Here is a 288,358-nt window from a genome sequence, read left to right as displayed (position 1 = left end):
GAAATTAATCCCCAGTCCCCCGCTACGGCGTGCCTCAGAATCATAGTGGTTTTGGCACGTAAAACCCCATAACTCAATTTCAATTAATTTTCAGTGAGAATTGCTCAGACTATGAAGAAGTCGAAAGCGATAGTGATATTACGGACAAATAAATAAATAAATAAATAAATAAATTAAAAGGTATACAAATAAGAAAACGCATGCATGCTGTGAAGACTGGAATGACACTTCTTGTAATATGGGGTTTCATGTGCGCTTCTACGTGACCGTAGGCTTCATCACAAGTCTCACGGGCCGCAGAAGCTGCTTACTTTTTGTTTACTTTATTGGCGCTGATAAAGCGAACTTTAAGCAGTGTAGTGAAGCCAACTTTCCCTCGAAATAAACATTTTTATGGATGTTCTGCAAATAAACATATTATTCTGAATGTACTTAGGGCCTTTATTTAATGTGCCCATTCAGTCAAGCACTTAGAAAATATTGGAGTTCTGGAAGCGCATTTTCAAAAATAATTCTTGAGGTGAAGGTTTAAAGATATGTGAACTGAAAACAAATAAGTGTAGCCGCAACTCAGAACAATATTACCTTGCTTCATTTTATTGTTTATTTTATTGTTTCACATCTACTTACCTACAAAAGGGTACAAAACGCGTGCATATTTGGTAGAACACATCACTCATAATGAGCTAAACGAATGAAAACTAACTAATAACATCACTAATTCACAAGCAAGTAGCTTCAGGCTCAGGTGGCTCACGAAACAGTATGCTATGACAAGAATCTGTCGAACAAAGGTGGTGAGTGTCATCTGTGGTGCCTCGGGAAATGCATGCAGCAGTACGACAATACCTGCGTTCCTGTTTTTGCTCGTGCCACATCAACTGATATGAAGAAATTGCGGTCGCTGACCAAATCAAGGTGAAAATAACAGTCAGTGACCGTAATTTCTTCATCATCATGTTACCTAATCAGACGAACTTTCGTCGAACTCTTGACTACATCAACTGATTAATAGCGATTTAATCATCTAAAAATTGGAGAGTTAAATTGCCCCGCACAAGTCACTACTCGTATCAAAATGACCTCCAGCACATGTAGAATGGTTGCCACAATGTTACAGTTGACCTGCCGCGGGGGGGGCCGAGCCCCTCCTTAAAAAATGAAGGGTGGTCGGGTCCCCCCCCACCGCTTTGACATTAAGTATTGATGAAATGTTATAGTCGCGTTCCGCAGGCAGCATCATGGAGATGTTAGAGCTATTCACTAAATAAGTTTAGGCAGGTAAAGTGCTTTCTTTGCCCTTTCATGACTACATTAATTCATTTGGGAGGATAAGGTCATTACTTTCGGAAAATAAGGCCCGAGTTCTTAATTTCGCGCCCAAAACTTCAGCGCCGGTGCATCTTTGTGGCGTCTGGGATTTTGAAGTCTGGATTTTGCGTCTGGGATTTTGAAGTGGCGTCTGGGATTTTGAGAACTTTAACGTGCACCTGACCCTCACCAGGGTGCCTCAACGAGGGTGCCACATCGAGGGTGCACTAGGGTGCCACATCGATTCACCACAAATTTTCTAATGACTATGACCCCCACTGCACAAGCGTGCCCGTCTTGTGACTGATCGTTCCGCTATCCCGGGAATATCATGGCCAAGTTCGACTCGGCGTCGACAGTCTGAGGCCACCTGCCTTGTTCGAACAAGCAGAGGTCGAACAAGGAATGTCACTGAAGCCAACGCTTCGACAAGGAGGTTGCGTGTTTTCGTCAGAGTTGCAACGGTCGCAACTGTTGCTGCCCTGACGACGACAAGTCATTACTCGCTGACGTCATGATTAGCAGAATGACGTGTGTGACGTTAGGTCGCGCTTAACCGTTCGTTCTGCGAGTTGTGTACTCAGAAACCGGGCGTGGGCGTCGCCTTTCGGTTCGCGTACTTGCCGGTCTTTCCCCGTCAGTTCCGACTTGGCGACTCCACTGTCGCCACGGTCGCCTCTTCGGCTCACCGTGTCGGCCAACGCACTGCGCCCTGGGCAGCCTTGGCCCACCGGTGGCGGCGGCTGCGAGCACGGGCCACTGGACATGCCGGTCAGGAGGAATGCGGGCCCTCCGTGCCCAGCGTGGTTTCCCGCCCTCTCCTCGGCTGACGTCAGCTCGCGGACCGCGCCTGTCGCTGCTGGTCGCTGAACCCAGATGGCTCTGCGATCGATCGTCGCTGCTACTGAACTTGCGTGTGACGCATCTCGCCCGTGCCGTGGGGGCGGGATGCACTACACATCGCCTGCTGGAAAGTGCAGCGGCGAGTGCTGCCGCCAAGGCCGTGCTCATCTGCTCAGGGTTACTGAAGCTGAACGCTTCATTCGATGCCAGCACTGCGGATAGCCGTTCGTGGAGTCAAAGCCCGTAGACGTCTTCCGAAAGCCTCTGTGGCGAGAAGCGGTGTGCTCCCCATAGGGATCACTGTAGGCCTCTCCGGCCATCGCCTGAGAGGTCTGACGAGCGAACGCCAAGACGGAGACTTTCACCGAACGCCACACGCTTTTGACGCTGATGTATTACATTCTTTTGTCTCCTTCACGAAAAGATATCTAGGAGCTCGTAGGACGAAGTCACTAGGGATCAGAAATCACTTTGTTGAGTGTGAGAGTGGTAGCTTTTATTTGTGCATGTCCTCAATGCTGTCAATCAAAACGGGAGAACATGAGTATTTTTGGTTAGTTACCATTGTTAGTTGATGATTCCTAATCATTAGTGATACGTTCCGTTCGATGTCCTCAAATATTTAAAGAGCATATATAGTGTCATGTTTATCAAATGAAAAGTCGCAAAAATTCGTGGGGCCACAACATTCATATGCGAACGGATTGCCAGCGAAGCTCTTTAGGTATCATGCATGGGCTACATACATTATGAAATCATTGTTTTTTTCACGCGGCACCACACAAGCGCCGCCGCGGTCACCGCGCCTCCTATGCATACACGCCGCAACCGCTGCTGCAGCCGCGCCGTCACCTCTGACGCGCGTGACATTATGGCCACAGAAGCGCAGGCCACGTGCACAGGTCATCAAACAGAATTTAAAACAAATAAAGCGCACAAAGGCCAAATTGCTACCCTAGACGTACTTTATATATATATATATATATATATATATATATATATATATATATATATATATATATATATATATATATATATATATATATATATAATGTTACAACGCTGAGTTTGTTGTTATGGGGTTCTATTTGGACCCCATAAGTGGCTGAGGAGTTTTATAGAGATTTGTACAGTACCAGTGCCACCCACGACGATAATGGAAGAGAAAGTAGTCTAGAGGAATTCGAAATCCCACAGGTAACGCCGGAAGAAGTAAAGAAAGCCTTGGGAGATATGCAAAGGGGGAAGGCAGCTGGGGAGGATCAGGTAACAGCAGATTTGTTGAAGGATGGTGGGCAGATTGTTCTAGAGAAACTGGCCACCCTGTATACGCAATGCCTCATAACGTCGAGCGTACCGGAATCTTGGAAAAACGCTAACATAATCCTAATCCATAAGAAAGGGGACGCTAAAGACTTGAAAAATTATAGACCAATCAGCTTACTGTCCGTTGCCTACAAACTATTTACTAACGTAATCGCAAATAGAATCAGGAACACCTTAGACTTCTGTCAAGCAAAGGACCAGGCAGGATTCCGTAAAGGCTACTCAACAATAGATCATATTCACACTATCAATCAGGTGATAGAGAAATGTGCGGAATATAACCAACCCTTATATATAGCTTTCATTGATTACGAGAAAGCATTTGATTCTGTCGAAACCTCAGCAGTCATGGAGGCATTACGGAATCGGGGTGTAGACGAGCCATATGTAAAAATACTGAAAAATATCTACAGCGGCTCCACAGCCACCATAGTCCTCCATAAAGAAAGCAACAAAATCCCAATAAAGAAAGGCGTCAGGCAGGGAGATACGATCTCTCCAATGCTATTCACAGCGTGTTTACAGGAGGTATTCAGAGACCTGGATTGGGAAGAAATGGGGATAAAAGTTAATGGAGAATACCTTAGTAACTTGCGATTCGCTGATGATATTGCCTTGCTTAGTAACTCAGGGGACCAACTGCAATGCATGCTCACTGACCTGGAGAGGCAAATTGCCTTGCTTAGTAACTCAGGGGACCAACTGCAATGCATGCTCACTGACCTGGAGAGGCAAAGTAGAAGAGTGGGTCTAAAAATTAATCTGCAGAAAACTAAAGTAATGTTTAACAGTCTCGGAAGAGAACAGCAGTTTACAATAGGCAGCGAGGCACTGGAAGTCGTAAGGGAATACATCTACTTAGGGCAGGTAGTGACTGCGGATCCGGATCATGAGACAGAAATAATCAGAAGAATAAGAATGGGCTGGGGTGCGTTTGGCAGGCATTCTCAGATCATGAACAGCAGGTTGCCATTATCCCTCAAGAAAAAAGTGTATAATAGCTGTGTCTTACCAGTACTCACCTACGGGGCAGAAACCTGGAGGCTTACGAAAAGGGTTCTACTCAAATTGAGGTCGACGCAACGAGCTATGGAAAGAAGAATGATAGGTGTAACGTTAAGGGATAAGAAAAGAGCAGATTGGGTGAGGGAACAAACGCGAGTTAATGACATCTTAGTTGAAATCAAGAAAAAGAAATGGGCATGGGCAGGACATGTAATGAGGAGGGAAGATAACCGATGGTCATTAAGGGTTACGGACTGGATTCCAAGGGAAGGGAAGCGTAGCAGGGGACGGCAGAAAGTTAGGGGGGCGGATGTGATTAAGAAGTTTGCAGGGACGGCATGGCCACAATTAGTACATGACCGGGGTTGTTGGAGAAATATGGGAGAGGCCTTTGCCCTGCAGTGGGCGTAACCAGGCTGATGATGATGATGATGATGATGATGATGATGATGATTTGGACCCAAGATATTAAACTTTGGAAGTTGGCGGAGTGCTTGAAACCTGCTTCATCTCCGCAACGGGTTGGCGCGGTATTGCACTATCTCCGGGATCGGCTCGCGCATTCCTGTCCACTCGCCGTGATATACGGACATAAGTCGACCAGGGGATGCATACGGGGGATAGAGGTAAACATCTTCTCTGTGAACGCAGGATATACATATAAGCCGACCGAAGTCTTGCGAAGAAACGTGAAAACGTGAATCCCTCAATTTGCTCATGAACGCCAACGTGCATCTTATTTAATGCAAAGCGAGATTTAGTACTTATTTTCCTTTTCCGTCATCGCCCGGCTATATTCGCCGAGCTGTGCGCCTCAATTTAGGCCGCAGGCTGTAGATTCAAAAAGCGGCTTGCGTATACCTCCAAAAGTTATTAGGCCTTTCACTGCCGCCTCCAGAATAATGGAAATCGTAGAAATTCTATCCAAAACCAAGTCCTGTAGTCTTGTCCCGTTGCGTCCAACGAAATACAGCGCGCCTTCTGTCCTTCCCTGAACCACTTCGTATTCAGTATCAGACACGCTGTGAATCAGCCGGAGCGCCGATACAAACTGTCACGCGTGGAGACTGCGGAGCGGTAACGCCTCGTTCCGAGTGCGCATACTGTGAAGACGGTGATGCTAGATGCTAGAGCCCGAGGAAAAAACGAAGGTTAAGTTTCTGTAGGCAAGATGTATCGCCTTCTTAGCGCCCGTTTTCTCGGCTCGTCTGACCTTCGTCTCGCTTTACGACGTCTTAGTTTTAAGCAAGATAAAAACCTGTATTGCGTACCCAGCTCTCTGGTTATGGCATGTTTAGCTCTGTCGGTCTCTTTTCACTGTCTTTGTGACTGCGTGGGGCTTAAGAGTTGGGCAACGTCTTCAAGCCTGCTCATCAGCATGACGCGCGTGATCCCAGCGAGGGTGATATTACGCCGAAAAGACCAATATAGGTCAGTCCATAAAGCAGTGCTGTGTATATGTGCACGTATTTCTTATATGGAGGAAGAGCATATACGGCCTTCGGTGTCGCGACCGTCGGCTGGTCAAGGCCTTTGGTGCCCCCCCCCCCCCCCCCTCGAGGCGCCATGTTTCTGAAGTATCGTATATAAGATGAATGCAGAAGACATATGTGATTTCTGTTTGTTTTTACTCACTACGCTATGTTTCAACGCTCTGAAGATCGAGCGCGCATGCTTGGATCTCGCGTCGTGTCTCCCAATGTTTCCCGAACAGGCGCTGCAGTCACTGTCGGACGTTGCTGTGCTGTGACACTTGGGTAAACCGATTTCATATCGTGCCGTGTACTTAAGCTTTCGCAATAGCGGACGTTCAGAAAGAGGCTCGCCGACCGTTAGTCCAAGAAGCCATGCATTCTAGCCATGACACATTACAGTGCCTGACTTGTGCTGCCCGTGTCACGACTGCGAATGTGCGAGTGGCAAAGAGCTCAGTTTATTAGTGTCGGGCTCGCACTCGGCAATGAATTTGTCGAATTTATTGAATTGCTTCGCAATTCTCCAACCGCAGAAACACTTAATTTCAGACAGGCCAAGCCACAAGGCAGGAGAACACGTCGACGTGCAAGAAGAGAAATTTGGGAAAGGTACATCTCCAGTATAAATTCGTACACCGATGAAACAAGAGTATGGAATAGGGTGAATAAGTTAATAGGTCGGGAGTCACATTCCCTACCTTTAGTAAGTAGCCAAAATGATAGCCTGGAAGATCAGGCAGATTGTCTAGGCGAACACTTTCAATGTGTCTCGGGTGCATTGCACTATACAGAAACATTTATAAGACAAAGAACGCGTAGAGCAGCATCCCCTAAACCGCAAAGGTTCATCGAGTGATGCTTACAATTGCCCATTTACTCTGGCTGAACTTAAGGTGTCTCTTGCTTAACTGTTGCAACGACTCGGCGCCAGGTTGCCATGTAGGAAATCATTGGGTACCTACACCCTGAAACACTGGAAACACACTTTATCTCTTTTCAATGCCATGTGGGCGGCGGGGTGTATTCCGTCGTCGCGGAAAGAAGATAGTCATCCCACTATTTAAACAAGGGAAAGATCCGGCCTTAGCCAGCAGCTATACAGGCCAATAGCGCTAACAAGCTGTTTGTGCAAAGTTTCTGGAAAAAAAGGTAAACCGGCGCTTAATCAGCTTCCTAGAAAGTAACAACAAACTATAGACACCCTTTAATGTGGTTTCAGAGGGAAGGTCACCTTGTCCGCATTGAGGCAAACATCGGAGGTGCGTCCATTCATAAGCAGTTTTTACTTTCAGTATTTCCAGACCTAGAGAAAGCGTACGACACGACAGGGGGATTCGGGATCCTCCGCGATATTTCCGCGATGGGCGTCCATGTGCACATGTTAAACACAATTGAAAGCTATCTGTCTAACCGCACTTTTCGCGTAAAAGTAGGCAATGCTTTATCTAAAACATTCACCCAAGAAACTGGTGTTCTGCAAGCGGGCGTGCTTAGTTGCACTCTTTATTGCAAAAATGGACAGCCTGCACACAGTCGTTCCATGCGCAATATTTCATTCCGTTTATGTCGGGGATGTGCTAGTAAGTTTCAAATCATGCAATATTGCTATCTGCGAACGACAAGTGCAGCTTGGGACAAACAAATTGTCTAAATGGGCGGATGAGAACGGCTTTAAAATAAACACCCAAAGTACCTGCGTACTCTAGTCAAACAAAAGAGGGCTAGCGCCACTGCCTAGTATTACGATCAAGGGAGACCAACTCTCTGTGAGGAGCCAACACAAAATCCTGGCAATCACTTTAGACTCTAAGCTCACGTTTATTCCCTATATTCAAAATCTGAAAATAAAATGTCTAAAAACCTTCTAAAGCTTCTGTCACGCACTGCATGGGGTAGTGATCAAAAGTGCCTTCCGAAATTATGTAACAGTCTTGTCCGCTTCCGCCTTGATTACGGAGCTATAATTTATAATTCCGCAACACCAAGTGCATTAAAAACCCTAGATCCCGTCCACCATCTGGGTATCCGTCTTGCGATCTGTGCATTTAGGGCAAATCCAATCCAGAGCCTCTACGTATAGAATCAAATCAGCGGTCACTTCACCTGCAGCGGTCGTACAGCAGTTTTACATATTTTCTGAGAGTACAAGCGAACATTGAACATCTTTCTTATTTAACCTTAAACGATAACGCCGCTGCTACGCGCTTACATAATCGACGTGCAGTGAGGAAGCCGTTCACTTTGCGTGTGAGGAACCTCATTGAGGAAATGGGTGTTCCACTTCTTGAACATTGTCCTGTGACTCTAGCGAAACTGTTACCACCATGGCAGTGGCAGCTCATAGACTGTGATACATCGTTTGTAGATGTCACGAAACATGCGCCAGAGGCACATACCAAAATGCATTTCCTTGAACTCCAGTACAAGTACTCTTGCTGTGAGTTTCCCACAGGCGCTTACAAGTCACATGCAGGGGTGTCTTACGCAGCCATCGGGCCATGTTTCTCGCAATCTGGCGCACTGCACCCGGAAACAAATATATTTACGTCCGAGGCCCATGCACTGTTGTTGGCAGTGAAGCATATAAGGAAATGAAAACTTTGAAAAACAGTCATATTTACAGACTCCCTAAGCGTCGTAAAAGCTCTGAAGTCACTGTGTAAACACAAAAACCTTGCACTTATTGAGCTCTACTCCGTTCTGTGTTGAGCGTGCATAACTTACCAGCGTGTCATTATATGCTGGGTACCTGGCCTTAGAGGCATCGAGGGTAACGTTCTAGCAGACCGAATGGCCACATCAATTACATCGCAAGCTGCTCTTACCGCAGCGGTCCCTGCTACAGATCTGAAGACTATCTTAGGAGGGAAACTGCGAGACCACTGGCAACGCTTGTGGGACGCGGAAACAAATAAGCTGCACGTGATCAAGCCGTAGTTAGGTTTCTGGCCCTCCGCAACAAAGTCATGCCGAACATATGTCCTATTCTGTCGTCTCAGAATAGGACACACATTTGGCACCCATGATTTTCTACTTTCTGGAATGAACCTCCAACCTGTGGTAGATGCGGGGAGAGGCTGACCGTCCTCCATGTCCTACTGGAGTGTCGGGAAGCCGAAGCTGAGAGAAACATTTTCCTCTGGCATACCGCTATTGTGTCCCACTTCACCCGGCTGTGTTTCTTGGCAAAGAACCGCTTTTTAACACCAAAGTAGTCTTCGGTTTCCTGAATGGTGTTGTCCTACATGTTATCAGTCCCATGCATTCGTAGCGCTTCCTCTCTTCAGAGGATGCCGCTGCGATAGCAGTGTTGTATAGCACATGCCTCCAGGCCCTTGTGTTTCAAGGGCTCTGGCTAGGCAGCTGCCTCACCAGAGCCCTTGAAATACCAAGATGCAAAGATTGGCCACAGCACTATACTAGTAGTGCTGTGGCCTACTAGTATAGTGCCTAAAAAGGGGGCCTAAAAATAGTGGCATTTTAAGGCCCCTTTACAGCCACGTTACATCAACTTCATAGAACCCATCACTCCACTGCGAAGTCACTAATACCGAAGTTAGACGGGCAGATATAGTGAAATTTCGACCGAGTGCGCTTTGCCTCAGCGAGTGTCACTTCAACAGCGTTATGGCGACGTGCACGTGCTAAACAGCAAAATGAAGTGTCATTCGGGATTGATGACAATGGCGATTTAGAATTGTGGAGTTATTGGTCAAGCTTGATATTATTCACAGCATTTTGAGTTTTAGAAGCGGTTACTTTCATATTACAAAAAGAAATGCTTATTAAGACAATGTGTTACAATAAAAAAAAATCGTAATCATGACGAGTTGCGGCCGGAGAAAACGCCAGTTGCGTGTTCCTTTTGCTGAGACAGGCCACATGACCAGCACTCACTGAAAAGTTGAGCTTTATTTCCAAAAAGACGGGGTACATAAACGAGAATAGAAAGTAAACTTACAAAAGCACCCAAAAAAAGGGAGAACGCGCGTACCGAAACTCTTTCACAAACTTCCGCGTTGCAGCTTCCGCGTACGGCTGTCGGCGTCTTTGAAGAAAACGAGACACTCTCGAAGATAGCATTGCAGAGGCACAATTGAAGCTACAATGAGCCAAAAGCCTAATGACATACACGGCACGCCGTATGCCCAGCGGCATCGCCTGCCAGGGGTGAAGACGAAACTAATGAGACGCACATGGTGACGGCACATATGGTGCCGGCACCGGTGGACTCGCTGAACATATTTGGAGCGGAAACGCAAGGAGAGAATTCTGCGCCCAGGTGAAATGCCGGGAGGAGCGGGAATGGTTTAAACGAAAGGGTGGTTAGTTTAGAGGCTTACTGACATCGTCGAGCGTTCGTACGAAGCAAAACCGGCTTCTCTCTAGCAGACAGCATGGACGCTCCTACGCCGTGACGGCGTGTAACCCACGTGATGCATGCTGTGTGCAATCGTCATGAGCCAAGGCAAGACCATCGCAGTCAAGTGAGTTCGCTGAATGCACTAGCTGGCAAGTGCACTCCGCAGCAAGTGTCACTAGACCTTTCCGCCTGACAGCCTGCGAGTGACACTAAATGCGAAGTGCACTCGCTCGAAGTGCACTCGCTCGAAGTGTCACTAAATTTGCCCGTCTGACTGGCGTATAACACTGGCATGGCGCTATTGGCCATACATGGCCCTTGCGCCACTAAAAACCACACATTCATTCATTCACTCCTTGATTTCGGACTTAGAAGTATCGGGCGAGATGTACACCGTCGAGATCACGATTCCTGCTTCCGTTTGTATAGCACAAACATCCGCACAGTCGGTGACGATTCTGTTCATCCCACGATCGAACGGTTGCACTTGAATGTTCTTTACGTATATAGCAACACCTGCAGCGCGCGACTCCGCCCGGCGATCCCGCACGACTCCGGTGTAGCCGTTGAGCTGGGCGAGCGAGTCTGACCACGCTTCCGAAAGACACAGGACGGGCATCTTGTTCAGGATTACATCGTGATTGAGATCTTCCGCATGCAGATTCAGTGAACGAAACATCTGTTCTTACCCGTGTGCCTGGGAGCTCTTTGGGTCCCACGTGTGACAGACAGAAATGGTTCAAGGGCGCGTTTCAGGTTCCCGAGCCCACAGGTGCATGTGCCATTGAGCTTGGACCCTTTCTGCACTATCACCAGGATCGGCCCAGATGATTTTTTTTTCTGTTGCCGGACGCAAAAAAAAAGAAAATTTCTACGGAAGGTTACTTATATACAGCTTTCGCTTTAAAACTCCCCATACAGGTTTTTGTTGCTCTCAATACGTGCTACATAAATGTTTTTCCGAACGTAAAAGAAGCCCGTAAATTCACGCAAAATTGCCACGCGACTGGCCGCTCGGGGCACTTAGCGTGTACTTGCGGGCTCCTTTCACGCTGGGAAAAACTTTTATGTAGCAGGTATTGAGCAAAAGAAAGTTGTATCGGGAGTTTTTCATGTTGCTGTACAACTTTCTCATTTACACTTTCTTTACAACTCTCTCATTTACTCAGTCAATTTACTCAGTACGTTTTCACGGCCCCTAGAGAATCCGAAACATTGGACGTTGACTGTACAACAGATCAAGAGGATGCTTCAAATGGTCCGCGGGGTGAACGCGTGGCGGAAGGAGGATGAGAACGCAAAGGACCGACGAATTGAGGAATGAACGGAAAAGGAAGTGTGCCGCCGCCTCTTTGAAGGAGCTTGAGCTCAAGAAACAAAGTGTTGGCTGACGCCGAGATGCAGGTGTCCTTCAGTCAAACCAAAGCAAACTCTTTAAAGCATTGAAACGCAACACTGATGCGTTATGCGCGGGCTGAGAGTATGTCAGGATAGTTGAGGTTGACTTAACAGCTGTTGAGAGAGAGAATCTCACATGTGACAATGACAAATTTGCTTTTGAGTGCATCTCTTATTATTTGTGTATGAAAATATTTGACTCGATTTGCAATGGGATTTACCATTCTCTTTCTAAGATATTCGCTGTGCATTTTACTAACCCGTCACTTCTGTTTTCTTTTTGAATAAAATAAACACTACTCCTTAGTATTCAAACTGGAGTAAGTCATTTTTAAAAATTTTTTAACATGCATGTCAGCACGTCTTGACATAAAATAAAGTTATCTGGCACTCGCAAATTTTGCAAAGGGACTCTGGGAAAACCTGAAAAATTCGAAGAACTTGGAAATGTCAGCTTGGTAGACACCCTGTTAGTGTTGTCGCTGCATCATTTCATTTCCGAGCTGGGGCGTCTGTGTCATTTCTACCTTGTTTCCGCGCTACTCTTAGAGCCGTGTCGCGTTGCTGTACCAACTCGCTCAGCTTGCAGTCAATATGAATGAAGTAAAAGCTGTTCATTATTCTTCTGCGATCCCAGGGGGTCGGCCTAGTAAGTCGCTTCTGGACCGCTCTGGTGGTATACTGCATTCTTGTGGTCGTAGTTGTTGCGTGGTAACAGCATCTTAATTGGCTAAATTAACAGCGAACCCAGTTTTTTTGTCACGTAATCTTGGCCGTCCTTTTTGACGTATTGGCACGGTTGCACCCTGAGCAGTTGACCTGTAAAAGTGCTTGTTGTAGCAGCTGGCCTGTTTCTGTCAGTGCCTGGTGAGGACAGCAGCGCGGAGCGATCGATCAAAATTTTTTATCCTCCCCAAAGTGCCCGTTTACCGAACGATCTGCTGGAGGAAACTTCTGCTGCTGCTCTTGCTACCGCTTCATCCATTTCCTATGCTCTTGATGCACAGGAAGTTCATAAGGTGCCCCGGCAACCATGATGCATGCCATTCAGGAACCATGTATGAACATCATAGCGCCTTGCTCATGCGCAGTGCAGTCCTTGTTGATGGCTATGCTGAGCAACGCCTGCTAGGTTACGGGAGTTGATCAGAACAGTTGGCGAACGAGGGGCGTTCCATCTGGGATCCAATGTTTTTCGACAAGGGGACTTGTCTTCCTCATGAAAGAGAACTGTTCTTGTCGAAACGTTGGCTCTGGCCTTCGGGCTTCCTTTGTTCGCCCACAGTTTTGATCAGTTCGTCTCCATCTTCCTAAGTGTCTTGTGCAGATAACAGGAGGCCTAGGCACTCCGACTGGGCTGTCACCTAGACAGACCGACGCACAAGCGGCGCCTTGGATGAAACGTATATGGTCTCTCGGCTGTTCGACGCGTACTCAAAGCATAACGTTTTCCTAGAAACGTTTTGCCTCTTACTAGATTGGACAAATCTAGGTTCAAGATATGCGGCAAGATGCATTGCTGCTCCAGTTAATGTGTCCGCACATATCGCACTGCGGAGGACTGTTAAGTTGAACAGAAATGCATTTCGCGGCATATTATTGAGTCTGTATTTCTCGAAACTGGTGTTTGGCAAAAACTTGCTGGCTACAGATTATGCTCCGAGTTCTTACTTCAATTTCGCAGTTGCAACATGCGCAACGCGCGAGAACAAGCACAGTCTTAACAGCCATAATCATGGCCGGAACGATTCAGTTCCAATTCTGTTCCTTTTCACGCGTCGTATGTCCGAGCGGCGCTCCGACTATCACCACGGGCCGGTCGAGAGCAGTGGATTGCAGGAAAGGAATGGAATCGAATGAACGGAATCTTTACACCGGCCCGGGCTTCGCTATCACTCTCGGGACCACGCTTATCCCCGCAGTTAATCTGTCGCCCCGAGTGACCGATAGCGGTGACGTGTTGGCTAACGATGAGAAGGTTGGTCACAATCTATCGCCCCTTTTCGCAGCTGCAACAGCAGCAGGGAGGACAGAAGCTAAATGCGATATCGCTTCACTATTTACGCGCGCACTAATTGAGCCAATCTCTTCCAACGAACGGCGTCTGCCTCGTTCGCTGCTGTGAAGCTCGCCTAGCAGCGGAATTGTTACTCTGCTGCTGCGTCGTTAGGCGCCATTGCGTAACAGAAGTCGCTGCCAGGTCAGTGCGTTCACGATTACAGCAGGCCACTAAAGCGAGCGGTGAAAGGACGCAAGCGCGGGATACGAGACAAAGAAATGGCAAACGGCGCCTGACCCGAGTGATCCTTGCGTTTGTCCTTTCAGCGCTCGCTTGTGCGGTAGCAGTCGTGGTAGTTATTCTCCTACCTGTGGAGGGCAGACATTTTGTGCCTACGTATTATGCGATCCACAGGCGGCACACAGTGCTTGCTGGAGCCGCGTACGATGCATGTACTATCGGCCAAAAAAATAAACGGACCATGGCACAGCTGGCCGGAGCGGCTGCGGGGCCGCACCGGGGCGCTGCTATCTCGCTCCGCGCACTGACGGCGAGAGTGCCTCGAATGACGCCAGACTTCGCCCTCTCTCTCGCGCGGATCCTTGTCACGCTTGATAAATTTCTAGTGCGCCGTTCGGTTGCTCTGCTGCTGACGGTCGCGACGAAGGGGACTGTGCATCGCCAGTAGTTTAGCACATGGCGCTGTCGAACAGTAGTGGACGGCCGCGGGGCGTCAAACCGCGCCAATGAGAAGGAACGAAGACTCGTCATTAATGTTGTTTTGCTTATATTCACCATACCTCTCATATTAGTGCATTTCGCTGGCGTCCACCGCTGCTCGATTTCAGGCAACACAACGAAAGCAGCCGCAACGGCGGCTACGGTGACGCGCGCTTGCAGGTTTCAAGCTTTACTGCCGGCGCGGGTTCTCTGTCGATATTACTTTTCTGGCATTGTCTCCAGCAGTGGGTTTATTAAATATAGCAGTGCGCCTCTCCACACTGCTTTAATTCGCTACTACAATACACAGTCCGTTATTTTCTGATACACAGTCCGTAATTTCTGATGCTCAGCGCAGTGGGCGGCCAAGGCTTACAACGTTGGAAGAGGACCAACGTTGTAAGCCTTGGCCGCCCACTGCGCTGAGCATCAGCAATTCTACCGTATTCATCTCTATAGGCTCGAATAATGCGGTTCACCGATGTTCTGCTCCTCCTGGTGCGGCGGCAGATTTCACGCTGAGTTACACCTTCTATGCTAAGCCGCACGATGCGCCTTCTCTCCTCGATCGGCACCCGAGATGGCATTTTTGCTAAGAAACGAATGCGACCGTTCTCGTTCTTAAACACTTCCTAGTCTTCCAGTGTCCGATGGCTGGACACAACCATATCTGGATAGCAGCGCGCACTACAAAGCGCGTCGCCGACACCGTTCCAGAGAATAAAAAGGAAATATTGAACGCCGGTGTCCTATTGGCACCTTTGCTGTAGCACCGCGGGTCACCTTTGGCATGCCGTGAAGGAAGAGTGGGAAGCGCTGCGCGGACGACCGCAGCGAGTAGCAGCGCTCTATGACTCGATGCCAAGGCGAGTAGGCCAAGTAATCGCGGTCGACGGCGAATTTTCATCCCATTGAGGACCTCTTCCACGCATGGAACCCCATTTTTTATTTTCTTCCGTGAATAAACTTTCACAAGCGACTGGTTATTCCGATTAATTCTTTCCAATCATCTCTTTCTGACGGTACTTTTGTAAAGAAAGTTTCATAACGGACTGTGTATTGTAGTAGCGAATTAAAGCAGTGTGGAGAGGCGCACTGCTATATTTAATAAACCCACTGCTGGAGACAATGCCGGAAAAGTAATATCGACAGAGAACCCGCGCCGGCAGTAAAGCTTGAAACCTGCAAGCGCGCGTCACCGTAGCCGCCGTTGCGGCTGCTTGCGTTGTGTTGCCTAAAATCGAGCAGCGGTGGACGCCAGCGAAATGCACTAATATGAGAGGTATGGTGAATGTAAGCAAAACAACATTAAGAACGAGTCTTCGTTCCTTCTCATTGGCGCGGTTTGACGCCCCGCGGCCGTCCACTACTGTTCGACAGCGCCATGTGCTAAACTACTGGCGATGCACAGTCCCCTTCGTCGCGACCGTCAGCAGCAGAGCAACCGAACGGCGCACTAGAAATTTATCAAGCGTGACAAGGATCCGCGCGAGAGAGAGGGCGAAGTCTGGCGTCATTCGAGGCACTCTCGCCGTCAGCGCGCGGAGCGAGATAGCAGCGCCCCAGTGCGGCCCCGCAGCCGCTCCGGCCAGCTGTGCCATGGTCCGTTTACTTTTTTGGCCGATAGTACTTTGATATGGCATTCGCTAGAAAGAGCCATGCAAGTCATTGGGGCGAAATGCTGGGTCATGCAAAATGGTGAGTTCTCTGTGCAGCATGTATACGCACTACCAAAAAGTCTTCACAACTTCTCTGATTTGTACTTCAAGATATGTGCTGGCCTCTAACGTTTTCCGACAGCCTATCGCATCCCTTTTCCCCTCCCCCGGTAGAGGGTAGCCAACCGGAGATAATCTCTGGTCAACCTCCCTGTCTTTCATTTGCCTCTCTCTCTCTCTCTCTCTCTCTCTCTCAGGCACGCACACGCACACACACGTGATTTGGGCAGGTACGTGCCTGCCTCTCGGAGGCGGTTGCCACTCTGCTGCGCTTGTCACTGTACTACTAGTTCAGCGGCCAGCTGGTTCCTGGAGGTCTCCGTTTGATTCCTGATCAGTTTCATATCGCGATCGTTTGCCCGCGTGGGGAAAACTGTTGTGAAGGTCCTCACTCTGTAGGCTGTGTCGGCAGCATGAATAGTTTTCACTTGAGGAGCTCTTACGCATTAGCTTAACGGTGCACTTCAGCAATCCGAAACAACACGGAGCCTTGGCTACATGTGTAGAATGTAACCAAACACCTCGTTAGTAGTAATCGTAAAGGCACGTTCGACATCGCAGAAATATTTGAGATAATCAATAGTCCCCTCGCGGCTCGAAATGAGCTTGAATTGAACGCGGTAGCTCAATTTGTACGAGCATCGCACGCGTAATGCGAAGACGCGGGTTCGTATCCCACCTGCGGCCAGTTATTTTTTTCATCCACTTTGATTTCCATTAATTTATCATTTATTTAATTCAATTAGTAAGTACAAGTAAATTCCCCCATGCTATCCTTGGTGTCTTTGTTGGCTTCTTATGACTTGCTGTACGAGTAATTCAAGTGCGCGAAGCCATCACCAGCAGCCGCCCATGTTATGTTCATTGTAGGACGAAGGCCACCCCCAAAAAGTTCGTTTCCTCTGTCCTCCATTAGCTCAGCCTATCCTAGGCCTATACAAATGTCCGAATCTCATCATTCCATTTAATGCATTGCTGCCCTTTACAGCGTTTCCGTGACCTTGGCACTGTTGCTGCTATTGACCGTTCACGCAGCACATCACCTGCCCATTGCTCCACTTCGTCCATTCTCTAATCTATGGCTGCGAATCGCGCTTGTTGTTTGTCCATCGCTAAGAAAAACCAGCGCAGGACGGAAACTTAAACCAAGACAGCAGGATGTGTTGTTCCTGCTTCCAGTCGTCGTCTGATTCCTACGCTTCTTTTTCCTGGCTCTAATCCATACTGCTGTCTTTCTAACCTCATTCATGAACTATTGCTGGCTTCAGACGATATTTGCACTAAAGTGTTGCGTGCTTGCGGCATCCCATGAGGCATGCGGACTGAAATACTTGCGTCCTTGAAGGCCGTCCTGCCGTGTGCATTTTTAAAAAATTCTGACCTGTTATCGCGGGCGTTGCTCGTTGTCATAACCGTTTCGCATTTTATCGACGACCCATTTCGTGATCCACTGCCGCCGGGTCCTGTGCCCGGGGCACGACAACGATGGTGCGCCCATGCCATTGTGCCGTTGGATGGGGGATCACGTGTGGGGTCTTCGCGGCGTCGTTCGACGCTGCCAGTGAGGCTTTCCGGCGACGTTATTGGAGGCGCCGCGTGCGAGAGGTCCGCACCACGTGCGACCAGCAGTCGCCGCGGCCTGCGGGGGGCGTCTTGGTGCAACGCGATCCGGCGATGCGTCGCCATGGCGGCCGTCCTCTAGCTGCGCCGTGACGGTTGCCGGCTGCCGTCGTCGGCGGGGTTCGCATCTCGGATGACCGTCTCTGTGACCGGACGTCGGCGCGGCGCCTCGCGCTGGTGTGGCTAGCCCCCGGAACAAAGCCGCTGGAAGACGACGCCGTGGGACATCCTCCGCGTCCCTCATGCTCGATTGTTCCTGCCTGTCGGGAGGTGACTGCGTCACTCCCAAGGGCCCGTTTCAGCGGCGCGCACGAGCCCTAGTTGGGCAGGCTCACTTGGCGCCGCAACTTGCGACGGTGGTCTCCGTAGCAGGAGCTGCGCAGCCGTGCGGTGGCGCGTGACTTAGCGCGCGCACCCCTAGCGCGTGTTTTGCGTTCACAGCCGCGAATTCTTGCGCGCCTGTTCCGTGCTCGCGGCACGCGTATTGTCGCGGGGGGCCCGCAGCGTGAGCGAACCGCTCGTGTCTGAGCGCTCGTGTCGCCCGCACGCCGCTGGGCGAACGGTTGCTGGGGCCGCAAGCCAACGCTGGGCTTGCCTCCCGGTGCTGCCTGCCCGACGAGCTAGGCGAGGTGTTTCCTTGTCACGGCATGAATCAGGACGACGAGATAGTCCGCGACCCCATGCTCAGCGATGTGGCCGGCCCGTCTGGACACACGCCCGAGAGCACCAGCGGGCCTTTCGAGGTGGCCGACGACGTTTTGGGTCAGTCGCTGCTTGCCGCTCTCTCTCCGCGTGCCGTCGGTGTACCGCGCTGTGCTAGCAGCAGTATATGTGCACGCGTGTGAGTACGTTTGGTTGTGCATGGCAACATATATACATATATTTTGCCACATTCGTGCGATAGGGGTCTAGCGGTTGCTAAGAGAATGGGAGGAACTGAAAGTGACGACACATTCACTCTTTCCACCCCCCCATCTTTGTTACGTGGATTTGTACACATCTTGAGTCACAGATGGACCGCGCGTTCACGTGATTTTGTCTTCCTTTCAGACCTCTCGGCGGGACCGTTGTCGCCCCTCTACTTCCCGAACCTCCGGCCGCCTGAGGACTCCCGGCAGAAGGTGAGCGGCTGCTCCATATTCTTTACCGCCGTGAAGACGGCCTGACGATTTCGTGTGGCTGCATTGGCGCCTTGATTCCGTGTTGATTTCTACAGCTTTGCCTCGATCTCTCAATTGTCGCCGGCGAAAGCCCGCGTCGCGCGAGCGTGTACGCTGGGTTTCGTCGTCTGCATGCAATCGCGAATATTTGCAGCGCATATTGCGCCGCATTATACCCCGGTGTGCCTGAAAACTGTGACACTGCCTTTCAATGCCGGTTGCGCTGACGGTCAGCGTAATTTGTTTTTTTTAACTTGTGAAGTTGTTATGGTAGCGGACTGGAATACGTTATGCGGCTCGGGCATCGGGAGCCGGATCCGCAAGGCTTCCAGATATTTTTTTTCTTTTTTTTTATGGATGCCGCTTTGACGAACGAAAATTTTGTGGAGCCAGGGGTGATTAAGAAGTCCACATGGTCTCCCAGATTCCCACGTGACCATGAGATCGCGTAGGGGTTTGAACATCCGGCCTCATGGGCTCATTATAGCTGTTCGCTTTGACTGCAATGCTTCTTCCTTCTGGCTAAATCGGTTATGGATTAGTAGTCTGTACTTATGGAGCAATCTTTTCAAAGCACCAAGTCTGTAAATTGTATAATTTTGTTATTAGCAGCCACAATAATAACACCCGTCTAAATGCTATGTTCTTTTGCACGCGGAACGTTTGGGAACGCTGAAATCACGGTGCGCAAGCGGACATGTCACATAGTATTGTTTTGTATTTCGTGGACATCTGCAGTAAGCGGAAGAACACTAATGCCCAATAGAAAGTTACAGACTGTCTAGTCGGATGTTTTGCTAAGCGCTCTACAACTTTCTAATTTGATTTTTTTTGCCTAACTTCGTTGCTTCCAAAGTTTGTTAATTAATTTCGGTTAATTGTGCAATTAAGCAGAATAAACAAATAGTGTGGCTTATTCCATACAATAATCAGCAACATGCATTTGGTTGCGTCGTCTTAGCGTGCAGCGGCATATTTTTAAACTCTGGCTAAAGATAGCTGGGACACCCTGTATATACTCGCACGAAATGTCAAAGCGGTAGTGATGCGGATAACTGCACTTGTGAAACACTGGCAGTGAGAAATTGCTGACTCATTGCTTGGCTGCGGTGTTTTAGAGAGTGGCATTGCAGGCTTTCGTTTTCTTTTTCGAATTTCTGAGGGAGGTTCCAGGCGGCGTAGTTGGATGCATTCATGCCTCAGGCGCCGTTGCGCTTAGCGGAATGGTGCATCGTAATCAGTGTGGCGGTGTGCTCGTGAATTCAGGAGCACTCGAAACGCCAGGAGGCGCGCGTACAGCGTGTGCGCCCCGGACGACTCTTGGGCCATCGCGCTTCCCTGGCGCAAGTGACACAACCATTCCGAGAGCTGGCAGCGGTTCGTTTCCACCGCGTGCCAGAATGCCGCAAGAGCGGAGGACGCGGCGGGTCAGCCGCACAGAGCTTTCTCTGGTTTTTGATGTCTGCACCTTTCCGCAGGAGCATTGGCTGCGTGCAGTGCAAGTGCGCGGCAGGAAGTCGCTTCGTTCGTTCCATTCTTTCCGCATACACGCTGCCGTCGAAGCTTCGCCCATTCGCCGCGGTTTCCGCCTGCACAGTTCGTAGCGTTTGTGGTGAGGTGAGTTTACGTCTAAAGTATTTCAACGAGAGAGAAATCTGCTCACTATTTATTTTCTCCTCTCCCTTGCGTGGATGTGAACGCGGCCTGTAGCCGTGGTCGGTAGTGTTCTGGCATGCTACATATAGCTGGTTGTTTGTTGTGGACTTCCGTGATATCGCATGTACGATCCGCTTGAGTTTGTGTAGAGAGAGCTCGTTGCCGCTGTATGTGAGCTGGCATAGATGGAGCCGGTTTGTCGTGCTCTGTCGAGCCTCGGTGCGCTCGCGAAGAGAGATTATGGTGATATTGAGAGTGACGCCATGAGTTCAGTGTTGCCAGCCGTAGGAACTTGCCCACGATGCATCTCCGCCACTTTGTCGGCACATAAGAGATAGGATGCGGGACGCGTCCGGTTATCATACTAAGAAAATTATCCTTTTATGTATATCGGAGGAGGAGGGGGGGGGGGGGCGATTTTACGCCTCACTGAGACGCAACAAGTATTTAGATAACTCTTCTGCTTTTTTTTTGCAATTTTTTTTATTTCCCGTTTATGCATTTATATATCAGAGGGCAGATATATTGCTACGTTTCCGTACAATATGATGCTGTGTTTCTGCGCTCTCGTGCTCCAGGAAGCTCAAGTGACCCACATACGGGCATAAAAATAAACATCGAGACAGGCAGAACAAAGAAATCAAAATATGAAAAAGAGAACCTAGATATAGTTTGTGCGTGAAAGCCCGCTTTTGCATCGGAGGACAGTATGTCTATAGACATGGGTGCGTTGTGTTGACCAACGCACTGTTTGGGATCCGGCTATATAGTGTCGCTGTAATCGAAGTTGTTAGAAAAGGAGCGCACATGAACCCGCGTGCACAAAGTATACACAATGCGAGCGCATCGCCTGCTTCATCTGTGTATGGGGGTTAATTTGCGCCCCTCGCCCAACAAGAAGCGCTTAAAGGTTAATGCGACCAGTTATTGCCAATACGTTCGGATTCAAACAAGGTGTCCTATAGTTAAATAGTCGGCAGATATTTGAATGCGCATTGGTGCACAGAGGTATCCTTGCAACGACATCTCTTGTTCTCGCCGTAGTCTTCTTTCCCTCTCCCATTATTTGTTTTGCTTCCGAGCGTCAAGTTTGTCCCGCAGTTCGTGTGGCCGCCCCACAGCGGCATCATACAGACTGACCGTGTTGACACACAAGAAAAGGCGCGATAGCCTCTGCTCCTCCTTGCTTCCGCGTCGTATCAGTGAGGGCAACCTTCAGTCCAGGAGGCGAGTACAGCTGTGGACGTGTTTCTGCTGAACACGAGGTCGCCGGCTCGATTACAGACCGCTGCATTCTGATCGGGGCGGAATGACGCTCGAGAATTACTCGAATAAGGCTCGCGGAAGTCCGCAACGTGGACGAAGTTTCCCACCTGCAAAATGTCGCCATCCACCCGATCTGTATAGCGGAACGCTACATACAGAGGGACTCAGTCAAGTGCTTGGAAAAGTGGAACTCGCATCCTCATCCCCGTCCTTTGTTCGCATCCCCACCCTCATCCTGCATACAGGTAGACTGCAATATTTCCTAGTGTAGAAAGGGCTCGTTTAGTTACAGCTGTATGTACGCGTTGAAGTGGTCAAGATGGCTCAAGGTAATCACAGAACCTTACTGGACTTTTTGCACGATGCAGGCTCGAATTCATACTTGCAAGTTTTTTACCTTCCCGAAATAATAATAATAATAATAATAATAATTTATTTTCAATACTGCGCTGCTCTCAGCTGAAAGCATAGCAGGAGGGCAATACAACATGTGAAAAGTTCACAAAACAATCAAATATGTAAACAAATGTAGGAAATAAGAGGTTACAGTAATGCATTGCAACAACACATACTGGTTACATGAATACAGACAGTGAACATCACTCTAGTGTTACTAAAGTTTAACAATATTGATACCATAAAATAACAATTAAAAAAACAATAATAAAACTTCACGGGCCCAAATTAATCTGGAGCGATCAATCAATCAAACACATGAAACTTGATTAGTCCGTGATTCATTTTATATTCCCGTGTAAATCGGATTTCTGCAGGTAACTGCGCTATACATACTGCTACGAGTATAATTCCGCATGCCTTTGAAAGTGGTTTTAGACACTTGCGTTATGAAAAACGTTATAAAGTCGTAACTGCAGGGAAGTGCGGATAGACCAGGACGTAGGAAACTATTTACGTAATGTACAGGGAATCTAGGGAAATTTGTCTTCTCGGCTCTACGGGCACATCATAGCCGACATGACAGGGAGAGCGGAAGCGTTGCAGTGCGCGTCCGCCCCTGAACTTTGTCCGCACAACGCTTTTACCACCGTGATGCCTCATGGTTGGTTTACACTTGGAATATAAAAGACGGAACGCTATGAATGGGAGGCCCAATAGAAAAAAAAAAAAAGTTGGCACGAGGCCAAAGCGGCCATTCGGTTCAAGAGCGGTCGGTGCACTACTGTCGTTGTTTGCATGCATATGAAGCGTAGGCGAAGGCCACATAACTGAGGTCGCCGGATGGTCTGTATTCGACTATCGCGCGATAGCAGTGTGTCATCGTATTCACTCTAATATAGGTTGACCCCTATACATTGAACTCGTTGAGAAATATAAAATTGTGATTCGAATATAGGTCGACCCATATCGTTTCATAAAAGCGAAAAACTTTGAACATGACATCTTTTCTTACTGTATACGCTCGGCTACCAAACCTTGCTAGTCAATGCCACAAGCTGCCTCCTCGTTGGAAGCTTCGCAGGCGTCCTCGGCACCCTATCAACGACGTCGAGTGCGTTGGACATGCAGCATTTAACACCAGTCTGGATAATCTATAGAGACTGGCGGGCGCAACGGAACTCTGTTAACTCGGTACATTGCTAGCATTGTTCACTAATATAGGTCGATTGAGATTCTTTGGTCACGAAATAGGTCGTAGCTCATTTTGGGTTACATTGCCGGAATAAAAAAAGGTCGACCTACATATACGGTAATTCCGTCCGTTTCGATCGATGCCTCCTTTGACGTCGCTGCGCGGCTATTTCGTGGAGCTAACAATTCTACTTGGTATTAGTAATTGTAATTGTTTATTTTAAATAACTTGATGAATATAGGAAAAGGAAGGGAAGGAAGAATTGCCACTGACCGCAGCAACCGTGTCTGCTGACCCCTGAACCGCGGTCAGCAGCAGCAGTGGAGGAGCGAATTAAGCGAGTAAACGGACAGGAAAAGAAGATATAGAGTACAGAAAAACTATTCGCATATGCACTGTGCCGGGCTGGGAACAGCACTAACTGCCGATACCCTCAGCTTCCGTTTTGAGTGTCAATCAAACCGAAATTTATGTCGTCGGTGCTCAATTCTTAAAGGGACACTAAAGGTTAATATTAAGTCAACGTGAACTGTTGAAATACCATCCCAGAATCCTCGAAACGCTTGTGTCATGCGTAGAAGAGACTTTTTTAAGAGAAAATGCGTTCTGAAGTTTACCTCTAGCGCAGTTTAAATCGCCCGCCCTCCGATCGAGGAGTGGCGACGTCATGGTCTCATAGTGACGTTGCGCCGTCGGCGAGTAAAACGGCGCCCGCAGACGGCGCTACGGCTTTTGTGCGCAAAACGCAAATGCGTGGCCAGAAACAGAGCCAAGACAGAGCCGACATAGCGTGAAAGCGGAACTATGGTGGCTGGTGGAAGGGAAAGCGCGCGACAGTAAGCTGGTTCTTTATTTTATGACGCCAACTTTGACGCTCGTTGCAAAGGACGACCCTGACAACGACACATTGGCTCGCGACTGTGCTCGACTTCAGCAATTTAAGCACTGATGAACGTGACCTGCTGCTGAGTGCTCGCGCTGCCGGCGTCGTTTCGTACTACTACGACTGCAACTGTGTGTCATGGCTGTACATATTCGCACATTTGCAGCTTTTCCTTCGTAAAAACAAAATGCCGCACTCACCTGCCGCACTTGACCTGCAGTAGTTCTTGTGCTTCGGAGAATGCAGGCAAGACCGGCGGAACAGAGCTATGAGAAAGAAAGCATTGTTTTGAACGGCACTCCACACGAATTCAGTAAGTCGGCGTTGAACTCGTAATCCTCTGGACGAAAGTGCAGCGAGCACACTATGCGATTCTTCGGCTCTTTGCTAACGCGCTGTGGCAGAGGCACGGCACTTCACCACTTCGAACGGAGAGGTTCAGTCATTGGCACACAGTGATAAGTAACGTTGGATTCGCCGCTGCAACTGCCCTTGGCCAAGTTCCGCGGACCGTTCGCACATCCCACGACTTCACATGGACGTGGCATTCTCGCTGCTTGTTCAAATCGTGTCATGTATTTACCTCAATTTCTCGGTTACTAAAGCTCTGTTCGCGATTATATTGACGCCTTAGACGTTCTAGAGCATTGTTTTATCACTTTAACTTGACTTCATAGTAACCTTTAGTGTCCCTTTCGGAATTTTCAAAAATCTCCTGCTGCAGATAACATAAGTAGTCACTGAGCTGGATTATTCAGAGAGGCGGGCATTACTTGCACGATAAATCGGAACAAATATTCGACTAATTCGAGACGATCGCTAATTAACTTCTTAATCACTTACTTTAGGGCGCATATTACAATTTACGAATTGTGGCCGGCGAGTTTGCAAGACGTATCCACTTCGAATGAATATTCAGAATGACACCAGTTTTCGAGGTATGCGCCATCAAACTCGCCGTCAAAATGCGATTGTTTCACTTACGTTTTTTTTTAAAAACAAAATGCTCTTCTATGCATGAGGCGCAAGGTTATCTGGAACGCCCATTATTTCGTGTCACACTTTAGGAAATAATATATCTCGGAGCGGGTATATCATCCTGACGATTCATTTCAAGCGGATACGTCTTGGAAACTCACCAGCTAAAATAAGCAAATTGCAATATGTGCCGTAAAGTAAGTAATTAAGAAGTTAATTTGTTAATGTGTGTTAATTAGCTGAATACGTGTTTAGATTTCGCGGAGCACACTCAGAAATAGTCAAAAATCGTCAGATATTTTTCTTAGTAGTCTCATTACGAATGTTCAGGCTTTCAATGTGTTTGCTAACGCCGTTGAAGCTACTGAGAAGGAAAAACACTCGTATTTCGCATGCCCTCTCTCGCATGCCCTCTCTGATTTTCGGACACATAAGCTGGAACGCTGCTAAACGAGGTCGCGGGATCAAATCCCGGCCGCGGCGGCCGGGATTTCGGTGGGCGTGAAATGCAATTTAAAAAGAAACATGAGCCATTCCACTTTGAACGTTGATGACCAGCGAAGCTGTTGAAAACCACCACTACAACTGCTGAGGGTGGTGTGCAATATTTTACGGCTTTAGAGTAGTGGTAATATGTAGTGCTATTTTAGAGTAATGGTAGGAATGGGAGTAATCGTAATTTTACGCGGCCTATCGCGGTGCTGGAAGGACATTGAAATCAGTTGCTAGGCTGGTTATATTATACACGAAAGGCTAGGGACATCACATCCCACGTCGAAAGCTGGCGTCGCCACAGCAGCTTGCGCAACAGTAATATTTACCGGGAAACGTCTGCGGGAAGCGCTACGTGCTTCGCATTGATCACGCGAGGGCCTTGCTATTATGTGGTTCGAATGCTTTTTTTTGTAACTTGTTCTTTATTGAAACATATGCTGTTCTGTATGCTGTGTGCGTGATTTCCAATGTTTCTGTCCCCTCCTTTCTGAAGAGTAGGCAGGCGTGTTGTGCGCCTCCCGGTGGCAGTTGCCAACCTGCTCCTCGCTTCCCCTTTCCTGTCAAGTGTATATATGCTTTCGATACAAAACAAAGAATGTATGCACTGTTCGCTGTACTTTGCTGAGTGCTTGTAGCCTCTGCCTTACTGGGGTATTAGCCAGTGCATTTTTTGCTTACGGGGGTATGAGCCATTGACAATGAGTTTTCGACATGCTCTTCTGTATGTTGTATGCATGATTCTAAAGAATCTAAGCAGTGTTCGCTTCCTATTGCTGAGTGCTGGTAGCCTCTGCCTTACGGGGCTATGAGCGATTACAGTGTTTGCATGCTTACGGCGGTATGAGCCATTGATGATGATAGTCTTTGTTCACGGAGAACAAAAATACACGGAACCCTAGCCATACACAGCTTCGCCGTAAAACGCCCGTGTAATGTGTAATGCGCCCGTGATCGTGGTTTTGGCACGTGAAAGCCCCAGTGTTTAATTTTTCTTAAACCTCAGATGAACCGCACATACCTATAGTATACATTTATGGGATTGCCTTGACAATGCTTAACCACTGAACGACCAAACAAAGCAGTAGATCCACCGCGCACTCATTGGTGGCCCCACTGTTCAAATTGTTCAACATCAAATTGACGCCGTGCGCGCTACTTCGCACTTTATCTCTCCACTTGAAGGCCACAACTTATTCGAGAGATTCGTCGCGCACAGGAACGTATTGTTCAGGTTCTTTAGGCGTTTGATCTATGAAACTATTTTCTTAAATTGCTTAGCTATTAACAACAGATAATAGAATGTGAATATAGTTTTCTTTTTTTTTTGCTTTAGTGAAAAACATGATTTATCGAGTCTTGCAGCATTAACAGCGAAGCAGTGAACGCGCAACTCTGTACGCCTCTTTTTCGCTCCATGTCGCCAAGCCAGCCAACAAACGGCGTCGCGCCACCGCGTCTATTTCTGCCGCGCGAATTTCGCCGGGAAAGTTCACTCCACGTAGCCCGGCCCGGGCTACATGGAACGGAAAACCGGCGCCCAGGCGACGAAATACGCCCGGCGGCGAACGCTCGCCCCTCGGCGTCCAAAAATTTGACTCCCGCCGGCTACCCGGCCTGATCGGAAAAACGCCGCCCGGCGAAAATCGCCGTCGGAAGTTGCGGGAGCGCCTCGCGCGCTCACCAGGCGTCGTGACGATCGATCTCCCTCCGACTTCCGGCAGCTGGTTGGTTTTTGCGTATTTTTTGCTTTTCCATCGGAGCGTCCGCGCGGTAGCGAAGAAATGCGGGCGTTTGGGCCAGTTTGGCCGCGCACTTTCGGGCTCTCTGCGCGTGAAAGGGACACCGTTGATCATTACAGCCGGATATTGAATGTTTAAAGAGTACAAATTTGTGTGAACTTACTTTGTGCAACTTTTTGTGTAAGCTTTTCTTACCAACCAACCCGATCGAAGGTTCCATGGCGCAAAATAGTGTTGTGCATTGTACTGCTTTTCTTATTATTGTCTTTTTTGTGTGCGTGGTTTCGCCCATATGGGTTTGGGGATTGGGGGACGAAGCGGTTTCTCGTTCGCGGCGCCCGAAGCTGATTTTTTTTCTTTTTTGATGTCGACACGCATGCTCGCAAAGTTTGGTTTTGTGCTTCATCGCTCAGAGATCACCCCTGCTCTACTACAACAATAAGTCCCTTCTGCTCGAGTACCTTGAGGGAAAAGAGCGACGACAGATTATAGTTAGAAGCCGACCATGCCTGGTCTTGTGGCTGTTTGCATCTGTGTGGGCCCAGACAGCGCACGGATTGCCTGGGCCATCGAGGACGAGAGCCGCTGACGGGCCCATTTCATGCCAAATACCAATATTTCTATCCTCTCCGGCTGCAATACTAAACGCTTGTTGTCGGAGCAGGCTTTAAAACAGGAACTGAAACGGAAGTAAACGTGAATAACCAGAGTGTTTTTACACAAAGTAAACTAAAGTCACTGTTGGAGAGCCACAAAACCTTCTGCAACGCTTGCGCTCCGCGGTGCCACCGCTCAACGTATCCAGACGGCGCAAAGCCAGCCCGCTAAAACGCTTACAGCTCAATGACATGTGCGGAGATCGTTTGTAAGCGCCGCTATGAAACTTCTTTCCAAGTTGTTTTTGTTTAGTCATTAACAACAAACAATATAATAAAAAGCCTAATTGCTATGTTTTCCTTCTCCAAGAACACATTCCTAGAATCTGGCAACGCTGACAAATACGCGGCTAGCGCGCGGCGGCGTCCGCCTGTTTTTCGCTGAACGTAAGCGAACCATCGGCGTCGTCCCGCCGCGTCTATTTATGCCGGGCGAAGTTGCCATGAAAGTACGCTCCATGTATCCCGGGCTAATACGAGTCTTCGAGGCGACTGCGAGCTCCACTGAAATGCTACCTCCGAAACGAGAGAAGCTAAGGAGATTATCAAAAATAACGAAGTACCAGCCCTGCGAAGCCGCTTACCACGTAAAACCGCCGGCGGCACTTTGGTGAGGATCGCTGAAGTACTTCTCTGGCAGCTGACATTCGCTTTTGCTGAAAATTTTTTTTCACGGTAGTCGATAATGTTCGTCTCCGTTCACCTGTCCGCGGAAAATCTCGATACACATGTCGAGCAAAATTCATCTGGCCTGATCGCCCAATGCATACCACAACAGAAGCTAGCTGGAGCGTGTTCAAGGGATGGATGGATGTTATGAGCGTCCCCTTTGGAATGGGGCGGTGGCTTGCGCCACCAAGCTCTTGCTATTATACTGCCTAATGTCCTGAGCACGAGGTCGCGGGGATTGAATCCCGGCCACGGCGGCCGCATTTCTATGGGGGCGAAATGCGAAAACACCCGTGTATACTTAGATTTATGTGCACGTTAATGAACCCCCGGTGGTCGAAATTTCCGGAGTCCCCAACTACGGCGTGCCTCATAATCAGAAATAGGTTTTGTCACGTTAAACCCCACAATTTATTTATTATTATTATGCCTAATATCTTACCTAGGTTAAAAAAAACCACTATAAACTCCCACAACCAAATTTTCTGACCCCCTATTGCGAACTTTGCTTTTGTACGTCTCCGTTTTTTGTCGTTTCCCCACATTTCTTCCACCAGTCTTCCAATCGCCTCTTACTAATCTCTAATGCGGACGTGTTTACTTTTCCACTGCTCTCGCTGAACCCAAAGGCTTCAAGGAGGCCAGTGGTGCCTAAATCGACCGCTGGGAAGACGTCTTCACATTCTCATAAAACATGCTCCATCGTTTCCCTAGCTTTACCGCAGCAAGTACATGCTTCTTCCTTCTTATATTTCGCTTTATAGGTGCGAGTTCTAAGGCATCCCGATCTCGCTTCGAAAAGTAATGTGCTGCCCTTTGAGTTATCATAAATTGTTTCTTTCCTGATTTCGTTTTTTCCCCTTAAGTAGTTACTCATGGCAGCTTTCTTTTCCATTGCCGCCACCAACGAGATTATTTCAGCCTCTGACTTTCCACTTGACGTTCTTTATTGCTGTGTTGCCCACCCTACAGGCCGCATACTTGCTGGTAAGCATCCTATAGTTCTTTTCCTCCGCTGTGAAATGTTTTTTCTGTACAGATACCTCCACACTCTCCCAGCCCACTTACTTTCTTCCATATTCCTCAGTCGTTCTTAATAATCAATTTTACTGTGAGCTTCCCTCACTTCAAAACTAGTCCAGCCCATATAACCCTGCACAGCTTCATTTGTAGTCTTCCCGTGAGCGCCCAATGCGAGGCATCCCACTGACTTTTGGTTCCCATCGAGTACTGATTGTACCCCTGATTTCAAGCAAACGACCTCATTTCCAAAAGTAAGTCCTGGAATGGATGGACGTTAGGAGCGTACCCTTTGGAACGGGGCGGTTGGTTGCGCCACCAAGCTCTTGCTATTATACTGCCTAATGTCCTACCTAGGTTAAACAAGAAAAAAAAAAAACTGAACTCCCACAACCAAATTTTCTGATCCCCTGTTGCGAACTTTGCTTTTGTACGTCTCCGTTTATTGTCGTCGCGATGCTCTGCCCCCTCGCGACCATCTTCGGCGTCATAACGTCACGACACACGCAACTCCTGGGAAACGTAACCAAAACTGGTTCGTAGAAATGTATTGTAGTAAACTATTTAGGGCTACCTGAGGCTTGCCAGTATCTTTCTAAGGCGGCTGGAAATCAAACGTGTGAACTAAAGTACTGCTGCCTTATTGTCGACGCCCCACTGCGGCAGGGTTGGGAGGCATCTATTGGTATGAGGGGTACGAGGAGGCCACACGTGTCCACCTGTTCCGCCGTCCATTGAAAAATGGACCACTGTCTGGCGCTTTATTGGGTGGTTGCAGGAGTACTCAACACTTTGTTCTAACAGATCGCCTTCAACGAGCCGCTCAGGATACCTTCCCCTGAAATTTTATGCTTCTAACCTGCCACAAACTCGCGTGCGCCCATGTAGAAGTACAGTACCACGTTCTCATATACACGACTTCATTTTCCAGAGTGCCACTGATTGCTCTTGGTAGAGGTTGAAAGAACGCTCTGCGGACGCGTCCCAGCACACTTCTGCTGCTCACCGTCTTCCAACCGACTTATCTTTCGTTGCTGCCGATCCCTTGTCAAACCCAAATCCCGGACATTTTGCATATGCATACCCGGCAGTGATGGAGAGTTCTGAAGAAATTTTACAGGAGCTCTACACTGTTTTCATTGACCTGGGGATAGCGTAGGGCACATTGCAGGAACTCAGAGGAAAAACCCGCCTAGATAATCTGTCGGGCTGAATCGAGAAAATGCACAGAGAAGGCAGCTGCCTAGATGAAACCGGGAACTTGGAGGTGGCAGTGTGCTGTTTAGCACCTGACTACACCTTCTCATCGAGCGTATTACAGAATCACCTTGAAATATTCTCTACACAGAGAACGTCGAAATTGCGGTAGGGAAATTGGAGCACCAGAGGAAATTTTTACAGGAAAGAATATTAGTAGTACAGATATGTAGTAGATGACCTGTCAAACGGGAAACTACTTACGGCGAATATCTAAAATTTGATGACACAATCGAGGCCACTTCAGTTTCCAAGTAACTTGGTTCTGCCGACAGCATGGAAAGAAGTGACACGCACAAGAATCCAGGCAGGGTGAAAGAACGTTCTGTGGCGACAAGAGAACACCGTAAAAGTTGAGTGATATACAATAAAAACATACAGGACCTTCACTGTTGCGTAAAATTGAATATATCGAATATGCGAACGGCTCAAATCTGGATGGCGGAATCGACGTGTCGAGCAGACTTGTACACGTTACAGAAAAAAATTGACTCGCCATCCCGACCTTACGAAAGTAGATGTTCAGCGAAGCTGTTAAAAACCACCACGACATTCTCGTACCATCACCGTGTGAACGAGAAGAAAGGGCCGCGCAATGCGAAGGCCGTGGGATCGCTCGGCAAGTTTTTTCATCCACTTTCATTTCCATTAATTTATCGTTTCTTTATTTCATTTATTAAGCACAAGTAATTTCCGCTATGTTGCCCTTGGTGTCAGTGCTTGTTGGCTTCTTATGACATCACCGTATAATGGTAGCAATTTGGCAGCGCTCGTATTGCCGCTCCTCGTGAGTCCTAACTATGCGTTGCGACCTATAGTGGCGCTACAACAACAATGAAATCAGTTGCTAGGCTGGTTATTTTATACACGAAAATCTAGAGACCTCATTCCCCACGTCGCAAGCTGTCATCGCCACGGCAGCTACTGCAGCAGTAATCTTTACCGGGAAACGTATGCGGCAAGCGCTACGTGCTTCGCATTGTTGTCAGGAGCGCCTTATCATCAATTATGTGGTTCGGATGCTTGTTATTTCTTGAAACGAATGCTGTTCTGCATGTTGTATGCGTGATTCCAAAAAAGTATGCACTTTTCGCTTCACTTCGCTGACTGCTTGAAGCTTCTTCCATACCGGGGGTACGAGCCACGTGTTCCTGCCCTGCCGCCGGGATCGGCCCACATTTTTTGCTAACGGACGCGGGCACGAAAAATGCCGGCCACTGACAGGCTAACAGCTTCGCTGTAAAGGCAGCCGATTGCAATTACTCCTTTCAGAAATGTAGTTGATTACAGTAACCAGTTACTGCCCGCGGAAGTATTTGAACAATTAGTCAAATATTAATCGATTACTTCAGCGTTACATTCCTCCCTACTTTAACATTGCACTAATACAGTAACCAGAACTAGCCGGGCTGGCACTTTCAGTGCTCCCTCTGCAGCCCCTCATACGTTATCTTCACTAACAATTGTTTATTGAAATTTTCTTCGGTTACTTCGTTCGTTTTCTCGTGAAGGCATCTGAACATTCGCTTAATGTGCACGATGGAGAGAATGGCTATGTGTTACAAACACCTCGCGTTGCGCACAAGATTGCCCCAATGCCAGGATGCTCGAGTCTGTGAGGCGCAGCGCTTCACTGTTGCTGGGTGAAGGCGCTTCCGATAGGCCCAGCGAAAAAAAAAATGAAAATCGTATATAGGTGATTTCGTGGCAGCAACGTCTGAAGTGTCAATCACTATCGAGCCATAGGAGCACCGTTTCAATTTGTAGGTTAATTGTTACGGACACCAGCAAACGTTCATGTTCTTTGAAAGGGTGGCCAAATCTGCAATGTGATTTAAGATAAAGCTGCATGTTATTCAGCCCTAAAAATACCGTTCGTGTTTTACAATCACAAAAATGTGTATATGAGGCATGTAATATCGTAACAGATAAAAACTTGCGTGTGACGGCCAAAAACTTCTGTAGACCTGACTGCACTAAGCGAAAAATTGAGCAGCAACTCTTACCGCCTATGAAGGCCGCTTATAAACGCTTCTAGGAGAGAGGGAGAGAAATTTATAAGGAAAAAGCTCAGACGTCGGACTTCCAAGAGTGCAAATATGCAAGCCTGCCATATTCAGGTGGTCGAGGTGTAGTTGCAGGACGCTGATTGTGGGTAGGAGGTAACCCATGTACATGTTTTCAGACCTTCGTTCTATTAGTTCTCTCCAAATTTAAGTGCTCAAAGCTGCATCGCATGTCAGCTTAAATTGTTTCGTCGAAAATGTAACTGGTTACATGGAATTTGATTACTGAAAGGAGTAATCGAATTACATTGAGCGTTGCCGAGTAAACGATTTAATTGTTAAAATTACAAAATTTCCAAAAATGCGATTGATTACAAATAATCAGTTACTTGTAACTCGTTACGTACAAGTCTGGTGTGTAGTGACAACTGCGCATTCCACCTAACGATCAGTGGAAATCGCAGACATTGCAGGCAAGATTCGTTTTGAAGTTTGACGAGACCTCCGTACTTAATGCGGCAGTAAGATTCTCGAGAGCGATACGTGAAATTGCTATTTTGTGAGTGAATTAAGAATGTGAAGACAAAATTACTGTCTAGACTGGGTGGACGAAAAACGAAAAAGGAGCAGCGTGGCTCGTACAGACTTCTGTGTTTCATCTACTTGACTACTAACTGTACGACGCGTGCGGCTTCGTCCTTGTTGGCGTCGAGATGTCAACCGAACTGGCGAGCGTTTTGAATCTTCGTTCACGGTTATTACTTCCAGTTCTGCACCTTCCCACTGCAAAGCAGCATGTCGTACCATTGCCTGTAGTGTACACGCACCTACTTTTGAAGCTACTGTACACTGCACGGGCGGAACGATCAAAACTTGCACTGACAAGAACACGCGATTGCTAGCGTGCGCGCTCTCCATGCCTTTGTTTTGCTGAAATTTCACTCAGCCGGCAAACGGAATAGGTGGCGCCATCTAGATTGTGCTTGCGGAAATTCCACGTGCGCTTGTTTATGTTTCGGTATCGTTTGTTCGTCTCGTAAATAAACACGATCTTTGCTCCGCGATTTTCTATTGCGCTTGTTATTTACCTTGCAAGCCAACTTTTCAGCGCTTCATGAAGCATCGTTCGTGTTTCGTCTGTTTTACCAATAGGCGGGAATCGGTGGCGGGAACAGCCCCATTTACAAAGCAGACGTTGTTAGCTATACACTGTCCACCGTAGCTATCGATTAGCTGTTTTGGTCTCGTCTGCTGAGCTTATACATGAGATGCACTGCTAACAGTTCTTTGTGGTCTCAAGTTATCTTTTAATGTTTTCGTACTTAGGTACTGTCGCTGTCATTTACGTGTAGTGCGTAGTCTTACGTACGTGTGTGCTGGCAAACTCCACAGGGTATGTTCGAAATTTTGACTCTATTTCGAGCGATAGTGCTTGCTTTTTTTTTGTTTTTCGGATTTGGGCGCGGCGGGTACAAATTGCAAGAATACGTAGCGCCGATTTTTAGTTATATCCTGACCACTTTCCCGGTCACATTATGAGTTACCTATGCGATGAAAACTGCTTTGGCGGCCGTGAACATTTCTTCCGATATCGTGATGCTTGGTTGCATTTTTTTCTGTCAGGCTCTCCAATATCGAATTTTCTGTCGCCGAAATTGGCTCAATAACGACCACTGGGCGAGCGCTGCTGCGCCTGAAAGCAGACGAACAAAGCACGCTGGCTTCCATGTTGTGATTGTTTGCGCCGGCCGCGTTCACATGTTGCACTGCGCGCATTCTGGAGGCATCGCACGACGGCAACAGCCAAAGACTCGTGTGTGTATCTGTTGTTGCCGCAGGCGAGCGAGAGCCCGAGTCGGAAACGGCTGAAGCTGTCGCTTGGAGCAGCGGCAGCAGAGATCGCGGCCACCCCGGCGGCTGTGCCGATCGCTCCGCCCGGTGCCTGGGGCGAAGGCTCGCCCACACTGCGCAGGCGCAGCGCTTCGCATCAGCAGCGGCGCATGGATCACCCGCCGCACCACTCCGCTAGGTGCACCAGCAACACGGCGAGGTGCCGACGCAGGTAAGAGTGTCCCTCGTCCATTTTGGAGGCCCCCAGCGCTTTCGGGGCCTCGCTGTTTGCGAAGTCGGTCTATCGCACCGGCAATGTGCGCCGCGTGCGGACTCCCGCGTGGCACACAAAGCACCGTTAGACGCGGTCCGCCACCCTTGCCCCAGAGGTGTCGTCTGCTGGCCCCCCCACTGCGATCGGCGTTCTTACCGCGCGAATGCTCCCTGCGTTTTCGCTTGTCCTTTTCGCCGGGGCTGCGCGCCGTAGCGCTCAGACCCGCGTGCCTCTGGTGCCCCGCGCTTGTACCCATTTTTTGTTTTCGTTTCCTCGTTGCTCTCGTGGACTGCAGTCCGCGCGCGCAGCCAGCTGACAAGGCGCTCTCGCGGCGCGCGCGCACAGCCAGCTCCGGGATATGACCTTCACCTTGTGAGTTTATCGTCGTTGCAGCGCGATCGCGATGCGTTTCCACTGGTGCGCGCGACTGTGTTGCGAAGATGGTGTACTCCGCGGCTTTTTCGCCGCTATCTAAACCGAGCCTCGTTTAGTATCCTTACTTTTGTGGGCAGCGGACGCTTTCGTGATCGCTAGAGCGTCGGCGTCCGCGCCTCGCTGCAGAGCAGCGAAACAAAGCCGCGCCGTTGACAGGTAGCGATGGCTGCTTTCGCTTCCAAGCTTGACCCATCTCAGCTTTGTAATAAGCTGCCTTGTCTTATTGTGCCGTGTAGCCGTGCGTCCGCTCACTTCGGCGTCGAAGAAATCGATTGAGCAAAATGAGGTTAGTCGCCGTGAGGCTAGCGAGAGATCGAGAAGTTCGCCCTGTTTACTTAGTCCAAGCCCTGCGCTCCAGTAGCATGACACGTAGTAATTTGGCTCAAGCGTTCCATAAGCTAATGCATCCCGCACTGTTCACATACGGAAGCGCGCACGCATTTGCCCCCTGCTCGTAGCTTGTTTTCGCCTTCGTGTGAGTGTGCGCGCGCCGAATGGTTTTAACGTCGCGAGCCATCTTGCAGTGTGCAGTGGTGCGACAAACACCTTTTTTTTTTTTCTTGACAAATAAAATCTGCAAGCCTCTCATTTACATTAATGGGCTGTATGGACAGTTAACCAAGGCTATCTGCTTACTTTGACGCGTACCCCAGCTCAGCCAATTTGCACTTCAGCCGCAGACGAAATGGACATGTCCTGAAGGTGGACTCTTACAGAATACCCTCCCCCGCACTCGTGACGTAATTGGGGAAGGCGATTTTTATAGGCTAGTAGAAACTGAGCATGGGCTCCTCTCTCTTGTTATGGACTGTATGTTGTGGTCTTACAAATTGTGCTTGGGAGTTCAGCAAATGCCCATTTTTGCTTGCTGCTTTCATCAATTAAAATGACAGTCTGCATAACCACTCATTGGCTGTTTGAGCTTGTGAACAGATGTGTTGTAAGATTTCGACACAGGTCAAAACCTTATACTTTTATGATGAGGGGAGACTGTATTAGGGAAATAGCAATTTTGCTAAATGTTCGCTAATTTGTGTCCTCTTCAGAATCATATTCTAAAAAGTTTACACCCTTTGGGACGTATCTTTGTCCCGTGCCTTTCCTTTCATTAATGCTTGTGCACCTGGCACTTCCAGGTCATCAATGGCATGTGTGCATTATCAAAAATGTTTGACATAGCATTCTTGACAGGAAAGTAGCTTGTGCAGAGTTTTCAAGGAAGGAACCACAAGCTAAATAGATGAACGGTTACTGTTGTGGGACAAAGATACATTCCAAAGAGAGAAATGTTCTTAGAGTTTACAATTGCAGCAGTTGTCAAGAACCACTTGTTATTAAGAGGTTGACAAGAATATTTTCATGAGTGAACACCACAGGGACCTTAGTTTTAAAAATTGAATGGTAATTAATTGTAATTAAAATATAGTAATTTAACTATATATGTTAAATAAGATGGAAAATTGGGCGAGTTTGCTTTGCATTTAGCAAAATTCAACTTTTAAGACTAATTGCACGAAGGGAAGAAACTTAGTGGCATGTAATCTGTAAGATTATGCGCACTTTATGTGGCCTGGAGTGGCAAAATCTACGTTGTACGCTGGGATAACATCAGTGATAATCTTGTGGAAAAAAAGCACATGTATAGACATTTTAACATGCCCCTTCCTTTCTCTTTTGCAATAGTTTCAGCTACCCGCCGTGGTTGCTCAGTGGCTATGGTGTTGGGCTGCTGAGCACGAGGTCGCGGGATCGAATCCTGGCCACGGCGGCCGCATTTCGATGGGGGCGAAATGCGAAAACACCCGTGTGCTTAGATTTAGGTGCACGTTAAAGAACCCCAGGTGGTCAAAATTTCCGGAGTCCTCCACTACGGCGTGCCTCATAATAAGAAAGTGGTTTTGGCACGTAAAACCCCAAATATTATTATTATAGTTTCAGCTATTTGTTGGTGTTAGAGCTCTTGAATGAATATATTGGTGACCAGCAAAGGTGCATAGTTGCTCAATACTCAAGTATTGAGTAATTATTGTGCCATCATCAGCCTGGTAGAAAAAAGTGATCTTTATATGTGTATATTTTTTTGTTGCTTCTCAGATTTGCCAGATGCATAATTCATGTGAATCGATTTTTAGTGTGTAATTTGCACAAAGAAAGTATGTCGCAAAATGTGACTATAATGCATGTAAACATACCTATATTATAGGTAAAATGTACCTGTATGCTGAATGTCAACAGGACAAGAGCCTCGGCCAGGCCACGTTGCCACTAGTTCTGGCTTCTCTTTTTTATAAGAAAGATAAACTGAACTTGAATTGAATCAGCCTTATATATGTTGCACTAAAGCTGAGATCATAAAAAATTGTCTTTCACATTTGTTGTGTGAGAGTATTACATCTATAACAGCAACAAATAGGTGGATTACAACATTTCATAACATGAAACCATGGAGGAAGGAAAAAATTTTCCTTCCTCCATGCATGAAACAGATACAGTGTTCCGTTACTGAGCAGCTCGTTATGATCATCTATGCATCCCTCTTTGCATCAGGTGATCTACAAGAGTCCAGAGCTGGCATTCATAAGAAGAATCCAGTTAAAAAAAAAAAGGGTACATGTAAACACAAAACTAACAAAAAACAATCACAGAGGAAAAAGAACATGAAAACGGAGACAAATGGCTCATCCTATGTTTACATAAGCGTTGGTTCACATCACTGAACTAGTTCACCGTCACTGATGGGATTCTCTGGAGCGCCACCGTAATTCCAATTTCCTCTTAGTCTCTTCCACTGCTTCTCACTGTGGGTCCTGCCCCTCCTGGCAAAAGCCCATTGCCAGTGCTTAGCTGTCATCCGCGACCCCGCCAGGGCCAGCGGCTCCGGGTCTGACAAGGTTCATCGGTACTGGAGGCAGAATCCCAGGACACTCAATATTAATTACTTATTGTTTCCTTGGAGCAGTTGCACAGGGGGCAGGTTGGGTCAGTCCGCCGCGAATTTGGAGCGCAGTGGTTGTGTTTGGAGGACTCTGCTTCAGGCTTCACTCAATAGGCCACTGCCTCTGGAATTATCATATATGGACTCCTTCTCTATTTTATTTATTTTGAAATACTGCAGGCAGCTAGTGCTGCTCAAGCAGGAAGGAATAACAGTGCATGAGTAACAACTCTTGAAATTTTTTCAAACCTGAGCATTCAGCAATACAGGAAGGCTGAGAGTTCCATTGTTCCCTTGTGTGGGGGAAAATTATTTCTGAAAAACTGCGGTCCTTGCAAAGTAACGTCTTATTACTGAGGAATGATTCAACCTCGCGGACCTAGGCGGTGGTGGAAAAATATATTTATCACATGATAAGCCTATGTTGTTATGGAACAATAAATGAACTTTAGCCTGACGATCTGTCGCCACACATGTAAGGGTTCTAGTTTAAGCTTGTTTGTTTGTTTAAGCTTGTTTAACCTTGGCAATGTCTTTTACGAAATAAGGGTCCCACGCAATGGATCCGTACTCCAGAACTGGGCGAACAACTGAGCGGTATGCTTCCATTTTTGCAGTTCATAGGGCTCTCTTTAGTTTCCTGCGCAGGAAGCAGAGTTTAGCAAATGCTTTAGCAGAAATGTTGTTGATGTGCTTGTCCCAACTAAGGTTACTTCCGATTGTTAAGCCTAAGTACTTCACAGATGAGACTGAATGAATATGCTGATTTCCAGTGTGATAGGAGTAGGACAATGGATTTTTTTCCCCTTGTGATAGACATAGAAACTGTTTTCTGGCCATCTTTCGGGCACAGTAGATGGACAGTATCATTTTCTGTAGTGCAGTATCTTTCAAGAGACCATGCTCGACTTTGGCTACATGCTTCCTTAGTTTCTGCCGCTGGGTCAGCTGGTGCAGAGCCGAGAGCCTAACTGGAACTATTCAGTGTCCTTTGGTGAGCCTTCTTGTGCACGCCACCCACTTGGTGCTGAGGTGCCACAGATGTACATATTTGAAAGCTTCTCTAGCCCACCTGCCTTCCGGCATACCATCACGCCGACACTCGTAGGATAGCTTTGCCACTGCCTCTCGGGCCTCAAAGGAGCACCAAACAAGGTCGCCTTGTATGGCTTGGTTAGTTGTGAACCTGTGCGTTCCTAGAGCTGCACAGCCAACTTCACGCTGCCCGGTTTTGAGCACTTGTCTCGTTGACAATGAGAGACAGGTGACAGAGTTGCTGAAGGTGAGCCCAGGCACTGCTACTGCCTTCCAGAGAGGACGTATGGTTTCAAATTTAAGACCACAGAGCCCGACTTCCCTGAAATGCCCTGCAGGTGACAGCCATTTCTCGTTGCTCTTTATATCTAAAGAGGTAATTATGGGTGGCTGCTATCTTTACTCTGAAGTATTTGTAGCTGTCGAACCATTCATTGCGATCTCCCTGTAAATGGAGGAGTAGTTCTTTGTGGTTCTCATCTGTGCGAAAGTGCATTGCCCCCTGATTTCTGTGTATTAAAGCATAGCCCGAGAGATGTGCCCTCTTTCAAGCAGACATCCAATATGGCTTGGAGGTCAGAGACTCTACCTGCCAGTGCCACAATGTCATCTGCATATAGCAGAACTGGCAGAATGCATTTGGGATAAGCCCCTTCCTCCATGTATGACAGATCGAAGCCTTGGCTATATTCTGCCAGCCGTCTCTCCAATTCAGAGATGAATAACATGAAAAGTGTTGGAGACCTAGGACAGCCCTGTCTCAATCCCTTGTGGTCCTCTATTGGCCGAGTGTTGGCCCCGCCCCAGTTTATTACTGTACAATTGTCTGTATATACAGCTTTGTAGTATGTGGAGCAACCTCACAGGTATTGCTCGTTACTGCAGTTTTGTCCCAGTACTTCGTGCTCTATGGACTCGTATGCTTGAGCGATGTCCAGGAAGGCAATTACTATCTCTCTGCCCTCAAGTCTGCCAATCTTTATTATGAGACACAAAAAAAAGGTTGTCCTCCAGACAACAGCCAAACCTCAAACCATTCTGGAGTTCTCCAAGGACATTAGCCTCGTGCCCCAGGTGCGTGACCAAATAGATTGTATAAAGCTGATGTCACTGTTATTGGCCTCTACCTCTTGGGCAGGCCTTTGTCAGCGCCCTTCTGCAGCACAAGTATGATCCTGGATAACCTCCAGCTTTGCAGTATAGATCCACGTAGCAGTATTGCATTAAGTACATCACCTGCATTCCCTGCCATGCCTGTATGCCACATTTTTTTAACAACAAAGGAGGTACACATCCAGCCCGGCTGATTTTCCCGCAATGCGCTTTAAGGCCCTCTCCAATTCCCTTTGTGCTAGTGGTTCCTCCAGCTCTTCATTAAGTTGAGGTGAGGAGGCTCCAAACAAAGAAAAAGGTGGGAGGGAGTGGGATTTAAGCTTGTTAGCCATGTATTCTGCTAGCAACTGCAGGCATTCCTCACCCTTGTAGCCGGTTGCAGTGCTGTTATCTCATGGCTTGCTTGTGTGCGAGTCAGCTGTACGCTGAAGTCAGCGTTGCCTGGTCTTTAGGAGAAAAAGTAGCCGAAAAATTTCAAAAAGTAGCCATTAAAGTCGCAAATTGCGGCAAAAGCTTTCATTGGTAACCAAAAAAGTAGCCGCTGTGTGACAATCCCACATTTGCCATTTTTTGACACAAAAGTAAAGAAGAAAAGGGCGACAAAGACATGTAGTTTCCTGCTTCACTGATGTCAACCAAAAAGAACAAATGTTATCACCAATTTACCATAATGACCAGCTGACGTTCTTTGATAATTTCTGCCATGCACTTGCACGCTTTCTCATATCCGAAGTGATGCCCCAAGTTTCAGTACAGTAAACTCTCATGACTTGTTCAAATTCAAATTCAAATGTTCCTGTGCCGACTGTATTACGTCACACATGTTCTACTCTCCCTTGTACACAGTCGCATAGTCACATAGACACTGGCACCTGTAATGTCATGGCTGCCATGACGTGTTTGTTGCTGCAGTCTCTTCTGGCGCCAAGAACCATGGTCTTTGAGATTCTCAGTAGAGGTAACTGTCGACGGGGGTGATATTTATTATACCACCTATTGCTTCTGTCCTATGAAGGATGCAAAGGCATGACTTTCAAGATCTGCTGTTTGGAGCTGTTGCTTCGAGGGGGTCGACAGGGGAAGGGTGATTTGGACACTGCCTACCAATTACCACCTACCTCCAAGAGTAACCAAGTCACCAACCACGATTTTCGGTCGCAGGGAGCCTCTCAAAGTAGCCAATTTATCGAGAAATCACTGAACTTGGCAACCCTGGCTGAAGTGTGTAACTACTTTCTTTATTGTCAGAATCCTTTCGTCATAAGCTAGATGCAGCAGGCTCACAGTTGGCAAGAGGACAAAGAGCCTTGAACAATGAGTGGGTTTAAAAACATGAAATGCTTTTAGTCCCGCCCCAGAGTTTCTTGCAGAGGGTAATAGATCCATGTATGTCCATCTACAGGCATCTGAACTTCTTATGTGTGCATTTTAGAACTTAATATAAACAAATTTGCCACCACAAAGACTGCTTACTTTATGGAGTGGCCTGCATGTACAGGGTGTCGCAGCTAACGTTAGCCAAGCTCTTAAAAATAAAATATAGAATATACGGGGACGCAACCAATGGTATTCTGTCAGCAGTGAAGTACCAAACCAGAAGGACTTCTTTTCATAATTGAACTACCAATAATTAGATTGAGATTAGCAAACTTCTAATTGCAGAGTTGAGGGCGCTAATTTTGATAGAAAACAATTAATTGTGTTTTAAGACACCTAATTCAGTTGCTTTCAGTGCGCTATGTCGTGCATAATTTTTTCTGCGTTATAAACGTGTGAAATACGAAAATTGCCGCATTATTATGCGTCCATGTGCCACGCCACCAGCGGTCCCCGCTGATTCACAGAGGAATTGACTCTTCTCAGTGCCTGGCTCGGTAGCCATGTGAAAGAGGTGAGGCCTCGGTTAAGTGTTGGTCACTGCGAACTGCCTTTTTCGCATGAAGCCCGAAGCCAATGCAGCCTGCAGCAGCATTGAGGAGGAGTACTGAGGCATTGAGCAGAGTTGATTCTTCAGATTAATGTTTGGAATCGCTGGTGTTGCGGTGTGCGTACGTTGTAGGGACGACGTGGCTCTTCGTCAGGACTAGGCGTACAGGATTTATTTACATATATACATTAAAACGAGATACATTGGACAGTCTAGCGTGACTCCCAAATGGAGCATGCAAGACGAAGCATACAGTACACCAGCACACAGCTCCAAGCACACTGCTTCTCGAGCACAAGCACACTCCTAGCAGCCTACAAACTGCTACTTAAAAACCCTCTGTCCTCCCTAGATCCCTAGGGGAGGGAAAACTGCTGTCCAGCATTCGTCCAATTGGACCGTCCACAGTAGTTTGGGCTTAGTCGACCCACATGTGAGGGGGAGGGCTCACACACACACGTACACACTTTGTATTCCCAGAACCCGAGTTGAGTGGGTCCTCGTAGCCAGGTGGTCACGCCTGGCCCCAGTCAGCGCCTCTTAATTCCAGAGCTGACTTTCTCCGGTAGTCGCCACGAGTGTCAGCAGACTGCGACGAATCCTGGGGCCCGAGGAAAAACGTACCACAAAGCACCCCTTTGTTAGAGAAGCTCTTCTTGCTGAAAAAAAGACGATGAAGGCCACGGCAAATCAACCAACAATACACGGTCCACCAAACGTGGCCAGCCCTGTTGCTGTTGCTGACTCTGCGAAGAAGGCGCATGGTGGATTAATACTGCCGTGGTCTCCGATTCTCCGAAGGAAGTTCATGGTCGGTTAGTGCTGTCATCTGTGCTGGTACTCTGAAGGGCGCCACCACCGTGGGTCAATCGAAGCACCTCCAGCGCGCTGAGATAGCTTTGCAGAGCAGTACCCCGGCAGGCCGATTGTAACAACGCGTAATTATGCAGCTGTTCTCATATTTTGTGCATTTTCTTTAGCACGTGGAAAAAATAATTACATGAGACATAGCACACTGGAAGAAACTGAATCGGTTGTCTTAAAACACAATTATTACATCTATATTAAAATTTGTGCCCACAACTCGGTAATGAAAAAGTTTAATTTCATGTGATTATCGATAGTTCAATTATGAAAAAAATCCTCTCAGTGCGGTACGTCACAGCTGAGAGAATGTTATTGGTTGTGTCATCGTGCATTCTATATTTTATTTTTAAGAGCTTGGCTAACGTTAGCTGGCGTATCCTTTGTAGCTGCGCTGGACCCATTCAAAAGAAGAAAAAGTCGGGAGTAGGGTTCGGAGCTAAAAAATGTGTGTGTGCAACACACATACAGACAGATGGGAGAGGGGGAGCAACTAGTTTGAGCCTCAAAGTGACACTGATGTGCCATGCCTACAGAGGCATCACATATTACCATGTGACATGGTCCACCAGACCTTAGAAGGAATGCATGGTCTCGGCATAAGTGTTTCTGCTTGCTAGCAGCAACTTCAAAACAATCATTCTGAACTTGCCCTTATTCTCCTTTGTTGTCTGACTTATGGAAAAAATACACTGAACTGCTACATGCAAAGCATGACATGCTTAGACCTGCTGTATCTTTGCAGGAACTTATTATAGTATTTAGCCATGTAGGAGTGCGGTATGCTGCTTGCCTTCTGTCCCAAGTTCTGCACTCCATTATAGCAAAAGTTTGAGATCATGGCATTGATGCAGACTGAACACTTTAGCACATTGATGCCTTAGCAGAATCATCTTGCTGTTAAATTGATGTGCATATCTTGCATTAGCCAATTCTGCTTCTACACTGAGTGCAAAATTTGTTTTTTCTTGATAACTCAAAAAGAATCTGCATGAGCTCAGAAAAAAAAGGGACTGGACAAGAATGTTTTGCCTATTCCACCCGTGTTTCAAAGAAATTGTATGAACATTGTGCAGAATTCTGTTTAAGAATTGTTAAAGTTACCTGCTTGCCTCATTTCTTAATAGGCTGTCTCTTCCAGCTTTGTTTCTTGGCCTTGTTGTTTATAGGCTGTTTCTTGCCTCTGTTTTGTGGGCTCTGTTTCTTGTGCTCATTGAGCTGGAGCTACTCTCCTGTGACGATTTGCAAACTGCATTCTGGGCTTTTGCCACTACACTTTACTCTTCTGTCTTCCTTGCTTGACATTGGTACCCTGGCATGCCCAAATTTCAGTTAACTCTAACAGCTGACAGTGAGGAATGAGTGGGTACACTCAGAAGTAGTGCAGACCTGAGTCAATCCCACAAGAAGGGCTGATAAGGGCTTCAGGCACTAACATTTATCAACTGAATGCCAGGTGTAACTGCCTGATGCCAGTGCTCCTATACAAAGGGAGGCACTTTAAGGCCCCACTTTGCTCATATCCTAGAGGGCAATAATGACAAAAAGTTGCCAGAGTGGCAGATTTTCTGTCCATGTTATAGGCTTTTTTGAACAGGACTTCTCACCTACACTAGAATGGCTGAAAATCCTGCTGTATGTGTGACTGGATGTAGTTCTGTGACTCTATGGCACTGGACTGCACCTCTTGGTGCACATTCATTTAGAGTTCTACATGTGCTCTTGGTATGCGTGCATTCACAGCCCTAGTATGCGCCGGCCTCGGTACCGTGAGCCGCCGCCGCCACCACCACCACCACCGCCCGTGGCCCAGCACGGCTGGCGGCCAAGCCCACCATCGCCTGAGCAGCAGCGCAACTTCCAGCCACACCTTCATCACCCCATGGCTCACCACCACCATGTGGGCCACCATCATCACCATGGAGGAACTGGCGCTGCAGGCGGGGCACAAACGCCATCCCGCACTGGGGGCACCAGTGGTGTGCGTGTGGCCTGGGAGCCATCGGTGGGCACCTTGCTCAGTGCTGCCAGCCCTGTGCAAGCTTTCCCACAGGCGCCAAGCTTTGTCTTCGACTTGACACAGGTCAGTTGGGCTGGAGTCGTTGACCCCTTTTGGAGCCTGTGCACACATTTCCACTTTCAAGGACTACCCCACCCCTCCCAACAGCGTGTACCAATTGTCTGAAGCAACTTGAGGGGTTGGGCTGCTTTTGTTGTCTTATGAGCATCTGTGCATCACTGGCCAAAACCAGAGACTCATGTCGCACGGCACCTGAGATTCTGCACACATTACAGTATTGGATGCCCTGCAACGGAGTACTTACAGTTGCAAGTTATGTTCTAATAAAGAAAGAAGGGCAGGAAAGAAAGAACCACATTTGCAAAACACCAGTGCATTAAACCTTTTGTCTAGTTATAAAGTTGTGATTTACAGAAGGGACAGTGGAACAGTGTAAACACTGCAAAAAACAATCGACTAAGAGGGAAATGTGCACACACATTTGTGCATGTAGATGCTGCTTGTGCCTTCCTTTGTCCATTGTTTTCACGCTGCTTCCCCATCCGTTATGTTGCACACAGTAGTCCAAGCTTATATCCTAGATTTAAAGAATAAGAGGGTGTGACCAGTGCACCTGAATTTTTCATCACAAGTGAGCAGAGCCAGCCCAGCCAATTCTGACTATTAACATGCACTGCTGGCAGGCAGTTCTAGAGATGATCAGTCAGGATGTGGGCTGAAGCATGGGTTCTGATTACTCTGAACTCCAACTAGATCCACCAAAATAAGGTCCATGAATGCCTGGACAAGCCTGATAATCAAACTGGGAAAGGGTCTGGTTGATACCGTGATGAAAACTTTAATAGAGGCAGTATATTAAGGAATAGGAAACGGCTTCCCCTCCCCCTTTTTTTAACTTCACACTCGCTAAACATTTGAGAGTAAGCTGTGCAACCTAGTAACATGCTTACTTTATTGGCAGCAACAGTGCAACAGCATCCTCTTTCAGTAACAAAAATTCTAGTTATTCTAAAGATGCTGGTTGTTTCGTGCGTCTTATTTTACAGTTCGTAAATTTCATCTGACATACAATGATCATATTCAGGAAAGCAGCTGTGAGCTTTATATTGTTGAGTGCTTGAAGTCAACGAAAATGATCAGAACCTGCAAGCAATGTTGCGCCACCCACCTTGGTTGCTCAGTGGCTATGGCGTTGTGCTGCTTAGCACGAGGTCACGTGTTTGATCTCAGCCACGACAGCAGCATTCCAGTGGGGACGGAATGCAAAAAAACTTGTGTATAATGCATTCAGTGCATGCTAAAGAACCCCAGGTGTTCAAGATTTATCTGGAACCCTTCACTACAATGTCCCTCATAACCCATTGTACAGTTTCTGGTTGTTAAGCCCCACAATTTAATCTTTACACAATACTAGTGACTGTCCTCTATTGGTTTTTAATTAGCTACTACCATTCGTGATGGACCAAGGAAGGGTTCATTGGAGAGCTGTTCTTGAATGTAGTAAAATAAAGAGCTGCTGCGAATTGGCCAGTAGGTTTTACTGCCAATGCTACACCAAAATTTAGTTCGTAGTATACCTTAGTAGTAATCTACAAGTGGAGTCTATAGCCTTCCTACATGGTGCACCTCTAAAAAGGCTTCTAGCTGTGACTGAGCACACAAGCTGTGTTGTGGTAGGTGCTCCATGAATTGAAAGCAGTGAAATTATGTTGCTACCAATCTATTGTCAGCCCCCTGAGAAATTAGCAGTTTGTCCTGAATCATTGGGTTAATTAAAAACGCTAAAGATAAAAATAAATTGAGCTTGTACTTGTAAACTACCCTTCTACTATACCAAAAAAGCCAATCTTGCCATGAGAGGAGGCTTGGCAAGGTAGAAAAGATGCCAAAGCGAAATACAGGGGACATATTCTGGAACAATCACTTTCAGTGATGCTATCGCCTTGGCCATCAGGTGTGCATTGATTGGCTGGTTGAGCAAAACCGGATGAGCTGATTGGCTGGTTGATCACTATGTCATGCAAAGGTGGTAGTATCGCCAAAGGTGATTGTCCAAGAATATGTCCCCAGGTGGCGATGCTCCCTTGAAGTTCCTGCACCAGCTCTCTGTGGCGTCAGATTTTATCATTGTTTACTCTTGCCTAGCTGATTTCGTATAGGTAAGGATGGACTGTTTGCATTTCAAAAGGGCCGAAGGCTAGCAAGTTTCTAACGCTTTGTCAGAGGCAGAGTGGCTCAAACATGACAAAATGCTTTGAAATTAGTGATGCCGCACTGACGTAGCTGCACTGGGGTTTTAATATGGGGGAAAAAACAACCGGATTTACACCTTGATATTTTCTTCCAAAAACGTACCTATTACTGCGAAATTAATGAAAATAGGGCTTTGAATGAATACTTTACATAAACTGATTTAGTGTTTTTTTTAGTGTCCCTTTAATAGCTGTTTTGTTCAGTTCATAAATGAAACCTTACTAGATGAGCAATGCCTGTTAAATTGTTTAGTATCCATCGCTATTCTTCACAAGTGCTTGTTAGGGTGTTTGTACATGCTGTTGAATGCTTAAAATCTGCATGTGTTCGAAGCAAATGAACATGGCTATGCTGTGTGCCAACGATATGTTAGGTCAGCAGGCTTACTCTCCCAAATGCTTTCTTTACGACATTTTATCACAAAGCATTTAGTCTTTAACAAACTTGAAGAAGAAACATCTTTCAATACTAAATAATAATTTTAAGTGCCTGCAGTCTATCAATAGACTCTCTTGCAGTTGTGTGAAAAATTTTTCAGTGCTCCTGGGAGGCTCGGCACTTGAGGGCAACCATAATGGAAGGTGGCAGGAAGTGGCGATGTGTGCATTTCTCATATCATATTGTGCATCACAAAGGGACACTAAAGGCAAACACTAAATTGAAGCAGACTGGCAATTGCTCTTTGTGAACCCTGTGCTTGTTAGGACTTCCCCTTCCCAGGTTACCCTGCATTGAAACTGTGGCAATGGTGACATTACTTTTTGACATAGTATTTCAGTCCTATGGCTTGGGTCTCTTTCTGCAGCTAAATCACACATTTGTTGGGTTCCATTTTATTTCTAATGTAACTTTGTCGTTTACTTAATAATCAATGATTGGCCATCTGTGGCAGACTGTAGGTGCAATATATTGCTTCAGATAGAGCTACATGAAGAATTTAAAGGTAAAATTGGCCCTTTCTTTCATATTGTGAGAACTAAAATATACTCTATCGCATATGAAACCCTGTATAGAAGTGGCCTGTGCACTTCAGGAGTACCTGTGTAGCTCAACATAGTATTATCCCATAACTTGGCCTCAGTGGCTGCTGCATTCTCTTGCTAAGCTGGAGGTGACAGGTTGTGACCCCCCCGTCCTCCTCCTCCTCCTCCTCCTCCTCTTGGGTGGTAAAGGGATCCATAGGGGTGGGAGGGGACCCATGGAATCAGTGTGGTGTCATGAGCATCCTCTGCTATGCTACATAGGACACATGCTGCTGCTTTGTGCCCAGGTGCCTGTGACCTTGGCCTCAGCTGTGCCGGCACAGCCCTTTGCTGTGTGCAGCACAAGCAGCAGCATGGCGAGCAGCGGGGGCCCCCTGGGGGCAGCTGGTGCTGCGGGGGGAGCTGCGGCGGCACCTCACTACCACCTGCCACTGTTCACGCCTTCCTTCTTTGCCACGCCGCTGCTTGCCGCCTCGGGCCACCACCATGTGGCGCCTTGTGGGTGCTGCTTCCATCACCACCAGTTTGCTGCACCAGCCTTCCTCCACCCGACTCAGATGATGGCTGCTGCTGCGCCAATGGCCGCCCACCAGAGGGCACCACAACATGCCACACTTTTGTCGCAGGTGGGCATACTCTGGTGTATGCATTTGTTCTTTCCTGCCTCTGAAACTAAACTCCTTTTGCAACATGTCAGTTGCAGTGCACCTTAATGACTCTGTGCTTATGGCATCCTGGTGCTGCAGTCATAGTTTTGTTTTCTAGTGGGGATGGTGGCAGAATGTAAGGTTTCGTGTGTGCATTGAAGAACCCCATGTGGTTAAGGTTAATCATAAGTGCTCTACTATGGCATCATGACTTGTTGCCAACCGCTTGCCGGCTATCAGCAAATTTTTGTTACAGTTGGACTGCCTCCACTAGGCGTAACCCCTAACCAGCACCAATGTTACTTGACTAGGTTCAGTCGTCGAACTCTCTGCAGGCGCCGGATGTGGGCACCTCCATGCTTTGGCTTGCCGCTGTATGGCGGGAGTGCCGCAGGTAGCTCTATGCTGGTGCAGCTCTGTGTTGGTGAAGGCGCTCGTCCCTCTGACTTTGCAACTTATGACTGCAGCAATTTTTTTCACCGATGTCTTTTTAATGTTTGTATAGCTTCGCGTTTACTAGATTGATCAAAAAACTTTACTGAGTTGTAAGAAAGCTGCTGCACTCCCCTGGAGTATGCTGTTGGAGTCCTTAGTCCAGGGCCCCAGCAGCCCTGGCCGTTCGCTGTGCTCTACTAATCAGCTGTTGCTGATTAGTACTAATCAGAGTATACTGGTGGGCAAGTTGGTACATAGCTTTAATTAACGAAAGATTTGAGGCGCAAAGTAAGTGACAGGAAACACAAGAGGGACAGCATCCTATCCTGTCTCTCTTGTTTCCTGTCACTTACTTTGCTCCACAAATATGTCACTACCATACTAATTAATTAATTAATTAATATTAATAATTGCTACTAATCATAAGTTGTAGCTGTCTGCAGGCCAGTCGGTGCACTTCCTTTCATATAGTAGGAATAAATACAAGGCACCTTTCCTTGATATATACACCCCCTAGTACTTTATTTCAGGATGAAAAAAATGATGCTAGCACTATTTTCTTTCATCAAAGCACCACATTCACAAGTGAAATGTTCAAACCAACCTGAGCTTTGCTCACTTGCGAGCAAACTTTACTTGCACATTCAAGGCCTGTTTTGCTGCAGGAACCAGGCATAAAAATGCATTCGCATCACAAATAAAATTTGATGATACGGACAGTGAAGTGATGTGAAGTTTGATTCCAACACCGAGTCGGAGGTTCTTGGGCGAAAAGATGTCGCAGACATCTTGAGAGTGCCCAAGGACCCATTAAACAGCAGCAGACAGATTGCAAAAATAATCATCTGAAACGCTGTACAAAAATATAAGCATGAAATATAATACACGCAACGCAACACTTTTAGTGCACAACATAATTGCATATAATGCAGATGTCACAAAATCCTTACAAGCACTTGTGCAAAGGCAAAAAATAATTTTATACATCAAAATGAAATATATACAAAATAGCAAAATAAAGATGTTGTTCGAATTATTCTTACATGTTTAAAAGCATATTTCGCACATGTTTTTTGAATTTATATTCTGGAAGTTCGAATTTGGTACAAGTTAAGAATTTGTTCAGTATTGCTGGTATCTGGTATTGAAGAAGACATTCTCCGTAGCTTGTACGGGAAAAAGGAACTGGTAAGGGTTGATTACAGAGAGAGTATCGGGGGGAGCTATGAAATGGATGCTCATAAAGCTTCTTCTTTTTTGTATAAAGTAGTAGTTTATATGTATAAAGATCACTTGCTCTAGTAATATCGTGCTTTATGAATAGCTGATGAGTACGCAGTTCGTGAGGGTGCCCATAAAAATTTTCAAATATTCCGAGAACCTTCTTCTGCAACACTTCGAGTCTGTTTAGGTTCTGAACAGTCGTTTTTGCCCATACTAGCGCGCAGTAAGACAGGCGAAAGTAGAAGTGGCCGTAATATATAGCTTTCTTTAGCCATAATGGAACTAGGTTTGATAACCTGTACAGACAGCCTACAGTTTTGCCCAATTCAGAAGCAAGCCTGGACACATGGGTATTCCACGACATGTTTTCCTCGAACCAAACACCAAGAAATTTTTGCTTGCGAACGCACTCTAATGAACGCACTCTAATGCCCTTTCCTCCTCCTGCCTCCCCCCCCCCCTCTCTCTCTCTCTCTCTCATTCACTTCCTCATTCATCCACCGTCTCTGGCTTTTGTTTGAGAGGCTGTTTGTCGACTTTCCGAGTGTCGAGCAGCTGCTGCGAAGAGGTCTGCATCGATTCGGCACCGAATTATAACTTTAGTCACCAACCCCCGATGAAGCAGTGCCGATTAGGCCTAATGGCCGAGGCAGTGTGGCCGTGATGAAAATTCGCCGCTGGCCAATGTGGTAATGGGCCACAAGCTATTGCGGAATGCTTGCCGCTAATGTGCTCATAAACGTGGTTCGTTAGTGATTGGTCCTAAAATAATGCTTGCAGGTTAGAGTGACCTTTCTTCAAGTGGCATCATTGGTGTATCCAACGCGATCTGCGTGCCTGTTGGTGGATAATTGGCCCTATCTTCGTGCATGCTTTCACACTTTACAAAGTGCAAGCTACCTTTGTTGACTTTTGTTGTCCAGGTGTCGTGTTAGCTACCTTTGTTGACTTTTGTTGTCCAGGTGTCGTGTTAGCATTTCGATCATTTCGAATGAACCTTCGACGTTGGGAAGTGTTCAGTGACTGCCACCGCGTAAGCCCAGCTGGACTGGCATGGTCCGTGGCGCCCTCAGCGCTCATTTTATGCCAAAAATGAAGTGAAACACTCGCTTTTCAGGCATTGATCATGAGGGGCTCTGTGGCGCACTCAACACATGGCACTGTGCGGGTCTCTGCACCGAATATATCAAATATTCGAAAAACCGAATAGTAGATATCCAATTTGTGAATCAAGTTAATTTAACGTTCACTATTCGATTTGATTTGATGGAATTCGATATTTGCACACCCCTAATAAAAAGGTTTTGCAATGTCATGCTGTTTAGTGCTGACTGTGAAAGTGATAGTTCTGAGGCCATAAAGCTGAGGCCATTTAGCAGGGTATGATATATTGTCAAGAACAGTCTCCACCATAGTGTTTCTTCTTTCTTCTCTTTTATCGCATGGTCATTTAAGTTCTGCAATTGTGATCCCTGTATGAAGAGCAGTGATCCCTGTATAATTCAGGAACTGTTACCATTTTACTACGCCAGTGGTGGAAAGGGACATGTCATGTATAGTAATCTCTTATGTCAGTATTGCAGTTGCAATGAATGTGTTTGTGTCCGATGAAGAAGAATAAAAAACGAAAAAGGCCGAAAGGAAGAAAAAGAGGACAGGAACAGCTTTTGCAGGGCAGCACTAGTTAGAGATTATCTCCATTCTAGAAGCACTGAAAGGTGAGTTTGGCTAGTTGGTATAGATTTGATTCAAAAGACACAAAAGGAAGGAACAGGAACTGTGCCATTTTCTGTGTTTTGCTGTTCTTTGGACCCTACTGTTTCATTTTAATCATGGCTGTGATGTCCAGCTGAATCACCTGTAAGGTTTTAGAAGTAGATTGGCCAAAGATCTTGCTGAATGTGTGACCATTTGCTGGAGGTGCTGTTGTGGTTACATTAACTAGTCTATAGGTAATTGCCGGCAACTGGATAAATAATATAAAACTATACTTTTCCTATACTGTTCCCTTAAAAGAATATTCTATTCCTCTTGTTCCCTTCAAAGTGATCTATCGCAAGGCTGCCAGTTCTGCCTATGTAAACCGTCAAATGTAAGTTGCACTTTCCTATACTGTTTCCAGTCCCAGGAGCCAGACCTAGAGCTGCTTGCAGAACAGCGGCGAAATGGTGGTGCCTACGGAGGCCTATCGCCCCAGCTGAGCCATCACGCAGCACCAGGCACACATTCACCATCACCACCGATCTCCCACCTCCTGCCAGACACTGTGACCACCATGACTCCTCAGTCAGATTTCATATGCATGGTGCGTTATTCTTTAGGCTTTTTCCACAATCAACACTGCACCTGATTGCATTCTTAGTGTGTGTGAGTGGACAGCAAATGCTAAGGCATTTCGATGCTGCCATTTTGGTGAACTGGGGAGATATTGCTTAAGGGGCTGAAGTTTGGACTTGCCAACATTTTTTTAACATGCATAGTATTACGGAGAAATGTAACCCAGAATTGATGCTCACGACATCTTGATTCGAGATAAACAAAAAGTGTCCACACCCCCATTGTACTAACAGATTCATCTGTTTCTTGAAATACAGTCAAGTCTGTGTGCATTGAACTCATATATAAGTGACAATGTGGCTATAGTCAAGAGAAGCCACTGTACCAATTTAACTCTCATGCAGGCGTGATGAACTATGGGGATAATGAACATATTAATATGACAGATCTTTTTTATAATCCCAGCAACTTGAAGTGACCTACAAATGGCAAGAAGTATGCAGGGATTGTGCTAGACTCTTCACAATTCGTTTATATCCCTATTTGTTGCCATATATTACTCAATGAAATCTGTTTCTAAGGTCAAAACACGGTGCCTATTCCAGTTGTGCCATGCTACCGACGTGTTCATCTCATGTAATCGTCACATATAGTACATTGAATATGCATTGAAGCGGCAAGCTAATGTTGGGGTTCTTCTAACTTTGGGCATCATTATCAATATCTATTCTATGGTTACGGCTTAATTTTTTGTCTAGGCCACCTCCCTTATAATACCTGCCAACCTGAAGATATGGAAATTCGTAAAACTGTCGCGGCAAGGGGGACGTGGGGGGGGGGGCACGGCAGCAATTTTTTTTATAGCAGATTTACCTTTTGTGACAAGCTTACTCGTGTTTTTCACAACCGCAAGTGAAATCAGTGTCTTGGAGAGTAAAGAGCGAAAACTCCACGGGGGCACAATTTATTTTTGCAATGATTTTGCTGTTGCCGACTTTGCCTGCTTCAGAAACTTCTCCGTGTAGGTTTGCTCAAACCAAGTACCACTCTGGTGCCCATTGACCATCAGCAGACTTTCGAGTGTTTTCTCACACACAGATGAGCGAAGCTCCGTTCGAGTTTTGTTCACAGGGCTGAATATTCTCTCACATTCATCATTGCTGTGGGGAATGGAGAGAATACCCAGCATAACCATTGACATTCTAGGTGAACATGAGCGATCCGTCCACACTTCGAACGCTTCCTAATTGCGACCATTGCACGTCGCACCTTGGCTCATTCAATATGTCCGCTGGAACCTGATACGCTTGCGAGTTGGCAAACTCAACTTCAGGTGCGTCAATTGCTTCTTCCTCTAATTCGCCACTCTGCTGGGGTAGGATAGCAGGGAATGCCATAATAAAATGACGTATGCTATTGAATGAAGCAGTTTCCAGAGCTTGTACTTCGCAACTTCAGCCGTTTTGAAATTGATCTTCTAGCGGGAATTTGTGGTGAATGTAATCGCACGCTGCCATTAAGGACAGATGTACAGCAGAAAACTCTCTCTCAATGCACCTCAGTGTCTCAACCACAGAGTAGGTCGTGCTGCCAGCGACTGTCTTCATCACCATTCTGGTTCTCTGCAGCCTTATAGTCAACTTCCAGCAATGAATTACATGCCTTGACAACACCTGGGCGCACAAATCTAGTCGGGAGATCCTCGAAAAGGCAGTTCAAGAGGCCCCTCAGTACACGAGTCTCAGGAGCCTGTGCCTGAAGAAGGCAGTTTGCCTTCTCAAAAAGCGGTATAACATTTTGGGAGAAAGACAGCATGCCCTGTTTAGCTCTGGTGACAAAAAAAATAAAACAGGCACTCTTCACGTGGCTGTCTTCCCCAGAATCCTTGGTAAGACTTTGTGTTTTTTTTGCTTCAAGTCCAGAATGAGTTCCTTTCTTTCCTCTTTAGCAAGAGTTCATCGCTGTCGGTGCTTTTTTTCCCCTAGGCCTGCAGCAGTCTTGTGAAGATGTGTAGTAGACTTTGGGGTCAGTGCAGGGTTCTTGGGGGTTTGTGAGGAAGTCTTCGGAATTTGTTATGACTCCAAAAACAAGCTCTGCTTGTTGCACTGCTTTCTTTCAGATAAAAAAAATGCTTAGTGGTTTCCACTGGTTGAGCAGCCTCTTCAAACACTTTCCCAATGACAACCAATGTATTGGCGAATGCTTCAACATCTTTCTTACCTAGACATCATGCATATTTTGGAACTCCTTAAGTCGATCTTTCCGTTTCGAGCTTTTCTCTAGGTAAAAAAATGTCAACCAAAGCCTCATCAACCTTTACAGGAAGACATGAAGCTCCTTTTTGGGCGGCCAAGTTGATGAGATGACACGGACAACCAACCCCTATCAAACCTGGTTGAGCCTCTCAATACAGTAGAAACACTGTTTTTCTTGCTGATCTTGACATTGGCATTGTCTTTACACATAGCTAACAGGTTTCCAACAGGCAAATTCCGAGACTTCATCTCGTCCAGAACCAGATTTGCAATCTTGGGACCCATCGCTTCCCCTTGGATTGTCCTGAGGCAAAGAAAGTGGCTTTCGACTCCACTTGTTTCTTTAACGAAATATGTCGCAACAATAGGGTAACGCTGCATATCCCTATTGTTACTGCCATCCACAGGGATCGAAAATACTTGCCGTTTTAGGGCATCCAGCAAAGGAGTCCACGTTGGCGGCCATTTCCTGAACGATTGACCTAGTCTTCGTTCATCCACAGGCATAGCGTTTCGCTTCTTTGTACTTGGGAACATCTTCCGAAAAATCGGTCCCACATGATCGCCGACACTCAGCGGGATGTTGTGCTCAACTAAAAATGCCGTGAAGAGGCATTCTGCATGAATCTCACCGAGGTCGTTGTTGCTGCATACAAAACTTGCTAGGCTTGCCTGGCTCTCCGTGGCTCGCATGCATCCCTGATGCTTTTTCAAAGCAATGTGGACCTTGATGTCAGACTTGCTGCCATGCGAGATGTTCACATCACAGGTACACATGGTGCATAATCCGAAATTCTCCCCTTTCTTCGACGGCACGAGGCATGGAAATTCTGCCGTGTACAATTTCAAAAACACTTAAAAGTACTGTCGGCGCTTCGAGCTCGCCATTGCACTGTGAAGCCGCTACAGGCTGGAGTCGCACTGCGTCCAATGTGGCGGCTATTCACAAAAGGCGAGGCCAACGCTGTAGTGACTGAAGCTGACCGAAGTCCAAACCCATGCACCCGCGCGAACAAAGACAACAGTGTAGCAACAGGTTTGCAGAGGCGCTAGAGTTGCTGTCGGCACTATCGAGCTTTGGATATAGATTTGTGACTCCGCCTAGTAGACGACAGAAGTCACTAGAACCTTGCAGCTGCTGATGATGATACCACGCATATGTATTGCCCTCTCGTGGCGGTGCAAGGTACCAGGGTGTAGTTTTACATTTTCACGCTTTTTTTTTTTCGCAAATACAATGTTTTCCATAAAATTTCAAGCAAGATTCATAAAATCGTAAGACTGCTCGAAATTCGTACATTTTACGGAAAATTTGTATGAGTTGGCAGGTATGCCTCTATCATAAATTTGACAGGCACCATCATGTTTACAACCAATTAATAGACTTTGTAAACTGTGACATAAACACGACTATCATGAGCCTACTGAGCAAGAAAGAAATAAAAAGTGAAGGAAACTTTTTCCGGATGGTCACATTGTTCATTTAGAATCAACTTGTGCTGAAATATTGCGTGCATAAGGTTGGGCATTTTACACACGCACGCCCGCACACGCACACATGCACGTTCACACGCACATTGCCTGTGGCTTCCACTAGCACTCTCCTGTGAATCTGTTGCCAACTTCCTGGCTTTCATGCTGTAAACCTTCCCTGTGTATGTATGGTGTTGCACGTGTGCTGGCTGTAGCTCCACTGCACTTAAGTTTATTCTGTTCACTGTAACGAGGTGTTGCAAATCTGTTGTTGCAAGTGTAATGCATGTCATGAGTTTTTTGCAAAATTGTTAGAGGGAAAAATTGTTATAATAATAGATTACTTATTTTAACACCTTCCTGCCCATGGAAAAACTAGTTTTCGGCTAGTCTAGTGAATATCTCTTTTTTCTCTCGCAGCGCATGCTTGATACTGAAATGTACAGTATCAAATTGTAGAGGGAGAAATTCTTTCCAACAGTACTAGCCCCAAGCAACCTGCTTATTAAACATAATATAAAAAAATACCTACACGAACTTTTTACAAAAAGAAAAAAGAAGGTAAAAGGTATATCAAAACATCACTGTTCCTTTTCACAAAGAAAACATTTAAATAAATTCAGCGTATATATTTTTAACACAAGGGATCCGTGCAATATTCCAGCAATTATCAGTGTTCTTTGTAAAGACTGTGTTGAAATTTATAAGAAAATGCGTGTCCTAGTAGCTAGCTTAGCGCAATGCCGAGGTCAACTCCCGGCTATGCAAAATTCTACTCCGTGTGTGGCCACCGGCAAGTGATCTTGCCAGAAGGATGTTAACGACGTGCAGGTAAGAACTGCGACCTTCAGAACACACAGGATATCTTCATATCAGTGCACGGTGGTAGCGAAAGAGTTCAGTGATGGAAGTGAAACTCTGGGCTGAAATCTCTCTAATCGGAAGTTGTCTATCATGTTAGTGCTGCTGCCATCATTCAAAAACTCTTCTGCAGACGTATAAGAATTGGTAGAAATGCTATGCTTTCATGGAGGAGTGGTGCACTACGTCAATGCCATCTTGGGAATTATAAGCGCTCATCACCCCAACTATGCCCTGCCCCTGAGGCACTTCAAATCACTGCACAGTGGGGAAAAAACAGAAAAGCGATACTAAAGAAAGTTTCTATTTAAACCATTAGACAGTGCTAGTTAGTCGAGAAAGCTAATGGAATGAGAATGGATTCACTTAAACCCATAGGTAACGTGCACCTTTTAGGAGCACTTTGATTGAAAGTGGATGGAGGCATCAACTGGTCAGCAGTCGAGATAAGCAAGCAACATTTAGCGTATTGGTGGAAGAAAATGCAGGGAACAGATCGATACGACCGGATCCATTACAGGCATGAGTAGTAGGTAGCACAAGGTAGACTGAGAAAATTTGAGGAAGAGAAAAAAAGATTAAGGAGATGTATACAAAATGCTAGAATGAAAAGCATGTATCGCATACCTGATTGACTCAAGTAGGCTAAGTAACTATTTGTGATTGCCCCGTTTCAAAGGGATACTAATAAATATCAGCTCAAAAACCGGCAAAATACAAGTGTGCAACCATCGATAGTAGGCTATCGATGGGAATAGGCATAGGCACGAAGATGTCGAGTGGGGCAGTTATAAGTGGGCTTGACTGTAGTCAAGTGCCATGCATCTTTTACTCCCTGCTTCTGACTCTACTTTCAAATTTGGCCTCACCATCCAGTCATATATCCATTTGTCATTGTGCTTTTATTTTGTAACTTTATCGCATTAGTGTTTTGTGCCGGCAATTACTTTTCTGTTTGCACTTCTTGTGCTTGTATTTGTGTTAGGCCATAAACATATATTCTAACATTGTACAGTCTTTTTATCATGCTTTCTATTATTGAAATGTTCAGTAGCAGGTGGCATAGTAATGATAGGCTGAAATTAAGCCTACTGCAGCTGCCTGTGCTACTATTGTGACACATCTACGGTAACTCAGTGCAAGTGGAAGACTTAGCATGGCGGCTGCGGCATCCAGCCCAGCAGAAAACGAGAGGAGCGTATTTTGGTGCTCGTTCAGGGCTTGAGCCACATGCAGATGCTTGGAGCTGACGACGACGGCATCTGCTGTGCAAGTGCTTAAGCCAAATGGGATGCAAGCTTAGTAAACAAAGTAAAGATGCAGAAAAAAACAACTGGGAATTTTCAGCAGTGCAGAATGACCGAACATCAATCCTCTGTTGGAAGTCACTGTTTGCTATTATGTGTCCCGCCATTTAGCAAAATTGAGTAAATACTCCAGTGTTGGCCTTTCCTTCGCTGGAATACCTCCTTTGTGAAAATAAAGTTTTTCTTTCATTCATTCATTCTGGATGTTAAAGTTGGTTGCTGGATGTTTAGTATCATACCCTTCTTTTGCTTTTATAGGTGCATCCACGGCGCCTGGTTCATGGACGACGCAGCTCTGGTCGCCGTTGGCGCACTCCTCTGGTGGCTGCCACACCTCCTCCGCCACCGCCACATCCTCATCCAGGCTTCCTACTGCACCTCTTGTGAGTGCACCTGTTGCTGATTGCCATGTTGTTAAGCATGCCGTAGATAAGCGGGAGCATGATGTCTGTGTAATGTAGCTGAGCATGGCTTCTGGTCTTTAATTCTAGTGCAAAAGTTGGCATACGTACATTAAACCTTTAAGTTCTCTGGACAAGTAATACTCCCTTCCAATCTCTCCCTCTCTCTTTTTTCAATTAGTGCCAAGGACGAGCCTGTCACGTTCATGTGTTTGGGCGCTCTAAGTTCTAGTAATGGGCCCGGCAGGTCGTATCAATTTTGACGTTTTGGCAAGTTCCCTCTTTGGCCTGCTAGGAGGCCTACAGACTCCGTTTGTCTGCGTTCATCCGCTAGAAATTAGAAAAATGGGCGGCTGCCAGTCGTGTGTTGCCACACTTGTTGCGAAAATGCAGGTTTCATTTGATTGAGTTCTCAAGCTCCTAAGATCATTTGCTTGCGCATGAAAGCATTGATAGTGATCGCAGTGTTTTCAGTGCTATAGACACGTCCAGTGACTGATGTTGTCGATGACAACGATAGTTTCGATATGGCTGCATGGCAGTGAACATTAGTGAACACTGGCAGTGAACGTTCACTGCCAGTGACAGTGAACGTTAGATGGACAGAACCCTCTGCCAGTGCCTCCTCGTTTTAAAAACATTTTGTGTGTTTTCATGCACAAGTTGTGAATTTAAAGACCCCCATGTCAATATATTTTGAATCTGCAAAAAAATTCGCTATCCAGACAGAATAAAAAGAAATGTAATTTTCTGAACACATTTTTGAATTTTGTACCGTCGCTTAAAGGGTTTAAAAAGTATAATTCAGATTTCACAGAAATTTTAAAAAAGTGTGGATTGTTCGAAAGTTGAATAACTGTGAACGGATGGAGGAAATAAGTGACAATTTTATTGTGTAAGCCAGACACGTACCCAAGGGGGGGCCCGCCCCCCCCCCCCCCTTCCCCGAAATAAGCGGCATACCGCCCTCCCCCTATCCGCCCAAGGCACCACTACTCAGACATTCCTAAAGCATCGACAAATCAATCTACTCGGCAGTCAACCTTTTGCTGCCTTTTACAGCAAAAGAAATGTATTACTAACATCCATAGTTTCTTTCGGCATCCGTTAACAGAAAAAATCATCATGTGGGCCGATCGTGGTGATAGTGCAAAAAGGGTCCAAGATCAGTGGCACATAACCCTTTGGACTCGGGAACCTATAACGCGCAAAATAGAGGTGAGGCGTGCAGACAGGACACAAGAGTAGAGAAATGGACAATACGAACGCCTCTGCTCTACTCTTGTGTCCTGTCTGCACGCCTCACCTCTTTTTTGCATAATGAATCCTTAACAACTAGCTCAGCTTTCTGTCGTTCTATTACGTGCCCTTCGGAATCATCGGGATGGGCCCACATATGGGGAGTGCTTAACGCCTGCTTCACCTCCACCGCTCTGCTCGGCATTGCACTACCTTCGGGAAGGACCCACATGTGGGGAGCGCTTAGCACCTGCTTCACCCCCACTGCTGGTGGGCCCGGTATTGAAATATCTTCAGGATAGGCCTACGCATGGGGAGTTCTTAATGCCTGCTTCACCTCCACTGCGGGTTGGCCCGGCATTGCACTACCTTCGGGATGGACCCACGTGGGGGGGAGCGCTTAGCGCCTGCTTCAGTCCCACCGCAGGTGGGCCCGGTATTGTAATCTTCGGGATAGGCCTACGCATGGGGAGTTCTTAATGCCTGCTTCACCTCCACCGCGGGTCGGCCCAGCTTTGCACTACCTTCGGTATGCACCCACATATAAGGAGAGCTTAACGCCTGCTTCACACCTGCCGCGGGTGGGCCCAGTATTGTAATATCTTAGGGAGCGGCCGACGTATGATGAGTTGATATCTGCTTCACCTCCACCATGGGTCGGCCCGGCATTGCACTACTTTCGGGATGCACCCACATGTAAGGAGAGCTTAACGCCTACTTAACACCCGCCGCGGGTAGGCCCGGTATTGTAATATCTTCGGGAGCGGCCGACGTATGATGAGTTAATGTCTGCTTCACCTCCACCGCGGGTCGGCCCGGCATTGCACTACTTTCGGGATTGGCCCACATATGTGGGGTGCTTAACGCCTGCTTCACCTCCACCGCGAGTCGGCCCGATATTGCACTATGTTCAGACCGACCCGCAGCGGATGTGAAATACTTTGCTTTGCATTTGAGAGCTTTGACTGTCGTCGGCTTTCGCTGTCATTCAATTGTCACGGAATGGAATAGTTCTAACCTTCCGTGGTGGGTGCAGTACATCTAGAACCGCAGCGTCCTGTGTACGTGGTTGTATGGGTCTGGTGACCACGCATCGTTACGCAACTTCCCAAATCACAACACGAGTCGATTTTGCTTCTTGGTAGAGCAGTAAACGAGGGATGCAAAAGAACTGTGACAGTGCCGCAAATATGCATTTCTCTAAAATTCTTCCAGAGCTAATTCAAAAAACGTTACTAGAAATCTTTATTTTGCACTTGCGCTCGTTAACTTGTTCTTGGCAAGGTTCTTCCTGTGCATCTTTCATGCGCGAGTCCATTTGACGTGCTTCTTTGTTTGCTAAGTAAAGAAGAGGTGTATCTCATAGCTGTACCTGTGCCATACACGTCATTTCAATTCTCTTTTGCGGCTTTACGCATCTCTATGGCAAATGGTGGGCCTTATTCACATTTGTACTAGTAAAGTACCCTCCACCTCATTTGAATAGAAAAATTACCTTGGGTTGCCCCCCCCCCCCCCCCCGAAAAAAAATCCTGCGTACGTGCCTGGTGTAAGCATACACTTATTTAAAAAATATATTTTTTTTTCTTTTTGCACAAGAGCTGCATTGCTCTGGTGCATGAAAGCTGTTTAAAAAATCCATCTGAAACTCCTCGAGAGAAATGTGTGAGCAGCTTGTTACAAGCACCTTCATCCAAAGTACAGACTTAATTTACAACAGTTCATCTTCATTGAGCCATCCAGCCAAAGATAGTCTTTCCTGATATAGACAGTGAATGAACACTAGCGGACAAAACACATCCAAAGCGCCTTTTGTGGTCCATTCGCTGTCATCTATTGAGGTCAGTCTTCTTCAGTTTTAGACCTTGTACATAGCAAAAATTCTTTGACCCTAAAGATGCCGCATTGTTGTTACGCGCATGACTCAAGTTGTAGAGCATGAGCAAAAAACTTCTGTACCCAGAAATTAGTGTAACGTAAAGTTGCTGTAATTATATCAGCAGATTATTCATTTTTCTTGCGCTAAGTACTGCAAGACGCAGCAGGGTGAAATGAACACTGGATATGAAGAGGTGTCCGCTTCATATCCAGTGTTTGTTTCGTCCCTCCTTGCATCTTGCAATATTTAGCACAAGAAAAATGAATACGCACCAACTGGCCCAATTCATAGCTCTTGAGCAGATTATACTGGGTGATCTATTTTAATGAAACAGATTTTTCAGAATTAATAAAATTTAACAGATGTGATGGTGCTTTCTGCACTAGTCATTCTTTCAGCGCATTGGACACTAGATGATCGAGTAGTCGTTGCAGTCTGTTTGTTAATTAACTAAAATTGAGGACATAACTTTTTAATTATTGGTTTTAATGCGAACATTGCAATGGCTGTATTGGAGGAGTGTGGCGTTGCTGGAGGCTAGCAATTTACGCAAATTTAGAAGTGCCATCCATAGCCCAGGTATTCAAGGTTGCCTTTTCCTACTTCGATACCAAAACTGAACGCATTAAGAGAAGCTCTGCCCACATGATGCTTCCCGCCTCGTTTGATATTAATGCATAAGCATTTTTTGGCGAGTACCCTAGCAAAATCCGTCTGTCCCATGACGCCTTATAGCTACAAAATAAATGCATAATTGGTCAACTTGACACATGTAATCGTTATAAGAGTGTAATAGTACATGATTGGTTGTGTTAGAACAATGAAAGAAGACACTTCTGACTGGGATTCGAACCATGGACTGCAGTGTACATAAGCATTCTTTGGTGAGTGCCCCAGCAAAACCTGTCCCTGCCGTTATGCCTTATATCTGCAAAATAAATGCATAATTGGTCAAGTTAACACACGTAATTGTTATACAGTCAAACCCGCTTATAATCATATCATTTTTAACACTATATCGGTTATAATAATGAGAAGCTGCTGCACTGTCAACTTTTGTGTTTTCTATGGTGAAATAACCCACTTACTACAATGTTCCCATGCCACATTATCAGTTATAATGAAGTCTGGCTGCTAGGTATCCATGCTGAAAGGTAATGGAATGTGAAATTCTTGAAAGGAAAAAGTTCACCGAAGATTACGATGCTCCTTAATGTAAAATTTGAGTGTAGCTTTATATGTGTTTTCATTTCGTGATTTGTTGGCTTGTGCGGACAAACTTTTTTGTGCGGCACATTGCAAATGGAGTGAAATGTGGCATGAATGCCTCGCTAATTGAGAGATTGCGAGAGGCAGTGCGTGGGTGACCTGGTGAGCCGGTGCGTGCAGCTGCCGCAGAAAGACCTCCGCTCATGCAGTGCTTCGTTTCCATATATGGCGTCATCACCGATGGCGTCATCGGTGAACAAATGACACGTGCTCTTGTGGCACGATCTCATACCCATCGTCGCTGTAGAGCCGCCTTGCGTGGCACTATGCTTTTCTTCTCACACTTTCGCCATGCCCTCCTCCTCCTTGCACTCTCTTTGCTATCGTTGTCTTTCATCTCCCGCTGCACTCTCCGTTTGATCTTTCATCCTTCGCTGTGCTCGTTTGCTTGGTTAAGGGGGACGCCGCCACTCGCCGCAGGAACGGGCGTCTAAAAGCTGCGCTCTAAAAAGAAAGAGGAATGCAAGCCACTGCACCCTCCCCACCACCCCAATGGCCCCCGTGCACTCGTATAATAGACCTGTCTTCCAGCCTTCTCCGCTCTTCGGCCTCACGCGCCTCTCTCCCATCGTTCTCCCACCCCTGTGAACACAATTGGGCTGCGCCCAATCGTGTTGAGAGGCCCACTTTTGAATGACAACTCATACTTCCTAACCCACTTCAATATGATAATTTCCACTGGTTGTTCTGGAGCAGGTTTTTCTGCTTTATGGTAGAGTCTTACACTTTCACTTGGGAAAATTTAGTGTTGCTTGGCATTTTCATTCTGAGGCTGACATACAAAAAATTGTAGTGACACTCGTTACAAAATGCACTTGGTGGCAAGTGTAATTAGTGTACTTGCCTCACTTCATCCATCTTTAAACCGCGCATGGCCTCGACATTGATTGTAAAAGTAAAGGGCGAGCGCATAAAGTGAAGAGTTAAGTATTTTTGCACTAGCACTATTATTATTGAAAGCATATTTGTTTTAGTGGACAAAAGTGGCCATCTTAGCTGCAACTATTGTCTGACATGCGGTTTTCCTTTGTCCATTACAGTAAATGAGGAAATTGCCAAGGTTTGCGATGGTATTACTGTGCTAGCAGTTTCTCTGAATTCTGTATAAGGTGCGTTCTGCAAAGAAAAAAAGAAGGAAGCAACAGTGAGCACTACTTTCCAAAGTCAAATAATAATTCCAAGTGCTTTTGGTGCTATTGATTCTTAGCCATCAATTCTAAACATTATTTCACCATGTTATCACCAAGCTGCCAAAATAGTACTCACTGAAGCAATGTACACTTACTCAAAACCGACATTAATTTACCTGTGATGGTATTAGTATTCCACTGATCTGGAATGGGTTTTCTGTTTCATAGGCCACTTGGGTTCACGCTGTGGTGGAACACCCTCTTGCTTTGCTGTTGGACCACTAATTTAGCCTTTGTTTATGTCGCATCTCTTATCATTGCTGAGAGAAGTATTTGTGCTTTTGTAAACATTTATTCACGACAGATCTCAGCAGCAGCTGAGTTGATAATCATAAAAAATTTATTCAACAGAAATTATATGGCTTTTTTGAATCAGCTGCTTGTAGAAGCTTCTGCATTAGGTTTAGAGCATTTTGCTTTCTGCTGGCTCATTTGGATTTTCCAAATCCGAGAGATTGCTTGAATGCTGAGGTAACTGCTTCATGTAAATAGTGGAATTTACTATTAGAGATTGATCCACATTGCCTGTGAAATACGTAGTATACAAATTTCCTAAGTAGTAGTGCTCTTTAAATAGGGAAATTGAAATGACCTTGGCAATTGCCGACCTGTATCTATCTTGCCAATATTTTCAAAGGCTCTCAAGAAAATAATTCATTGTAGGGTCTTGAATTTTGCTATTTTTTTCTGGTGGTAACATTGATCACCTTATCTCTAATTGTAATGATACTATAGTTCAGCTACAACAGTGTTCCTCATATAACTCTATGAAGATCAATGAAAATAAAACAAAAGCAGTTATCTTTCGGGCCAAAATAAAGCCAGTCCCTCATCATGCCGATATTAATTCAACTCTCGTTCTGTTGATATTGTTGACCATTTAAAATGCCTTAGTGTGACATTTACTGCACACATGTCCTGGGAATCTCATGTGAACTTACTAGTGATAAATCTAGCTCGAATAACTGGAATAATTGGTCGTCTCAGATGCATTCTTTCTGCAAAACTTAAAGTACTGATTTATAATTTACTTTTCTATTCACATGTTAACTACTGCTAACTTGTTTGGGGTACGACTACATTCTCCAACTTACAAAAAATTTACGTTATGCAGAAATGATACCTACGCTGTGTGTACAATGCTGGTTATAATGCAACAACTGCAGATTTTTTCCATAGAACGCGTGTTATCGCGGCGCACAATCTATATCACTATCGTTTGAGTACTAGGTTTAAATATGAAGTGAGATATAATATAAACAACCTGGGTACACTGGCACATTTCGAAAAAAATGAGCATTATGCTACCACACATGGTGCATATTGGAATGCTGTTGCACCCTGTTTGAACTCTGGCATGGAACGCCTATGTTGTTATTTGCCCTCACTGTTAAACCATTATCAATTTGTTAATTTTTATTTATTGATTTTCCACTGCTAACCTTAGATATATGTTTGAAAACTTATTTTACTTATCCTGGCATTTAATTCGGACCATTGTGTTTTACTTTTGTTCTGCGTCGATGAAATGTTTGCGTTTGTTTATTGAATGTGCATTTTTTTTTCATTGCTTTTGCCCAAACGCCGTCATTACATGGGACTGTGGACTTGTCAAGCTGCCTACTGGCAGCTTTTTTTCCGCTGTTCTCCATCTGTAATGTACATGGTGGAAATAAAGATTTGATTTGATTTGCATATACCCACATATAGCTTTCTGGGTGCAAAAAAAAATTTCCTACATCAAATCAAGTTTCATTTGAAGGTTGTTTTTTTTCTACCATTAGGCATGCTATGCAAGTATGGTAAGACAGCTTGCTACAGAAAGTGTGTACTGCTTATTCCTTAACCTGTATTACAGGCTGTTCACACATTGAGAACGTGGGGTTTCAGTAACTCCATGTCACTCAGTGTGCCTACTTGTGAATGCCGAGTGTGGCACAGTGCCCGCACATTTTCATGTAGGCCATGCTAACAGTTGCGGAGTAGAGGGGTAGGGGAGCAAGTGTCCTTTTGCAGCTGTTGTGCACATGTACATTACATGTTGTGAAAATTCTTTTAGTTTCAAATGTTGGTATACTTGGCAGTGTGTTCTTTGTCTGCCCGTGACAATGTTTTTTAGCATGCCTTGTGTCACCTTATGTCTTTGTGGTCGTAGGTGTGCTGCATGCACATACCCTGGAGACATTCCCAACTGTGCTGATACTGTTGAGGTGCATGTTCACTGATGCAGCTGGTGGCCTTATGATGGTTCTAGTGCCATGCTGTCCAACAACCCAATGCCAGCGTATGCGCCTGAAATGGCAAGTGCCGAGTCGCCAGCAGCTGAGAACTATGAAGCCCTGTTGAGCTTGGCCGAGAGGCTGGGAGAAGCCAAGCCACGTGGCTTGCCAAGAGCAGGTATGTTCTGAGTCATTTTCATTGTGTTGTTTAAAGCTAAATGTCAAGGCCTGGCTTTCATGGGGCATGGTGCGGTGTGGTTTAGTTGTCAGCTATAAAAGTAAAAGTATTGTAATGGAGGCTGGACAAAATAGCCAGACAGCATTAGCTTTGCATTCCAAAGGAAACAATGCATCTGTGTTCAGCTTTGGTGGTCTTTTTACTATATAGTCATGCAGTGTATCCTTTACAATCTTTAATTGCTTTCTGGTGTGATGATGGATTGTACCGTTCTCTGCGCAGAGATTGAGCAACTGCTGTCGTACCGCTTCAATCCTGAGACGCACGAATCTGAGCAGACATCATGTGTGGTATGCATGTGCGACTTTGAGGCCCGACAGGTCCTGCGTGTGCTTCCTTGTGGGCACGAATTCCATGCTCGATGCGTTGACAAGTGGCTCAAGGTGGGTGCAGTATGTCATGACAGAGTGCATTGCGATATCTGTGCTGGGTATCAGGTCACACCATAACTTTTCATCGCCATGCTTAAACTCCTCCTTTTGAATTTCTCTGATGTGTTCGTAATGTTCTACCCCTCTTCATTGTGACCCTATAAACATACAAAACAGGAACATAGCATATGAAGCAAGAGCTTTTGCAGCACCAACTTTTACTCGAGGAAGTTATATAAAATCCAGCATAGTAGGTGTAAGCTTTTGTAGAGATTAGTCTTTGGCCGTTATATTTACTTCGTAAGGAGTGTTGCTGGTTTAGTTGTTACACGGCTAAACCCTTTCATGGCACCAACCTAAAAGAAAGTTTGGTTTGCTTTTAGTCTTTCTTTGAATTGTCTAGATACAATGAACTTTATAATTCCAACTTAAGTTAAGTGGTAACTTAAAGTGGTAATTAAATGAACTTAAGTGGTAATTAAATTGGCAACTTAAATTAAGTAAAATCTCATTATAACGAAGTTTAAGGAACAGTTGAAATCACTGTGTTTTATCCATAACTTTATTGTAACAGTTGTCTGCTCTCACAGTCAACATTGCCTAGAAGGGGGCTGGGGCTGTTTTGTTATTGCAGGGTAAGTAACAGCTGACGCTAAAGCCCACAGTATGCCACTAAAACGGCTGCAAATGATTGAGTTTTCGTCAGCAAAATGACTGCTCTCTCTAATGCAGCTGTCAACGCCACTCCATCCTCACCATTGTTGCGTGTCTTGATCCTTTTGTTAGCATGCTGCCAGAACATGGCAAGCCTGTGGCTTCATACGCTTGCCACTCTACATGATTACGCACTTGTGCTTAACAACAAAAAGAGGTTTCCTGATGCTGGCATCCAGTGACGAGTGTTGCACAAAGCTTCAAAAGCATAAGCTCCATTGGCTGCATTGGGCAGGCTTGCTGAATGGATACAACGGGGCTCGCGCATATTTAAGTGGTCGTTGAAAGGTGCGTGTGAAAATATTACGAAAGCTCTGGAAGACTGCCTTTGGACTGTAAAATAATGAGTGTCCCTTGCAAAACCTGTGGGAAATTGTGGTACTCTTAGAAGCTTCCATGCAGCCATAGTAGCTGTAGGTGGTGGTGAAATGTAGAAATTCTTGTGTTCTTGGAAGTTTTTGTATGCAAAGCTTTAAGTACCTTTGGTGGTTAAAATTAACCCATTGCTGCATGGTTTATCACAGGGTTTTTCAATCTTTTTGGCCTTGGGGAACCCAATCGGCCTTCCAAGAGTGCTGTGGAACCTCTCGCCTCTTTCCAACGATGTGCTTCTGCACAGACTCGTATAAGTGTTGCTATGAATCAAGTGAATGGCTACACACAGTATATTATTTAATGGGCACAAATAAAATTAACAAATTACTGGATCATTTAAACAAGGTATTCAATGTGTGGCTCCTCAACACTTAGTCTGCCAGATGGCCCATAATGCCTGCATTACATTGTGTTTGCAGTTCAAAAATGCATTGAGTGAAGTTCGTGTGGATTGAGGTTTGTGTGTTTTAAAAGTAAAAATAATTGTACATGCCTTCATAACCATCTTATTGGCTATCATGTTGTGCCAGGAACATGTTTAAAACTTCACCAGAAATTCAGGCATCAGATAAACATGGCTGCGTGATCACACGTGCGAATTCCGAGTAGCATCCAAGAAGGGGGATAAGGGCGAAGTAGCACTGCCGCCGTGTCTGCGTGGGGCTTCTGGTGTTTGCGATTCGGAGTGTTATTTTTGATCTCACAACTCCATTGCTTTTGATAAACTTGTGATTGTGCATAACAAGCTATTTTCTTGCACATTGATCTGCGCTCTGTGATGCAACGCACGCAGACCATGCGGCTAGCTATTGCTATAAGCACCGTGCATCATAAATGGCATCTTGACACAAACAAAATGTCAGGCACGTGAAAAATTTTTTGCATGCAGGTGTCACAAGTGACTTTCTTGTGGAATAGATTTCGAAATATTATTCGCCACACTAAGCCTAAATGCTTATGTCACCTGACCTGCAGCGGTGCTTCTTATGTGCATTGAAATGTTTGTAGCACGTTTTTATTCCAGTTAAAGTAGAAATTGAAGCAGTGTAGTAGCAAACCAGCCTGTATTGAAACTGTGCCATGCCGACGGTGACATGCTAAACTGCAAATCACACATTAACATGCCCCACGTGCCCGTTACAATACAGTAAAACCTTGTTAATTCGGATTTCACGGGTCTAAAAGAAATGTTCGAATTAACCAAATCTCGAATTATTGAGGCTATCAAGAAAACAATAAACAGCTGCTTACTATGTCAACATGCCCTTATTTACTGAATAAATCGGCAAATCCTGTTTCTATTTTGCACAAAAGCAGTACGGAAGCTGCAATTCTCGTCATCTTGTGACTGATTAGCGCTCGCTGTGGCAAAGGCCTCACGATCGATTTCCTTGGCAGCACGGCCACAGTACTCGTCTTCTTCTGAGACCTGCTTTTCTCTAAAGCGCGCCTATCTTGATTACAATTAGGGGTGTGCAAATATTCTAATATTGTTGAATATTACATTATTAATATTCGTATTCGATTCGAAAACTAACTATTCGAATATTTGAAATAAATCGAATATATTGTTGGCATGCGGTTCTTAGCGTTTATTTCTATCTGATCTAAGAAAGTCTGCGTCATTTCATGCTGAATTTTGCGATAATTACAGGCTGCTGATGAATTTTCACCTGTAAAACATGCTTAGCCACTTTACATGTGAGCGGTGCAGGAAAGCCAGCTTCTCAGTAACAAGGGGAACTGGTTTGCGAGCGAGGGTGCACTCTTTTTTGCAGGTTCCAACCCCAATCCTGAACTTACTGCTTGACAGCAAATGCTATGAGTGACAGCTGGTACAGGGTCAAATGCCTCTGGGTTTATGGGAAATTGATGTGGTATAATAAGGCACAGGTTGGTGAGGACAACTAGTGGAAAAAACTGAATCTTCCAAGTACACAATCCTTTAGTATGACTGCTTAATAGTTCAATTTTTTTACTGATGACAACGTAATTCCATTGTTCCAACATGTTAAAATAAACCAACTTACTAATAAGTGCATGTGCATATCATTATTCGATATTCGATTCAATATACGATGTTCAGTATTCGTATTTGATTCATACTTGAAAATTTTGATATTCGCACACTCCTAATTATTTTTTCACCAGTGTCGCCGCCCATCGTGATGTAAACAGTGCTCTTCATCCTCGCCAGCTTTGCACAGAGCAAAAATGAAGTTACTGTTTGCTGCAACCGCTGCAGACGAAATCGCGGCTGTTGCATTTATGGATGGCGACCTTGCGGTTCTGAAGGCACGCGGCCGACGCGAAACTACCATTTGTTGCAATTGCGCATGCCACCGCGGTTGCTATCGACGTGATCATGGATGGCCACTTTGCAGTTATGAAGGTACGCGGCCGACGCACGTACCTAGTAAAAACGAAATCACTGATTGCTGCAGCCGCTGCGGACGAAACCGCGGCCACTGTCGACGCAATCGTGGATGGCGACTACGCAGTCCTGAATGCACGCCGCCATCCCGGTGCTATGCGTAGAGGTAAACGCAAGAATAAAGGCTTAAAGGCGCAAATAGGCATACAGAATTCTGACGTTGCTGTCATTCAAGTACAATTTCCACTGATGACTATGGCGATGCAAACTCCGCTGCTTCGTTTCGGTGGATGCTAACGCCGTTTTTACTCTTTTGCGTTGTGTCTACAAATGGAATACAGGTGATTCTGGATATAGTAAACTCAAAGGGGATTGTGAAATCATTTGATATATTGATCTTTTGAAGTATAGATTATGCCTACCTGAAGTTTATCTGAGATTTCCGCACATCTCTGACAGTTTCCCCGAGATTTGCTTCTCCAATTGATGCGAGACACAGTGTTCCATCCTTCTTATTCACTAAGACCACACGAGGTGCCCACGGACTTTTCGATGGCTGAATGATATCTTCGCACAGCATTTCGTCGACTTGTTGCCTTATAGCTTCTCATTCTCACGTCGACACTTGTTAAAGGGCCCCTGAAATGGTTTGGACTAATTTTGTAGGCACGTAGGGTACAGCTTAAGTAGAACATTTGCACCACAATTTAAGTGAAGCATTACGTATTAATAGAGCTACAAGCGTTTAGAAGTTACCCTCCTCCCTTGCCATGCTTTTCCCCCTCAACTCGCCGAGCGAGCGGCGCTAAGCTCCGCCTTCACTGGTTCTGCGTCACGATGCGACGTCGCATCGTTCACTTACGGTTGTTTTGGAGCACGCCCCCTCCCGCGCGAGAACTCTCCGCTAGCCGCTTGGCCGTCGACCGAGAGCTATCGAAGCAGCGTGCGTTGCGAGCATTCTGTCGTAGCGCCGAACGTGTCCAGTATTCCGGTAACCACAGGCAAGCTGATCATTTCGGCCAATTACTGGAGGCATAAACGCAAGCTGATGAAGGAACTTTAGCGTAGACGTACGTGAGCAGCCTGATCGGTCTGCACGGTCCAGACACTTGTTGGCACAGCGCTTAACCAGTCAAACAAAGCGCTAATATTGCTCTAACCAAGTGTAAAACATTTTAAACAATTATAAAAACAATGTGTTGATGATTACACTCCTGCGAAAAATACGCACCAGCAACAAAGAAGAATACACTTCGTTGCTGCTACTGTGTATGGTTGAGCTCTGTGCCACCAGGTGGCTGCACCGTGCAGACCATTCACATTTGCCCTTCTGCTCATCTCATGGCTCATCCCGGCACAGTCAAGCGGCCAGACCCTGTACCCTTGCGCTTGCGTTTGCCCTAATACCGGACTCGCGAAACGCTATTGCGTTAGTAATCTTCCGGTGTAATGTGACGGCCACAAACGTGCAAATACTGGCGCCGATCGGATAGCGGCAGTCCGATGTGCAGCAGCGGGTTCGCTCGTATGCTGCCTTGTAGAGGGACACGATGTCGCAGCTTGACGTATTGCCAGTCGCTAGGTTTGCACTCCACAAGGCAACAAAGTCAAATCATAGTGCTCGAGAAATGACTGAGACCGACTCTGACCGCAGTGCTCTTGTCAAAATGGAGTACGTTGTAACACAAGCCGATGACGCTTGCTGTGTGCCGGAAGTGCTTAAGTGTACTGAAATATTGTTCTTGTGCCTTCCCTTTATGTTACTTTCTTTTTATAAAAACAAATTAACTGACATTCCAACTATTACGAAGATCATTTGTTTACCGTAATGTTGGAAAAATTATTGATCACGCGCTCTGGTCAGCCAATCGGATAGCTCGCCCCACTGACGTCATATGGGTGATTTCCGTCATATGGGTAGGGGCGACTTAAAATTCCGCCGAGCAGCGTACTGCGATCGGCAGCGATGCACATTTTTAAAGCCTTATAATTAATTACACGCTTTACGCGGAGCACTTAGATGTGTCAATTAATGATCAGAAGGACCTACCCTAACGACTCTGTACGTTTGTAGAAAATCGTCAAAATCGTTTCAGGGTCCCTTTAAGGGCTTTGGCGGAGTGGTCGAACAGATTCTTTGGTTATTATGCGATGCTTTGCGACTGGTGTTTTCCTAATTTTTGATGACATTGAAAAGCAGTCTTTGGATCGTCGAAGAAGACTTTCGAGCTGTTGTTGTTTACTTGTGGGGAGGCTTGGATTTATGTCGAAGACCAGTTCGGGAACTATGGCCGTTGAGGTGGATTCGTCAAAATCCGAGAGGAAAAACACATTGTTGGTTTCCACAATTTCCTCGAGGTATGCGATCGTCATGCCCTTGTTGATGTGCTTGAATTTATGTCTGAAGTTGGTCAGCATCACTTTCGCTTTTCTTCCATGCAGTCAGGCGACCCCTCTTGCGATGCAAGTTTACCGATCAAGCAGTAGACGTTGATTTCCCTCGTTGACGCCTTTTACGTCTGCAGGTGTTTCGGTACCGATGGAAATGACAGTGCTGGAGTGAGACGAGGTGCTTACTTGATCTTTGAGCACACTCAAGGCGTGGTGACTACGGGAGCTCTCCGGCGGCTTCGACTTCAAGTCGATGATTCCACTGTGTTGGTTCAGGAAGTCCATGCTGAGAATGACGTCTCGTGAACACTGTTGGAGTATAACGAAGGTGGCAGGGTAGTTATGTGACACCTACCCTGCCATTGACGTTGTGACATTGCTTTGGGCCAATTTTGGGTCATGAAAGGTAATTCTTGCCATGCAGGTTCCAGTCGGCATTATTACGTGTCCTCCAGTAGTCCAAATTTTTGGGCCTTCCTATGCAGTCATTTCTTCAACTGGGCGGCGATGGGTCCACTCATGATTGAGTAGTCGGCTCCTGTGTCCACTAAGGTGGTGACAGCTTGGCCGTCAAGAAGCACGTGGAGGTCGGTGGTTCTTTGTCTTGAGTTGCAATTAGGTCTTGGTGTTAGATCACGGCTGCATCGTGTTGACCTGTGGCTGGAATGTCACATTGTCGGGTCTTCTTTGATTCTAGGCTTCGTCAGGGTGGCGGTGTCTCATTGATATGTTGTCGAGGTAGTCCTTTCGCCATTCAAAGGCGGCAGAGGACTTTTGTCAGTTCAACAAACAGCAACCGCACCTAAATCGGTTGCTGCTTTTAGTTTTCCAGATATGGGCTTGCAGACTGGCCTCCGGGCTGGGCCTGGGTATGGTCGATGTGGGGTGGGGGTAGGGGGGGCAAGTAGTGGCCTGGTGACAACAAACGTGATGGTCGTCGAGAGCTCCATTGAGTGGCGGTGAGGTATTCGATGATGCCACGAGGTCACTCCCCAAGCTGTGGATGCAGCGTGTTGACTGCAAACCCTCGCAGTCCCAAGTCGCGGTATGGGCATTGGCAGTATACATGGCCAGCTTCTCTGCAGTGGTAGCAGAGCGAATGGTGGTCAGGGGCGCGCCAAATGTCTTTTCTTTCTCGGTGCGTTTCGCTGGCTGACAGGTGGGTGGGGTGGTGGCGGTGGCTGCGCCTGACGACGGAATCGCGGCGTCATGGGGCTCTGGTGTGGGCGCAAAGGGGGAATCTGGCAGCAGGTGACGGCGATGTATGTCAACACATCGAGCTGTGGCGATGGCGGTTGCACTTCAGTAACCCCAAGTCATTGCTGAACCTCTTCTTTGGCAATGTCGGTGATTGAGGCCACTAGAGGCTGCGACCTTGGAAAGAGCTGCAGTTCCTCACGAACGACTGCTCTGATGGTCTCTCGCAGGTTGTCGTGGTTGAGTACTTGAACATCGGTGTAGTTTGTGGTCAGCGTTCGATGGTTATATTGCCTTGTCCGCTTATTGAGTGTCTTCTCAATGGTTGTGGCCTCAGACACAAATTCAGCAACAGTCTTGCATGGGTTGCATATCCACCAAAGAGCTCTTGCTTGACACCCCTCATCAAGAAGGGAACTGTTTTCTCTTCTCGCATATCGAGGTTGGCATGTCTGAACAGGTGTGTCATCTCCTCCATGAAAATCGCGAGGTTCTCATTGGGTAATTGTACTCTGACTTCTAGCATGGCCCTTTCCTTACGCACGACCCTCATAAAGGTCGGCAAGACCGAGGTTTCTGGGCCTTCAGCCGATGATCCATGGGAGGTTGGTGGCTCCCGAGGTAGTTGCAGTAGGGACAGCCGTCGGGGTTGTTGACTTGGCCTTGATACCTGTGGTTTTCTTGGGAAGAGGCCCGTACTCTAGTAGCAGTCCTTGCAGCCTATGGCTAGCTTGCTGGTCCTTGGCGATGTTGATGTTGTCTTCAGGTGTCGGACTTGGATCGCTGCTTTCCGAGGGTGTTCCATATATAAACACACTAGCACCTCCACCAGATGTCACATAGTAGTGACGCTGAATAGTACAGCAACAAAACTGTGAAGGACAAAAGTAACCTTTTATTGGGTAAACTTGCGCCCACAAAAGCAAGTTACACTCAAAGCATAGCAATAGCGGCGACACGATCAGAAATCGGCAAAATTTGATCTGCGGGTCAAGCATATCAGCTTTTATACGTGAGTCATTGAAGGTTCCACAGCCATAACCGATGTCCGCGTGTCTTCCAGAAAGTACTACGCAGTACGCGTCGCACATACAATCAGATTACACTAGCTTCGGTGACATCAGACAACGGGTAGAACCATCAATAACATGAGAGCAACTTCCGACACATGCAGGTGCATTCTGCACCAAGAGATTGTTTAACATTTGTTACCGGTGAAAACTGTCACCTGTGAAATATAAACAAGTACGCATGTCAATATTACGTGTCCACACCTAAGCGGTCTACTTTGCCACTTCTATCTTGCTCCATGAATATGAATGGTGTACAACATGGACACAAAAACTTAATATACAACAATGGTTAGACTTTCACAGGAGGGAAAGCTAAATTATGAATTATAAGTACGAACTGCTGAAGTTGTCTTACACTTACTTTGTGCTCCAGTTAAAACTACACAGGTTTCACAATATAAATGGTCTCGGAATACATTAATGTTATTAGATTCGTCGGACGATCCTACCGCCGTCAACCAGATATAGGAGACGTCGGACGATATCGCCGCTGCCACCATTTGAAGGAGTTGAAGGTCGTAGAGAGGAACTCGGTGAACAGGATTTGTTTACATATTTTACATTTTAAGCAAGATACATTGGCAGTCTAGCGCGACTCCCATATGGAGCCCGCAAGACTAACATACAGCAAACAGCTTACGAGCACACAGCTCACGAGTACATTTCTAGCATGACAACGAGCACTCGGCTCCCGACGACGAGCACTCTCTAGCAGCCGGCAACCGCTGCTTATAAGTCCTTGGTCCCCCCCTTGAGTCCCAGTGGACGGAAACGTTCGTCCAGTCATCGTTCGATGTCAATGTTCGACGTAACCGTAGATGACCCGCCCTTTTGGAGGAGGGCGAGGGCTGTTGGAGGAGGATGATGACTCACATACACGTGCCGCACATACACACAGGTGAAAAGGGCCGGAGCCGATGTCAGAGGGCTTCGTAGAACTCTTTGTCCCGGGTGGCGCAGCCGAGTACCACATTCCTGAGCTGACCGCGCGCCATGTGGCTGCCGGTCATCCACAGTTCTCTGAAGTGCGCCTCGTCTGGTTGGATTCGAACACGTGCATCGGGCTGAAAGCTGGCACGTTGCCACCCCGTACGGCCATTCCTAACAATGTGTAATTTTTATTGAATGAATTTAATCAAGTTAATGTTCAAAACTTCGCGTTTCACAGTGTGTTCACTGAAACATATTTCTATCTTGAACCATCTGAAAACACGTCTCTGATGGTATTTGCTCAAGTTTTCCTTGAGTGTTTTCACCTCCGAGATAAGTGAGCCTCGTTCCAAAGATCTTTGTAATATTTTTCATGTGATGTTTGAGCTTTATGATTGCTGTATTTTCTTCCAGAATAACCGCACATGCCCGATCTGCCGAGGCGACGCATCTGAAGGTGGACACAGCTCTGAATGAGCATGCATTCATGCTGCCTGCCAGGATGACGACCAGAAGTGGCACCACATCGTTCTTCTCCTTTTTCACTTTTTTTTCCTTGGGCGGGGACTTTGTTGAGTGTGGCTGTCGTCTTTGCATGCTCTGGAGTCTGTCAAGAGGTATCTGCAAAGCTGACAAAATGCTTGGTTGCGGAGTTTCAAAACCCTGTGTGCGCTCTTGGGATTTCTTCTGATCCTCTCTTTAATGTGTGTGACATTGCTTTGGGCCAATTTTATGTTCACCAAAATTGAGTTCTGGGATCGAAAGTACTGATTGGGGCTTCTTCTTTTTTTTGTGCAATACAAGAGGTTCTTTATTCATTTGTGTGTATCTGTGTCTGCACTTGACCTTGTAGCATAAAAAGGCTGTTGCTGTCTGACAGCTCTGCAACCATGTTGCTTCACAGTGCAAAGATCAAGTGCGAATGTGCTCTCCGTTTCTTCTTTTTGCATGTGTGTAAGTGTGTCGGTAAAAAAAAGCATGGTTGTCAATCCATGGTGCCAGGCAGCCGGTGAATGAATGAGCTGTGACCTCCTCATTTTGGGCGTTGCCTAGGATATTCCCTATGCCAAGGCTTAGTTGTTGCCCAGAAATGTGCCCAGTGTGCTGCTTACTAGGTTTGTCTCATAATACTGGAGGCCTTTCCTGTGACTCCTTTTGCAACCTGGCTGTTGCCTCTGCTATGAGAATTATTTTTTTTTGTCCGGAGTTTGTGGCTTGCCTGGAGCCAAAGCCAGGTTGAAAACGAGTCGGAGGCTGGCCACAGTTGTCGCTCAACTGCTAGTGGTCCCTGTTGTGCTGAAGTTGGTGTGTGTTGCTCCAATGTGCTGGATGGAGTGTGACCCTCCTCCCTCTCCCTTCAAAGCTTGAGAAAGTACGCCAGCAAAGTGACTGCAACTAAAAGGAGCTGTGGTGCCGCTGCACGCTGTTCATATGATCTTCCACCATGCTGCATGTTGGCAGCCGTCAGGAGGAGGGGGGAAGCAGATGGTCCCATGTCGCCCTCTCATTCATGCCCACTGCACATATTTAAGAACCAGCATCTTCATTTGAGCACTTGCTTGCCTTAGGCTTTGCCCTTTAATGACGCTGTCCCCTGCAGCAGCTTGGCTTTTCCCCGCTTGGCAGCAGTGCTGATCATGCAGGAATTATGACTGTCCAGCTTGATTTTGTCCCTTGAAAATGTATTTATGTAATGCTATTCATTTGTCTAAGTCGTTTTTAAGGCTCATTGCTCACATTTGTCATGCTGCATTGCATTGTTGTGTTTTTCTTGTTGGTACAGTTGTCCAACGTTTTACACATGCCACTACACTTCCCACCACATATTGCCGTGTCTTAGTCAATCTTTGCGGCTTACTTTTTGCTGTTGCATTCTTTTAATCGATTATTATTTTTTTTATTGGGCTGCATGCATTCAGTCGTTATGGACAGTTGTCCCACTTATTTTTTGTATTCGTTGTTCAGTTCAATTATTGTTCTTGCATGCATTGTTTGACAAAGGTGTTGTCGATAATCCTTTGGGGTGATAACCTGAACTGTACTGCAGTATTTGACATACCATAGCGACAGGCGTTCTGTTTCTCATGGACATAATGTGGGTGTCTCAGTTGCAAGTAGGGTTTTGCAATGCTGTTAGCTTTCCATTTGGGACGTGTCTGCATCTTTGCGCTGCACAATAATTGTTTGTGGCACACATTTTACTCAGGGGCAGTCACCCTCAAGTTATTTGTTACCTTCGCTGTGCTGTGCTTCGTTTCTTTTTTTTTGTGTGTATGTGTGCATGTGTGTGTGCGTGCGCTTGTATGTATAAAAGAAACCCGTCAGTTGAGCACCATCCAATTGCCAAATTTCTTGAGGCGGCTAAAGTGAAAAGTGCAAATTTTAGTGACATCATTCACCTCTACTCGGTTTGTCTGCTTATTGAGGCAGCAGTGTTTTCTTTCCTCCCTCCAATCATTCCAAGGCAGTGGCTCACTTCCCTGGCTTGGCACCTGTGCACTGAAGCCCACAGTCCAGCGTCGGACGGAGAAAAAGATATTTTCGAGCCTATTGCAGGGCAGCCGTGATGCAGTCCCCCTTGTTTTTACACTCGCTGCCCCTACGGCTTCCTCACCAGCAGTGCAATAAGTGTGCTCCACTTTTCTTTGCCAGCCCTGCCTAGACAGTTTGCCTGATCTCAGCCGAGTCTGCCTGTATATACATATGACACACCGCTAGGGAAGCCTGTCGTCCTCCTGCTGTTCACTGCAGTGCTGTTTTGCAGAATAGCTGTGGCTGCCTCTGCTAGCCTGCATTGCAGGGTGCTTGCTTGTGCATGTAGCCATTTCCATTGCTGGGCTGCACGGTTGTTTGTTTCGTGCACCCTCTTAGCATTGGTTTCTTTGATTTTATTTGATGGGCATTATATTTGCTGTTTTGTTACAAGTGGTACAAGGATGTCGAAAGCAAGCTACTGATGCAACAGAGCTTTGGCCACGATGGTTTAGAAGGCATTGTCAGAATGTCATTGGCTTGCTTGTGGTACTGCTAATTTGTTAATAATACTCTTTGGAAAGCACCGGTAGCTTTTGCTGCAGCAGGGATTCTGTTTATAGTGGTATTTGCTAGTGAAGGGACAGTTGTTAGCATCGGCAGAGCTGTCGACACTTTTGTACCACACCATTTGCGACTCGTAAATTAAAACACGTTCGGGAAAGAAGTGTGGTTTGCTCTGGAGACTTTTCTTTCTCTTTTTATCATAGGGGAATTTGTCCCTCTGAAGCTTGATACTTGCTCCATTTCTATGAGAAGGGTGACACAGAAAACACATTTTTTAAAGTTGTATCTTCCTCAAAGTAACTTGTGTAGTTCTGAGACTCCCTTGCAGTCTCTGGTGGCATTACGTGTAGCACGCATGTGGCCGATCTTGCACCAGCCCAGTTTTTTGCCTTTCCGTAGACTGCAGGAGTCTGGCCAAGTCGGCAGTGTTTGTGTGTGCACCAAAACACGCGCAGCTTACACATTTGTGACATTCCAGTGTGGAGATGTGCCCACTTTCTATGCAAAGTTTCTCTCTGGACTCTGCAGCACCAGTTGAGTTTCCGATTGTCCAAGTGGCTCCTTCGCTTTCTTACCAACTCTGGCTGTCACTTGCGAGTAATCCTTCCTGGATGGTCATGTTCGAATTCTAGTGCAAGTCCCAAAGTGCCAATAAAAATTCAGTACCACATGTGTGTGCATTTACATGTTTCAGGAGATGCTTGTTTTCATTTGACTGTTTTATTTCTTGTGTGTTTGTACAATAAAGCATTTTTAATCACTACACAACCTTTGGCTCCCCGTCTAGGTTTTCCTGCCCAAGCAACAGCAGTGTGCGGTACTGTAAAATTGTTTTCAATGCAAATCGTCCATTTCTGCACAGGGAAATTTATGTAGCCTAAATGTTACCTCTGCAACTTCAGATGCGTTCTCGGTGGAAATCTGGTATAACCAATGTCCTTGGACATGCATATGTATCGCAAGGAAGTTAGCTATCCCTTCATGGATGTCGATTTCAGTTATGTAAGCTTCGGCTCGTATAGGAAGACAGTGCAGCAATGTCTTTGTTGCCAGTCTTTTTTTTGACAGCTTACATTTTCATTCCTGCACACTTGCGTCTAAAGGATTTTAAGAGCTGAATCGGCTCGAATTTTATTTGTTGACCAAAGTGGTTGTGGTGCATACTCGCGGTGCAGGGTTGGCCACGAACTTGGTGGTTAAATTGGGTGGAATTAACAATTTGAACATTACGACATTAAAAAAAAAAAAAAAACTGAACAGTTATGAACTTGTGGGGAGGGGGGATGATCAGTCTAGTGTGGTAATTGATTATTGAAACTACCCGATTAAATCGGAGGCTCTGAAAGATGGGATCACAGGCACAGATAAATCTAGACCGATATTGCGAAGTGGGATTTCCAGTAAATTTCTTATTACAAAATGCCTACAAGACAAATTATCTAGTGTCTCCACTTCACCACAGAATGAGCATACTGGTGAGGTACCAGACTAGACCTTTGTAGATGGGAAGTTTAATGAAGGTATATGGCAGCGGCAGAGTCCTGATGGACACTTCAGTTTTGTTTCGTAAAAATTTGCACCAAGTGTACAGAAGGCATCTGTATTTCGCAAAGCTAATTGATGCAGAGCCCGACACTGCCTTCATAATGACACTCCTGCGAAATTTAGCAGCAGTGACACAAGCAGTCGAAGGACAAAATGGGAGAATCGGGCCACCTTATTGATGCCTTGGCTAGAGAATCTGTAATTTCATTGATAATTAGTCCTTTATGGCCAGGCACCCAATAAAACTCGCAGTATCCACGTACCAATGAATGAAACATCCTCATTATGCTAGTCGCGAGAAGGGATCACTACAATAAGAAATCGCGGCTGATGTAATTGATGGGCCTAATTTGTGTAGAGCCAGCACCACTTCCATGAATTCGGCCAGAAAGATGGGTATGAAATCTGGCAGCCAAAGAGAAAACATCCATTGAAGATTCAGGAACCTGACTTTTCTTGACATTGCGAAGCATCTGTCGCAACTGCAATATTTGGAGGCTCTGCAGATTAAGACCATCTAGAATACGATGAAGTAATTTTGCATTATGAAAAATGTAATCAAAGATCAGAAGTACATTGCAGATGCGTACGTCCAAAGGGTCAAGTAATTGTTGCAGAGTATGCAATCGTGGCCAGCTGACGCCAAAAAACAATGCAGGCTGGGAAATAGTGTTTGAGAATGTTGCAGCGGTGATTCTTAAATTCTCAAGAATGGCTGCAATGTAAAAAGAGAGCCTGTACAAAAAAAGGAGGAGCTCGGGTTCTAGATAAAGAACAGAATTTGTAACAAATTTAGGGAGTCCTCCGATCCTCTTTCCAAGAGGATCAGAGGGAGGGACTTGTAGGCTGAAGCTCCCAAGAAGAGCACACAACCAAATCCCAATACAGAAAGAATGTATATGATACATATATGATGCATGTTCCCAGTGAGAGTGTATCTCTACTCAGTCTTATTCGACGATTGCTGTCTAGGGAATATGCCAATTGCATGAGTACCTCTTCCAGTCACATGATCTGTGTGTGGTTGCCAGTTGAGAGAGGAGCTATAAATTACTGCAAGGTATACTTAATAGACTTTACCTGTGGCCTGTTTTGAGGGTGGTAAGACTATGAAATGTGCACTGGGCCATGTTTTGGAAAAACGAGAATGGCACATTTCCTGGCATTGAGTAAAAACTGATGAACATCTAACCACCTCTCCAGGGCACAAAGGTAAGTTTGCTGTCGTTGATATAGTGTGAGGATGTCATTAGCAGATTCGAAGTGCAAAATCATCGTTATACTAGTGAGTTTCTTTACCTGCTTTTCATAGCATGGTACTGTCTTTCGGGTGGCACTGATGTAGATGGGGCAAAAAAAATTTATCAGGTAATTTCTCCATAGCAATAACGAATGCCAAGTCCCACTCTGTGGAATGGCCAGTCTTGTGATGTTCAGATAATGCAGGTAACGTCGTAATTACCATGTACACTTGCCAGAGCCTCGCTTGTGCCATATGCATACAAGATAGGAGTGTAATTGTTTTTCTTTCGCACTGCTTGATGGATAGGTGTTGAGGCATGACAATCTTGCTCCCTCAGCATTTGATGCGGGGAGCCGTTACTGGCGAGGTCCATCTGCACCAAGACCAACTTACTTTGCACCTTGTAGGACTGAATCCTTGTAGCATGTTCAAAATACGAGTAGATTTGAGTAGGTTCTGGCAAAAAGTGCAATTCCCTTGCAAACTTCGGAGAGGGTTTCACGAAAGCATATTTAGCGCCAGCAAACAAGGACGGAAGGAAGACGACACCTGTTTGCTGGCGCTAAATATGCTTTCAATATACGAACACACCCAATAAATGGCAAGGTTTGACGAACTTTGGCGTGGATACGTGCAAATAGATGTAGTAAATAAGTATTATAGAAACTGCTGAATTTGTTAGTATAGTTTCAGCTGACTGCAACGCAATATTGCGCGCAGCGGTACTCTTATTTCGTATAATAGTTAACCTCGATAATGAAGTCGGCGAAATCAGCACTTCGTTATACAGAAATTTTGTCAATGTGTTGCCCACAATGGGGACTCCACACAGTTCGTCGGACCTCGCAGCGCAAATCTCGTTGGACCTCACAGCGCAGGCAGACGGGAGCGATGCTTCGCATCTGCCTCTCGCTTCAACGAGTCTCCAAAACTCAAGATTATGCAACCTCCTGGATAAAGACTGCGTGCATCAGAAATTTCGTAGCGTGGGGCATGTGCCTGGTGCGCCACCACCTCGCTACGCTACTGGTATCGCTTCATGCTTAAATACATTTGCTTAAATTACAGTTCTAGTTGTCACATTGTCCCGTTTCTTGCCTCGGGCTAAGTTCATAATCCAACTCTCATCGGTGACACAAACGCACACTCATACAAGCACCAGACGCAAAGAGAAATGGCATCTACCCCGACTTCGCACGACGTATGGCTCCCAAATGCTGCATTTCCTGGTTCCGAACACCCTTAACACAAACAAATGGTACACAGAAAATATGAACCTAAACAGAAAAACAATTGTTCAGCAATTTTTTGAGCATGTGGTGGTTTTAAGCCCAAATTAGGCTAATAGTGTTTTTTTTGTCCATTGTATAAAAAGAAATGCTGCTATGTATTGCTTGAACATGATATATCGTAATGTTGAAATGCAATTACGTTTTACTCCTTCTGTTTCTGCTATAACGCTGTATTATGCTTTTTTGTTACTTCTCACTGCATTGTATATTTGAATTTTTACTTTGTATTGCATTAAGCTTAATTTAAATTCTGCATTGTGTTCCTTGATTCATGATGTATGTCAAATTGTACTTTTTTCCCTTCACTGCTGCCATTTTGTAAATGGGCCCCGGACCCCGTCAAGCTGCTTCAAGGCAGCTTTTTGTCCCCGGCCTTTTTATCTTGGAGAAATAAATGAATCTTGAAAGGCGCTGTTCCCATGCATTTGAGAGGGGCTTGCGAGGTAAAGCTTCCTCTTAGAGGAAACCTTTAGCTCAGCAGCTATCTAAATACATGAGAATGGAGAAATAGATTTTCTCTGCAACCACTGCATTGGTTTTTATATGTTTGTTGCATTTAAAAGAAGTTATAACCTAGCGACTGCTGTAAGCAGATTTTTGATTTAGGTGTTCAATCTTTTTTACAATTGTTGAAATTTGCAAAATTGAAAACAATTTATCGTTTTCAATTCTAGCTCGGTAATTAAGAATGATACCACAATTCTGTAAACCATACCTAGTAAATACATCTAATGTGGACAAAACTGGTGCATTATACACCACTCTGAAAAAGTCCTATTTGCAAATTATTGGCATATTTTAATGCCCTCGTAAACACCGTAACAATTTCATGTAACCTGCAAGTTCATATATCGAATTTGCCCACTTTAGGTGCCCTAATAGGTGCAGTTTACAGAACTGTGATATCTGTTTTTGGTGTATAGTTATGAATATGTAAACTTTATGCTATTTTTCTAAACTTGCCAATTTTTGAAAATTTTTGTAAATGTCAGGTCAGAAATCAAATTCCGCTTCCTACTGTCACTAGAATTTAACTTTGTCTAAGGGAACAAACCTCACTAAAAAGCATTTCTGCATTTCACATGTATTTGAATACGCGGAGTTCGCCCTGAGCTAAAGTTTCCTCATAACTCCTTCATTAATTGCCTTGAAGGCAGGTCGCAGTACTACAAACTTCTGTGGACAAGCTGCAGTGTGTGGCATAACGAAGATGTGCCAGCACGGTTGCCACATTCCACAAAGGCAGAATGAATTTCGACAAACTCTAATGGCAAACTTTTTTGGAAAGCAAGATAAATAGTCAAAGTTTTCAAGTTATTTGGAAATGGGTATTGAAAGTAGCGAACAGGCAAAAAGAAGTGTTAACATTGTTGCCTGCTTTCTACCTGCTTAGGAGGGCCCTTTTTCAAACAAAGTAATTATTAGACAGCGATTTAAAATCTTGAATGTTTGTATAGATCTAGCTCACATTTAAAAAACTAGACGCATGTTACAGCACTGCATCAAATGACATTACTTGCAGTACTGCTCTTCATATAATGATCAGGGCTAATGTTGTGGTTTTCCTTTTTCGGGCATCAGGTGCATGCTACTGAATGACATCAAGACTGCTGTGAAAATGCCCGTTTATGGATGACAGCAAGTAAAACTTCAAGAACAGGAGCCAAAAAATTTAGCTCCCCAAGAAAAGTGCCATTAAGATGAACCAAAATATGAACAGATTGAATTATATGTTTGTGCATATGTATTCGCCAGTGTGCAACACTGTCATGCTGAAGATAGATCTCCAGTAATGCCAATGCATTTAGTAGGCACTTAAATTATTAGTAGTGAAAAAATAGTAAGAGCTTGAAAGTTTCAACCACACCTAGAGAGAATCGGGGGAATAAAAGGGCCAACTATGCACTTGAGATGCTCAATGCACGCAGTTCTTTCATCAAAGTGCTGCTGCCAAAACCATTCAGATGAAAAGTGCTTCAGCGGCTCATTCAGCAAGAAGCTGTACAGTGGAAATTCTAGAGCCAAGCCTTTTCTTTTCTTGCAGTGTGTAGTTTACAGAGTTACCACTGCTTTTGTGGCTACGTTCAGGTTTACCCTTTGGTCCAACTAAACATATTTCAGCTTAGCTGATACGAGATGCCATTGAAGAGCCCCTAGTGGTGGTAGTTAAACATGCCAATGAGAACCAAGGAACAAAGCAATTCAAGCTGTACAAAAATATATGTCCAGGCAAGAGTAACATTCCACGTCGTTGCGTGGTCATGTTTATTTGTCCAACCAAATAAAAATTTTCATACATAAAAGCGCACCATATATTCAGACAACACACTTGTAAAATGATAAAATGCAATGATGCAGCAGGAATGACCCACCCTTACAGGACGATATGTAGTGAAATATGAAATACATAAAAAAAAAAAGTTATTCGAAGTCCAGCTTCTTAGCCGCTTCAGTTGGTTTTGTAGAAAAATCAGCTTCAGACAGGAGAGCTTCAACATCTTCATCAAGAAGAATGTCAGCATCACCGAGATCAGGACTGTTAAAAAAAGAAAAAAAGTTACTATTTACTGTGCAGATACAAAGGCAGCTAAAACAAAATCACTTGTATAACCATTGTTCTATAAACAATTTCAATAATGTGTCAGGATGAAATGGCTCACTTCCGAAGGTGACATTATGCTCTTGCAACCTTGCATAATGTCATTGATGCAATGTACTGCGCATGTTGATATGCGGAAACTCGGGCCAATTTATGCGGAGATATTTAATATTGGCTCTAAGCCTTTATAGCTGCACCAAGGATTCATAAGTCAAGAAACTATGAGTAAAAAATGCAGCAACAAATGCACATGTACAAATGTGCCAGCAAATTGCCTCATCCTAGACCATATCTCCTTCGTTATCCACATCCCTGGCCTTCATCTTGGCTCGGGCACTTTCATATGAAACTCCTCATCGAGTAGAGAAGTTTTTTGCCTTCTGTTCATCAGGATCGTATTGCAGTACATCTCCATGATGGCATGCACCTAGACATGGGGGGAGGAAGTGATGGTGAGGAAGTGATTTTGACAGGAGGTCAAGAAAATGCCTCTCAAATCTCTTCTTGAATGGCTCCTTTGCGCTGCAATTTATATTCTTCATCCCCACTGATTGTCACTGTTGTACAAGTGGTGCCCCACCAAATCATGCTGATTGTTGCTAAACATCCAGGGCGCGTCCTCATTGTGCCAGTGGCACCTGTTAAGAAATTAGTGCTCAAGTGTGGAGGGATGAAGGCCAGCTGTATTTTGGGGGAGGGGGAGGCCCTCTCTCAGGCTTCATTGCAACCTTTACAGAAGTGATCCAAGGGTTTTCAAGGATTAAAACGCCCTGATGCCCGACAGTTGGAAAACAAAACACTGCTGTATGGCCTGGTGAGGGGGTCCTTTAAGACAAATTCTGGTTATATGCTGAAAGTTGTTACATGCCCTCTAAGGAGTGTTCTACCATAATAATTTTTTCAAGTTAGCTCATTAATAGCTGAGATAGAAATATTTGATGTGCCGTGAGCCCATGATTTCAGGAGGCGAGCATCACTGCTAACATAGACATTCACTTCACTTGCCCTGTCTAGCCTCTGCTAGCGAAATTACCTCCCTGCATTTTCCCATACATGAGCTAGGGGATCACATGACGGATAGTCACCCCTCTTCTCTCTCGTGCGCTTTCGCTGTGTGGCGCACTTACGGCGACTGTCACGCGTGCAAGCTGTTGCATTTGTCTCGTTTCGTGCGGTGCACAATTTTGTGTGCTCTGCAGAAGAACGCCTGATTAGTGGTATAAGTCAGTGCCACAGCAATGAGCAGTGACTCGAACCAAGCGGATCAAAGTGCGTGATCGTGCACTAGGACCCGGCAGAAAATGGCAGATAGTTTCATTTTCTGTGCACGTGACTGCGCTATGTGGGAACAAGCAGATGAAATGGAAATACGGCACTCTTGCTACTGTACAGAGCAAAACAAAGACCTGCAAACATGGTGCTTGTAGGTTTTATTATTTCCCAATACTTTCACTTGTCTAATGAAGCAACAGATAAATAACTGATGTTGCCTTGAATAATCCTCAAAGTCGCATGAGTGACATCACAGCACTGCGATTTAGGTAGGCGCACTTGTGTAATTGACGTTGACTCTCCAGCTGAGAGCACAGCGCCCACAAGAAGGGCGTAGAGCATTTAGTTTTAAATTACAGTTCTTTTCATGGCAAGCGGCAGTGTAATACTTTGCAGACACGATCGTTAATGCGCACTGTATGCACTGTGCTTGTCAGCTAAATATGGTCAGACCTGGTGAGGGGCCCTTTAAACAATGAACAAAGTTTTTTTATTGCACTTTATTGCACATGGAAAAAAAAGTGCTTGCTAAGCCTTTCTTTTACATAAACCATTAGCATTCACCAAAAGCAAGATGGCTCCTTACCAGAAGGCATGTAGGAAAGAAAAGGGCTAGGAGGGTGCATCATGTGACAATTTTGAAGCCTATAGTCATAAAAGTAATGGCTCATGGAAAATAGGCCCTCACCATGTGATAGGCAAGCAGGAATTGAATTCATATTAATTAACTTGCTGGTTTTTGGTTTTATTTGCCAAAACCATAATCTGATTATGTGGCATGTCAGAGTTCATAGTTATAGTTCAAATTAATCATAGCTCATGGCTAATTTTGACTACATGGAGTTCTTCAATGTACGCCTAATGTATGGCACATGAGCGTTTTTGCATTCTGTCTCCATCGAAATGCAGCCTCCGTGCCTGGGATCAAACTTGCGACCACCCAAGTGGCAATTTCTGCCACTGACTGAGCGGAGTGCGGGTGAGAGCACAGCAAAGAGTGGGTGGCAAGGGCATCACTAAACCTACCACAAACCAAACAATGTGTTAAAAAAGTCCAGAAATTTTGGAGGGCCAATTTTCCAAGAGCGAACACGTAGATAAGCCCTAGCGACATAGGAGGAGATTGGCTGGTCCATGCTAGCAGCCTAATGTGATGCTCCCTTTTAGCTTTTCCCTTCCTACATGTCACAAAGATACTAATAGGATCAGATCGGCTGGACTCTTGGCTTTGATAAACCTTAAGGTCAAATACACCGAAAGCTTAGACGAAGGCAAATTTCAAGGATTTTAAGCAGTCTGTGAAACTTCAGGGCTTTCAGATTCAAGGGTCAAGGGCCACTAAGAACCATGCTCTCCTGCACTGTTGACTTGTCACTGATTATAGGATTGAATGTTGCAGGCAAAAAAAAAAAAAGTCACAAGCAATTATACACAAAAATACAGAAGCAATTATGTTAGGAAATGAAGCCATGTTGAAGAGCATTCATTAAGTGCGTGCACAACATAGACCAGTTTACTGAACATGCATGCCTCAGGAAGCAGTAAGTGATTTGAGTAAAATTAGTTTTGTAGATGAGCTAGGATGACCAGACATCCTGATTGAGGTACAGGACATGCTTCAATATTATATTTATTATACCATCGGCACCACGCTAAAATAACTTAGCTAGCACACTAACAGTAGTGGCACACAGCTGCAACAATTAGATGCAGGTACTGACATTGAATGCTATAAAGAAACCAGCCATGCTTTCCTGTGAAACTGCTAAATAATATAATATAATATATAGGCATGTAAACACCATTATTTATTTTAGTAATTAGTCATTGTCACATGAATGCACAAAGCAAAAGCGTACATAAGTACATAATCCGTCGTGCCGTAACTTCGCTGTGTCTGCTACCTCCCTTTGTTGCTCTCAAGGTTATAAGACCCAACTTTTGCATGTTTATGCGCATCATCACAGCACGAAGCCCATACTGTAAAGGTAAGTATAAAAGGTAAAGGTAAGTATCTGTGTTAAAACGAAATTTCAACAGTTTTCCATTTGGGCATTCCCTACGATAAAATGTGTAAACGCAGCTTTGGCAGTGGTCAAAACATGCTTGGAGCTCAGTTATAGTTGTACCTTTTGGTTGATAGGTTATGCTCAAATGAATTTTTTTCTTTTTCTTTCTTTTTGCTCCTTTCTTTCTTTCTTATTTTTTTTTTACAGCACATATGGCACTGGGATACATGCGCTAACTAATCATCGCATCTAATCTATTCTCACCTGTTCAATAATTACAGGTCCTGAAGTTCTATAGGCACTTGATCACTACAACTGGCTTTATTACACACAACACGCGTCCACAGTCATGCAAGCGAGATGTATTGCTAATTGAGTAGTACACACAAACACAACTAACATGGTCTGTTTCCTTATGCAAAGATAAGCCAATATCGTCACTATTTTTCGCCAGACATTTTCCCAGAACGATCGCAGCACACTTCCATGGACAAGCAAATATTTGTCATCGCACAATCCATCACAGACCCCCACATGGTTCACATTTGCAACTAAAAGACGTCAGCATTGCTAGATTTTTATCACACAGTTTACCACACGCAGATGTTCTCTAAGACAATACTGCTAATCTGGCTGGCAAGAGAACTGTAGATTCACCTAGAAATAAGAGAAAAACACATGTCCACGTTGTGCCCACCTGCACCAAAAACTGCGCAACTGCACCATGCAAAAAGCCTGCGGTGGTTGTCTTTGCCAACCGGGGTCACTGCACGTGCGCCGGTGAGTCACGCTGTGACATGGCCAGTGCAGTGTGACAAACCCCAGGAGAGGTCTATTGCTTCTGTACCTCCGCACATTTCCCATTTCGGAAATAATCTTGCTTTGCAATTTGAACGCAACTAAGTCTCTATAGATCACACACTTCTGCAATCTTCACCAGAAAGGCTTAAATGGCAGCAACGTCTGGCATTTTCTGGCCAATGTCAGCCCCCCTGTCAGGCAGATTTCATGCTTGTGGCGTAAGGGGGATGCTCCATAACACAAGAAATGGATGAGAGCTTGCAAAAGCTGACAAGAGTTCTATCATTGACTTTTGTGGTTAACAAACGATAACAAAATTCAAGGAGTATCGTTTAACAAACATGTGGGGCCCATTTCTGCACGTGATGTGTGCACTAGAGTTTTCACACTAGTTCTCAAAAAATAAATTGTTTTTGAAGCATCATTGAAATTTGGGTCGATCATCTTGATATGCACGAGACACACTATACCATGGCTGGGCAGTGTGTATTTTTATGAGGAATGTTGCCTATAGTAATTGAAGATGTCTTTTCAATGCAAGAAACTAGTTGCAAAATTTTTATGCAAAACCTAAATCAGTATTGTGTTACATTTTGTAAGGATCTTGTTTTTGACATGTGCTGCCAAATGTAGTAGCTGCAGGGAAAGAAATGGTACACACCTGCTACTTGGCATCTCATCTGTGGCATCCTCTGGCTGTTCTTTCGGGGGGTCCCAGAGGTGCAACTGTCGGCGCCAAATGCGAATCTGGGCATCCCATGACCGTCGGCTGAACTTTAGGAAGCGGTTTGGTGTGCGAGGGTGGTGCTTAGCCCGATTTTTCCTGTACCATAAAAACATGCTCTTAGCACAGCCAGAAATCATCCGTAGATATTTAAAACAAACTCAGTAGCCAAAACCGGGAACTGAACTTCAATGTAAAAGCTGTGCTTGAATGCAAGCATAAAGACCAAATTGATTTTTAATCCACGGTATTTAATGTGCTGTCAAATAACAGTTGCAGTATATTTCTATGAGCATGTTCATTTAGTGTATAACTCAGTTTTTCAGGGCCTGTACCATGGCATCTGTGCCGAGTGTTTTTTGGTCCTTCATGCTTGTGATGGCTACGCTCAAGTTTCTAGCAAAATTTTATCAAGGGAGGACAAGGCAGTTCAAAAAGCTTTCCAGGGTGTCTACCAAGTTGACATTTCCAAATTCTTTGAGTTTTCCAGGTTTTCCCTGAGTGCCTTTACACATTTCCTTGAGTGATGCAGAATTATGCTTTATGTCAAGACGGGCTGAAACTATATCGCCTGATGCTGTCACTCTATAGTAAGCATATGAAAAAAATAAAAAATCGACTTAATCCAATTTGAATACTAAGGAGTAGTGTTTATGTTATTAAAAAAGAGAATAGAAGGCAGGGGTTAGTGAAATGCACAGCAAATAAAGTGTCTTCGAAAAAAATTTCAAATGAAGTCGGACATTCACAAATACGAGTAAAAAGGAGATGCACATAGAAGCAAATATATTCGAATATGAGCTATTTCTATCAACTGATAGCAAGCTCAGTGGTACGAGGCCTGAACTCTGTCACGATTGAGATTCTCTCTCAACCGCTAATAACTCAACCTCAACTGTCCTGACATACTCTCAGCCCGCGCACGACGCCTGCTTGTTGTGTTTCACAGCTTTAAAGAGTTTATTTTCGTTTGGATGAGGGACACCTGCATCTCGGCATCAGCCAAAATTTAGTTTTTTGAGCTCAAACTTCTTCAAAACGGCGGCAGCAAGCTTCCTTTCCCGTTTATTCCTCAATGCGTACATCATTTCTGTTCCTGTCCTCCTCCTGCCACTTGTTCGCTCCAAGGACCATTTGAAGCATCTTGGTCAGTTGCACAGTCCACGACCGATATTTAGAACTCCTTAGGGGTCGGGAAAACGTTCGAAAAATCGGCCAGTTGGAAAAAAATAAATGAGTGTCATTTACTGCCCTTAGGGGCTCAAACCGCGACAGGCACGTTCGGAAACGCTCTGAAGGCCTGTCGGTACACATATTAGGCATATCGGCGCTCGTACTGTGACAGGAAATGCCGGGTGAACGTGTGTATAATTAAGGAATGCATACTGTGTTCCGTGGCAATAGCCCCTTCCGACGCTTGTTATGCTTCACTGCAATACTTTTGCGTATGCTTCACCATGTAACATTGCTGTACAAAGGCGAAGCTGACTTTCGGGAACCGGCATTATGCAAAGCACCGTGTTTTCTAAGTTCCTAAGCCAATCGCGAGGACCACAAATGCGGAGTCCGTGCCATTGCTGACAATAGCTTATTCTTTGAATAAAGAACTCTGCACCCAACGGCAACAAGCTTCATAGCGAACGTCGAAGCAGCTAGGCCTAGCGCGTTGCCGCAGTGGTGGCAACGGCTGCCAGCGGATCTGCGTGCGAGAGTGCCGGTTCGAGGTGGCGAAGTAATCAAAACGGCAGCGGTGGTGCCTCTGATTATTGCCGTTTCGGACCTGCGGTCACGGCAAAACGTCCGGAAAATCGGACGGCGAATAGTTCTTGCGTCCGAAATTTCACACATTCTGACAGGTTGACTCTATGGGTTACGTGGCGGTGCCGTGAAGCCGTCCAAATTATCGGGAATCCGGAAAGTCGGTCGTTGACTGCACACTGGCAACTCCTCCAGCCGACGACAGCGCGTCAAAGACGTTTCATTACGATTCCTGTCTGTTGCTTGAGCCAGCATTACCGCGACTTCCGACCCTGTCAATAAAATTGCCGCTAATTTTCCCTGATAGAGGCCCAAATTGCCCGAGTTTTCCCTGACTTTTTCCAGACTACTCAAAATCCCTGAGAATTCCCGGTTGGTAGACACCCTGCTTTCTTATGTCTTAAACAATTTGAATGAAATTTGCACAGTTAATGTATTTTTACCAGCCCATTGCAAAAATGAATTTTTTTCTATGCCAAATATTTTTTATGATATCCAAAACAGGAAGTTCTATGTTTAGGGTGTAATTAGTTAATTAACAAATTGTGGTGGGTTTTTGGAGGCTGATAGGTTTTTCTAAGCCAAAAAGCGAGGACCCCTGCCTTATGGACATTCAGAATATACATATATATTGACACGTGTACTTATCTTTATCAGGCAACCACGTTTTGCCGCCTAACAAATGTAATCACACAGCGTGGGATGCGCCTGTATGTATCCGAAGTTTCTGGAAAGTTATCGATGCGACTATCCGCTGTCTGTTGTCGCTGAGCCTTATGTTATCTGATTTCATCACCCGACGTGAATGGTGTAGAACTTTGTGGAAGGCACGCGGGTCCGAACGATTAGTCTGGAACATTCAACGACTGCTCTATAAAAGCCGACGCGCTTGACCCGCTGATCAGATTTTCAATGATCGCCGACCGTGTTCGCCGCTATCATTGTGCTATAAGTGTAGCCTGTTTTTGTGGGCACAGGTTTGCCCAATAAAAGTTAGTTTTGTCCTTCACAGTATTGCTACTGTGTTCTTCAACGTCACCACCATGTGACAATATATTTATAGGAAAGCTGTTTGCACATTGCACAATTACTTTCTGAGGCTGTTGTTCACAAGGAATTTGAATACTACATAGTCAGGAACCAGAACTCTGATGATGCATTTACAGTGTTTACATGTGTGAAATGAAGATAGGTTGTAATTTGTCATCGATATCTGTAGGCATCCAAGCTGATATCCAAGCAATCCAAGCTGACATCTAAGCAACCAAGTGTAAAACATTTTAAACATTCACAACAACGATGTGTTAACGATCACGCTCCTATGAAAAATTAACACCAGCAGCAAAGAAGAATACGCTTCGTTACTGCTACTGTGTTTGGTCAAGCTCTGTGCCACCAGGTGGCTGCACCATGCAGACTATTCATGTTTGTGCTTCTGCTCATCCCATGAAACGGCACGGTCAAATGGCCAGGCCCTGTCCCCTTGCTCTTGAGTTTACCCAAATACCGGACTCGTGAAACGCTGTTGTGGTACTGATCTTCCGATGTAAAGTGACGGCCGCAAATGCAAATCCTGGCGCCGATCGGATAGCGACAGTAAGATGCGCTGCAGCAACTCCACTCGTCTGCTGCCTTGCAGAGGGACACGATGTCGCAGCTTGACATATTGCCAGTCGTTACGTTTGCAGCCCACAACGCAAGAAAGTTGAATCATGGTGCTCGCGAAAAGACAAACCGACTCCGGCCGCAGAACTCTTGTCAAAATGGAGCACGTAACACAAGCAGACGCTTGCTGTGTGCCGGAAGTGCTCAAGTGTAGTGAGAAATTGCTCTTGTGCATTCTCTTTTTGTTGCTTTCTTTTTATAGAACCAAATTAACTAACATTCCAACTATTACGAAGAACATTTGCTCACCATAAAGTTGGAAAAATTATTGATGACGTGCCCTGGGCAGCCAATCGGATAGCTTGCCCTACCAACGTCAATTGGGTGATTTACGTCATATTGGTAGGGTCGGGTGAAAATTCCGCCGAGCAGTGTGCTGCGATGGGCAGCGATGTACATTTTTAAAACCTTATAATAAATTACACGCTTTACGCAGAGCACATAGATGCGTCAATTAATGATCAGAAGGACCTAGTCTAACGACTTTTGTACGAAATTGTCAAAATCGTTTCAGGGTCCCTTTAAGTGCCCTTTCCACACACCAGAAAACCATGTAAACGAAGGCACATCTTCATATTGATGTCACTACAGGTATGTGTCTAAAGACGTACTCCCCAATTAATAGAATACTGAGGAAATTATTATATGAGGTTTATTATATATGAATAACTTACCTGGGTACAGCAGCAGAGTAACGCTCATAGCCTACAGTACTCTTGCCATACTCTATTTGCTTGAGACGTCTGCCAAGCACCTGAGGGTCTGTCTCATACAGTTGTACATCAGAACTGCAAATGCAGTTAAGTACATTACCAATCAGCAAATTTCACATGCACATGTAAAAATTGTCAAAAATACAAAACATAAATAGAGAAACAGAGACAGAGAGATTACTTCATGACAGAAGTAATCTTTACAATAATTAGGGCACTTATTTTTTCACTACAAAATGTTTGGACATAATCAGTTGACCCAAGAAGGTCAAGAACTCAACACATATTCTAAATTGCATTTTCACATTTCTACACTACTGTTCTACGAAGCACCTTGAGAGTATAAGCAATCTGCAACCCTTCCATACAGATTAAAAACAAAAGATGTACATAATATCCTATGTGAAAAACTGCAAAAGCTTAGTAGTGCAGTGGACTCCACATTAGATAGGCATTATTTTACAAGTTTTAAATTAAAATGGCAAACAACTGCTGGGTAGGCATGTAGTACAAGGAATTGCAAGCAACTTGGAAACTTACGTGCGCCGTGCTAATGCGTTCTGCTTGTCTGCTGCTGCTTTGTCTCTGAAAAAGGGAAAAACAAACATAGTACTAACCAATAATATCACCAAGTTGAACAGTCATACCACATACACAGTGAGCATAGTTCAATTTGGTGTGTGACCCATGAAAACATTCAGCATCCTCCATTGATCTCCAAATACGTAATACAGTTCAGACCACTTTATAATCCAAGAGATTAACACACCTGTACAGGGCCCTTTTTAGACGATTTTTTAGTCTATACAGAATTTTAAAAAATTGCCTGTGGCAGATAGCACAAACAGAAGGACATTATAAGCACAATAAATCGAAATGCGTGATTTAAGTTAGCAGCTAATTACATACTACATATATTTTAATTTTAGCTGGCAAGTTAATTTAATTAGACCAATGAGAAGCTGAAACTAACATTATTTTGCTCCCAATTAATTCCTGAATTGTTTTGGATGAGCTGAGCTTGTCAACAGCAATATTCCTGCTTTCAAAGTAATTTGGACCAACTCAGCACGTCCACTTAGTTTTTCTTCGACTGCATCGACAACTGAAGTGCCAGTGTTTGGAATTCGCGGTTATTTGGCTGTTTTTTGTTTTACTACAAAGATGTCGGCACTTTCAGTGCCTTGTAGGTGGCTTCGATTCAGTCTTGGTGCTCTCCAACATAGATGCAAGCCATTTTGTAAGCACTGGAAGGGAGTGCTTATAAATAGCTTTGTTTTCTACTACATAAATGACATCACTTTTTCAGATCTCAAATAGCATTTTGGAATCATGCGCTTTTGCCAGCTTTGGAACGATGGCATCTGCCACTGAAAGCTTGCATGCGAGTTGAGTATGCAAAATAAAACCGCTGCTCTACTGTGATGATGAAAGTGAGAAGTAAAGCAATGACCTTTCTTCAGTGAAGAACTTTTCTTCGCAGAATAGTTGATTTCAAAACAGGTTAAAATAAAATAAAACATTTTTCGTTTATAGCTGTACCATTTGTGGCAATGAGAAGTACCTATATATTGCATAGTGAGGTGTTAAAAGGCAGTCTTAGTTTAATGTTAGCGTAATAGCGGGCTTAAGGGAAAAAGCATTACCATTCTACAGACGAACATTTAAGAAAGCGAGTTTTAGTATAGTGTGATGGCAGAGTTACGTGTTGGACGATATTCCACAACGCTTTGAGTTTCATATACATAGTACACCAAAGTGAGTCTATCTGTGTGTGCATCCCGAAAGTGTGAGAGGCAGCACAATGGAAGCCAGTAGTGCATCGTACTTGTGCTTTCCAAGTCCGCAGTTTGCGGCAAAACAGTACAAGCAGTAGAAGCTGTCTGCTATAGCCTCCAAAATCTTCCGATCTTAGAGGCCATATGCCGCTATCCCTACTTCACCGATGGGGGTGCTGGCATCTCGAAGAGGGTGTCTACCAAGTTGACATTTCCAAATTCCCCGAGTTTTCCAGGTTTTCCCCGAGTGCCTTTGCAAAATTCCCTGAATGACACAGCATTTTGTTCTATGTCAAGACAGGCTGACATTGTGTCACCTGATGCTGTCACCCTCTAGAAAGCACATTAAAAAAAAAAAACCCCACTTAATCCAGTTTGAATAGTAAGGAGTAGTGTTTATTTTATTCAGAAAGAGAACAGAAGTGAGGGGTTAGTAAAATTCACAGCGAATAAAGTATTTTAGAAAAAAAAAATGGCAAAAACAATTGCAAATCGAGTTGAACATTGTCAAATACGAACAAAAAGGAGATGCATACAGAAACAAATATTTTCGAATATAAGCTATTTCTATTAACTGATAGCAAGCTCAATGGTATGAGGCCTGAACTTTGCCACAAATGAGATTCTCTCTCAGCAGCTGGAAAGTCAACCTCAACTGTCCTGATATATTGTTAGCCTGTACACAATGCCTCAGTGCTGCGGTTCATTTTTTTTAAATAGTTTATTATGGTTTGGATGAGCGACGCCTACATCTCGGCGCGAGCCAACACTTAGTTTTTTTTAACTCAAGCTCCTCAAAGTGGCGACACACTTCCTTTCCCATTCATTCCTCAATGCCCCGGTCCTTTCTGTTCACGCTCTGCTTTGACCATGTGTTGGCTAAACCTCATGAGCGCGATTCTGTGCGCGACAGTGACGAGCGATGGATCAGGCCGTCGCGTGAACAGATCGCTCGGTTCTGCAAATCTAGAATTCGTCGCTCGTCGCCCGGAAGTGCTATGAGCGACTAGCGAATAGTGCGAAGCTGGAACTGGACGTACATAACTCAAGTACTTCCGAATGTCGCACGGAAAGAGCAAATGATTGAACTTTTATACGTGCAAGGATAATAACCTACTGCAAGACTTTTAGAAATATTTTATGCCGCTTTTAACAGCAAAACACATCAATTTAAGTTAATAAAGCACGCGTCACGCTAGTTTTGGCGCCTATATTGCTGCCCTCATACCGGCAACACTGGGGAGACGTCGATCGAGGTCATCGCTCGCATGGGGTACAACTTGTAGGCGACGGGCGAACGTGACAGCCATCTCTGTCATGTTGCTTGCCAGATTGCTTGCATGGGGTTTATACTTGTTCGTCCCAGGGACCATTTGAAGCATCCTCTTGGTCAGTTGTACAGTCAATGTCCGAAAAGATGAATGCATGTCTTTTACTGCCCTTAAGGTCTCAAATCGCCATAGGCGCATCCGAAAAGGCTCTGAATGCCTGCTAGTACACTTATTAGGCGTATCAGTGCTCGTACTGTGACAAGAGACAATGGGTGCACGCGTGTATAATTAAGGAATACATACTGCGTACTGTGACAATTGCCCCTTTCCATAGTTGTTAAGCTTCACTGCAATACTTCACGTATGCTTCACCGTGAAATACTGCTGTATTGAGGCGAAGCTTAATTTCGGAAACCGGCATAATGCAGCGTGCCGTGCTTTCTGAGCCTCAAAGCCATTGGCGAGTATTATAAAAGCTAAGTCGGCGCCATTGCTAACAGCAGCTAATCGCTAACAGTAGTGAACACCAAAGTAGCTAAGCCTAGCATTGCCGCAGTGGTGGCTACACGCTATGCTGCGGGTGCCAGCAGATCTGCGTGCAAAAGCGGCGGTTCGAGGTGGCGAGATAATCAAAATGGCGGAGGTGGTGGCTTTGATTATTGCCGTTTCAGACATGCGGTCACGGCAAAAAGTCAGGAAAATCCGACAGCGAAGGGTTCTTGCGTCCGAAATTTCATATGTACTTATTCATTGACTCTATGGTGTACATGTTGGTGCCGCGAAGCTGGCCGAATTATCAGGCATGTCCCGAAAATCGGGCGTCCGGAAAATCGGTCGTTGCTTGTACACTGGAAACTCCTCCAGCCGATGACACTGCGTCAAAGACGATCCGTTACAATTCCTCTCTGTTAATTGAGCCAAGATTAGCACGACTTTCGTTCCCTTTCAATAAAATTATGGCTAATTTTCCCTGATAGAAGCACAAATTCCCCAAGTTTTCCCTGCGTACTTCCAGACTATTCAACATCCCTGAGAATTCCCGGTTTTCCCGGTTGGTAGACACCCTGCTGAAGGTTTCTCTTGTTAGGTTTGGACGCGTAGGTGGAGGGTTTTTATTTGTCTGAGAGGGGGCTGGGGCCCGACCAGCTTTCTGAACCCCATATATATATATATTTATATATATGTTTTTCTTGCACTTGAAGAAACTTCGTGTGACCTCGAAGAACTCAGCGTTGAAGTGATGGTGTTATACGAGTATACACAAGACCTCATAGTAGGAGACAGTTCAATTTCACAGCCTGAGTCCTCTCGGTGGTGTAATCTTCCTTCATGTAATTGTCACATAATTGGCTATCAGTAATACTGCTTCGCCTTTCCGGCAAAACTGCAGCGTCTCTCTCTATCTTTATCCGTGAGTTCAAGTATAAGTGTTGCTGCACATGACTGCTGTTCATTCTGATTTCGAGTGAATCCGACTTGGCCTCATTTCGATTACTGAGTGAATTATAGTGCTCCCCAACTATCATGTACCAAGACTTAAAAAAGAAAGAGCAGTTGCATTACTAGAAGAAAACCTAGTGCAGATTGTTTCCAATACAGTGGAATAGCCGCCAGTTTTTCCTTCATTACCGAGATTTCATTCGGTAATCGCAATTAATTATCTAATTCGAGAAGTACTGTCCTAATTATGAAAGTGTCAATGAGGCATTTGCAGGCACAGCCAAGGTACATCTAACTGCGGTATTTTCAGCAACCTACTAATCGCACACTAATTTTTTCCGAGTGCTAAAGAAACCCCACGAAAATACCATGCGACTGCGCTCCCACCCACATCATAAAGCAGCGCCCTCAAATAAGCTGATTGAAAGTAACCGCATTGCCTGTCGCAAACTCGAAGAGACAGCACATGACCTTGATTATGGTACGGAAGGAGCACCAACAGCAGGTTTCACAGTTTCAGAGCTATTCCTTCCTCTCATTTCTAAGTCCCACTTATTATCAGTCTCCAAAGGCCGACTGATCACACTGATAACAAAAGCCCTTGATAACGCGACTGAAGCACCACTCTGACCACGCACGGAATGCGAAAAGTAATGTAATAAACATAGAATGTTTCAAAATCCCGGCTTTTCTCGCACCGCATCAAAACAGTGCGCACGTAGTTATATTTTGCACCAGAAACTTGATTCGGACTACAGCCAAATTAAAGTTACCGTTTTATTTTTCATGAAAGTGTGTACATGCTGCAAACAGGTTCATGTCAAAAAATAAAAGCGAAATAAACAGACCGGGAAACAACCAACGTGTACAGAAAAGGCAAAACCGATGTGTTCAAGAAAGTAAATACACCACTTCTAAATGAGCCGAATTGGCAATGAGAATGCTTGAAAAAAAAAAAAAAAATCATTGTGCCCTTATTATCTATGAATTCGTAGGCTCCGTTAAACACCAGCCTAGAGGTCGTGTTCAGATAGGTCTCTTTTTGCAGCTATGAAGTACTGTCTCCGTTTTATCACATCTTCAGTGGCTTTAATGATGACCGATGCCGAAATTCTACGGCAGGCATCTAGCTGTTATCCTTGCCTTGAACTAATCTGATGTCCGTCTCGATCATGTACAGCACGATCTTTCACATAATCCCAAAGAAAGAAATCGAGTGGAGAGTGGTCAGGTGACCAAGCCGGCCAATTTACAGGCCCGTACTTTCCAATCTATTGTGCATGAAAAGTCGCATCCAGCCAGTTTCATGCTTGGCTGATGCTGTGTGCGGGTGCCCCCTCTTGCTGATACCTCAGAAGTGGAAGACGTGACAGTGGGACATCGCTGAGAAACTCATCAACCACTCCAACGATTTCGTTCACATAACGCTGTCCAGTCAGCGTATGATCGAAGATGGGACCAATTATAGCACCAGCGTAAATTCCGAACCACACATTGACCAACCACTGGTACTGGTGCCGATTGCACTTTACCCAGTGTAGATTGGAGTCCCTCCAATAGCGTGTATTATGCAAATTTATCGAGGCGTTTCTGTGAAAATTGGCTTCATCTGTGTACACGATGCTGCTCAAAAAGTCTGGTGACTCATTGGGTTTTGGGAGAACCCAATTTGAGAAATCTAGACGATTCTTCAGGTCCCTATCTTCTAAGCATTGGTGCTGGTTAAGGTGATATGGGTGAAGGCCGCCATTTCCAGTCATCCAAACTGATGACTTGGAAATTTGTACACGGGCGGCCATGTCCCGCACGCTAGCATGAAGATTTGAGGCCATAAATGCTAGATCCGTGTGTAGGCTAGGACTCAAAGATGGAGTCCTCCTCCGCCGTTTCTTGAAGCTGCCGGCTTGTCCGAGGTTTTCCTAATTTCTGATGATAGTCGATGCGTTTGGTCTACCACCACACTTCTATACTTCTATATATATTTGCGGCCCTCCTCTTGTTGCCATTTGCAGATCCCAAGGCAAGGATCATGTTTACCTTCTGCTCAAAGACATGGCAACTGGGATGAAACAAAAACACTCCTTTAAACTTTTGCACTGGTGTTGTCAATTCGCTATTGTGGTCATAGGTTTTGTGGAAAAAAAAAAGAGAAAGAAGAGCAACATTATTGCACTTTATCTATGTTAAGACAACAGCTCGATCACGATGTTTTTCTTTATTTCCTTTATTTCATTCTGGATAACTCGGAGGGAGCCTATTCGAAAGTGCTGCTTTACGATCTGGGTGGATGTGCAGTCACATGGTATCTACATATTTCACGAGGTTTACTTATCAGTCGGAAAAAAAATTAGTATGCAATTAGTACGTCGCTGAAAATACCGCAGTTAGATGCCCTTGGCTGTGCCTTCAAATGCCTTATTGATACTTTGATAACTAGGATAGTATGTCTTGAGTTAGATAATTAATTACAATTACCTAATAAATCTCAGTAACAAAAAAATTACTGGCAGCTACTCCACTGTACTGTAAACAATATGCACTAGGTTTTTTTCGAATAATGCATTGCTCTTTTTTAAAATCTTGGTGCATGATAGTTAATTGGGATACCCTGCATTTATTTATGACCTTTTCATGCAACTGACAATGTTTCCATCCCTAATAAATGTTGTAAATTATTAGAAATGTTTTTTTTCATGAGTCGTTCGCGTTTCTTACTGGAAAGAGAAGCAATACTGAGACACACAACATTCACATGCCACTGATGAAATACTCATACAACATACAGCAACATATTCATTCTCTAGGTATAGGCCATCTTATACTTTTAGAAATAAGTTTTAACTGGTTACCGCCTTCTCTTTCAAAAATATAATAAACGTTGTCCTGCGTGTATATTGTAATTATATTTATATATGCATGGGTGTTTACAGTGGAAGTTTAAAACATTGTTGAAGTGAGAAAATATAGATGAGGCAGCCGCCGCTAGTGCGTCTAATGTGCATGTTGTGCTACTGTAAGGATTTGCCGAAATAAAGTGAATGTATGAATTAAAAGCTGTGTACGTGCACGCCAACAACAATGCAGTAAGCTATTAGCTCTAGTAAAATTTCAAGTGAAAACATGGAGGAGAGTCAAAAGAGACCTCGAATGATGTGGGTGACAAAGCTCTGGTACTGACGTTTTAGGGGTGGGGGGGGCTCGAGCCCCGGAGCCCCCCCAATAGTCAGCGCCTATGCTTGGACGCGTTAGAAATGAGAAGCGTTCTCGAAAACTTCTGCCATTTGAGCGGCCCAAGACGAGGCGAAAGCCGTTTACACAATCATTTGCTACGAATGAAGTGAATTGTACAGAAACAACACCAAATTCAGTTCGAAGCAGGTGGCCGGGACCACCGCCATGTTTTACGTAAAGTATGTAACCCACACAAAGATGCTAATGGTAAATCTGAGAAATAGCATGCGTACGCTGAACAGTATGGGTTGTTTAGCACTCTGCGCATGCGCATTTCGATCCCGCTATTACGCTGAACTGAAACTGTCTAAAAATGAGGTTTTCACACCTAAAACATATAGCTAATTGATTGAAAAAGCTTTAGAAGGGTCTTAAATGTAGTAAAGTTTGAAAATAAACCATAAAAAATAAAGAACTCACTTTTGGTCAAATAATAAAACACTTAAGGCGTTAAATGTCCAGAATGTTGACAACAGATACAACATTAGTGCCCCAATTCATAGGACAAAGTACTAGCAGTCAATCTTTTGTCCCCCAAGAACAGCTGACTGGTACCACTTGTCCACATCCACGTCTCCATTCAAGATGCTAGCATGTTCAAGTCTGCAATATATAACGACTTTTCCTTGTACTAAACAGGTGTTAGCTTATGTCAATTTCTGATTTTGTATTTCTTTGCCCATTCACTTCTGTAATGCCTGAATGGTCTGAAAGTAAATAAAATGAAATAAAAAATATATATGAACTGAATGTTGTGCAAAAATATTCATAAACTTGAGCCTTTTTTTTAAAGTACCTGAGCTTGCATTTGTTCTATATGAATGGCCTCGCTAGAATCCAAGCAAATACATGAAACTTTAGCACATCTAGACAACGCCATCAAAGCTGGTATTTCTACAACAAAGCTCAATCCAACCCACATCTATGGCTTTGTATGAACAAATTTACAAGCACTTTTTTGTTTGCTTCCGGCTAATAATACAATGCAATTTACACACATTAAATCTGCAAGACAATCATATAATGTTAGCCAATGATTTTTCACAATAATCCACATCATGCGTCATTAGCACCACCAGAGTCCAATGCTTTGAAGGACTCTGGTACCACACATGAACTATATATGGTGCCTTCTATTCCACAGTCTCTTATTCAATGTGCCAGCGGCGCCTTTGGTGGCAGCGAAGATTTGAGATTCAGTTTCACTGATCAGACAGCCTTTACAACGGTGATTTCAACTGCCGGAGATGCTGCCAACAAAAGTATGTAGTAAGACAAGATGCAACATAGGTTACAGAGAAATACTACGTAAATGTTTGTAGACCACATACCTTTTCTCCACAATGTTAGCCCATGAATGTTCTAGGCGTTCATGAAGATCCCAGAAGTTGCCAATTTCTTTCCTGGTGAGGAATGAATAGCACTTATTACCTTGAGTGCCATAACATGCCTAAACATGAACGAAGTCTACAAGCCAAAGTCAATGAACAAATACTCTCAAAAGTTTCACCCCTCTGAAGGCATGCCCATCTAACTAAAAGAAAAGAAAGTCACATTGTCAAGCTTGCGGAGGCAAAGAAAAAAAAAGGCAGAAGAGGTGGGAGAGCATGTACTTCAGCATTATGCTTAACATGCTGGAGATAACAGCTGAACTTCTGTGGAAAAAGTAATGCTGAAATATATGCTGACTTGTACCCATGCCACATGGGCACAATAAAATGAAATTCGTTCGTTAACGCCTTAAGTTTCCTAATAACATTTTTTGGGGGGCAAAGCTGCCACACGTCCGAATTTAATGACATTTGAAGCGGTGATGTCGATGACAGCACCTTCTGAAGTGAGCAATCTTAAGGTACCAAATAAAAAGTAAACATGCATCTACAAGTTTACTTTCGGCCTAATGAATAGTGAATCAAAAACAAGCATACCATAGTACTGTTAGCTTGCGTTAGTTGCTGTCTTTTACAACATTGCAACTGACTATAGCAACTTCAGGTATTCCAAGTGAAATCTGAAGCCCAAAATCAAAATGGTGCTTGGCCCATCGAAGCCGTTCCAACACTGACCCAAGGAAGTTCTACTACTAGTCGCAGGAGTGTTCTAGTTGAAAGTTATGTATAAAATATTTTTTACATGGTAGAGGCTGTTTCAAATACTTCAATTATACTGCAGTGCGCAAGCTATGGAGCTAAGGGTATGCATTTCTCAGTCAAATAAGTTCTGGTGAACGCATTAGATAACGAATGACAATAAAGCAAATGGTATTAGGTTTGTCTATGTGACATCATGCAAATATCATTAAAAGTTAAGGCATTAGCAAGTCAATGTTATTTTCTGTGCCCGTGTGGCATGGGTATAAACACAACCAACACTATTCATAAATGTAAAGCTAGCTTTCCTACGAGGCAGTTAGCCCAACTAATGGCGGCACAGCCATTTTTACAAAGAGCATGTACAAGCAGAGCTTGTATTAAGACATGGGAAATGTAGACGTGACTCTTGTGATGAAACCATGAGCAAAGACAAGCCCCAGCATGTGCAGCTAGAACTTCATCATCATTTGAACGACGACCTGTGCTGCCATTAGTCAGGCAGATGTGCAGTGCAGAGAAGCATACTTGCAAATTAGGAAAAGGGCTATTGCTTATTGGGGAGAGGCTTCCACCCATGTTTAATGTGCACTGGAATCTGTATACATTGCATGGAGGGCAGGCTACAACACATTTTACCGTGCTAAGCAGGTATGCGGTTAGAGCCTAACTACCATGGTTAATGTCATGTAACATTAAATACATTTACTGTGGCAACTCAGTTCAGTGGAATCCCGCAAGGTGAAGGAAGTATGATTCGTTATACAAGTGCTGTCCTGGGTGTGAGCTATTTGGAAAGGCAGCAGCTGTAACCACGATAAGCAAAGTATCATGAAAGGGAAAAATTGTCATCCATCCGAATGCAGCATGATTCCTACAAAGGACTTTTCCTTTGAGACTGCAAAAAAATTTCCCTACGAATATTTCAATTCCATACATTCATTGTAGGTGAATGGGAGTAAAAATTTTTGTTGAGCGTTTTGATCTGAAGTTCTGACACATAGTTGATACAAATAAAGTCAATATGCCTGTGTTGAAAGAAACGTGTGCAACTTATACTGAAAATATGTAATTGACACAACAAACTTCCATATGTGACAAGGCCACCAAAAGGTTAGGCAGGATCCAACCCTAGGGAAAGTTCCAATACAAGAATCCTATCGGTCCTATATGACATACATAGGTCTGATAGGAAAACCTACAGGTCCCATAGCAAAACTGTACAGGTCCCATCAAAATGTTTGCCAGTCCCATATCAAGGAAATACAATGTTCTCTAAGACAAATAAAATGCTTTATGATTTCCAATTGAAGCTATAGAAGTAGTGAGATAAACTAGTATTGGTCAAACAAAATCCTTTATTGGTCCCAATAGATGCAACAGAAGCAGTGATCATGATATAAACTTGTATTGATAGTATTGCTTGGCAAGAAGCTGGCAAAGCAGAAGCGCCAAACATAGAGAACAATGGCGCGGAAGGTGTAGCTTTGATAAAGGAATTTTGTGTTCCAAGCTGTATATTTGTTGCACTGAAGATATTTAGCTACCGTTAGTTGTTCACTGCCTAATTTCGTAGACATCAGAGCTGGCTGCCAGCACATCTGTAGGGGTAGTGCAATTGGCTTACAGGCCATGATTTGTTATGTAAGTGCTGTCCTGGGTGTGAGCTATTTGCAAAGGCAGAAACCACGATAAGCAAAGACCGAGAGTGCACTTAGAAAGCTTTGCTTTAAAATGAAAAATTAATGCACCCTCGTAGGGAGCAAACCACTTCGGTACACAGCGCTCCTATGAACAAAAATACACTTGTCAGCTTTATTGGTGTATCAGGTTTATTGTTTCATAATGAAACAAGGTTAAACCTATTGAAACCAATAAAAAATTTCTAGTTGAACTTTTCCTGGGGCTGCTGGGTTAAAAACCGTGCTTCACGTGATCTCTATAGTGCATTCACCAAGGCGCATCTGTGGTCTCAGGGGGGAGAAAAATGAGGGGTCAGGGTCAAAGCTGGCTTTGGAGCCGTTGACTGCCGAGTGCAAGTTTAAACTAATCCAAAGTAAGATAATCGTGAATATGTTAGCTAAAACAACAATTTCGTATGGTGTGACTCTTTTGATGTGTAAGCTACACAAGTCTAACTATGTATACGTAGTGCGACCGGTAAGTAAAGAAAATATAACATTCTTGTGAAAAGGATTGATGATCCTTGACCACTATCAATGGTGACTCGTGGTCACCATTGCACTGACTGTCATGCACTGACAGCCACGACGTGAATGAGTAGCGCTGCTGAGGTAAGAAGTTGGAACCCAAATCTACCTAATCATCACTGTCAAACATACAGAATATTTTTCAGAAAATGCATTTGATTTCATTTCACTTTCTGTACTAAATCTCCCGTCCTGACAACCATTGCTTCAAGAACCTGAAGATTGCTCAAAGCAATCAGGTGCTTGCAGCAAAAGGTGAAAACGAACGCCCCCTAGACGCATAACTGTTTTACCAAATGCGAAGCCACGACTTTCCCGCATACCATGGGCAACAGTACCGCTTATATTAATTTTCTTTTGCTATTAGTACTTTCAGTAAAATCATCAATTATTCCATTCACGCTTCAAGCGGTGTTACTTTAAAATTTCACATAAGAATAGCAAAAGTTGTCTGTGCATTTCTGTATTATATACATCTAAAACAAAAACGACGATCAACAATTTTGTATATTACTGTATGTTGCGATGTACCAACAGTGCGACTGACCGCTGGTTTTAATTACCTTCAACAATATACAAATACAAGCAAATATATGTCACATGAGTACTTTAGAGCGTGATTGACAAATTACCACTAATTTGAAACTGTATGCTTCGAGCGCTGTTGAAGATGCAAGATTCCCCAACGTGCCTTAGTGGCTGCAAGAAACCATGGTCCATAGCCAGGCCTTTCGGTACAGGCCTCCACCTTTGCCCCGCATCTCAGCTTTCCCAGGTTAAGAGATTATCACATCCGACAGAGTATGCTTGCAAAAATAAAATGCTCATGCACACATTCACGAACTATGCAATAACGCCAAGGCAAAATTTAATCGTGATATATTACTGGGCACAAAGGTCCACATACGAGACCGCCAAATCGTATCAAACACTAAAATGAAAACCACCACGAACGATTGAAGTTAGCACATAAAAGCGAAATGAAGAGGAAAACACGAAGCAAACCAGCACACATTAGAAGAAAGAAAAAACTTGCCCATTACGCGCAGTTACATGAAAAGGAAACATGCTTTTCAGGCGAAAAAAATTTCATGTCTCACATCTGGGGGCCTCCAACGTCGGCCGCATCAGTAGCCGCCTCCATGTCCTATCTCAATATATTTACACTTTCCTGATTGCACGATTGGTCGAGGTGGTGAGTCAAATAGTAAACGAGTTTCGTAGAGTTCAACTGCGTGATATCTTAACAAATAGCTTTCAGTTTTGTTAATACAAGTGATTCGTACAGGAGTACGCCTGAAGCGCTCAGTTCAGCCAGCTGTCTGATTACGCGCCAGATATTTCGCGCCAAAACCAACGCGTCCTTGTTTCTTTGTTGCCAGATGCCGTAAGTGAATTTGGAGACTGCACAGCCCTCTAATGCAGATTGTAGGAACCACCGATGCAGCGAAAACTAGCTTTTGTCAACTAAAACCAAATTTGACGTTTTTATTATCCACTTTATTTTTTCTGGCGAGCTGTCATTTTGCCGAGAATATGCATGCAATGGTATTTAAGAGCAGAATTTGTATTTCCTGAACAGTTTGCTCCCGCCAACGCGCCAACAAAACGAACCTCGACGCCGCGCGCTCCGTGCGTGTGGAATCTGGTGCTAGCCGCACTGGCAACCGTTCCGCGATCCGGGCGTCCTTTCGAACGCCGCCTTGTTCTCTGCTCACCGCGGCCAGTTTGAGTGGTCCAAAGAGCTGGGGGGCAACATGCTCGCCAACTCTAACCACCGATAATCCTTTTGACGCACGGGGGGCAGGGCTTCCATCATCTGGCCGGCTCTGGCTACTTCTACGAAAGGTAAACGGCGCAAGCAACCGGTATACCCAAGCAACCTAGCGCGCCTTTCCCATGTGCGTTGTTCGTTGACCAAAGCCCGCATCTACTTCTCCAGTAGAAAATATTGCTTACGTTTCTTCGGAGACGCATGGTCGCACGTTAAACGTTGTCCCTTGTGAGTTGTGGAGTTGAGCTTTTTAATTTCACCTTAGCCTGGATTCGGGGTACCTTGTATGGCACCCGCCCTTTAAAGCTGACCGCACACGTAGCCGCGTTAAATGATTAGTGCCTTTAATGATATTGGCTTGGATTCCTATTCATTCACCATTGTGGACATCAAATGTGAACTAATTAGATAAGAGGTGGGTTTAACTTCATTGTAATTTCTGTGTAAACTCTAGCTGCATGCGAATCTGGCTTGAAGTGCACCGGCCAGCTCTCTCAAGGTGCGAGAAGACGATCCTGTGCTTAATGTTTGAGTTTACGCGAGCGTTAAGGATAGCACATTCAGAGTACAGCCACACATTAGATAGTATCGGCTCCCCCTCTCCTCAATTATCTGCATTTGTTTCACAACCCCAATACTACTATTGTGGTTATTCTGTAAAAAATAAGAAAAAAAAGTTACCGGGATAGTTATAATGCACGCATTCAACAAAATCATTGTGGGTCATGTGTAGTTTGGGTGTACCCGCCGGCCTTTTTCATTTAAGAATTCCATTAAACTCGTTCGCACATTTGTGGTCGCAGGCTCACAACTGTGTAGAATATTCGATCTGACTTGGTTTTGCTCGGAATTGTTATAATGACACAGTTTCTCTATATGACTTGGAAAAACAATAGCTACAGAATCAGAATAAGATTTTTTTGCTAATTACTTTTCATCATTAGAATTACAGTTGCTCTATTTGTGGTGGAACATCCTTCATTCAGTGCTGCATGAATAGACAACTTATGGCGATATTGTTGTGCTGTATGTTGGAATATCTTGTTGACACGCAATTATATGTATCACACTTACAAAGAAGGTTCAAACAAAATAGAAGGGTCACAGGAAAATCCAGATCAACAGCAGGCAAACAGGGGAAGCCTCAGCCTAAAGCCAATGTTTTGATGATTGTCTACTTGAGGGCAAAAACTGCTTTCCTGCTTCAACAACTGCTTGTCAAAGGTGAGGAAGAAAGAGTATGGTGAGGAGTGGGAAAATTGGAATGTTTGGCTTTGTATTAGAATGGAGGAGATACTTGCTTATTTTGTGATGCCCCTTTTTTTGCCCTTCCTACCCACTTAGGCTCCTTGAGAGAGGACTATAACCTTACCAAGAAAAGCAATTGTTTTTCTGAAGTCCTTGTGAAAACATTAGTTCCAGGCTTCCCTTGTTCATTCACTCTTTATCAACACACAAAGGACAAGTCACGTCTATACTTGCATTATTTTTACTTTCTTGTTATGAAACTTCTCAAGTGGTTGCTTCAAGGTACAACGCAAAATTTTAGCAAGCTTTTAACTCATTCACACACACAAAAAAAATTCTCTCTCCTGCTGGAGCTAAAACAAATTTTCACCCACTTTGGACTAGGGGCGTGCGAATATTCAAACTTTCGAATAATGAATTGAACAGTGTCCTATTCAATTTGGTCTTCAAATCAAATAGTCAGTATTTGTTAATGCTAATACTTTTTGAATACTTTTAGAATACTTCAAAACGTCAACTGCTCCCAAATAAACGTAAAAGTGGAGTAAAATTATGGTGCATTTTCAGCCTCGTGGGCTTGGTATAGACATAATACATGAGAACTTGCTTAGTGGAGCTGGCTACATCACCTAGGTAGCCATACTTTACAGGCTGTACAGCAATCGTTCACAATCTCTGAAGAGCCCTGTGCATGTGAAGAAACTTGTCTGTTCCTAATGCTCAATTTGTGTTTTTAATAAACAGTGCTTCATAACATACTGTGTAATGACAGAAACTTGCTAATTTTAATACTGGGATGTGAACATTGTTTTATATTAGTCGTGATAGTGGCTGTTCATTATTCGATTTGGTCTCAACAATCGCTATTTGCACACCCCCATTTTTGAAAGTTGTATTTCAGATATAAAGCATCGTAAAAGTTATGTATTTCATTATCGTACTTCAGTATGAGGAAACAGCATGCAAAATTTATTTTAAAATGCATGCCTGTGTGTAGTTTTACTTATGGGTACTCCCACAAGAAGTTATGCGAGACCAAATTTTAGGAAAAACAAACATAAAATTTTACAATTGCCTTGTGAATATGAAAGCCAAGTCCTATTTACCTTGAATTTATCATGGTCATAACAAGTCCCTTCCTTATATACAATGAGCCCTCCTTTTTTTTTTTACTCATTTTAACCCTTTAAGGGCAGGAATAAAACTGAAAAAAAAACTTGAAAAAAATCTGCCATTTGTTAAGAACAATTCAGATTTGTTAAAAAGCACATTACATCCACGCATGTAATTTACATTAAAAGAGAGTTTATTAAAAAAAAATTATAATGTAACAGAAGGTGCACTTCACTGCACAACATGTCCATTTTTTAACTGCTGTTTTGTTAGCAGAGAAAGCTGTTTTTCACAAAAGAGCAAATGAAATATTGTTCACAAACAGAGAAGGCTTTTTTATGAATAAAATAAACTGCCAACTGCTGCCATCTCAGTCTGTGGAAGTTTCTTCTTTCTGTCTCTCTCTCTCTTTTTCATAGAGCACACTGAAACATTGTATTGCACACAAAGCCACTCTGCAGACAGGGCACCATGTTCTTGTTTTATTGCAGCAGTGTTTAGCCTTTGTGCAGACGCTGCAGTGTTTAGCTGGCTTCCTCTTTTTCTCCATTGCAGACAAGTGTTCTGGGAAGTGTCATGCACAGGGCATAGATTATGTGTGCAGCACTGTTTTCCTTTCTGTCATCAGAGCTAAGATACAGAACCCATGACTCGCTAGTCCTTTGAGCCCAGTTCATTCCTTGCAGTTCAAGACGATGAAATTTAAGAAAGCACACCTTTCATTTTTCTGTCAGCACCGTGCATTAAATTACTGATGCTTTTCTTACTAGGGCTGCTGTACTGAAGAGAGACGTAACTGGTGCGGTAAAAAAAAGAGAGAGAGTTTCACCCATACAGTTTATCTTTGGCAGATGTCTTGTGCCATCAGCCAAACGTAGTTGGATGAGCTGGACTCATCTTCCATCTGTAAAGGGTTAAAATTCTCCTTACTTGCGCATTTGTTTCAAGTCACTGGCTGACTGATGGGATACATTCTTTACACGGTAATAGTCTACACTGAGGCATTCCGTACCTTGAGGAATACAGCCAGCATACACTAATCTTGCTATTTTGGCAGGTATTAAATTCAGAACAGATAAACTAGGCAGTTTGCGCAGCGGCAGCAGAAAGCTATAGCAATAGAAGGACATTAAACCAATAAAGCATCAAACATTCAGTCTCCTCGTGGCAGTTTACATCATTAAATGTATAGCCTTGTGTCAGTTTACTAGTTATGAGAGGAGTCATTTTATCGCTTATAAGTATCCAGAGAAAGTGAAAGAGCAGCAAGGTAAAAGTGATACATGCCAGAGTGTGCAGCAGTGCTGTTTCTTTGTTCTAGTTATGAGTTGAGGTTCTTCTATGCAAGCAGCAGTTTTCCTAAACATATGTGCCTTTAAAAGATTGCTGGTAGGTTTATAAATAAGTGCAGTACCCGCCGTGGTTGCTCAGTGGCTATGGTGTTAGGCTGCTGAGCACGAGGCCGCGGGATCGAATCCCGACCACGGCGGCCGCATTTCGATGGGGGCGAAATGCAAAAACACCCGTGTGCTTAGATTTAGGTGCACGTTAAAGAACCCCAGGTGGTCGAAATTTCCGGAGTCCTCCACTACGGCGTGCCTCATAATCAGAAAGTGGTTTTGGCACGTAAAACCCCATAAAAAGAAATAAGTGCAGTGGTAACTGTAACAACGTCCTAGTTCTGATCTTAATAGTGTAAATTAAGTGTGTGGCAGGAAATGATATCAGTTTTATGCATGGGCCAGTGTAACGTAAACTATTCCAATCTGGTTTTATTCCAAATCGGCTATTAGCCTTCCGTGATAGATCAAAATGGCTCGGGGTATGCCCATATGGGCATGGTGCCTGCCCATATGGCCTCGACCCAAACCATTCTGACCTATCACGGAGTGCTAATGGCCGATTTGGTATAAAACCAGATTGGAATAGTTTCATGATATACCAGCAATGGGCTCATGTGCAGGTCATAGGACATGGCACCCCATTCACTGTCTAAGGTCTGTGCTAAAAAGTGAAATTTTGTTACTGCTTTTCATTGCTTGCAAGTGCAAAACTCTTCAGATAAGCATTTGTCACAGGAAATAATAATCTGAAATGGCTTGGCTGGTATGAATAACACATTGGCTGGTTTCTTATATTACCCAGTTGAAGACAAAACAATACTAAATGCAAATGTAACAAATAGTGGGTGCATAAATGCAAACGAGATGAGGTTATAACAAAGGATGATTTGTGAATTAGCATGTATTGTGTGTCATTGTAAACTGCATTCGTTGTGAGGAGATACAGCTCAAGCGACAAAAAATTCAAGGTATATGACGTAAGGCAGTTGTCATCTGTACATGCAGGAGTGTTTTGTCACAGCTGCTTTTTCTCATGCAGGCTTGCCATTTTTGTTAAACTTGTGTCCCTTGTCCTTTTTCACTGTTTAGGCAGCTGATTTAAGGCATGTTTAAGTATTGTGGCTTAGGATACAAAAAAGAACATGTGGAGGACAAAAGAAATTACACGGGGGAAAGTGCTGTAGTTTTGCCAGTGTAATGAGCAGTGCAGTGATATTACTGCCAAAGAAAATTTCTGGAGTTCTATGTTTATGCACTGATATAAAAAACCATGTGGAATTGCAAAATAAGGAAGGATGTCATGCTTTGATGTTTGATATATTTTGTAGATTTTGTGAATTACAGGCTAGCAGGGTGTGGGAAGCAGTGTTATATGTAATGTGGCAGCTTGCCAACATATTCAGAAGTCAAGGCACTGTATTGCTCTTGGCAGGTCAGGACTGCAAAGCTGCTGCCTTGGAGAATATCCAATTCTTTGTTCTAGTAGTTGCCAGTAAACTAAATTTTTTTCTGTAGAACCAAAGCATTTTATTACATTAACCCTTTTGTTTTATTGAAAGACTACCCAACTATGTGTTTGCAATTAATGTATTTGTAAAAGCTAGAGAATGTCTGGAAACACATAATCATTAACGCAATTCTCATTATTCTTTCAATACCCCCCTACATTTCATTAAACTCAGTACCTTGTGCCAGGTAGCTATATTGAGTAGCTTTACTTTGATTTGACTGCTGGTTTCAAAGTTTTAAAAAAAGTGTGCATTCTCCTATGAGAATTTAGGGAGATATGTGTGCTCATTTATAGCAGAGAAAGAAATTTGAAGAAGGAACCATGAATTCACCCTCCAAGAATGGCTCACCCCTCTGCGATGGAGAATTAGAGCTGTCGCCGATTGATGGTCTGACAAGAAATCTTACGGACATGGCATGGAGGCAAGTTCTCTGGGAATACAAGATGCAAGCTTTCTGCACTATAAACTTTCTTTAATAAATCTGGTTATGTTTCAAGAGCATGCTGCAGGCAGTTTTGCACATTTAGTTTGTTGCATTTCTCATGCTTGTACTCTTTCTGTCTGTTTTCTCTTTTCCCTGTTAGCTGGCCAGGGCAATCTGCCATCAGCCTACACCTCTCTGCACTTGCTTGTAAATAAGTTCTCTCTTCTGTCTGCATGCTGGGTTGCTTCTCTATTGAATGGGTCTATTAGCTTTGCACATGCTTAATGCATTGTTGCTGACCTTGATTTGAGTTTCGCTTCATGTTTCTTCGCAGCCCTGCAACATCAACACAAACACCACTGTCATCACGTCTGGCTGGCGAGGGTGCCAGCTTTGCCCTACCGTTGCCAAAATTTCCAGCTGGTATGCATTCCTTAGTTAGAACAGGCCATTGGCTAGCATCTGTGTTCTCTGATGCACAATGCCATGTCGTGACTTATGAATGTAATTCTAGTTTTTTTCTGTTACTGGTAGCACTAACTTTTATAGAAATATTGCTTTTTTATAATGTTATATCAACCATTCCTGGTGTGCAACAATTTACTAAATGTTGTAAGGAGCTATATGGTTTATGCTTTAACTACGTTTAACTTCAGATGAATATGTGCAAGCTGTGTTTTTTAAAGATTGTAAATAAAAGAAATTGCCTTTGGTAGAAAATGTAAATCTGCCTCTTTGGGAAGTGGAAGACACTAGCTGAATGGCAAATCACAGGGCTTGTAATTAAAATTTTGCTAATTAGCATTTTAATTAGTTGAATTACAGTGCATCTTGCATTTGTGGATTTGAAGTTCTCTGTGATGGAGCCACATATGCAGTAGACAGTCTGAGACCAGCACCAGTTTGAAGATATCTTTGAAATGTCTGTCAGATGCAATGGTGTTCTACATATTTTCCCAAATAGTTGCCTCGTCGCTAGGCGCTCTGGGATGGCCACAAGTATGATGTAACCTTTATGTTTGCGCACTACAAAAAGAAGGGCGCCATGCCTTTATCATCGTGATCGACTTCAGGGCAGCAGACAGCTGCATGGAAGGAACCCCATTGAATTTTACCCCACATTTCGGGAACTGATGTTCTAAAACTAGTGCTAGTCTTGGGATCTCCAACAAATGTACTGTCGAGGACAGAATTGCCTAGGATGTGCGAGTGGTGACCAAGTTGAATAAACTAAGTGTAACTCCCCTCCTGGGGCGGTATTCTCAGACGATCACTTTCGCTTGACGTAGCACACAGCACATTGGATGATTCAAGCGATTTTGCTTGATGTCCCCTGGCCTCTTACCACTCACCTTCCCAGTTTGCTCTACGTGATCGTGGTGCTGTGCAGCACCATGGTTGCCAGATATGCGATTGCGGGACTGTGACCATGATCAAGATAACTGTCACGGTGCAGGTGCAAGTCAAAACAAAAAAAAACACAAGAAGAAAAGGTGTGGCTGGTAGCGCACCGGGCACGTGTCCTTCACAAAATTTCTCTATACGAGGGTGCCGCCTGTCCTGCCCCACTTCACCATTCCTCCCCCCGAAAAAATTCCTCGCTACGCCACAGGGCACAGCTAAAGGCACGCCCCACTTTCTTCGCATACGTGTGGTTTTTCTAGTTTACCTTTGCCATGAAATGCAGCATAAAGTTGCGCCGGTTTCTTATTTGTTTTTATACTTTGATTTCTCTAATCATTTCTATGGCGTAGCCTTTACAAAGGGACGCAGCACAAAAGAAAAGGCACCATGCCATTGTTACGTCACCAGGTCATTGACTTCAGGGAAACAGACTGCTATAGTGCTTCTGGAGCACCTTAATGGCTGAAAATTTATGGCGAATTTGTCGAAGCGTGGGTGATTTGCCGAATTCACCATTGCGTAACTTTAAAGTTTACAGTTACCTTGTCTAGTGTTTTTTGCATGCAGCTCAATCCTGCATCTGTGATGGCATATGCAAATCCTGTTGCTGGAGATAAATTGATTGAAACCAATATAATCAAGTAGACATTATCGTATACTTATGTCAAGGAGCCGCAAGCATGGTTTATGATAGCAGTGATAAAGCCCTGACCAAGCTCAATAAAAATGGGTGACAGATGGGCTCAGGAATGAAGGCAGTACCCGGGACCAACTTTTATTTAAAATGCCATCTCGCACCGCATTGCTTGGCAGACTTGATGTCGCAGGCGAGCTAGAAAAACTGAACAGAGGGGACTGTGCACGCATTTTTCAGCAGTCTCGATCCCGGCTAACAGCATGGATGCTTCCGGCAGATAGCACAGCGGTGCAATTTGGTCCCCACTCGTGGGTCCTGGGCACTTTTATCCCCAATGGTACATGCTTTAAGCACTGGCAACCTTCAACTCTACTAATTCCAATATGTACTTGTGAGTGCTATGTCTGCTACTGTCTGTTAAAAACTAGCCAAAGACGTCTTGAAGCAAAGGCTGACATTGTGACCTGCTCCTGGAAGCCGCTTTGTGTGATCCTAGTCTGGTTCCCATATAGGTCAGGGCTCTTGACTTTTTTAACTGGTAAAATATTTGATAAGTTTTGTAATTATATAGCTGCCAGATCTGTTGCTGGTGTATCTGTTAATAAGTTGCTTCAATGACCGGGAAAAAAATGGAGGGGAGGGGGGAGAGGGGTAAGCAGGGCAGTGGCTGTGATTGCATACTATTATTAATGCTTGAATGAACCTATCAGAACCCAGTACTTTGTCCATATAATCCTTGAGCTTTTGCATCATTGCCTTGCCCCCTGCTATGAAATGCAGGATGTGACTGTGCTCGTGCTCTTGTACATTCTGCACTTGTAACTTAAAATCTTACTGCAGGCAAAGGCCAGAAGCTTGTTTAATTTGTTTGCTGTTTCTGTCACATACTACAGTTAAACTGTAATTTTGATAAATACGCTATGCTAGCTACACAAAATCAGCTTGTGCAGTTCATGTGCTTCGGCTGACACAATTTTTCAAACAAATTAGTCACCAAAAATTAGTCACCAACAACATAATTAACAAAAACTTAATTTTCTTGCTATTGCGATTGTGCTGTATGTTTATACTAGAAACTATAAGACAATTGTATTTGAAGACAACTTCACTTTGATTCTCCTGATATTCATAATCAAATTTGAGGCTCATTCAGCTATTTTCACATAGGGGCATGAATCTCGAGACAAGCTCCCATTGTAACGTAGCTTACTGCTTGTGGCATATCGTTCGCATGCTGGGCTAAGCTGAAAACAGCTGTGCTCTTGCTATTAGCTGGTAAAAACAAGCAAACTGATGCTTCCCTTTTTCCTTATGGCTTGACTTCAAGATCCATGCCCCTGAATGGGAAGCCGACTGTCAAATTTGATGATGAATGTCTTGGGACAGAATCACTCTTAGAGAATTGAACAGTGAAGCCTTCGAATACGGGTGTCTTGATGTTTCAAATAAGAACATATACCATAATTATGAGCAAGAACATTAAGAAATTTTTGTTAATTTTGCATTTGGTGGTTAATTGTTCCTAAACACTGTCCGCCAAAGCGCACAAGTCTGTGCAGGCAGATTTTGCATTCCTAGCATTGCCTTTTTATTAAAATTACTCTAGTTTAACTTTAAATATAATGCATAAATGTTACATATATGTCTGTTGCATAATTTTCCACGTAACATTAAACTGAGTTGATAACTATTATGTTGATGCATCGTTTCTGTTTTGCCATGGTCACAAATGGTTTCCTTTGGCGGCAGGCGTGCAACTCATGTCTGGCTTTATTAAGAGGTTTCAATATATTTGTGTACTAGATGTACTCATAACATCTGTAACTTTTCTGTTTGCAGCGCGTATTATGAAAGAAGAGGAGCCCTCACCATCCCTACAATGTTGGTATGTGGTCCTCGCACTTTTTTTAAATTCATAGTATTGAAATCTGTCTAAAATAAGGAATTTAGTGCTTCGCGTGATGTCATAGCGATGTGTGATTTCACAGGTGACGTTGTAAGCACGTAACGTATTACCTTATTAGATAAAAGTGAACAGGCTGTGGGAACTCGTTAGATTCCATGGTTGGCGTGGCATGAAAGGGATTGCGCGAATGCCAGTAACGGCGAAACGCCTCAGTGCGCCGGTATCATGGTGCAGGATAAAACGAAACTTCATGCGGCGGTGCCGTGATGGGCGAACGCTCACTTGTGCGCCGTTGCGCATTCAATTGCTCGCAGTGCGGGAAATGCGAAATTCATTGGCGCACACTTTTCTCTAAGCCAATGTGTGAACCGTAGCGGTCGGAATCCCCGCGCCTATGTGAATGAAGCGCTCTGTGCATCCCGGACGACGAGCACTGACCTCGTGGTCAATGCTGGTCAGCGGCTGGCCCGGGAGGGACGACCGGTCGACCCGGCGGCGAGTGGGCCACGGTATCTGGCGCGACCCGCGGCCCCGTGACACGCTGCGGCGCGGACGCTTGCGCGGCCGGGCGCCAGATGGCGCGAGCGAACTACTTTCTCGGCATTGCCGCCGACGGACTTTGCGCTTCCCTTTGGGGCGGGGGATAAAAGTAGGTCGTCAGTGCGCGCGGCGCCGGGCGCTGGGAGCCGTGGCCGCAGAAGTGTGACGATGTCGTCCAAGTCGGCGCTGTTGCTCGGCCTCTTCGGTGTGGCCGGCACGCTGTGGTCGTTGAGTACCGCGGCGCTCCTGCTAGCCGCGGCTTACTTGGTCACGGGTGGCTGGCGCACACTGCGCCTGTTAGCGCGAACCGCGCCGCGCGATGTACTTGCAGCCATCGGCTACATGCGCCTCAACTGGTACATGCACAGGCGCGTGGCCGAAGACACGACTGTGGCGCGCGTGTTCGCGTCGCTAGCACGCCGGCAGCCGGACAAGCCTTGCCTGGTGACGGCGCAGCGCATCTGGACGTTCGCCCAAGTGCAAGACTACTCGGAGCGCGTAGCTTGCGCGCTTGCGGCTCTGGGATTGAGACCCGCCGACGAAGTAGCTTTGCTGACCGAGTCTCGGCCCGAGGCTGTCATGCTCTGGTTGGGCCTGTCCAAGTTGGGTGTCGTGTCAGCTCTCATCAACTACAATTTGAAGCAGGCCTCGCTTGCCCATTGTATCTCATGCGTGCGAAGTCGTGCTGTTGTCTTTACACGCGCGCTACTGGAACCGTTGCGCAACGCGCGACCCCTGATTGCAGAAAAGCTTGGCACCGAGCCGCTCTACGTCTGCCTCGACGCCGACGTGAAAGACCTGGGTGCGCCGGTGACCTGGCTGGAACCTCTACTGCAAGCTGCCGAGCCCAGTGCTCCACCGTACCGCGGCTGCATGGACGACCGACTGCTTTACATCTACACGTCCGGCACCACGGGCCTTCCCAAGGCTGCGATCATCAAGCAGCGGCGGTTCTTCAGCATGGCCAGTGCTGTGCGCCACATGATGCCCATGCGAGACGACGACGTTTTATACGTGTGCCTGCCCGTGTACCACGTGGCCGCCGGCGTGCTGGCGCTGTCCCAGACGCTCCTGTTCGGCAACACGGCCGTGCTGCGGCCACGCTTTTCGGCGTCCGCCTTTTGGGAAGACTGCGCGCGCTACGGCTGTACTGTGGCTCAATACATCGGTGAGACGTGTCGTTACCTGCTGGCGCAACCGCCCGGTCCGCAAGATCGTGCGCACCGTGTTCGCCTTATGTTCGGCAACGGGCTGCGGCCGCAGCTGTGGCGCCGGTTCGCCGAGCGCTTCGGACTGGCCGACCTGCGGGAAGTGTACGGTGCCACCGAGGGCAATGCCAACCTGGTGAACACTGACAACCGGCCGGGGGCCGTGGGCTTCTTCCCTGTGCTGTTCATGCTGTGGCCCGCGTTGGGCGAGCGCCTGCTACCCATCAAGCTGGTGCGCGTCGACGAGACGACTGGGCTTCCGTTGCGCGACAAGTTCGGCATCTGCCTCGCCTGCGGGCCCGGTCAGGTAGGAGAGCTCGTGGGCAAGGTCGAGCGCTCTCACATGCATCAGTTTGACGGCTACGTGAACAAAGAAGCGACGCAGAAGAAACTGTACCGCGACGTGTTTCGCAAGGGCGACATGGCGTTCGCCTCGGGGGACTTGCTGGTCACCGACGAGCTGGGCTACGTCTACTTCCGCGATCGGACGGGTGACACATTCCGCTGGAAGGGCGAGAACGTCTCCACAGCCGAAGTGGAAGGCGTGGCGGCACAGGTACTCGCGTTGAGCGACTGCGTCGCGTACGGCGTCTCTTTGCCGGGCACCGAGGGGCGTGCCGGCATGTTGGCTGTCCAGGACCCCGAACGTCGCACCGACCTGGACGCGCTGCTTGCTGCGTTGCGGCGCCAGCTGCCCGTTTATGCAGTGCCCCTCTTTGTGCGGCTCACGCGCGCTGTCGATACCACGTCCACGTACAAGCTGAAGAAGGGCGAGCTGCAGCGGCACGAGTACCATCTCGACCAGCTGGGCGGCGACCCGTGCTTCTTCTTGGACCAAGCCGCCGGCTGCTATGTGCCGCTCGACCGAGACCTGTATGATCGCCTGTGTGCCGGCGCATGTCGCCTCTAAAGTAGTGCACGGACTCGCCCGGAGCCGCACTCGGGGCCGCTGCTTCTGGCCGGCCGGCCGGATCATTCTGCCTTAACGTCTTTGTACACAACGCGTATTAGAATGCGCAATCTTTGTGTGTGTGTGTGTGTGTGTGTGTGTGTGTGTGTGTGTGTGTGTGTGTGTTTTACGCCAAAGTATGTTTATTGCGCGGGACCATGCGCGAGCGAGAGATGTTACCAATTCTGCCTGTTGATCGCTTATAAAGGCATGGACTATGCCCAAAAAATACGGAGAACTTGTCAATGCGTTAAACCACCTTGTACGCGAATAGTCTGGTGGTTGTGGTACAAGAGTGCTGCGGGCTGTTGCTTTAGCCCTGTGGAGAATTGGACATGGCACGAGGAAGTGCAGGTTATTGGAAGGCCACCCTCTTCCAGTGACTGCTATTTTCCTTGTGCCGCTCCTTACGCTTCTTTTCATGCTCCTTGTGCGTTGTGTGGCTTAGTTGACGGGCCCTTAAAATTCCGCCCCCGAAACCCGGTAGAAGCACACGTGGACTGCGCCGTCCAGCACAGTCGCGCGTTTGCAGTTGGGCCACTTTGAGAAGGAACCGTTCACGGCTTGGTGAACGCCCGTGTTCCGTGCATTGGAGGAAAGTTAAATATCCCCAGGTGGTCAAAATTAATCCGGAGTCCACCCACTACCGTGTGCTTTATAATCATATCCTGGTTTTGGCCCGTAGGACGAGATTTTTTTTTTTTTTTTGCCGCGGTTTCATTCTAAAAAGAGCTATGACGTGCGTTTTCTGTGGCATTCATGCACTATAGCGCCCGTCAAGCGATCGCCTGACGCAGCGGACGTAGCAAGTTCAAAACGACCGCTAGTTGGCCTTGCCTAGTTAACATATCTTTGTTCATGTCGACAGGTCAATCTCGCAAAAAAACTGAAATTTGTAATTTGCCGTTATTAAGTTTCGTTTAAGAAAGCAGCTGGTCAGACACGCGCTGTGTGCCGTGGCGTAACGCGGGAAGGCTGGCAGCTCGTACGCTTAAGCGTGATAACGTTTCTTCTGTTTTTCTTCTTCTTTTTTATTCATTACTTTTTGAAGTGGGAGCGTCGGCCTTCCTAGGTGACTTCGTAATCGGTGTGCAGGCCTTCTGTTTTCTAGAAGGTGCCGAGTCGACGCATTTGGTGAGCACACTGCTCGAGATTGTGCTTAACATTGAATTTGGTGAGCACACTGCTCGAGATTGTGCTTTACATTGAAAGTCCCAATTTGCTTGCTCTGTACTGCAGTCTTGAAGGGACTCTAAAGAGAAAAATAAATTCAGCTTTATTAAGCTAGCGTTCAGAAGTCCCGCACTTGTACCGTGAGAGGAGGCTATGTGAGGAGAGGATGCGAGGAAGAACGAGTTCCGCATTACGTCACTGATTCTGACAGCGTCTGTTCACGCCTGGTTCATCGGTAGCATTGACTGCATTCTTCTCCAAAGGAGTTAAACAGTTGACATAGCAAATTTTGAGGAGCTTTAATGCGCCACATCGACTAAAATTCGAGAAAATACTTTGAACTTAGTACACACTGACGTACCGTCGCGAAATCCAAAATAGTCGAGTTTGGCCTCTAGTTTCTCTTCTCGTAATCTACCTCGAACTGCGTTTTTAAAAAATACACTCGCAGTAGGAACTGTTTCTCGCGTGTCCCTTTGTCATGCCTAGAGTGCTCTGCACGTAATACGCCGACGAACGATTAGCTACCCCGGTGCTTTTAAGTGAATACTTGGGCGAGAACGCAGTGGCTGGAGTCGAGACCTACGTAGTCTTTTCACCTTGCCGCTGTTCGTTCCTTCCTGGGTCACAAAGGCACGGTTTGCCTTCTCGGGCTTTATGGTGTTTCAGCAGTGCTGTGACGGGCTGTCGCCATCTACTTAGTCCGACGCGCTAGCTCGAGTGACTTCGGGCTATTTAGCGTACGCGTAAATATAAAACGTGTTGTACGCTTGCTTGATCTGTTGCCGCAGCGAACTGGCAGAATGGAATATATTGTATAATTCTGAGCAATTTTTTTGTGATGTTTTATTATTATCATTATTCGCAACTTAGAAGCGTAGCGTTAAGTCGAGTGGTGCAATTGATGTAGCGCGCGTTCTTTCCCATTTTATGCGAAGCATACTACGAGGGCTCAACCCAGCTCCTCAGGCGCGGCGGTGACCATGAAATCACGTGACACCGTGACGTCACGACAGAGGAGAAGTGGCTTTGGCTCAACTCTTGCAAGACGGGCTGGGTGGGAATCGAACCAGGGTCTCCGGAGTGTGGGACGGAGACGCTACCACTGAGCCACGAGTACAACGCTTCAAAGCGGTACAAAAGCGCCTCTAGTGAATGCAGTGTTGCCTTAGAAACGCGCTGTTTCTAAGGCGTGCGTCTCTTGCTCAGGCGCACATTTCGTTGCCGCGCCGAACGCTGCTTTGCTCGACGCTCACCGCGTCCAATGCGGGGCGCGTAGTCGCTGCCCTGTAGCCCATTGTCTTACACCCCTTGGCGGGTCGACGGGAACGCTGTCGCGTTCCACTCTTGAAGGCGAAGAAGTAATGCATGAGTTGTTTCTTCGTCTAGCCGAACCAAATATAGCCAAGCAACAGCAGTTCACCAGGCTAAACAGTGGTTCAACAACTAAAATAAAGGCTAGTATGCTTCGCATCCTGGGCTTAACCTTACCTAAGCCACAGCCATTTTTTGTTCCTGTAATCAGCGGCACCAATTTGGGTTCCGACAAGCGTGCTACCTAAACAGCGAGAGAAAAGAAAAAGACGTTCAACTCACGATAGGTACGCATAATTTTAAGGGATCGCTGCACGTTAGGCGGCGTTTGTATCCAGGTTGCAATCTAGCGTCTGCGTCGCGGCCCAGGAGTTTTGCAGGCGATTCAGTAGGCGAGCAGCAGTGCAGGGCGTCCGCTGGCTGGCTTGCAGAATGCAACCGGGTGTTTAGTCATGAAACGCGGCGCACAAGCCGGTCAGTGGACAGGCGTTATTTCTATTTCCGACTCTCTCCGTCCACTTACCTTTTGCGCCACAAATATCGACAGCTGTGCGCCAACCAGGCCAACATCGTGCTTAGTAAGGCTTAGAATGTGCACATCCCCTTGCCTTTTTGCAACAAGGAGGCTGACGGCGCTTTCCCGAAGGCGCGCCGAATGAAGGTCCCGCTAGCCTCCGCTGTGTCCGCTCTCTCGCAGAAGTACATGTGGAGCGCTCCTCTTCTTGAAAGCTCCGAGACATGAGCTTGACAGTCGTTCGTCGATTGTGTGAGCAGCCCTTCGTTCGCGGCAGCGGTGCGGACCTCGTTGCTTGTGCGGCATCAGCAAAAAGCGCAAGGGTAGCGGCAGAGGAAAACGCACGCGTTCATTTATCTGGCGTGACGGGGTTTCTGCACATGTAAAATGACCTGTAAATAACATGACAAATGAAATGACATGTAAATAACCTCAAATGACTTCATGGAGTGGTAGTACTCTTCATTGGTGGTGTTACACCAGACGACCGCCGAGAACATTGACGCCAATCTCGCTTCTTAGGTTAAATCAACGCGCCACGCCTGAGGCATGTTGCACGGGCGTGTAACTTCGCGACAAAATGGAAGTCGTATTTCAAACGCCGATAAAAAAATGTCCTGCGTATAGTCGACTTATGTACCCTGCGCCATCTTGTCACTTATGTAACGTGTTATTTATTGGTAAGCTGGGATAATGCACTTGTAAAAATAGTATATGGATGGGACAAACAAGCACAAGTCCATCACGTGCTTGCTTTCGCACATGCTATCGCGCAGTGATGAATCGCGACTGGTTGTCGAGCGCACTTCCTTCGACGTAAAGTATGGGCTTGTTCATTTTCTTGTTTACTGAGGAACTGCCACTTGGCTCATTGTCTTTGACAGTACTTGAAAACTGCTGACGCGAATTTCACACGCACTGATGCACGCCAGTGCGCAGAACTCGTGCGTTTTTGTACTTGAGGACAACTACAATGCAGGAAAAGCTGCGGGGGCGGATTTATGCACGTGTTACCGTGCCAAGTGGTCCGGCAGCGTTTGACAGCGCTTCCGATCTCTCGGGACACGCTGAATCGACGCAACTTCAACGTGCTACGATTTCGCGTTTGCCCAGAGGCGGAAGGGAAAAGCCGCAAAATAAGTCAACACTCAGTCGTGTGTTTTGGCTTCTTTTGCTGTTGTAGATAAGGCGCTTGTTTCCGCTTCCCCAGCTTAAACTAACACGGATGAATATGTGGTGCTTCGTAGACAGTTGTCCGCGAGCGTAGATTTGCTGTCATTCTTCAGGCACGCACACTTACTGAGGTGGTGGTATCTTATTTCGTAGCTCGCAGTACCGTCGAACTAGCCATGCTCGCTTCTGTTGATGCTTGGGTACCATCGTATTTTAGTGGGACTTGTTGAGTGGGGCGCTATGCTTCCCAGTCTATGCGTGATCACGTGTATGGCGTTTTACATGCACGAGTCACACGCGAGCGATCCATGTGCGTGCGTGTGGTTTCTACTGGTTTTTAACTGAATGAGCACTGATTGCTCGTTCCATTCCACTGAGCATGTTGTAGTCACTTCCTGATTGGGGTTCCCTTTGCGCCCGGATCAGTTATTCATTTTGGTGCGTGGTCGTCTAAGTGGTCCGTTGTGATCCGCACCCGCTAGTGATAGCCACAGGCGCGCATGTTCATTTGACATACTGGTTCACCTGTATGATGTCTGAAAGAATTCGCATTTTCTTTTTTTGCGCAATCAGGGTGTGAAAACCAACTGGTGGAAACGCTGTTAAATAGGAGTTTGAGCAAGATACCTCAAGCAGGCGGGGCCGACGTTTCGATAGGTGGACCTACCTTTGGTCAATCCGGCCTTGTCATCCTTGGAGCAAGGCACTTGCGGGTCAGTGCTACGACACTCTTCGTGTCTGACCCTCTCCGTCTCGCCCGCCGCGCTGTTGCTCGAATGTGCAGCGACCGGCTAGCAGTGATGTTCGCTAGTGCAAGTGCCTCGTCAGTAGCGTCCGCATACACTTTCTTGTAGTCAATATTCCTAAATGTTTCTCTGCACGCAACCGCCGCGTGCTGAAAATACGTTTATTTCGCAAAGGGCGAAGTGCCCAGCGGGGAGTCCCAGCTCGTTTTTGGCGTGCGATGCCTACCAAAATGTCTTCGTGCGGTATTCGATGGAAAGCATGGTACGCCACTGTGCCAGGAGCGACATTTGGGCGAGTTGGTACTGGTTGAACATCTTGAAGGGCAGCGCAAAAAGACGATGACAGAAGGCAGGAACACACAGGACAGCTCTGAACTCACAACTAACTTTATTCGAAGGCATACATACACTTATGTACACAACCCATAGCCACGTGCTCTCCCGTCCATGGCGTCATTATCAGTGCGCAGGCAAAAAAAAAAACACGCAAAACTATTTAATCTAACGGTTCTAATTTAATCTAATCACGCCACTGTGCACTTAGGCCGTGACGACGGCGTGTATATATGGGGAAGGGCACGCCGACGCCGGGTGACGCCGAGCCGAAAGCACATCGGTAATGCGTTCCTTGTTGCTGTTGAAACAAAATGTATCGATAGAGTAGAGACACTACTGCGGGGGCACCGCTCGGCGCTTTCCTTCCTAGTTGTATCGATGCGCCATTTTCTCGTTCGCTTGCCATGAATGCAAACAATGCTTGAAAAGAATATACTAACTCAGCTACCCCTACACTTTCGCTTGTTCAGCATCGTATGTCGCGCAGAGAAGTGCCAGGAATGCGACCGTTTGAATATTCAACAACGCTGACAGACCGGGTGTCGACAATGCGTCTGCGCTTCCCAGCTTTTAGTGCATGAAGGAAGGAAAAATATTGGAGGCAGCATTACGTCACGCAGCCAGCCTTTGCAAGCGAACGCTCTGTGAAGCCACAGTGGTGGCCCAACAGGTGACCTCTTGCGTCGAGATCACGGAGCAAGAATCGAGATTTGCCGAGACGTTTGGTTCCTAGTAGTTGTGCCAGCAGTTTGTATTCGGTGCGCATTTGTTCGGCTTCCCTGGCGTGGCTCTGCCTGCAGAGCGGGAACACTAAAACCAACCGCGCACTTTGACGTGCGATCACGTGTTAGGCCACCAGGTTTGGCTTCAGTGTCGTTGCGGTATGCTCCCTACTATCCTTTTCCATACTCCATCATGTTTTAGTGTGCTTCCTATACACCGAGACGGCATGTCTCGGCTTGAACTTGTCTTGCTATCCCGGCAGTGCTGTACCAGCGCGGCTGGCGCATCTTCGCGGAAGGGTGCTTATCGCGTCTGAAAGTCATATTTGTGCGCTCTTCGCGCTCAGTATTTTCTACAGTTATGTTCTTTTATTTTGAGCACAAGTAGAGCAGATGCATCGAGTCGGTTGCCCTTGCCGATGTCCAGTTTCATCTCGGCAGCCAGTCTCCTGGAGACCGTGCCCTATGGCTGTGAGCGCTGTTTTTGACAGCGTAGTGTGAAAGCCGGCCACACTGTGATGACTTCGCTCGTCGGCCTCGGTTGTCTTAGGCGTCGTTGTGTGCCCATACTGTGACAGCGTCCTCCTATTGCAGAATTGAAAACGCGCGCCCAACTGCACTACCAAAGCGAAAAGAATCTGCATATAACTTGGTATACCGTGGTGCAGCTGAATACAGTGGAAGCCCCTGCATCACGTTTAGCATGGCGTGTCGTTTCATAAACCGAAACGTTTACAGCCGCTTCAACCACGTGGAACGCGTTACAAGCTTTTCCAGCCGATATTTCGGCGTCGTGCGGCGTACGCGGTGGTGTGCCGCTCGACTCGGGAAGAGAGTTCGTTTCTTTGGCTGGCAAAATAACTTCGTACTTCATAACACTATGCTCCACCCACCACTAGTCGCGTTGCGAGATAATTTTTTTTTTTCAACTCCGAGTTGGTCGTTATAATAAATCAACGAAATCGGAGAATGTCGAGACTTTTTTGCGGACACACGTGCGGGTCCACTCGATGCCAAAAGAAGTCTGCAGTGAGCTGTGTGTTCAAGGCCCTCGCCTTCTCCACGCGCACTTTTTGTACCGCGGTTGTGCGTGCAGAGTCGTCTCGTATCTATTACTCGATTGTTTAGCTTTTCTCGGCGACCACGACGGGCGAGTCTCCGCTCTGCGCGGCGTCCGCGCTCATGCTTCGCGTTCTAGAATCTTACGCGCCGCTCTCCTTTACGACGATTTAGGTATGCACGCACTGAAAATGAGTGATGAAAATTATGCGGATTTCACGCGCTGTGGAATCGATGTAATCGAAGCTTTCTGTCCCGTTTGCTTTGACTGGCGATAAATAACGGTGATGTTAACGGCAGTTACTTAATTTCTTCAACGTTTAGTCTAACACGAAAGTGGTGAGTTGATGTTAAACGTTACCTTGCGTGCACCACTGCTGTTTGTCTGCGTAGTACTCAGAACACACAGGGAGAGGCGTTTACTTGAGGCGTTGTTGTGCGCCATACTTCATAACCTCTCCGAGGGTTGAGCCAGTTCATTATCTCATATCGCATCGTGGCAAAAGTATTAAATTTGAATTGGATTATGGGGCTGTACGTGCCAAAACCACAATCGGATTGTTAAGCCCGCCGTAGTGGCGGACTCCGGATTTACTTTGACACCGTGGTGTTGTTTACCGTAAATCGAAGTGCACGAGCATCTTTTATTTCGCCCCATCCGAAATGCGTCTGCCTCGGTCGGAATCAAACCCGCGACCTCGAGCAATGCCCATAGCCGCAAAGCTACCGCGGCAGGCAAAGAAGTGTTGGCTTGAAGTGAGACCGCTTCCGTAGTGTCGCCTAGACCCTACGGTGCGCTTTAATGCGGCCTTGCTTCAGCACGCCCTGCGTAAGTTTACCGCAGGAAAAATTTTCGTGGTGCTTACGGGGAAGGCGGGAGATGGAAATTCAAGACGATGAGCAAAGCGAGAACAAGGTGAAAGCAGGAGCCAACGTTTCGACAAGTGGACTTGGCTTCTTCAAGGCGACATATGCTTTCCCCGCCGGAGTATATATAGGTGGGGTTCTTCGAAAGGGGAGAGGGCCTAAGGTGGGTGGGTGGGTGCGGCAACGAGCGAAGGTGTGTTAGCGGCGAGGGGGTAGAATTGAGAGTAGAGGAGTGCTGTGCACAAGGCCCGTAACACGGCCGTCTCTCAATCACGTGTCAACGGCCGTGTGTCAGCCGGCGTGCATACACAGCAGCCCTCTATTACCTGTTAAGGTAATAGAGGGCTGCTGTGTTGGGAGGAGCTCGTCTCGGGACCCGAGTCACCGACTTTCAATTAACTGCTGCTCGCGCAATTTTGAAACATGCGCAATTGGCGGCTGGGGCCGCAATGTATTTCCTTGCAATGCAAAACTTGAAGGGACACTAAAGCGAAACAATAAATAAGTTCAGATTATTAAAGCATCGTTTGAGAACCCTGCAGGCAGTCATTTCAAAATAATAGTTTGATTATTAGATGAGAAAACGAAGGTCGAAGTATCAGTATTTGAATTTCGCTCCGAAACCCCGACCCCGGTACGTCAGTTGACGTCAGGGATTCCAAAGTATGTTTTCGCATTTGGGCCGCGTTGGCTGAGTAAAGGTTACCGAAACTTGCCATGTTTAGTATTTGGTTCGTTTAGAACACAGTGTAGTCAATCTGTACCGCTGTATAAGTAGGTAGGCCCTAGAAGACGCCATCAAAATCCATGACGTCACAGCGACCAGGTGTGGGATCTTCAATGAGGCGTCGCCACCCGTATATCTTGCGATTTTTCCGGCTTACCAAGCCTCTTATTGTGGTAGGAGTGGTGTTTTTGGTGTCGCAGAAAGGTAATTTACTGGTGCACAAGAAATCATTTTTCTCTTTAGTGTCCCTTTAAGTTTAATAGTCCACGCAGGATAATGGTAGTGCACAAATACGATATTACCTCGCCACGCGTGTGGCGGATGCAGTTGGCACATGTTTGTTTAACGAACATTTTGACGAAAATTGACTTAACTGCAATTCATACGTCTATGGAATGCGTACTCTTTCTGTCCAGTCCTTAAAACAGCCAAGTGGTATATTTACGTGGTCCGATTCTATATCAAGCACAACAGAGTGCTTATATTCATAACTTGCGGCCAGCTTAGGTTCGTATAGGTATGAACTTCTTACGTCGTAGCTAATTCTTACTACCTGATTTGGCACTGGCTTCTTAGCGACTGCTTTGCATTTTAGGCTAGTTTGCTGACTGCGAAGGAAACAATTAATGCAGTTTTTAGCACAATTGTTCACCATTACATCTCAATGATACTGCAAGTATCGTCACTGCACACGTGAACTGAATATTGGGCTAGTTGGTATTGATTCATAATTACTGCAGCGCAAACGATGAAGGGTAGACAGGATCATGCGCAGGACCAGCGCACGGTCTTGTCGTTTTGTGTGTCCCTTTCGTCTTCGTTCTTTGCGTTGTAGTAACTAGGGTCGCTGTATATACAGATTCGGTGCAAATATTCATTGCTGTGGGCGTGGGAACAGTCTCAACGGGAAACGCCTCGAGCTCGATGCAAGGGCCGCGCGTCAACGGGCTCGTTTCTGCGGCAGCGACCCGTGCGCCCCCGGCGGTGTAGCGTGCCGAGACGGGCCCCGGCCGGATTCGGAAAGCTGCCTTCCGTCGAACAAAAGGCGCCTCGCCGGACACTGTGCGGTTGGCGAAGGAACGGAGTGGCGGCGACGCCCCCGTCGAGCATTTGGCACGAGCCTGTGGCGGCCGCTGAGAGGAGGACCGCGCGAGAGCAATCTGCGCGGGGCCCGAGACCAGCAGACGGCGAGTAACCGAGCCGATGAGCAATGCCAGCTCATCATGTAAGGCATTAATGCCTAATGTGATTTTAACGTTCGTATGCAATGCTATTGTACTGAGACAGCGGGATGGTGCTCCCTCTCTGCTGGCTGACGGGCGCTATCAGAAGATGCTCGTATACCTGTCTGATGTAGTGGAAAGTGCCACTCGCCTGTTGCTAAGCCATCGACGTTTCATTTGAGCACTGTACTAATGGGCTAGCAGATGTCTAATGGATGGGGCAGCGGCTCCTCCTCGCGTTACTGGAAATATTTTGTTAGCTGCGAGTCTCAGTTGGTCGCCTTAGCTTTGCACTGAAGTAACGATTATCGGTGATATTTCATCGGAGAAGCTACCATGTGCATTACATGCTCGCATGTAACTTCGGCGAGAAGCGCCGCTGTGGCTACAATTTGGCGGGCGCACGGAGCGCAGTCACTTCTCCGACAAAGCGGCTGGAATCGAAACCAAATTACTGATTCGTGGCGTACGTGCTTTCTCCGCGAGTAGTGGTAAGCGCAACGGCGAAAAGCGGGCAAGAGTGGCGCGCGTGAGCTGTCGTCCGAGAGTCGTACGGTCGAGACCGGTGCTAAAGCACCGGTGCTAACGTGTTCCGTTGCCGAGGGCTCTCCGCACACTTCCTTCGCGAGTGAAACCAGAACCAGCCGTCTCGCATACGTGAGCGTCGCGTGCTCCCTTTGTCTTCACTCTCGTCCTTCCTGCCGTGAAATCGCTTTATCCGCATGGCGCGCCGCTCTCTCGGGAATGCGGCAACCGGGCGCGCGAGGTGTCGCGTCATTGCGAGCGCCCTCACTTTCGCATAGCTTGTGCACGCAGCAGGAAGCGGGGCCGGTAGCATAGCCGTGGTTACTACGATGATAGCGGTTTAAGATAAGGGGTCCACGTTCGATGTTTCTGCCTCTGTGGAAGTTAGGAGAGAAGAAAAAAAACAAACTATTGCGCGCCCACCACCGTTGTTTTGATAAGCGTTTCCAGTCTGAAGAGGCAGGCGTCCTATGAATTCGTCAGTGGCGCAGTTGTTTTTCGGGAAGAATACCTTCTGCTGTTTTTGTGTTTCTTTTCAAGAATGGCAGACAGCTTACGGGCAACGTCCACCCACCTCCCAACTGGCAGTCAAGTCTTGGCTACGCCATTGAAGTTTGTTCCAATGTCGTTTAGACCTGAGCGTGTCCTTTGCGGAAACAAAACGAACGCGTTTTATGTTTGCAAGAATCTGCAGTGTTATTCAAGAGTAAACTTAAGTTACGTGGGCATTGCTACCATTCCGTGCACCGCAGCAAGCCGCGGCTTCGGTTCATGGGCGTCAATGCGTGGGCGGCTGTAAGCGAAAGTGTAGACCCGCGCCTAAGCCGTAAACATAGCCTTGGATTGTGCGCTATCCGCGCGGGGCCGCGATAAGATGCGCCTTCAAAGCCAACCACGCCGTTTCTCAAGTGTCTGTTTGGGGGAGGTGGCCTCCGAGGCTGCGGGGGTCACGAGGCCCCCTGGAGCGAGTGCGCTTCCGCGCGCTACTACGCACGCATGCTGCGACATGGAAGACGCGGCTAATCGATTCGGCGGCCCTTCAAGGCCAAGAGCCGCCTTCCGCGCGCGTGCTTTGAAAAAGGTGTTGCCTCATTGGTGGGTGCCAGACAGCGCAAGATTTGGCTGCTGTTTTATGGGTTTCGTCTGTGCTTTTGTGGAGAATCGCTACATTTTGTGGTTGGCGTGCGCGATGGTATTAACCTGAATCGACGCGACCTCGCTGCTTGTCGGTTACGTCACCTGTGGCGGCAGCCCCGCTTGCGTCGTGGTGGCGGTTCACCGCGGCGGATCGAGCTGCACGCCGTGCGTACTTCGCAAAGCGTTCGAGTAGGGAAATAGGTATCCGGGTGTGCGGAAGTTTTCAGTCTCGAAAAGAACAGAGTGCGCGGGCCGCAATGACCTAGTTCGGTGGATAATTAATACGATGCTTTTCCCCCATTTCAAAATGTTGTTCGAGCAGTGGCGCGGCCACGTAAGAGCTGTACGCTGCGCTTTACCATAGTCACTTCCCTGCCAGAGCCACGGGCCGTAAAAAAGCTAAGCCAGCAGCGTTCTGCCGAAGCGTAGTATAGCATACACTGGCACCAGCAATCCCCGAATAAAGGCACTACGACAACAATAACAAATATGGCGGTATATGACCACGATAGTGGCGCGACCATGGCACTTCGTTCGCTGCGCTCAAAGCCACGCTACGAACACCACGCTTCACTTGGACAAAGATGTCCGAGTTCGTGTCATAAATTTAATCAATTATGACAAGGCCAGTTTGTCCCAAGACCTTCACATTTTACAAATCTCTTCTTCCGTTCATAGGCTCTCGCAATATCGGATTTTATTTTAGCTTGCTCATGAGAATGACTTAAAGTGTGCACTATGAGCATTACGTCCGAGCTCGGTGCACGTTACTTCTTTGCGCGGCTAAAAAGACGAAAAACAAAAAAATGTCACGGACTCCCATCAGCGAAAGAAGCGCGTCACTGTGAGTGCACGCGCGCTCTTGAAGAAGTTTGCTTTCCATCTTGGTTTGCCTGGTTTACCGCATGTCTTTTCAATGGTGGTGAATTGATAGTGCTAGCGTTAGCGAGGTACTCATGTAAGCATCAAAAGTCAAGCTCTCAGTATTGTTCCATCCGTTCACTGTATTTGTGCATGTGTACGCGCGCGCGCGTGTACAAGTGCATCCGTTCTTATTTCCCTTCAAACACCGGCACTCAGGAAATGAGCAACTATAGACGAGCCGCCCAGGGCGGACAAAAACTGTGGCACAAAGGTTTCCCCAGTGCTTGACGGGTCAGTGAATTTGCCCCTTGAAACTAGGCACATAGAGGAATCCTCCAGGGCGAACTGGGAGAAAGAGCGCGCTCTGGTGATTGGCGTGAAGTGTGTATCCAATGGCGCTGCGCATTACTTTATCGTGCCTGGATTGTTTCTCGCTTTCACCCGGTAAGTGTCAACGTGGCCGCTATCGAAACGCGCGGCTTCTGTAACCGCTCGCCGAACAAGAAGCCTCTGCTCAGACCGCGAAAGAGCGTCCTGCTTCGTGTTTTTTTTTTTAACTCTAAAAAGGTATTTGCAAAATAAAATAAATAAATCGGGTAGGCTGTATCAGGGACGCAGCTGCAGTAGGCGACTTGAACGATTGTGCGTGCTGCAGAGGGTGTAGGGGCACTAGTGTGTAGGGTACATAAAGGACGTAACCAAATACGGAAGTTGCTTTTATTCACATGGAAAAGCTTGCGTGCCTTATATGTTTCATCTAGTGCGGGTCTTGCGGTCTAATTTCGCAATCGTGCTCGATCCCTATTCGTAGGGCACCTGTTTCTTTGGCAGAGGGTGTTTGGACACTAGGTAAAAAAGAAAAAAAATGTGACCCCCCCCCCCTTCCACCTACTGGTGGCGCATGAGACTGCCCTGCACTAACCGTGCGCCGCTCGAGCCTACCGCACTCGTAGATGGTTGGGCGCTCATCCGCTTGCTTCAATCTCCTGCGCTTGCACTCCCTATGGAAACGGGACACATTCCGCCGAGGGGAAAGGGGTTGAATATCCTGCCGCCCGAGTCTGTTCACGCCATTTCTGGATCGTACGTGTCGAACGCAGGGGAGCCACACCCGAGCAAGCGGAACATTTCTGCTGCAAATTGCACACTCGCATGATCTTTTTTTAAAATATATACATAAATTGTACGTACTGTGGCTGAGTGAGCTCTCTCAAACCCGACCACTCTAGCTCGTATCGACAAAGGTTCTGCCGATCGAGCTGTGCCGCTGAATGCCGAGCTAAAGGTTACCTCCGTTTGCGTTGTGCTTGGCGCATCAACGGTGCCATATGCGCACGACTATGGTTTTGGGCTGCTGAGCACGAGGTCGCGGGATCGAATCCCGGCCACGGCGGCCGCATTTCGATGGGGGCGAAATGCGAAAACACCCGTGTACTTAGATTTAGGTGCACGTTAAAGAATACCAGGGGGTCGAAATTAATCCGGAGTCCCTCACTACGGCGTGCCTCATAATCAGATCGTAGTTTTAGCACGTAAAAAACCCATAATTTTTTATGCAATAAACGAATTAGTATTGTCTTTCTAGTAATGGGGGGGGGGGTCAGTGCTGGTCGACCTTGTATAATTCATTTACATGTTCCATTTCACACACCAATGCTTAAATTCTGTAAACATTTGTCAATTTAAGCTTGTCCTCCTCACTAGCAACAGGAGCGTAAATTAGGCAGTCATCAGCAAAATGTTTAAGCTGCAAGTACACTTCTGCAATTCTATTCATTAATATGTAAAAGGAATAACAATGGACCCTAGTACGGAGCCTTGAGGATATACTCCAGGATGTGCTTCCAATTAACGGGACGTATATTCATCCATTTCGCTACCTGATTTACTTCAGTGTCTTGATAGAAATTAAGTTCTGTTAAATAGTGCACTAAATAGGCAACTGTTTTCAGATTTGTTATCACTCGAGATAATGTTAGCAAAATATCATTGATACTGGTTTGCAAGGAGCCGGCATTTGGCCATCTTGAGCTTGTCATTGCCTAATGAGGAGCGAGGCAGTAGGCTGTGCGTTGGCATTTCTTAGCACTTGCTGTCGTGACACAGCCAGTATATACCTGATGTCCCAGCTAACAGGGAGCAAGTTTCTTTAAGGAAGCCTTATGTGCAGATGAAAGCTAATTGTGTTAGCAGTCTTCCGCAGAAACCGCGGCAATCATATTTTTCTTACTAATGAAGTAATTTGTAGGGATTAATTACCTAGCATTTAATGGTTAACTTGACATGTATTCACGTAATGTCAGTACAACCTTTGTGGAGCGTATTTGAAAACATCACTTTCAAGTTTCAGTTGTTTGCGACGCGATACCCATTGCTTAACGGCTTATTAAAGGTTTCGCCCGTTTTTTTTCTAAGCGCGGATAAAAGAGCTGCGCCAACCGACTGACAGTGATATTTTCAAATGTGCCGTACAAACCTTGTATTGACATTGCGTCCATAAAGTTACTCAAGTTAGGTAATTGTTCTCAAATTGAAAAAGTACAATCGATACTGAAGTCTTCTTTAGGATGTCGCTGAACTACTTTTATTCACCACGTACAAAGGATTTTGCTTTTCACTTTTTTTTTTCGTTTTTAGAGCTTCGCCTTAACAGGCACACCCAGTACAAGACGTGCCAGCCGCGGCGGATAAATAAAAATACGAGGACGTATTCTCGTACCATCGCTTTCGGAGACATCAAGTGCGCGCTTATTGGCTGGTTGAGCACTACGTCACGCGAGGGCGATAGTATGACTGAAAGGGATCGCCCAAGAATAGGTCTCCTGGCTTCACCAGCGACGTTGAGTATATACGGAGGACAGATGTTGCTGCGCAATGTTATAATGGATTGCGAATCACAGGGCAAGCTCAGCGTACTGATTAAGGGTGGGGCACGGTGCCCCACAAGTCTGCGCGCGCCCTCTCGGTGTAGCAGCGATCTACGGTTGTGCTTTAGGCCGGATTCCACCAACGACAGTTTACTGATGGCACTTGTCTCTGCGTTTCACTGCCGCCTGTAATGGCTCGCCAATGGACGCCCGCGCTGACATGACGGTGATGAGTGGTTGGGTGTTGCTTCCCAATCGTCACTTTCTTTTGAGACGGCGAGTGAGTTTTGAGGTATTTGTTTTTATAACAGCAAGTAGGAAACAGTGTCCACATCATAGAAGCCTCGTGTTTGCGCCCTCATTGCCCTTGCGTTGTTCTATATGTTCTATACTTTTTTAGGAAGCTTTAGCTCGGGAGCTCCTATCTGAATACATGGGAACGGAGAAAGCGTTTTTCTCGGCAGTGACTGCACCGGTTTTGATGTTTGCTTCATTTAAACAGATAAGTTAAAATATACTGACAGAAGCAGATTTTTACTTTTGGCCGTCATTTGTTTTGCAAAAATTCTTGAAAACTGCAAAATCAGAAAAAAAATATACCGAGTTTACAACGATATAACTCGGCAATAAAAAGCGATGTCACAATTATGTGGATTGCATATAATACATCTGAAGCAGGCAGAATCCACCTTTTTTCATTTTCCTGTGCTGCCCTCTGCCGCACACCGCTGGAAACGTTTTGGAAGGGTGCCCGGGCACTCGCCGGTTGATTTGTGTACCTGCGCCCACGTTGAATGCGCGTCGGTTGTGCGTTTCGTGGATCGCGAATCATTATTAATGGCTTCTCGGGGGCAGCATGTCGTTCCTGGAAGTGTCACTCGCCGACTACTGGGTGAGCAGGCCCGAGTGCGCTGTGGGGCTAACAGTGCGGCCCGCAAGCGAACGCCTAGTTCTGTCTGCCGATGCGGCTGCCTTGTAATTTGTTGTCGCTGATTTCCGCACGTGGAGCTGGCTTTCTTGTATTCCTCTTACACATTTTGCATATTCGTCTTCGAGCGCAGCCTTCCACGTCGGATTTGCCGAAGGGGTGCATTTGTCGACATCTATAGCCACACATCGTTGTTAGCTTCAGATATTGTAGAAAACATGCGTCGCTGATATGAAATAATGTCAAAACGTAGCAAAGCATACATATCTGCGCATATGAGCCGCACTGTTCCACCGTGCATGAGACGAGTCGATATGAGCGGCTGAGCCACTTAAAACAACGAAAACGCGGATGCCATCGCAGACACCGTTGGTATAGCTGAACGAGGTAGTTTATGCTGCTGTATACCGAATGCACCGTCTCTTGTTTCCCGTTTGACGCAGAGGTAAACAGCGAACCTGGAAGTGAGAAATATATCGGCACAGTAACACGCACAGGCCCACCCATCTACGCAGCGAATGCGACTGGCAGCCTACGGGTACGGTGACGTACAGATATTGGCACTGGGCCATGTCGTCGCTTGCCGCTTATTGTGTACGCGCCGTGCGAAGCGAAGTGTAGTTGATTTCAAATCGCTAAGGCCAGAACTGAACTGTGAGAGTAGTTTCCTTCGTCCTAACTGCTTACATATAAGTTCAGGTCCGCCGGTAGCGGGTTCACAAACTCGACGGTGCCAGGCTTAACCTTCGCCGAACAGGATCAACATTTCCTAAAACTTCATGTGCACGGATAGAGGGGGTTGAAGCTCGTGCATTGAGCGCGATTAAATATATGTGCTAGCGAAGGCGCTGCGGCTGTCGCGTTGTCGGTTTGACGGCCGATCGCGCGGTGTTCGGTCGAACGATGGTCGGCACGCTGATTTTGTCGGTGTCGTCGACAAGAAAGCTCTTCGCACTGCGACAACTCGCGCTGGTCGGTTGCGTCGTTGTCGGCGTGGTGTGATAAAATGGTCTCGGCGACACACTGCTCTAAATAGTCGGCCGATCGTTGGCGTGAGCGTCTTGTCGCTGTGGTGTCGACCCAGTGTTGCCGTACCCTAAACGAGTACGCGAAGTCAGGCACACGCTGCCACCACCAGCAAGTGAGCGACGATGCTGGAAGAAGACTGTCAGCAACGTGATATTTTTAAGTGTCGCCCAAGTGTAACGCAAGGGTTTTTCGTTCAATTTGCTAGCCATCAATGAAAGGCGGGAACTACGTGGCTCAAGGTGCAGTCCGGACCACGCCTTGGTCGCTTTTTGTTTTAAAGTTGAGTTGCAGTCTTACGCTACGCACGTTTTCGGCACTGCTATACGACGTCGAGCTACCAGTGGAGTTTCAACGCGGTACACGGCACGAGTGTTTGCAGTAGCGCGCGTCCGAGCGCTTCCTCCCGAGGTCGGGCAGCGAGCGCACCCCTTCCACAACGTTTCGAGGCTAATCCGCTAGGGCAGGGCGCATGCGCCGTCGCGCCATGAGAAAGGAGGATTGATGTATTATACGCCGCTCTGAAAAATACCACTAATTTGTGAGTGAGACTCCTGCAAAATCCTCGTCCGCACTTTGACAATTTTATGTAAGCTGTCAATTCATATGTCAGGTTTGTCGGCTTTAGATTTTCTTATATATGCAGTTTACAGAACTAGACCTGTTTTTGGTACGGAGTTACGAATTTGTAAACTTTGTGCTCAACTTTCTTGAGACTTGGCAATTTTCGAGACTTTTATAAGAAAATTTCTAGCCCTAAATAAAAATGTTGCTTCCTTGAGTCACTATAAATTAGCTTTCTCTCTCACATGCAACAAATTTGATTCAAATCGGTATAGAGCGGCTGTCCTGTGAAAGCATTACTGCGTTTTACATGTAACTGAATTGGCGGCATCGGAGTTTTTCCCTCTTCTAAAGCTCCCTCTTACAACACGCCTGAGCAGAGAATATAGTTAATGTGCCAAGAAAGGCGAAAATTTCCTTCAGTGTTCCACTGCACTTGCACTGAACGCCTGCAACAGGCAAAATCTACGCAGCCATGACATAGGGGGTGCGCGCGCGTTGAAGCTGTACGGTAACTAAACCGCACGGATGATCGCCACGTGTTCCCTTGTTGTATTCACGCTTTCTACGTACGTTCACGCAAACCAAACGAGAAAGAGAGAGCGCGCGAAGTGACAAAGGTGGGCGACGTTTCTGCGGAGCGTGATGCCGCACTGTTCGCCTTTGAAGCCGCCACCTTTGTCACTGCTGCTTCCAGGCGAGGTCGCAGCCTCGGACCGAACACGCTGGGAGACTGCGTTGCTCAGCTCCGCCCGGTGAAAACCTTCACCCTCGAGGAAGCCGCCAGAGCTCAAGGGCTCTTGGCCGACGCCTAGGGGGGGATATTCGCCCAATCCCCGAATAACTCGCTGGACCTCTCAATAAAGTTCTTTTCCTTGGAGCGCACCGCTCACCCGTAACGATGTATTAAACTTCTGTTATTTGTTTTTACGTCACCGCGCTTTCCCTGCCTAACCCTCACCTATGGCCACCCTGGTTCGAGCTCCAAGCAGACGCTGTTGAAGACCCTCCCTTAACACTAATCTCTTTGCGGGGGTTCATTGCTATGGCACCACCACTGTTTGTTGTCCGTGATTTCAATGGGGATGTGTCGAGACCGAAAAGGGAGTGGTTTACGCGTTTCGTGTTGCAGACATATCGCTTGCGATGGCGCACCGATCCGGCCCAGCCGACCACCCAAGCGGCGTACGAGCATCGATTTGATATTATCAAAGAATGTGTTTGCATTGCGAGTGTGCCGATCAGTGTATATCATAGCGACCACAACTCCACTGTGACCGTCGTTACTGAGTGACAACGAGTGATGCCAATAAAGTCTTTACCACAAGCTTTCTTGCCACGATGTTTACAGCTCCGCTGGTCATCCATCTTTGGAGGATAGAATGGCCTTGATTTTTTTCTTATTCTGAGCGCCAGTGATTGAATACGCGATAGCAGAGACGCAGTCGAACAAATGCTGGTGCACGTACCCGCTTGCATGTGTGTACGCACGACGTCATCAGTGGCTAAAACACGATATTGCGAGCGTTGTATCCTCATCATGCCCTCACGTAACAAATCCTACTGCAGTAACTGAAATCTGAACAACCCCCACCATTCCGGATACCTTAAGATCGGAAGCAGAATCTGAATATGCGCTCTCGTTTTGTCTTGTTTCGTTGACAACTTTACGCACAACGCCCTGACCACTGCGGCACGGACGTGATGTATGTCATTTACAATTTCCGGTCCGGTTGTGCACATCAAAGCCCCTCGATTTTGTTAAAATTTGAGCGGAGCTCCTCCTCGCATTTTAATTGGCGGTGGCAAAGCGGTGATCTTGTCTGCTCCGCAAAAATTGGTCTCGCACCGGTAGCGCCTGCCGCCTAGTTTCCCGCCGCTTTCGCCGCCGGAGTGAACGAAAAAGTATTTTTGTCAAAACTTTGCGCCATAGTTTCACCGTGCACGAGTGCGGCAACTCACTGCGATTACTTACAATTAAGAAAGACGTTGCTTTAGCAACCCATTTTCCGTATCAGTGTCTGAACATATGCACTTTGTACAGTTGCTGCCATGTAACGGTCACCTGGGCCCTGTCATATCGCCTTCACGGCTTTTAGCTCAGCTGGCCTTCGAGTGTATCGTTTGGTAAATAAATCTGGTTCTGATCGTTCTGAAGGTGGCAACACCTTTAAACCGAGGCTGAAATGCACCTTTTCGTCTTCGCAACAGTATACCTGCATGCGGTCCTGTGAAACAACTCTGTACATTTCGACCTTGCGGAAGAGGAAGTGACGCATACAAGGACGACAAATCGTGCTTCACGGGTGCGCTACATTTTCGGTGCATTTTGTAAAAGTACACTTAAAAAGAAGTTTAATACAAGCTTCTTATTAGTGAACTGTGAACGTGGTTGTTGACGAGGCGTCCTGTTGACGGTGTTGTGATCGGCCGTTCACCCCGCGACAACCTCCGGTCATGGCTAACGCGATTATAGGGAACGGGCCGACGGACTCGTCAAAGTGGTTCTCAAAACGGATGATGTATGGCCAACACGGGAGTACCTCGGTCAGAAGAGGTTTGGGCAATTAGCAAGGATACGGCCATCACTTGTCAGCCGCACAAATTGGCACGGCCACGCGGGAGACGCGGTCGGTCCAATGATACGGTCCATCACCTGTCAGCCGCCCAGATTGGCATGTCCACGCCGGGGACGGAGTCAGCGTACGTCGGAGTTGGCGTACGTTACCCCCTTTTACCTGTTTGTGCCCAGTGATGTGCGTGCGTTTCCGACAAAGCTCCCTTCGGAGGAACAGGGCAACCGACCATTGGTGAGACCTGATGTCATCGGTCTCCTGACGCTGGATTGGTGGAAGTGACTGAACAATGGTCACGCAGGGCATAAAAGGAGCAACGGATGGCGGGACTGATCGGCTGCTACAACTTCATGAACTTTTTCTGTATTACTTTGAATGTTCTTGTAAATATGTAAATATAAACGTGTTTGTCAGACATCGTGAATATCGGGCCCAGCCTCACGTTCCCTTACTCCTCCACGAGCAAAGTGAATTCCACATCTTCGACCCCAGTCGCAACAACGGATTCCGAGTTGTGAGCCGCCAGGCCGAAAGTCTTCCATGAGTCTTCGTAACGCCTTCTTCGTGAAAACAAGGCGCCGTAGAGCGCACGGTGTTGTGGAGCCGGCTTATCAACACTGCAACCATATGCTGCAACTGGCGTGCATGAGTTCCCTGTGTCTGCGACCTACATTGTGTTTCACAATCAAGTGACACTTGGGCGAGAGTGGGCGTACTCTTGCCCCAAGATTGCACTTCAGATTGAACAGATGCGACTCGACCATCCGCACGACCCCGCTCCTGGAGCCAGCTGCAGCTTCCGCTGCAGTCTTATAGCGACATCCCGGGGTTAGCCTCGCTTTTGAATGAGCTGACACTTGTTTTCATTTCTCTTACCGCCAGCGATCTGTTTTTTCTAAGCGCCGCAAGGAGCGGTGAGCGTGCGTGTCCGCATATGCGTAGCGGGTCTCGGCATTCGTCTCGTGCTTCCGGGGAAAGTCACCCCCCCCCCCCCCCGAGTCAGATTACGCTGGCGTGTACCGGAATGGGGCGGAATTTCGCCAGAGCGAACAAACCGGTCAAGAAGGGCAGGTGGGAAAGGGCCGTTGCGCGGACCGAAAGGCGGGCGCTGTGTTGGGCTCCTTTTTTTTTTTTTTCGAAATTGGGAGTCTGTCAGTGTGTTACTAGCATTCGGCCTTGGCCGCCGTCGTCTGGCGAGGTCACGGGGTCGATCTCCTTCCGAGGCGACCGCATTTGAGCGTCGCCATAGCAGCTAGCTCGGCGACGCCCGGCCGCTTGCTTATGTGTTGCAGTGGTACTTTCAACCTTCTCGAAGCTTTCGCACGTCCATCCTCCCGAAGCTGCCAAGTGTGTGCATATTGCGTGGGTAAAGCGTGTTTTATATTTCCTTTATTTAAGAATGAAATATCTGAAGGAAGAAAGCTAATAAAATAAGCGTAATACTAAGGCGTTTTCGATGCAATTGGATACAATGTCTGGCTGATTGCTTGGTTGGCTATTGTTTAAAAAAAGGAACTTAATGGAAGAGGAACTGAAAATGGAAGGACAAAGGTTGATGAAGAAACGAAATTGATGGAAAAGCATTATTGCTGTTGTTGAATAATATGTATTGATAGTAACAACCACGGTTCGCGGAGAGGGAGGTTGTCGCTTGCGCAAAAGGCAACACAACAGGCACTTTGAAACTATGGAATATTAAGCGCCTCTCGGATTCGCTGCGATTCTATGCAGGGTGTCCCAACTATCATGGCACGGAGATTTTTTTAAAAAAATTGAAAATGCCACGTAGCTGGGCAAAAGCAAGTTAATGGTGTTTGCCGTCGCTTGGAGATACTCAAATTATTTTTTTTGCATTCCGCTTAATTACAGAATTAGTCATGGTTAATTAACCGACTTCTCAAATATTATAATTAGACGAAAAGTGTCAATGAGAAAATTGTAGGGCAATATGAAAAACTCCCGATACAGCTTTCTGTGGCTCAATACCTGTTACATAAGTGTTTTTCCGAGCGTGAAAGAAGCCCGCGAATACACGCAAAATTTCCGTGCGACTGACCGCTCGAGACAACGGTTGAGCGTTCATTATTTTAATACAATTTAGTGCGAATCGTTAAAGGGCAACTGCAAATAAATTTCGGGCAGCGTAAAATGCCTGGTTTTAAGTAGACAGTAACGTTATATAATAATGGTAATTATAATGGCATAAATAATGAACTTACCACCTTTGTTCGATATTTGGGGCGAATTTCGCTATCTGTTAAGGAAAACTGGCTAATATTTAAGAAGAAACTAACCGAGTTTCTAACTAACGTGTACCAGGATATGCATGATGATGATGATGAAAAACTTTAAACCTCTTTAAAGGGAAGGGGGCAATGGAATAGAGGGTGGGGGGAGGAACTACTGGAAGTAGGCCTCCTTTATCCTCTCAGCCCACTCCAGGATGGCCTCCTTAAGATCGGGCCTCGAGCTGCGCAAGGCAGCCTCCCACTGATCATCACTAGATATTACTTGAGGAAAGAGGGAAGGGGGTGCTTAAAGCAGCCCCACATGATGTGGTTTAAGTCTCCTTTGGGAGAGACAGAATTTACAAGAGAAAGGTAAATGGCGGGATGAATGCGGTCGAGGAGGTAAGGGGACGGAAAGGTGCGAGTCTGCAGCTGTCGCCACAGAACTTCACACCTACGCGGGGATTTGCCCATGAGTGGCGGAAAGGTTAAGCGGTCTAATCGGTAGTGTGTGCAGATGTGGTAAGTAATAAGTCGATCCCGCGCTGTAAACGGCGCCTCCTCCGTGGCGAGGTCCGACACATCTGATGCCTGAGCCCGGACTGTAAATCCTCGGGCACTGGCATGAGCCGCCTCGTGTCCGGCAAGGCACGCATGCTAGGGAGTCCAGATTAATGCCACAGTTTGATGGAAAGGATGGGCCAAGAGGAGAGAAAGGGCTGGCTTAGAGACCCTACCCGCTCCGATGTATGGCTGCTTTGGAGTCGCTAACGATAACTGATGAATTTGGGATTGTGAGGGCCAGGGCTATGGCCGCTTCTTCCGCCTCCTCCGAGGAAGAGCCAGGAATGGAGGCGGCCGCAGCGACCTGGCCGTGAGAGTTAATGACTGATATTGCGTAATGATTTCTGTTCCCATATTCGGCGGCATCAACATAGAGCACGTCTTTTGAGGTGGAGAATTGTTTTTGGAGAGCCTTTGCTCGCTGCCTCCTGCGCTGTTTGTGGTGCACAGGGTGCATGTTTTTAGGAAGTGGGGGGATGCAGAGGTTTTCATGAGATGAATGAAATTACATGACATGAGTAGATGGCATCGTGGTCGTTTCTTTACCTGGATTTGTGTCAGGATATGTGTGACGAGGCATGCGTGCATGACGTGGTCATGTATGTCTTGTCATGACGTCATGCAATTCATGGGATGACATGTAAGTCATATAATTCATGTCAGATCATGCACGCATTGGATGTCATTCATACCGTCATGAGACACATATGACAAGCATATGATGTCATTGATGTCATGACTTGCGTATGCATCTCTTGTCATTCCTGTCAAGACGCACATGACATGTCACGTAATCTATCATTCGTCATAACACGCATGCCATGACATGTCACCCATGTCAGGTAATGCATGCATGTCATGCATATCCTGATATATATCGGGTTAAAGAAACGACCACGACGGCGTCATGTCATTCATACCATTTACGTCATGACATACATCTCATGACTAACGTGTCATGGTATTGATGTCATGACATGGCATTCACGTTATGATGCATGCATGTCATCCCCCCCCCCCCTCTTTGATGCGTATTCTGGTATACACCCAATTGAAAAAAAAAAAAAACGACCATGACGCCATCACGATGTCGGAGGCTAGAGAGAGAGAGAGATACACTCGCTTAACGCACCCTGAAGTTCGCAAAGAATTAAAATGTGCCGGGGGGCAGCCACTTGGCGCGAGTATCGCATATCGCGAGTATAGTGGTGACGGCTTGCAGTCCCCGTTCTCATTTCAGCAACGCATTTATTCGAAGTTGAGCTAGCTCCCATGCGAAGAAAAAAAAAATATTCACACTCTAACAGAAGCGGTTCCTAGCGGCGCAGCAGAACATGATAGTTGCGTGGTTTATGCACAAAAGGATATTGGGCTCGATATTTTGTCGGACATAGTGCGCTAGTGCACCGTTTGACGCAACCCGCCGCGGTAGCCCGGTGGCGTTGCGCTGCTGAGCACGACGTCGCGGGTCTGATCCCGGCCGCATTCCAGTGGGTGCGGAATGCCAAAAAAAAAACGCTCGGGTTACCGTGCATTGAGTACACGTTACAGCACTCCAGGTGGTCGAAATAAATCCGGAGTCCACCACTACGGCGTGCCTCGTAGTCCAATCATGGTTTTGGCATATCATATTGACCGCAAATAAAGACGGGGATAGCGGAAGAGAATACAAAAACGACACGGGCTGTAACATTACACTGGTTTATTCATGGCAATCCGTGGCAATATATAGACAAATAGAACATGTGCAGAACGCAGCAACAAGAACACTCATCAGCCTAGCGGGGCAACCAGATATTAAAAAAAAAAAATCCATCTGAGATTGAAACAACCTGATGGAAGTGTCACTAGCACAGTCTTGACCTTTCTTTTTTCATGTGATATGCCTCCTTCAGTTCGCGTGCAATCTGGTCCTGGCTTCTCCCTAGAATCTTTATCTCCTTGAAAAGTGGTGCACAGTGACGGGCATTGCAGTGCGCAGGCAAGTGCGCCAATTCATCTTTCGTTAACTTTTGTTCATGTTCCCTGGCTCGATCATTCAGGCACCGTCCCGTCTGCCCTATGTAAGACTTGCCACACGCCTGGAGGATTTCGTACACACTTTTTTTTTGCACGTATAAAAGCACTCCAGAGTGTAATATTATGTCGCTTATGCTCGTGCGGTGGTTCAGCTTGTGTACAGCCCAGTTTGCTGTGCCATGGCAAGGACGGCCGACATACTGAGCCGCGTATCTCATCGGAATGCGATTCCGTCGGCAGGGAAATTCTCTCGCTGTGCACTTGTGTGTGTCGCGGCTGCAGCGACAGCAAGGCTGATTGATTTACCGTTTTCCCGTCAACGCTCTCTCTCTCTCTCTCTTTCTCTCCCTCATCTTTCTTTTTTTCGCTTTTAGAGGTGAGCGAAGAGTCCAAGTTTCGAATGTGAATTGAATATTGCACACTAACTATTCGTATATATTCAAAACGGAACTATTTGGTATTTTTCGATACACGAAACTAACCAAATATTTGGCAACAAGCTACTGTTAAAATCTTGCTACTAAATGAAGTATCGCGAAATATCAGAATTGAGGCAGCGACAAAAGTTATCCAAGCAATGCAGACACAAAATGGGAAAAAGCAAGCTTCGTTTTGTTTCGCGGCGGAAGCCTACATGGCAACCGTGATTTTTTGCTTCTGTAGTGTTGTTCTCCCATTTATGGCTTTCGAAGTCCATTCATTTAGCAGTTATATTTTTTTACGTTGCAACTAGTGTTTTCTTAGCAATGGGCCCGTTTTCATGTGTGTACGCCCACAATGCTTTCAGTACCTGTATTTTCGTAAGTGATTTGCATTCTTGGGACACATCGCCCACTTTTCGGTTGGCGTGGCCGTTTTCCCGACCTTCAATTAAACAAATTCATTAAAATTTATCCAGTGCTGAGCGGAGTCGTATCCACCTCACACAAGTTTTTCAAGCATGGCAACTCGACGGTTGAGCGCGCTGCACCGCGAATGGGCGCGGGGAGGGATTGATTAATGGTATCCTTCTTTCTAACCTCTGTCGACTTGCGGCGAGCGCTCTACATGTGCATGTCAGACTGATAAAGGGGGCAATACCCACTCTTCTAGCCGACTGCGAATAAAATTACTACGCCTGCAATAGCCGCCCATTCGAAGTCGGATGTGCTGAACCTTAGTCTACTGTGCCCGGAAGACAAAACTGGCTGCGGTTAGGAGACCGCGTTTGTTTTCTTTGTGGCGTCCGAAGGTGTGCAGGCTGTGGTCTGTATTAATGTGATTAACATTCTTAGCCTACTTCCCCCACCGCAGATTGCACATCAAGGTGTCTGCAGCAATATGGTTTGTCGCTACATTGCGTTTTTGGAAACCTCGTCCTACAGCAACCTTCTTTAAAGGTTGTTTGCAACCAGACTAAATAGGTTGAGAGGTTATTCGTGCAGCTGTTTAACGAAAATTTGTGATCTGTTTATAAAACTGATTCTTTGTCCCTTATAATTAGCTCTTTCTTTACATTAGTAATATAGGCGTTGTACCTAATTTTGCCGAAATAAATATTCCTGCTGTATATGTATGCGTCTGCGTTTGGTTATGCGATATTTACTATTCGAATTCGATTCGTGTTCAAAAAATTTGATATTCGCATACACCTAGTTTGTTTCATTTTTCCCCTTTGTACAAAACAGCTGTACACCCTTTTCATAACCCTCAAGTGCGGCTCGCTGCGTTGCACATTGGGCAACTAATGGTGGTCATGGTTATGGTTGAAGTAAAGATGATGTGTTAGCTGTAGAGGGCTGGGGCTTGTCTCTTGCGCATGGTTTCATCACGAGTCAGAATGAAAAAAAAAGACCGCCCTTCCATTACTGTGAGCAGGGGTGCAAGCGAAGCTCGAGATCCGCGGCTCTTCGTTGTCGTAACGGCTCGGCTTCGCGCTCCCTCACGGCGAGGTCCGCAATTCGACGACGAGCCCTTTCTCGAGCGAGTTCCCGGGCGGCGTTCATCACACGCCGCCTGTTCTTCGGCCGAGCGCACGCCGTGCGGCCCGCTCCCGCTGCCGTTCTTTCAACGCAGCTTGCTCTTCGGCAGAACGAACCAAACGCGGCCTCCCAATCTGACTGCCGGGCCTGAACTGGCGGGAAACGGCGGGCGCCGAGGCGAGTGAACAGGCGATCACACCCTTCCCCGCCTCCGGAGGGAGGGCACGCCTGTGATTGGCCCGCGCCTTGCTCTGCGTCTACTTCTTGATGTATATAAAAAACCCGCCTTAAAGGGCGCGTATGATGAACCGACAGAGGTTGAATCGGTTAGCGTGGTGGTCTCGCAACCCGGAGTTCGGTGGTTCGAATCCGCAGTCTGACAACCAGTCTTTATTTGCGCGCGGCTTGAGTTTGTTTCGTACGGTGAACCGACTCCAGCACGAGTGAGGCAATACAAGCTTTGCTTGAAAAAGTTAATTCTGGGGCTCTACGTGCTAATACTACGGTCTGTTTTTGAAGCACGCTGTGAAGTGGTGAACTCCGGATCAAATTTGACCACCAACACCACATTCCGATTGAGCCGCAATCAGAATGTGGTCGCTGCGGCCGGCATCGAACCCGGGACCTCGTGCTCACTGAGCTATCGCGGCGGGTATCACGGAAGCCACGTATCTGTATCTTCGATGTGATAGAACACGCGAACTGACGCACGCATTGATTGCAAAAATAAAAAAGAGGAGAGGACGGCAACGTCATCAGCATAGTAAGCTACTTCGCGGGAAAGCTATTTTTACAATTAAAGAAAAGTAAAAAAAAAGTCCGATAAACAAAACGCCACAGCCACCCCACTCGGCGCTTCCTCGATAAAACGGGGTGGTGCGCAATCAGTTTTCTCTCCGCCTCCGTGTACGCATGTCAAGGTCCTCATGATGGTTCCGTCCCAGTGACCCCAGCTGTCGCCGAGGCTGTTTTCGTATGCAAGGTCGCCTTCACTTGCTTTGCAAACAGATGGGCACCGTTCGCAGCTGCTGCGCTTCCGACGCCTCGGTGCGCCAAACGTCTCCGCACAAGCGCGTCACGCCCATTGCGCGCACTTGTTTACGACACTTATTGCGTGGTAGGGGCCTTTCATTTTTCTTCTTCTTCTTCTTAGGCCTTCGGTGTCAGGCCACAATTAGGGTGTATCGTCATTGCAGTTTAATCGTTTCGACAGTGCATGAGGCACTTATAGCGAATACGATTACATAGCGAGACTTTTTTTTTCAGGGAAAGGTCGAGGCTGGTTTAACTTCCGGACGTCTGGCCTTTTTGTTTCTTTATTTGCACGAGTGCGTGTTATCTTTCAAAACGAAATGCAGAGATTTTGGCATGAAATAATCGGCGTAAAATTGGGGCCTTTTGTGGACTAATTGCTCCAGAAGGAACAATGAAGCTATACAAGGCAGTCGTTGATAACTCACCTCGGTAAACCCCTAGCATATATTTGTAACACATTGTATGTGAAGTCAACAGCAAAAGTTTATGGGCCGCGGGATCTCGGAGAACGTTCGATTTCTGAGCAGCCTGTAGCAGTGGTCAGTCTAACCGAACATCAGAATGTTGTTCGCATGTACTGGTAGGGGCTGCAAATGCGAATACTAGGCTGCGTTGTGAGGCTGCGCAGATATTCAGTCTTCTGTCAGATCTCGTGTTCTGTAAAATTTTGTGGTTGACTGAACCTGATCTTTACCGATACCTATAGACCGGCGCTGGCAAGGCCCGGCAAGGCTGGCATCAGCACGAGTGTAATCGGTTGGACAAATGTTTTCTTGTCCTGCTTTGGAAACGGGGTTCGAATGTCATGTCTGTAGTTCGCCAGTGAGCTGTTCGAATAACTAAACTTCTTTAAGCAATTATTTTATAGCGTACATTGCAAACGGGAAATCGAAGCCGTGCTCGAGGCATGTTTGCTAGGTAGTAATCCTGCTATTAGCGCCAGTTTCGAGATGTTCCGAGACATTGACGCTCCACGTAGTTTCGTCCTGCGGTGCTTATAGCAGGTTTTGTGGTAAAATGTCCATGGTGAATGACAGTACATTTCAGCGCAGGCATTTTTAGCGGCCATCTCAAAACTGGCTTTGTAGTCTTACGATTCCTAATAAGCCGTCACGGCTTGAGCTCTGTCCCTCTCGACGTTATGCTCTCGCAGATTTTTTAAATCATTGTTCACTGTTCAGTCATCAGGAAATAGCGCTCTCTGCCCAGTGCTTGCAACGCTGTGTGTTCTGTGTGGTGCAGTGTTCTCAAGGATGTGTCCAACCGAACGGACCTCGGCAGGCGACCGTGCGGCTGGAGGCGCCGATTGCTGGTCGTGGTAAGTGGACGTCTCACCCTCCCTCTTAATCGCCCCGGCGTGCGGCCCCGATCGGCCGCTGATAGCGCGCTGTACACGCAGATAGCCTGGTTTAAAGTTCCCGGCGGTAAACACGGTCGCCGCGCCAGCCGTCGCCTCCTTCTTGAGAACCGCCCCGCTGTGTCTGACGATGAACTCGGTGGCGCCGGTGTGTAGCGATGGGTGGATGCTGTGAGCGTCCCCTTTGGAACGGGGTGGTGGGTTGCGCAACCAAGCTCATGTTATTACATTGACTAGTGCCTTAGCTATGTTAGAAAAGAAAAAAAAAGGAAAGGAAAAAAAAAGCAAACGATGAATTGTCATAACCAAACTTTCTGAACCCCTATTGTAAACTTTGTTTTTGCACGCCTCCGTTGTTTGACGTTTCCCTACTTCCACCAATCTTCTAATCGCCTCTTACTAATCTCTACTGCGGACATGTTTACTTTCCTCTTGCTCACGCTGAATCCAAGGGCTTCAAGGAGGCCAATGGTGCCTAAATCGACCGCTGGGCAGATATCTTCACATTCCAGTAAAACGTGATCCGTTGTTTCCCTTGCTTTACCGCAGCAAGCACATGCTTCTTTTTCCTTCTTATATCTCGCTTTATAGGTGCGTGTTCCAAAGCATCCTGATCTCTCTTCGAAAAGTATTGAGCTTCCCTTTGAGTTATCATAAATTGTTTCTTTCCTGATTTCGCTGTTTGATCTTAAGCAGTTTTCCGCTTCAGCGTGTGAAGTGCCTGCGCCATCTTGCGAAGGGGTTCGTTCATGTAATTATGACCAGCGCGCCGTTAGGCGAAACAGAAAATATGCGCTGTATATTCCATCTTTAGACCCGCAGGGGCCAGAAGCCAGTAGAGGGACTGAACTAAAATGCCAGTACAGGCAATAGATAAATTTTAATTTCTGTTCTTAAATGAAATCAATGTGAAGAATCATGAATCAGTATAAGGTAACTGATGAATGGGAAGCTACAAATCCATGTGATTAAATGGAATAAACATAACTACATGATCTGCAACGACAATGTAATAAAGTATAAATGCGTAACAATAAAAATATTGTAACATGATAATGGGAACACTTATAGCGAATTGGAAACAAGATAAAACATTCTGGGGCTATTTCGTGCACATCGAGGGGTTGGGCCAGCATAAAGTTAATCGACTGAAAGGATCAAAGATTGCTTTTCAGATTCACAGTTTTAACCATTCTTAGCTGACGTTCACCGTTGCTGTAAGTTATGTCCAGTATGTATTATTTTATCTCAAATTCTTCTAATTCAAATTCTTTTTAATAGTTGGAGACAGCCGTCGCTGAGCGCCTCGTAAATGGACGTCTGAGGACGCTAGGTGGCTAAGATTATTCCGGAACTGATCACTCCTGCGTCCCTCATAGCCCCACTGGGCATCTTTTAGATGCAAAACTGTATTAATTATGCTTATTTTCATCTTGCAATTGTCTCAAGATTGTCGCAATCGTCTCAAAGCCTGCAGTTGTATACAATCACGATAGTTCCCCCCCCCCCTTTTTTTTTGTCGGAGCATCAGTGGTACGGTTAAAATCTTGGTAGCGCAAATTGTTTGACCTCCTGAATTAACAGTGTCTCTCTATCTGTCTATTTTTGTGCGTGCGTGCCTGTCCAGCTGTGAATACTGTTTTCAATGATCTGCGACATATTGTCGAATTACGAGTTCGCATCTAGCTATCAAATGGATAGGTAGGCACTACATTCGAGCTTAAGTGTGACGATCATCTCACTAATTAAAGGAACATAGTGAGGAGCATCTCAATATGGCAGATTTGGAGGCAGTCGTGTACCGATCGCCGTAACATTGCAATTTTTTAGGCGTCTTTCTCTTTCTTGTTCTTTCCTTCTTTTTTTTTTATGACTATCCGCATCTGTGGTAGGAGTTACAAGCCCAGTCAAGCCACTCTTGGTCGGCTTTTCGTCTCTGCTCCTGACGTGTACTGCTGCAGCTCGAGGCGGCGTTTGGGCGAGGAATCCACTAAGCCCATTGACGAGTACGTCCGGCGGCAGGAATCAAGAAAATGGGTTATTTTGCGTCGTTTACACTGGCTCCATATACGGAAGCCCACTCCATGCAGGAGCATATTAAGCGTCCGTCTTCACATCAGGAAACGTCAGCACACCTCTCTCTGCACCAGAGAGCTTCGCTTTTAATGCTGTCGTCTTCCCTAGGAGACTAGACTATAGGGAATCTGATGACTGTATCGCGGCCAATCACAATCGTCGAATGGGTCGCAATATCCCGCCCATGATATCGCACCGTTTCGCCGAGCTCCGCCTCGTATGTTGCACCTTCCCCCCGCATATGGCGCGTAGCAATCTGGGAATCCGAAGTCGTAGCGCGTCCCACGGTAGCATTCGACGTTGGCCCGTTTCATCAATTAGTTCAGGTTGTCAGGTCCAGCTAGAGGGGTCTTTAGTTGACGCGTCATCTGTCGGCGTCAACGCTGCGTCGACTTCCAGATAGGCGAATGGGCTGCGGTGTGGGGGGGAGGGAGGCATTGACTCTTGGTAAACGTCTAAGGAATGCCCATCGTCGTATTGAGACGTAACAGTACCCACAATGTCAAATAAATATTTGATTGATTGGTAGATAGATGTGGCGTTCTGAACCTGAGCAGAAGCTCACGGTTCCGATTCCAGGCATCGGCGGGACATCTCTGCGATGGTGGTATGCAAATGCGCCCGTGTGTACGTTGTCCAACCTCAACTGCCAGAAATATTTCCGGAATTCTTCACTGCTGTTTTCTGTCAAAGCCCAGGTGCCGCATTTTTTAATAATCCATTCCATTTTCTACTCGTAATCGAGTCCAGTAACACATTTCGGCGCCAGGAAAGGCGATAAGAATGGACAGTGATATATCGATCATCACGAAGTAAGGCCTCAGGTTGAAGTTTTTGGTGCAGAGCGGCATAAGTTAAAAAAAAAAGTCTTGAGAGACGAAACAGTTCTCGAAATTCACATGTTCTACCACGACGCGTTTTTTTTTTTATTGTCTGGTTCCCTTTCTTTGTTCAACATTTTGTTCTCAAAATTGTATTCGTATCGCTATTAACCCCACAAAGTCTTACGGATCCTTTTTGCTACGCTTAGCTTGACACCTGAAAATTCCGATTTAAAGGACAAATCGTGCGATTTTTCGGCAATGTCAAGGTAATAGCGTTTTTTGCCTCCCGAGAGCCCCCTGTCATGCGTCTGGTAGAATTGCTCCGCAAATTCGAAAATAATTTCATTTGAGCTAAAAAAAAGTGCAAGAACGAACCCAAAACCTGACCGAGCAGCCGAGTGGACATCTTCGTGTGACGTCACACATGACGACGCCACCAGGGAACCGGTCCCCGCCAGCGCGGAGAACGAAAGTGGTGAAGAGCCGACGCTCAGCTGATTCTTGACGCACCGCGTCGGACTCATAGGGTTACAATGTCATCTGCACCAGCTCGTCGGAGCTGTCAGTATATTGACGGCCACGATTCACGAATCGCCGTTCGCATTCGCGAGGGTTGCAATGTAGGCTTGTTGGTAATGCATCTTCCAGGGGAGTACGGTAGCGCGATTAAAAGACGGGACAAAAGAAGACACATAGGGACACACACAGCACAAACTTCCAACAATTGTTAGAAGTTAGCGCTGTGTGTGTCCCTATGTGTCTTCTTTTGTCCCGTCTTTTAATCGCGCTACCGTACTCCCCTTGAAGTTCGCATTCGACCCGCCACCGGAGAGCCAGCGTTCAGTGCAACACATGGCGCTGCAACGTGAAGACCAAGTGTCACCGCTGATTTGATACGCGATGCTTGCTATTCAGGGCAGCGTTTCGCATACTCCCTATTGGATATCGTGGAGCGCTGCTATCCGCACTTGTATTTCGATTTTCGAACCTCTGACCGGTGCATTTGTTTACATCGGCATGGTAGCGCGACCGCTCGTCGTCCGCGTGAAATATAATGCAAGCCGCACATAAGTGACATCAAATAATGTCATAACGCAGCAAAACACGCGGACTCTGTGCCTCTAAGCACTGTCGCATCAATCTGTGTCGCGCTGTTATGAGCGAGCGGGAGACATTATAGAGCGCGTTGTTATGCTGCCTACTTATCGTCCTTCGTGCCTTTTTCGTGCACACAATTCATGTGTTGCATAGAGTAGGCGTAGATTAAGATTTTTCGCAGATTACGTTTCATTTAGAGAACACGAAGTTTTCAGGTGTAGACGCTGATGCCAGTACTGACGTCGTTGGCAGCTGAACGAGGTGTTTGTTTCTGCTGTATCGAAGGGGCCTCCGCGTGTTTGCCGATGTGCGATAAGAGGCAAACGGTGCAACTCCGAAGCTGAGTAATGCGTCAGCATAACCAATAAACATACACCGATGTGCGTATAGTAGGATGCAACTTAAAGAAACAGCAGTTGGCAACCAGGGCACTCAAACCGCGCAGGGTTGTGTTATCCCCCAGCCAATGACAGAAATAAGCAAAATCGTCGTCATGCGACATTTTCAAGACGGCGTCATACTTGATACCTCCGGAGCGTCTACTGTTCTTGAGTCTTTTCATAGGCGGAAGCGATGAGGTGTGCAACAGACACGGACAAAGTGTATGGAGTCTGAGCATTTCACTCTTCAAAAGTCCGCGGTACAGTTCATTTCATTGCTGAGCCCGTTTTACTCGTGAAACTTCAGTGCCAACCGAAGCGGAACTTGACAATAGTTGCAGCGAAGCAAGCGTTTTATTCCAGTTCAGTAAAGAATTCGGCTTTCACCATTCCACTATAATTGACGAGTGAAAACGTATAAAATTACGCGCTGATAGTTTTATTTTTGTGGTTACCGCCTTATTTGGGTAACAGGGGGAAGTTAGAAGCATGAACTTTTTGCAGCCTCGCGTAGGAACAGTGGCTGGTGGTTATGAGGGCGTGGCTGGGGCTTCACTGCAGACTTCAGTTGTATCCTACTATAGTCAAACTTAAGGTATACGGAAGTGCCGGCGAGCGCGACTGGCAGCCTTAGAGAACAGCGTACTCCGTGCGCTATGTCGACGCTTCTCGCTTTTTTATGTGCGCACTGTTCGAAATGAAAAAATAGTTTATTCCGTGTTCGTATGGTCAACACTGAACTACAAAAGCAGTTTTATTCATCCTAATAGCTATGCTAGCTTCAGCTAGGTCAGTCTCCAGGTCCGCCGGTAGTATAGACGCACGAGCTCAGCGACTGTGATAGGCCTAAACTGCTCGACGCCACCGACATCGTCCCAAACTGTGTGCGGCTGGCGAGAGCTCAAGTGCGTGCAGCCCAGGGGCGGGACCCTTGCGCCAATTGCCCCATTTTGATACAAACGCAAAGTGGCGAGCGGATTCGTTCTCCGAAAAAGAGTGTACAGCCGTTCACATTCCGCACACCGCTGGCTCCCGCACGGTTCCGCGTAATTTTCGCGCTTACCACACTGGCCTTTTCGGCGCCTCCGGCAAGTGGCCGGCGCGACCACTCCCGGCTGTCGTCGCTGCTGTCCGAACGGCCCGGGGCGGCTGCATTTTGAGTGTACTCGAATACGGTTGAGTGGGCCGAGCGGCGCTCCCTAACTGAGACGCAAAACAACGGAAAGCACGCTGCGAGCCTGCGAGATATTAGGGAGGCGCGCGCTGCAGCGGATTCAGTGGGCGGGCGGGCACGTCTCCAGGGCCGGTTTAATGTAAGAATATTCCAATCTGTCTTTGTGCCCATATGGGTGAGGCCTGAGCCATTTTGGCCTATTGCAAAGGGCTGATGGCGGATTTGGAATAAAAACAGATTGGAATAGTTTTTACGTTACACCAGCACAGAGTCGATTGCGGCTCTGTATCTGCGGTTACATATGGTGACCCCCAAAATTAAGTTACCCCGTCGATAGGACCGCGTAATTTAAGAATAGTTTCCGCTATCCTGAGCGTCGGCGCGGGAATGTGTAGTTCGATCCTAATGCCACCGATGTTTTAACTTTTACAAAAAAGCACGCGCCGCTCGACCGAATCTGCCGCATTCTAGTACGCTATAGCCACAAAGCGCGCTTCTACAGCTCCGCATTCTGATTCGTTTGAGGGAAGGCGGAACTATTTCTGTTAAGTATAAATGGCTTTCGACAAACCGCGGTAGTGCATAACTCTGTAGGGATGGTAGATTGATTTCTTATTCGATTAATCATTCATAATTTTAGCCTTTAAACGATTAATAACTCTGACTTTCCCGTACGGTCTGTTGAAGCACATTTCCAGGCACTTTACCAACACAATAGACATTAAAGAAGAATGTACTTATAGAAAACAGCTTGGGCTACCTTTCGAAATTTTGGACTCACTATTGCAGAATGCATATTTTTTTTTTTGCCTTTCTTTTGTGATCGCTACTACTAATTATATGCAGGGACTATTACCAAAATTTTCATGCACTAGACGGTTTCAGTGTCAGGGTAATCTGCTTCAAAATTAAGCTTAAGACAGTTGCAGTACAGCGCTCGTGTTGGTTTATTGTGTTCCGTCGTTATTTCGAAGTGCGTTGCCATATTTCATTATTCCACCAAAATCCAGATTGGCCTACTCTAAATTGCTTCAAAATGAAAATTTGTCGGCTCCAAACTGCTCCAAAACACAGTTTTACTTGCTCCAAAATGACTTCGGACAGTCCCACCCTTAGCAGCCAACAACAGTACCTCACTTGCCTCCCATCACTTGCCCGTCCACACAGAACAGCATATACCTTCTCGCACCAAACAATAGCTCAGTATCACTGGCTCACTCCTCAGCGCTATCATCTGCCATCCATTCTCCGCATGCTCTGCTATGCCGCCTTTTACGCCATAACACATTGTGGCCAGTACGAGGCAGGTGGTACGAGGCATTTAACAAAATTCATTTGTAAAAGAAACTGCGCAGCTCTCCTGCTTTTTTGAGGACATGACGGAAGCGCGCAGAGGAACGTACCCAGCTAATTCCATTGACAACCGCTGACATCGAGAAATCGCCGGAGTTGGCATTTAAGCTCGGGAAGCCACACGCAATGCTCATAATGACATTTTCGATAGGTGCAGCGAGTTTCCAAACCAATGAGTTACTATAATAATCATATTTACTCGATATTTCATTAGTTTTTGTACGATTGTACTATCCATGGCCAGAAATGAAGGCGGACATGTTCTTCTAATTTTCCTGGACATAGAATGTTGTGATGGGGCTGAAATGTAGAAACGCTCGCTTACTTAGAGATAAGTACGTGGTACAGAACCCCAGCTGGTCAGAATTAATCTGAGGTACCCCAGTAAGCCGTGCCTGATAATCCGATTGTGGCTTTGGCACGCAAAACACCATAATTGAATTAGAGTTCAACACTTCTGCCACGATGCGACGCATCGAAAGTGCCGCCGTGTGACACCCATATTAGTTGTTGTTGCCCTGTATTGCTATCTTCCTTTTTTTTCCTTTCTTTCGTTTTTCGCTTTGCATTGCGGTAATTCAGCAATTGATATGACAATTGTGTTTGTACGCCTACTATGTGGTGCGATGATATTCGTGTGATACTTACTAGTATCTTACTGTGCGCACTTTTTTGTTTTTAGTTTTCCTTACAATTTTGCTTACTGTAGCTATGTTGCATGCCAATGCGTTGTGCGAATAAAGCTTTTGTTACGACGATGCTTTTCTTTTTTTGCCTTGTTGAATAACGCTTGTTTCACGTTGAGTTAACCATAGTTCCCCATTACCCAATGCCTTCCTGAAGGCCTGTAAGACGTTTATAAATATATTTTTAAAATAAAATAAACATGTCGTAAGCAGAGCCGCAGGTGAGATGCGCGAACTTTTGTGATCGGTGCCATTAACATTTCAATCTTACTGTTCATAATTATGATGATTTCAGTTTGGGCGGCAACTATAATATATTAATAAACGGGTGAATAATTGCATAATTTATCATTTCACACTTCGCGCACAATTTAACGCTCTATCCATCCTTGAAACTGCAGCACGCAGCAGGCAATTGCACGCAGACACACAGATTTTCTTTAATCCTCAATGCAACCATTCTAGAGCTTGCTGCGCCTTTGACCAAACGTTCTTTGTTTGTTTGGACTGGTGTACTTAATACTGCGAGTTAGGTTCGTTCGTTCACTAACAAAGCCAACACTGGGTACGTAGTTCAAAAGGGCGATGGAAGGGGCCAGTTGTTGACTGTTCCCACTTTCTACCCGTCTCATTACGGATTCTCGCAATGATATACCACTTCTACATAGCCAAGTGAAGGTAGTGGGAATATGTGTGCAGAAAAGAAATAATAAACACATTTGAGAATAAATACGCGTCTGTTTTAATAATGTTTTTCTCGCCTCATCCAAGCTGCAGCAACAGTATCGGCGCGCGCGATAACCTCCTCGACGCATGGAATTGATGATGATGATGATGATGATGATGATGATGATGATTTATTGGCATCTCTTTTGAAACGGGGCGGTGCCAAATGGTCATCTAGGGTGTACCCAGGGTGCCTCGAGGTGCGCATTGAGACACCCTGTAGTCACCTAGCCTGCTCGAGTTAATCAGCTGCATTTTATTCTAGCATTTTGTATACATCTCCTTAATTATTTTCTCTTCCTCAAAACTTCTATATCTACATTGTACCGCTACCTATGTCTGCAACGGATCCGGTCGTGTCAATCTCTTCCCTGATTTTTTTTTCACCAATACTCTAAACGACTCTTGCTTATCTCGACGGCTGACCGCTTGATGCTTCCATCGACTTTAAATCCATGCTTCTGGAAGGTGTACGTTGCCTTCAAATGCGAAGCGTGAATACCTTCGCATTCCATTAGGATGTGTTGAGTGGTCTCGGGAATTTCGCTGCAGAAGACGCATGCCTCATCTTGTTGCGAATGTTCGTTCCGGTTATGTTTTTTTTTTCCTTAGGCAACCAGCTCGATCCCATAATGGCAAGACACTGCCCATCGCGTTATCGTACGGATTTTCCCTTCTAATTTCTTTCTTTGCATTTTTGTGAATCTCCGTGGTCATTTTTGTTTCCGTTCTTTGCACCCAGCTTAACTGTCCCTCAATTTACTGAATCGCCCGAGCCCACGGGTACGAGCGTCGCGGTGCGAAGAAGGAGCCGACTGCGCCCACCACTGAATTTGCGCATTCGCCGTGCGAATGCGCCAGCGCGCGCGAATCTTAGGGGCCACGCTTCGGCTTTGATGCGGGTCATGCAGGGGAGGAACGTCGCTTGCAGGCACGGAGGTTCGCAAGCGCTGGTCGAGTTAGTGGGAGAGAGGGGGCCTCCTCTCCTACTACTCCCTGGCGCCATTTCGGTTGCTTTTATTATTGCCATTACTGAACCATGTTTGAAAATTCTTGCTATAGAACGCTCCTTGTACGGCAGTTTACAACTTACGCTTGCAACTTCACAAATTAGCCCGGGTCGTCCTTGGGAGCAGCAGGCAGTCATGAGAACTAGTTTCTCTGCGCTTCAGGAGTGAGCGCTGTAACTGAGATGCGAGTGCGTCACCTAATTTTTTACCTCGTTACAGTAAATAAAACGGTGCGGCCGCGTGCGGTCTTTAAACGTACAGCGTTTTCCCAACCTACCCTTCCCCCGCCCTTACGGATCCACTTCCTTGGGGTGGGCACTTATATTTTTCACTTTTTTAAAATTCAGTTTATTTACGTAAACTTTTTTACAATAACCGAGACGTTAGTGTCGGCGCCGCGTTTAGTGTATGGCCGCATTTGGTTTGCATTCTGGAGTATCAATTTTTCATTCGGTTCACACTGACTCGCCTAGCCGTTTGTTTAGCTTTTATGACAGGCGAATGAAACTCCACCGTTGCCGCGCCCTGTGAGCCATTTGAAGAAGCGCTCGCCAACCATTACCTTTCGGGAAGCCGTGAGAGCCTTTATCTGACACGGTCGGGCCTTTCCGTTTGTTTAGGTTTTTATGACATGCGAATAAAACTCCACCGTTGCCGCGCACTGTGAGCCATTTGAAGAAGCGCTCGCCAGCCATTAACTTTCGGGAAGCTGTGACAGCGTTTATCTGACACGGTGGGGCCTTTCCGTTTGTTTAGCTTTTATGACACGCGAATAAAACTCCACCGTTTCTGCGCACTGTGAACCATTTGAAGAAGCGCTCGCCAGCCATTAACTTTCGGGCAGCCGTGACGGCCTTTATCCGACACGGTCGTGCCTTGATAGGATCAGCTCCCATATCATTCCAGCAATGCGAAAGGATTTATGTGTGTTTGACCGCAGTGTCTCGCAGGAAGTTGAAACCTGTACTCTGCGCTGTTGCAAGCCTGCACGGGAAGACGGTTTTATGTGTTGATCACGTGACGGCGAACGCCGTGGTATTGGCGGTTTGCGAGTCGTATAGTGTGGTCGTGTTATATGATTGCAATCTGGCAGCATGTATTAACTGTATGCTTCACGACGTGGTGTCGGTTCCCGAACTTCGCGTAGCGAGTGCAGTTCAGTGCGTAGCGAGTGCGTGAGGTCGCAACTGAGTACATGTGAACAGAGTGAGAGGGCTCGCAAAGCTGGCTGCTGCACCCCGTGTATGCGGCCCAAAGGGTGTAGTGTATATAACCTCGGAGCGGTGTGAAGTGCGTTGAAACCTACAGCGTAAACGACGGGTCTCGGGTCTCGCTACCGCTTCCGAATAAACAACTGGAACCATAGGGTTGAGGATTGGGCGAGTTGGTATTGCATTCTAAAACTGGTACAGCGCAATATACAAAGAAAGAAAGAAGCCGAGCCGGCCAGGTAAAGGAACAGAGCGCTTCCTGAAACCAGCTTCCTGAAACCAAAACCGTACAAAGGAGAAAGCTTGGTAATAGATGTTTGGGTACGTGTTCTGGCAATTCTGTGCCGCCCTCCATTTCTGTATTGAAACCGCGGAAGACTGAAAGCTGGCCTCCTGTACTGCCGCACCACGTCGCGCGATTTCAGTGCACCAAGCAAAACACACTTCCGTTTGCTTCCGCGCATCTTTTCACACGATCGAGCTAGTGCTCATTTGTCACCACGTGATAGCGCGCTGCTGCAGCAGCACTGGTCAAGAAGGTTGAAGGTTAACCTCCTTGGCACTGGTCGGTACATTCGTGGGCGACGTCACGCCCGTCCGCGGACTGGTCCGTGGTCGTAGTGACAGAGAGAATGGTCACGTGCTGATACGGCGCGCGCTCTTGCACGTTTACGACGCACCCCCTGTGCCATGTTCCAATGGCGGTGACGGCGGGGAGACCGGCGATGGGCAAGTGCACCGACCGGCGGAACTCCTGTCGTGACGCGTGCGCCGTAGCCCATTCGCGATGCGTGCCTCTGTGTATGCGGCTGGTGGACTTGCTTGTCTGCGCTCCAGAGGGCGATATGCCTGGTGCGCCTTTTGTGGACCATATCATTCACTTACAGGAAAGTTCTTCTCCGGGTTCCGTTTGTCGCAGTCTCTAGTGAAGAGGCCAGGGTTGCTCGCTCTGGACGAGAGGAGAGCGCACGTGGCTACGCCAGCTGGAACCTCCTGCACGGGCAGCGACCGCGACGCGCAGCTCGAGATTCACGTTACGCGCTTCAATTAATCCGACGTTTTTTTATTATTATTACTATTCCGTTCGCATTTGGAGTCCAAAAGCGAGAAAAAGAAGTGTGCGAAAGTGTGGGAAGCCCGTCACGTGGTAGAGGTAGAGAGGGGATGGGAAAGCTTAGAAGAGCGCGCGCGCGCGCGCGCGCGTGTGTGTGTGTGTGTGTGTGTGTGTGTGTGTGTGTGTACTCACACACATACAGGGCGTCCCAACTTATGCACCAAGATACAGAGTGTTGGCTCTTCAAACTGCCGAGCTCTACACATTAGCGCAAGAAAACGGCCACCACATCACATTTCAGTGGATTCCCAGTCACTGTGGTATACAGGGCAACGAACTGGCCGACGCCGAAGCGAAGAAAACACTCGAAGAACGAGAGTCACTGCTTTCAATTCCTTTTTCAAGAGCGGACGCCAACTGTCTCCTCTCCAGTGTCATCCGAAAATTGACAGCAAAGCACTGGGACAATCCAGATAATTGCCACAGACGACTCCAGAGATTGGACCCTACCATGAATAAAGGCTACCACCGAAAATTCAACGCAGCTGTGCCAGTCTTCTGCACAGACTAAGGCTGGGGGTAGCGTTTACGCGCGGATACGTGCACCTCATGCGGCGCACCGAGTCTCCACACTGAGGTGTGCAATGTGACAGACTACAGGCCATGTGCTTTGTGACTGCCCTAAGTACGTGGAAGAGCGTGAAAGGTTGGACAACGACCTTACGCGTCTCGACAGCACACCGTTGTCGGAGGACGTTATTTTCGGCCCTTGGCCAGATGCTCAATCGAGTTTCAAGGCCATCCAGACATTACTGAACTTTTAAAAAAATTACGGGCCTGGGTTGCAGACTTTGAGCATGCCAAATTGCTTGCCATATCTTCGACATCTTCCTTCTATCGTCATCATCACCCATCATGCACTTCTTTCTTCCCGCTTTCTTTCCCTCTTTCCCTTCCCCTAATGCCGAGTAGCTGGCTAGAGGAATATACCTCAGGCCGACCTCTCAGCATTTCGTATCATTACACTTTTCTCTTTCTCTCTCTCTCGAAAATATGCGAACGCCACGTAGCTGGATGGAGCCGAGGTAATGTTTGCAGTCGCTTGGAGATACTCAGATTATTTTTCGCATTCTTCCTAATTACAGAATGTCTTAAATAATTAATTTCTTTCTCAAATATTATAATTAAATGAAAAATGTAAATGAGAAAATTGTAGAGCGACATAAAAAAACTCGCTATACAGCTATCTCTTGCTCAATACGTGCTACATAAGTGTTTTTCCTTACAATTGTACTTATTGTATTGACTTATTTATGTTGCATGCTATTACGTTGTGCGAATAAAGCTTTTGTAACGTTGATGCATTCTTTTGTTTGCCTTGTTCAACAACGCTTGTTTCACCTTGATGTAACCATAAAAACCCGTCAGTTGCACAATTCGCTCCTCAAAGAGGCAGGACGTGTGTCTAATGAGCTCCTGAACGACACTTATCATGTGCTGAACGCCGTTTAAATTATGTATCCGGGACCTCGGAGAGGTGCGACGTAATGCTAACGCATTTCTTTCGCATTTGCTGCTAAAGCGTCACTGACTTTTTTTTTTTAAAACCAGGTTGCGGCGCACTTATGGAATTTTCCAGAGTAAAGGTACTCGTGACCTGCTAATAAGCAACCTGCCAGCTAGGCTCGCGCCTGGCGTGATAGGTCATTTTGGGAGGACCCATGCACGATTCGTGAGGGGACAGCGCTTGTGTGCTTTGCTGCGGCGACAACGAGTTAGACCCGACTTAGACCTACAGCTGGAAGAGCGTGCGGATGAAGCGGTACACCGTGCACTTCTTTCTTGATTGGCCCTAACGCTACCGAGTGCATCGCTACGGCTATTGCTTCACGAATTCCCCCCTACGATTGTGCGTATAGTGAGCTAAACGCAGGCACGAAATTGGCATGGTGTGGCACGCACTGTAGTAAAGCTTTAGTGGTATCTTGATACGCACGCCTGCACAAGCTCATATATTAAATAGCGAAGGTTAAAGTTCAGAATGAAATCGATTGCTCCAAGTGCGCTGGCAGCGCAAAGAGCGTTCTCTTACGTCCTTGCGTGCGTGTGGGTCAATAAGCGGTGGGCTGGGTAAGAGAGGAAAGAAACCTACGAAGGTAACCACTGCAGTGTGAATTCACCAAAATCACGCATATCCATTAACAAGCCCAGAAAAGGCAGTTCGTGTGGGATAGTTCGTACTGACATCCGAGAGCTCGTGTACTCGCACTGCTCCGCGACTGCCGGCTCCAATCGCGGGGCTTTCGACGAAGGACGGTGGCGTGTCCGCGCGCACCTACATTCCCGTGGGACCGCTGGCGGACTCCGAACCAACGGCGGTCGTCTTTCGCCCGGGGCGTCTTCTGGCGCCGGCTTTGGTATCCGCCGGCCCGGAGACACCCGATCGCAGGAAGCGAGCCGTGCTTGGTGGTGCCGCTGGGCTTCCTTTGCCGGGTGACGCCGCGGCTCTGTTTGCGCACTTCCTGCGGCGGTGGGTGCTCGACTGCCCGTCCCGCTGATGCCCCACGAGCGCGCAAGTTACGATAATTTCCTTGTGGCTTTGCCATACAGCTTCATATTCATTTATTCAGCGGTTGTCCGGAGAAATACGTATTCGGCATTCCAACAATGGGGCGGATGCGTTGTCCTCCAGAACTTTTTTTTTTTTGCAAATACCGTGTTGAGATTTTTTTTTTTCGATTGAAACCCGTGAGGGCCCTTGAACGTGTTACGTTTCAACATTGAGAGAAGCCTAGGGGTCTACCACAAATGTTGCATAAATTGTCTGACAGGGTGAATATTTAACTGCCCGAGTTATCTCATCATTACGTCATCTGTTTCGTTACCAGCACACAAGACGTGACCGAATTCGCCCCGTTATTAACATGGAAGTGTTCTTGTGACAATCTCTGTACGGACCTCCCTTTTCGCTAGAACCTGTGCAGTCAGGACCTGGTCAGGGCCGCCAAACACAACAGTGTGTATATATATATATATATATATATATATATATATATATATATATATATATATATATATATATATAATGTGAGGGTAAACATTGTGAATGTAATTTTTAGATTACGTGTATTTCCACACAGGAAGAAAATCTACTCATCACTTTTCCAAACATTGCCCCTGCACCGCTTGCTCGACGTCGTCATTCGACCTTGCACAGCAACCATGCATCGCCTCCTTTAATGATGTGATAATCCGATGGCACCAGATCAACGCTGTACGAAAGACGGGGCAGCAGTACACCAACTCGCAATTCTAACAACAACGCCCATTCTTGACCGATTCTCCAGAATGGATGGGCCACTGTGACGCAGGGATATGCAGCCCCAAATGTATTTAGACATTCTGTACTTCTGTACACCTCTACTTGGCATTCTTCACTCGATAAGCATCATGCACCGTCTTCGTGCACGGCACGCAAACAGCAACAGGCGGCGAGACTGAGCTCGTGTCACCCGCTGCTACCTCGCCGACTCAGACGAGCTTCGCATCATTTAAATTCCTACATTGCGTTAGGTCAACGTATTTATTTATGTATTATATTTTTTTTAATCGATGTGAATAGTGTGCATGATAGTCGAAAAGATTGTCAAGGATCGAACTCAGGTCCATTTCATTTGATCTTAGGAGGAAGTTTTCCGCTGCCAAGTCTGCTTTTTAAATTCAGTGAGATGGGTGCCTTATAGTGTTCTGTTAGTTAGGTGGACTGCAATATTTATCACGGGAAATTTGCTACGCCTTACGAATTTCCGCCAAAATTATCTGAGTAAAAGCCGACGTTGTTCACACTAATCACCCCAGGCGATGAAAATGAGCTTTTGCCCCTCTCCCGATTCCATTCATCGTGCACTGCAGTCGAATATCGCATTATTTTGGACATACTCGATCGTCATGCCTATGGACGCGGAGTAGTCTCGCGCAGTGCTCATACGTACGAATGTGAAGCGCAGAAATGCTTTCACTAGGCTTCTCAAACAAGTTTGTACGTAAACGAGCGGTACCCGGATTATCGTTGTGCAGGGCAATTCGTTATAAGGGTTGTGTCCCTTAAATTGGAGCACTAAAGGCAGAAGAACCGTACTAAAACAAATAGAACTTTATTGTTACTGAGATGCTTACTTTAAACAATCGTTTTTTTTTCTTTTTTTTTAATGTGCTCCGCTTTTCAGAGTAAATGGCGCTTCATATATTCGAGGGCAACAGCGGGCTCAGTTGAAATTCCAGGCAGTGACGCAAAACCAGCAGCAGGGGATCGAATGCCGCTAAGGGATTCCGAGTAACCATCGCTTTCTTCTCTGCAACCGAATTAGTGGCTAAAAAAAAAAAAAACGGTTGGATAGATTAAGAATGTACTTTTCTTCGATTATGAGGTAGAATTGGGAGTGATGTGACACGTTATCCATTTCAAAGGCTTAGGGGTTGCCATATACGATTTTTTTAATTGTAAAAAACCATATTAGCAATTATTTTTTCTTCTTAGCAGTCAAAAAACCCATTGTGGACTTTAACACGTTAACTGAAACTTCCTGCCCGGAAAGTCGAGCTAGCTGCATACTTAACTCTTCGCTAGACCCGTACTGGAGCATGCAAGCGTGGTGTGGGACCCTCATCAAATGTACCAAATTGAAAAGCGTGGAATGATTCAGAAGCAGCTCTGATCGTCTTATCAAGGTACAGACCAACTGACTCTGTGAGCGAAATGCTGGCCAATCTTGAATTACGCCCGTTGTTGGCATGGCGCGAGATGGCAAGACTAAGATTCGTTTATTTATTTATTTATTTATTTACTTTACCTTACATGCCCATTGAAGGGCGTGAGTAAGGGGCTTTTTTTAAATTTTTTTCCACAATGCCTATACGCGTAGTGCGCGCCGCTGGTGTCGGCCTTGCGAAGTGCGCTCGGGAAAAGCGACAGCCGCGCGCCGTAGCTTTCTGCGTCGTTGAGCGTGCTTCTCTCTCTTATTCACGTTTTCAGACCAAAATAAGCAGCACCGTTCGCATGTGTGTGGTGGCCAAAGCTTCAAGGAATGTCGAAGAATTGTTGCAAGGTGGGGTGCTCAAATACCGGCAAAAACGTGCCGGCGAAACTGTTCGAATCATTCTCCGCAAAGCCTCATCAGCGGGAGCAACGGTAAATTTCTAACTTTCGGTGCGAAATGTTTTGTTCTCGTGCTTTCTTTTGTCGTGTAGGTCTTTTTTTCCGCTCGATCATATTTGGACGGGTAAGCGAAGAAGTTGATCACGGCCTTCCCACTTTTTTTTTTTCTTTCGGTTCGTCTGCAGTGCAGCATGCGGTTTAGAGGCATTTCGCTAAAGTTCTGAATGCCGCTTGCCTCTCCTTTACCGCGTTGCGCTAGCTAGGTAGCACGACTACACGAGTACATGGTGTTGTATGTTAAAGCTACTGAAGCTTGCAAGAACTGAAGTTGTTGGTTTTATCCTGCCCGGTAAACCCTCTCACCTGCTGTCACGCACTTCATGTTTTTCCATCTATATTATGCGTGGCTTCGCGCATGTTGAACTGTTGCTGGTTGCTTCATGCAGAACTGATTTTTTTTAGATGTGAGGTTTTCACCTTGCCTCGTTTGTAAAAGGTCTAAATCACGCTGTGTCTTATCGTAATGATACCATGCAAGTGCTTCTTTAACAGCTTTATTCTTTGCGCCCGAGGACGTCTTAGGTATTGTGGCTTCTTGGGAAATGTGTTAAGAAAACAGGTAGTTGAGGGCGAGAATTGCTAATAGTTGCTGCATCTAAGTTTGCATCGAAGTTGCATCTAAGTTGCATCTAAGTTTGCATCTAAGTTGCATCTAAGATAAGTTTGCATCACGTTGTGGAAGTTATTACACCTCGACGTTGTCTGCGCACACTTACCATGCCGAGTGATTTGTTTCACAACGTAGTCCCATCTTGCATGTGAATTTTGTACTCAACTGAATTCTTTCTTATTATGCTTACGCCGCAGAGGGCTAAACCCGGCCTTGCCGCCAGCGCTCGCCTACTTTGAGTGACGCTGCTCTGCCTTTAGATATATCATGTGTCCAGTGGCGTAGCCAGAAATTTTGTTCGGGGGGGGCTACGCCACTGGCCCAATATATCAGTATATATATATATATATATATATATATATATATATATATATATATATATATATATATATATATATATATAGCTGCACGTTGCAGCTCAGCCTCCTCCTTAGAGGCAGCTTTAGCTCGGGTGCTCCTATTTAAGTACATGTAGAAGGGGAATTCGTTGTTCCCTGCAACCACTTCACCAAATTTGAGGAGGTTTGTGGCATTTAAAATAAAAAGTTTAATTCTAGTGACTACGCTTCGAATTTTTCATTTAGGTGGTCAATTATTTATTAAAAATTGGCCAAAATTGAAAATTTTCAGGAAACGAAACTATCAAGTTTAAAACTCCGTGACTCAACAATGAAAAATGGTATCACAATTCTGTGAATAGTATCTAATAGTAGATCTACAGCGGACAAAATAGATATGTTACACATTAATCTCAAAAAAATTTAGTATTGTGGAAATACGGCTTTTGCAAAACCCTTGTACACAACGTAACCAATTCACGTAAGATACAAATTGACACAGCAAACTTGTCCGCTTTGACTGTTATAATAAATGCCGTTTACAGAACCACAATATCTGTTCTTCATGCATAGCTATTAGTTTGTAAACGCCGTGCTTCTATTTTTTCAAAAATTTTCCAAAATATTTTAAACAAAATTTAGGCCCTAAATCGATGTTGTGTTGCCAGCAGACACTAGGATTTAACTTTCTCTCTCAACTGCAACCAATTTCAATAAAAGCGATTAGCAGGATTATCTCAGAAAAGCGTTTCTGCGTTTTACAAGTATTTGAATAGGCCGCGTCGGATTGGGCCCGAGCTAAAGCTTCCTCTTAAACAATTTATCGAGGGATCAAATACATGAATAATAACTGCATTGTCATTGCCAAAGATGCTGCAAACGAATTCTTGAAAGCTACGCTCTGTAAATACAAGTAAAATACGTATTTTTTTCATAAAATATTATACTCGTATGTGCCAAAAATTGTGCCCAACATAACTGACGTCAATGCTTCCATGTTTTTTGTCTATTTATTAAGTAAAGAAAATATCACACGAACTTTAGAACTAATCAGTTCGAAACCAGGAAAGCAGTGCATGCCGCTGATATGAAAAATTAAAAGGCAATGAACTGAACAAGTTGAGGACAAATATCTTAATGAAACTTTGTCATTCAAGAACCGTGCTTACATGCTTGTATATATGCAATGGCCAGTGAAAAATCTAAATGACGCTGTCGTTCGTTCCTATGTATTACGCAGGAGTAGCTGTCCCTTGTCGTGTATCGTGAGTAATTGCACCGAAGTTATAGTCGCGAGAGAGAGCACGTATAAAAAGCAGGAGTTCTGCAAGATATATGAGGGCAAGTTAAATGAATGAGCCAACAACGGGGTACTTTATTTAGAAGTAGTCTTCATGAGAATTTAGACATTTGTCCTATTCACTAACGAGTTGCGTGATTCCCGTCTTATAAAACTCCTTGGGTTGCTGCTTCAAAAAGTCTGTATCTGGTTCCCTTGAGCTGTTTTTTCGGTTGCCCCAAAATGTAGAAGTCGCAAGGTGACAGGTCTGAGCTGTATGGCGGATGTTGCAGCGTTTCCCACTTGAACTTTGCCAGTTTTGTATTAACCACATAAGCGACGTGGGGACAGGCATTGTCGTGGAACAAGATGACCCCATTCGTCAATTTTCCACGTTGTTCGTTCTTGATTGCGACACGCTGCAGTTCTGGCGTTTCACAATATCGGAAACAATTGATAGCCTCTCAAGATTTAGCAAATTCTATCAGTAATGGACCCTGTCGATCGAAAAAAAAAGTCAACAACACCTTTCCAGCGGAAATGATGGCCTTTACGTTCTTTGGGCGTGGTAAATTCGAATGTTTCCGCTGTAAGCTTTGCCGTCGTGTTTCAGGCTCGTAGTTGTGGCACCAAGGTTCGTCCCCGATCACAGTTGCAAACAAGAAGTCGTCATGCTCATTGTGATACCCGATCAGATGAGTCAAGGCAGCGCGAAACTTCGTCTTCTCGCGATGGATAAAAATCTTGGGGATCCTTGCGCACCAAAGAGCCGATAACCGAGAAGCTCATGAATTATGGCGGGAACCGAACCATGACTGATGTTCAGACGGTCTGCCAGTTCATCGATGCTTATCCTCCGTTCTTGTTTCAGCAGCTCATGAACCTTTGAAATTGTGTGGGGGGTGATTGCACGATGGTTTTGGCCCGGTCTTGGAATGTCTTTGCAACGTCCTTTGAACCGTTTGCTCCAACGCTTCACAGTGGTCAATGAAATGCAGTGTTCAACGTACACGGCAGTCATATGGTGATTAATTTCTGTTTTGGAAACACCTTCAGCTGTCAAAAACTTCGCGACACCGAGTTGTTCAACTTTTGAAGTGTCCATTAGGTGACGCAACCATATTCAACCCAGTGTATGAGGGCATTAAAGAACATTTATCTTCACACCTGCGTGTCACTTTTGTAAATGAGACATGCCGTTCTCCTACGCGCACGCCTCGCAGATAATGAACCGAACCATTATTGCGCGGTTAGGGTAGGCTCACTTTCATTTGACTTGCCCTCGTACATTAGAAATGCAAAGATACAATGGGATATGCAAATGCGAAAATACGGCTTGATAAAGGAAAAAAAAGTGTCACTGGAAACAAAGTTCACTGCATGCATACACAAAACATCGCAACAAGATATTTAAGTATACGTATAAGTCTCCAATGAGTTTATGTATGTAACTGTATAAGCTAACTGTATATAATGCGTCTAATAACTGTATAACTGTAATAACTGTATAATGCGCATATAATACTGTAATAAAGAAGTAACTGTATATAATGCTTTAAACAAGGCAAATAAACACGTTGCACAATCATAGATTCACAGAATCCTAGATTCCGCCCCCATTCCATCCACTCCCCACGATGTATTGCGCGCGACGGAAGGCGGCGCGCTTGCTCCCCGCTTTTCTCCTTTGCGCACACAAGACTGAGCCACCATCGTCGGCTCACCCATTCCACCTCCCCTCCTACGCTTTCACTCGCACATACAGTATGCAGCGCGTGGTCACGATGTTATCACCCTTGGACTTTATACGAAACATGAGGGCGATGGTAGGAATGCGCCTGGAGTGTCCATATAATTGCTTTCGCAATAATATAATAAACGTATCCGGCAACTGAAGCGTCCCGTCGCCCATTACTTTCCGCAAAAGAAGTATCAAAATCGAACTTTCACCATGCGACAATTCGCTGCGCCGCAGCAATGTATTTTTTTTCTGTGAGGCGGAGACACCGAAATGAAAAAAAAAAAAAAACGCATAGGAAAGCATCTTGGCCTGAATCTAATGCCTACTTCGGGCACCTAATGGGGCTACGGAAGGAATACCGAAGAAAACATGAGACGCTTGGTCCACTGAGAACCATACGCATACTGCTCAGTATCCCAGACTTTCCGGAAAGGTTCCGTTCAAGGAATGCGGTGCAATCCTTCGAGTCCCCACAGTGATGGCGGCGAGCGACCATTGTTTTTTTTTTCTCGTCTGCTAGCCAGAAAGCGTCCAAAACTCTGTCCGGTGAAAATCCACTCGGCCAGAGCAAACCGAACGCGCACCGAAGTGTACCGCACGGTGGTCGGGGCCATACGAGAAAAACGTATGCGCTCTGGTTGGCTCTGGCAGCCCGCGGGTAGGATAGCGAGAACAAAAAAAAAATTGAAGAGGCTCAATGTGTCCTCGCGAATAAAAGTCAAAGTAGAAAAAATAAATAAGAACGTATTTACTTTGGCTGGCTTTAGTGTCTTGACATGGATGTTCTGGCTTAGGTTAAAAAAAATGTTGATATTTTTTTATGTGACCTGACGGTACAAATGAACCACCCCAACGCTTCGTCTCATTGGACCTCGCTGCCTGCTTTGTCAACTCGTCTGCTAGTGTGTTGATTTGGCTTGTCTCGTTGTATGTTCCGATGTAAGACTTTAGAAAAGTCCATAGACCTTTGGCGTCAAATGTTTATAACAACATTAAACCCACAAAGTTCCGCAATTGAAAATCTAAAGCACAACTTTGGAAATGTCAATGCACCCTTCACATCAAGAGCTTATGAGATTTATAGCCATAAGGTTTCGCAATTGATATCCATGCGCGCCATAGATTCCGTGGCCTCAGTGAGATGCCGCGGCGAGCCCGCTTACCATCAAAGCGCCCGTGAAACTTTGTGCTCGGATGGGACTGCTTGGCGTTATGTGACTCCCGGTGCATGGGCGTTGCCACGAAATCCAGCCCGAGTTTGCAATCTTCGCGGTTAAATGTCTTTTCGAGCGTCAAAAAGACATTCTAGACAAAATCCAGAGTGATTTCCGGCGACGGGGGTCGCTTTGGTCGGCGGTGCATGGACAGCACGAAAAAATTTCGGGGGGGGGGGGCTGAAGCCCCATAAGCCCCCCCCCCCCCCTGGCTACGCCCCTGCATGTGTCATATCTCTAGTAACATTTAAGAAAAAAACAAACTACTGAAAAGTTGGTCAGACTGCAGTTTTATGCGTTTCCAAGCAGCTCCCTAAAGGAATTTAGAATTGCGAAAACTGCAGCGGGAACGGCAGTTCATCAGCGCTAACGACAGCGCTAACTCGCACTCTTATTAACCCGTGTGTTTGGTGACTTCGTTGACTACTGTATGCATTTCCATCAATAAGTTGGCAATTACTCTTCTTGAGGCGGCGTTGATGGCACTTATTCGGCGATGTCACATGTATTCACCGGCAGAAAGGTCACTACGACATGTGCAGACATCGCACCGTGCGGATTTGTTTGAGATGCAAGTCTGCACTAACGACGTGTGCTTAATGTTGAGGTACAGACGCAGTATTACGGCAAGGGTAGAAAAAAGATTGAGGCATCGCAATACTCGACAAAACCTAGCCGCTAGTTAACATCAGTTTTCGTGGAAATGTGGTTCATTGTGTCTGCGGGACGCACCTGCACGTATGTGGACCGGGTTGTCCCAAATACCATTAACATCGTGTTCATGTCCGCTCCCATAGAAGCCAGCGTCTTCCCTGCAGCTGTCACCGCAGAAGCAATCTGGCATCCGAACAAAGGAGAAATCGCAGCTGTGCACCTCAGCCATCCTTGCTGCATAGGGTTGTCGTCTGCTACTGCTCCCGAGCGTACTGTTGGAAGCGCCCGCTAGGTGGCTGTGAGTGGCGCCTCTTTAGGCGGTGCACTACGCATATAGAGGAATAGAATTCCATTCCTGAAGACATAGATAAGGATACCTAAAACCGCTTTGAAACTCGGCACTTCGCTTTGGTGTTTCGAATTCCCTTACTTGCGTACTGTACGTGTGCTGCTTGAAGTTTAGTGATGAATATTGTGCTTGGGGCGGGGGGGGGGGGGGGGGGTTATAGTGTCCAGGACATGGTTGCTATGTTTTCGACTTTATTTTGATGACTTAGAAAAGTGCGTGTTCTAGTACAATGAACTCTTCAGTTGTGACAAAGAAATCCACCTTGTATCGGTCCGTATAGGCCCAACAGAGGCTGTATTCTCGGACGATTACTTTGGCAATACTGTCACTTTCATGTGATGTACGCGATGCGTCAGATGATTTGAGCGGTTTTGCTCAACCAGCCAGTCAGCGCGCACTGAAAAGTGACGTCTCCGAAAGTGATCGCCCAAGAATACGTCCCAAGTATATCCAAATGAGTGAAACCGAATCACCTGCACCTGTCCAATTGCAGCAAGTAAGCACGGCGAGGCGCTGTTTGTGGACTTTTCGCCGCCCTTTGCACAGATCTCATGCCGCGCGTTCATTCGGGCCGTAATCGTGCAGCAGTCTCCATCTGTCTCACGCCGGATGTATGCGAAATGGTGGGGAGCGGCAACCCCTTATCCGCGTACTGTTTTAAGCAGAATTCCGTGGCGTACCTTGAAACTTCGTAGCCAATCGCTCGTTGCCTTGAATGTTTCAGCACGAGCGCACATGCAACTTCTTAGCCGTTTTGCCAACGCATAGTTACAACACATTAATCGCGGACACCTTGCCGTAAATTCGTTCGAAATAACCAAAATGTGATGAGGGACACGTAGGTTGTTTCGTTAAACAAGTAAATTCGTTGTTAAATTCTTAGTTGTAGGCTAGCTTACAATAAATATATGATAGAAAGCCGACAAGGCCATGCTGTACCCTTCGTTATACGCGTAATTTCGCCGCAATAGCGTTCGCTGTAAAGGGCGCTAGGCTGTAGTAAGGAGATTTGTTGAATTTAGAAGGTGATCAAATTCTTCCGGTAGTATGTGGAGTTACGACGTTTTTTTTTTTTTTTTTTAAGCGAGAATCGAAAACGATCGGCAAATTTAAGATGTTGACGCCTCAGTTTTACAAGGTCGTAACTCCGCTGGAACAAATATCGCAATTATACCGACTGCATCTATGCGTATGAAGTGGGCACACTTGATGTTTATGATGGGCATAAGGCGTACGAATAACTTATGATCACTGCTACTTAACTCGCATAATGAATAACTTCCTCGCAAAATCTAAACGCGAATGTGTCTGCGTTAGACGCTCTAATATGTCTGGTTGACAGAATTGCAGTGTGTTTTTGTGGGGAAGTTTCGGAGTCGTAATCTTCGATCGTAAATTTACCTGTTTTCAGCAAATATTTTAAAAATCATAACACCTAAATAGAAGTTCAGTTACAACTATTGTTCTCTTGAATTCAGCAAAGTCTCATAAAATCGGCTCAGCGGTTGCTTTATTGTAGCATTTCTCCATTTCACATGTATTTGATTAGAAAAATCTAGAGCAGGCCGTCTGTTAGCTAGTAAAAGCAGACGACTCACTATTGCTACAATAGCGCACCTTGCGATTGTCCAGTTCGTTTAGTTTTCGGCGTGACGTCTCTCATGGAAAGGATTCAGTTTTATTTATAGTACTTGGAGAAAGAAAACAAAAATAATCGCGAGGCAGCCCTATACTGATGTCAACAATTATCGAGCCTGCATGCGAGAAAGAGAGCGGCCTATGAAGGATGTGCATGTCGCGCCATCTAGACCTAAAAAAAAAAGAAAAGAAAAACTCTAAGCAGACGACAAAAGTGCCACTGTTAAAACGACGCGGCTTCCCTTGGGCCTGTGTGCTGTACTGAATATTTCGCTGCTGGCTGTTCGGCTGTATTTTATCTACAATGGAATATGCGAGCCCATTGTACCGCAACTACGGTTCCCGATCCCAGGTGAGCGGAACAGATTGCATGCATCATAGTTTCTCGCTTTTAGCTTAATGTTAAACACCGACTACGGCATGTTCCCGAAAACATGTTCGTTGTAGCTTCGCTGTGAAATTGACCTTAAGCGCAATATTAACGAGAGGGAGAATGAAAAACCATCGGGCACTTCTCCGCGCACATAAGTTTAAACGATCTCCCATGAATCAGCAGTCAGAAACGCTGACTGCTGATTCATGAAAAAAATGTCCAGAACCTGGAGGTTCTGGACATTTTTCGTATTATTATTATTAATATTATTATTATTATTATTATTATTATTAGTAGTAGTAGTAGTAGTAGTAGTAGTAGTAGTAGTAGTAGTAGTAGTAGTAGTAGTAGTAGCAGTAGCAGCAGTAGCAGTAGTAGTAGTAGTGTTGAACAAACGGCTGTTGGTGAGCGGTAGCAGTCTTATCTCAAGCTGCAACATGTAGTGGAAATGCTTTCTCGAGCTCCAATTATGACGTTCTTGCACACTTAGTATCTTATAATACTACCACCTAGCGGGAAACCACACTCCACGGTCCATGCTTTTTAAACCAGATATGTACACCACTACAGGAATGCTGGAATATGGATAGCTGGACTTGTGCTGAACATGACTTGGCCTGGAAGGTGGCCGAAGCTGCGCAAATAGCCTTTTCTCGTAGTTCAGTCTTGTTTCTGTGAACTAGTGTGCGTGAGTAGGAACGTGAGTACCGACGATTGTGAGTGTGAAAATATTGGCGAGTGAGCGGCCCGGTTATTCTGTCGAGGTATTCGCGCGTAACTTGTGGAACATATTAAAGTATACTATTGCCACGTAACTGGACAGAACCGAGGCAGTGCTGTTTCTTTTTGCTTGGAGCAAGTCAGAATTTTCGTATTCCGCCAAATTACATGAATAGAGAATATTAATCAACTTCTTCAGTATTCAGTAGTTCAGAAGTGTCTGAGAAAGTCGTATGCACTCCTGAAACTGATCTGATCTAGCTGTCTGGTGCTTATAATGTGTTATAAAACAGCTTCCTTTTTTTTTTCAATGCTCGAACGAAAGCACGCGAAATTCAAACTCTTCATTCGATGCGCATACTGATCCTCTTTTTTGTCAATTAGATATAGCGCCGATAAAATCGGTCTACAATACAATTTCGCTAAAACGCTTTTTAACAGAAAGAAAAGGTAGCACTAATTTTCTCGAGCACTTGTCAAGGCTAACATTAATACATGCATTTTCAGTACACGTCACAGAGAAACATTGCATATTCCGCACTCAAGAACTAACTGCGGGAATCAAATGCTGCGCCTTGCACTCCCATCTCTACTTAACTTTCTTCATTAATCTGCATACTTATCATTTCAATTGCCCAAACTTGCCACTCATGCTGTCATTCACGTGTATTCTTAGTGCTTTTCTTTGAGCTTTGTTCCGATGAACACGCATTCTAAGCTGAAATTACACAGTGGCTTATTTAGTTTTTTATTTCTGTGAATGTTACCCGTAAATGAAAAGTGATTTATGTTGTCTGCATTCTGTTATTTTCCTGTTCCTGTTTTTCGTAACTTGTATGAAAATTACAAATTCTGCATTCATGTCAATTTTTCGCCGCTGTGCGAAAGTAACTTTGTATAAATAGTCCTATTTATCTACGCATTGTTTATATTTATATTGTTTTTCCCATACATGTCTTCATCTTGTATTTATGCACGCATTGCTACATGTTGCCAAAGAAATCAGTAAAGGACACAAACCTAGTCAAGCCGATTTTATGGCTGTGTCTGTGCCCCTGTGCCCTGTGCCCCTGCTCTGTACGTTGTATAGATAAGAAATAAAAGTTCCTGTCACGAAAGCATTAGAGAAACTCTATAGTTGTGCGTGGCACGAAAGAATGAGAGAAACTCTATAGTTGTGCGTGGCACAGAAGAATGACAGAAACTCCAAAGTTGTGCGTGGCACGAAAGAATGAGAGAAACGCTATAAACACTCCCTCTGTTAAGGCCCTCAATGATTTCTTGTAACTCGTCCCCAGTGTTGCTGAACAGAACAATGTCATCTGCAAACCGAAGGTTGCCGAGATATTCGCCGTTAATTGACCCTCACTCCTAAGCCTCCCCAGTTTAATAGCTTGAATACTTCTTCCAAGCATGCACTGCAAGTTCAAATACGCGAAATAATTCATGGGTTGTCAGCGACTGTAGTCAGATGCCAGACGTGCGCTACAGACCCGGTCGCGTATTTCCAATTGCTAGTAGGTACACTGGGGCGTGGTACTTGCGGAGACGACGGACGTTTGCGCGCATGCGCGAGTAGTGCGAGAGAGGAAATGTGGGTAGTTTTGCTCCTTGAAAATACGACTCTGTCTAGGTACTACGGAGGAGTTTCTTGGCGCGCGTTGTATGCGCTTGTCCCTTAGCGTGCCGGCAGCAGTCGCGGGGTGCGGTAGTGCTGAACATAACATCGCAAGTTGGCGGCTCGACGCAATTATATTTATTCGATCATTACTAATGAAAACAACGTGTCATTATTTCGCATTTTTGGCGATGCCTCCAGGATACCAAAGCGGCAACGGGGACATCAAAGCTAGAAGCTGGACTGGTCCATGGGTTGGGGTTCGCAGAGGCCTGCGCGTGCCAGAGGAGTATAATATCGGCTGTCCGCTGTGGCGGGCAGCCAATTTTTTATGCGAACACCCCCTGGCACGCTTCGGCCTCTGCGGCCCCAGCCCACGGCCCGCCCTGCTTCCAGCTTTGATCCCCCCGCTACCACTTGGGTGCCCCGGAGATCCTGCACCGCCTGCTTTAATATAACCTCAGGTGCACTCCTGAGGCCTCCGTTTGCCGGTTACATGTGCCTTCCTGGAGCAGTGCTTGTAAAAAATCCGATCTATCGTCGCGACGGAAAAAGCGACCCGCGACTTGTACAACACCGTTCAGAACATTGCCCCTTCAGACACAGCGATCACCAAGCGGCGTCCGTGCCCACTGCCTCACCGCGCGGGCAGCCAGCGGCGGATCCTAAGCAAACTCCACCGCACTCCGCAATGCCGGCATGTCTAGGGGACAAACGAATGCAACGCGCGCTAAGAAGCCTCCTCCATAGTGCCTAGGCCGAGTCATATATTCAAGGAGCAAAAGCCCCCAGATTTTCTTACTCGCGCCTGCGCAGAAACGTCGAGCGCCGTAAGAAGCGCCATGCCCCGCTGTACCTACTAGCAATTGTAAGGACGCGACCCAGTCGTGTTCCAACGTGTGTGACGCGCTTCACCACGACGAACCTTCAATGGTGATGATGATTTATTAGCATCACCTTTGTAAACGGGGTGGTGGCAAATAGTCACCTAGCCTGCTTTAAGCTGATCAAGTGTGCTATACATGCTTACTCAGTCTAGCATCATCAGTCAGTGGTAGGAGCCACCGCCTGTACGTGCGATAAAGTTGTAGTCGGTCCCGACTGTGTGAAGTCGGGACTATCATACTCGGGAAGTCGTGACTGTCCCGCCAAGTTCAGGACAACGCCATAGACCAGAGGCTGGGGCGTCGCGCTATAATTGAGCACGAGGTCGCCGAGTTCAAATGCTGACTGCGGCAGCCTCAATCCGATGGGGGAGAAATGCAAAAATGCGCTCTCGTCCTTTTAGGTGCCCGTTGAAGAAAATTGTCCCTTTCTAAATTAAACCCAGAGGCCCCGCCCTCCGCTACGGTCTCCCTCATAGCGCACTGTGCGTATTCGCGAAACGTTAAGCCCCACCATTTTGTTCTCTAGCAAACTCTGAATGTACATATTGCGCCGTCGCTTCGTGCGGATCCTGACGGCGGGATATGTCAGTCAGGTACTTCATGTACTTCATGAGTACCGTACTTCATGTACTTCATGAGACTTCATGTACTGTTTTTAAGCGGGGTAACATTGGGCCGATACAACACCGACAAGACGCTGACGCCGACGATTGGCCGACTATTCAGCACTGTGTCACTGAGACCATTTGATCGTAATAGGCCGACAACGACGCGAATATGCGATTGCGATTGAATATGCGATTGAATATGCGAAATGTTTAGTGAATGTGTAAAAGGAATACAAAACGCGATGTGCAATCGCAGACATCAGCGACAACGAACTCAAGGCAGCCGCGTCGGCAGACGGAACTCGGCGTGCCTATATCGGCCGCGCTGTTGCCACAACAACGCACTCGGGCCTGTTCTCCCACTATACTCGATGGGTGAACGAGATACTGCCGCGGAGAAACCATTAATAATTAATCGCGATCCACGAAACGCACAACCGACGCACACTCAACATGGGCGCAGGTACACAAATCAACCGGCGAAATCCCCGACACCCTTCCAAAACGTTTCCAGCGGCGTGCGTCAGAGGGCAGCACAGTAACATGAAAGACGCGGATTGGACCCTTAATGGCAAACCGGAAATACAGAGAGCAAAGTCGGCTCTCGCCAAAATTGAGCAAGCTGCGCCATAATGTTCTACGGGGCGATCAGTTTTAAGTTTCCCGGAATCATTAAAAATCGCCTGTGGCAGATGACATAATTATTGTCCTTGAGCTGGATTATTCGAAGAGCCAGACATAACTAGTTCGAGAAATCGAATCTGTATTCCTCTAATTAACTAAAATTCGGAAATTAGCTTCATTAATATTTTACGGCACATATTCGAATTTATTAATTGTAGCCGGTCAGCTTGTACTGAGCGTAATTTGAAAAGTGAATTAGTGTTTTTCTCTTTAGCTGAACATGGATTTCGATTTCTCGTGCAAGTAATGTCCGCCTCACGGACTAGGATTATGTTGCCTGCAAGAGACGATTTTTGAAAATTCTGCATAACTTTAAAATGACCACTCCGTAGGATAAGGTATTCTAGTTTGTAGCTCAGCGCCGCCACTACGTAACATGCGGCGCAGTGACGTGCGCTTCAGCACTCATCGTTATCATCAGCTTAATTTAAGTCATCTTAGCAGCTTGTTGGCGCATACTCAGTAAATATATGCCTGGATCACGGAGGAAGATGATCGTCCCGTCCTCTTCGTCCGTGATTGCGCTCGGCTGTAATTTAATTCCGCTGCAGCACCGGAGGCCTCTCCTATGAATCAGCAATTGCACCTTTCCTTCGTCAGTCGACTTCAAATCGTGCTCCTCATCGCACCGCCTAATTTCCGTGGCACCCGATAATTTTGCACTTTAGTAGACCGCCGGTGCTCTGCTCTACGCACTGCATGTACTCCACTTGCAACCAAAGCTGTGAATGAAAATGGATCGTATATCGCCGCTACTGTCAAATCCCGTGAACGGGAGGAGCTTACCAATATCATTGAAAATGATCGGTGCGTTCTGCGGAAACATTGAGGATAACAAAGAAAATGATATAGGGACCGTACAACTTGTAGCAAAAAAAAAAATTATCGGGACGTTAAGCGACAGGACGTCTGTAGTCTGGGTAAGCGCGCTTCCCTAGTGAACGAGGCCAATACAGGTGTGCCCGATACGGCTCGGTGTGGCAGTATTGAAGAGGAAGCTTTAGCTCGGGTGCTCCTATCTAAATACATGTAAAAGGAGAATTCGTTTTTCTCGGCAACCACTGCACCAAATTTGGCGAGGTTTGTTGCACTTAAAAGAAAAAACTTAGAATCCAGTGACTGTTGGTTTCGTTTTTACGATTTAGGTCGTTCACTTTTTTATTAAAAAGCGGCAAAAATCGAAAATTTTCAGAAAACGAAACTATCAAGTTTAACACTCTGTGACTTAGCAATGAAAAGTGATATCACAATTATGTGAATTGCATCCTATAGTACATCTAAAGTGGACAAAATTGAAGTTTCACATGAATCTAAAAAAAAAATTAATAGTATGGAAGTACAGCTTTTACAGGACCCTTGAACACAACGTAACAAATTCACGTAAGATATAAAGTGACATATCGAATTTGTCCGCTTGCAATTATCTAGTGGATGCCATTTATAGAACCGCGATACCTGTTCTTGATGCAGAGGTATTAATTCGTAAACTTCGTGCTTTTCTTTTTTTTCAAACTTTCGGATTTTTGATAATGTTAACAAAATTGAGGCCCTGAATCGAAATTCTGCTTCCAACAGTCACTAGGATTTAACTGTCTCTCTGAAATGCAACAAATTTCATTAAAATTGGTCCAGTGGTTATCTCAGAAACACGTTTTTGCGTTTTACATGTACTTGAATAGGCCGCGTCGGGGTTGGGCCCGAGCTAAATCTTCCTGTTCACGGAGCCCCATATTGGCTCGCAACTGCGGGCGCCGCTTCACCATCTGCCGATCCGATAAACGGAGGTTTGCTCGCGGGCCGGGTTTACGCGCCCGTCAGCTTAGCAGCAAGTGCTGTTTTCCGGGAAGCTCGGTATTTCGTCGTGACTTGTGTGACTTCCGTTTTCGAGGCCAGCGTTCGCATAATAGTGAATGGGGAGCGTCCGTCTTCTTTTCGTTGGAAATCGCACGCTCGGTGTAACTAACCAGAAGACTATCGGCGCTGTGCTAGGTAAAGGGAAGCGAAGCGACGGACCGAAACTACATAATCGGAGAATCATTTTCCCTTGATTTGACGTGAACTTGGCCAGCAACACAGAGACAAAATGAAACTGAAATGTGCAGAGCAGTAGAGCAGCGTATTGTGCAACGTCGTCTTGTTTTGACGAACTGTGCTCACGGCGACGGGAAAAAAAACGTGCGTCACGGCCATCGGTATCTCGAGTTTTCTCAACAAGTTACGATGGCGGCCGTTCCCTCTCCATGTGCCTGCGAGTGCTGCCTTTTGCAAACACCGGTTTTCCGGAACTCTTTAGGAGACATCACACTCTTCGTGCACGTTAATGGGTGTGTATCTCTCTTCACCTTTAAGCGTAGTGAACGTACAGTTATGACTAACGGCTTGACATTAGGTGTGGAAGCTTCGCGGTGATACAATTCAGCTTCGACGCGTGTGTGATGATTTCCGTTTCCCTTCCGCCTAGCCATGACCTTTGAGATTTAGCCTTCATTTATCTCCGTTATAGTTGCTGCTAAGTTCCAAAGCCATTTGGACCACATATACGTGTACGCTTCCGAATGAGTAAAACAAAAAATAATCGGGGATATTCGGGCAATATTTTACTGCTGCACATTGTATAGCGAACAGATGCCCTCTATCTTAACTGGTGTAAAGCCTCGTATGAGGCTTTATTGCCTCACACACCGTGCGCGGCGCGTCGGGTCAGCTGTGCTTCACACAAGGCGAGGGCCTCCCGTAGGGCGTGTCGGGGCGTGGACAGAAAGCGCCGAATCTGCGCCGAGTCAAGCAGGAGAATTCGCTGTAATATTGGCCGACTTCTACGCAGGACACGGCAATTCGGCAAGCGCACGGACTGGCCTCGTCGTTTGCTTGCTTTTCGCCTGGACAGCTGAGCCTGTGTTTTGGGACACAGAGGCACTCAAAAAGCATCTTGTCAAAAACCGCACAGCACAAGTTGCTTGGCATGAAGCATTCTCTTCGAGAGTCCCGGTATCGGAGGCCCCTGACGCAAATATCCTATGCCAACGGCATACTATTTTAGTTTTCTTTTTACTAGCCGTGTAGTGGTTTCTATTCTCATCCTGTGGGTTGGGGGATTTCGTTTGATATATGATTTCGTTTTACGAGCTTATATAACGGAACAGAAAAAAAAAGGGGGGGGGGGGGCGACTGCAACTGCACTGTAATCGCTTTTGGGAGCGGGTGAAATGCAAATTGTTTTTAACGAGTTACTGCAAGACCAGGCTAACTTCGTTAACGCTTCCCGGTCAGGCTTTCTATCATCCTTAGTGATGCAGGCGCTAGCTGTGAAATGGCATTGATGCACCCTTTCACGCCTTTCTCCTTCGTACCTGTTTGTCACGCCGCACGTAAACGACAGAAGTCTGAGCCCCAGTAGTGATAGCCGCTGAGTACCAGGAACCGACCGCATTCTAGGGGGATCACTTTATCGGGATATTGCCTTCAACGCACGTTGCCAAGTCATCGACAAGATGCTCGTCGCTCCTCTGAGGCTTCGCACTGGGCGTCATTTAACCTCTTTAGTCATGGTGTGCGCATTTGTGTACGCGCACACGGCTTGCATCTACCATTTCTGTGCACCGGTGGGGCAAGAAAAAAAAAAACGCAGATATTGAGCTTCGTCTAAATTGAACACTTTCATTTTCTTATGTGGCTCCATTTTACTTCTAAGTGCAATGTACCGCCACGGATCACCACTTTGCTAAAGAAAAGACGGGGAATGCGGGAGATGGCAATTCAAGACGATGAGCAAAACGTGAACAAGGGGAATGCAGGAGCCAACGTTTCGACAAGTGGACTTGTCTTCTTCAAGGCCTACTAAAACCATGTTTGGCGCGCTGTTCGAAGTGCTACCTTCGTCAGCAATGGCGACGAAGTAATTTTTGTTGTCGTAATACAGGCAGCCAATGATAAACTTGTGCGTGTGCTTTCAGCCGAGAATTATCTTTATGAAGAAACGTAGCATGACTAGCTGCGCTATATATACTTAATTGCTCTGTAATTAAGGTTCACTAGAAAACTCTGGGTGTGTGGTGCTCTTCAATGAATGTCCCTGACGTCAACTTGGGTCACTGAGTATGTAACTGGAAATGTGCTGCTGTTCAATGAACCTCTCTGACACCAAGTTGGGTCACTGGACATGTGCCGTCTTTCATAATAGTCATTACATACTACATATCTACAATTACCCATGGGCCACACGATAGATTGCCAATAGCATGAAAGTCCCCGATCATCTCTAAAGGGTGGATGATCCGACAATTTTACCGCGCCAGGACAACGGCGCGGGCAGAGGAGCCTCGCATTTTTGGGAGTAAGCGATAACCTCGCGCTGTGGACAATCTAATGCGACCTGCCGCCTCCTTGTTTGATCGCGGCGCGCAACCTTGCGCCCTGCGGCCGAGCGCGTTTTCCCTTTCGGCGGGCGCGTTCACCTTCGTGCCTGGGAGTTCCTGCTCCGACGACTGGCTTCTCCTCCAGGCTCAAGAGACCGTGTCAGGAGGAAACGGAAGCAGGTCACGCGGCATGCGATGCATTTGCGCCACTGCCGCCTATCTGCACGCGGTATACCGCGTTGAGCAATCGGACGCTTACGGGAGATGTGGGCCCGACAGGGGTACCGAGAACGGCTGCTAGAGTGCCGATGCCTTGTCACAGTGTGTGCATTGTCATAGCGAAGACTGTGCTTTGCGTATCCCGCGTCTTGGACGTCGAGAGTGCGACGTCTGTGATGACGATTCTACGTAGCGTGATTGTAACTCTAGCTGCTGAGAGGAGTGTTGGCGTGAAACCGTTGAGGCGTTCCCGCTGCGGAAGTCGTTCGCCAAAGGACAGCGATAAGAAACGTCGGCGGGGCACCTTCCGCTTTCGGAGCGTGCATTTAAAACATTTTAAAGCTTCACCGGCGCACTAAGCCTCTTTGCCTTCCAACTCTTCTAGCGTTGCGCACGCGGGTCGACGGTACGTTGCTGGTAGGTATTCGGTAACCGTGCGGTGCAGTAGCTGTCGCGTTTTCGCTGTTAGCTTCCCGGTTTACTTTGATTGCCGGGCGGCATTTTCCGTTTCTCAGAGGTACTGGCGTCTGTCTTCAGATCAGCCCGTTTTCGGATGGGATCACTTTCACGTGCTGGAACTGAGCCGCGATTTTGTGGCTCGATTCTATGCCACTCGTATCATCCATCGTTCACGGCCGGCTGATTCCATCGATAACGCGGGTGCATGGAGCGTCGCTCTAACCATTGACGAAGCGCGAAAAGGAATAGCATCGGAAAAGGCGTCGCTACAAAATCGCGGTCTTTGTTTTTGGAAGCTCTGCTCGGAGCTCCTGTCTAAACGCTTGAGAACGGAGCAATCGTCTTGTTCTTTTTTTTTGTTTTTTTTTTCGGCAATCACACACACACGTGCACACAGTTTTTACTTTGCCAAATTACGTAATTCGCAGACATTATAACAGAGCCAAATTGTCAATCAGAAAAATTCCCGATCTATCTTTCTGCTGCTCAATACGTCTCTTGCACTTCGCACTTCGCTCCTCGAATAGTCGGGACGTGTGTCGAGTGAGCTCCTGAACAACACTTTGCAATGTGGTGCACGTGGTTTAGGTCATGCATCCGGGACCTCAACGAGGTGCGACGTAATGCTAGCGCACTTGTCTCGCATTTACCCCTAACTCGCCTCTTTAGGCGAATCGCTTGCTGTGCGTCTTTCGTGGTTGATTGAAGGGCGACTTTCGTTAAGTGCCGCAAAGCTTGCCCTCGTGCAACCGAGTTGCGGGCCGCGTCCGTTTCCCGAACGCCAACTTTTCAGCTCTCTGATCCGCATTGCGCGTCAACTTTGATGTACCTGAAGGTTTTAGATGCGGCAGTGCAGCGCACGTCAAGGAAAACTTTTTTTTTACGTCTTTATTTCTGCGTTTAATAGGCGAAGCCTTGCGGAAATAAGCCCGAGCGAACGTTCGTTCGTTCGGGCTTATTCGCTTACGTTCGCTTGTCGATGGTTTTTGTGTATTTTTTTTAATAGTTACCTGTTTTCTACATCTTTTGTAAAAAAAATATCGCTAAATTCTGCTACTAAAATATTTCGTACCAGCAAAGCCTAAACTCTTTCAAACGGCTCATTCGTGGACGACTAGAGCAAGACATGCTATGCAATTACTTGAAACATCTGGCGCAGATTGATACAACGCTTTCAGAAGGTGTCCGATTTGTTCCCCTTGAGATTCATGGAGGCTCCGATAAGCCGTCTTGGCCGCTTGTCATATATATGCATGCGCGCACACCTCTACGCATTTACTTGATTTGTCTGCCCGGGAGCTGCTAGCTGCCGCGTACAGACAATAGTGCGCTTGTTAATTGAACTGTGATGCTGCTTTGGTGCTGGTTTAATATAATCCGCGTGCTAGCCACCGTATATTTTATCCTCTCAAGTTTTAAGCCACGTTTCATGGTTCTCGTTTTCTTTCTTTTCCTCAAACTACGACGTTGGGTTAGTTGGTGCACATAAAGTGCACAACTGTCAGTGTTGGTGGAACGAAAGGTAAACTGAAGAAGATATACGGACAGAAGTTTCTCTGCGAAATATTGGAAAGCTGCCTTCTGAGCAACCTGTCAGCAGCTACTACTACGCCTGTGCTCTCGCGGCAAATGCGGCACCGTTCTCTGCGAGCCGCCGCCGGGAACAGCGCGATAGGCAGCCTGCTTGACCGGATGACCGGCGAAGCGCACCAGAAGACCGGGTAGCACAGCTGGCGGAACTGCTTCGCCGTCGCTTCCGTGCGCCCGACAGACGACAGGAGCACAAAGGAGACGGAACAGGCTCCTCCGGAACCCTGTCTCGCTTTGTTTCCAACTTCCGAAGCCGCCGGAGCGTTGTGTTCTCCGGTCGGCGAAAGGGAAAACAACGCCCGAAAATACCTGCAGCCCTCCTTTATGAGGAAGTGCCATTTCTGATAGGACGGCTTGCTTGTTTCGTCTTCTCAGAGAGCAGCACGCACGGGCGCTGCGTAGAAGACGCTTCCGCCAGGCGGCGGGGACAAACTGGTTTCTGCGACCACTTTCGTCTTCCATTTCCTGCGCTGACCCGAGGCGGGGCCGGTTGCCGCGGCAGGGTTGCGGGAGTCGTTGGCCGGCCAGCGCCCATCGCGAAAGGGGCAGCCCCGAAGGTCGCCCGGCGGGCGGTAAGCGTGTCAGCGTGTGACCGACTTGCGCAACAGCGGTCGCCCGCGGAGTGTGCCGCTGAGACAATAGCCGGCGACGTGTCTGCCGCGCCCACTCGGCTCTGCAGTGGTGTCGGTGCCCGTGTTAAGTTCGGGCAGCTCACTTAGGACATGAATGTTTATTCATGTGGTCTTTTGTTCTGAATGTAGTGCTCTAAAGATGGCTTTACAGCCGCCGGCGTGACTCGACTGGATTGCTCGCAAGTTTCATAATATTGTGACCACGGCAGAATTTTTGTTGCCACACAACTATTTCTATATCTTGGTAAATGCACTATTTACACGCTGAGAAAGCTAAAAATGTAGAGATGACATGCACCGACCCAACTATCAACTATTCGTTCTTGCTGAAGGATTCCCAGGGACCCAGGGAAATGGCAGGTATAACAATGCAAGGTTAGAGTGTGTGTTAGCATAACTTTTTCTCCAATTTCCTGGAACCTGTGGAACCATTTGCCTACACATAGTTGTTGCGTAGATTTTGCAGGAATTTCAATAAACCGCAGAGTCAAAATCTTCTATTTCCTTGACAGCATTACCACATTTTATGATTGTTGAAACCTAAAATCTGGATTAACATAAGAACATAAGCTTTTTGCCACGGATAACATCTCATTGGTTCTAGCAGAACCTGCCTTATCGCTCATGCACATGGGGTATAAATGCCAGTGTTGATTGTCAATGTTTTATGGAAGTTTATTTCAACATTATGTAATATTACGTTCACATATCACCATACTAAGTCTTGCCTTTAATTGAATTGCCAAGGCTCTTATCCAAAATGATTGCTACTTCACTTATATCACTGTTCTCTTTTACACTATTTAAAGCAAATTTTCACACTTTAAGAATACCGATTTGGTTTGGGTGCACATTCAAACCGTTTGATTTAATTCCGGTTTAATTCCAGTTTGGGTAGGGTAATTGGAGAGCATCCTGCAGTGGATGATAATGATGAAGTAATAAAAAGGTATGATGGTTTGCGATATCAAAAGCGTGGCAGTTTGGGTGAGTTGGTATGTCATGACTGTTTTAGGCTTGTAGCGCAGCTCGGAAGAGCAAAAAAAGGAAGGAGGTAGGAGTAATCAAAGGGAACTGAAAACAGAGTGAGCGCTCACTCTGTTTTCCGTTCCCTTTGATTACCCCTACCTCCTTCCTTTTTTGCTCTTCCGAGCTGCGCTACAAGCCTAAAACAGTTTGCGATATAGTTCACAAAGTCAAGAAATGGTTTTGCAAACCAGTTCAGTGCAGCATAGATGGAAAGTTTTCATTTTTCCGGAGGGGGCTGGAGCCAGACCAGCTTTCCGTACCCCGCCCCACACACACACACATACAGAAGCTGCTTTCGCTTACTGTACCAATTTTTGTAAAGATTGCGTATGGCAAATAGCGCAATTCTAACCCTTGATATAAATTACCCGATGAGACAGCCATTTCTTCTACAAGAATCAAAATGTTAAATTGAATAATCAATTTAATTGCACTAATTAGTTTTTAATTATTTACGTAATGCCGCATATTTCAATCTAGGAATTATAGCCGCTGAGTTCAGGTGGCGTATCCACTTGGGACGAATTCTCTGGACAGCACTAGTTCGGAGATATTAATTTTCAAAGTGTCCATCGAAATACATTGGTGCTCGAGTTACTTTTGTGCTTCAGTGCATAAAACAGCAGTTCCTGAAAAAAGTAACTGGTACACCAGTGCATTTCGTTGGACACATTGAAAATTAATATCTCTGAACTGGTGCTGTCCAGTGAATTCGTTCCAAGTGGATACGCCGTGCGAACTCAGTGGCTATAATTTGTAATCTAAATATGGGGCTTATGGTAATTAATGAAAATGTGAATTAGCATAATGGTAATTATTCTATTGAACATTTGGATTTCTCATAGAAGTAATGGCCACCGCATAGAGTAATTTATATCGAGGGTTAGAATTATGCTATTTGCCATAAAGAATCTTTAAAAAAGTTAGTGCAGCTAAAGAAACACCCTGTATATGTACTATATGTAGATATAAACAGATTGTGCTCTGGAAATTTAATGTTTATTTGGGAGTACCTCAGTGATCTGTAAAAGGATTGGACTTATTTAACATTTCTATCACTGATATGGCAGACTGTCCTTTTTAAAACCATAAATTCTGTTTCTGACCAACTTGAGTTGAACATGAATCTAAAATTATTGGCAGAATGGTGTGCTAAGTGGGATATGATTATTATTTTGAAAAAAAACAGTACAGATGTGTTTTACTAATAAAAGAAATGAACTGGTGTTTTCGTATAACAAAACGGTAACATGATCAAACAAGCAGAGGAATGTAAGTACTTAGGGATTACGATTACACCCAGGCTTAAATAGACTGTACACATTGATAATGTATGCTCTTCAGCTCAAAAAATTAGGCTTCATGAAACAAAAATTAAGATCAAACGAACTAATAAAGAAGGTGTACAAAGCCATAGTAAGACCTTCTCTTGAGTATGAAAATATTATGTGGGACCCTCGTACAATGGTGGAGAAAAAATTCAGATTAACGGCCCATCTTATATATAACTGCTATAAGCGCCGGGCCTCTCCGTCTGTTATGTTGCAGGAAGTGAAGCTGGAATGCTCAACAGAACGCAGAATAATTGCTAGAATTACGTTTCTTAGCTGCTTATATTTGTTTAAAATGGGCATTGATCCCCAAGAATAGATAACTAAACAATCATTTGAAAATCTCGTCATGGACCTCAACACTTTATTGAACCTCTTTTTGCTCACACGAATGTTTAAAAGTATTCATTTTTCCCCAATACAATCACAGATTAGAATGCATTGCCGTATATTCTCTCCTGCTTGCCCCTGATGAGCGATTTGGACCTTCAGAATTGTCTGTGATGTGCTATGTTGTTAATGTTGTGTGTTGCTTCTTTTCTTTTATGGTGTTTTCTTATGCGTGCAATATCTCATTCAGTTTTGTGTAAATATCCATCGTCCATTTTTAGTGTCTTTTTGTCAATACAAATATTTTTGTTCTTTTTGTATTCTGCCTGTCCTGCTTGGACCGTATTTGGTCCGCAGTATTTGATAAACATATATATCTAAAGGAGAAGAAATCAAACCGAGGGCCCGGTTTTTATTAGTCATACAAAGACACCAACAACAGCATAGGGGACATTGCATGTACTTACTAATTGACTTAATCATCATCAGCAGCAGCAGCTGCAGCATATTTTTCTACTGCAGGTCGAAGGCCTCTCCCTGCAATCCCCAATTACCTCTGTCCTGTGCCAACCAATTCTAACTTGCACCTGCAAATTTCCGAGTTTCGTCACCCCACCTAGTTTTCTGCCGTCCTTGACTGCGCTTCACTTCTCTTGGCGCCCATTCTGTAACTAATGTTTCATCGGTTATCAATCCTATGCAGTATATGGACAGTCCAGCTCCATTTTTTTCTCTTAATGTCATTCAGAATATCGGCTATCCCCGTTTCCTCGCTGATCCACACCACTGTCTTCCTGTCTTTTAATGTTACACTTAACATTTTTCATTCCATCACACTTTATGCGGTCCTTAACCTGTTCTCAAGCTTCTTTGTCCTCCTCAAGTTTCTGCCTCATGTGTTGGCACCGGTAGAATGCAGTGATTGTAAAAAACCTTTCTTTTCAATGATAGTGGTAAGCTCCCAGTCAGGGTCTGGCAGTGCCTGCCGTATGCGCTCCAACCGGTTTTTATTCTTCTGTAAATTTCCCTCTCATGATCAGGGTTCCCTGTGAGTAATTGACCTAGATAAACGTACTCCCTCACGGACTCTAGGGGCTTACTGGTGATCCTGAACTCTTGTTTCTTTGCCAGGCTATTGTACATTATCTGTCTTCTGCATATTAATCTGCAACCCCACTCTCACACTTTTTCTTTTCAGGGCCTGCGAATACACGCAAAATTGCTGCGCGACTGGCCACTCAAGGCACTTTGCGCGTATTCGCAGGCATCTTTCACGCTCGGAAAAATGCTTCTATGTATGAAGTATTCAGCAGCAGAAAGCTGTATTGGGAGTTTTTCATGCTGCTCTACAATTTTCTCATTGACACTTTTCATCTACTAAGTATAGTATTTGAGAAGTCGAATAATTAAGACCAATTATGTAATTAGGCAGAATACTAGAAATCTTAGTATTCCCAAGCGGCAACAAACATTACCTTGGTTCTGTCCATTAACATGGCATTTGCATATTTTTAAATATGGGTGCACTATAGCTGGGACACCCTGTATACTTACATATATTGTGAATATGCATGGTCTTCACAGTGGAAATTTTAAAAAAATGTTTACGGGAAAAAAATGTGGATGAGGTAGCCACCGCTGGTGCTTTATTGTGCTTGTCCTCCTGTTATCAGGATTTGCAGAAATAAAGCAAAAACATGAATTAACAGCTTGCACATCCGTGCCAACAATGATGTAAGCTTTTAGCTGCAATAAAATTTTAAGTGAAAAGGTAGAGGCAACTCAATAGAAACCTCAAATGATGTGGATAACAGAACACTCTGGTAATGACACTTAAGGGGATGGGGGGAGGCTTCGGCATCGCCCATAGTCGGTGCCTATGCAGTGCAGTACCTTTGAACCTTGTATCCTATGTTGTCACGTGACATGATACATGCTAGCTATTAATTACAGCTTGTAGTTGTATACATGTGCCAGTGTTTAGAGCAATTACATGATAAAATCGCCACTGTGTGCTAGACAGGACCATATTTTACCCGATTTTGAGCGTAGAAATGTAACGTTACAGAGCTACAGCAAACACCTGTTTTCTAGCTGTAACTTGATATGCTTAACTGGTATTATTTATTTTGACTTGCATAATTAAAAACATTCTCTGGGCAGGGCATGTCTTTTAATGTGTTGTATCCTGTGCGTCATTACCTATTAATAGGTTTGTCATAAATGAATATGTCTAATGAGTTTCTGAAATTGGATATGAACAAGAAGTGAGGGAACCGAGGGACCCGATTTTTATTAATCACATCATAAGCCAACAAACAGTCACCGACAACATGGGGAAAATAACTTGTACTTACTAATTGAATTTAAAAATTATATATTAATGGAAAAGAAAATGGATGAACAAATAACTTTCCACAGGTGGGGAACAATTTCACATCTTCACTTCACGTGTGCAATGCTCAATTGTTAAGAGCATTGCACGCGTAATGCAAAGACGTGGGATTGTTCCCCACCTTCGGACAGTTGTTTTCGCATACATTTTCATTTCCATTAATTTATCATTTCTTTAATTCAATTAGTAAATATAAGCAATTTTTCCTATGTTGTCCTTGGTGTCCTTGTTAGTTGCCTTCTTACGATATGAAATTAGGTACGTACTTCAAACGAAAAAGTCCAGTAAGACTCATTAACTTGATTTTATTTTTTCCTAAGTTAATTGGAATTCAGTGTGCAGGCAATAGTTAAGCAGCTCTGTAGTAAATACATAGACAAATAAAAGGACAAAATAAACGAAACTAGCACCAGCTGTTTGATACATGGAGAGATGACAAGCTATTAAGAATGGTGAATACAATGATGTACACTATTTTTGAAAAAATCAAAATTGAGGTTTTTAATATGCAACATAGTACCCATAAAACAATAAAAACAGATACAGTGTAATCATCTTGGGTGAGGGCAAAAACAACTAAAAGAATATCATTACAAGTTTTACCTCATGATCTCGGGAAAGGACACAATCCATGTTGACATTGACAAAGAAAGATGTAGACTGACCAGATACAACTTTCTAAAAACAACTCATTTTGTCTGCCATACGGAAGCGTTGTTCCATGAAAATGATGAAATGTCTTGTTTTTAAGAAGTTTTATTTGGTCGGCGTACGTTTTTTATTATGTTTCATCCCGACCAAACGGGCTTCCAACAAATTCTCGATCACATGCTGACATTAAGTTAGTGCACTTAAGTACTGCCTCTTAGGCAAAACGGGATGCTGCTTCAATTCCATGAACAAAAAGCATGATATGACTATCGTACTATGTACCCATGACTAAAGATAAAAACAAGTCCTGCTCATAATCTTGCTTATTAGTGGTCCACACATCCCGCCATGAATTCTATGCTGTTGCACTTACATTGCTAGAGCAACAGCAGTACCACACTCCTGTCAGGTGCTGTGTGCACAATTGTGTACGCCATGATAGTGCATCAAAAGCAAAAGCACTAATAAAAATGATTTTTTGAAATGATACGGGTGTCTGAATACAAGTACCTTGGCTTCATTTTCACACCTAAAATGTTATGGTCAAGGCATACTGAATACACTTGTAATAAAGCAATAAAGAAAATTGTACATTGTAAATTGTACATTGGGAAAAAGCTCCGCGTGAAACAAAATTGCTGTCGTATAAGTCGCTCATCCGACCCATTCTCTAATATGGTTGCCCCATCTGGAACCCTTATAAAGTACCTGACATTAACGCTCTCAAATCAGTTGAAAAGAAAGCAATCCGTTTCATATACCGCCGTTATGAGTGGAACTTCTCACCCTCATCTCGCCTTGTTGCACAAGGTCTACAACCTCTGTCGGAGCGGCGTGATTGTGAATGCCTTAAATTGTTGCATAATCTCATTTACACCCCATGCTACTCATTAAAGAACTATCTGTCTCCTGATAAATTGAAACCTACTAGGAATAGCCACAAACTTAACCTTGCACCTTTTCAACCGTGTACTAACCTATTTAAGCATAGCTTCTTTCCTTGTACAATTGAAAAATGGGACTTACACCAGGTGAAACTAGGTCACTACCTTTAGAGAAATTTTTGTATAAGTTAACTTGATGCATGCTGTGTTTATTATTACTCATTGTATCATTTATTTTGGAATTATCATGATTCCTACAGTGTTGAAGCTGATTGTTGAAGCAATGTACAATGTACAGCCCAGTTGGGCTGCAGTATGTATGGTATGGTATGAGGAACTTTATTTGGTCCTGAAGGTCAACCATAGGCTGACGCGGGCCGCTCCCACGTTGGGACTGTCAGGCCGAGCCCTTCAGCCACATCGCGGGCCTTCTGGACTGCCCGTAATTGGTCAGACAGTGATTCGCTATGTAGCATTTGCCGCCACCATTCTTCTTCCTTGTCGCAGTCTGTGAAGACCGCGGGGCACTGCCAAAGCATGTGGTCAAGAGTAATGATGCCATTGCACTTATTACAGTTGATTTGAGTTTCCCTCTCAGGATAGATCCTGTTAATAAAATATGGACTTGGGTATGTTCTAGTCTGTAGCAAACGTAATGTGACCGCTTGGGCTCTGCAAAGCTTACCGTGTGGCAATGGGTACTCCCTTCTGCTTAAATAATAATGCTTCGTGATTTCGTTATATGTTAATAATCGATCCCTGTGTTCCCCGGGTGAAGCGTAAGTTGCTCGGTCTTGAAGAGCACGGCTAGAAAGTCCTCGTGCTGCTTCATTTGCCACCTCATTGAGGTTTCTCCGAGCTCCGTCCACTACCCCCAGATGTGCAGGAAACCAGCGGATTTCAATCCTCTCACTGTTGACCTTCTCTAGTAATTTTGTTGCTGTCAGTGTCACATATCCGTTGGTAAAGTTGCGTATGGCTGTTCTAGAGTCGCTGTAAATATGTGTCCACCGATTAGCCCGAATGGCTAAGGCGATTGCTACTTGTTCTGCTACTGTTGGGTCCTTGGTATAGACGGTGATGGCATCCCGTATGTTACCTTGAGTGTCTACAACAACAGAAGTATACGCATCCTTATTTTTAACCCAGGCAGCGTCAACAAACACCGCCTGCTGCTTATGTTGATCTATGTCTTGAAGGAGTGCCTTCGCCCTTGCCTTTCGTCTCTCGAGGTTATGTGTCGGGTGCATGTTCCTAGGGAACGGGGTCGTCTTTATTGTTTCTCGTAGTCCCGCTTGCAATTGTGTTAGTAATTCTCCTTCGTTGGTGTGGTTGTTAATTTCTACGCCAATTTCTTCAAGTAGCGCCCTCCCAGGTCGTGTCCCCATTAGTCTCTCCTGGTGGGCCACCTGCTGAGCCTCAGCTATCTCTTCTAGTGTGTTATGCAGCCCTAGGCGCAATAAGCTATCGTTAGCCGTGCTGATGGGAAGTCCTAGTGCACTCTTTATAAGTCGTCTGATTAAAGCGTTTAGCTTGTTCTTGTCAGCCTGTGTCCACTGTAGCATGCCAGCCACGTACGAGAAGTGGCAAAAGGCGAATGCATGTACCAATCTTATGGCACTGTGTTCTCCTAGCCCCTTATGCCTGTTGGTAACTCTACGCAGAAGCCTAATGACTTCTTCTGACTTGTTAGAGATGTGTTGTATCATCCTGCAATTAGATCCATTCGCTTGCAGGAGAAGTCCTAGCACTCTGATAGTCTCCACCTGCCTGATTGGTTCTCCATTCTTCGCGTATATGTCAATGCGGGGTTCTTCCACTGGGATATATCCGTTCGGTTTGCGCCCACGCTTACTGCTCCGTAGTACCAATAGTTCAGATTTCTTAGCAGAGCAGTTCAGTCCCATACCCTCAAGTGTTGTTTCCACGACATGAATGCTTTCCTGTAGTTTGGTCTCTGTTTGTCCCATATTACCTTCGGCACTCCAGATTGTTACATCATCTGCATATATAGCAAAATGGATACCCTCAATCTGCGCGAGACCTCGAGCCACTTTTGACATTGCCAAATTAAATAACATGGGAGATAGGACGGACCCTTGTGGTGTCCCACGATTCCCAAGTTCCAGAGTTGTCGATTGGAGTTCGCCTAACCTGAGACAAGCAGAACGGCCACCGAGGAAGGCTTTAACTATATTGTGCAATCGTTTACCTAATCCCATCTCCGAGAGGATATTCAATATGGCCCTGTGCTTGATGCGATCAAAGGCCTTTTCTACATCTAGGCCTAGAAGAGCTCTCGTATGCAGCGGGCTAGCAAGAATAAGGTGATGTTTGATTAAAAGCATTGCATCTTGAGTCGAAAGTCCAGGACGGAAACCGATCAGGTTATGCGGAAGAAGATTTCTGTTTTCTACATAGTTAGTAAGTCTATTGAGTATGACATGCTCCATGGTTTTGCCCAGACATGATGTTAACGATATGGGTCTTAGGTTATCTAGATTTAGTTGCTTGCCTGGTTTGGGAATAAGAATTGTGTTAGCAATTCTCCATTCCTTTGGATAATCACCATTTTTCCAGAGTTCGTTGAAATACTCTGTTAAATATGTTATAGATTCATCGTCCAAATTTTTCAACAGCCTATTGGAAATGCCATCTGGACCGGCAGCAGATCTACTGTTGAGGTCGTACAGGGCTGCGCGAACTTCGCTTTCTGTGAAGTCTTGATCCATAGGCTCACAGTCTTCCCCTGTATATTCAGGCGGGTCTGTACTCTCATTGCTATCCTTAAGCGGTAAATACTTAGCTGCAAGCCGATCCAGAATGGCCTCCTCCGTTGTGTCCTGGCTCTCACGATGGACGAGTCGTGCTACTGCTGTTCTCCTATTAGATTTCGTGTCGTTCTCATGAAGCAAATGTCTAAGTAAATTCCAATTTCCACCACGTCTGATTCGACCATCTATGGAATTGCAAAGCTCATCCCATTGTTGTTTCTGTAAATTTCTGGAGTGTTCTTCAACCTCCCTATTCAACAATGATATGCGCTTCCTGATTCTCCTGTTCAGACGTTGCGTTTTCCATCTTTTTAGCATAGATTGTTTGGCTTCAATCAAGTGCGCCAGCCTACTGTCCATGATTTCGATATCCTCCTCTGTGGTAATATCCTTCGTTGCCGCCTTTACATCTTCCCTGAGCTGAGTGGTCCAAGTTTGGAGTGTTTTCTTTTCTCCTGTCTCTGTCTCAGCTCTGCTTTTCCTTGCTTTCCGAAAAAGATCCCAGTCAATGTAGTTAAAATGCTTTATCTCATTACCTGGTGTTTCCAATAGTATTTGCAATATGTAATGATCGCTACCCAGGTCAATATTGGAGTTATTCCAGCCAGCGTTCGCTAAATTTGATACAAAAGTAAGGTCTGGGGTGGAGTCCCTGCATGTAGATGTACCACACCTAGTGGGATAAGCTGGGTTTGTGATGAGGGAGAGATTAAGATCTGTAGCTAGGTGCCAGAGTCCATCCCCTTTCTTAGTATTCCAGCGATATCCCCAGGTTTGATGTGGGGCGTTGAAATCTCCTCCAATAATGAGTGGAGCGTGCTTAGTAATAGCCATAGTCTTATTAAGAAGTGCCCTGAAACTCTGTTTCATGTCGCTAGGGCTGCTATAAACATTAAGACAAAAGAGGCTTTGCGGTTTGCTTCTATTCCTTTTCAGAATTATTTCCACAAGTAAGTATTCTAATTTGTTTTGTCCAAGGTGCAAATCATGTTCTATGTAAGGTATTTTCTTATCTACGAGCGTGGCTAGCCCCCTACCCGGCTCTTTGCCCCTGCATGTCGCTTTGTATCCGGAGAGGCTAATGTCATCCGCCAAGGTTTCCTGCAGCATAATAATTTTCGGTTTGTCTGCACAGTTTTTTATTAACTGCATGAGAGGTGCTTTTTTGTGATAAAATCCTCGGCAATTCCATTGCCACACGGTAAAGCTCCCCCTGCTAGCCATTGCTTATAGAACCTGCCTTACTGCTACCCGCTAGAGTACGCTTCGTAGAACCCCCCGACGCGCCAGGGAGTGATCTGACGCTTTCTGCTTCTGAGGGTAAGTATTCGTCGTCCTCGCCTTGCGCTTCTACTTTGGTAAGCCTCTTTTCAGCCGTCAGTCTCCATTTCCATAACTTATCAACTTTGAAGGTAGTTTTGTCTATGGCATCTCTAAGTTGTTTAATCGCCTCCTTGATCTCTTCCAAAGCCGAGCACACTGTCGTTTCTACTGGGCTTATTGCCCGCTTCTTTGGAGCTGGTGTGTTTTCTTCATCCTGACTGTTGTCATTATTCACCGGTTTGGCTATTGCTACTTTTGTGGAGCTAGTCTGCGAGTTCTTGCGAAGTTCTACAACCTGCTTAGTAAGTTCTTCATTTGCCTTTCTGAGATACGTTACTTCTTTAATTAGCTGTTCTACCCTGGCATCATTATCTCCGACCGGCCGCCCCGCACCGCTCTCCGCGGTCCTCACAGTACCTTTAACTTTGTCGGCCCAGGTTGTTCCAGATGTCGTCTTGTCGCCAGGCGTCTGCCCTCCTCCTTCGAAGCGCACCTGCACTTCACGTGATCTGGAGTGGCTTCTGCCCTTCGACGGCGAGTGGCGTCTTGACAGTGTGGGGCTCCTTGAGCGCGTGCGCCCCCTGGTGCCCGTTTGGGCATCCCTTTGCAGCTGAGGTGGTGTCGCCCCCGATGCAGATCTGTTGCGTTCTCGTCGTCGAATTCGCACCACGTATGGAATTTGGTACCGCTGTCGGCAAGTCTTGTCCCCAGTTGGGTGGTCCCCTCCACAGAATTTGCAGTTAGGCACACACATGTGATTGTCCTCCAGGTTTTGAGTTCCACATCCTCTGCACTGTACCACGTCCGGTGTTGGACATACATCTGCCCGATGTCCAATCTTTCCGCAAGCATAGCAGACATCAAACTGCTTCCTATACAGGTAACACCTTACAAGGGTCGACCCGTATCTGACATAATTGGGCACCTTGAGCCCATCAAACAGAACGATGACCGAGCCCGTGGATTTAATGCGTTTGGCTGCCAATGCCAGTGGGTTAAAGTCATGCACAATGTTCTGCGTTATCGTGGCCTGATTGTCTCTGAGGTCAACTCTCCGAATCACCCCTTTACACGTGGTATGCGGAGCTGTCTCGTAGGCGTTCACTTCATATTCGGTTTCCCCTATAACTATTGACCTGATTCGCACATACCTGGCAGCATGACTGGGGTCTGGTGTACTAACTACCACGATGTTTTGCGTGAAGTTAGGGCAAACGACATCCTCTCGGGCTTGTTGCGGAGTCAGGCCTGATGCTTCAATAATCGCCACGCCTATCGCTGTGGTGCTCACTTTGCTCAAGTTGAGACCTCCTCGTGGACGGATGATGATCTTGCTGTGCTCCTCGGGCAATTGGGGCATCCTTGATGCCTTGACAATCCGATTTTTGAACATAGTGGTTGTAGGTCCCTTGTTCTTGCTGCTGTTGCCTTGCTCTTGCTGGCTCTGCGGCGATGTTTTCCCATCGCCAGCAATCCTTGTGGTGGAGCGAAATTTTTGGCTTGTCACAATTTGCCAACCTAGATCTTCCTCATTCTCTTCTAATCCGGTAGCGTCTTCATCTTCCATGCGCGTGCCCGCCATCGCGGCCCGGCGGGGCCAGTAGGCCTACTTTGGTCTTGCGCCAAGAAAGGCCAGTAAAAGTCCAAAAATGGAAGTCCCACCTTAAAGAAAGGTGTCCGCGAATTCTCGGTGACTTCACAAATCCAGTGATGTGCTTGAATCCGTGATGGCGGCAAAGACGGCTGCACAAACATTCAAAAACGACGGAGCCGGTGTGAGGGACGTCCGCACCTCGGCTTCTTCTTCTTCCTTCCTCCTGCAGTATGTATAAATAAATAAAATAATATATGAAACACTTCTTATTGGACTTCTACGCTAAGTATCAATAATGTGTGCAGTATTTCACTGAAACATGTTGGAAAGTAGATTATTGGGTGTTGGCACCTGGAGTACATCATCATGTAGCGGGTTCACTCCTTTTATTTTTTTTCACAATGTTTTACATAGAGTTTCTAAATAAATACCCTAGAGGGAAATGTGGCGCTAGTGTCTATGGGGGTTCTCATGAGCGTTGCCTCAACCTACATGGGAATGATGGGAAGTACAGGCTTCGGATTGACTTCGGTCTTTAGACTAGTGGCGTTTGCTTCTGGCGCAGTAAACAAAGCTATACTCAAATATATATCGCGTAAAATCTAATTCTATTTCTGCAGTATGTTATGTAATGTACAACACGCTACCTAAACTTTGTATGAATTTGAAATGGAAGCATGGTTTACTATGGTTTGTCACCAGGACACACCAGGGTATCCATACTTGTGCGATTCTGTTCCCAATTTAACGCCAAAGAATAATTATTTATTCATTTTTGCAACAGCAAAACAACCGTGCATGTACTTATATAAAAATACTCACCAAGTATTTCTGGAAATAAAAATGTTGTATTGTGACAAAGCGTTGCGCCCTTGAGCGGAATGCTAAAAGTGTCGTCTGCTACGACGCCTGCTCGCTGCAAACGCGAGACTTTTCTCGCAGACGACAGGCACTTGCGAACTCTCTTGCTCTTTCGAAAAGGTTGCGTCGGCTGTCACGATTGCTGAACGTCTTCAAGTACTTTTAAGCACATCTGCTGCAGTGCTAGCTAGGACGCTAGTGGCCTCCTACGAGTATGCTTCATCATATTTTATATTGGCGTACCGCTTCCGAAGCGTTACAGCGTGGCTTTGCGGGTACCCATTGTGCGACACTAGACTACAGCTCGGAAGCAGCTATCTTTCCTACCACAAGTAAGTTTGTGTTCTCAAAGTCCTAAAACACGCATGTCAATGAGCACATAAACGAGCACATAATGAAGCCCTCAATAAAATTTGATTTTCAAGCCACTAGAAGTACAACTGTATATGTCTTGTATCAATAGTGCCTTCTTTGTCCTATTCTGAAGTTTCATAAAGAACGTAACGCTACAGTGTCAACCTAACACACTTAACCAACCAAGGTCCAAACGCTCAAAACATGTTCTTTCAACGTTTATGATGCCGCCGCTTTCTCGTCACGGCTTCGACGCCACACCGCGACACAAGCATCGTCCCAGTCGCTGGCCCAGCGCGCTATCGCCACTCCGAGCAACATAACAAAGGCAGAGAGCTTTGCGTTGCACTGTCCCACTGCAGGTTACAGCAATTGCGCTTGGAGCGAAACCAAAACTGCCAAAAAAATACTTGTAGACTAGTTTGCCAGTCAATAGAATGCCAATCCGAAGCCTGTACTTCCCATCATTCCTATGATGGTTGAACGATCGCAGCGCCAGATTTGCCTCTAGGCATACTAATATGAAACTCTATGATGTTTTACATTGGGCATATTTTTCGAGTGGCTGGATGGGTAGTTTCCACGTGTGCTAGACATGAAAACGTTGAAGTTCTCTCATCTGGCGTTCCTATGGAAATGTTGCATACTCCACATTCTGCAAACTTCATAAATCTCATTGATATATTGAAAATTCTTAATCTGCTCTACAGCAGCATAGTTTTCATGATTCTTAAAGAGGTACTGAAATTATGTATTCAACTACTTTTTTGGAATAAATAAAGGTCCTAGACTATCAGCGTGATTAATAATTTAATATAATAGCGCTTCGGTTTCATTTCTAGGAGCATACTGTGTCGTGACGTCATGACACAGTATGTGGGAGCGGGATATTGGGATATTTTAATGTGCGCTTCGGCTTGCCTGGTCATGTTCTGTGCTGCTACATCGGCCATCACAAGTAGCAGCATACGAGGTGACCAAGCAAGCGAGAGCAAGTGTCAAAACGTTCCAATGTCCTGCCCCTAAGTGACCACATACTGTGTTGTGATGTCATAACACAGCATCCTGCAAGTAAATGAAACCTACACTGTCCATAGAAAAGCTATTAAAACATTTACTGTGCTCTAAAGTTGGCCACAATTCTTTTCTAGGCTATAGAGGTCTAGGACCTTCATTTAACACAAAAAAATTAATAGCAAAAATATAATGTTCTGTACCCCTTTAACATTAAAAAATATAAATGTTGTGAGACTAAGGTTTCTATGGACAGGATTAATTGGCACCTGAAGGTGAACTACCAGAGTGCTGCAGGCTGGCAGTAATGTGCATGCCATGTAATAATTTTTTTTTTTACTTTCAAAATCTTTTCAACTACTTAAGTGGAGCTATTACTTGCGGGCTCCAAGGAGGTCTGCCCCCATAGAAATTGTAGCAACATATTTGGCCTTTTGAGGTGACTGTTATTTTCAACACATTGTAATGGTTACTGCTCCTTTTATTAGCTTGCCTCATTCCATTGCATGAGTGCCGCTTTCTTCTGCTCAGCATATTTTCTCAGCTGTGTAGTTTTTGTTTTAATGCTGGTTTTTTAATAGCCTGGGTTAACGGCCAAACCACAGTGTTGCAACATAATGGGCGGTTTTTTGGGAGCTCTTGAAAATAATTTCTGCCATGAAGCCCAGCTAGCATGGCTGAGTTTGGAACCGGAAGCATCTCTGCCTTATGTGCAGTTTTTGGCATATTTGACTCGGCTCACACATTCAAACCAGGTCATAACAGACCGCAAGTGGGGCAGGCTTTTTGCATTTTTGCATTTTTTTGCTTTATGTCGTCCAAAATGCTTGAACCATTTTGTTCTGAGCTGCTAACCAGGTGCTTCTTGTTCGGGATTTTCAAAATATTGGTTCGAGTTCAGTTCAGGCCATAATTTTGGTTTGGGTAGTTTTTAATTCAGGTTAACATCATATTGCGAAAATTGCCATAGCACACTAGACATACATCACTTGCTCTGGCCGTGTGGTCGGACCCACGCAAACAAGGATCAAGACTCTGCCAGGCTACAAGAAGCATTACGCAGCACGGACCTGGCGCAGCAGCTCTGGGCCATCCAGCGAGCCCACGATGCGGCCAGGGAGTTACAACTCCCGTGCCCAACGTGGGAGTAGCTCGCTCTATGGGACCTTGCGTCCCGTAGCTCGCAGGACCTTTCATTAAAGTTATTCAATCCAATCCAGTTCATTCCACAACTTGATTTAAAGATATGTAAACCGGGCTTCCATTTGGTTTCCTGGATGAGTTCAATGTTCACAAACAGCACCAAATATGCCTTCACCTGCATCCCTGTCACGTGACGTCCCAAATTCACCTGCCTGTCACGTGACGTCCCAAAACTGCGAAAACTCACCGCGTCAAAGTGACGTGTACGTGTTAATGACGCATTAATATGCAGAACAAAACTGAATTTTCTTCTGAATAGCTGCAGGTTGCCCCGATCCGAAAGGAATAAAATATGGCTGCCAGCCATCGCTCAGACACTGCCTCTCGCACCTGCCGGACAGCATTGGTTTATTTGTGTATAATAAATCTTTTTGCATGGACGTGTAACGTTTTCGAGCACTTTCGGCAGGTTTACGTCCTCATTCTGCCAACTCTCCTTTACTGAGCATCGTTTTAGCATCATTCTTAAGCTTCCATTGCATGCTGCTGTGATTTTCGACCAGCCACCACAAGCTAAGTAATGGAAAGCGGAACAATCACAGATGCCGGCCCCATCGAATCCCTCTCCACTTGAGCGTGCTCCACGCCTTCTGGCAGCAAATTACAAACAAAAAAACCACTCAATGTAGGCAATGTTCTTCATTTTCAAAGCAAAGAAAAGTGACCTCCTATAAACTAAGAGAGCGTTTGATTGTGCTGTTGAGGCAACGCTGCGTGTCACCGCCTGATGCTTGCGTCGGCGGTTACGGAAATTTTACGTCGGGAGATTGTAATAAAAACATATTGGAATAGTTATTATAGGGCCCCTGGATACTAAAAAGGAGACATTAAGGCATATAGATTGGTGCATTGCACTTCTAGAATACCAAATATGTCAATTTTGCAGTGAATAGCAGTTTAATAAGCCACAGATGACTTCAAAAGTGAGAAAAGGGAGACAGCAACACCGATACAACATTCCTGTAACTGCTCCTTGTGATGTTACAGATTCTGAAAGCATCTGCCCACAACTGGTTAATTGTTAATAAATAAAGCATATATTTATATGACAGTTTGTGTCACAATTTTAATCGGCCTGTTTAACTCTAACTCCTCGAGGAGATAGTGTTGTAAGTCTACTTCATGAATGAAGTGTGTACCAACATGTGCCATGAAGACGAAATAGAAAGTAATCTTGAAGAAACAGAAGCTTAGTGTTTCGTGTCTGTCTTTTTTCTTTACCTTCTAGGGGCAGCGTGAAAGTGATGAAGGAATACATTCATCTGGTAGCCAAACCAGCAGCTGTGGCTCACAGGAAAATGCAGCCAGCAATGGTTCAGACTCAAGCAAGAAGTCATCTGCTGAGGTGTGTAGCTTTAATTCCTTGATTGCTTAATATTGTCTCCAAGTGAATGTTTTTGATAGCTTGGTTAGGTTGTTTCCTGTGCAATAGGTTGTACAGTCTCTGCGAAACATTTTTCTTGCCTGTAATAGTTTGCTTGGCATGCCAATGCACTTAGCAATGAGGCCAATTCGCCAATGCAGGAATTAGTGTGTGTGAGCTCAAGTGTGCACCCACACACAAACCAATTCGTGACTAGAAATAAATGCTGCGTTGTCAATTGTGTTGAGAGCTTTTTTGTCAATTCTGCCCAGGCTGAGTTCTCAAATATAAATTTTCAACGTTTCTCTGATGTTGAGGGCTTCATATAAGCAGGTGAATTTGTTGTTCTATAATAAATTGTTACTTTCATAGTGCAAGTGTAATTACTGAAATCAGTAATCTTTGCTATACCCTTAGAGGGGCGCTGAAACACTTTTTGAATGTGGTAAAAAAAAAAATGTCAATCTGTTAATGAGGCTCCTGTGAATATGTGAGCCAGATATTATTGCACTGCATTCAGCACGAAATTTACAATTTCACATCAAAAGCAGTGTACAATTGCCTGCTGTCGTATCTGCAATGTTGTCATCGAAAGAAGTTGGCCCACCAACGCTATTGGCTGATTTCGTGATCGTAAGAACATTCTCAGTAATATATAAATGCTAATTTTGAGTTAAATAAATGAAAAATGTATATGTTTGCAATCTCAAAAAGACAGAAAAATAACTTCATCTTTGCACTGTGTGTAGCTGCATCTGCTATGCATAGCTTCCGAATATGGCAGCAGCGTGATGCGTAGCAAAGTCTATTGCATCCGTCATGGGTTGCTGTGACGAGCCCTCAACATTCAGCCTTTAGTTGGGACTTTGCCCTCTTGGGTTCTCCACTGTGTAGCTTCCAGCACACTAGTGGAGACAAAAGGAGAAAGAAAGCCAGGTATTAGTGCAATAACTCCACTTATAAGTGGAGTATATATAGCTTATAGTTATAAGGATTCGAAAAATTTTTGTGCCACGAGATTCATGGGACAACATACTTATATTCGAAACTATAACGTGAGAAAGACTGAAGAAGCTGTAAAAAATGGACGCAGCCTGAAATCAATGAGAAAGAAACTTGCCATAGGACAAACCAAGATGTATGCAGTGAAAGATAAGCAGGGTAATATTATTAGCAATCTTGAAGATATAGTAAAAGAAGCAGAAGAATTCTACACTGACCTGTACAATACACAGAGGAGCCAGGATACCTCCATTAGAAGCAGTAATGGACAGGATACAGAAACTCCTCCTATAACTAGTGATGAGGTCAGAAGGGCTTGCAAGACATGAAACGAGAAAGAGCGGCAGGAGAAGATGGAATAACAGTCGATTTAATCAAAGATCGAGGAGACATAATGCTTGGAAAGCTGGCGGCTCTTTATACGAAGTGTCTGTCTACTGCAAGGGTCCGAGAAAACTGGAAGAAAGCAAACATTATACTAATTCCCAAAGAGAGAGATATAAAAGAATTGAAAAATTATGGCCCATTAGCTTACATGCAGTATTATATAAAATATTTACCAAAATAATCTCCTATAGAATAAGGGCAACACACGGAACAGGCTGGCTTCAGGAAGGGATACTCTACAATGGATTACATCCATGTCGTTAATCAGGTTATCGAGAAATCCGCAGAGTACAATAAGCCTCTCTATATGGCTTTCATATATTATGAAAAAGCAGTTGATTCAGTAGAGATACCAGCATTCATAGAGGCATTACGTAATCAAGGAGTACAGGACGCTTACGTAAATACCCAGGAAAATATCTACAGAAATTCTACAGCTACCTTAATTCTACACAAGAAAAGCAGGAAGATACCCATAAAGAAAGGGATAAGACAAAGAGAGACAATCTCTCCACTGCGTGCTTGGAAGAAGTATTCAAGCTATTAAACTGGGAAGGCTTAGGAGTAAGGATCGACGGCAAATATCTCAGCAACCTTTGGTTTGCCGATGACATTGTTCTATTCAGCAACAATGCAGACGAATTACAACAAATGATTTACAACCTTAACAGAGAGAGTGTAAGAGTGGTGTTGAAGATGTCGAATATGCAGAAGACAAAGATAATGATGAGTAACCGGGCAAAGGAACAAGAGTTTAGGATTGCCAGTCAGCCTCTATAGCCTGTACGGAGTATGTTTACCTAGGTCAATTAATCGCAGGGAACCTTGATCATGAGAAGGAAATTCATAGAAGAATAAAAAGTGGTTGGATTGCATACGGCAGACATTGTCAGCTCCAGACTGGAAGCTTACCATTATTATTGAAAAGGAAGGTGTACAATCAGTGCCCAGTACTCACTTACGGGGCAGAAACCTGGAGACATACGAAAAGAGTTCTACTCAAATTGAGGATGAAGCAACGAGCTATGGAAAGAAGAATGATAGGTGTAACGTTAAGGGATAAGAAAAGAGCAGATTGGGTCAGGGAACAAACGCGAGTTAATGACATCTTAGTTGAAATCAAGAAAAAGAAATGGGCATGGGCAGGACATGTAATGAGGAGGGAAGATAACAGATGGTCATTAAGGGTTACGGACCGGATCCCAAGGGAAGGGAAGCGTAGCAGGGGGCGGCAGAAAGTTAGGTGGGCGGATGAGATTAAGAAGTTTGCAGGGACGGCGTGGCCACAATTAGTACATGACCGGGGTTGTTGGAGAAATATGGGAGAGGCCTTTGCCCTGCAGTGGGCGTAACCAGGCTGATGATGATGATGATGATGATGACAATCAGTGCATTTTACCAGTGCTGACGTATGGGCAGAGACTTGGAGACTGACAAAGAAGGTTGAGAACAAGTTAAGAACCGCACAGAGAGTGATGGAATGAAGATTGCTAGGCATAACGTTAAGAGACAGAAAGAGCGGTTTGGATCAGAGAGCAGTCGGGTATAGACGATATTCTAATTGATATCAAGAGAAAAAGTGGAGCTGAGCAGGTCATGTAACACGCTGGTTAGATAACCGTTGGACCATTAGGGTTACAAAATGGGTACCAAGAGAAGGGAGACGCAGTAAAGGATGGCAGACGACTAGGTGGAGCGATGAAACTAGGAAATTCGCTAGCGCTAGTTGGAATCGGTTGGCGCAGGACAGGGGTAATTGGAGATCGCTGGGAGAGGCCTTCGTTCTGCACTGACATAAAACAAGCTATGATGATGATGGTGGTGGTGGTGGTGGTGGTGATGATGATGATGATGATGATGATGATGATGATTACATAGTGAGGCCATTGTATGATTAGTTAAAGTGTTTCAGGGCCCCTTTACGTATATAAAAAGGGCGACACCTATTTCCAGATTTTATGGCTCTTAAATACCACAAGGGTAGAACAGCACCATGTGTCTTCCTATCTTGTCTCCATCTTTTGCACTGTGCTTGTGTTACATAAAATACCACAGTGGGAGAGAGACTGAGAGTGTGAATGGCAATGTTTAATTACTTTAAAACATGAGGTTCACATCTTTGCTTAATGTATGTTTTCAGAGGTCAATAGAACAGTTATTTTTATAATTCTGTTTGACTGTGATAATTTTACATTATGAGTAGCAATGAGCGTACAGGTGCACGTTGAATGTGCTTACAAGGCATGGACACTTGCTGCTGCAGTAGACTAGATCACCATGGTACATAGCAGATAGGTAGTATTACAATTTCTTGCTTGCATTCAGCAATAGCTGTGCAATGTGATGTTCAATGCCATGTCTATGTTCTCCCACTCAGTTGCTGCTGTGGTGCTTCATCTGTTTCACATGCTCAGTGGGTTGGGTTCCATCGTGTTTTTTAATGGAGCATTTAGTAACTTTATTTGCTGCCCTGATGCATCTCATTTGCAAGTTTACCGCTTACAAGTAGTGCAGCAAGATGCTTAGAAAAGCGCAATGGAAAGGGAAGGTGAGCGGAAGGATAGAGCGTTGCGAGATACTATAGTCTCTTTCATACTTAGCTGGCAACACTGTGCAAGCTACACAAGTAGTACTGTCATAGACGTCTCCCTTTGTCGGTTTCGCAGCTCAGTTGTTATTGGTTTTTGACACTTTCTACAGAACATAACTACATATATTGCAACTACACCCTGTGGATGTAAGGTTGTGTTAAGTTATGCAGTATTTCTGTACTTTTGTGCTTCCAGTAAGCAACAAACTCTGTTTTGGTCTTGAGCGCATCCGTTGCCCTATGATCGCTGGTTGTATAAATCTCTCTGCTCTTTCAGTGGTAAATAGGTTTAGGTCTGCGACACCTCCCAGGTAATGATTACATCATATTTTGTGACATATAAGTAGGATACATAATGTTTCATTGAACTACGAGGCACATACCTACATCTTGCTTTCATATGGGTCACACAACTTTTCGATTGTGAATGCGACAGTGGTAGAACAGCTGCACCAAGTGCGCCAAACTGAGCTGACAGCAGCCCTTTGCGCCATTCTGCGCCAAAAGAGCATTTTAGTGAAAAATTGTGCCGAGCCTGCGCCAAAGCATATATCAGAGTGAAATACTCCTTCCGTTGATACTTCGCAGCTAGCAAAACTGAAATCAAAACCACAGCACGTTATCATCATAGAACGAAACACTCCAATGGGCCTATAGTTTCTCACTATATGTACCCCATCAGAATCCGGTTCATCATTCACACATTTTTCTCTGTCGGATGTACAGTGTAGTGCCATTGTATCGTCTTACTGGCGCTTTGTTTCGGTGTTCATTGAACCCGCCCGTGTGGTACCGCGGAGTTTGTCGAAGGTGGATGTCACATTTTAGGATTAAAGGTAAGCTTTTTGGATGTTTATGGGTGATAGCGGGGCTTTGCAAAAGAGCCGCTGCGATTAGAATCACACGTGGTGCATAGCTAAGAATGGTATTAGTGAATGAGGTTGAATGCGATACGCCATGAGAGCCAGCACTTCGATGGGTGCCGCCATGTTCGTTTCTGCAGAACTTTTGTGTCGAGCTTGGGTTGCTGCGCTATAACGTCGTTGACGCAAACGCAAAGCCCTATTTGCGTCTCGGGCATGCGTAGTGTCACTGACACTTCTTTTTATTGTTATATTTTTTATTCTTTCGTGGCCCCTATTCGAAAATTTCTCACTGTGCATGATATGAGTATGTTGCATGATGGCAGTGCAGGCGCGGGTACTCAATCGGTCTTGTGGTGAGCCTTTGCCTACAAGCCGTCACTGTCGCACTTTATTCGATCCTAGGTTAATAAACGCATTTGTTCATAATCTGTCTGTGGTGCCTTCTCTGTGCCATATCGACGAGTCCAGCCGTAGCGCCCTTTCCGTCGCGTTGTGGAAGAACGTCATGTCCTTTCCTGACCACGCATGCAGGGCAAGCCTCATGCAAACCTCTCTCCACAACATATCGACTATATCAGTTAAAATTTGCATGGTATATGGTAAGCACACGTGCATAGGACCCTGCACCAAAAGTGCTTGTTGCTGCTCCAAATTGGCTTTTTGCCCATGCCAGGACCTGTGCCAAAAGGTAAAATGGCTGTTCCACCACTTCGTAACATTGCCTGCTATGTAGGAAAGGAGTATAGGCAATTCTACACAACTGTGGTGTGTAGCAATGTTCATAGAACCAAGGTCAGTTCCACAACTCGCCGCACCTGCCTAACCTCTCGCATGGCACATGGGCGACTCCCGGTTAGAGGGTGCTGGATCTGCAACAGGCTCTCGCTAGCAAACGACACAGCATGAGCAATACTGGCAGCTCCAGTGATGTTGCAAGTAGCTGTTCAGGAAATACAGAAGTGTTTATTTCACTAACTGTAATGCTACTGGAACTTCTCTTTGAGTTGCCATCACCAGATAAATTTGAGTAATATTCAGCAATTTAGCAGCAAAGGCCGAATGTGGCAAGGCCGCATCACTTAAATGATGACTTTCCACAGTGTGTGCGAGAAATGTCACCTGGCAAAAGAGCAAATTTTTAATGTTTCTGGTTGGAACTATTAATGCTTATAGTATATAGCTTATTCCATTGACGTCATGGTAGCATCAGCGCTATCGCAAGCATCTATTCAAGAAATATAAAACTTAAAGAACTATAACTATAAAGAACTATAAAGAACTATAAAGAAATATAAATATTTCTCGCACAGTCTGTCATAATACTGAGATCTTTCTTTGAGCTGTCATCGCTACATAAATTTGAGTAATGTGTAGAAATTTAGCAGCAAGAACCAGATGTGGGGCAAGGTGGCTTTACTGAAATCATGGCTTTTCATAGCACTTGTGATACATCATGACGACCAGTGGTAAACACAGAAAATTTTATGTTTATATGCTTGGAACTATAAGTAGTGTTTTAACTGTATATCTTATTCTCGTGACATAATGTACTACTTCTAAATCTCAGCTGAAGTTAAATTGGCAATAACACTTCCTTTTAACTTGCCACGGTAGCCAAGTGGCTATGGCGTTGTGCTGCTCAGCTTGAGGTTGTGGGTTTGAACTTGGCCATGGCAGCCACATTGTGATGAAAGCGAAACACAGAAGTGCTCATGTACTTAGATTTAGGTACATGTTAGAGAACCCCAGCTAGTCCAAATTAATATGGAGTACCCCTCTACGGTGCGCCGCATTATCATAATGTGGTTTTGGCACGTAAAACCTTAGTATTTAATTCTACAGAGATTCTGCAGGCGTCACTGCTTTCACTCGTTGCTTCCAACCATTATTTTCCAGCATTCCTAAACAGAAAGATAATGGCTGTCTAATTTTACTCCTGCAAGAAAGGCAATATTTAAGAGATGTAATAATGTCGCGTATATTTAGGATCCAGCAAAACCAGCTTATTTAGAATAGTCTGTGCTTTTATTTTTAATACACGGACAAGCACAATAACTTGTTCCCCGCCTACATGTTTATTTTTCAGTCTTATACAGTAAAAGAATGGCTGTATAACTCTAAAAGTGCAGTAACCTTATGTTACTTAATTTTCACATTGTATTAATTTCATGTACCAAAAAATGTACCTAAATCGCCGTCTATTTACAATCTTGCACATTACACATAATAACTACTTGCTATGTTATTTACATGTTTGCCTTTAGGATGTAATCACCAAGAAAGTGGGGGTCACAAAGACGTGATTTGTCCGACAATGTCTTGTCAAGGTGACGAATTTTATCCCGTGCTGCTTGCAGATTCGAGTCGCGTGAAGCCCAAAAGAAACAGCATGCTGTTCTGCACATCCTGTAACCACTCACGCAGCCAGGCGTAACGTTGACATATACTGTGTTGACGTACAGAGAGCACGACAACATTTTGCATACTGCCAAACCTGCACGTGCCAATATTTCATGCCAACTGACCAGTGAGGAGCAGATGCGGGTGTAGCTGGCTGTGACAGCAGCGCCACGGAACTTTGCTTAGTTTGGCAACTGACCTTGGTTTTATTAACATTGATGTGTAGGTAGCACATACCATCAATTGCTTGATAGGAGTTGGATTCACATGTTGATACAAGCACTTTCACCACAGTTTTCTTTTATTATTTCTTCCACCACCAGCATATTTTTATTCAATTCGATTGTTTGTGGTTACCAAAGTGAATTGTATTACATGACTTCAAGTGTTAACGTCCCCTTGTGCCACTAACAGCACTTTGTAAATGTACTTAGAAACATTTCTTGCCTTTAGCTATGCACTTTAAGTGACCCTAAAGAGAATTATTAAGTTAGGCTGTATTAGTAAATTACATTTCTGCACTTAAAATGGCAAATCATTGAATATTGTACACTGAATATGGCTTTCTGTGAAACCCACATGGGTTTCCTTTGTAGCTTCTTGCTACAGATGGGAAGATGACGGTTTTTATTTTTATGTACATTTTTGCAATAGTAGGACGGCCACTCTTGCCATGAGAAGAGGCTTGGTAAGCCAGAAAAGACACAAAAACGAAAGACATGGAAGATTCTTTGAAGTTCACTGTAACATCATATATTATAACATTGTCTACTCAGGTCTTATTAACTGTCCATCTGAAAAAGAAGCACTACCTTGTGTTCATAAACAAAAAAATTGTGCAGCAACCATCGACGATGATTGTCAATGTCAGCGAATAGCCCAAATAAATGAATGCACAAGCAAGTGAGAGAGCGAGAGAGCCAGCTAGAGAGAGAGCAAGAGAAAGGGAACGAACATTTTCCTTTCCGAGTCCAACCACTGATGTACCGACATTGACTTATCAACCATGAAAAAAAGCTGAAAAAGTAGTAGAATGTTGTTCGCTTTAAAACCAGACTCAACGTAGCAAGTTTCGCGTTTGCTTCCTGTGCCAAAACATTTCAGTACAAGAAATGGGTGGTGATGACATCGTGACGTCATGTATTTTGACAGCAACTGCTCAGGCCTGGTTATTTGTTTGTCAGCAAAGTACTTTGTATATTAAAAAAAAAAGCAGACTCAAATCTGCAAGTTTCAAAAATGTTTGCTCTGCCAAAATGATCCAAATACAAGAAATACTTGGAAATCTGACTTGGCACTGAGGTTTATGGCAGGAAAGAAATTGCAAGATTGTTCTCCATTTCTTTACTAGTAATAAACTTTCTTTCCACCATATTAATAAAATGGGAGCTTAGAAGGAATTCTTCAGTCAAAACTTATTTGGTGTTCCTCTTTAACTGCCTTTCAACTGGCAAGCTCTTTTTGAGAGAATTGAAGATTGTGCTATTTCTGCATGAAAACGATAAAGCTTAACATTAGAAATTTAATAACTCCCATTCATAATTATTTCTACACTTTTATAAACGAAAAACAGTTAATATTCCCTTTGCTTTTCTTGGTCCCACCTTGTTTGCTTCATATGGCTGTTGAAGTCAGCGTTCGACGAAAGCCCGTCTGGTAGGGATGAAACATGAAGCAATAAAACAGACACAGAGTAAAAGAAGTGCTAAAAATGAATAAATCTGTAAGACGTTTCGGCTTCGCTACGGAAGCCTTGTTCACAATGGATTGAAGGAACGTTCATAGAAGCTTATGTATTCTTCAGCTCGTCGACGTAAGCAGCGCATGTACGACGGGAAGAGGAGGGAGACGATGTCGAAAAGAACAGTTTCGAATGCCCTTGCCGAGCACACGGATGCAACAGGCCACAAGATTGACTTGGAAACCTCGAGAATTATTGGCCAAGAAAGAAACCTCAAATCGTGGCTGTATCTGGAATCGCTGGAGATACAGAAAACACGTCGCACATTCAATCGAAGTGGGGGAGTCTCCCCCCCGTCGTACATGCACTGCTTAAATTACGTGTTGAAGAATACATATGCTTCCGTGAACTTCCCTTCAACTCCGTAGTAAAGCCAAAACATCTTATATATTTCTTTATTTTTAGTACTTCTTTGGTTGGTGTCTGTAGTTTTATTGCCTCATATGGTTGTTACTAAAAATTGAGCTCTTGAGTTCCCCTGAATCTTCTCATTCGTTGGGGTCAGAGTGGCAACCTTCATGAGGTAGCATATGAGGGATTTTCGGCCAATTGTCTGATAATGTGCAGCATGACACCTGCAGTCAGGAGAATGTTTCTCGTCTACCGTCATGGTTGTAGACAGTGCTGGCTAACACTTTCAGGGCTAGCTTTAGTGCACATACACAAGTATGAGGTCTGTCTGAAAAGTAATGTGACTGGTATCACTGACAATTTGTTTATATGCCAAACTGCAAACTACAAGGTGCCCCCTTCGACATAATCCCCCTGCAGTCTAACACGCTTTTACATTGTTCCATAAAAAGCCTTTATGCACTGCTGGAAATGATTCCCTTAGGGCATTCTGCAGCTCCATCGTTACGACCCTCTTGATAGCATGCATGCCTTCAAAACGGGCCCCATAATAATCTGCTTCAGCTTGGGCATTAATGAAAAAGTTACCGGGGGCAAACCAAGGAAATAAGGAGGCTCTTCCAGGATGGCAATGTCCCTTTTGGCCAGGATCTGGTGGATGCCAAGGGCATTACGACTCTGCTTTTTTGCAGTGCAGCAGCCGTGATTTGTCCTTCCACAACACCTGCCTCTTCACATGCACTCAACGACACAAATGCAATCTTTTTGTAGACTTGGTGGATGATCGTCTGTTCCTTTGGCAAGAACTCTCTGTGGACTTTTCCTTGCTCATTAGAGGTTATCGTCATTCCTACTTGTAGAAGGCTTCCTGCTCCTGGAGTCTTCTTCCATTTCCTCGTGCCCCTCTTTGAACCTTGTCTGTTCAAATTATATGTACTTGACATCGTGTAATCTTCATACACTTGCCGAGGCAATTGAAGTGCTTCTGATAGTCTTCCCTAACTGGACAACGCATTTAAAGTTGATTTGTTGCTTCATGTTTGCAGTTCACTTCTATGCTTTTGCAGCTGAACCCCATGCAAAGGACAAGGGTGTAAATGAATGTATGTTATAAAAAGTTGAATGGTTTCAGAGAGCTGAAATTATGCACTACCAAGACATCATATTACTTAATTGCATAAAAATTGTAGCCTTATTTTACACATAGCCCACAAAGCAGATTTAGTCCCATTACTTTTCAGACAGACCTTGTATACCAAAGAAAGTGAACACATGAGTGAACAAAGAAAGTGAACACATGAGGCATTGCATGCCTCATGCAGAGGTTACGAGTTTGGCTTCCACTGGTGGCTAGTTGCCTGATAGTCCACTTTCATTTCCCTTTTCTTTTATTAAAAGAATGAAGCTTATTGTGCATGTCACCTTCATTGATAATTAGTATTGCTACAGTTCAATAAAAAAAAGCCCAATTTCCCCAATGCTTTTCTTGAGTTCATTTTCTGTTGGCTTCATATTGTTAGTGCTTTTGAAGGCATTTATGCTTCTTACAACCTGTATATTGACCTCTTTAGCAGAGAAGTGGTGCTTCTGTTTATTGGCTACCATAGTGCACTGTGAAGGCTAGGTTGGTGACATGCACTTTAGTTTGGCATTCTCGCGAGCAATATGTTGAGATTAAAGACACAATCTCAAGTTTCATCTGTTAAGTCGAGAGTACCCCAAGGTAGCGTTCTGGGCCCCCTTTTATTTCTTTTATTTATTAACGACCTCCTGAACAATTTAGATGTTTCCATCAGGCTCTTTGCAGATAACTGCATTATTTACAATAAAGTAGAAACACTAGCTGACCAGGAAAAATTGCATGGAAACTTGCAGAAGATAAAGAAATGGTATGATGAATGGCAAATGGAGCTAAACCTACTAAAAACTGTAGTTATTACAGTCTCTCAAAAGAAAAATCGTTTAAACTACTCTTACTACATTGATAATTGTGAACTTAAGAGTTCAGCAGCATAAGTACCGTGGCTTGATTTTCTCAAGAGGTCTTCACTGGAACGGTCACATAGATTCTCCGATGTCTCAGGCGTAATTTCCCCTTTGCAACACAAGAAACAAGATGTTTAGCATATAAAACACTAATTACGCCAATAATTCAATATCGAAAGGTTGTCTGGGATCCTTTCTCTGCTGCAAACATATCAACAATTGAAAAAAATGCAGCGTCTAGCAGTCAGATTTATATTCAATAAATACCGGCGGTTGGACTCTCCTTCTCAACTGTGCGTACTTGCAGACCTACCTACATTACAGGCTAGGACCAAATATGAAAGGTTGAAATATCTATATCTTATTTATTCATCATGTTCATATAAAATATGTGAACTATTTTGAAATTATTCACAGTGAGACCTCTAGGCGCCGCCATTCAATGTTTATTTATACTCCTGCTGTTCGTGCTGACTTTTTGAAGTATAGCTTCTTCCCAAGAGCTATCAGCGAATGGAATTCTCTGTCTGAAGAAGCCGTCTCATCCTCATCAGTTGATTCATTCCTAAAACACATAACTGACATACTGATTTGTTATTGCTAATCCCCTTTTTTTCTATATGTGACTAGTTGCGTTTCTTTGTTAACAGTTTGCTTAATTGTTATTTGGTGCTATTAATTTGTCCCTTCACTTGTGTCATAGACCCTCGCGGTGGAAGAAGAGACTGGACTAGTGCCATCAGGCATATAGGCTTGACGATAGTAGCCGCGACATCAGCACAGGCATCTGTTTAATGGCAATTCCTTGTGGGCCTTCTGTTCCTACAAGTTGGTGACCACGGGCATGATAACGCATCAGATCTGTATGCGTCTACCAAGTTTCTTCTCGACGCGTTGGAACCAGCCGCCGAACAACTACATCTCGAAGAAAACGGAACGTCTTCTGTCGTCGCACTGAAACTTCCCAATTTCTGGCCCTTGGACTGTGAACTCTGGTTCGTTTACATCGAGGTACAGTTTCGCCCTCTCCAAATCGCCAATTATGACAATATCATGAGTGTGCTTACCCCAACCACCGCAGCTTTGGTCCGTGATATTTTGCTAGCTCCTCCGATCGATCAGTACGATACCCTTAAGCGGGAGTTAGTATGGCGCACCACCGACTCTGAGTCACGATGGATTCACCCGCTCCTCTCATCGGAGGAACTTGGTGACAGAAAACCGACTTAGCTGCTTCGCCGCATGACACAACTCCTGGGAACCAGTCCATCATCAGCAGACTCGAAAATCCTTTGGGAGCTCTTCTTCCAGCGTCTACCGAACCAGGTACGCATGATGTGCCTAACCTACTACAACGTCTGTCGAGGCCTTAGAAACGATGGCAGACTAGTTTATAGATTCTTTGCATCCTGTGATATCCACTGTTGACCGTTGTAAGGCACCCGTTGAGACACAACCCCAGTTACAGCAGCACTTTCACGAACCCAACAGTTCCGGAATGTGGTCAGGCCAGTCACTGACAACAGCTAGTGCTACTGGCTCTACATCAAGCCATCTCTTCTACATCACCTATCGGGTTGTGAAAGTTTGCTATCTTGTAAACACTGGTGCGGAAATTTGTGCCATTCCCCCTACTTTTCAAGTCCACAGAAGACATCGCCATGATACGTCTTTTCTCACTGCCGTCAACGGTTCCAACATTAAAAAATATGGCCAGAAATCTGTCAGTTTTGACCTTGATCTGCGATGCCCTTTTCGATGGCTATTCACCGTCGTTTACTTTCGCGGGCCGACCATCGGCGCTGATTTTCTGTGGAAGTTTAACCTTCTTGTTCACCTTCGCAACTGCCGCCTTCTTGACTCAACAAATCTGTTCATACAAGGTATCACTACGTCTGCACCACCTTTGCGTCTCGTACAAGCGCACACCCAGGCACCAAAACCGTGGTCCACCATCCTGCTGGAATTTCCAGAGCTGTTCGAACCACCCTCGCCAAGTCGTCCAATAGTGCACAACGTCACGCACCACATTGTGACTAAAGGACCACCAGTGTACGCCCAACCTCGCCGCTTAGCACCAGACTGTTTGAAATTGCAAAGCAAGAATTTGAACACAAGCTCGAGTTGGGCTTCGTTCATCCTTCTGCTAGCCTTTGGTCATCTGCTTTACATATGGTGCCCACGAAGATAGGTGATTGGAGACTGTGTGGCGATTACCGCGCCTTAAACAAAGTGACGATTCCCGATAGATACCCTATACCTAACATCCACGATTTCACCGCATGGCTTCATGGTTGCTGCATATTTAGCAAGGTGGTTCTGGTAAAAGCCTACCATCAGATTCCTGTTGAGCCTTCCGACATTCCTAAAACCGCAATCATTACCCCTTTTGGCATGTTTGAATATGCGCGCATGCCATTCGGCCTCCATAATGCCGCTGAAACATTTCAGTGGTTTGTCGATCAAGTACTCCGTGGCCTGACTTGTTGCTTTCTCTATTTAGACAACATTCTTGTATTCAGTCGCTCTGCTGTGGAACACAAATATGACCTACGTAAGGTGTTTGAACACTTCCGTCAATATGGCCTGGTTGTAAACATCTGGAAGAGCGAGTTTGGCGTTGCTTCTCTCGATTTCCTGGGCCATCGAGTAGACGAACATGGCATCCAATCCGTCCCATTCCGTGTCCAAGCCATTAAAGGTTTCCCACGTCCATTTTCCACCAAGCAATTACAGGCATTTCTGGGTGTCATCATTTACTATTGCCGTTTCATTCCTCATTGTGCTTCAATTTCGCAGCCTCTACACATTCTAGTCTCTGGCACACCACGAGCCAGCACGCTTATATCATGGACTAATGCTGCTGAATCTGCTTTTATCTCTGCCAAGAACGCCCTTGCTACCGCTACTGTACTGGCACACCCACAACCAGACGCTCCAATGTCTGTTATGGTAAACACCTCTGACATAGCTGTTGTCACCATGTTTCAACAGCTGGTGGGCAATACATGGCAGCCTATATCTTTCTTTTCAAGGAAACTGACACCGCAGGAAGCCTGCTACAGCACTTTCGGTTGCAGATTGCTAGGACTCTACCTCACAGTCCGCCTCTTGCGTCACAATCTCGTAGGGCATCAGTTCTTTATTCTCACCAGCCACAAACCGCTCATTTATGCTATTACATCCAACAGTTCCACCTCGCACACTCCCCATGAAATTCGCCAGCTTGAATATATCTCTGAATTCAGTACTGATGGCATATCAGTGGTGCCGATAATCCTGTCGCTGACGCTCTATTACGGATCCATATAAATGCAAGCCAAGTAAATAATTTCGACATTGACTTGGTCCGCCTCGCTACCACTCAACACACAGACGGTGAACTTCAAACACTCCGGACTGCCAACGGTTCTCTGAGCTTCGAAGATATCTTACTGCCTGGCTGCAACGTCAGTGATATACAACGTGTCTACGGGTCATCCTTGACCGTACGTTCCGCAACAATTTCAGCAGAAAGTTTTTGATGCACTACACTCTCTATAAGGAAGCTTTAGCTTGGGTGCTCCTATCTAAATACATGTAAAAGGAGAATTCGCATTCCTCAACAACCACTGCACCAAATTTGACAAGGTTTGTTGCATTCAAAAGAAAAACTTAAGATCTAGTAACTGTTGGTTTCGAATTTTTGATTTAGGTCATCAATTCTTTATTAAAAATTGGCAAAATTCCCAAACTTTCTGAAAACAAAACTCAAGTTTACAACCCCGTAACTCAGCAATGAAAAATGATATCACAATTATGTGAATTGAATCTAATAGTACATGTAAAGTGGACAAAATTGATATGTCGCATGATTCTCAAAAAATTTTGTAATATGGAAATACTACTTTTGCAGAACTCTTGTACACAAGGAACGGATTCACGTAAGATATCGAATTTGTCTGCTTTGAATGATCTAATACATGCCATTTACAGAACCGCGATATCTGCTCTTGATACAGAGTTATCAACTGCCGCGTTAGAGCATTTCTGCCGCGTTAGGTCAGGGGTGCCTCAAGGGTCAGTGTTAGGTCCATCATTATTCCTAATATATATTAATGACATAGCTACGAGTATAACTTCAACAATACGGCTGTTTGCTGATGATTGTGTAATTTATAGACAGATAACCACCCCTGATGACGTTGCCATATTACAAAAAGATTTAACCACATTAGCTGAATGGTATCGCGTATGGAAGATGGAAATTAATGCAGATAAAACTAAGGTCATGACATTTTCTTCCAAGCTAACCTTTCCATATAACGTATACACTCTACGGAATTGCATACTCGAACGAACCTCTTCCTTTAAATATCTCGGCGTTATTCTTACATCTGACTTAAGCTGGGCCATGCATGTTGAGCATATTACTAACAAGGCAATAAAAAAACTTGGCTTTTTAAAATGCCGTCTGTACCTTGCAAACAGTGACACAAGACTTCGTGCATACATCTCCCTTATCAGAACAACCCTCGATTACGCCTCAATTATTTGGAACCCTCACACAGCTAACCTTTCTGATTGCATCGAATCAATTCAAAATAAGGCTGCCCGCTTTATTTTGCGCTTCTACTCTCCATATCAAAGTTTGTCAGCATTAAAGCAGACCCTTAATCTTCCGGATCTTGACACACGACGGAAATATTTCCGTCTGTTTTTTTTTCACTCCCTTTACTATTGTGGTTCATCTTTTTCATCTGCTCCCATCTTACCCGCCCATTATCTGTCCACCCGCAATGACCATGTATGCAAAGTGGCTCCCATATTTGCTAGGACCAAAAAATTCCAAAATTCCCCTTTCGTGTTATCAGTGAACGAATGGAACGCCCTACCTGAAGATATTGTAACAATCACTGACCCGTCTGCCTTCCAATCAGCCCTGCGCACATTTTTAAATGTATAAAATGTTCAGCTGCCACTTCTTGACTGGCCTGTGTTACATATATGTATAATTTCTAAATTTCCATTTACCCGCACCCACCTGCCACTTGTGCCTTGTTGAAAAGTGCCATGTACAGCAAATATGAATTGTACCATGTACTCTCGCCCAAATTACTTTTCGTTTTTTTCCTCTTTTTTTCATCTTTCTTTTACAAAGTGTTTCTTCAAACGAAGTCTGTGCTTGTTGCCTTCAGTCATTTTTATTACAATATCATGTGTGAATTGTATACCCCCCTATAATGCCTCTCGGGGCCTTTAGGGTATTGAAAATAAATAAATAAATAAATTAATTAATTTGTAAACTTAGTGCTTCTATTTTTCTTAACTTCCGAATTTAAAAAAATTCTTGTAACAAAACGCCCTAAATCAAAATTGCGCTACCAACAAATTTCATTAAAGTTGGCCCAGGGGTTATCTCAGAAAAGCGATTTTGCATTTTACATGTATTTGAATAGGCCACGTTGGAATTGGGCCCGAGCTAAAGCTTCCTCTTATCGCACCCTGGAGTATGTGCCACACAACGTCTGGTCACTTCCAGCCATCTGTGGCCGCGTATGAACGCTGACGTCCGTTGCTGGGCTCGGGCATGCATACTGTGCCAGCGCGCCAAGGTCGGTCCACACACTCTGGGCTGCTCAGTTTCCACCACCAGAAGTTTGTTTCAGCCACGTTCACATCGATATCGTTGGTGCGCTACCGTTGGTTCAAGGCGGCACTACCGTCCTTGAACCAACGGTGCATACTCACTTGTATAGACCGCTTCACACACTGGCCTAAAGCAATGCCACTCTCTCGCATTAGTGCGGAGTCCGTAGCACAGGCCATCTTAAATACCTGGATTTCTCATTACAGCGTACCACACACCATAACGGCAGACAGAGGAAGACAATTTGACTCGTCCCTCTTTCAAGCTCTCTCCTGTCTTCTGCGTGTAATGTACATACCAACGACAGCTTATCGCCCAAGTTCTAATGGCATGGTAGAACGCTTCCATTGTCAACTAAAAGCAGCACTTCGTGCCCATGACTCCATGATTACATGGGCAGAGCGCCTGCTTTTGGTTCTACTAGGTCTTTGCACAACTCTGAGAGCAGATGCACAGTGTTCCTCAGCAGAACTCATTTTTGGCACAACACTTACCCACGTACCCGGTGAGTTCTTCACTTCGGAACCGTCACCTGCTGACCTACAATCTTACGCCGACCACCTTCACATTACAGTGGCCACTGCTATACCACAGCTGTTTCGTAATGACTGCAGAAACGTTTTCATGAGCCCATCTTTACTTCATGTTAGCCACGTATTTATCTGTCACGACGCTACTTGCACTCCTTTACAAGCTCCTTACAGTAGTCCCTTTAAAGTCCTCAAGCGTGACGCAAAATTTTTCCCACTTCTTGTCAGCGGACGCAAAGAGACAATTTCCATCGACTGCTTGAAGCCAGCCCATCTAGACTCTGGCAGTGCCATCTCCACAAGTTAAACTGCTCAGCGGCAGTGCCTTCATCACTAGGGGGGAGCCATGTAGTGGACAGTACTCATAGAGCTCCGCGGTAGATGAAGAGACTGGACTAGCGACATCAACGCAGCCATCTGTTTAATAAATGGCAGTTCTCTGTGGGCCTTCTGTTCCTACATTAGATTTGAACGTAAAATATCTGATGTCATTGTTTTCCAAAATGCTAACTATTATACATTTCTATTCCTCTCCTGGAATAGCCCTGTGTAAGGGCTGACATTATCTGTAAATAAATAATATATCAGCTTTGTTTTACATTAACCCTTTAGGGACAACACAATAAAATATCCGAAGGAAATGTTTATTTTTCATCTAAATGTGCAAAATACACCAAGAATAAGGATATTAAATGAAATGAAAAACTATATTGCTGTCTGTGGTTTGTTGTCTGTGGGCAACAGCAGGCAGACTGACAAAAGCAAGCTTTGCCCCCAAGTAACTTATGGCTTAGTGTGGAACCTGTACAGACAGTTCTCGGATTTAAAACAGAGGTATACATTGCATTTCCTCTACATTAACTCTGTGATGGATTTTTCATCAGTCTTTCTCCATTAACTGTACTTTCAAAAGAAAGAGAGTCAAGTACCAAAATTCTGCTTTGTACTCTGTTCTTGCTCTAATCCAACGAATGATGCTTGCTGCCTATCATTCGGTGTTTGCCGAAGATATTTAGCCAAGAACTCCATACTCGAAAGCCGAGACTCGGAAAGAAAACATTGTTTTGTTGTTGCCTGTAGGCAACAACAAAAGGGTTAATCCATTAAAGGTTAATCCATAAAGGGTTAATCCATAAAGGGATAACATTAGTTGTGATAATGGGTAAGTAATTCAGGTTGTGGATTTGTGACAGCAGTGCTTGTTCTTTCTCTTGACCTTCATTTTGGTTTTGGTTGATTATGCATGTCTAATTGGTGTGGCTGATAGTCAGCCATGACTGTTACCAAATTTTATGTAGCAGAGTGTACTTATAATGAAAACACTTAAAATTGTAGTTTTCGCTGCTATTCAACCAATCTGTCCCAGTGGCTAAGTGGCTGTGACATTTTGCTGCTGAGCATGAGGCCGTGGGTTTGATGCTCGGCTGCATTTACATAGGAGTGAAATGCAAAAATGCTCATCTGCTAAGCATTATGAAACATTATTCCAGCACACAAATAAACACTGATGAGCAGAGAGGGACAACAAGAACGCCGGTTGTCACTCTCTGCTCATCTATGTTTATTTGTGCACTGGAACGATGTTTCATAATGCTATTCACAACCATCTCAGCTGTCCAGGCTTATGTCATGTGCTTAGATTTGAATACCTTGGGTTGAATAATTTAAAATACCCCAATATTAATCCGGAGCACCTCACTATGGCTTCCCTCGGAAACCACCGTGTAGTTTCTGTATGTTTAACCCCCTCTTTTTTCTATTCAACCAAAGTGAGAATAGTAGGGTAAAGACATCATTGCAGCCCTTTGCTAGCTTCTGTCAGCTTGCAAAGTGCACCAAGCAGCACACTTGTGCAGTGGCGGACTCGTACTTGTGGGCTGTTGCTTGTGTGAGGGTCTGCAGTATTGAGCTTCTTTGTATAGTAAAGGACATGCATTGTGTGCAGAGTGCATTCTGGGATGGCCACCGAGGACTGGAAGGAGCAAGTGTTCTGGATTCTACTTCCACTACTGGCAGTGACGATGGTTTTGTGTCGAGCCTTGAGGACTCGTTTCAGGTGAGTGGCCTTGCCCTAAGAGCCTGTCATACTCGGGGCCATTGATGTACTGAATTTGTTCCAAGCTGGGTGTTAATTTCTATGTTTAACAGCCTACAGAGTGTTGCTCGCTGCATATCCTTTTGCCATGGCCTTCAGTTTAATTCACTTTATTCTCACCAGCAACAAGTGGCAACAGCAGTTCAGTAGGAATGCATATATGACAATGCTGACAGAGGGCATTGTGTACAAAATCACTCTTCAATCGCTGAAAAAAAAAAAAAATTGTCTAACTTGTCTACTTGTCTAACTTGTCTAAATTGTCATGTAGAGTGAACGCCAACTTATTGTTTTTATTGTATCTGCTTGATACATACCTTCGACACGACACGGAGCGTATATAGATTAATTTTCTTGTCTGTAAAATCCAGTTGCAATACTAAGTGTTCATATTCGAAGAGATTCCATGCATGGATATGGTGTACCTTGTGTTCATTTAACAACCAGAATGACTTGGCATGACTCCGGCTGATATAATTGGCGGTAAAAAGCTTGTAAGTCATTTTGTTTACAGAACTGTATATGAAGATGGCATTTCTGTAGTAATTCTGCTTAAGTCTAGTCTCACAGTGGCATGTCTGGTTACTTTGCCTTAGTTTGCAGCTTTTTAATCTGAGGAAATATGCTTGAGTCAAATGAATCCCTCTGTAGTGCGCTGGGTAGGTCTGTTTGTTACAAGGTTTGCAACCTGTCAGATTTTGTGATTAAAGTTGATGGTGCGTCTGTATGTTGCAGCCCATAGCCCACAGGGGGAAAAGAAAAGTACATGGTACTTCGCATAGTTAGAACCAGGTAAAAGTTCACAGACAATTACGATACACCCTAATGCAAAATTTGAGTGCGGCTGTATACATGGTTTCATTTCGTGTGTCAATATTTTGTATTATGATAATACAGGTACACGGTTTATATTAGGAAGCGAATGCTGTGAGTAGAGTAGCTGGCGCAGTCAATATTTCTAGTGCAGCACATTGCAAACGGAGCAAAGTGTGATGCGGCTACCTTGCTAATTGGGAGATTTCAACAGGCAGTGTGTGGGTGACGCGTGGGAGCAATTCACAGCAACCGCAGTAGACAGACCTCCGCTCAAGCAGTGCTTTGTTTGTATACAGACAATGTGCTCTACCCTGGTACCATATTGCAGCCGCTGTCGCCGTACTGCCCATCTTGCACGGCACTACGCTTAATCAACAATGGGGCGCTGCGAATCCTCCTTGAGGCAGGGCTTCCGAATGAAAAGATACTGCATATGATCTTCTAGGTGCCGGGTTACACTGGAATAGAGGGTAACCAGATGGCCTACATTCTAGCTTACATACCGAGTGGGACAGTCAATGGACGCGGATACCACTAGGACGGTGGAACCAACGTACGCGGAAATACTAAATTATCACAGAGGCAAAAGGATAATATGTCCACCACCCCACCCATCTTTAACACAACATGAAACAGTCGGCTGGCGAAGGCTGCAGACAGGAACATTCTCCAATCTACACATCCTACATAAACTGTTTCCCAGTCAATACAGGGACACATGCCCATGGTGTGGGGCCATCCCAACACTTTATCACATCGTCATCATCATCATCAGCCTGGTTACGCCCTCTGCAGGGCAAAGGCCTCTCCCATACTTCTCCAACAACCCCGGTCATGTACTAATTGTGGCCATATCGTCCCCGCAAACTTCTTAATCTCATCCGCCCACCTAACTTTCTGCCGCCCCCTGCTACGCTTCCCTTCCCTTGGAATCCAGTCCGTAACCCTTAATGACCATCGGTTATCTTCCCTCCTCATTACATGTCCTGCCCATGCCCATTTCTTTTTCTTGATTTCAGCTAAGATGTCATTAACTCGCGTTTGTTCCCTCACCCAATCTGCTCTTTTCTTATCCCTTAATGTTACACCCATCATTCTTCTTTCCATAGCTTGTTGCGTCGTCCTCAATTTAAGTAGAACCCTTTTCGTAAGCCTCCAGGTTCTGCCCCGTAGGTGAGTACTGGTAAGACACAGCTATTGTACACTTTTCTCTTGGACATCACATGGGAGTGCAGAAATAACTTCTCTTTCCACAAAGAAAAAAAACCCAGTGCGGAATAATGGGAGGGCCTGCTCACCAGCGGCAGGCTTACAGTCCAAAAAGGATTGGTGCAACACGGTCTCAAAGTGGCCAGGCTCAGCGGTACTCTGGAATAGGGGCGCCAACCATTCAAGATGACGGAGACTTCAGTAAAACATGAAGACCTCTGTTAGCCGCTGAAAGCTGTAAATAGAGCAACAAAGTTTTTCCTTCCTTCCTTCCTTCCTTCCTTCCTTCCTTCCTTCCTTCCTTCCTTCCTTCCTTCCTTCCTTCCTTCCTTCTCGTGCTTGTGTTGCACCAATGACAAGAGTGGCCCTTTTTTGTGGCGAAATCGTGCTACCAGTGTCAGCGGTGACGACACCCAAGGGAGCAGTACATCGAGCCTTACTTCTGGCCACTCGCCATCACCCCTTGCAGGAGCAGTCATCCCCGTCACACACGCTGGTACTGCGGACTGACCTCAGCCAGTGATGCTCCGTACCTTGCAGAAGAATTCCCTATTTGCGAAAATTTTTCCAGCAATATTGCAAAAAATCCCTGCAAGCTTCCCTGGATATATATATATATATATATATAACGGAGGTTTATTACACGACAGGCCAATGACAAGCAGAGTGCATCACCGAGCACAGTGTCTAAGCTCGAGCATCTGTAGCACACGACGCTGTTGGCAGTCCTGCTGCCTACGTCCTGGCGTTCTTCATTACAGTGGCCCCATCGAAAAAAGGAGCCATTCTGGTGACTTAGTCTGAAGATGAGGCCGCAGAATCATGATGGGGCTTGAGCCGCTGGACGTGGACAACTTTGCGGTTACGACAACGCATGTCAGATGGCTGTGTGAGTGGCTCTATAAGGTAGTTGACAATAGAAGTTCACTGCAAAATGCGGTATGGTCCATCGTATATAGGAAGAAGTATTGAAGCGAGTCCTGGTGTGCAGGTTAGTATGGACAACCAAACGAGGGCTCCCAGTAGAAAATTTGGAGTCGGGTTGCGAGCATCGTGTTTTGATTTTTGGCAATTCTGATTGTCCGACGTGAAGGCGGGCCAGCTGACAGCTTGTCTTGTGGCATCCAAGATTGGCAGGCATTCTGATGGGTCTGGGTGGTAGGGAAGAATGCTATTGAATGTATGAGAAGGATGATGGCCATAAAGAAGATGGAAGGGGAAGAAATGGGTAGGTGGCTTGCATTGCAGTATTGTAGGCGTAAGTGACGAATGGAAGAACTAGGTCCCGAATGGAGTGGTTGGATGCGATGTACATATCGAGCATGTCGCCAAAGGTGCGATTAAAGCATTCCATGGCACCATTGGTTTGAGGGTGATAGGCACCGCATGTGCAATGAACAAAGCACATTCAGCAAGCAATTTTTAAGACTTCAGACAGGAAAGTGCGGCTTCTGTCGCTGTGGAGTTTACAAGGGCCTCCATGACGAAGCACAAAACAGTGCAGTTTAAAAGTGGCAATTTCCTGCGCTGTAGCAGATGGGAGGGCAGCAGTCTCTGCATAGCATGTTAAGTGGTCGACAGCAACTGTAATCCACCGGTTTCCAGACGTAGACAAAGAAAGTGGACCATATAGATCGACAGCAACATGATCAAAAGGTTGAAATGGGCATGGTGCGGGTTGAATTTCACTGGCTGGAAGGTGCAGCGGAGAGTTCCATTGCTGACATTCACGTCAAGAGCGGACGAAGTTTCGAAAGAAGGTGTATATCCACCACCAGTAGTAGTGGTGCCGAAGTTGCTAATGTCTCTTGAAAACGCTGGATTGGCCACACTGAGGGTCCGAGTGGAAAGAGGTACAGATCTCTGATCTCGGGGCTCTCGGGATGACGAGCAACCACGTATGTTCCTCTGGTGCATGCTTGCATTAGTACAGGAGCTGATCACAGATCGCAAAATGAGGAACTTGGCACCGAAGTGTTCGAAAGACTGGAACTGTTTAGGTATTCGAGAGAAAGTCAAAAAGGGATGTAATCCAGGGGTCACTGTGTTGTTCGGCTGCAGTAGCGTCAAAGTCAAGAGACTGCAACATGCGCTCACAGGGGGGCTCATGAGTGGCCTCTAGCGAGAGTGGTGAGCAGGAAAAAGCGGCAGCGTCAGAATGCTTCCACCCGGAACAACACACCATGCGTATGTCGTACTCGTGGATTCGCAGGGCCCATCGAGTGAGGCGGCCAGATGTGTCGTTTAAATTCAAAAGCCAACACAGTGCATGGTGGTCGATCACTGTGTCAAAAGAGCGGCCATATAAATAAGCACGAAACTTGCCAAGCACTCCTTTTCCGTGATGCTGTAATTGCCCTCCTCCTTGGTCAGCATGCTGCTCACATAAGCCACAACATATTCTGCCTGACCAGGATGACACTGTCCAAGAACAGCTCCTAGGCCTACACCACTTGCGTCGGTATGTAATTCAGTGGGAACATGAGGGTGAAAATGGCGAAGCATGGAGGTGGCATCCTGAGAAGACAGCGCAAGATCGGGAACGCATGGTCGCAGGCAGGGGACCATGATGAGAGGTCTTTGGCACCACAAAGTAGTTGCATGAGGGTTGCTAGTATTGATGCAAATTTTTGAACTAAGCGCCGGAAATAAGAGCACAAGCCGATAAAACTGCAAAGTTCTTTCATGGTAGTGGCCTCAGGAAATGCAGAGACGGCCCACAATTTCTCGGCATCCGGAATAATGCCATCCTTGGACAAAACGTGGCCGAGGATTATCAACTTGTGTGTGGCAAAGCGACATTTCTTGAGATTAAGCTGCAGACCGATGGTGGTCAAGGAACTCTGTACGTGCTGTTACAAACGGCCTGCAAGGGTACCGACCTACAAAATTTTCCTAGCCAGCCGCAGCTGCTAAGGTGGCGAGCCTCCCAGAAGCGACCATGGAAGCCTTCCCCACCTGCCGTGGCGACTTGTTTTGTAGGGACGATGGTGTGCCGCATCAACACCGCCTTGGCGCCGCTATGACTAAACGCGGTGGGCGGACCAAGTATTTGTGGATTCGCCGTGGCCGCCACGGCTTGTTAGAAGTGGTGGAACTTTTGGGAGATGTCTGGCGGCTGTCTCACAGGGCTTAGAAGTCGTGGACAGACGCGGCGGCCATTGTCTGTGGAGTAAACACTGGGATGAAGAGGCGCCTGCTCGGGCCAAAGCCTGTGTCTGCAAGAACCCACTCACCTGGGTGTGGTCAGTGAAACCTGCGCAGAAGTGTGTGTAAACTCTCTCCCTCAAAGGCAGGTCGGTTACGATGACTTTGAACGCTCCGAATTGGTAGCAGGTTGAACGGCCGTTTTCCCTCACCTGGAGGACATAGTGTATTTAAGGAGCCGTTGGTGGCTCCTCAGGGTGCATTCCTCTTTCAGTCATGTTAGACTGATCAACTGTAATGTTCTCATGTAGCTACTGTAAATAAATCCCAGATTCCTCGTTCTCAATGAGAAGCAGTCCTTCCCTTCAACGTCCTCAGCGTGGATAAGTTGGACGACGGCATGGGCCAGCTACCATCTATTTCATGCGCGACCCCAACCATGACAGTGCTGAAGGCGGCATAGGTGTGTTGCGAAATCAGGGGCGAACACCACAATGTCGTCAAGGTAACATAGACATATCTTCCATTTAAGGCCGTGCAAAACGTTATCCATCATCCTTTCGAATGTAGCAGGCGCATTGCAGAGTCCAAAAGGCATGTCTGTGAACTCATATAGGCCATCTAGCGTAACAAAAGCAGTTTTTGTGCGATCAGCCTCTGCCACTGGGACCTGCCAGTACCCTGACCGCAAGTCTAATGAAGAGAAGAATTCAGTGCCTAGTAAGCAGTCCAGGGCATCATCAATGCACAGCAATGGGTAAACATCTCTCAGCGTGATCTTGTTTAAGCACTGAAAATCTACACAGAAGCGTATGGAACCATCTTTCTTTGTGACAAGTACCTCGGGAGAAGTCCATGAGCACTGTGAAGGTGTAGTCACGCTTCGACTGAGCATGTCGTTGGCCTGGTCGGCAATGATGCATCATTTTGCAGAGGATACGTGATACGGATGTTGGTGCAGCGGTGAGTGGGAGCCAGTGTTGATGTGGTGCTCGACTGTTGATGTGCGGCCTAAGAATGCTTGTGCGATATCGAAAGAAGTTCTGAAGTACTGTAGAATGGCAAGAAGCTGGGGTCACTGTAAGGGTGTCAGATCTTCGGCGAAGAATGGGCTGAAGACATCCGTAAATGTTGGATCAGGAGCAGAGAGGGCACTTGGGTCAAGGACCCGTAGAGTTCCCGTAGAGGAGGACTCATCGGGGACACATAGAATCTGCATAGAATCAATGGTCTCAGCGTGGCCAAGGCATTCGTGAGGAAGCAATGTGAGCTGGGATGAAAGCGTGTTATAAACGGCCATTGTGCTGAAACGAGTGGCGAGGTCAAGAGCAGCAAAAGGCAGAGCAAGAGCTTTTTGAGCAACGAAGAGGTCGAACGTCGTGAAGTCTGTTCCATCATAGATATCACCACCTGAGACTGGTACAAGTGCTGACGAGCATGGCAGTATATTGGTATGTATATGTATAGTATTGACAAGTTGAGCAGAAGAATTACGGTCAATGAAGGTGAGGTAACTGACGTGGGTGAATTCAACCTCAGCGCAAGCGCAATCAATTACAGCATTGTGGGAAGATAGAAAATCCTATCCTATAATAATTGCATGGGAGCACGATGAGAGCACTACAAATTCTATAGTGTACATAACATCTTGAATCAGTACACTGGCTATACAGGCTGCGGTTGGTTCAACGGGTTGAGCACTTGCAGTCCGAAGTAACAATCCAGAAAGAGGCGTCGTTACCTTACGAGTGATCGGCAAAACCTGGTATCCATAACAGAAACAGCTGCGCCGGTATCAACAAGAGCGACTATAGCGACACCTTCAACAAACACGTCAATAACATTAGCAGGTAAAGAACAACGACTTCGGCATTTTGAAACTTGAGCAGGTTTTGCCTCGAGAACTGCGTCGTCCAGTTTACCTCATCGTTAAAGATGGGCTGACGACGCATTGGTGAAAGCGACCAGCAGCTTGGGGATGGCGAGCGGTAACGGTCGAAGAGAGGATGATCAGTCAGAGTACGAGTTGGCGGTGGGACGGATGGAGTGTAGTTTGCATTGGAGTCGAACGGATAACGAGGAACCCGGAGATAATTTTCGATCGTTTGCACCCGGCGGCAGAACCTTCCAAAGTGTCCGGGATACCTACATGCGAAGCATATAGGCCGATTGTCGTGCGTGCACCACGGGTTAGCAACAGGAGGGCCGGCCCAGGAGATGGGAGGAGAAGGCCAGCGCACGGGCTGCTGAAAGGGTCGTATCGGCTCTTACCGGGAAAACCGGATATTCTCAGGGATTTAGAGTAGTCTGGAAAAAGTCAGGGAAAACTCAGGAAATTTGTGCCTCTATCAGGGAAAATTATCTGTAATCTTATTGAAAGGGTCAAAAGTCGCAGTAATGCTGGCTCGAGTAACAGACAGAAATCGTAATGAATTGTCTTCGACGCCCTGTCGTCAGCTGGAGGAAATGCCAGTGTACAGTCAACGATTGACTTTCCGGATTCCCGTTAATTTGGACAGCTTCGTGGCTCCACCACGTACCCCATAGAGTCAATGTATCAGAATGTCTGAAATTTCGGACGCAGGAATTCTTCGCCGTCCGATTTTCCGGATGTTTTGCCGTGACCGCAGGTTCGAAACGGCATTAATAAAAGCCACCACTGCTGCCATTTTGATTACCTCGCCACCTCAAACCAGCGCTCTCGCACGTAGATCCGCTGGCAGCCATAGCCACCACTGCGGCAACGCTAGGCCTAGCTGCTTCGACGTTCGCTATGAAGCTTCTTGGGTGCCGTGTTTTTTATTGAAAGAATTCGCTGCTCTCAGCAATGGCATGGACTCCGCCTTTGCGGTCCTCGCAAGTGGCTTAGAAGCTTGGAAAGCACGGTGCGTTGCATAATGCCGGTTCCCGAAAGTCAGCTTCGCCTCCGTACAGAAATGTTACTTGAAGCATATTCAAAAGTATTGCAGTGAAGCATAATAAGTGTGGGAAGGGGCTATTGCCACGGGACACAGTATGCATTCCTCAATTATACACGCGTGCGCCCGGTATTTCCTGTCACAATACGAGCACCGATATGCCTAATACGGGTATTGACAGACCTTCAGAGCATTTTCGAATGTGCCTGTGGTGGATTGAGCCCTTAAGGGCAGTAAATGACATGCATTTATTTTTTTCCAACTTGCCGATTTTTCTGACATTATCGCGGCCCCTAAGGAGTTCAAAAACTCGGACGTGGACTGTGCAACTGACCAAGAAGATGCTTCAAATGGTCCATGGGGCAAACGAGTGGCGGAAGGAGTACAAGAACAGAAAGGACCTACTTATTGAGGAATGAATGGGAAAGGAAGCGTGCTGCCGCTGTTTTGAAGGAGCTTGAGCTCAAAAAAGTGTTGGCTGATGCCGAGATGCAAGTGTCCCTCATCTAAACCAAAATTAACTCTTTAAAGCAGTGAAACACAACACTGAAGCGTCGTGTGTGGGCTGAGAGTATGTCGGGACAGTTGAGGTTGACTTATGAGCTGTTGAGAGAGAATCACAATTGTGACAAAGTTCGGGCCTTATACCACTGAGCTTGCTATCAGTTGATAGAAGTAGCTCATATTCGAAAATATTTGCTTTTGTATGCATCTCCTTTTTTATTCGTATTTGAGAATGTCCGACTCTATTTGCAATTTTTTTCGAAGACATTTTATTTGCTGTGCATTTTACTAACCCCTCCCTTTTATTCTCTTTGAATAACATAAACACTACTCCTTAGTATTCAAATTGGATTAAGTCATTCTTTTTAAATATTTTGCATTTGTTTACCAGAAAATGACAGCATCGGGCGATATTGTTTCAGCTCGTCTTGGCATAAAACATAGTTCTGCATCACTCAGGGAATTTCGCAAACGCACTCAGGGAAAACCTGGAAAACTCAGGGAATTTGGAAATGTCAACTTGGTAGACATCCTGTTTTGGCACGTAAAACCCATCATGTTTTAAAAAATTTCTTTCATGATGGGCTTAATTCGGCCCGCTTCCGACATAGTGGCATTGATGCATTTATATAGATTGAGGGCGTCCTCTATGTAACTGGCGAATGTTTCACCCATGTCCTGTGCATGTCCTTTACACAAATGCTGCGCGGCTTGGAGTTCGCAGACGGCGGGACGTCTGTTAAATACCCCTGTAAAAGCCGCCTTGAACATAGACCGCATTCGAAAATCCACCTCCTTGTTCTTGAACCAGAGATTGGCCACGCGCGTGAGATAGAAAACAACGTTGGTTAGCTTGGTCAAGCCATCCCATTTGTTATGAGCGTTCACCCACTCGTAGGACACAAGCCAATCTTCAACGTTGTCATCCGTGCCACTGAAAATGGTAGGATCCCTATGGCGAATAGAGCCAGCGCAGAGGTGGTGATGGGAGTGTCTGCTGGTCGGCGTCTGGCATGGCGGCAGGTAGCATCCGAGTGCGGAGTTCTAGGATGTTGAAAGGGACCAGGCACCTCCACCAATTATAAAGGAGTTTTATTACACGACGGGCCCAGTGCTGGATTAAGAAATTTCGGGGCCTGGGGCTAACTGCATCCTTGGGGCCCTAATGACAACGATGATGATGGTGCCGACTAGTTTAGCAAGCTGAATTCTTCGAAGCCACCATGTTACGCTCGCTGATTAGTGATAAAACATACATCATATTTATGGGTTTGGGAAATTAATTTCTTGGCGTGATTTCTCCTATTATTTAACGGTTATTGTCTGGCGTACAGGTCGGTATGTTTAATGTGTCAGCCCATCACAGATTCACAATTAGACGAAGTGCCACATCAGGACACAACACGGACCGAAAAACCTAAGAGAATATTCTTCAAAGCAAGAAACATTTTATTAGACATTCAATCTTCAAGTTATCAATGCATAACATTCAACAAAACGTACGCACAATTGTAGACGCATACATTACAATGTACATATGTACAACGTGGGCAGCAAGCATGCTCAGCAACATTACTTTTCATATAGTCCAGCAGGGCCCCTGAAAGTTGGGGGCCCAGGGTTCTAGCCCCCATAGCCCCTACCTTAATCCAGCACTGGACGAGCCAATGACAGATAGAGCGCTTCACCGAGTACAGTCTCTAAGCTTGGGCATCTGCAGCACACGATGCTGTTGGCAATCCTGCTACCTATGTCCAGGCGTCTTTCTTCATTCCAATATTTATATATATAGGAATCCACTGAAATGAAATTTCAGTGTAAAAGTTATCACTTCGGCAAAGGCTGGTCCACCAGCCAAAACATCGGCAATATACTGTGCACTACCAATGTATGTCGTACTCTTTTAATTTATTGCTGTGGTGCCAGTGTGATTTCTACTCTACAATATATATATTATATATACATTATTCAGAAGCAACACAGCTTATTTAACATCTCGGCCGAACAGCAATATGAGAACTCAATTTCTAATGTGACACGTTAAAATGTCGGTACTTGATATATCTTCCATGTAGACAGAGCTCTAGCATCAACTAAAACTGGTGGCTCACAGCTTTGTAGCGATTCCGAGTAAGTCACCATATCAAATGTTGATGGAAAAAATATCAGTTCACATTTTGTACTTAAACAGCACACCAGCTTTTCAACATAGGCTATCAGAACTTGAAGCCCAGTGACCCGAAATTTGGCCCATGCACTCAAAAGGGTGTGCTGCGGTTTTTCAAAGTGATGGCTTGCTCAAGGGCATAACTCTAATATTCATTTCATCAATCTTAAAATTCCCTGCAGTATCATAGATTCCCTTTTCCTGTTCATCCAAAATTGTGCCTGAAAATTTCCTGCAAAAGGGAAAATTCCCTCCAAAAAACATCACTGACCTCAGCAGCTGATGCCGCCGATGAGCATAGCCCTCTCCAACTCGCGCCACCCTGGCCCTCCCTCGGAAGCGCAGATGAGATCACCCAACGCGGCTGCGGGTGCCTTGGCTGCCGACAACTCAACACCTGCGCAGGCCATGTCCTATCCGCACCACCTTTGCTTTCCGCCTCGTGCTTTCACTGTAGCCTCCTCCTCATGCTCTCATCTTTCATCTTCCGCTGCACTCCGCCTTAGCTTTCATCTTTCGCTGTGCTCGTTCGCTCGGTTATGAGGTACCACACCGAGGCATGCCGACGCTCAACACAGGAATGGGCACCTTAGAGCTGCGCTCTTCTATATGTATTATGTTGCGGATTTGTGTGACAAACAGCACATTGTTGGTGATTGTGTTCAGTAATTCAGAGTAATTTTGTAATAAAACCTGTAATGCTAAAATTCTGGGGAAAAAAGTGGAAAGGGGCAAAAGAGCAGAGAGGAAAGTCACTGCACTCTTTAATGCCTGGACTGTAGCTTGTTTTCAACCAATAAAGTATAGAGGATGGAAAAAAACTAGGAGAAAGCATTATGTCAAGCAGCTAGCCTCTGCAAGGCAGCCTCCTCTTACGCTGCTCATTCTTTTCTTTGGGGCCTGTCACACATTGACTCTTGGGAAATAAGAGCCCTACCTAGTTGCTGGACCTTCCAAGACATTGTTTATATTCAGGTAGCTATTAGTGATGCCCTTATCACAATCAGACCTTACTGCTCGCTCTCCGTGCACTCGGCAGTTAGAAATTGCCATTTGCCTATAACTTTATGAGGGCCTATTTCCCATGAGCCTTCCTCTGACTATAAGCTTCAGAATTGTCATATGATGCTCCCTCCTAGTCTTTCCTTCCTCCACGTAACTAAGCCTCCATGTTAGAGTGCAGAAAAAAGTGATAGGTGACATTCACTGTAGGCCAGATGGCCCATGCCAGCAGCTTCCTTTGAAAATGGAAAGTGTCTAATGGCAAATGCTGGCTGGCACTGTTATTTCCTCCTTTAGAGCCTAGCATAAGGGTTTCAATGATTGTTCTTTTGGATTCTTTTGGGAGTACTAAAAACCAGGTAGCACGCAAGCTTATGGTGTCATTTTCCATATCTTGTAAGCTTTTGTTGCACAGAGGAAAGAACAACGTAAGCACTCAATTTCTTGCAGACAACTAGATTACATGTTTCACTTCCCTAAATTTTTCTTGTTTTGTTTAACTGGCATGCAATAAAACGGTCATTTGTCATTGTTTCTTATGTATTAAAAAACATGCATGTGCCTATCCCAGAAGTATAAGTTGATGTATGTGTAACAGTTCAGTCTTGTGAATACTGATTGCTTGTACTTTTTCGCAGGAACACGAGTCCCAGCTGCCTCACTCTTACGACAAGCTTTTCAATTCGCCCCTCTTCCATACTTCTATGCCAACTTCTCATGCCAGTGATAAAGAAAATGTTCCAAATGCCGACAGCAACTTGACTGGCCGTGTTCCTCAGTTGGCTTTCTCTTCTGCACAGGAGGTAAGTTTCTTGCATTGCATGTTTTTCTTGTATACCTGGTGCTCTGAAAGTAAATACCAATTGGCCATAAATAATTGCAGTTGTGGAAGGGAGGCGGCGGAGTTAAAATGAGAAAAGACAGGGCTGCGTTCATCCTGTCTTCTTCTACTTTGGTGTCTCCTCCCTAGCACAGTTTAAGTTCCCAAATCATGAGAAATTAGATTTGTAAGCTTCACAATGTTCATTTTTTGGAGAAGAAATCATGCCCCAATTTGTAGACTCTGCACTGTCATTGCATTTGGCACCCATGTGCTGCGAACAGTGCTGAGGCGCACTCTGACAGGAACAGCCACAGCATGCCTCGCCACTACACTTGCTGCTCACCAGAAATGATATGTTGGAAAAAAAAAAAAAAAGCATAGTCGCAGGGATGAAAGTAACCTGCTTTCTGCACAAAAATGCCCCAGGTTGGAAACAGTTGGATCATCTTCCACTGCACTAACTCTGTAACAAGCGTTAAACAAGAGCTGCGGTGCTCCTCTTATCAGATTGGTGGATTCAAATGAAGTGCATGTGGTGAAGGAGACTTAGTGGCAAGTGAGTTTTGACACATGATTTTTGTACTGTGTTTTCTAGCTGTTAGAACCTGTCATCAACAGGGTATCTACCAACCGAGAAAACCGGGAATTCTCAGGGATTTTGATTAGTCTGGAAATACTCACGGAAAACTCGGGGAATTTGTGCTTTTATCAGGGAAAATTAGCTGTAATTTTAGGGAACTGGAATGAGTCGCAGTAATGCTGGCCCGCATTACAGAGAGGGATCGTAATGAATCTTCTTTTGACGCCGTGTCGGCTGGAGGAGTTGCCAGTGTACAGTCAGTGGCCGATTTTCCGGATGCCCGACTGCTCTGCGGCACCATCACGTACCCTATAGAGTCAACGTCTAAGAACGTCTGAAACTTCGGACGCAAGAGCCCTTCGCCGTCCGGTTTTCCAGACTTTTTGCTGTGAACGCAGGTCCGAAATGGCATGTTAAAATCTCCAACCAGTGCGTTGAGTTCAGGCAGTTCATCTATTAATTCCTGAAGTTCTGCTCTATGGAGCCGATAACTAGGTGGTGTGTATAGAGAAGAGATTGTAATTTTTTCTAAATTCAGGCTCAAACTGCAACTGCTTCAAGAGGCATCCGCAGCTCTAAAGTCCGGCATGCTAAATTCTTAACTATAATCGCTACATCACCCGAAATGGCATTAGCAGCATTGCAGTCTTTGAAAAAATTATTGTACTGTGGTAGAAAGTTTGTTTGTGAAGGTTTTGAATGTGTTTCTTGGACACACAGCACCTTTGGCTTCAGTTCATGTAGGAGTGCCTCTACATCATCAAGATTGTTGAGATGACCGGTGACATACCATTGGAGTATTTGTATGTACATATTGAAAGTGTTGTGTGTTGTGTGTCTAAGAGGGAAAGACCAGCTTGTGGCGTTTGTATCCATGTATCATGATACAGATACAAGATACCCAAAGAGCACTTACGAGGTGCTACCCAAACGTTCTGGGAATTCAGCCGTAAAAAAAAAGAGATGTGTTCACCATAATGCCTAATCAGTACTGTCTCCTTCAAAGTAGTCCCCTTGAGCATGTGTACACCGATCCCAGTGTTTTTGCCACGATTCCATGCATTTGTGGTCCTCTCTAGGCGGCAATGTGTTGAGGACCGCCTGCAATTGTTCTCTTCAACCGTGTGAAACCGACGTCCTTTCAGCCTCAACTTCAACGTTGGGAACAAGAAAAAGTCGCAAGGGGCAAGGTCAGGTGAATGGTGTGGGTACGGAAGTACTATGATTTGTTTGGAAGTTGGGAACTGTCGAACAAGTGATATGTGTGTAGGTGCATTGTCGTGATGAAGAAACCAGTTGTTCTTCCACTTCTCCAGACGTTTGTGACGAATGCTCTCTCTTAAGCACTTCAAAATGTCACAGTGAAGCTCACTATTCGCAGTTTGTCCAGGAGGTATGAATTCCTTGTGGACAATTCCATGTAGGTAAAAAAGAAAACAATGAGCATGGACTTCACATTGCCATGAACTTGATGAGCCTTTGTCGGCCGCGAGGAATTTGGCGACTCCCATTGTGACGATTGCTGTTTGGTTTCAGGATTGTAGCCATAAACCCATGACCCATCCCCGGTTATTACACTCGAGAGGAATGTGGAATTGTCTCTGACTTGTTACTTCAGTTCTATACAGACAGAAACACAGTGCAGCTTGTGTTAGTCACTGAGCACTCTTGGCATAAATTTTGCAGCAATGTGTTTTATGTTCAAAACCAAAACATCCGACAAAATTCGCTGAACTGTGCCGTACAATTGTCCTACAATGTTGCAGACGTCCTTTATATTTAGCCTGCGATTTCCAAGGATAGTCAATACACATTCGACCCGCTTTGAAGTATTTATACCATAAAAACATCCTACTTTGGCTCATGGTGTCAACTTCAAAAGTGTCCTCTAGCATACAACGAGTTTCTATCGAAGTTGTTTTGCCAAGTTTAAAACAAAACTTTGCGAATCCTTTGCTCCTCGAAGTTTGCCATATTGGTTGCTAAGGAATGCACCAAATCAGTTAAACATTGTGTTGCAAAACAACACTTTGCAAAAGAATACTTCTTCGATGCAAGTCGTTCAGCACACTGATTTGGAATGCATACTGCTAGCCACATCTAGTGGCAGAAATGTGTTCTACACTCAGTTTGCCCACGCTTCTTCAATTCCCGGAAGTTTTGGGCAGCTTGAGTATTTGCGTATCTTCAGTACTACCCAGCCCTGTCCATTGCTCAAGAATTTGTCAAGTATGGGTTGCTATATTAGATTTGAGCTTAGTTTCACATATAAATTTCTAGAGGGCACTCTGCTGCAATTATTCAATCATGGTGAGAATTAGGAGCAGCGTGTGGAAATTTTCTTCACATTGGGCCTGCTTTCTTTTGTCCCAAAAGCATCTTTATTGTTTCTTTAGGTTCAGTTCTGTTCTTTGTTTGCCACCAATGTTATGTAATATCTGAATGGCAACACTCACTGTCAGGAAATTGTGCTTGGTATTCTCAGGACACTTTTTTTCACTCCTGAAGTCTGGAAAACAGCTCAATTGTGCCACTTTTTCTTTACCTACCAACCTACCTATATGGACATGGTACAGTCATTGATAAATCTTTTGCAGAATGAGGTTCCAGAGTGGTTCAGTCATGGTATGTCATAAGCAATGTACTCAAGTACGGTGAGCAGCAGAAAGTACAAAAATTTCAAGTCGACTTCCATTTTTTCAATCCTGACAGGACCATCAGAATTCAGTTATCCAGTGTGCTGAAGTAAAATAAAAGGCATAAAGAATATTCAAACATGCTGCTGTTTCATTTGGCAGTATACGTTTGCCCATTCCAATATCTAATGCATCTCTGAAAAAATGTGCATCAAGTTTTTATCGAATCTAGTGCAAAACAATGTGCACCCAAATCTAATTGGTCCTTTCTTTTTTCCTTCAATATGGCAGTTCTACCCTAAGGCAGAAGCATTGGAAAGTGTTACCATTTAGCATTGTGCTTGAGCTCCTCAAACTGTGATTTACACAACTTTAACACGGACCCACTTTTCGCAGGCTTAAAGTAAGAAAATAAAAATGAACCTGAATGTAACATGAGCTTAAATGTAACATGCACCCAATTTATAAATAAGAAATACAGCATGTCTCCACATTCGTGATCAGAAAAAATGAGACGTGCAGAAAAGCGAAACTTCTTCCTAATGAGCTTTTATAGTAAAAGCAGCGTATTGTCGTTGCCATTTGCGTTTCATTGACCAGATACCAAGCACACAAGGTGGTATTCTCAAGTGATTGCTTTTAGAGACACTATCACTTTCAAAAAATTTTATGTGACTCTGCATCAGACTTGTGTTGAAGGAAGCTGTTGTAGATTATAGTAACTACTTAGGAGAAGTGCTAGCCTGAATTCCTGCACATCAATGTCACTACAGTCCTCTGCATGCTGCGACCACAATGGTCAAACCACTTTTATTTATTTGTTTATTTGTTTTTTTGTTTTTTTGTTTGTTTATTTATTTATTTATTCAAAAACTGCATGACCACAAACAGCTTGGCACCTTTAGTGTGGTGCACTACAGTACAAATTGAATGGTGTATGTAGCAGCAAAAAAGCAAAATAAATATGATGCGTGGAGCAAAACAAAGTGAAAGAAAATGACAGCATTTAAATGGCATTGGTCGTACACACATAAACTATACATATACACATTCAAAAACACACACATACATACAAACTAAATACAGGTAAATGAAAGGGCAGAGAAAAGAATGATAGAAAAAAGATAGAGAGGTTGCTCATGGCTGAACACACAGCTTGGCCATGTAACTCAACCCAGGGATGAGCCACACTGTTCATAACATCCTCAGAAGTGTTTAAATGACATGAATATATCCAAATTGCCCATGACCAGGAGGTTGTACATTATTTGCCAGTGGTTCAGTGGACTCTTGAGGAGGGTGTGTGATGGTGTCATTGGGCAGGCTCAGTCAATACTATAATGGCCATTATGCTTGATTGGTGAATGGTATGAAGGCAGAATAAATACAAATTACTGAACTTGGCTATTCAGGCCTATTGGTGGTGTTTGATGTTTTACTGACACATTCCACTGTGCTTTCCGTGCAGGCAGCTGCTGCCACGCCTGGCACATTTGGCTTGCCGGAGCATCCCGCCAATGCATTGCTCAGCGTATGTCTCCAAACCAGTGCTTTCAAACGCCCGGTGTCACCAGGGGACCAGTTATCCCCCCCATCGCAGAAGCGCAGCAAGGGCAGTCTTTTGCAGAGAGTCACCAGCTACACTGAGGTATTGGTGATGTTCTGTCTTGTGACTGCTGCTGTTTTTTTAAATGTGACATGTATGCTATGTGTACTGTGCCTTTGGCAGTCAAAATCGCTCAATTACACACCAGCCATTTGAAAAACTGTTGTTCATATTTTTTTCTTTAATTTCTGACAGTTGCAAGTAGTTGCGGCAGTACTTGACTATTCAGGCTTCATGAAAGTACATTGAGGGATCTGCTGTGCACACGCACAAGGTCCTTCTTCAATGCCACGCACCATAGGGACAAACCGCAAAGCGTGCATCGTTACAAGTGGTTGCTGCAGCGTTTCTTCAATGCCAGAAAAATGCTGTTATATGTGGCACTTCATAAACAAGATTTACTGTGCACACAAGTTGTGCATAACTCTACTATGATGTTTCCTCTCATATCTTGTCCACAGATGGCATCTTACCCTGCTAAGGCACTGTTTGTACAATTGCACACACTAAGGTAGCACATCAGAAGTAAAATTAGAGATGAAAATAATTGTCTCGCATGCATCTTGAGACATTTCTAATTGGATCTTTGCTGTAAATTTGAATAAGACGGGCAAAGTGTTCTATTTGAAGAGAGTTCGAAGGTAGATGTCTAAGTGTTTGCTCTCGGTGCTAGTATGTCATCATGTGGTGGGTTCGCTTCTTTCTGAGACTGTTTTACATCATTCACGTTTCTCAAGGGTCCAGATGGGTGCTTTCCAAGTATGCCAGAAATGAAATTGTTGATTTTCTCGCATCTGATGCTTCTCTTATAGTGCTCCTCACCAGGCCCCATTACAAATTTTCTTTATACGGTGGAAGTTGTAAAATGTCATCAAAGGAGCATTTACCAAAATAATTTTTGCAGTCTGTTGATTATCAGAGGAAATAGAAAAAATTAAGAGTCCTGTTACCATGCTGCCAGGAGGCGAGCGTCACTGCCAACAGAGACTCTCTCCCTTTGCCTCGACTAGTGTCCGCAAGCAGTGTTTCTTCCCCGCCTTCTCCCATGCTAAAGCCAAGGGACCGTACCATGTTCATGCGTAAATCCCCGCCTCCTTTTTTCTTCTTTTTTTGCTGTGCAGCACCTTTACAGCAGTGGCATTGCCACTTACAACCAAAGTCACATGTCAGGGTGTGTGATGTAGCTGGCAGTATGTTTTACATAGAGGCATTTGTGCGTGTGGCCTTAACTCTCTGGTTGGGAGTGGATTTTCTTCGAGAGGGAAGGTGCATGACTATTGGTTTAAAATTTAGCTTGTTTTCATGGGTGTGCATTGCTGTAATACTTTGTAGACATGATTGTCCGCATACGATGTATACACTTCGCTTGTCTGTTTAAACTGGACGTAGCTGCTGAGGGGGCCCTTTAATATTCACACATGGAGTCCACATTTTTATAAATTTGACATTGCTCCCTGAAGAATAGAAAATTCATCTATTCTGATGCAGTGTGCACTTAATGATTTTGAACATGCAAGAAATGTGATGAAACAAGATTTTCAATAGGCAGAAATTTGCACTTCCAGAAGTTATGACCTAGCCTTATAAGATACGTGTGCATGCAGTGTGTAGCATTGAACACTTGACATGCCCTACTATGTTTTCTGTGACGTGCCTGTCTCTTGTTCATGGTACACCTGCACCATTTGTGGCAAACTGTGCAAAAGGAAAATCGTGCTGCACGCTCCTGCAAAACCTTTATTTTACAATAGTATGTCAAACCAGCATCAAAAAGAGCAGTGTATATATGTTTAATAATTGTGAAAAATTAGTCTGAAAAAATGATTACTAATCCAGCCATCATTACAGAGTGCTGTCAGTGATTTTGCCAACAAGTTTCAGTCAAGCAGTGGTTCTAGCACTGGAGACATGGAGCACACACATATGTGCATGTTCAAAAATAGTTTTGTCTAAAAATCTCTCTCTCTCTGAAGTTTTAGCATTTAATCTTTCAGCTACATTGCTAACAGGAGTCATTCGAGAGTTTTAGCTTGTCCAGTATTCCAGTAAACACAGGCAGTCTGGGCATTTTACCAGAGGGGTGGAGGCATAAACATGAGCCAGTTATGTGCCATGAGGCAGTGGCTGATGACATTTAACCCCACTAAATGTAAATCAGTACCTTTTTCGTGTTATCGTGACCCCTTATCTTTTCCTGACTTAGTCTGTAACATTATTATACTTAGGACATAGAAGTACTTAGGAGTAACTTTTGTCACATGATCTAATGTAGTGCGCACGTCATAATAATAGTGTCTGATAATAAAACATTTGACTTTCTAAAACATCATTTACGTCAAGCACCTGAATGCTTAAAGTTTTGAAAGAAGAATCATGTCTATTCACTCTCACACTCCGTCGCTGCATTGTCAAACTAGCCCTGTTTAATGAGTTTTATTACAGCATGTGTGACCCCACCACCCCACCATCCTGCATATCTCATCGCTCAGGCCATGCCCATGTAGCAGTGCAGCCACGCAGCTGCACTGCTACATTATCTGTCTTCTTTTTTCCATTTGCAGCATCCGATCGGAACAACCTTTCCCACAGCATTACCACTATCACCTGCCTGACAATATTTTTCTTTAAATTTAACTAATCAACTGTTCTGCAATATATATATATATATATATATATATATATATATATATATATATATATATATATATCAAAATGTTTATTTTAAAAAAATGCAGAAAGCGAGTGGCAATTAACATGTGGTTACCATTGTTAAATTTTTATGTATATCCACCATTTATGTGCAATACCCCCTGGAGGGGTCCTTAAGGTAATAAGTGAAGTGAGCGGTCTGCATGGTGTAACCACCAATTTGCACAGAGCTCAACCAGACAAAGCCAGCTAATATTGCAGTAACCAACTGTATTTTACTTTGCTGCTGGTGCAAATTTTCGGCGGCAACACGATTATGCTGCTGCCGAACATTTACACCAGCAGCGAAGTAGAATACACTTGGTTACTGCAATATTAGCTGTGTGTTTGCCTGATTGAGCTCTCTGCCACCAGGTGGCTGCACTGTGCAGGGCATTCACATTTGCACGTCCGCTAATCCGGTAAAACACCCAGTCTGCTTGCGTTAATTAAAAACCAGACACGCTTAAACTTTCTTATCGGTTAGCTGCTGCCACAAAACAGTTTTCTTGCAGATAACTTCTAGAACCTGCATCCTATATTCTTTAATACTATTCTTTACTAATTACTGTATTTGCACGATTCTAAAGCACACCTTTTCTTGGATAAAAAGTGCTTTCAAATTTGCATGCATGTTGCACTCATAACTATTTCTACTCAAAATCAAAAGTGAAACTGATGCTTTCTTTTTAAAAAAAATAATAAATAAAATAATAATAATAAAAAAAGCTCCATGCAAGGTAGCCAGCTACACCTGCCATCAAACGTGTGTGTGTGTGTCCTGGTTCGTGCTTGTAATTTTCCGGTTTGCTGTACGTGTGGCATTTCTAATGCATTAGATGGAACTGAAGATTACTTTCTGTAGTCGGTAAACAGCAAAAAGGTGTCATCGGACTCCAATAACGAATAGCTGCTAAGGTTCAGCTGTGTACTGTGTGTCTGTGTGCCTTTGTATGTTCCATAAAATTGTTTCAACTTGGTGCGCGTCGACTCGAGCTTCATTACGTGATGTGTGCAGTAGAATTGGCACCAAGTTATTATTTTTTAATATATATTTTGATGGTGATATAACAGTGCGTTACAATCTGGGCACAGTAGAATCATGCAAATATGGTAGTCAGCAAGAGTCATTCACCCATGAACTTGTTTAATGAGCCCGATTAATTTGATAACTGCAGATCTCGGTAACTTCGATAACTGCAGTCTCGGTAGTAGCAAGACACGATGGGGAGCCATATGACAGCTGCACCACAGAAAAGGCTTATCTGGACACTTTCCGTCTCTGGTGAACGAAATCCTGCGTAAGAAAAATTATTAGCCAATAAATTTCTGATGTTCCCTAGAAGGTGTTCTTCTCTGAGCACATGAACAGGAAAGTTTGCAGTAGTGTTAGTGTTTAGATGTTTTTGGAGACTTTTGTATCCTGAGCTGCCTCCTCTTGTTGCAGCCCAGCTGTTCCTTAAAGGTGATCAACTTCACCAGGTCCCTCTCCGACACTGACGCCTCTATCAAGAGTGCATTACAGAAATGTAAGAGAACTCCAGTTGTGTGGCAAGTGCAAATAAACTAATATAACTGTTTGTATCTTTATTTTACAGCTGCCGACTTTCCTGATCTCATTGGAGATTTTACAAAGGTAAGGTTTCTTTCGGGTTTTTATCTAAGGTTGAAGGTTAGTCCAGATATTAATACACATTTTCTCTTTTTAGCCTTATGCCTTGCCTTTGGTGAAGGGAAAGCATCATGATCTCAAGATGATACTGCCATCCACTGTAAGCAAGCTGTGCACTGTCATGCTTTCTATAGACACTAACTGTAATTGTTACATAACACTTTGCCCATGCAGCTTGCTGATCTCTTGCAAGGAAAGTATGTCTCTGTTGTGGATGAGGTCACAGTAATTGACTGCCGGTACCCTTTTGAGTACAAAGGAGGGCACATAAAGGTGAGTATAATTCAATGGTAGTGCATCGGTGTTCTAGCCTGGGAAACAGCCTGGCTGACTTAAATAACTCATTTTTTGTTAAGATGCAGTTAAATTTGTTGCAGAATTTGCCGTGCTTCTATTTGTCATCGAGATTATTGATTAGGCACAAATGTAAGAGTGAAGGAACTTTATTCATAATCATTTTCTATGCACAAAGTTTAGTGCTACATTGTGGGTGGGAACATAGGTTTAGAGTTTTCTACAAAAATATTGATTAACTAACATTTGTTTCTGTTTCTACATTGCATTTGGCCTAAGTAGTTGCTTATTATGAACATGTCAGTTAAATATCTCAGTCAATTTAGGTTCTAGTATAGAACAAATTGGCAAGATAAGGCCAAGTCTTGTTCCCATTTCTGTCTTATCACCAAATTCGCCCCTAAATTTTTTAAACATAGGAAAAAGAGATAATGAAGTTCTGTTTTGCTTTTCTGCTTTGTATTCAGGGTACACTGCTTTTCAGGGTACACTGCATTTGCTTCATGAATGTCTGGTTTTCCAGGGTGCCATAAATGTGTACCGCTCAGAGCACCTGATGTCAGAGTTCCTGGAGAAAGCCACATCAACTTCTGATTCACGTCGAGTATTGGTCTTTCACTGTGAATTTTCCTCAGAACGTGGCCCAAAGCTGTGAGCATACAATTTATCTCTGATATAAAGCGCAATAAGCTGTTGTATTTACCTTCACTTTTGAACTATCCTTGCAACATGAAGTTTCCATAAGCTTGTGAATTAAAATAGTCTTAATTAATTTTGTAAGTGTGATAACCATGGATTGTAGAGCTCTTGATTTTTCTTACCTTATTTTCCTCCATTCCCTAGGAAATAACTATTTATTACCATATATACTTTATATAATAAGTAACAGTTCTCGATCGGAGGCAGAGTAAGCAGAACTACTAACTGCTTGCTTGGTTACAGGCCCCTGCTTTGCTTTGGGAACTTTTGTCCAGCCAAAATGTAGTCACTGTTTTAAAGCAGCTCAAGTATGCTGCATGTCATAACTACTCATCTGGTGTGTTGCAGATGAGCTTCATGTATCTGCTACATAGGTAGTTTGTCCTCATAGAAAACTGTCTGCTTTTAGCTTTTTGAACATAATCAGGGCCCAAAGCACGGTGCTATACTATAGCAGTGTCAAAGTCGAGCATGCTTGGAAATGACTTTTTTCTGCTGGGCTAATTGGTACATAATAACTGGTGCGAAAAAGGCTTGCAACATTGTGGAAAGAAGATGCCCTTTTTTTTTGTCGTCTTCCTTCCATGGGTTTTGCACACCTATTTAACACCAGTTATCATGTACCAGCTAGCCCAGCAGTAAGTTTTGTCAAGTTATAGTTTTCTATAGTCCTCCTTCTGTTCCTGTTTCTAATGTGGAGTCGTTACTTCTAAGATGCCTTTTCCTTTCTCGTCTTCCTTTTGTGGTTGTTGCTCGTTTATTTCATACCAGTTGGAAATGACCATGTAGCAGTATTTAAATTGCATGAACCAAGCATGTTTGAAAGCAGTTATGTGACAGAGCCTCCACAAAGCAGGCTGTTGAAATTGATTGCTTTTTTCTTCCTGCAATGCAGCTCACGCTTACTGCGTGAAAGGGACAGGCAAATCCACTTTAACCAGTATCCTGCCTTGAAGCATCCTGAAATATATGTTCTTGAAGGTGGCTACAAGGCATTCTATGAGGAATTCCAGGTGAGCATTGCAGTAGTACATTTACTGAATGACTTTTGCTTCAAAATTTTTATGTTGCTGGATTATCTACTAGTTCAGGAGTCTACAAATACTTCTCACAAGGATTCTTGTACACTGCAGCTTTTCCATGCTAGCTCTTATTGTTATAGAAAATTACCTATTATTGTGAGCTAGTTGATATGTTGGGTGTGAGGGAAATGCTACTTGTACAGACACTATGTGGTAATTGGCATGGCATGTTATGACTGCTGTTTTTTTTTCTTTCTTTTTTCTCTTTTTTAGTTGAGTGTTACCATGTACAGGAAGCATCGCTGGTGTGGCGTTGTGATCCAAAACTTGAAATCGTGGTATCTGCTGACAGTAAAATTAAAGGGCCCCTGAAACGGTTCGGTAAAATTTTGTAGTTGCGTAGGGTACAGCTAAAGTTAATCATTCGCACCAATTTATGTGATGCATCTCATATTAAGAGAGTTACGAACGATTACAAGTTACCCTCCTCTATAGCCATGCATTTTCTCCTCAACTCGTTTGCCGAGTGATCGGGGCTAAGATCCGCCTTCACTGGCTCTGTGTCATGATGGCACATCGTGTCGTCTACTTCCGGTTCTCTAGGAGTGCGCACGCAAAGCCTCTCCAATCTCTCCGCCAGCTGGTTGGCAGTCGACCCCAAGCGAGATCTATCGAAGCAGCGTGCATTGCAAGCATCCTGTCACAGCGCCGAACATGTCTGGTATTCCAGTAACCACAGGCGAGCTGGGCATTTCGACGGAAGTGGGGAGGCATAAACTCAAACTGATAAAGGAACTTTAGCGTAGACGTACATGAGCAGCCTGATCGGTCTACACGGTCCAGCCACCTGGTGGTGCAGAGCTTAACCAGCCAAACAAAGAGCTAATATTGCTCTAACCAAGTGTAAAACATCTTAAACATTTACAAAAGCATGTTATTGATTGTGATCCTGCGAAATATTTACACCATCAGCAAAGAAGAATACATTTTGTTACTGCTACTGTTTGGTTGAGCTCTGTGCCACCAGGTGGCTGCACCATGCAGACCATTCACGTTTGTGCTTCTGCTCATCCCGTGAAATGGCATGGTCAAATGGCCAGGCCCTGTCCCCTTGCGCTTGCATTTACCCGAATACCGGGCTCGCGAAACGTTATTGTGGTAGTAATCCTCCGGTGTAAAGTGATGGCCGCAAACATGCAAATCCTGGCGCCGATTGGATAGCAACAGTCCGATGCGCTGGAGCCACTTCGCTCCTCTGCTGCCTTGTAGTGGGACATGATGTCGCAGCTTGACATATTGCCAGTCGCTATGTTTGCAGCCCACAGTGCAACAAAGGCAAATCATGGTGCTCGCGAAAAGACTGAGACCGACACTGAACGCAGAGCTGTCGTCAAAACGAAGCACGTTGTAACACGAGCAGATGACGCTTGTTGTGTGCCGGAAGTGCTTAAGTGCACTGAGAAATTGTTCTTGTGCATTCTCTTTCTGTTACTTTCTTCTTATAGAAACAAATTAACTCACATTCCAACTATTACGAACAGCATTTGTTTACTATAAAGTTGGAAAAATTATCAATGACGCACCCTGGGCAGCCAATCAGATAGCTCGGCCTACTGACGTCAATTGGGGGAATGACGTCAAATGGGTAGGGGCGGCTGAAAATTCAGCCGAGCAGTGTGCTGCGATCGGCAGCGATGTACAGTTTTAAAACCTTATAAGAAATTGCACGCTTTACGCGGAGCACTTAGATGTGTCAATTAATGATCAGAAGGACCTACTCTAACGACTCAGTACATTTGTAGAAAATTGTAAAAATCGTTTCAGGGTCCCTTTAACTTCATGTCACGGAAAGCATTGCCAAGTAGTAGTCACATACGAGTTGCTACAGTAAGGTCTGCATACCGTGTCCCAGCTAAGGCGGGTCAAGCTGTTTAAAAAAAAGTTGTACAACACACAACGACGAGACTTACGGTGTTCTGTTAGTAGTTGCCTTGCGCACATTGGTAAACTTTTGTGTTATCATTATTTAGCTAATTAAACAAAATTCATTCTAAACTCATAATTACTTGCATAATCGCATAAGCTAGAATGTCAAACTGAGCATCACATTCAAAAATATCTTAAACAGTTTCCAACTCACTAAATTTTCCCCAGCTTTTTTTTTTTCTCCATTTCAATGTTGGGGTGCATATCATGAAAAAGAATGCGAAGTGAAGGCAGGCCTGCGCAATCACAGCGCTCTCAAAAAGAATTTCGAGAAATCAAAACTACTTAATGTCTGGCTTGGTAAGCGTGAAAAAGTGACAAGGCAATGGCATAGCAGTTGGCTGCTTCTACTAGCAAGCAGCCGCGGCTCACTTTTTTGTTTCGCTTCTGTCATATCGCTTTGTGCCACCCTAAGCCAGTGCGGAGTGCTCTGTAGAAAAGTGTGACACAAATGCTTGCTTGTAGGAGTAGCCGATAGCTATGCCATTGCCTTGTCACTTTTTTTCGGTTGCCGAGTCAGCCATTGAGTAGTGCTGATTATTCGAAACCACTTTTGAGAGTGCCGCTGTTGCATTTGTGAAATGTGCAGGCCCACCTTCACTTCACATTCTTTGCAAAATTTCACATCACTAGTTCGAAAGGCAGAAAAATTAAATGTGAGAAATGTAGCAAGCTGGAAACTGCCGATTATGATATTTTCAAATGCGATGCACAATTTGACATTCCAGCTTATACAATAGACGATGTGCAAAACCTGCATGTGTGCTTCTCCACACACCTTCTTTGGTGCAACCAAGATGGCGAACCTTGCACTAGAATCATAATCGAAGTATCAGCATGCGGATCAGTGACGTCATTCCTGCCACCGTCTGTTCCCTGCACTGTTCAAGGTTTTAAAACCTGCATCTCAGCTTTAATAGTGATACTAGCCAGAATATGGCCACCTTGATTAGGGAAAGTTTGGTGTGGAAAAGCTTGCTCATGGACTTCTGCATATTGTCTATTATGCAAGTAATTATAAATTTAAGCAATTCATTTGACTAATTAGCTAATAAATGGTAATAAAAAAATTCACCAGTGTGCATAAGGCAACCGCTAAAAAAAAAAGACCGTTGCTTCCAGCATTGTATCTTGTTGCCCATTTTTTTTTAAACAGCTTTGCCTGTGGTAGCTGAGATACACGGTATATGCTTTAATCATATTATTATGCACATTATCTCTGACCAGAAGATACAGTTGCTTATATTTTTGTGCTGATCTCAAAAACTTATGGGTGCAACTAGCGCATGCCTACTTTTCGTGCTTTAGTTGTTATTCTATGCATAATCTATGGTGCTTCCATATGATGAAGCTGCAGACTTAAAATTCTTGATTGTAGTTTTCATTGTGCCAATTTTTTTTTTTTTTTTTTTTGCTATGTCTCTTTGAAAACTGACCTTCTTTCTTCTATTATAACTGAATTGCTGGAATTGCATGTCTCTATATTATATACAGAGTAACTTGCGTAACTTGTGCCAAAATTTAAACATATGTGAGTAGCAATACTGTGAAAGACAAAACTAACTTTCATTGGGCGAACCTGTGCCCACAAAACAGGCTACACTTATAGCACAACGATAGCGGCAAACACGGTCGGTGATCGTCGACAATCTGATGAGCGGGTCAAGCGCGTTGGCTTTTATACAGCAATCATCGAATGTTCCAGACTAAACGTTGGGACCCGCATGCCTTCTAAAATGTTCTACACCATTCGTGTCAAGCGATGAAATCGGATAACACAAGGTTCGGCGACAACAGACAGCGGATAGAAGCATCGATAACTTTCCAGAAACTTCTACATGCAGGCGCGTCCTGCGCTGCGCGATAACATTTGTTAGGCGGCCAAACGTGGTCGCCCGATAAAGATAAGTAAACGTGTCAATATGTATTTTTTCATAAAAGACTATACTCGTATGTCTCAAAAATTGTGCCCGAAATAACTGATATCAATGCTTCCATGTTTTCTCTCTATCAAATAAGAAAACACATGAACTTCAGAACTATATCAGTTTGAAACCAGCAAAGCAGTGCATGCCGCTGATATGCAAAATGTAAAGGCTATGAAATCAACAAGCTGAGGACAAATATTTTAACGAAACTTTGTCATTCAAGAACCTTGTGTCGGTAACTGACTCTTTCACGTCATCGTCCAACACGAATCTGGTTCCCTTGAGCTGTTTCTTCAGTTGCCCCAAAATGTGGAAGTAGCAAGGCGACAGGTCTGGACTTGGGGACAGCCATTGTGAACCAGCCAGACAGCCAAATGAAAAAACGCAAAGGAAAGCATGTTGGCCACAATAGAATGTCTGCATTGGGCACTGAATGTGGCTACTGAAAGAATATCGAAGGAAACATGAGACGCTTGGTCCACAACGAGCCATACGCATACCGCTCGGTATCGAACACCGGCGAGACAAAATTTTCCAGAGAGGTTATGCTTAACCGAATGCGTTGCAATCCATCGAGTCCTCACAGCAGTGTTACCAAGTTTTCGGAAGAAAAAGTAGCCGAAAAATTCCGAAAAGTAGCCAAAAAAGTCCCCAACTAAGGCAAGAGCTTTAATTGGTAGCCAAAAATCTAGCCGCGGTGCGACAAACGAACATTTGCCCATTTTTAACGCGAAAATAAAGAACAGGCAAGAAAGACTTGTAGTTTCCTGCTGCACTGATGACAAACAAAAATAACAGAACAAAACAGTAGTTATCGCATAATATTGTATTGTAACTTAACATAATGTCTGACCAACTGATGTTCTTTGATAATTTCTGCCGCACACTTGCGTGCTTTCTCATAGCCGAAGTGGTATCGCTAGTTTCAGTAGAGTAAACTTGCTGAACACGGTCCTTGCACAGACGGTTATATTAACTCTATGCCACTATGACTTCATCTTAAACGTACCCATGCAAACTCTATGACGTCACACACGTTCTCCGCTCCTTGGTACGTAGTCGCATAGTCAGATAGACATTGGCACCTGTAATGCCATGGCTGCCATGACGTGTTTTTGGTTGTTGCAGTCGTTTCTGACGCGAAGAACCATGGTCTTCTGCATTCTCTATAGAGGTAATCGTCGCTGAGGTGATATTGGGACACCACCTATTGCTTCCGTCCTTCGAAGGACGCACAAGCATTGACTATAAGATTGGTTAATTCCTGTTACTCGGAGGGAGCTGCTTGGGCCTGTTCAATTATCCGTCAATGACAGTCCTGAACTGCCCGATATTTTATTTCAGCCAATGAGCGTTGCATATGATGCATCTCGGGCAGTCCTGGGGAGCCTAGGATGACAAGTCGTAGAGGCCCATCGAATATGTGGTGGCTATGATATATTTTCAGCTCCTGTATTTGCTTCCGGAGCTTGCAAGACACACAAGCGTGGCCTTGAAGATCTGACTCTTCGAGGGGGCCGTCGGGGGGAGTGTGATTCGGCTACTACCTATACCAATTACCACCTTCAAAAGGAGCCATAAAGTAGACAAGTCCCTAAACACAATTTCCAGCTCCAGGAGCTTCTAAAAGTAGTCAGTTTGGCAAGAAATAGCCAATTAAATCTGTTAACCCTGCCCGCAATGGAGACGGCGAGCGGCCATGCATTGTTTCTTTTTTTCGTCTGCTAGCCAGAAAGCGTCGAAAACATTGCCCGGTGAAAATCCACTCGGCCAGAGAAAAACGAACGCTCATCAAAGTGCGCCGCGTGATGGTCGGGGCAACACGAGAAAAACGCATGCGCTCTGGCAGTCTCCGGCAGCCCGCGGATAACGAGAACAAAAAAAAAAAATATGAGGAGGCTCAAGTGTCCTCGCGAATAAAAGTCAAAGTAGAAAAATAAATCTTGACATGGCTGGTTTGGCACAGGTAAAAAAAAATATATTTTCTGTGACATGACGGCAAAAACGAACCACCACAACGCTTTGTCTCATCGGACCTTCCTGCGTGCTTTGTCAACTTGTCTGATAGTGTGTTGATTTGGCTTGTCTCGTCGTATGGTCCGATGTGCTACTTTAGAAAAGTCAATGCACCTTTGGCGTCAAACGTTTATCACAACATTGAACCCACGAAGTTCCGGAATTGAAAATCTAAAGCATGACTTTGGAAATGTCAATGCACCTTTCGCATCAAAAGTTTGAGAACTTTATACCCATAAAGCATAAGAATTAAAATTCATGCGCTCCGTAGATTCTGCAGCCTCCACGAGATGCCGTGACAAGCCCGCTCACCATTAAAAAGCCCTTGGAAACTTTGTGCTCGGATTGGGTTCCTGGCATTATGTGACTCCCGGTACATGGGCATTGCCGCGAAATCCAGCCCGATTTCGCAATGTTCGCGCTGACATGTCTTTTCAAGCATGAAAAGGACATTCTAGACAAAATCCAGAATTTCAGAATGATTTCCAGCGCCGGGGGTTGTTTTGGTCAGCGATGCACAACAGCATGAAGGGGGGGGGGGGCTTGTTTAACCTGTTTAACCTTGTTTAACCCAATTTTTATCTCCACAGAAAAATTATTTGGATTTTTCTCAATAGATGCTACAACTTCTCCGTTGAACATTTTGTGTTTAATGCAATACTTTCGAAGTTAATTAATTATTTTAATTAATGTTCTACTCATAGTAAAAAATACTTTGAGTTGCTCAAGAGAGCAGTGAACAATACCAAGTTGGTTGCATTCTCGTAACGTACACATAGATGTTTTAAGACTTCGCACAAGTTAGCTGAAACACCCTGTATATGTTTACTAAACGTGTGTTTGTATAAATGCGCAGACATATTGTGGGCATGCGGGTTCCCAGATTCGACTGAGGCCCTCCAGAACAACAGTAAGACGAGGAGAATAAGTGTTCTTTACTGTTCTTTACAATGGTAGATACACTATGCTTAGTCAGCATTTCCAGTACATACCACCCATGCTAAGGCTCCCTTGCTACATGCAGTCTTCTTCATATAGCGTCCATCTACGGGCACATTGTGATGAATACGGGGTGATCACGTTTAAGTGTTCTGGAATTTTCCAAATCGCCTGTGGCAGATAGCCTAATTTTTATCCTTGAGCTGGATTATTCAAAGAGGCAGACATTACTAGCAAGAGAAATTGAAACACATGTTCAACTTATGAACAAAAAGTCACCAATTAAATTCCTAGTTTATAACCTTACGGCAAATATTGCAATTTACTATCTTCCAACCAGTGAGTTTAAAAGACGTATCCACTTGAACTGAAGCTCCAGGATGACACCAGTTTCAAGATATTATTTCCTCATGCGTGGGACGAAATACACGGGCATTCCACCTAATTTTGTGCTTCAATGCGTAACAGAGCGTTTTGTTTAAAAAGTGGAACAGTGCATTTTTATGGCGAGTTTGATGGCGCATATCTCTAAACTAGTATCATTCTGGAAATTCAGTTCAAGTGGATACACCTTCCAAACTTGCTGTCTGCAATTTTTAAATTGCAATTTGTGCTGTGAAATAATTAAGAAGATAATTAGTGGATTTTTAAAAATTAGTTGAATATGTGTTTCGATTTCTTGTGCAAGTAATGTCTGCCTCTCTGAATAATCCAGCTCAAGGACTAGAATTGTGTTATCTGCAACAGGCGATTTTTCAAAATTCCAGGAAAACAAAAATTATCACCCCATATACTCGGAACATTGAAAAAATGCATTTGCTTAGCTTAGGGTAGCCAGTCCACCTAATAAAGCTTTGTGTTTTGATTTTTCTGTGTACTTGCTACAACTGCAACTAGATAAAATAGTCTCATGTGATTCCCTATGTGAGTACATCACAAGCATGACTTGATGTCTTGATTAACAAGATCTTTTGCCTCACCATGTTTTGTAGCCTGCCTATATCAAACCGAAATACCTTGGCTTTTCTGCATGAAATGGTAGAAATACACCCACAACGAATGCATGTAAATGCATAGTAGTCATTTGTGGGGCATGCTCAAACAGACAAGGACGACAAAGAATGTACATTGCTCAGTGATTTAAACGCTGTACTCGGACAGCATGGCGGCCAGCGCTTCTCGCGCCACTGGTGATCGCTGGGTGATCTCCGAGGAGGCCGAATGCAGGTACGATGCATCAATAAGATCTCGCTTTCATGTGACACAAAAATGTATAATCTCAGTGTCACCAGCACTCACCAGTGATGCAAAAAAAAGTACCGGCTGCCATGTTGTCCGAGTATCGCGTTTCATTTGCCGAGCACTGTACATATAACTGTATTGTGTATTGTATACTACCATGTTTTTAAAATATCTTAAAGGGGCCCAGAAACACTTTTTGAGCAAAGTAAGAACATGTCAGCAATCTGTTAATGAAGCTCCTATGAACATGCGAGCCAAATATTGCACTGCATGCAGCATAGAATTTACAACCTCATGTCAAAGGCAGTGAAAAATCGGTTCCTCTTGCTTCTCAAGTAGTGTCATCAAATGTAGCTAAACCCACAACAATTAATTCTTGGGCAGCGTACGTAAAAAGGAAACATGAGAAAGAATACAGGACAAGCACTAGATTGGCTGATTTGATTTAATGAACTATTGGCTGATTTTGTGATCGTGAGAACACTCTCAGCAGTACTTATTGCTCATTTGAGGCAAATGGGTATATATGTATTCGATCTCAAAAAGACAGAAAGACCATTTCATCTTAGCGCTGCTGGTCTAAACTTGACAGTTGCACGTTGCTGTGTCTGCTGCGCATGGCTTCTGAGATGAAAAGCTTTGCATAGATGTTGCGGCTGCCATAGGCTGCCACCACAAACCATCTCGTGTTCAACATTTCGGTGTGGCCAGTGGCACATTGCTCCCTTGTACCCCCGTGCCATCTTCCCTGTGTAGCTTCTAGTGCGCTAGTGGAAATGAGAAAGCCACTGATCAGTCCGATAACTATGCCCAACTTTGCTTGTGCTTGATGAATTTGAAAAACATTTGTGGCAGGAGATTCACGAGGCAATGTAATGTTCATGTGAGCACCCGAGTTCATATTAGGTTCAAAAGTGACGGCTAGAAGCATAAAAGACTTTACACGAACCAAATAGGTATTATCCAGACTTATTTGGAAATTGTCATAATCTGCTATTTGTTTGTTAGAATGAAAGCTTGCACACTTTGTTTCTTTTAATGGTGAGCCGATTACTGTTAAACCGTTTTTGAACATTAACTCCTTATTTGTAGCAGGCTGTAATTCATCCAGTTCAGATATGCAACCTAAGAGGGCTTATCAGCCGCCAAGCTAAAAAGAACAGGCCCTCTCATATGTGAAACTGGTAACGAAGCCGAAGCAATGGAAATCTCAGATCGGATACTAAGATTGTAAATGAAGGTGTCTTCAGCAATATGGTGTGCCACTGCATTGCTTGAATGCTAGTCGCAAGAATGTCTACAGTCACCATGAGATGGGTTGTACTTGAATTTTTTTTTAGAATTCCTGGAAGGTTGCAGCAACCTCAGGGCAATGCTAGGCAGTGGTTTGTTGCAAGGAAGTGCTTTTTCTTTCCAAAAGTGGCAACCACTGCTTTACATGTAATGACGCTTGAATTTAGAAGAGAAAAAATTCACATTGTAGCACTTTGTTTCGCTTGTGGTAAGAAAGCTTGCCAATATCTCTTGGGTATCTTGGGTATCATTTGGGGTATATCTTGGGTATCAGTATCATGGTTGTGCCACGCAGCAGTCTCGTGGATGTGCATGTTGAAACTGGCAAACCAGGTCTTTCAATATTTGTTTGCTCATCTTAACACTGCACCAGATGGTGGCCGACGAATTGAGCCGGCGCTGCTATGGCTTGATAGCAATGGCCACTTTGGATGTTGATGCCAGGAAATCGTCTGTGGATCATGATTTTTTTCTCACATTTTATTGGCTATATCAAGAGCACCTTCTCCAAGTCCAAGCAACTACATTCTTAAACAAAATTACACCCTTTGGGTCATATCTTGCCACACAACAATAATCATAAGCTGTCTTGTCCGCATTTCCTTTCTTTAACGCTGCGAGCCGGTACTTCCAAAACAAGAACGCATGTGCATTATCAGCATGACAGAGCATTCTCGACAGGAAAGTAGCAAGCCCAGCGTTTTCGAGAAAGGAAACGCAAGCAAGACAGATGACAATTATTGTTGTGTGGCAAGGTGCGACCCAAAGTGTGTACATTTGTTTAAGAGTGTATGAAGTGCTCTGCTTTTAGAGAACCAAGGCGCAAAAATCAGGTAATAGGTAATCAGGTAAACACCTTGCACACAACCTTGTGTGCAAGGTGTTTGTATTTTACAGCACCACCTTTCCCTTTAGTGCGCCCATCTTGCAAGTTCAGTGTTGCTGCTGATGTCCTTAAGCGAAAACGCAGATAGTTGACTGACAAAAATTTTTAAATATTGAATTTTGATTAATGGACCACACAGCTTCATTGAAAAGGCAGCCATCATCTAATCTGTGCCTACATTCCAAAGAATGTAAGTGCAAACTGTTGCTAAAAGAAACTGAGGTGCCGTCAAGCACAAAGATAGGGTAGCAAGGGAGATTGCTCAAACATTCTTTATTCATAAATCCACTGACATGTGCGTGGCGAGGCCATCAGTCAGTCTGCACGAACCAGAAATTGATTATTTAACCACTAATCTTTAAGGTGCGACATGTGTTTATGCCAGGGTATATATATTGCATGTTTTTCTAAATAAACCTTTGTTGCTAGTCTGTTCTCATCTGTGTTTTCTGTTTTGTCCCTTTTCATTCATGCCATTCTTCTTTGAGTCAAAAAGCAACATGTGAAACACTGCAGAAGGCTTACTGAAAGAACCAGGGCAACTTGTTTTTGCTGTATTTGTTGGTAGGAAAGTAACATAGGAGCAATCAATTACATTTCACTAATTGGTAAATTACTTTTGTAGAGCAGCAATTAGTCACTCTAATGAAATAAATTTTTAATGAAGTAATTGTAATAGTTCACTTCTTTCTGTAATGTGTACAAGTATGATGCAAGCCATGGTGCCAACGCAGAGCTATTCATACGTCAAATTTTTTTTCTTCCTTTTTTTTTAACTTACAAGAGATGATTTTGCAAATTTTGCTTTGCCAGCATTCAGAAAGAGTGCTAATGGACTTTAATTTGCGTTTCTTGTCAGTGCGGTACAATCCGGTGACAGCAACGAACCTTCTAACTACAAGCCAATCTCACTTATCAGCACACCTTGTAAAATATTGGAACATATTATCTTCAAACACATCACTATATTTCTCGAGCAAGAACATATATTAATACCTCAACAACACGGCTTTAGAAGTGGCCTCTCAACGCTCACACGACTAACCAAAGTGGTGCACGACCTTGCGCTCAACCTAAACAACCGAAGCCAGACAGGCATGATCCTCTTCGACTTCAGTAAAGCATTTGTTTGTGTAAGCCATGTAAAATTAGTTGCAAAACTAGACGCTACAATCGGGGATGGTCGAATTACTGCATGGATAAAAAAATTATCGCATCGAACACAGTAAATTATTGTAGATAGCACCCCTTTCAGGTCTGTAGGTGTCACCTCCGGTGTTCCCCAAGGGTCAGTATTGGACCCATTTTTTAAAATATTTATTAACCGCATTGCTGCTAACATTGAATGTGACATTAAGCTCTTCGCGGTTGATCGTATTATTTATAAAGAAATTGTCAGTTACGCAGACCACTTATTATTAAACAGAACACTCAATTTGGTGTCCATTTGGTGTAAAGAATGGCAAATGTCAATTAATACCACCAAATCTGTATGCACGTCCTTTACAACAAAAAAGAAGTTTTTGGAATTTTCTTACGCTCTCGATGGCACTTGCTTGAATAAAGTAAATAACCACAAATACCTAGGTTTGACATTCTCTTCTGACCTTTCATGGAACTTACGTAATGATAATTACAAAGTTTTATTTAGGACTTTGTATATTTTTTAAGGATAGCTGGATTACTGTTTAGCCAGTTGTCAAACTCTTGAGCAATTTTCTTGCCTTGTGGTATTGATATTACCTCAGTCGCATTACGCAAACTGTTCTTTTCATAGACGATGTTTACACCTTGCACCGAAGCACACCAGACTACTAACCTATACAACTTTTGTTCGCCCCATCTTAGAATGCGCTAACATCATCTGGTTTTCGCGCACATCAACTAACATATCAAAACTAGAAAAGTTGCAAAGAAAAGCTGTGAGGTTCATTTTTAATAAATGCAGGCCCTATGACTCGCCTACAAAACTCTTAGCTGATGCAGGTCTTAAAACGCCATCTGTTATTCATCTACCAACTAATGCACGGCAGTTATAAAATAGACCGCGCTAAATACATTACTTTGTCTACATCACGTCTGTTATGAAAAAAGCACCCATTTACACTAAACCAGTACAGTGTTTGCAATGACACATTCAAGTTCTCACTTTTCCCACGTGCGATCAAAGAATGGAATTTCCTCCACTCAGACATAGTTTCCTCTCAGTCGCTTTCATCGTTCATCAACCTACTAGAGACATCAAACACAGAAGACGCCGCTTAACACATCCACATATCTTAACTGTAACACTTATTTCTGCACGTGGAATTTCTGCATTTCAAGCCCCAAACTGGCCACTTCTGCGCGGTTATCTGGTAGCTGTATAACTTTTCTAATCTTACATGAGTCATTTATTTACTATTTTTAATATAAATTCTAGTAATACTATATTTGTTACTGAGCGGTATTGTTATGCCAACCAAAAGTATTGTATTTAACGTCGTCATTGGTGATTTCTGCAGTAGTTAAGGAAGCTTTTTCTCTTTTTCTTTTCCTGTACCATGTAGCATGACCTGTTTGTTTCTTTTTGTAAAACTGTCTAATACAATGCCCACCTGCTTTGGTCTCACTGAGACTGGCAGTATCGCAAATAAATAAATAAATATACTTGAAATACTCTGATGGTTCTGCATTTCATGTTCGGCCAAGCATATAGCCTGGTGACAGAATAAATTTTTATGTTAAGAGCAAGACATTGTAGGATATTCTCCAAAACATGCACTTCAGTATAATTTGCAACTGATGTATTAAATGATGTATTTGCCACACATTGAGGATGGATTCTAAAATTATCACTATCTAGTACACTTTTGCATTTATGATGCGTTTGTTCTTTAGCCAACACAATCTTGCTAAGTGGTACCCTCTTTGTGATACCTGCAGGACTTGTGCACACCACAAGGCTATGTTCCAATGCGCCACAAAGACCATGAGGCTGACCTGCGACTGTATCGTGGTATGGCTAAAACAGAAGGCTCATCTGGCAAGTCTCGCAGTGGCCTGCAGATTCGCTCCCTAAAGAACTTCTAGGCACTCAGGCCATTACTTGTACTCTTGGTTGGATGCAGTCATGCTTTACTCTGCCAGAGGACACCTGCAGCCAAAAGCCAGCCTCTTGAGGCCTAAGCACAGTTGCGAAGCTGTGCTTCATGTGTATGACAATTAAGGATCATAATTTGGACTGCCATCTCCTCTGCCTTTGGTGATACCGTGTTCTATTACTATGGGCATTTTTATTTAGCGGTTTCTGGAAGCATGCTTGTTTTGGCTGTCACTTGTTTTAGTTTATCATGCCCCTGTCATTTGATGTCATAGAAGTTACTCTTGCATATGGGCAGAGTCACTTGCTAGGATAGGTCAAAGCGGTACAGAAATGTTTTAGCATTGTCTACATTCACAAAAAAGGCATTGTGCATTTTGCTTTTATGGTTTGCTGCTCAGGGGTTACGCATGTATTTATTGCTTCACAAATATTATCTCGAACTGTAAGCTCATTTGGTGGGTTGTTCTTAAGGCTTAGGATACTTTGCTTGATTTTACTGGCTTCAATGCATGACACTGGCAATTGCTTTAAGTCCTTAAGTCAGCCATCACTCTTATTGCCATCGATATTATGACGTTGGAAAATAAGGTGGGTTTTCAGAAAATTCACGGTGAATAGATTGAAAGCGCATGTACGTATGCACAAATTATTTTGTGTATTAATAAAAAGCTACACTGACTGTGATGTTTTTATCATTGGCACTTTTGGCATTGGCAAAGTCCAGACCTCAAGATACTTTTGCCCAAATCTGCCTTCATTTAATTTTCTTAATTCTGTTTGCTAAGTGCCTGTTTCTGTCCCCATAAGTTCTTTTTGTGTTCCAGGAAGCACACTCAAGGAGACTGAGCACAACTTCCAAATTAGGCGGTCCATTCATAAAGAATCTGGTGTATCTTGGAGTTGCAGAAGGTTACACGCCTGCCCACAGAACTATTCAGAATGTGGTTGTCACATTATAACTGAATCTCATCCTTTCCCAAGTATGCAGCCAGAAATTTAAGACTTGCTCTATGCAGGCCTGTGTAAGGTCTCCTCCTATACTGGCTGTGTGTCTGGTCGCATGTTGCACTGAACTAGTCCGGGCTCTAGTAGAAACATTTCAGTTCAGGCCCAGCTTCAAAACAAAAATGACAGCTTGAATGATGGAGCTTGAATTATTGAATATGAAAAACGGCACACACTGATTTCTCAATACAGTCATAGTGCAGGGCACGGTGCTGAGTCATCATCTATCACTGCGGCTTGACTCGCAGTGTAGCTGCATGCCTATTCAAGCTTATGTGCTTTTCACCACTCCTTCACATCACTGGAGAAGTTCTTACAGCTCTTCACTGGCTCATAATACAGTTAAACCTCAACATAATGAAGTCAGTAAAATTGGCGATTTGCTTTGTTATGTTGAAGTTTCGTTATATTAAAATTCTACCATTTAACGCAATAGCCTTAAGGGCCCCGTGTCGCAGAAAATCTGGTGTCGTTGTTGGCGGAGTTGTCCGTGAGTGAAAATTTCCGTATATGTTTTGGTAGATGTATGTGCCACATCTTGCTTTATGACATGCGGTATATGTGGGTTATATTGCCACACCATTCTATCGCTAAAGTTGCTCATACATACCCTGTCTTACATTCTTGACAAAGTTATTCCTTGGAATTATGAGAATTACAGCTGACAAACAAATGTCACAAAACAAAGCACAGACAGCGCATGCCTTTTAAGTTAAATCTTCTCAGACTCATATATTAAAAGTGCAAAACAATAACAGAAACCTGAAAATTATAATAATTATAATTATAATTTTTTTGGCGCAGCTCTGCACAACCTCTGGGATCAGCCCACACGTTTCTGCCAGAATCTCGCCTTTGTGCATAGCGTTCACCGCCAGTGTTTCCTGGCAAACATTACGTTTACATAAGCTGCAGTTGCCGGGAAGCGTGAGAAGCAGTCAGGGATCTTTGAATGCTATCGCATTCCACGCTTAAAGGCTTAAGCGTCCTCCCAAGTTTTTGTGCAAATAAGTACAGTCACCCGATGGATTTTTCTTGCGCAGAAGGGGCCATAAAATTTTCCGAGTTATCAGGCAATCGGAAAAAGCAAATTTGAATGTGAAGCAAATAATTTTGTTGAATTTGAAACTCTGCGATGAAAAATAGTTTCATGTCATGTCGACGATATCTTCACATCAGTGGTACGAAGGGAAGCCAGCCACGCTTTCAGATCCCCTCTACCACCACAGCTGATAGTGTTGCCTACAGGGGGGGCTACACTATCATGAAAAGTGGCAAAAATGGGGAGTGAATGCTTCGTCCGTTTGTCTGCCTCTCGTTTCAATGTGTACTCAAGATTGTGCAATTTCCAGTACTAAAGGCTTGGAAAGACAGCGCACATGATGCCGCACCATCTCGGCATGCCCACTCTTTGCACACGCAGCAGATTGCATCGAAAACAGGCTGCGCAAGCTGCGTAAGCACTCACCTACACTGACAGCCATGCACAGCTATGGCCACGCTAGAAAAGAAGACCTGCACAAACCTACCCCCCCTCCCCTCTCGCACACTTGATCGCCTTACTGCGAACCTTGTGCCTGCTCTGCTACTTACCTTTTCCCTTTCTCACGTGAAAAGACTGCGCTCATCAAACCACCATCTTTCTTGGCATAGTACTCGCACGCTGTCAGTGACACCCGAAGCATACAGCACAAGGCATGCGATAGGATCTTATCGCACTCATGTCGTGTGCTGCTCCGCTATGCACACGACATGAGAGGTGCATTTGCAAGCACCCACTTGTAATTAGCCATTTGACCATCTGCTTCCGTGAAAGCTTCCATTTATTGTCTCTGTATTCCTTAGCCGTGGCAGTGAAATTTCGTTGTACTGTATGAAATTGTGTGTAAACATGTTAGGTTTAGCTTCTAAATACATGGTTCTTTATGGACAAGAAGTTATAAAAAGTTAAATACTTCGGTATATCGAGAATTTTGTTATATTGAAGTTCGTTATTGAGGTTTAACTATTTGTTTTAGGGCATAAGGTGTATTTGAAATGTGATAGAGCGGCTTCAGAAACACCCAATAAAGTTCTTTGCATGATGTTATCGTTTACATGGGCAATTGAAGAGAGCCTGAGAAGTGTGTGTGTGTGTGTGTGTGTGTGTGCGTGTGTGCGTGCGTGCGTGTCAATGCTCTCAATTGGGCTTCCAAAGAACAAAAATCCCGCATGCATATTATGAAAGCAAGAAAGCGATTGGCCACGGCATCCAGCGTACGTTAGCACCATTGTTGCGAAAGTAGAAACCTGCAACGATACTAAATAATAAGCAATAGGTCGACGCTGAACACAGACTAAAACACACTTGTCAGCTTACAGTGGGCACACAGGCTTTGTTCTTTTGAAAGATGATTCAGAGTGCTGCAGTGAAAACATGCAAACGCATAGTGGCGTCAATATTTTTGCATATATTGGCGCTTTTTCGAGAGCCCGGCAAAGATAACAACATAAAGAATGTCGTGCAAACAACTTTTTTGGTAGAATAGCAGCTTGGGCTTGTTGGTTTTCCATCCTGCTAGTAACAGCGCAAAATGTAGTCAAGAGACGAGACAAGACGACACTTGTGGTGTCGTCTTGTCTCGTCTCTTGTCTACATTTTGCGCTGTTACTAGCAGAACTTCTTTGGGTGTTTCTGTGAGCACTGTACAACTTCTCAAAACCGACTGTGGTGACATAGTGCTTTGGCATTGTGCTGCTAAGCTCAAAGGTAAGGGATCAAATCCTGGTCACGACAGCTGCATTTCGATGGGGGCGGAGTGTGAAAGAGCCCATGTACAGTGCATTGGGTGCATATTGAAGAACCCCAGGTGGCCAAACTTGATTCAGAATCTCCCACTACAATGTGCCTCATAATCATATCGCAGTTTTGGCACATAAAACCCTAGAATTTAATTTTCAACTTCTCAGATATGATGTATGACCTAAAAGAAATATTTAAACCTTTTCACAATTAAACTTAACCAATTATGTAAGTTACTCACTTTTAGCTTGGGACAACTAGAACAATAAGCTGTTGGTCTCATTTGTCTAAAGACCTGTTGTGGTTGCTTAGTGGCTCTGGTGTTGGGCTGCTGAGCACGAGATTGAATCCCCAGCTATGGTGGCCGCATTTCAATAGGGGCAAAATGTGAAAACACCCATGTACTTAGATTTAGGTGCACATTAAAGAACCCCAGGTGGTACAGATTTCCAGAGTCCTCCAGTATGCTGTGCCTCATAATCAGATCATGGTTTTGGCATGTAAAACCCCATAATCTGATCTATCAATCATTCGTCTAAGGTATATTGCTCTATATTTAGTTTGGTTCAATGTATGTGAAACACCTTGTATATGTATGCAACATATACATACCTGCCAACTTTATGATTTTATTGTAAAATGCCAGATTTTTAGAGGTTGCTTACAACTGCTGCATTGAAGCTAGCATTCACGTCCTATTAATAGCAAAACTTATATCAATAAAATGCAAATATAGTCGAGCAATTATCAGAGCCTGACTTTTCAGACCCGCTCAGTTATTCGGACCTGTCGGCAGCAGTGCCATTAGTAAAATAGCCGGTGAAACTTCGGCAGCCAATACATGAATATTTTATGAACACATCATGAACATTTCTGTTTTTCTGACACTTGCATTATTTTTCAGATTATATAGAGCAGCGTGCCTTTTCACAGCATCTCTACAAAACATGCGGCCATTTTTTAAAATAAACCGTGGATGAATGTTTTGCATAGAAACAATTTTCTGAATATTTCCCAAAATCTTTGTATTTTTTGGCTTAGATGGTAGTATTCCATAATTTTAAAGGATCCTGGAAACACTTTTTGACTATTGTATAATAAAACGTTGCCGGTCTGTTGTAGAGGCTGCTGTGAACATGTGAGCCAAATATTACTGCACTGCATGCAGCAGGGAATTTGCAATCATGTCAAAGATGGCAAAAAATCTCTAGCTCTCACTTCTGCAATGCCATCATGCAGTGTCATCAAAAGCAGCTGAACCCACCAACGCTATTGGCTTTCGTGATCACGAGAGCATTCTCAGTAATACATAATTGCTAATTTTGATTAAATAAATGAAAAAATACAGTGGACTTCCATTAATTTGACCCTGGTTAATTCAATTTTTCAGTTAATTCAATCCCGACCAAAGGTCCTGGCCGATGCCCATACATTTCTATGGAAACAAATTTCCATTATTTCGATCTCAAAATTGTCATTCACCGAATAATTCAAACTTGTCAGTCAGCTTCGCTGCAATACGCCTGTGTTATGCGACGAAGAATACTGTGGTGAAAAGGGGTCACTGAACATGGTACGTTTCTTAATTATACAGGCGCACACGTAAACTCCGTTATCTGGCAGCCATTATTGCAGCGAGCCTAATAGTATTGTGGCGAGGCTAACAGTAAAGGCAAATACTGGCAAGTGTATCAATGGCGTGTGTTGGCATTTTTTCTGCCTTGGGTTTGATTCGACCAGTTTCATCGGTCCCATCAGGATCAAGTTCATCATCATCATCATCAGCCTGGTAACGCCCACTGCAGGGCAAAGGCCTCTCCCATATTTCTCCAACAACCCCGGTCATGTACTAATTGTGGCCATGCCGTCCCTGCAAACTTCTTAATCTCATCCGCCCACCTAACTTTCTGCCGTCCCCTGCTACGCTTCCCTTCCCTTGGAATCCAGTCCGTAACCCTTAATGACCATCAGTTATCTTCCCTCCTCTTTACATGTCCTGCCCATGCCCATTTCTTTTTCTTGATTTCAACTAAGATGTCATTGACTCGCATTCGTTCCCTCACCCAATCTGCTCTTTTCTTATCCCTCAACGTTACACCTATAATTCTTCTTTCCATAGCTCGTTGCATCGTCCTCAATTTGAGTAGAACCCTTTTCATAAGCCTCCAGGTTTCTGCCCCATAGGTGAGCACTGGTAAGACACAGCTATTATACACTTTTCTCTTGAGGGATAATGGCAACCTGCTGTTCATGATCTGAGAATGCCTGCCAAACGCACCCCAGCCCATTCTTATTCTTCTGATTATTTCCGTCTCATGATCCGGATCCGCAGTCACTACCTGCCCTAAGTAGATGTATTCCCTTACTACTTCCAGTGCCTCGCTGCCTATTGTAAATTGCTGTTTGCTTCCGAGACTGTTAAACATTACTTTAGTTTTCTGCAGATTAATTTTTAGACCCACTTTTCTGCTTTGCCTCCCTAGGTCAATGAGCATGCATTGCAGTTGGTCCCCTGAGTTACTTAGCAAGGCAATATCATCAGCGAATCGCAAGTTACTAAGGTATTTTCCATTAACTTTTATCCCCATTTCTTCCCAATCCAGGTCTCTGAATACCTCCTGTAAACACGCTGTGAATAGCATTGGAGAGATCGTATATCCCTGCCTGACGCCTTTCTTTATTGGGATTTTGTTGCTTTCTTTATGGAGGACTACGGTGGCTGTGGAGCCGCTATAGATATCTTTCAGTATTTTTACATACGGCTCGTCTACACCCTGATTCCGTAATGCCTATGACTGCTGAGGTTTCGACAGAATCAAATGCTTTCTCGTAATCAATGAAAGCTATATATAAGGGTTGGTTATATTCCGCACATTTCTCTATCACCTGATTGATAGTGCGAATATGATCTATTGTTGAGTAGCCTTTACGGAATCCTGCCTGGTCTTTTGCTTGACAGAAGTCTAAGGTGTTCCTGATTCTATTTGCGATTACCTTAGTAAATAGTTTGTGGATCAAGTTAACGGAAGTGAACTGTACATATGTCTCCAATCTCAAAGAGACAGAAAGATCATTTCATCTTTGCACTGCGCATAGCTGCGTACGCTGCATGTGGCCTCCAAGATCGTAGCGGCTTGCTGCGAAGCGTAGCCTCCTTTATTAGTGAAGCCATTCTACGATTAGTTAGGTGTATCGGGGCCGCTTTAAGGTTGATATACATCAACATATGCAACCAAAATGTTAAGTAAAAGCCTTAAAAGCCTCCATTAGTTATCACAATGCCATACTACAAGTTCTTGCAGGAAGTTGCTTTTCTACATTAATTCAGACCAGTTCAGTGATGAGTTTGCCATTATTTGCAAGTAATATAGACAAGTTTGTAGGACCTCACAAAGAAAATATGAGGCCATGTTAATAATGTAATGTGATTTCTTTTAGTGACCTACAACAAATGCATTTGCTTTACTCTCTTGCAGAGACTTGACAATCGAAATTTTTCAATTTACAAAATCTTGCCGTAATGTACCACGGATGTGCCCACCCCACTTTCACTGGAAATTGAGTTAATCTAGATATGGGCACTTGTCCAGTCAAAGCAGTAAAAACCAATATGACGGCCAACAAAAAACTACCTTCCTGGCGATGGTGTAGGAGTGCATCGTGCAGCTAGCGAATATCCCCGTCGTCACCCCCAGCTGTCTCATAGCGACCGCAGTGGGGTGGATACTTCAGCTGATGCTGGCACTTTAGAATGGGTGGCCACTGAACATATAATTTCCAGAATTAAGTTTTGGAAATCTTAATACTGGGTGCTCATGCATAATTTTGAGCCCTTCTGCGGTATTTTACGGTAATTGCATTGGTGCCAATGTCTACATATTTACGTCGAAAACTTGCAAAACTTCTGCATGCATCTGCATGCCTTACTAGCCATTTTAGTGTTTTGTGGGTAGAGGTTTACTCATGAAAAATATCATATAGGTTGACACCGCTTCTTGTTAATGCCAAATATATGCATCCCTTTAAGAAACACAAAAAAAAAATTTTTTTTTCTTTCTCTTGTTCAGTATATTCGCTTACATCGCATTGTAATACACTAAGCAGTCAGTGAAAAGTGGTAATTGACAAACTGCACATTTTGTCATAACCCACAGTATCAGAAAAAAAAATAATCATTTTTTCAAGTGCATATGGGCAAAGAATTTTTCTACTTTTAATCGGTATGTTTCTCACACTTCATGGTTGCAGCACGTACCTATACTTTCTTTTCGTAGTGAGGTCTCAAGCGTGCTCTTGGGACAAAGGAAGGACAACACACTATTAAAAGCAAACAAAAAGGCATTTACTGCGCCTTATATACACCAATGCCAGCTAGCCGAATCACAACTAATAGAACATGCTGACGAATTGAAGTTGACTCTCCACACAAGGATATAGAGCGAGTAATGTTCGCCCCTGCCAGACACCAACACCTAATTTGTTAGCGCGTCAGTCGTGCAAACAGAGGCATTTTCAAGCAACCATGTTCGTTCATCCCGGTGTCCTGCTCCAAAATTTTTTGCAAGACAGTCCCACGAAGCACGTCTTAAACGCATGCAGCTGTCCATGTATGATGCCGGCCCCATGTCAAAGAGGAAGGAGCTGGTTCCCCATCATCAGGTGGCATCAGCAGCGGAACACTTCCACCATATCTCGTACTACTGCACAACTACCGACTATCAGCACTGCATCTGCTATGCAAGGGAGCCAGATTTTAGAAAATGTGAAAGCAAGCCATCTGGGGAAAACATCAGGGAACGCGAGACAGTCAAGCAGCTTAAAATATGCACGGGCTTGTCCTTGCAAAGGGCAGTCATGTTCCTATCACTACAGTGAAAACAGTTATGTTCCTATGCTCTCCACAAATGAAAAATCCTGCCACAAGTAACAGGAAAGCAGTCACACCAGCATTCTTGAGGGTGCTTCTGAATGTGGCCTACAGTGGCACTTCTACAGGCAACGCTTAGGTGGCTAAGAGCATATACGTTCACACATCTATGTGTATGCTCCAGCTTCAGACTTGCTATTGCTTTGCATGCAAGAATTGATACTTGGTGATGGCCAGACACCAAGTAGTGTAAATGGATTTCATTAGGCCAATTTCTACCTAGTTTCTAAACTCTGTGTTAATCTAGAGTTCTCTCCCACATGGCTCACCTAAAGGCGTTGTCAGGATTGGGGGCTCAATCCCATCGTCCGTGGTCCTTTGCCAAGATTGGAGTACGGCATGAATTCGAAGGTAGCTGGCCCATGCTGTCGTCCAACTTATTTACGCTGAGATCGTTGATGAAGTGAAGAACTATTTCTCATCGAGAACGAGGAAAAGGGGTTTATTTACAGAAATTAACTCAGTCTAACATGACTGCTTGAGAAAAAGAGTATCAGTCCAACATGACTGCATGAGAGAAGTGACTCAGTCTAACATGACTGCTCAAGAGAAGTGTCCTCGGCATTCGCACAACCACAGTTTTTATACACTCGATCCGCCGGCCATACGAGGCGGCGACTGTTCATTTACTCATCACCAACTCGCCGCTGCTCTGCAGATCAGTTTACAGACACAAAGACACACACATTCCGATGCCCAAACGACGGCGTTGGAGGGGTGCCGTTCCGGGAACTATCGGTGCCGATCGAGGGTCGCTCGTTGTTTTGCGTCATGCCGAAGCGTGAGAAGCCCCAAAATACGTCGTTCCCGCGGCAGCTTGTCCATGCGTGTCAAATCAGCTCTGCGTTGGGGAACTCCGGAACCATTGTTCAAACACCGAACTCGTTCCGTCACAATGTCGATGGGGCGGGTGGACGGCGGCGGATTCCAGCACAAAGGCCGCTTCTTCAAACGCCTCCTAGCTGCAGTGACGGAGAGGGTGCGGAATGCGCGTCTTGCCCCCCCTTGCCGTAATCGGGTGGCAATCTTGCTTAGCGGCTCGCCATTCTTAACAGCGTGCATTATTTTACAGAAGGGCTTCATTAGGCCAATTTCTACCTAGTTTCTAAACTCTGTGTTAATCTAGAGTTCTCTCCCACATGGCTCACCTAAAGGCGTGCATTATTTTACAGAAGGGCTTTAAAACAAAAAGATGGGTGGCAATGTCTCCCCGATGTGTACATGCCAACTTCCCTTCACGTCATGGATTTTGGCAGCCTATGCTTTGGTGTATTGATGAGAGACTACAGTCAAAATCCTTCAAAACAAAACACTTGGGACCTCCAAAATCCTGTTATGCAAATGATTCCGTTATAAATATTGTTCACCACCTGTTCCCAGTAGAGTAGGCTAAGCATGTTTAGCAAAAGAAAATGTTTATTTAACATGAATCCAAGAGATACTTAGTGAAACAAGCCACTAATTTTTTTCTGTACACACACCCAACAATGTGGGACTAGCCTACTTAATGGCATCGAGATATGCAGAATGTTGGTGCCACTTGTCGAAGTATTCAGCCTTGCGTCCGTCCGAGGGTAATTTTTTCATATGGGTGGAGGGGCCTACCACTAGCTTCTGTAGAATTCGGACCCTTTCTTGCAATCTTTGATGACTGGCTCTTCCAGGCGCATCGCAATTCGGTGGTAGTTCTGCTATGTGTATTCATTGTAAAGGAACAAATCAGCCGTTGGGGATGCATAAATTCCTTCATTGTACCGGCAAATACATTGTGGGGGTCTTCACTGTAGAGGTGTCCACAATACACATAAAAGTTAGGAATTCAGCCAGGGCATGCAGACTCTTGTTTGGTCAGTTCATCGTAAAGGCATCCAACCGTACAATGAATTCTAAGGAAGCCAGAGACTTCACACGCTTAAAGAATGTTTCTTGCACCGAAATGGCCCAAAATACACCTTGAAATCCATGGTGTCACATCGACTTGTCAGTGCTGTTTTGGCACCAAACTCAATAAAGGGAGATTTGGCCATTTTATTGGGTAATAATATACATTTTCTAGAAAATTAATGAAGGTAGTATGCTAAAAAAAATATTTACGCGTTCAAATTGGTTTTATGCTGACCTTTAATGACCCTTTAATTGCCTTCGTGAGGTTTTTCTTTCTTTTTTATTTCTGTCTCTACTTCTGCATCTTCCGAGAACAAATTGGATATTTCCAAAACGTATTTGTTTGTCCGCTCCATCGATCCCACCCGACGTGGCCTGTTGCCCTGGCAGCCATCTGACAGCGAACCTAAGGTTTGTTCGATTCAGAAAAAGGTGCATGGCACTACCAACGAAAAGGTGCAGGGGGTGCCAGTTATGGTGCGCCGGGCTGCACCGCGGCAACACCTTGTCTTGTACTCTGTTGAATCGCGCATGGGGGTGCACCACTGCACCTCGGGGAATCGAAGGCCTAGGTGCAGCGCACCGTGAATAAGTGCAGAAGGTGCAGAGAAACTTGGCTGAATCGAATAGACCTCTAGTGTTCCTTTATGTGACCCCTGGCAACCCTTGGTAAAAAGTACCGACTGATTTGAAGAATGAGCTTATGGGCCCCAGATGTCATTCTCCTTTTGTTCTCCAAATAATTGTAAAAATGGATCTGCTGAAATGTTTCAAGCAGGAAAGCAGATATTGATAGCCACCACACTATGGGCCTTCATGACAATAACACTGAATGAATCGAAAATGATTCAATAAATAAATTAGCTGTCATTGTGCAATAACCTCAATAAGCAGCACGATACCACTGCACAAGCGCTCCGTTGCATGGCTTTTTTCATATTTCGCGGGCTTTCTTTGCAACCTGAAAAAAAAGGACTACGCGAGACGTAAGGAAACAACGCGATCGGTGGTTTCTGAAGGTGCTCTACAAGTCTGCTTATCATACTTGGGGTCCTCAGACAATAATTAAAAAGTTGGGTAACTTATCTTAATTAGTAAGTCACAGGGGGAAAAAATATTGTCCGAGTTACTGAGGCTATTGCGAATAGTATGTGTTTGGTTCAATTCGCTTCCGACATGCCTTTTATTTTTAAATTCTTGGCTCAAGTTATGTGGGACAACCTGTATAGTGGCAGTTGTGCACGCGTCTACAACAAATATGAAGCTGCAATAATTCTTGAAAATGATGCCATAAAAGCAGATTTACAAGCTTTTGATGGTCGAGAATGCAACTGCCACTTGTTTCTCCCTCTCCGCATCTCTCCCCTCGAGCAGTGTCTTCTCGCCGTGTACTCGTCTAAATGGCACGTGGAGATGTCATTACCAACATCATGTTTGCACTTTTCTCATTACAGCGTCCGCATTCATTTACGACTCCGCATTTTTTGGCTACCCACTGCTATGCAATTAGGAGGTGTGGTCAGAATTCAGGAGTTGGCACGTTGCTATGGTGATGACCTAATTCTTTACCTACACCTCACACACCATAAGAATAGAGATGCTTTAATATGGCATATGCTTGATGGCTATACACTTTTCCAAGATTTCCATGAGCATTGCCATAATGCCTTCTGGGCTGTTGAGCCTGTGCTCAAAAGCACTAGCAACAGTGGAGTATCTGCACTTTACATCCACATGCAAAAATCCAGAGAGGTGTTCTCACACCCTGACAAACCAAGACCCAAAACTTGATGCAAAATGTACAAACTTTATTTTGCATGTAAATACGTAACTGTATCAAAACATTATGAAAGCTAGCATTAAAAATGTGCCTTGAAAATTGGAGGCAGACGTTAGTATGCTTAAATAGGTGAGATGGAATGTACATGGTACAAAAATGGCACCTTTGTCTGGTGGACTTTCACGGTATAAAAAAAAACGTGCACTCTAAAGAGCAAGTGTGAAAATGTCATTAGAACATGCTACTCGTATGCTCTTGAATCTTTGTGAAGATCAACTCCACTTGGACGGACATCTTTCATGCAATTATCAGTGCTCAGAGAGGATTTAGAACAATACTGTGTTCACTCAGTTTCCACTGTGGGCTCTCAAGAAAGGCATTGTATTGTGCCTTTTAAATGAAACTTCACATCACACTTTAACTGAGCAAGCTATTGCAACATGAAATTTCCCAGCATGAACTCTTTGTTGCAAAATGGTGTCAGTGCACAAATATCCTTCTCTGAGCCGTTGAAACAAGGCACAAGTGTTCACATCCTCCTCTGCCAAGCCATACTACAGGCAGAAAAACAACTTCTTGACTTTGGAACTACTAAAAATTGAAAAAGTGCTAGGTTGAACAAATCATCTGGAACATTCGAGATTTACAAAATCGCCTCGCAGCATAAAAGTCAACCGTTTGCACTTGCACAGTATGAAATGTGAAGTTGGCGCATGACGATAGCTGCAGGTATGTGGTTCCTACTGTGATCACAAGCTGTTCTACAATAAGCTTGGCTGTCAGCGCTGTTTCAAGGTATACTGCAAAGCATAAGGTAACCTCTTAGCAAAGTTTGAAATATTACATACTATTAATCAAGGCAGCTAGACGCCACCAGTACACACAGCAATAACTGCAATATTGTTCAAAGCTACCGAAACATTTAATACAAAAATTAAACTTCAGACGATATTATGTATGCAACTACCTTGCACAAGTAAAGGCCACTGTAAAGCACCAATATCTCAAGCCATGGCTGGTATAATGTAATGACCTCTTCTTATCCACTGCCCATGGCTAGCCAACCCTGGCGATAATGCAGGCACTGCACTGCTTGGACCATATGAAAAGGAATAGAATCATTACATTATCTTAGCCCATTGATAAAAGGGCAGTTTTTGACACTGCACCTAAATACACAGCTGCGTTGACCTTAAAATGCGATTGCTGCCCGATGACTGACGACTTGTAGGTGGCAGTGATATCAGTAGAGCATGATGACACCCTCAGGATTTTTGGGCGTGATGTGTTTGGGCTTCTTCCAGCCCCATGGCTGCAAACTGGCCACCACCAATATGCAAACATTAAGTGAAAAGAGCACAAGGGCTACCACTAAAAAATAAAAGCTGTAGCCCAGCGATGCCCGCCCTTCAGAAGTCCACTTGTCATTCTGCTCGTCCTGAGTCATAACGTTGTGGCTCAGCTTGAGGTAGAACTGCACCACCCAGGAAATGATCGCTACCAGGCAAAACAGACCTGCAAGGTGTGGTGGAACCATCATCCAAACTGAGTAGACTGCAAAGAAAAAGCTTTTCTAGCATCCTAGAAATGACCACATCCTGTGTCAACTATGATTCCCTTACCCAACCACAGAGACCCTACAACACCTTTTACCAAACCCATGGAATGTGTTAACCACTTAAGGTAGTGTGCACACACCACGATAGTACAGCAAAAGCACTGATAAAGATTATATTTCAAACGTCTTGCATCCATCATTAAGAACTTCTGATTGGAACCCACTGTGGTAGTTTGGTGGCTTTGGTGTTGCATTGCTAAGCATGAGGTTGCAGGATCAAATAACGGCTGGTGTGGCTGCAGTTTGATGGAGTGAAATGCAGTAACGCCGTGTATCATGTGCATGGCACACGGGCACCCAACCCGGAGTCCTCCACTGCGGCATGCCTCATAATGATTTCGTGGTTTTGGCATGTAAAACCCCACAATTTAATTTTTAACTTTTGATTGGACCTGTGCTGCAAGTTTCAGTGATATGTGTAAAATGCTTTAGGCGAGTGCTTGTTCTCCGCAACAGTATGTCGTCAAGTGGCAAGTTTTCCCAATGTTTTATATCAAGCATATTTTTCAAGCAGCTGAAAGGTGCTTTCCAAGTACACTATTTGTGAAACAGTTGTTCCCACATCTGACAATCCTGTAAAGAGTCCACATTCAGCGACTCTCACAAAACTTGCTCATTAATTCACAGTTCATCTGTTCCGCAGCTGTACACTTTTCATAATTCTGAATATGCAAGAAATGTGGAAAAACTAAGCGTTCAACGGAGATAATTAAATGGTGCCTGAAGGGGGATTAAAAAGAATCTCCTGACAAATCTTTTCCAAGGAAAAGCTCTTGAACCTGCCTTACACGAGTGGCACTATGGGCAATCAAATGCTACTTTAACGGAAGCCGGCAGGCCCTCTTTTTTCTGAGAAGCCACTCCCTGCTCGCAGAGACATCAAGGCTATGTTTACGCATCAGACGTAGCCACCTGAAACACACAAATAGCCATCAGCACTTCAAATTTGGGGATTCTCGCAAAAGCAGAATGTCCAAAACCACAACTGGAAATGCGCTGTGTAAGACGAGTTGTGCTTCCAGAATTTCGTACTCTGTTACAAAATTATGGCTTTGCATATGCTCACTGCCGACTGGCCACCCAAGCTTCTGCCAAACAAGTCTGCCTTAAGCGAAAAATATTTCACAACAAAAAATGATGCCATTTGCATATTTTCACACATGTGCACAAGCACTTGTGCCCACTGCAATTTAGCTGCCATGGCAATGATTCAATACCACTACTTCGTGCTCAGTAGCAGAATATTCGAGGCCTAACACTGAACCTCTGCAGCAGGTGGAATTTGTGATTAGGACTGGCCCTCTGCAGAAATATTGCCAGAAACCCTGCAACTGTTTTCAGCCTCATTCGAAACAAAACATGAATTTGTTATTGGGGGGGAAAGAAGCTCATAGACGGCAAATTAATGAACATGGAGCAAACTACTTCCTCTAGATGTAATGCAGTTGAAATTCGGAATCACGTGAATGTTCCTTTTTCTTACTATAACCACAATTACACTTTCTTGCAACTTGTGATGTAGTCTTACACCATTTTATTTTCTTTAAGCTTACATGGATTGCATAAGTACATTCAGAGAAAAGCTTCTTGTAGGGATGGTTTTTAGCACCAGAATTAAAAGCAAGTGAGAGAAGAGATGAACGTCCAAGTGCAACCCTTCGTCTTTCAATTGTGGCACTAAAAACCATGCCTCTACAGTCACAACCTATGCAGGTAGTAAGAACTTGTAGATCAGGAAAACCAAATAGCTCAGGCTTGCCACCTGATACCATTCAACACATACGCTATTGTATAGCACCAAACACTCATTAATTGGGAAGCATCTGACCACACAGCTGTTAAATTTGTACTAAATGCATCAGTGGAGTGTGTGTGACTATAAATTCACAATTCAGAAAAAAAAAATGGCAACAACGCAGTTTTTTTTTTTTCTTTCCTGAAAGTTTTCTGTCTTGCTTTTGTGGGCAAATGAGTGCAGTGAGCAGTAGTTTCATTTTTATTCAGTGAATGGCGCCATGACATGGGACAGCACACCTATTTTGTCGATGTAAACCACTGACACACAGAATGAAGGGCACTTTGAATGTGCCCCACGTGCTAGTGCCAAACTTGTTGAGTGATGCACGACTACCACACCAACCAACTCACTGATGACCTTAAGTGTTAAAAGTGCACTTATATAGATGAAGACGTTTGTGTTACTGCCGCACTGTGAAGGTCGCAAGGAGCTCGTCAATCTGGAGCACTTTTGTTTGAGCCATTTTGAGCTGACAAGCGCAGACCATACATTGCGCGATAATGATCATGTCTGCAAAGTATTACATCGCTACACTCTGTTTAGTCTTTCACACATCATCATACTTTGTTCAGATTTCGAAGGTGTCACACCACATCACAAAACTTGCCGCCACTCATCTGAAGCAACAATTGCTCTTGTTTAACTTCAGAGCATATGCACACATAGTCTGACGACCTCGCAAGATGTCAGCAATATCTTGAAACTGAACAAAATTTAAGCATTTGTGTGTGTGCACTTTTTTCCAAGATGATGAAAACAGTTTTGGCACAGGCAAATTACCCAAATGTTGCCTAAATCGAGCAGGTTTCCCTCCTTCGCAGAACTATTGTGGCAATCCCATCAATGTTAGTTGTATAACGGTCCTATCAGAAACAAGCATTTAAACGTTGCTTGTTGACAGCAGTACTGTAGCTCACATTATACATAGCAAGTGGAGGAAACAGCATGCTACTGTTTCATGATGCCAACTGTTCCATCTCACGGCACAGACATTAGGCCACTGTGAAAGAAAAACATGGCAGGTGTCCTACATGGCTCAGCACCAATATGCTTGAATGCAGGAGCATGTGCACTTCTGAGCTCAAGCATGGCTGTGGTCTGGCTGGGCAAACACAGATGCTGAACATGCACATTGTTTAATGGAAGCCTAAGCAGCTTGCATTAATTTTTTTACTACCACAGTTAAACGGTCACAATGCCTCCTGGTCCATGCTCATTCCCTGGAAACCCATGCAATATAACCGCAGTAAAACAAATTTCACAGTAATCCTGCAGAAGAGGGGTTCTCAAGCATGTTGGTTCCAGGGAACACTGTTAAGCTCCATGAACTTTCTGTGGGCCCAGTTGGTGCATACTTGACAAATTTTTAAAGCGCAAAAAAGACACGGCACAAAATAAAGGTCAAACACAGGACAGGTGCTACTTTCAACTGTTTATTTCACAACATCATTACAAAATATATATGAGAAAGACGTGTGGAAGTGTTTATGGAAAAAAATAAGAATATATGCATTTACGCATTTATTATACAGATATTTTCTTATCTCGCATTTTTTTCCACTAACACTTCTGCACATGTGCTTTTCTTATATTTCATGACGAGATTGTGGAATAAACAGTTCAAAGTAGCGCGTGTCCCGTGTTTAACCTTCCTTTCGTTCCGTGTCTTTTTATTGCTTTACAAATTCGTCATGCTCCGTAAAGTGCTAAGGAAACCCCCCCCCCACACACACACACACTATTAGAGAGGCTAGGCATAGCACAATATGCGTTTGGGGCCCACAGCGGTTCTTGGCAGGCTATTTTGAAGGTAATGTACAACCCACATGGTCCATTGGACAGGGTGCAATCGTTGAGCCAAGACAGCATCGCAACCAAGGTATGCCGTGAAAAAAAGTTTTCAGCTCTTATCGCACAGGGACCCATAACATTTCACCATAAGAGATGTTAGAATTAGTGCCGACTCTACTACGAGTACGATAAAATTTGCAGGGCTGAAAAAGAAAATGTCCAGATTAACTGTATGTCTAATTATTGAGGGCGCCAAGAAAAACAAATGCTTACAACGTCAATATGATTTTAATTACTGAATGAATCAGCAAATCCTTCCTCTATTGTACACAAGATCAGTGTGGAATGTGCAATTCTCGTCATCTCGTGACTGATTAGCACTCGCAGCAGCGAAGGCCTCACGACTTCCTTCACAGCGCGTCTTCCTCATAGACACGCTTTTCACTACCACGCGCACATCCTGATTATTTCTACAGCGAAAGCTGTATATGACTAACCTTCCACAGATTTTTTTGGCGTCTGGCAACAGAAACAGAATTAGCGATTTCTAAAAAACCCATACACAATGCATTTCATTGTTTGCTTTGTGTGTGATCACGTACGGGTGCAGTGCAGCGACGCAGGTGTCAAAATGCGGAACGGATTAGAATGCTCGCTGTGAACATATACATATACAGGTTAGTCATATACAGCTTTCGCTGTAGAAATAATCGGGATGTGCGCGTGGTAGTGAAAAGCGTGTCTATGAGGAAGTGTCTATTGTATTGCGTGACGTCAAGGTTATCGCAGTATATAAGGAGGAGAGGTATTGGCACTAAAACCAGCTGCGTTATCGATGGGGCGAACACGTATAGTTCATACACCCGAAGAGCATGTATACGAGGAGCGTCTAAGGGAACAGCAACGAGAATGTAAACGGCGCAGGCACGTAACGACCACCGACGAAGAATGTTCCCACGATGCTGGACTAAAACGACAATCACGAGCCTGGGCAACCGTTCCACTCTGAATGAAGATGAAATGGCAGCGAAAAGCATTTTGCTTTTCGTGTGAGAGCTTTGACTGTCATCAGCTTTCGCTGCCATTCCCTCTTCAGAGTGGAATGCTCGTCATTTTTTTCGCCAGTCGCCAACATTGCGATGGCAGACAACTGTCGCCAACAAATCGTCCGTCCATCACAATATAGCCGGTACTCTTCATTTTCGACAGCTTTGCAATGAGTCAAAGCGAAATTACTGTTAGTCGCAACCTAGCAGAAAAAACCGCAGCCGCTAATGACGCGATCATGGCCGGCGACCTTGAGGTTTTGAAGGCAGGCAGTCGACGGACGCACCTAGTCAAAACGAAACTACCGTTTGCTGCAACAAGTGCAGACGAAACCGTGGTCGCTTATTAACGCGATTATGGATGGTAACTACGGACTTATGAAGGTATGCAGCCAGCCGCCAATGCGGTGTTATAGGCGGCAATAAACACAAGAATAAGGGCTTTAAGAACACAATTCGGCACGAAGTGTTCCGGTGTTGTTGTCAGTTACGCATCACGTACGAGTTCCGCAAGTGACCATGGCGTTCTGGTTAAACACTAGCTGTTTGTGCTCGTTTGCATCGCGTATTAGCGGTGCTCCGCACTCGTCGAACTACTGTACTAGCACCAACCAAGTTGCGCTGCTGTGTGGATTTTCTTATTTTAATTATGATTCCTCCTCCATATACATACGCATAGTCAGCAGATGGATGGATGCTGTGAACATCGTCTGAAACGAAGTGGTGGGTTGTGCCACCAAGCTCTTGTTATTACTGGCCTGATGACAATGACGATGATGGTGAATTGTGGCTAATCCCTTTATAACGGGCAAGTGCCCTAGCCGGAAAAAAATAATATATACATGGCGATAAAAGTGTGGGGAGGGAAGGGAAAAAGACAGAGAAAAAGAAAAGGGGGGGCAGAGAGGACCGACCCCAGGCCTTTTCTACACACAGCCCGACCTGGTGCAAAGACATTGATGTTGAGACACTGGATTTCATTTGTTCCCCTCAGAATTGGTCACTCTGTGCTGCTCCCAATCATATGGCACCACTGGGCCAGTTTGTCATTTATTACGTGCAGTGCATTAGATACCACTGCACCCTTATCCTGCACTCCATTCTCGCTCCCAAATCCCAGTGCTAGGCAGAAATGTGGTGCCCTCTGTATGTTGTGCGTACAAACCGGCATACCAGAGGACTAGGTGTTGCAGGATTTCCTCCTGCAGAACGTGTGTACAGTCGAACCCAGCTATATCAAACTCGCAAAAAAAAAATGCCTATCAGTTCGATATAGAGCATAATTCGATATAAGCCTGCTAAATAATTGGATGTCATAAAAGCACATATCATTTATAAAATCACTTTATTGATGAAACTAGCTTAGTTTCGTATGAAATAGTCCTGCATTTTCTTCTGCTTGAGCAATTTCGCTGCCTGCGACGCACGCATTTCTCCACATTGTCTAAGGAGTCGGAGCAGCTGAGGCCGCAACTTTCCGCATTCGCGCAGACGCACCAATCACTTTGGAGGATGTGGGCAAACGACCGTCGTTGCTTTCCTCATTGTGCCCACTTTCAATTGTGCTCAGTACGATGTCGGCAATGTAATCTTCATTTTCAGGCTCTCCGTGGTCGTGATACCATCATTTGCACTGACAAACTCGTCCACCGTTGATTCGTCAGCAGCTTCCGGAAATTGTGACAGCTCGCTCCAAACTTCGGCAACACCGGCAACAGCTTCGTCGCACTCATCAGAATTTACAGTCATCACCGAGCATGCGGAAGCCAGCACGACTGAAGCAATTTCGAATGAACCACTCGTACACAGCCGCGCATGCGCGTCAGGCGCCACGGGCACCGGGTTGTGAGTTTGGCCGCTTTAACCCTAATCTACCCCTTATTCTTCCAAGATCGTGCTGAGTGTCCCTCGGAATCTTGCATGCTGCGGGGACATCTGACTTCTCTCTGTGTTTGACTCGATTTATGATTTCGACCTTCACGTCGAAAGGCGAATTCTGCCGCTTCATCACGGCAACACTGCGGGAGAAGGCCCACAAGGTGCAAACACAATGCACCAGAAAAACAGCGAGACAACTCGCACCTTTGCATCTTGCACAACGAGGGCACAAGAGCCCCTGATTGGCTGTCTGAGCAAGCGCTGCAGGCAGACCAGGATCATTTTTTGCAGGGGGGTGTCGACGGCTCGTCCGAGGCAGCGTGGTCACGATAGGTAGAGCGGTTGGATGGAGCCGCGCCGCCGTGAGGGAAAGCCAACTTCTAAGGGCACTTTTCCGTCACTTGACGTTTAATATATCGTGAGTCGCTGTTATATTTGTTCGATATACGCGTTATACTCATTGTAAGTATACCGTGTCCAGAAATTGTTCGATATATAGAATAATTTGATGTAAACGGGTTCGATATAGTCGGGTTCGACTGTACGACATGTGGTCAACAGATGGGTCGAAATGGCGTCTGTACACAAGCGTGCGCAGTGCTCCTGCTCGTGCTTCAAAGAGGAGGACACACTGCCATTGCTGTTATCGTACAGCTCCTCCATTTAAATGTTGGTCTTGCGAGTGTTGTACATCTGCAAGGTAGATTTCACCACCACTGCATTCCGCCACCTCTTCAGACACCTGTCTTTACGGCCACTGTCCACTTTGACTGCCAGTCCTCGCATACTAGTTTCGCAAGAAATCCATATTTGCCGCGCAGAAAGTGAACCTACTTGGACAACTGGGTTTGTCAGCCTGTAATGCAGGTGTATCTAAAGACATGCCTGGGCCATCATGTGTCGTCCATGAGGTGCAGACGTCCTTCGTAGGATAGCTTGCTCCTTGCTTCACGCGCCTCGTACATGGACCAACCAGGATCACCCTGAATGGCTTCAATTGCAACGCACTCATGACAGCCAAGATTCACACAGGCCACTTCTCGGTGCCACCGCTCCAACCACTCTCTAGTTTTTGCTGCAAGGCAGGGAGAGCTGAATTTGCAAAAGGCAAGTCAGGAATATGCACATATTTCTACGTGTCTCAGATAATCAGGAAACGGTTACACCCCCACAGGGTTTTTCGACATAGAACCTTTGCTGCTCTCTGCAATACTTTGTGCAGGTTCTCCTCGTAAGTCACCAGGAAGTCACTTATCGTGCTGAACACCACACTGAGATACCGGTATTCCGTAGTCTACTGTATTAGTTCACCTCCAGGCAGGTATATGTTGGTCTGAGACCACCAGCACAACAGATTTTTTGGCGTTAAAGCTAGGGTCGAGGTGGTGTAGGCAGGTCGCAGAGTGTGTGGCCAGCTGTTGAAGGTATTTTGGGCTCTCCGCTAGGACGACTATGTCATCAGCATAAAGTAAACCTGGCAGCTTTTAAGTCATGGAGGTTCCGTGGTGGGGCCTGAAGGAAAAGTCACCTCCAGCTGCTAAAAGCATGCATGTTAGCAGCACCTATCTACAAACAGGAGAAATGCGCATGGTGGCAAGTCATGGCCTCCGAGAAGTGCAAAAGCTTGGGCACCCTGCCGCTTTTGGAGCCTAGGTGGCTACAAGCTGCTGGTGGACTTATTGCGCAGTTTGCGCATTTCTGTTACGCACTGTGATGTGCTTTTTGACATTTGGGCATGGGTAATAGAGGTTCCTTGGATAGAGCGCACCTGTGCTCGCCGTCTTAGCCACTTGGCAAGCACGAAACCAGGGTATTTCTCAGTGGCTCGCAGAACCCACTTTGAGAACCCATGCCTCTCTTGCTACCCAAGAATCAGAATGATGATAATAATGAAATCAAATCAGTGGAAAGTCTTTAAAAAGACATGTGAAATTAATATTAAGCTGTAATAGAAAATAATGCTCCTGCCATAGCAAAATGGCCACTCTTACTATGACAGGAGGCATGGTAAGCCAGAAAAAAGATGCAAGAACGAAAGACATCATGTCATGCACTTTTGAATTCGTCTACTTAAGCCAATACTTCATTTCATATTTAGCATGCAATATTGTAGAAGCTACACAAGAAGTTCGGTCAGCAAAATGTATCACTCTGTTTTGTGGCCAAATGGTTTGACATCCAGTTCTGAATTAAAAGGCCATGGATTTTACAGTGTGCCTGAAGATTTTTAATATTTTTCTGGACAATTGAATGTTTACCTCGGATGAACTTAGCGCTGCGTTTTTTCAGTGCCATGTCAGATCTGCAAGATTAGACATGATACTGTGAATCGGGTGCAGCTATCAGCCACTCCAAGCTTCACTGCACACCAACAGTGTATGCTTAGGTGAGCATGTAAGTGAGGCTGACACGATGGGCTGAAAATTAAAACCCAAAATGAAAAAAAAACTAAAAGCAAAATGATCTAAAAGCGACTTAGCGTGGAAGCTTGGGCTTGTTGGTGATTCATTGGAAAAAGGACAGAGCGGACAAAAGACGGACAGGAGACGGCAGCACGGTGCGCGTGTTGCTCTCTCGTTTCCTAGTATTTTTTTTGCTGTGTCCTTTTTCTAATGATGTAAAAGCATATTAGGAGCTGTATAATACAGTTTAGTATGTTTAAGGATTAAGACTTTCTTTTATTGTTTATTACTGAGCATAAATAAAGAAGCTTCAAATTACTGCTGGCAAGAAAACACCTGCATTTTGGTGTCGAACGCAGTCACTGCAATAAGTCTTGCTACCTCCACAGCGTTGCACACAATGTATGAAACAAAGTATAATTACTTATCTGTCACAAAAGTCCTACACTGCATTCAAAAGGAGGCAAAGACTCAATTGGCATGTTTAAAGAACTTTTCCCAAGCCAGAATGGCCCATGCATGGGAAAATAAATTGAAATCAGGAATGTCACACTAATGCATTAACCTTTTCCTCCCAAATGAATAACAATAGAGTATAATGGAATACTTCCAACGGCACAAAATGATTTAAACGTGCTAAACCATAAGGAATCCCCATATAATAAGATAGAATAGAATGCAGACTCCACTGATAATCGTTTTATAAAGGATGCACAATAGCACTTCTCCCAGATGTCAGTACTCTGAACTGTACAACGCAATGTCCACAACACATGCACGTAGTGGACATGCCACACATTCCCCTGTCCACCATTGCCCCCTTAGTCTTTCTATGCCAGCAGTTCCAGACACTTGCATCATTTTATTCATTAGCCTTGGCACATTTGCACATAGCAAACAGCAAGTACTTGGCACACGAATGCCGGCTGGAGGAGATGCCAACTTCCTGTAGCAGTACATCTTTTTGTTCATGGCATCTTGCCACAATATTGCTTCATCGCCATTGCTATGTGAGCACTTTGTGTCAGTATTGAAAGGTGACACTCCAATGATTTTCCACTTGTTGGAAGGAGAATAAAAGGAAGGTATGTACTTGCAAAGCTGTGAAAATGCAAAAAGTTGAAGAGGAGAAAGGCAGAGAGCACAGAGCAAATCTTACATGCATGATATCAGCATGGCCTCTACACACAAAAGAAAATGAATCTGCACTCCTGTGTGTCCTACTCCAAAGGCTGCCATATTCACAAGACACCAATAAGCTAAACATAGGGATGGGACATGAGTAGGCCCACTGTGTTTGCAGTGTCGCAACACACGTAATGCATGCAGAGTAAAGATGCTCCCATGACAGATGTGCATTGTGCCTGACTCATTTTTAATGACCTGCATGTGTGCATCTGTGGATTTTTTTACGTTATAACAGGTAGCAATGACACGCTATGGTGGCATCACTCACACAAAGAACTCAGTCATTGCATGTCAGACTGAAAAGGCCCAATAGAGTTATCTTGGCATTCAATGTCCATAATCTGACAGACAGAACACAGCAAGACATATTGAATGTAGAACACAAAAGCTACTGGCACTGCATTATTATTACAGTGATGATACCTCAGCTTGTGAACTACAACTCTCACGATCAGAAAATGAGAGAGTACTCAGAACCAGTGGCCTGAGGCCATAACCACTGGTCCTGAGGGAAGGCCCCATATTAAGCACATCCCTGCTGCTAGAACCAGAATAATTGTTCCACAGAAACCAGAACTACTGGCTACTTTACGCTCTGGAACTACAGAGGCGAGAACTATTAAAAGAGTTCTGCGTCGCTGGCATGATTAGACTTAGCAGTTTTAGAACAGCTTTGATAGTCTATGTATGTACATATATTGAGACTTCAGTCAAATGATGTTTGGGTTGACAAGTAAAATAACGCTTAAATACGTTAAACAGCCAATTTCAGCGGATACGTTACAAAGTACGCAACATATCACAAAGCAGCCCTAATTGTTCGCATTTAAATGAGTTTTTTTTTTCTTTTAATGTTTAAAGAAACGAACGGAGAAATAATCGTTCATGGCACCAACCTCCGACAGTATTCCAGAGGTACAGGCCGGCCCTCCCCGTGATGGCTTCTACTGGTGTCATCACAGAGTTGACAATCGCAAAAATGCAGCTCACAAGCCCGAAAACAACAGCCAAGGAAATGCCCAGCACAGTCACGAGCCACAGGCCGAAGATCATTAGCGTCGGATTCTTCTGCAGCTCTTCTTTAACTGTGCAATGCAAAAAAGAAACGAGCTCACGAGCCATTCCGAACGACACAATACAGCACGCCAGCTCTGTAAAAACTAACGAGTAATACACCATGGCTGATGTCAATTAAGAGACTACTACTTGCAAAGTCTCGAGACTTTTTTTTTTTTTTTCTGAAAGACGAATGGATAAGGAAATAGGCTTAGTAACTGTCAAAACATACTCACTGCTGAAAGTTGAGTGCCTAGGACCTAGTCCATAATTAAGCGTCTTTTTTCCATGAAATAGTCCAAAAGACACTTCTCCTTTGAACTTCCCTTCGTTTTCAGCTTGTTGTATAGAACTATTGCTCACATAAACTAACATAACTGGCTTCGCCTCGATCCATTCCTGAGTAGCAAGTGACACTGTGAGGAACGCTAAACAGCCGCAGCAAACAAAAAAAGTGAGAAATGTGAACACTCGCTGCACCAGATCCATCACTTCGTGCTTGAATATAACACTCGAACAGTAAATATCAGATCATTCTAAAGCTACCGCAAACTTCCAAGCGACTGAGCAACAGCCAACGAACGTCCATTGCAGCTACGCCATTGTCGAAAAGTTATTCAGCGGAAGTTCAGCAAAAAGCGCCTTGTGACGCACATCCGCAACCGCGAAAAGCGGGGATGGGCGTCTTGCGCTGGAGCAATGCCTTGGCCATAGCCTCCTATATTTTTTCATGCCCGCTCACTGAGTGGGGGAACAAAGCGCGCCGTCCGTACCGCCTAGTTCATGCGCCCGCCACCAGACCGCGCTGCCTTCCCATACCCTGTCCCAGAGCAGACGACGCGACGCCGCCGCTTGCGCACGCGCTCGTGGAGACAAGTTTGGCGTTCGTATTTGAGATGGAATTATAAAATATAATCGCACGTTAAATTGATGTTCGTACACAATGTACAGTGGAAGTAAGCAACACAAAACATGTTGTGGAGAGCCAGCCCTTCACCAAAAAGCGCCGAACTGTGAGATCAAAGCTCACAGTTTGAGGGTCTTTCGTGACAGCAGTTTTATTTCAAACACTTTAGCCATGTCGTGTTTGTCTGTCGCCTTCATTGCAAAATTTGTGAATATTGGGCGAAAAAACTTTGTCAGCAACAGTTGCAGCAGGTTCTCTTGGTGTCCTGGCGTCGAG

The 288,358-nt window shown here is 45.0% G+C and overlaps 4 protein-coding genes and 1 pseudogene across 10 annotated transcripts in view; 3 read left to right on the top strand and 2 right to left on the bottom strand.

The window, feature by feature from the left end:
- mura (murashka) overlaps positions 1–77,980 on the top strand; it is a 194,007-nt gene extending 116,027 nt beyond the window's left edge. For 3 of the 5 annotated variants that reach the window (XM_065433167.1, XM_065433166.2, XM_065433171.2), the window contains exons 3-11: positions 18,829–18,899; positions 34,993–35,216; positions 45,311–45,650; positions 49,111–49,449; positions 53,252–53,434; positions 59,561–59,685; positions 67,511–67,677; positions 67,960–68,120; positions 77,577–77,980. In XM_065433167.1, the coding sequence (XP_065289239.1) occupies positions 18,829–18,899; positions 34,993–35,216; positions 45,311–45,650; positions 49,111–49,449; positions 53,252–53,434; positions 59,561–59,685; positions 67,511–67,677; positions 67,960–68,120; positions 77,577–77,639 (1,673 nt within the window). In that variant the 3' untranslated portion in view covers positions 77,640–77,980. Of the gene's footprint in view, positions 1–18,255; positions 18,541–18,828; positions 18,900–34,992; positions 35,217–45,310; positions 45,651–49,110; positions 49,450–53,251; positions 53,435–59,560; positions 59,686–67,510; positions 67,678–67,959; positions 68,121–77,576 lie in introns of those variants that run through there. The other 2 variants (XM_065433170.2, XM_065433168.2) reach the window with 2 other exon arrangements.
- An 8,525-nt stretch (positions 77,981–86,505) lies between these two features.
- On the bottom strand, positions 86,506–109,237 carry Slbp (Stem-loop binding protein). The gene is made up of 6 exons (XM_065433177.2): positions 108,943–109,237; positions 104,874–104,945; positions 96,363–96,407; positions 95,784–95,897; positions 91,624–91,785; positions 86,506–86,817 (listed from the first exon to the last, which is right to left on the bottom strand). The coding sequence occupies exons 1-6, from the start codon at positions 108,984–108,986 to the stop codon at positions 86,703–86,705; spliced, it is 552 nt and encodes a 183-aa protein (XP_065289249.1). The 5' UTR covers positions 108,987–109,237; the 3' UTR covers positions 86,506–86,702.
- Positions 109,238–109,437: 200 nt separating this feature from the next.
- On the top strand, positions 109,438–262,699 carry stg (string). Of its 3 annotated transcripts, none has more exons than XM_065433173.2 (17): positions 109,438–109,690; positions 115,128–115,252; positions 115,590–115,678; positions 119,136–119,181; positions 151,290–151,365; positions 168,029–168,184; positions 205,151–205,267; positions 224,713–224,823; positions 237,264–237,428; positions 242,133–242,312; positions 246,406–246,487; positions 246,557–246,594; positions 246,668–246,730; positions 246,805–246,903; positions 247,448–247,575; positions 248,519–248,636; positions 261,861–262,699. In XM_065433173.2, exons 2-17 carry the CDS (start codon positions 115,152–115,154, stop codon positions 262,005–262,007), a joined length of 1,716 nt encoding a protein of 571 aa, XP_065289245.1. In that variant the 5' UTR covers positions 109,438–109,690; positions 115,128–115,151; the 3' UTR covers positions 262,008–262,699. The 3 variants fall into 3 exon arrangements, with proteins under 3 accessions (XP_065289245.1, XP_065289248.1, XP_065289247.1); XM_065433175.1 differs by lacking the exon at positions 109,438–109,690 and adding an exon at positions 115,416–115,462 and having other exon boundaries at positions 115,125–115,252; XM_065433176.2 differs by lacking the exon at positions 115,128–115,252 and having other exon boundaries at positions 109,439–109,690.
- On the top strand, positions 119,830–122,507 carry LOC135902883 (long-chain fatty acid transport protein 1 pseudogene; annotated as a pseudogene).
- Positions 262,700–274,405: 11,706 nt separating the features above from the next.
- LOC135902886 (clarin-2) lies at positions 274,406–287,822 on the bottom strand. The gene is made up of 3 exons (XM_065433178.2): positions 287,412–287,822; positions 287,016–287,204; positions 274,406–275,913 (listed from the first exon to the last, which is right to left on the bottom strand). The coding sequence occupies exons 1-3, from the start codon at positions 287,662–287,664 to the stop codon at positions 275,642–275,644; spliced, it is 714 nt and encodes a 237-aa protein (XP_065289250.1). The 5' UTR covers positions 287,665–287,822; the 3' UTR covers positions 274,406–275,641.
- Between the last annotated feature and the right edge of the window lie 536 nt (positions 287,823–288,358).

Source organism: Dermacentor albipictus, chromosome 1 (genome assembly GCF_038994185.2).
Source record: "Dermacentor albipictus isolate Rhodes 1998 colony chromosome 1, USDA_Dalb.pri_finalv2, whole genome shotgun sequence".
Lineage (NCBI taxonomy): Eukaryota > Metazoa > Arthropoda > Arachnida > Ixodida > Ixodidae > Dermacentor > Dermacentor albipictus.
This window is presented reverse-complemented; position numbering and strand designations above follow the sequence as displayed.

Coding starts and splice junctions, on each gene's coding strand:
- stg (XM_065433173.2), top strand. CDS start 115,152: ATGAATTCACCCTCCAAGAATGGCTCACCCCTCTGCGATGGAGAATTA. Junction 224,824..237,263: donor GCCTTGAGGACTCGTTTCAG/GTGAGTGGCCTT, acceptor ACTTTTTCGCAG/GAACACGAGTCCCAGCTGCC. Junction 242,313..246,405: donor GAGTCACCAGCTACACTGAG/GTATTGGTGATG, acceptor CTCTTGTTGCAG/CCCAGCTGTTCCTTAAAGGT.
- Slbp (XM_065433177.2), bottom strand. CDS start 108,986: ATGGAGGCGGCTACTGATGCGGCCGACGTTGGAGGCCCCCAGAT. Junction 96,408..104,873: donor GCTAACATTGTGGAGAAAAG/GTATGTGGTCTA, acceptor TCCCTTTTTCAG/AGACAAAGCAGCAGCAGACA. Junction 86,818..91,623: donor GATGAGATGCCAAGTAGCAG/GTGTGTACCATT, acceptor TTTTTTTAACAG/TCCTGATCTCGGTGATGCTG.
- LOC135902886 (XM_065433178.2), bottom strand. CDS start 287,664: ATGGATCTGGTGCAGCGAGTGTTCACATTTCTCACTTTTTTTGTTTGC. Junction 287,205..287,411: donor TAGGCACTCAACTTTCAGCA/GTGAGTATGTTT, acceptor TGCATTGCACAG/TTAAAGAAGAGCTGCAGAAG. Junction 275,914..287,015: donor CCTCTGGAATACTGTCGGAG/GTTGGTGCCATG, acceptor CACACCTTGCAG/GTCTGTTTTGCCTGGTAGCG.